This window comes from Mustela nivalis, assembly GCF_964662115.1.
Source record: "Mustela nivalis genome assembly, chromosome: 16".
NCBI lineage: Eukaryota > Metazoa > Chordata > Mammalia > Carnivora > Mustelidae > Mustela > Mustela nivalis.
In genome coordinates, this window is record NC_139035.1 from 63,049,695 (window position 1) to 63,271,188 (window position 221,494).

Consider the following 221,494-nt stretch of genomic DNA (forward strand, 5'->3'; position numbering starts at 1 on the left):
CTGAATGTCCCTCTTAGACGTGAGTAGGGTGGGAAGGTCATCTGTGCCTTCAATTATGGGTCGCTCATCCAGGATGCAGACCACAAGGACTGAGGTCCAGGAGAAGTGGGCATAGCCCCCTGTGGGCTCCGCACGCAGCCAGCACTGAGCACGTGGCTTTAGGGGGACGGAGTTTGCAGAAAACCCACCGGCACTGTTGGATCTTGCATCTTAGCTCTCGGAACATACCTCCAGCCCCTGGTTGCCTGTGATATGTAGCTCGGTTTCTTCCTGTCTACCTCGTCTCCTGTTGCTTCCATTGTGGCGTAGTGGAAGGAATGTGGCTTTAAAATCAAGCTCTGGTATGTGCTAGTTGTAAGATCTTGGGCAAGTTCCTTCATCCTTTTGTGCCAATTTCCTTTATCTGGAACACATGAGTGGTGGTACACACACATGTCATAAGGCTGCCGTGAAGCCTGATGACCTAATGTTGGTAAATGCTTGGGCCAGTCTGGCATGCGTGCTTCAGCATGGGTCAGCTGTTAGGAAATGAACCGAGGGGCGGATTCTCTGCCCATGTTTGTGGGCAGACACACCAGATGGGTGTGATGGAGTGAAATAGGCCATCGATCCAAAGAGTAAACAAAGCACCGGAAGCGGTCTGCCTTTCTACCGAGAAGGACAGTTAGACCCATCGCAGAGCGTGTGAGACGAGCCCTCTGTTGGTGGCACCGTGTCTGGTTCAACCCAGATGTCAGCAGTGGTTCTCCTTTGAGATCCGCAGATTGGCTTGAACTGTCTCCCACACACAGAGCGGGGGCCCGGATCGCGTAGGATTTGGTTGGGAAGGAAGATGGATTTCCTAGATCCCCTCTGTGGCTTCACAGACTCTTGGGTTTTGAATCATCCTGTTTTACTGTCTGCGACCTGTTAGCACTAGTTCCACGGCAAGCATCCTCTCCGCCCCCGCCCCCCGCCCAACCCCGAGCAACACTGACATACAGCTGTGTGTGCAGCAGGCTTTTACAGAAGGTTTGGGACGATAAGAGGGATTTACACATGACAGCTCCAGCTCCCAGAGACCGAGCCTGTGGCTCAGTCCCACTTTCTCTTTTCTGCTGCTCAGCCCTTCCTCCAGTGTCGGCTTTCTTGGCAGAAGAGGGGACTTGAGGTCTTTTTCCAAAGAGGTCTGTTACAGTGTCTTTGGAAACACATGTAATTTTGTGTCTGAGAGAACCCTGATGTTATTCATTTGGTGTATTTCTAGAAGTATCTGGCTCCACAGGCCAACTGTGAGCTCCCTCAGGGCAGGACCTACACGAGATCTGGGACTCTGGAGGTGGAACTGTATGGTGGCCAGAGTCCACGTGCTGGAGTGGAATTGCCTGGGTCCAGATACTGGTTAGTCAGCGGTAGGGACCGGGCTGTTGGGAGGACGGGAACAGGACAGCGGGACTAGTGAGCCTAGAGCAGTGTTTGATGCAAACACTAGGCACTCAGGGAATGCCTGCACTTATCACCTGTGGACGGACTCTGCTGGCAGTCTGCAGGACGGGCGGCCTGCATGGTGACATTGGTCATTCCAAGCTAGGAAGACGCCTGTGACATGACTGAGTAACCCAGGTTCCTGATGGAGAAGGATGAAGTAGCTGTTCTTAGACAAATCTTTCTCCTTGGTAAGATTGTAGTTGAAATATCTGGACACAATAAAGGAAACTTTTGCTTAACCAGGCTGGGGTGGGGGGAGAGTGGAAAAGAGTTCTATTGTTTTCATCTAAACAGTAACAGGCCACAAGCCATTTTAGGTTTCCCTTCTCATTACTCATCTCTTCACATTCCAGATTCATTTGGGGTCTTTTTTTCTCTATATATACAGAACAAAATAAGGCAAGTTTAAAAATTCTTTATTTGAATCTTAGACAAAGAACAAGTATTGCATTGTGAAGACTTGCTTACAACCGCGTTAAGTCTGTTGTCACGGTTTCTTGATGCACGGTAAACTGACGCAGCTGCTGCAGGAGAGGATGGCGCCTTGTTCCTCCTCACCTTTAACCTGATCTTCATTTAGCGCAGATGCAGCCTCAAAAGGAAAACCCTGGTGGAAGGCTTGGTGGACGCTCTCTCCCCGGGTTCTTATGGCTCCGGGGTGAAGCACATGGTCTTAGCCCAGCCACGCTTGCCAACATGATGAGAAACAGGAAACTGGTGTCTTAAGGCCAGTAGTACCTGGGAGCTTTTATCTAAAGTTCTTTCCCCTCTTATCTAGATGACTGACCTGGCAGTTAGGGCTGAGTGTGAGTTGACTGGGCTGAGAGACCCTGACTGTGAAGACGTCACCCCGCCGGTCTTTCTCTGGGGTGGCCCCCCACTTAGATCAAGCCTCTTGGTTTAACTAGTGGTTACGAGCGGTGCTGTCTGCTGACCCTGGCAGATGACAAACTATGATTTATTTACTCCTTGGTTCCCCAAACTAATATAATTAAGTCTCTTAATGTGGCATTATTATAAGTCTCTTATGCTTAAAGTCAGCAAACCGCTATGTCAAGACCAGTGTCCACTATTTGGCAGTGGCTAGCCACGACATGATTCACACCCAGGAACAAATTTCCTGATCACGATGCCTTTGTCAGTCTTTTCATAATCCGACAGATAACACAACTATTAGAACAAGCTGCTCAAAGCTCTAGACTTATCTAAAATAAACGTTGTTTTAAGCTTAGTCACTAAAAATATGAGTTAACAGGCTCCACTCTGATTTCTGTGTCAGGTGGGAGAAAACGGCATCTCTTACGTGCACAGTTCCATCTGGACTCGACGTGTTTGGGTAGCCCAAGTGCTCTCTCTAGAAAATAAAAATCAACCACAACCTCTAGGAGTAGAGGACACAGAAGTTGCCCCCCTCCCCCAATGTGACTAGGGGTAGGAACGAGAATTTCTCCCATTTGCTTTCTTTAGGCTTTATTCTTGTTTCTAAGGTATGTGATATAATTAGTGCTCATATTAGCAGCAAAGATCCTAATTTCTGTAAATCAGAATGACTCCGGAAGGACAAAAGTAGCATTCTGTAAAAATGTGGGGATGCAGAGGTGGTGATAAGCATCTGTCGATTCCAGCATGAAGTGATCTTGAGAGGTGAATGTGCATGAAACAGCCAATGGGATGAAAAGCTTCATTCAAAGTTCAGTTCCTGGGAATCTCCTGCCGGAGGCGGAGTCGGCCCATGTGAGTGCAGTGGACCGAGCTTAACTAGGTGGAAACTGTCCTTGAGGTAAGGCTGCAGGGGACATGGGGTCAGACTCTGGCTCGTTGGTGAAAAGGGGTGACTTCTTCTATGTAGCTGAAAGTAGGAAGTCGTTTGGAGACTTTTCAGTGTTTGAAAGTCAAATACGGGTTTTTCCCTGTGCTCTTTTTTCTGTCAAGTTTTATAACCTGAGCTGAGTGAGAGGGCAAGAGCCAGAAATTAGTGCAAATGTCACAAGGAGCTGAAGAGGGGTCTGGTTTCCATCGCACCAAAGGCCACAGCCATGGCTGTCTCATCGGGGTCACTGCTGTGCCGACGGGGGCTCATGCCTGGGGTGGAAGAGTCAGGCCAGGAAGGTTTGTTGGGACAGTGTCTCTTTAAAAAGGATAGAAAAATCAGTTTGAATCCCAAGTTGCTTGTCTGTTTCTAAGTCCTGTTTATTCCCGCTCAAGAATGACTCATAACATTTCTGCTTTCAAATACCTCCGTGGCTGCTTCTTGCTCACAAGAGAAGGCAGAGACGTGTCTGCTTGGTGCTGGGGCCTGTGGGCATTTAGAGAAAAGTTCGGAGATGCTCTGAGCTTTTACAGTTACAGATTGTTTTTGTTTTTGTACTTGTGAAAAGATAAACCTCACCCAGTAATGTAATGGAAAGCTTCTGGATGACAAGCATGGCAAACTTTTGATTCAAGATGATTCTTTTAGAAATCCCAGCTTTGGAGAGAGGCTATTCACACAACCAGGCTGATGGAGCCGTGTGTCTGTTCTGCTGGGGGCGCTAGCCTGGAGGGCGGGGAGCCCCGACGCCTGACTCCGTAGTTAGCGCGAGGAGCCATCTGCCACCACGAAGCCTCCGCACGCGGGGCTCACAGGCAGGTGGGAGAGCCGCTCCCGGCCGCGCCTGCCAGCACTGCCTGGGGGCGAAGGGGTCGGGGGACAGAGGGGACCGAGTTCTCTACCCCATGGGTGGACTTGACTCCTCTAGTGTATCTAATTATCCCACAAGCTTGCAAAATCCCACTTAATAAAAAAATAAATTAAGATACTGATATATATCCCAGGCTGCAATCCCCAAAAGGCAATTTTATCCTAAAACTCAAAAAGCAGCTTAATATATTCATCAGTCAGAGCCGGCTTCTCCTTCCCAGCAGGCCGACGGGTGTGAGCACAGACACTACGTCAAAACCGCGCAGGAATTAGTGAGCTTTGACGGCAGTTATAAAAGCAGAGGACTGCTTCGCAATGGCCGCGCTCTTCCTTCCGGGGACTTCACCCTGAGAAGGCTGCTCTCTCATCTCAGAATGATCCCCTCGAGAACCGGTAATGGAGAGAAAGCGGGCGCGGCTCCCAGGCTGCCGGCCCCCGCATCCCCACCGCGGGAGAGGCGTCTTTCGGGGGCAGATGGGACATGACTGCCACTGTCGGCCAGACCGGTCAGGGACGGTGTGCGGGTGAGAGTCGGAGCTAGGGAGAGGCGGCACTGTCCGTAAGGCTGTGCCTGTGACCGCTGTGACAGCTCCAGTGGACTAACAGCTTGGGAAGGACCACGGCCCCCTTTTCGCTGGCTGGGGCCATGGCTCTTGGGTCGGCTGGTGCACACATTGGGTAGGAAGAGCCGGGACGGGAGGAGACACTCCCGAGGGAAGGCTGTCCTCCGCCTGCAGGTTTTGTCCGACAGGCCCGGAGCCCATAAGAGGAGGAATGGCCCCGGGAAGGGGGTTCCCATGTGGACGTTGCCTTGACAGCCGCACTGGGGGCCGCGTGGCCTGGACTCTCACCGGCTCGCGTGGGGCGGGGTGGGGGCAGAGTGAGGCTCATTAACGTGGCCGAACCCCAGATTGCTGGGGAGCCGGGCAGCAGGGTGCCCCGCTGGCCACACGAAGTCACACGGATCTCAGAGCACATCTGATGAGCTCAGGCAGAGGTGCCGCTATCCAGAAGTTTCTTCGGGATTATTCAGGAGCCAGGCTGGCCCTCGTGGGCAGAAGGGGGCTGGGGCACCCCGCAGGACTCGCACCGACGGTCTTTCCTCAGGCTCAGAGCAGCGGAAGGCCGGAGCAGGGACTGGAAGGCATGAGAGCCGACCCGGGCAAGCAGATTAGGGTAAGAAGCCGCGTCTGCAGAACCGGTTCTAGCAAGAAAGTGTGAAGCTTCATAGACAGGACTCACTTTAAAACTGAAGGCAGAAGAACATCAGTGAGAAGAAAGTAGTCAGAATACAGGGAGAGATGAGGGAATGCAGTAGGGCTGTTTTTTGTTTTTGGTTTTTTTTTTCCCAACCATGGGAGGACAAAAAAGTTAATTCCTTCACTGTCTTTTCACTGGAGAAACTGGGAATTCTTGCTGTATTGTGGGATGCCCTCCGCGAGCAGGAGTCTAAGCCAGCCTGTCCGCAGTCTTGAGGAATAAATCCTTGTCAATTCTCAGGAGAAAAAACTCATCTGCTTAACAGCACACGGCCTGTCCCTCAGCCGAATTCGGTGTCATCGTGTTATGTGTTATGGGTGGGGATTCACAGCAAAGCTGAAGGGTCTCTCCCGGGGTCCCTGCGGACCTGCACCGGACGAGGAAAGAGCACATACATGCACGTACGCTACCCTGCAGGGCCTTAAAATGAAGGCTGCCGTGGCTTTCACCCTCCGCTCCGGGCACATCAAAACTTGCAGCGTTTCGAGCGTGTAACGGAGCCGGCTCCTTCCCACAGCGCGCGCTCTCTGCCCTTCCCTGACGCTCTCTGCCCTCGGCCTTCCCCCGGCGCCCCGCGCGGTTCTGCACACACCGGGTCAGGTGGGAGCCACCATTCCCTGGCCAAGACCAACGTTACCAATGGGGATTTTTTCCCCTTTTACTAAAGTTCTCAATTGTCTTGACTCTTTTGGGGACATTTTTCACTGTTCTGGTTTTGAAATCTATTTCCAATAGGCACTATATCTACAATGGATTGGCTTTAAATTAATAAAAACTCTTAATTGCTGGGAACATCAGTGTGCTGTACAGCTGTAAATAAAAATCTGTCAGTAAGTGAAATGGCAGAGAAGGGAAGAAGATCTTATTTTAACGATGACTATTTAAACACAAAAGAAGTACAGGAGGAAAAGCAATTGAGGAAGGTACAGGAAAAACTCGACACCGGGCAGCCACGGAGGACGCCGGCAGCATCTGCCGCTGGAGAAAGGCGGTCTGCCTCGTGTCTGAATGTCAGTGCTTTCCGGCAGATGGTGAGAAACAACTTCTTTCACCGTCACTTGAACCCCAGCTCTCTGCCGGCCACCAAGAGGGCAGACGGGAACAGGTCTCTCCCCTGCTCGCCAGCTCGGCAGGGTCCCACCGGGTTTTCATGCGCGGCCTCAGAGGCTACTGTAGTGACTCCGGGACGGTGCTGAGCACGTGGGCTGCCTCCGGGGCTGCTGCGGGTGAGCCGAAGAACGCGTTGGTTTGATTCCTCTGCTGATCTCGGAGGTAAGGGGGAACCGACGAGCTCTTGATGTGGAGGATCCGGGTATCCATCACCTGACAGTCAATCTGCATCATCACTTCATAGTCCTGCCCGTTGATGACGTTCTCTGTGGGGAGGGACACACAAGGCATCAACAGTCACCAGCACGTACGATTCTACCGTAAGCTTCTACCCCAGAGAGAACCTAAATAAGCTTTATGGGTGTGAACTGCCAACGGGCTTTCAAGGGACAGAGGGACTCCCATCAGTCACCGAGCAGAGCGACAGCTGGGTTAGGCGCTGGGACGGCCTGTCCTCCTAGATTCCGGCTCCCAAACTGGGAGGGTCTTGGAGCAGTGGCAGAGTCCGCCCAGAGCATGACGGTTTCAGCGGAGGACGGAGGGGAGACACCTCAGAGCCCCCCTCCCCTTCAGCAATGGGAAGGAACACTTGTCAGAAGAACCAGCCTGCCGTGTGCATGGTCACGACACTCTGGCTGCGCTCACTGCCTCCCACTCATCAGCACTGTTTCTTATATCAGTAAGACACCCCCGGCTACAAATTTAAGGCTTGGCCTTAGCAGCATGAAGTACAGTAAAGACCGACAACAAGGTGCAGACGTGGCAATGATGCTCTTGCCCACGGGATAGTGTGTGATTCCAGAGCTCTTGATTCTCGGTGCAAGCGACAAGGACGTTTCTGATTTGGGACTAGAAGGAGCGCCGCAGGACTCGCAGGTGAACTAGAGGCCAGTTGCGGAGGGAGCAGGAAAACAAACAGCGTCGCTCATGTACCACGTCCAGGGGAGCTCACCACACGTTTCACACACACACGCTCTTCCTCAGAGGATGAACACTCGATTTTAGGGAGAGGGCCAAATTAGTTCCTGATTTGTAATTCCAGGTAGCCATTTTCCAACTTGTAGTCAATGAAACTTGGGCATAAGACTGAGGAGAGATTGTAGACAGTCTCTACAAGCCCAGCCGGACATTCACAGCAGGGCAGTTAGAAGGTAGGCGAGTGTTTAATAACGTTGGCATCTGTTTGCATGTCCCCGTGAGTCCGAAAATGGGAATGGGGACTGGGCGAAGTCCTAGTCTTACTGCGTGTTTATGAAGATGACCTACAGCCAGCCAGTGACTTTTAAAATTAAATATCTGGCTTCTCTAGGACCAAGAACTGAACTTAGAATTAATATTTTTTTGTTTTTACTTCAACACTATACATGCCAAGTGTTAGAAATCTAGAGGAAGAAAATCCAAAGTTTGACATTTGATCTTCAGATTCCATTGTTATGTTTGGGAAAATTAAGCCATGGAGTGTGTCACAGTTTAGGACTTAGGACCTAGGACCTACGACCTTTAGGACCTAATCCAGGGGTCTTAAATTAGGGTCTAATGAACAGACTTCAGGGAGTCTGTAAGTTCCCTGAAACTGCATGTGAAGTTTTATTTGTGTGTTCATTTTTCTGGAGAGGAGCCCCATCAGATTCTTAAAGGGGTCTTAAAGTTTCCCCAAAGTTGAAAACTACTGGATCCAATAACCTACCAATTATAAGTTCCTCAAGCAGATGTTATAGTCTGTGTTAAAGCCAATGGAAGACATCATTCCTCCATTTCTACTTTTATTTTTAAAATAGTCTCGGTTGGTGATTAATTTCTCATTACAAGTCTTATAAATCTCTTCTATTACGTTAAAGCTAATCTCCTTTCCCAGCCTTACTAGAGAGGATGAACAGCCAGCTGCCCCATGCACTAAGCCTCCTGTTCTTTAAGACCGTCACTTTAAGACCACCAGAGTGGACACTTTGGTTTTATAAGTCCTACCGATATGCAATGAAAATAAGTGTTTTAGCTTTTTTAAAAACAGGTATAACTGGTATGAAATACAGTATTTTAGTTTCAGGGTGTACACCTTGGTGATTCCACATTTATATACATTGCAAAATGATTGTCATGCTAAGTCTAGGCACCGTGTGTCACTACACAAAGTCAATACAAAATTACCACCTGTATTCCATGCTGTGTATTAAATCCACAGGACGCAACTTACTTTACAACTCTACGTTTGTGTACTTCTTGATCTCTTTACCATTTTGCTCCCTACTCCAACCCACTCTCCCCTCTGGCAAGGGGCAATCTGTTCTCTAGAGTCTGGGTTTTATTTTTTAGATTTATTAGGTTTTATTCTTTAGATTCCACATATAAGTGAAGTCATGCGGTATATGCCTTCGTCAAAGTCTGCTTATTTAAATTAGCGTAACATCCGTTAGGTCCATCCACATTGCAAAAGGCAAGATTTTGTTCTTCTTTATGGCCAGATACGCTTCCACTGTATATACATATATCACACACACGCGCGCCACATCTCTATCCAGTCATCCGTCAGTGGACGAGAAGGTTGTTTCCTTATCTTGGCTCCTGTAAATAATGCTGCAGTGCACACAGCGGTGCATATATCTTTTCAAACTAGTGTTTTCAGTTTCTTTAGATAGATAACTAGTAGTGGGACTGCTGGATCACAGGGCACTTCTCTTTTCAGACTGTGAGAAACTTCTGTATCGTGTCCACAGTGGCTACACCGATTGACAATGCCATACACGAGGGTTTCATGATTTCAGGTCTTCAAGTCTGTAATGTACTCTGAGTTAATTTTTCTATATGGTATAAGATAATGGTCTAGTTTCATTCTTCTGTGTGTAGTGATTTAGTTTTCCCAACACCATTTACTGTCTCTTCTTCCTTCTTTCTTGCTTCCTTTGTCAAAAATTAATGAACCTGTGGTTTTGATCTGTTTGTGGGAATGCAAGCTGGTACAGCCACTTTGGAAAACAGTATGGAGGTTCCTCAAAAAGTTGAAAATAGATTTACCCTGTGACCCAGCAATTGTATTACTGGGTATTTACCCCAAAGATAAAAACGTAGTGATCCAAGGGGCACGTGCACATGCATGTTTATAGTAGCAATGTCCACAATAGCCAAACTATGGAAAGAACCTAGATGTCCATCAACAGATGAATGGGTAAAGATGATGTGTGTGGTACGTATATACATGATGGAATACTATGCAGCCATCAAAACCAAAATCGTGCCATTTGCAACAATGTGGATGGAACTACAAGGTATTATGCTAAGTGAAATAAGTTGATCAGAGAAAGACAATTATATTATCTATCTGATACGAGGAATTTGAGAGGCAGCGAGGGGTCGTGGGGGGAGGGAGAAATGAAAAAGATGGGACCGGGGAGGGAAACATACCATAAGACTCTTAATTTCATGAAACAAACTGAAGCTTGCTGGAGGGGAGGGAGGTTGGACAGATAGGGTGGTTGGGGAGGGTATGTGCTATGGTGAGTGCTGTGAGTTGTGTAAGACTGATGATTCACAGACCTGTATCCCTGAAGCAAATAATACATTATATGTTTTTTAAAAATTAACTATATACATGAAGGTTTATATATGGGCTCTCAATTCTATTCCACTGATCTTTGTGTTTTTTTGCACTAGTGAAATACTGTTTTGATTACTATAGCTTTGTGTTCTAGTTTGAAATCAGGGAGCATGATACCTCTGGTTTTGGTCTTTTTCAACATTGCTTTGAGTAGTCAGGGCCTTCTGTGGTTCCACATAAATTGTGCAAGTACTTGTTCTAGTTCTGTGAAAAATGCTCTTGGTATTTCGATAGGAATGGCAGTAAATCTGTAGGATGCTTTGGTTAGTATGGATATTTAACAGTATGAATTCTTCCAGTCCATAAGCATGAAACATCTTTCCTCTTACCTATATCTTCTTTAATTTCTTTATTAATGGTTTATAGTTTTCAGTATATAGGTCTTTCACCTCCCTGGTTAAATTTATTCTGAGGTGTTTTATTGTTATTAACATAACTGTAATTGGGATTATTTTCTGAACTTCTCTGACAGTTCATTATTCATATACAGAAACAACAGATTTTTGAATATTGATCTTGTATCCTACAACTTCACTGAATTCATCACTACTAATCCTTTTTTGTGGAGTCTTCAGGGTTTTTATTTTGCAATATTATATCATCTGGAAATAGGGATAATTCTATTTCTTTCTTTCCAATTTGTAGGCCTTTCATTTCTTGCCTAATTGCTGTGGATACAACTTCCAATACTGTGTTGGATAGAAGTGTAAGAGTGGGCATCCTTGTCCTGTTCCTGGTCTTAGAGGAAAAGCTTTCGGCTCTTTGCTGTTGAGTATGACATTAGCTGTGGGTTTGTCTTATATGGCCTTTATTATGTTGAGGTATACTTTTTTTTTTTTTAATTAAAAAAGTATTTATTTTAGAGAGAAAGCTCATGAGTGCAGCAGGAAAGGTAATGGGAGAGGGAGAGAGAGAATCCCAAGCTGACTCCATGCTGAGTGCAGAACCTGACCAGGTGCTCCATCCCATGATCGCCCCTGAGAGCATGACCCAAGGCAAAATCATGAGTGACTCAACCCGCCCTTTCTTTTCAAATTTGTATTTAAACTCTAGTTAACATACAGTGTAATACTGGTTTCAGGAGAATTTAGTGATTAATCACTTATGTGTAACACCCAGGGAGATATGCTCTTTCTATACCTACTTTGTTTAGAGTTTTTTACAAGTGGATGTTTGATTTTGTCCAATACTTTTTACTTCATCTTTTGAGAAGATCATATGATTTTTATCCTTCCTTTGTTAATGTGCTATATCATATTGATTAATTTGTGGTTGTTGAACCATCCCTGCAATGAATCCCACTTGATGGTGGTGTATGATCATTTTAATATATTGCATTTGGTTTGCTCATATTTTGTTGAGGATTTTTACATCTATGTTTATCAGTGATATTGTCTTAAAATTTTCTTGTGGTGTCTTTATCTGGTTTGAGTATCTGGGTAATGCTGATCAGGTAAAATGAGTCTGAAAGCATTCCGTCCTCTTCAATTTTTTGGAAGAATTTGAGAAAGATGGATATTAAATCTTTAAATGTTTGATAGAATTCACTAGTGAAACCATCTGCCCCTAGATCCTTTTGTTGTTTGGAGGTTTTTGATTACTGATTCAATCTTCATAATTGCTCTACTCAGATTTTCTATTTCTTTGTAGTTCAGTCTTAGAAAATTGTTTCTATAAATTTATCCATTTCTTCTAGGTTGTTCAGTTTGTTGGCATATAATTTTTCATAGTATTTTCTTATGATCCTTTGTATCAACTCTCATTTCTGAAATAATTTATTTGAGCCTTCTCTTTTCTTGGTGAGTCTAACTAAAAGTTTGTCTATTTTGTTTATCTTTTCAAAGAACTGGCTCTTAGTTTCACTTATCTTTCCCATTATCTGTTTAGTCTCTATGTCATTATTTCTGCTCTGCTCCTTATTTCCTTCCTTCTACGAACATTGTGCTTTGTTCTTTTTTCTAGTTTCTTTAAGTGTAAATTGTTTGAGATGTTTCTTGAAATAAACCTGTATCATTATGAACTTCCCTCTTTTGCCCATCTCATGGATTTTACATTTGTTTTCATTTGTTACTCGGTATTTTTAAATTTCATCTTTGACGACTTCTATGATTCAGTAATGTGTTGTTTAGTTTTTCTAGTTTTCTTCTTGTAACTGATTTCTAATTTCATACTGTTGCAGTCAGAAAAGATGCCTGAAAGGACTTCAACCTTCTTGAATTTACTGAGACATGTTTTGTGGCCTAATATGTGATCTATCCTGGAGAATGTTCCAGAGGTACTAGAGAAGAATGTTTATTCTGCTGCTTTTGGATGTAATGTTCTCTATTAAGTCCATCCAGTCTAGTGTGTAATTTAAGGCTGATGATTCCTTACTGATTTTCTGTCTAGATGATCTATCCATCAATGTTAAGTACTACTGTCAATTTCTCTCTTTATATATCTTGTACACCTGTGTTGGGTGCATATATGTTTATAAATTTATATCTCCTTGATAGATTGACCCCATTATCATTATGTAGTTCCCTTCTTTGCCTTTTATTTGTCTTTAGCCACTCTACATCTTTTGGCTGGAGAATTTATAGTCTGTTTATATTAAAGTGACTATTGATAGGTATGTACTTATTGCCATTTTGTCACGTGTTTTCTGGCTGTTTTTGTAGTTTCTCTGTTTTTCTTACCTCCCTGTGGTCTGATGACTTTTAGTATTAAGCTTAGGTTCCTTTCTCCTTTTCTTTTGTGTTTTTAAGTTTTTGTTTTGTGGTCACCATGAGGCTCACATACATTATCCTAAGTATGTAACAGTCAGCTTAAACTTGAACATTTTCCAAAATTCTCCATTTTTAACCCCTCCTCCCTATATTCTGTCTCGGATGTCACATTTTACATCTTTTTATGTGTTCCTTAACTACTGTAATTTCAGTTGATTTTATTAGCTTCATATTAGCTTTGTAAGTGAATGAATCCACTATTTTTACTATAGATTTAGCTTTTCTGGCGAGATTCTTACTGTCATAGGTTTTCTTGTTACAACAACTGACATTTCTTTTCAGTGTAAAGAAGTCCCTTTAACATTTCTTGAAAGGCTGGGTTAGTAGAGATGAACTGCTTTAGTTCTCCTTCAATTCTGAACAATAACCTTGCTAGATGAGTATTCTTGGTTGGAAGTTCTTTCCTTTCAGCACTTTGACTATGTCTTGCCACTCACTTCTGGTGTGCAGAGTTCCCACTGAAAAATCTGATAGCCTTACGGGGTTACCCTTGTACATGACAATTTATCTTTCCCTTGCTACTTTGAAGGGTCGATCTTTAACTTCTGACATTTTAATTATATGTGTCTTCGTGTGGATCGCTTTGGGTTCATCTTTTTTAGAACTCTCTGGGATTCCTGGATCTGGATGTCTGTTTCCCTCCACAGAGGGAGTTTTCTGCCCTTCTCTTTCTTCTGGGAACTCTATAAAGTGAATGTAATTCTCCTTGATATCCCTTTGGTCCCTTATATTTTTAAAAATTCCTTTTTGTTTTGGCTGCTGTGTCTGGGTGAATTCCATGGCTCTGTCTTCTAGCTCCTTGATCATTTTAATGTTTTACCAAGTCCACTATTGAACTGTCATGTATTTTTTAGTTATTTTGTTCTTCAGGTCTGTGGGTTTCTCTTTGGTACTTTCTTATATTTCCTTTCTCTTTGTTGAAGTTCTCTGTTCATCCATTCTTCCTCTGAGTTTGGTAGTCATCTTAACTGACCATTATTTTAAATTCTTTATTTAAAGAATAAATGAAAGACTACTTATCTCTATCATTGAAGCCTTTTTCTTTCATTTGGAAGATTTCTTTGTTCCTTTGCTTTACTTGGTTCTGTGTTTCTTTGTATCAGGTGGAGTAGGTACCTCTCTCAGGCGTGAAGGAGCGGCTTGTGTGCATGATGAACTCAGTCTTGCCCTGGCTCTTGATTGTCTCTTGAACTTTGTGATGCTCTAAAGCACCTGCTAATTCTTGAGACGCACCTGTTGTTGAGAGTGTGCCAAGGCCTGTCAGTTGTCCCAGGGGGAGGAATCTCACATAGCACCTAGTTTCAGGCAGTTGAAAGCAAAATCCCTCAGGCCAACAGCTTTTAAAATATGCAAGCAGATACAGTCCTGTAGGCTCTGAGTGTGATTGCTACCGGCCTCCAGACCAGGAGTCTGGACGTACTGCCGGGTAGCAGCTGCAGTAACTGGGGCTCCAGAGGACTGTAAGCTCCTTTCTGGCAGGTCTCACAGAGCTGTAGTGAGGCCAAGGGGCTGTGCAAGGAGGTATCTCCTGGCCTTCATTCCCTGGGAGCGCCTCATTAGCCTCTCGATGTGTGGGAAACCTGAAGCCTGTCCCTCAGGCCGAAGCTCCAGGATAGCAGGTCTTTTCCTCAGAAGACCAAGGTTGTGTTTCAGTCTCTGTCCGTGTGGGGCTGTAGGGGTGGTGGCCTGCCATGACCTGTATTCCCAACTGTACCTTCCCACGGAGCTCAGAGATACCAGCCCCCTTGGCCACTAGAGCCAGGCAATCAAGGGGGCCTCCCTTGCATAGACCATGTACACAGGCTGGCTTTAACTAGGGTGGGGGGGGCAGGGGGCAGGGCATACTCGCAGGCTGTGGACAGGCAGCAGGAAAATGAGCATGTCTGTGGGCTTCAGGACTGGAGCGGGAGAGCGCCGTGCCTGTGTGAGTGCAGCAGCCTGAGGCGGGGAGCGGGAGAAGACGGCTGGCTGGCTGGCGCTCACCTGCCCTGGCCTGGGCGTAGGACAGAGCTGCAGTGCCCGCACTCTCTGGCTTCAGCAAGGCAGGGGGATGGTACTGCATCCAAGTTCACCTGCCTGTGTGCTGGGAGGGGGCAAAACTGGCATCACCAGGGCCTCTCTTCTGAGGAGAGTTTCAGCTGTCCCCTGCCCCTCCAGCTTTTCGACCAGCAAATGATTTCCTTCTAGCTGGTCTAAGCACTTTCAAACAGCTGTTTTTCCCCTGGGTCTTGGGGTGAGTGAGACTGTAAAGTGAGTCCTTTAAATTCTGCAGTACTTTGGGTCTCCTGGACATCAGCCCCATTCATTTTTTTAAGCCAGATGTTTTGGGGGCTTGTTTCTTCAGCGCAGATCCCATGGGTTGGGATGCCTGATGTGGGGCACCAACCTCTTTGTCCTCTGGAGAAACACCAGACTGGTGAGACCCTCCCCTGTTGTTTCTCACTGTGCTGGGGATGGGGTTTTTGGTAAGACTATGTGTCTACCTCTCTTGCCCGTCTGGGGTCTTTCTACCCTGTGGTGGAGAAGCAGTTCATCTAGTTTTCAGAGGGAAATGCCCTTATGCAGCTGTGGGTTTGGAGTGGCTGTCAGAGGGGAGCTCAGGACCTTCCTACATTACCACCTTGTGCAAGTCATTTGCTCATCCTTAGAGAACTGCATCTGAATCCTGTAAGTTGGCCAGTATTTCCTATCAGAGTGTTTTCTCTTCCAACTACACAGGCAGCTGCAGCCCTCTGGAAGAGAGATGACGTGCTAATGGATTTGGAGCCATTTCATTTAGAACGTGTGCCAGGCTCAGCTTTCTAGGTGTCACACCAATCATTTGCTTTTGGAACCAGAATCACTCCCTGTTTTAGAAAAATGAAAAAGTTTGTGTGTGTGAGTGCAGGAATGCTCACATGCACACAAGGGCATACATGACCAGATAATGGAAAACATGTGTGTTGGAGACATGCAATACACAGTATTAACTTTTACTGCTCTTCTGGGTTAACTTGGAATCCAGATGACAATTTAAAATCAAGACTAGGTGCCCTCATATAGCCCAGACCATCTGCAAAACTCATTAAGCTCATATGCCTGCGAGAGAGAGAGTGAGAGAGAGAAAGAGAGAGCGCATGTGCGCACATGAGTGGGGGGGCAGTCATGACCGATCCCAGGACCCCAAGATCATGACCTCAGCTGAAGGGAGGTGCTTAACCGACTGAGCCACCCAGGTACCCTGGAATGGCGCTGTTATCTTACGCCCAACGACGAGACTCAGACGAGGCACCATCTAGGCGGCCATAAAACTGGGTTCTGTTCTTCACTGCCTTCTCAAGGCACCAACCTCTGCGGCAAGGAGGCGAGCAGCACTGTCACAAGACTGCCACAGAAGATGAGAATGCCCTCAGCTGAATTCAGGAAGCCCCTTCTGCACAACAAGTTGGGTACTTTGGGTAGGAAGTGACCTCCTGTGGGGAGCATTTTAACCACTGCCCGTCATCTGTGCCTCCTGTGCATAAGGAACACGAGCGCAGGTTCTACTGGAGAGAGAGAACCTGAAGGCTCTGCTGGCTCTGGGAGGCCGGTGAGGACAGGCCCCTGGAGGAGAACAAGGCGGGCGGATGCTCGCTTGCAGCACGGGCCAGGTCTCCACTGAGGATGCACAGTGCCCTCGTCCAAAGAGCATCAAGGTGCAGGGACAATGTTGGGCGGGGGGCGGCGAACATCCCCCCAGGGGCTTGTGAGAGCCGAGTTACGTGACAGGCCTGCTAAGCTGTTTTGGGGTAGGTACTTAGTGAAGACAGACACTGCGGAAAATCAGCCCAAAAGGAACGGCACGGAGAGACATGTAAAAGCTCACTCTCCCTCTTCTATCAGCCAACCTGTGGGTACTGCACAAGAGACACAAGGAATCTTCTGTTTTGGGCCTCCTGAAGTAAGCAAAACGAGACGAAACACTGATCAGAGTCAGAAAAAAGGTGTAAAAAAGGAATACTTCAAATTCAAAATGAATCAGGCATATAAAAAGGAAAAGAAATGAAGGGCTTTGGATATGAACATGAAACTGATTTCTGAGGAAGCAGAAAAGGCGCCTGGACACTGGAGGTGGAAAATCTCCGGGCAGTGTGGAATTCTGAACAGCCTGTAAACGCACAATAACTCAGAATGGCCTGCCAAGAGACTGTTGGCTGGGAGGTGACTAACACACACATGCCAGAACCTTGACCAGAAACAGAAGATCCAAAAACTTACAAGAGACTTTAATCTTAAAAAGTCACAAGATGTCAACGCTTTGCAAAGAAGCATATAGGATAAAACATTTCTACTGGGAATCAGACGCTAACCCTAACAAGAGGTAGTTCGCTCTGTGTCAGCGAGGCTGCGGACAGGCAGTGACGGGCTACTGGTATCTGTGCCTGGATCCGCTGATGTACGGGGTGTGTGTGTGTGTGTGTGTGTGTGTAGGGGGAGGCATGGAAAAGAGATATAAATCCACCAACTCACAGATCACAAGAGATATCTTCAACCAAAACAAAAGCAAAAAAGGGGGGGGGCAGCCTGAAAGGGGAGACCTAGTAGTGGAAGGGAAAGGAAGGTGGGAAGACAGTGAACAACGAAGTGGTGTAGAATCACAGTGGACAGAGGCTCTCCAGAACATCCATAAGCTCCTCCACTAACCCTAGTCCATCTCTGCTCCGGTTCTCAGCCTGAGTCCAGCTTTTGACCATCTCAATACACCGTGCGCTGGCTCTGTGGGTATGTTTTCCTCTACTGGGAAAAGCAGCCCCTTTGGCTCTTCTTCACCCAGATTCTCTATCCCGTCAAATTCTCTCAATCCTTTTAGGCCCATTTCAAGTCCCACTTGAAATGAGAGCTCCAATATTGATTTTTTTCCTTTATAACCAATATGTAAATGTCCTGATTTACTGAACAATGTCAAAATACTTACAGAACAGAGTTTTGGCTCCTTGAAGCCATGTCCAGCACTTCTGGATTGGGGAGCAGGGGGTGAGAGGTGCAGCCAGAGCCTCTCCCCACTCAGCCGGAAGAGCACGCGCTCTCGCTGCACATGCGGACGCAGCTGTGCCCCTGACGTGAGTCTTTCTGGAGACACAAGGAATGCGGGCAACCACGGGGAGTTCCTTGTAACCACCATGTCTGCCCTTTGCCAGAAAAAATTAAAAGCAGAGTGTCTCTGACGGGGATATTGGGTTGGGAGTGTCCAAAGGCAGGGAGACAAGCAGGGAGGAAGGAATATCATATATTCACTGTGAGACACACCAGACTCTGTTAAATATTATTCAGGTGTTATGGACACTGAGCAACTGGGAGCCAGATGAAAAAGTTTATCTAATTTTTAGATCTTCAATAATTTCACAAAAAATGTGTGGGCCTAGAATAATGTATACAAAAGCCATTAACCCTGACAGGGCACGTGGCATGGTGATGATGAAGGAACCACCAGAATTTACTAGGCAGAGGCCAGGATGCCGGACAATCTGCAATGCCCAGGGATGGTCCCACAGCTCATACTTGCGTAGGTTAAAACAAAATGAAAACCCTGATTGTTACTCTGTTAATCAAGATAGAACATCACTGTTTTACATTTAAATTACTTTTACATAGGTTTTACTAGGCAATATGGCTTCGGAATACATTCTTATAATTATTCCACTATGCTGGGAATATTGTTTCTTTCTGAACTCAATTTTAAGTGTTCATTTCAGAAAATCACATCACCTGTGGCAAAACCCCTCTTGGTTTACCAAGACAGTATTACTCTGCACTTCTCACTGCTGCACTCAGTGATAGCCCGCATCGGTGTGAGCACCTGGCTTCTTCATTCCCTCTTCTTTTAAAAATATTTTTATTTATTTATTTGACCGAGAGCATAAGTAAGCAGAGCGTCAAGGAGAGGGGGAGAGAGAATCAGGCTCTCTGCCAAGCAGGGAACCTGATGCGGGGCTCCATCCCAGGACCCTGGAATCATGACCCGAACCAAAGGCAGCCGCCCAACCAACTGAGCCACCCAGGTGCCCCTCCACTTCTTCTTCTAATACAATACAAGCATTATTACACATAATGCCTCAACATTATAGAGTCATGAATTCAACAAATATTTACTGAATTTCTACCATGTGCCAGGTACTGAGGATCAAATAGTAAATAAAACATGGGAAGAGGGGTACCTGGGTGGCTCAGTGGGTTAAAGTCTCTGCCTTCGACTCAGCTCATGTTCCCAGGATCCTGGGATCAAGCCCCACATCGGGCTCTCTGCTCAGCAGGGAGCCTGCTTCCACCTCTCTCTCTTTCTGCCTGCCTCTGCCTACTTGTGATCTCTGTCTGTCCAATAAATAATAATCTTTAATTTAAAAAAAACAAATTCCTGTCCTCGTAGAGCTTAGTTTTTATAAAAGGAGAGAGAAGGGAGAGACAGAAAATACACAGAGAGTGAAGAAGTGCTATGGAGGAAAACGATGCACAGAGGGTGGTTGGGGGTGGGGCGTGCAGTTTTTGACACAGTACCCAGGGCACCTCTCCTAGAGGGTGATCTCAGAGTAAAAACCTCAGGAGGGGAGGGGTGAGCTGTGCAGCCATCACGGGGAGGGTCTCGTGCACATCTGAGATTTTAGGAAGACATTTAGTGGACAAGAGCAGCAATTGGAAGAAATGGGGTAAGGACTGGCAAGAGAAAACGGCTAGAACTGCAACTTGGGAAGTTGTTTGGAGACAAAAGACAGATGGCATCCTGGGACCAAATGGTATCACTCCTGGGGAAAGAATGATGGGAACATGTATGTTAAGAAGGAGGAGCATGAAGAGAAAAGGGAAGGTTTGTGGCTTTATCCGATCACTGAGCGTACCTCTGAGAACCAAACTCAAGTTTTAACCAACTTTCCTTCCTTCCCAGTATTTGAGCACTGATCACAGGCCAGGCACTGTTACAGACTCTTATAAACATTAGATCCCAGTTTCTGTACCCAGTTAAACCTGGGGAGCATTTTCTAAAGGAAAATGTCAGTCAACATTCACATAGTGCTTTAAACTCTGAGGAATTACAGAAGAAAATGGGGTTTTTTCCCTTACCCAGATTACCGGACTGTTGCAAAAGCAGAACTTAAAGTATTTAAAACATTTAAAATATTGGCTGTCCAAGACTGCAGCATAGGAAGACCCTGAACTCAATCTCTGCCCATGGACACACTGCACCTGCACCCACACACAGAGCAGTTCGTCCCAAGGACACACCGAGGGCCGCCTGGACAGCTTCTCCGCAGTAGACCACAGAGGGAGCACGCAGAGAATGGAGGCAGACGGAGACATGGTAATGACGGGAACCCCACCCCTGTGTGGCGACCTGCAGCAGGAAGGGATATCACTGAAATGATACCACACACTTGGCAACCGTGGGGCACAGTGAGAAAAGAGCAGTTTAAAGGGCAACTGGACTATAAGCGAAAGAAATCCACTTATTAACCCTACAGCATCTGCCCAAAGGGTAGGAAACAGCTGAACTCTCTCTGGGGTAGGAAGGGCCAACCAGTACCACTGTTTATGTCCCCTCCCCCCAAATCAAATTATAATAGCTCACGTGCGAACTTGAGTCAGGCGCTCTAGCCAACCTGCTAGGGTTACCCTAGTACACCCCAGGACCACACCAGCTCCAGCTGTCCTTCCCTCCAGGGTGACTCCAGCATGGCACCCCCAGGGACACCTTGTCTTCCCTGATCTAGCTGCTCTGCCAAGAATAGCCCCAGAATAGAGCACCCTGAGACCCCTCCCCCCGCCCATGCTCACTTCAGCTCCACGCATTTGCCAAGGTGACCCCAACTCAGCAGGCCCAGTGGTCCCCCTCCCGGAGGCCTGAGCTCATGCAAGCTCTGCATGTCCTACCAGGGTGGCCTCAGCACAGAGCACTCTTGGACTCCTTGGCTCATGTGCCCACTAAAGATCTCGTCATCCCACCAAGATGATCCCAGCGTGGAGTGTTCCGGGACAGCCTGGCCCGTATCTGCTCCAGCTTTAGCTGGTCTGCCCAAGCTGCCAGGCATGCTACACATGACACACTCCCACATATGGCCACTCCTTTAAGATCAGGAGAGGCAGCTGATCTGCCTTATGCACAGAAATAAATGCAAAGTCAAGCAAAATGAGGAGATAGAGGAATATGTTCCAAATGAAAGGACAAGATAAGATGCCAGGAAGAAAACACTAATAAAAACAGGGAGTAAGTAACTTACCTGACAAAGACTGCAAAGTAATGGTTGTAAAGATGTTCACCAAACTTGGAAGAAGAACAGAGGAACACAGTGAGAACTTTAACAAAGAGTCAGAAAATGTAAGACAAAAGTGATCACAGCTGAAGAACATAGTAACTGAAATGAAATACAGGAGAGGGAATAAACAGCAGATTAAATGAGACAGAAGAATGTACCAGTGATCTGGAAGACAGAATAGCAGAAACCATCCAGCCAGAATAACAACAAAAAACCTTAAGAAGAGTTTAAGGGACCACTAGGACAACAACTAGCACATGAACCCTCCTCTCACAGGGGTCCCACCGGAGACAGAGCCAGGAGCTGATGAAATAATGGCTGAAAACTCCCCTAACCTGGGGAAGGAAACATATGGCCAGGCCCAGGCAGCAGAGCAAGTCCAGAACAAGAGGAACCACAGATCCACACTAAGATTAGCATGATAAAATGGCAGAAGTTAAAGAGAAAGTCTTACAGGCAGCAAGAGAAAAATAAATACAAGGAAATCCCATAACTACCAGCTGATTTTTCAGCAAAAACTCTATAGGCTCGAAGGTAGTGGTGGGATATATTTAAAGCACTAAAAAGGAAAAACTTATAACCAAGAATACTCGAACCAGTAGGGCATCAGTTAGAATTGAAGGAGAGAGAATTTCCCAGACAAGCCAAAACTAAAGTTCATCACAACTAAACCAGCTTTATAAGAAACGGTCTTCTTTAAGCAGAAAAGAAGGGTCTTCTTTAAGCAAAAAAGGCCAAAACTAGAAATGAGAAAATACATGAAAAGAAAAACATCTCACTTGTCAAAGCAAATATATAGTAAAGGCAGTGGATCAGCCATTTAAAAAGCTAGCCTGAAGGCTAAAGACAAAAACAGTAAAATCAACTATAACTACAGTAAGTGGCTAAGGTATACACAAAATAAAAATATGTAAAATATGACATCAAAAACATAAAATGTGGGGGCAGGGACGTAGTGCTATTGCTTTTTCAGTGAGTTCAAACTTCAGTGACAGTCAGCTTAAAACAGAAGATTGCTATATGTGTACTGGTTCTCAGAGATGAATCATATGGGAAACGCAAACCGGAATTCTACAATACACACACAAAAAGAAAGGAACCCAAATATAACACTAAAGAAAACAAGCCACAAGGGAAAAGAGCAAGAGAAAAAGAAAAGAACAGAGGAAAAACTACAAAAACAACAAAATGGCTATATTACTTATCAATAATTACCCTAAATGAAAATGGACTAAATGCTCCAACCTAAAAACATAAGGTGACTGAATGGGGGCGGGGGGCGGGAAACAAGACCCGTCTATACGCTGCCTGCAAGAGACTCACTTCAGATCTAAGGATACAGATGGTAAAGGGATGGAAAATGATATGTAATAGGGGGAAAAAAAAGCTGGAGTAGCAGTACTTGTATCAGATGAAAGAAACTTTAAAAAAAGAAGATTCTAGGAGAGCCTGGTTGGCTCAGTTGTTAAGTGTCTGCCTTCGGCCCAGATCATGATCCTAGGAGTCCTAGGACTGAACCCCATATTGGAATCCTTGCTCAGTGGGAAGCCTGCTTCTCCCTCTCCCACTCCCCCTGTTTGTGTTCCCTCTCTTGCTGTCTCTGTCAAGTAAGTAAAATCTTTTTAAAAAGTCAAAAACAAAGTTTGTAACAAAAGACAAAGAGGGTATTACAAAATATCCAAGAAGGATATAACATTTGAAGTATTTATGCACCCAACACAAGAGCACCAAAATATATAAAGCAAATATTAACCAACCTAAAAGGAAAAATTGACAGTAATACAACAATAGTAGGGGACTTTATTTTCTAAATTATTTTTTAAAGATTTATTTGTGAGTGAGCATGTGTGAGCGAGGGGGGGAGGGGTTAAGGGAGAGGGAGTCAGAGTCAGAGTCTGCACAAGCAGATTCTGTGCTGAGCATGGAGCCCAACATGGGGCTCAATCTCACCACCTCAAGATCAAAACCTGAGCCAAAAATCCAGAGCTGGATGACCAACTGAGCCCCCAAGTACCCTTTCTAGGGAACTTTAATACCTTACTTACATCAAAAGATCATCCAGCCAGAAAATCAATAAAAAGCCAGCTTAAGTGACATATTAGACCAGATGGACTTACTAGATATTTTTAGAGGGGCACCTGGATGTCTTAGTCAGTTAAGTGTCTGACACTTGATTTTGGCTCAGGTCATGATCTCTGGGTTGTGTCAGGCCCACCTCAGGCTCTCAGCACAACATGGAGTCTGCTTGGTCTGCTTGAGATTCTCTCCCTCTGCCCTTACCCCTGCTCCCTCTCTCACCACTTTTATTCAACACAGTGTTAGAAGTCCTAGCCACAGCAATTAGGCAAGAAAAAAAAAAAGTCCTCCAAATTGGAAAAAAAGCAGAACTATCACTATTTGCAGATGACAATGCTACATATAAAAAATCCTAAAGACTCTACCAAAAACTATTAGAATTAATGAATTCAGTGAAGATATATATACAAAATTAACATACAGAAATTCATTGCATTTCTATATACTAGTAACAAACTAACATAAAGAAATTAAGAAAACAATCCCATTTACAATTACATCAAGAAGAGCAAAATACCTAGGAATAAATTTATCCAAGGAGGTAAAGCCCTGTACTCTGAAAACCACAGAAAACTGACCAAAGAAATGGAAGACAACCCAAATAAATAAATGGAAAGAAATACCATGCTCACAGATTGGAAGAATTAATAGTTTTAACTATTAATTAAACACCTATACTAAGCAAAGCAATCTACAGATTCAATGCAACCTCCATTAAAATGCCAATGACATTTTTCAGAGAATCACAACAAAGAATCTGGAAGATTTGTATAAAACCATGAAAGACTACAAATAGTCAGGGCACCTGGGTGGCTCAGTGGGTTAAGCCGCTGCCTTCGGCTCAGGTCATGATCTCGGGGTCCTGGGATCGAGTCCCACATCGGGCTCTCTGCTCAGCGGGGAGCCTGCTTCCTCCTCTCTCTCTCCTGCCTCTCTGCCTACTTGTGATCTCTCTCTGTCAAATAAATAAATAAAATCTTTAAAAAAAAAAAAAGACTACAAATAGTCAAAGCGATCTTGAGAAACAACAACAAAGCTGGATGTACCATGCTGCCTGATTTCCAACTATAGTACAAAGCCACAGTACTCAATACAGTAAGGTACTGGTACAAAAGAAACATGTAGATCAATGGAGAACAGAGAGCCCAGAAATAAATCCACACACACATGGTCAGTCTTTGACAAAGAAGCCAATAATAATATATATATATTGTATATAACAATGGTGGTAAGGACAGTCTCTTCAATGAACAGTATTGGAAAAACTGGGTAGCTACATGCAAAAGAATAAAACTGGGCTTCTACATTACACCATATACAAAAACAAATTAAACATGGGTTTAAGACGTGAATGTAAGATGTGACACTGTAAAACTCCTAGAAGAAACCATAGCCAGGAAGCTCTCTAACATGGTCTTAGGAATATTTTTTTGGACCAATCTTCTCAGGCAAGGGCAAGAAAAGCTAAACTAAACGGATGGGACTACATCATAAAAAAAAGCTTCTGCAGGGGCGCCTGGGTGGCTCAGTGGGTTAAAGCCTCTGCCTTCAGCTCAGGTCATGATCTCAGGGTCCTGGGATCGAGCCCCGCATCGGGCTCTCTGCTCAGCAGGGAGCCTGCTTTCCTTCCTCTCTCTCTGCCTGCCTCTCTGACTACTTGTGATCTCTCTCTGTCAAATAAATTAAAAAAAAAAAAAAAAAAGCTTCTGCACAGTGAAAGAAACCATTGGCAAAACAAAAAGGCAACCTATTAATGACAGAAAATATTTTTAAGTCATACACCTGATAAGGGGTTAATAACCAAAATATATACAGAACTTGCATAACTTAATATAAAAAGGACAACCCAATTAAAAAATGGGCAGAGAACTTGAATAGAAATTTTTCCAAAGAGGACATGCAGATGGCCCACAGACACATGAAAAGATGCTCAACATCACTCAGCATCAGGATATGCAGACCAAAACCATAATGAAATACCACCTCCCAGTTGTTAGACCGGCTGTTATCAAAAAGATAAAACATAACAACTGTTGGCAAGGATGTGAAGGAAAGGGAACCTTCATACACTGTTGGGGAGAATGCAAACTGGTGTAGCCACTCTGGAAAACAGTATGGACGTTCCTCAAAAAAGGAAAAGTAGAGCTATCCTATGATCCAACAATTCCACTTTTGAGAATTTATTTAAAGAAAACAAAAACAGGGGCGCCTGGGTGGCTCAGTGGGTTAAAGCCTCTGCCTTTAGCTCAGGTCATGATCTCAGGATCCTGGGATCCAGCCCCACATTGGGCTCTCTGCTCAAGCGGGAGCCTGCTTCCTCCTCTCTCTCTCTGCCTGCCTCTCTGCCTACTTGTGATCTCTGTCTGTCAAATAAATAAAAATCTTTAAAAAAGAAAAAAAAAACACTAATCTGAAGAGATGGAAGTACCACTACATTCACTGCAGCAGCATTTACAACAGCCAAGATTGGGAAGCAACTGAAGTGTCCATCCACAGATAAGTGGATAACGAAGATGCGGTGTTTATGTACAAATAAGTTTTATCCAGTCATAGAAAGGAATGAAATTTGCCATCTGCAACGACATGGATGGACCTTGAGGGTATTATGTTTAGTGAAGTAAGACAAAAGACAAATATTGGATTTCAATTGTATGTGGAATCTAAAAAACAAATGAACAAACAGAAAACAAAACAGAAATAGACTGGTAGATAATATGAAACTGTTGGCTAGTTTGTAACTGTTGGTTAACAGAAGGGAGAGGGATGGGGGTGTCAGGCAAAACAGGTGAAGGGATCAAGAGGTACAAACTTGCAGTTATATTAAATCCAGATGTAATGTACAGCATAAGAAATACAGCCAATAATACTGTAGTAACTGCGCAGGTCATTTTGTGATGTATAAAAATATCAAATCATCATGATGTACACCTGAAACCAATAGGATATCATATGTCAGTTATCTTTCAGTTAAAAATATATATATATACACACACACGCATACATATATATGTATGTATGTATATAAAATATCAAACAAGTGAATTTCCCCAGAAAGGCCTTTTCTTACTACCAAAACTCAATCAGCATCCCCAATCACATTAGTCCTTTTCCTTCAAAGCACTTGCCATACATATAATTAAACACTGGCTTGTTTACTTGTTTAATGATGTCTGTCTTCCCTACTAGATCACCAACTCTATAAAGTCGGGAAGGGCATCTGTTTCATTCACTACCACACGCACCCAGAGCTAGTATCGTGCCTGGCACCCATCACACAATGAAAACTATAGAATATGACCTTCACATTAGGAAGGCTGTCCTCTCATACTTGCTAGTTATGTTATCAGATAACACTTTGCTTTCTGAAAGTTCCACCATTCTTGGCTCCAGCCTGAGAAAGTGCCAGCCCAGAATGGTTCCAGAAAGTGTGCTAGCAGCAAAGAATTTCTAACATCCTCAAATATAAAACCAGACCTGTTAAGACCCTGTCTCTGAAGCACAGCCAAAGTCACTTCTCTTCAACCTCTAATTTATATACTGAATTCCTCACCACCAACAATGATTCTTTTTGTTATTATTATCACTGAAATATAGTTGAGATGCAATAAGAACTCCTTTAAAGGTGACCAGATGAAACTTATCCCCTGGGAAATTCTGCAGCCTGTGCTACAAAGGTCTAAGCTTTATATATGGTCAGGTCAAGTTCCGACTTCTCAAGTCCAGCTCCTCTAGGGCTTTTGATAGTCTCCTAGGATAATTTCAGGAAATGTGCCTGATCTCATAATTGTCTGAAGACTAATGATATTAGATTTGCTTTTCTCTGGATGTGTCTGCTCTTTCCCCAAGAATGCTGCCCACAAATGTGAGCAACTGCCTCAAGAAATCATAGAAGAGTTCTGTTTCATTGATCTTAGACAGCTCTCCTGAGATTAAAAAGGGTATAATTAACAGGCTTATTACTCATTTCTTCAAACTGAGTTCCTGAACTACCAAACTGACATCTGATTACATAATTTCAATTATTGCCCCCAAAACTGAAAACAGATGAACTTTAGGTATGGGATCCATTAGAAGACTGGGTTGGAGTTAAAATTTATTTAGGCAGATTAAGGGCGGAACTTCTGCTATTACTGCTACTGGGTCAGAGAGCACTCTCTCCTCTAAAACACTGTGCTCTTAAACTGCACTTAAAATTAATGTATGGAATTCCACACTCTTCTCAGTGCACTAAAACAGCTTTCTCTGCAGTGCTATCCTCTACAGTAGTTCTCTGCTCATTGTGTTGGTCAGACTCAGGTTCTAAAGGGAGTCACTGAATATGAATTTTAGAGCATGAAGGATCCTTAAAGGGATAATGAGGCCCAATATTACCAATTGACTCCCAGCCTATTAAAAAGCCTAGAAAAAAAAAAAAACCCTAGCATACTTTTTATTTATCAAAGGGAATCTTGTCCTACAGATTTGGATTAAGTAGAGGATTCCTTCCCCTGGGGTGGGGGGAGAAATGCAGGAGTAGAGGTAGGAGGTGTGGAGGGCAAGCTCACAGGTCAGTTTTCAGAACATCACTGCCATTCTGGGTGTTATTTTCTCCACTGAAATGTCAGACGTTCTCAGTCTGCATTAAACTTGGCTGCTTTTCAATCACGTAACATTCAGAAAAGCCTAGGCATTCGAGAATGCTCATGTGTTGACTTCGCTCAGTTACTTACAGCTGATAGTACTGAAGCCTTATAGAAGTGAAACTAAGGGAACTGGTCTTCAGAAAGGTGTCTGCATTTATAAACACTTTTACTGCTTTAAGCTTTGCAACATGCAGCCCAGTGTGCAGGCAAGTTTCATTACCAACAGGGAAAGCCAATATATGCTGAGATTCTGAGACTGCTCATTTGGTCTCATTCTTAGCTGAAAGCTGGGTGCTGAGTCATTTAAGATTATACTTCTTTGAAAATTAAAAAAAAAAAAAAAAAAAAAAAACACCTCTTAGAAAGGTCTTTGATAACAAGTAGGATTTGTAAAAATCATAGTAAAGAGACGAATGCAGATACCACTGATAGGAAATACAATCACAGAAAAGAAGGGATTGGTGATTGCCTTATTCAGACCTTCCAGTAAAGGACTGAAGCTCACTTGGGCATTTTCAGTGTTCAATACAGCAGATGAATGATCAGAACAGATTCTGGAAAAAATGGAAGGAAGGATTTTCCTTTTGCTAGTTTTGGAAACCAATCTACAAGAAGTCGAGCAAAGAAAAGAGGAAGGATCTCTACATTATGTAGAGAAGAAGTACTGGAGGACGGGTGACTGAATGGCTAGCAAGGTCACCACCAAGAACAATCAGGTCTGTCCTCTGCTGTGAACTGAGGTCCCAAACCAAACCAACTTGGAATGCACTGGCTGTTACCCTTCTTCAGATACAAAAGAAATGGCTTAGCGACTGTGGAATATTTTTGATCTCCATAACACAAAGAAATTTGGAATATATGACTCTACATGTGGAGGGATTTTTCCATTCAGTGAATGCTGACACACTACCACATATGTCCACACACAGCACCACTTAGGAATCTTAGAACAAATGCACCTTTTCCAAGAATTTATCATGATTTTTGAATTATTATAAAGTGGAACACAGACAAGCCACTGCTTGCTGTCATTATACTATTATTCTCTGAGCCATAAAAAGTTACTTTTCTTTTTAGCAGGGAAGCCATTTTCTCACTCCCTCCTGCTTCTGTTCTTTCGGAAAACCGCAGCACTCATGTTTGCAAAGCCCCCGAATAAATTCCCACTAGTGTGGCTCTGTAGGCAAGAAACCAAATGGCATTTTGGAAAACTTAAAGGTGGATCAACCATAAAATGCTCTGATCAATAAACATCCTCCGACTTGCTGAAGAAGAAGCAAGAAGAGAGTAAAAGGATAAAACCCAGGGCAAAGTCCAGTGCAGAGAAGGGTCCTGCTCTAGTGTGGTTTACCAAACTCACAAAATCGAAAAAGGTGTTCGCTTTTAACAGAAGACCTGCCATGGTGAAAATGATCAATACTGAATGAAAAATGGGCAAAACTGAAGAGGCGTCACATTCCAGGGCTCCACTCAGCTGTGACGGTGACAAAGACTGCTGGAAACTAAAACCTAAGCATGCTCCGTCCCCCAGGCCCTTGCGGAATGTAGGCAACACATGCTCTGAGAATAGCTTTGAGGGCAAATTCCCAGGGATTCCTGGGTTTAACTATGATACTCAAATCATAAAGAGATTTTTTTTAATCAACGATGTCATTTGATTTTTTTTTGAACTCCGAATTTCTCATGCTCTTTCGCGGAACAATTCCTAATAGGTGTCACTGACACGGCAGAAACATCATCTCTGCAGAGGAGCCACCGCCGTCTCAGGGAAGCGGTAACATCAGACACGAAATGAACGAGGTTCCCCCCAGGCTCCTCCTCAGGTGCCCTCCTGTGTGGTGAGGGCTGCGGGTGAGGAGGCAGGTGCCCCGCGACAACTTCTGCAACACGTGGGAGGGAGACACAGGAAATGGGCTCAGTGGACCCAGGGTGACCCCAGGGCAGAAGCTGCCCGCAGCCCAGATGTCCCACCGCGTTCCCAATCCCCTGGGGCCACCCCAAGAACACGCGCGTGTCCTGCACCAATGATCCCACAGTGTCTGCCGAAGCAGTTCACGGTCAAGCTGGCGGGGGGAGAAGGGGTGAGAGATACAAGTCGCAGTTCAGGAACCGGCTATGAAGACGCTGCAAGGCGACACGACTGCACACCTGCGCGTGACAGACATCGACAGGGTGAGCTGTTCGCAGGGTCCCACGTGCAGCTGTGTAGGGACAGTAACTTCCCTCGCGCGGCGTCACCCACAAGCCGGAGATCGACAGTCGCCCGCTCCTCTGACTGAGCCAGCCAGGGGTCACCACGTACTGTCCCCTCCGACAGGGGCGTGGACCAGGCGGCCGCAGCGCCAACCACTACACGTCAGTCTCTGCCAGAGCTTCGTGCGCGCTTCCTGACGTACGCGCTTCAGCCCGGGCGCGCGTCCTGCGTTCGGAACGACGATTCCTCCTCTCCGGCCCCGCGGGTCGCGGCTGCTGATCTGTGCCCCGGCCTCGCCGCGCCCGGCCCAGCCTCCTAGTCGGCGCGCCCTGGGTGCGGCGGCCGCCGCAGGCTCGGCCCCCCGCCTCACGAAGCGTGCCGACGCGCGGCGCCACGCGGCCAGACGGAGAACCCAGGCTCCGACAACCGTGAGGAAACCAAGCACGTGTGGAGAGTCTACGAGAAAAGAGAGGCTGCCGAAAGGCGCGCACACGTTCATCTCCAGAGCAAACTGCGCCCGCCCTGCGGGCACGAGCCGAGCGGATCACCAAGAGCCTGGCACCGCGTCCGTCTGCGGCGGCTTCAAGCGGAGGCAGAGCCGCCGGGACTCGGAAACGCTCCCGCGGCTCCTCTCGGAGGCTCGGAGACCCAAGGCCCCGCGACCCCTGTGCGCCGGTGCGTCTGTGCGTCCGTGCGTCCGCGCGTCCGTGAACGTCGCGAGCGTTCGCGAGCGTCCGCGACTGCACCACCGCCGCCGCTTGGAGACGGCCCACAGGGTGGCCATGAGACTCGGACTTGGGACCCAGCAAGAACCAGAAGGGCCAGAGCACAGAAGAGCCTGGGAATCAGCGGGCCTGGGACCTAGCCTTGACGCTTCCCTGCTTCACCTTCTTGACCTCGCCCTCTCCCCCATGGATGGAGGGGACAGTGACTGCCATCTGCCTGGAGGTGGCGTGAGGGTTAAGGAGTTAATGCCTGTGACACCAGCACACGAAAGGATTGACCACATGCTGTTTCTCCTGTTAACACGAGTGTGACTAAGACTTACATTAAGGAGACAGTGAAAGAATCCAGAGGAAGCTGGAGCACTGGAAACAATGTGGGATTTATCTGTTTACCTTGAGGAAATTATCCAGTCTTTTCAGTTCTATGATTTAGCGCATGGAAAGGCAAGGCAAGGCAAACAGAATCTGGGGCAGCAGCTCTCTGTCTTCCAGCAGAAATGGTTCCAGAGAGGAAGACTTGGCAGATATGAAGACCTTCTTTAAGTCCTTTTTTAGTACTAAGAAAGCACTAGAAAATCTGGCAGGTTTCCTATCTCTCTCCCACCAGCAGGGTAAATTATCCCAATTGGCTTCTTATAACTTAGTGCTCCTTCTTCTTTTTTGTTTTTATTTTATTTGAGAGACAGAGAGCGAGCACAGAGGGAGAGTGAGAAGAGAGAGGCAGACACCCTGCTGAGCAGAGAGCCCAGGGTGGGACTGGAGCCCAAGAAGGCAGACACTTAACCAGCGGAGCCACCCAGGCACCCTAACTTACTGCTTCTTACCAGAACCTGTGGCAGCGCCTCTTTCTGGGATCCTTCAGTGAAAATCTTGGGGCCCTCCCTGAATAAACTGGAACCCCCACGTAGTGTATACAGGTCACCACGAATCCCTACGAGAGCTGGGCTGAAAACTGGGTTCGTTTATGACTTAGAAAATGCAGGCTATAAACTTTCTTAAAAGAATCTACCTTTCTTGGTTTTTTTTTTTTTTTAAAGCAAAACTTTAAAGCAGAGACGGTCTGCCACCCAACCTTTTCCACAGAGCACCAATGACTTGTTAATTGTACGCTTATTAGCTCATCTTGTCAAAATACCACCCAACACAGAAAGCTCCCCTATGCAGCTGGGCATCACCCCCACCCAAACAACCGTATAGTGCAGTCACTACCTACGTTTGCGCACGAATAGCCACTACGTAATCTTAACAGAGCCATGAATATGCTCCATTTAACCTCTATTTTCTAAGCAGGGACTAAAATACCCAACTTAGTATGTATAGCACAGCAGCTCTCAATTAATAAGACTATCATAAACAAGGGCTTTTCTCAGATAAATAAGGCAAGGCAGATGTTCTCCCAGTGGGAGTCTGCTCACAGGATCAATATGATTCAGTTACATAAATATTTACTGAGCAGCTGTTACATGTTGGGCACTGGGCTGGGTGCTGGAGAGGCAAGGATGAGTAAGCCCCGGCCCCTGCTCACGGCATCTGCCAAGCGGTTGGGCAGGCAGCTGTGTAACACACACACAAGTGGGGGCCCAAGCGTGATACGGGTGTGTAGATAGTGGTGAGAACAAGCGAGAGAGGCCTCCCCCTGTCCGGGGAGGGGAAGAGATGGCAAGGAAGGCTTTCTTAAGGAGGTGACACTTGAGCTCAGCTCCTAAGGCTTTTTCACCCTGGTCTGAGCCGGGGTGGGGGGTGGGGGGACTTCTCGAGAGGGACAAGCATTAGTAAATACATGAAGTCATCAGGGAATGTTCTGTGCAAGGTGTCGCTGAAGTAGAAAGTGTGAGACGGAAAGTGGGGCTCGACGCTGGAGCGGAGAGAAGGGATTTTTGACTGTCCACAGCCGGCACAGCTCACGCCCAGCATTTAGCCAGCGGAGGACACGAGAAAGTCTGCCCATCTCTCCTGTGCATCCGCAGCCGTGCCATGAGCGCTCAGGGCCTGCTTCGCTGGCTCCACGCGGCCGGGTCCGTTCCAGCAGCCTCGGCGGCCTCTCTGCCCCACGGTGAGACTGGAGGACGGCGCCGAGGCCCAGCAGACAGTAAGCACTGACTCATCTCAGGTGCCATCTCAGAGGCTAGAGGTCGATCAACGAAACAGTCTGCCCTCATGGCACTTGTGTGCAGTGCAGAGTTTCATGTAGGGACAGTACTGCCGAGAAGCCACAGCAGGACAGTGAATGCACCGCACAGCCCAGGACAAGCTTCCCGATGGAGTGCAGGGCGCGCTCAGATCTCTATCAAGTCAGACTCTATCTGCGACAGAGGGTCAGCTGGAAGGAGCGTGAGGAGAGAGGTCACGTTATTTCCGGGAGGAAACTTCCTGGGAGTGGTGAGCACAATGGGTGATACCCCAGAAACAGAGCAGGGAGTGGGGAAGCTTGTCGTGACTCTTCCCCTGCCCCTCAGAAAGCAGGCGTTCCGGGGAGCACGCGTCTAGTGCTCTCAGTGGCACGATGAGCTTACTGCCTGGGAAACACCACACTTCAGACTTTGCAACATGCCACGTACCATGGAAACATCTTTGTTATCTCCACAAGATGTGAAAAATACAGAAAAAAAAAAAATTAAATCACTGAGCTTAAGAACATGGGGCAAACAATTAGAAGGGAGCTCAGAAGAAGAGAAACCACCAAATCATAACTCCTTTGGACTAAACTTCCAGTTGAGCCCACATTCCTGAGAGTTATGGGGCTTTACACAGAGTGTTGGCTGCACACTGCCTTTAAAAGGTCTCTGGGTAAGTATGTGGTGCCCCGAGCGGAAGCCCTGCCAACTCTACTGGGGGATGTCTATGGACTGAGGGGAGTCTCAGGGGCAGCAGCACCCCGATCCATGCATGTCACTCCAGAGAGCTCACTGCTCCCTCCAGCAGATCCCTACCATCAGCGGGTTTGATTCACAATAAAGAATTTCCTGATACTTCCTTGGCACTTTCTATTTTTATCTGACTTTATCAGGGGTTGGGTAGTGACGTGGCTCTGTTAAAGGACCTACTTAGCCACAATAACATCCCTGCGGTCTCTGAAACGTCCTTGGCACAGGCGGGTGACAGAAGAGTATATGCAAAGAAACCTTATACGTATTCCAGAAAACACAAGAACCTGAATGACTGCAGTAACCATGGTCTGAAGGAGTTCATGGGCCTTTGGCAAGCTATAGATAGAGACAGGGAGTGGAGCCAGTGAAACTCATCCTCAGTCGCCATGAATGCTTGACATGAGTTCTGAAAAATCCATGGGACTCTGTACACCAGCACAGAAGCAAAAAGAACAGTTTGAATCACAGAAAACTCCAAGATAACTGGACTGCCAGTTCAGGAAAGGCTGACCCCATACATTCCTTATAACTGGTAAACAGCAAGATTAATAGATGTTTTCCATGTAAGCTCAGAGAACTTTTAGTTTAGTGAGAACATTTAGTCCCCCCGGTGCTAAATGGAGATGCTCACACAGTAACCATGGGGATCCTGCTGTCCTTCGACATGACATTCATGTTCACGAGGAAATCATTTCTCACAAACGAGTCTCTGATCCCCAGGCAATAAAATGGACAGAACTGTATGCAAAGAGCTGAACAGGAGCCTTTAAAAAATGAGGTCTATTATTAAATGGTCAAGAAAAAGCAATGTGGTTTTGGCAGATTATCTGCCATCTTCAGTAGTGTCTCGTGTTCTCCATAAGAATACACAGTCCTAACCTTTCTTCCATGTCGGACCATTATCCCTTTGCATCTGAAGGAGTGTGCAAGTTCTCCCCAAGCTCTGTCCTCATCCACGTTCAGGGCAACCGACATCAACTTGCAAGTTAGTCTGTACACTGCCGGCAGATTAATCTTTCTCTAACCTCACTTTCATCATGTCCTTGGCCTTCGATGTCCTCACTACACTATAAAGAGTGGCGAATGGATGCCTCTTTACGGTACTGACGCCGGAGAGAGAAGTGAAAGAAGTGAAGCAGCGAGCCGTGTGATGATGCAGGGTTCCAGAGAGACAGAAAGGCCCGAGGCATGTATGAGCAGTCAGGTCGAGGAAGAACAAGCTGAACCGTGGGCTGGGGTGGAGTGTGCAAGGTGTGTGGGGCGGTGCTGATGCAGGAAATAAAGCTGGAGAGATGGAGAGATCAGCTGAGCTGTGGAGGCCAACGTGAGGAGTGCGGGCTTGAACTACCGGGCGGCTCATAATGAGTTACGAGAGTAACTTAATAAGCCTTGTTGAACAAATAACTAGCAAAATCCATTCAGAACGACTTATTTTGTCAAATTAGGTCTGAAGTTTATGGTAGAATTTAAGAGGAAGAAAAATACTCTTTGGCTTGCTAAACATGCTAAACTGAAGTCATCTTTATGTTGGCCAAAGTCTCCCATTACTGAAACTGTGCAATGTCCCTCTTTCTAAGTCAAGGGAAAAAAAACGAAGTTACACATAAAAATTTCTCTCCTAATTGTGCCGCAGGACTTCAAGGCTGTCCTCCATAAAGTGAATTAACAGGAAGTAGTTACAATTAGATGCTTATAAATATCACACACACATATATATACATATACATATATATACATATACACACACACATATTATATACATACCCATACACATGTACATATATTTTAGGATGGAGAGAACTTCTTACAGATTTTCTGAAAATAAAATTATCATTTGTCTGCATGATGGAATCACATAGGACAGTGTTCTGTCTACGCACACACGACTTCTGGATACTTCGTGATTGAACAATAGACTCACGGACTATACCAGGCAGCCTTTAACATCAGTGGACCCTACATCCAGTATTCATACCCTCGTACCATCCTGTTGAGCACTGGCTGTATATAATGATTTGCTTCTAATGACCGAAATACGGTAAAGCTGGTAGGAGATCAAGTCTGAGGTTAGGTTACAAAGAGACTGTGGCTTCCATCTGAGAGGAGCCAGGTGCCATGTTGTGAGCTGCCCTGTGGAGAGGCTCGGATGGCGAGGAACTGAAGGAGGCCTCTGGCCAACAGCTAGTGAGGAAGCACAGCTCCCAGTCCAACAGCTCATGAGGACTTGAATCCTACCGGTGACGGCATGAGTTATCAGAATGAGACGGCGGCCCCAGCTGGCAGCCTTGCTGCAGCTCCACCAGAGACCCAGGGCCAGAGGCACCCAGCCAAGCCCCCGTGGACTCCGGACCCACAGGAGCTGTGACATCATAAAGGTGGTTTTAAGCCACTAAATTCTTGGGGAAGTCGGTTACACGGCTTGTGACTCATACACGAGCTACTAATAATACATTTTAAGGGAGAAGCAGACAGTTAAATTGCTGACAGTGGCTAATTCAAAAGACACTTCAAATGCCTAAAATAATACATTTAATTACTTTGTAACAGCAAGTTGACCTTGATAATATTTTTTAAACATTGATTAATATTAGTTAGTTTGAAATGGCCAATTTGGAAGGGACAGTGAAAAAAATCAAAAGGTTATATTAATGGAAAGATCTGGTCAGAAACTAAGAAATCCGGTTTCAAAAAAGCAGAGCTCTAAGAGCAGAAGTCAACAACTACTTTCTAGGGGCCTGAGAGAAATCTAGGGATTGTGAGTGAATGAAAAATAAAGCTATAAAATAACATTGTTTTAAAAAACATGAAGGGGAACATAAAGGTACAAAATAAAACATGAATACTGGTTAATAAAAATAACATGTATTGGCATTCTAACTTATTAGTGCTTTCTGATTTGGTGTAACTCAATCTCTTTAGGCCTCTGTTTCTTCATACATAGAAAAGGAATTGGGAGCCTGGGTGGCTCAGCGGGTTAAGCCGCTGCCTTCGGCTCAGGTCATGATCCCAGGTCCCGGGATCGAGTCCCGCATAGGGCTCTCTGCTCAGTAGGGAGCCTGCTTCCTCCTCTCTCTCTCTCTGCCTGCCTCTGCCTACTTGTGATCTCTGTCTGTCAAATAAATAAATAAAATCTTTAAAAAAAAAAAAAAAGAAAAGGAATAGTAAGTATCCCTACATTTCAGGGCTGTAAAGTATATTCAGCATAATGCTTGGCTCATGGTAACAAACTAAACACTGTTGGTGCCCGTGACAATTATTATTTTCTGTTACAGTCTTAAATTAGAGTCTGGTTCTACTTTCAAAGAATTTGGGGTTACTTCACTTGAGACACTTAGAAAGTTTAACAGATCAGGAAACCAAAATTTAACCAGAGTTAAGAATAAGATTGCTCAAGAAAGTTAAGAGAGACCCACAGACTGAGTAAAAATATTTGCAAATCATGTATCTGATAGGTGACTAGTATCTAGATTTATAAAGAACTCTTACAACCCAGTAATAGACAAAATAACCAAATTGAAAAACGGGGAAATGATCTAATGGGACAGTTCTCCAAAGAGATCTGCAAGTGGCCAATAAACACATGAAAAGATGCTCAATATTATTAGCCACTGGTAAAATGCAACTCAAAACCATAACTGACATACCATTTCACACCTAATGGGTGCATATACTCAAAGGAAAAGGAAAAAAAAAAGTATTGTCAAGAATGCTGAGAAAATGGAAACTTCGAACCCAACTGCTGGGCATGTGAAGCTCGCAGCTCCTGAGGCCAACGGTTCGGCATTTATTCCCTTGGTTCACTCTGTTCATGACATAGGCACGGTGCGTGGCCACCTCCACCACGAACTCAGCTCAGTCTAAACAGGACATTAGCTGCTCAGCGATACAGAAAGTCTGCAAAGTTTTCTACTTTATAAAAATTATGAAGAACCTTGTGTTTCATAGTGAGAGAAAACTCTTTTTGAAAGAAACATGGTGACATTCCATTTATTAACATAAATACAATTTAGTCCTCAAATGTTAGCTATGCTACGGTTTAAAACCTATTTGAAGAATATATATATATATATATATATATATATATATATATATAAAATATATTAAAATATGTATGTATGTGTATATATATATATATATATATATATTTTTTTTTTTTTTTTTTAAAAAGAGAGGGTGAGAGACAGAGGGCAAGGGGAGGGGCTGAGGCAGAGGGAGAGAGAATCCTAAGCAGACTCCACACCCAGAACAGAGCCTGACTTGGGGCTTGATCTCATGATCCTGAAATCATGACCTGAGCCAAAATCAAGAGCTGGAAGCTCAACTGACTGCACCACTCAGGCGCCCTGAGAATAAATTACTGAAACTAGAAAACGAACAAGGCTCTTGTAAAAATAGAAGCCAAAAATAATAATGACAAATTCAAAGAGCATTTCCCCTGTTGCAACTTGAATGCCTAAACAGTACTGTGTGGGAAAATACCATTGTTTAAAAAACAACCACAAAATAAGTGGAAGGTAGAGATTAAATTCTTTGAGTTCATGGAAATTTATTGTCATCAAAAAACAAACTCAGGGGGCGCCTGGGTGGCTCAGTGGGTTAAAGCCTCTGCCTTCAGCTCAGATCATGATCTCAGGGTCCTGGGATCGAGCCCCGCCGTCGGGCTCTCTGCTCAGCTGGGAGCTGGCTTCCTCCTCTCTCCCTGCCTGTCTCTCTGCCTACTTGCGATCTCTGTCTGTCAAATAAATAAATAAATAAAATCTTTAAAACAAACAAACTCAGGGCGCCTGGGTGACTCAGTCATTAAACATCTGCCTTCGGCTCAGGTCATGATCCCAGGGTCCTGGTATTGAGCCCCATGTCAGGCTCCCTGCTCAGCAGGAAGCCTGCTTCTCCCTCCCCCACTCTTGTGTTCCCTCTCTCGCTGTGTCTCTCTCTGTCAAATAAATAAATAAAATCTTAAAAAAAAAAACCCTCATGATTTATTGGCTTTCTAAAACATACAAACAATTTAAGTAAAAATAATCATTAGCCTATCATGTAGAAGTTACAGAGTTTTGGAGCCCACAAGTCTCGAGACGGAAGAGCACCTGCCGCCACCATCTCAATTTCCAGAAGAGCACGCGCAAACCCAACTGCCTGCTTACAGGCCATGCATCTGGCTAAGGGCCAAGCAGGGCACAAACTCGGGGCTCTGACTCTTAAGTGTGGGCTGTTTCCCTGGGTCAAGCTGAGGCTCACCCTTCTGAGAGAAGACGGCTCCTGAATGTGCAGAGAGCAAAGGAGCCTCAAGGAGAAGAGACGTTCTTTAGCACCTTATGAACTTCTAGTATCAGCTACCACCCAGCCTTCCATTAACGGAGAGTAGCAAACGGTTTAGGAAAGTAGGTTGGTTAAAAACAAAAAACAAAAAACAAAAACACTTCTTTTAGTAACACTGAGGCCAAATTCATGGTATTTCTCCTTTGTTGGTTTTCTTCTTCTCAACTCGTAGGTTTAACATTGTCTGATTATTCAAAATGCTATTGATAGAGAAGGTTTTTGTCCACTAAGCATCTATCTTCCTATGTTCAGAGAATCTCCTTTCTTATGAGGCAGAGCTGACCTCCCGCTATAGAAGTTTAAGTACCTGTGAGATAATAGGACATATATATTGGTCTCTGCCCCTGGCGCAGAGTTCCTGAAACCTTGGAATCTCCTGGGTGACAGGAGTGTCTTTTGTTCTAATGAGATGACTCTGGGTGGGCTCCTGGATGGGGCTGGTCACCAGAAAGACCAAGACCTCATTAGAAGCTTGGAATTTTCGGCCCCACTCCCCATTCTCCGGAGAAGGCAGATGAGCTGAAGTGGGGTTGACGATCGATCATGCCTACGACAACACGATGAAGCCTCCGCAAAAATCCCACCAGTATGGGGAGCTCAGAACTTCCAGGTGGTTAAATACATACCCACGCCTGGAGGATGACATCCCCCAACTCCGGCAGAGACAAAAGTTCCTGCACTTGGGACCCTCCCAGACCTCACTCTATGTATCTCCTCAGCTAGCTGTTCATCTGTTAATATCCTTTAACAGACTGGTCAGTGTATTTAAGTGCCCTGAGTTCTGTAAATCAAATCTGGGGGCGGGGGAGATTGGCTACAAAGCTGGGAAGCTTTGTAGCCAATTCGGACAAAGCTGTGGGTCACTTGGGAACCTGACGGCATCTGAAGTGGGGGGAGCAATCCCGAGGAAGACAGCCCTTTGATGCAGAGATCTGGTGCGGTCTCCAGGTAGACGGTGTCAGAATTGAGTTATACGGCAGGATGCTGAGCTGCTGTCACAGAGAACTGCTTGGTATGGGGGACGACTCCCACCCAATGCATTTGGTGACCAGAAGTATTCTGAGTGATAGTAAAGGAGAAAAATACAGGAGAGGGGAAGCAGCGGTTTTTCTAGTACAGTTTCCAGACTTGCTGGTAACTAAGGTGTGGGCACTGGCAATTCGATGCACCAGGCTCCAGACTGCAAAGCAGCCACGGCTCTGAAAACCCCTCTGGAGAGGGTGGCGGTCCTGGCGGCACAAGCATCTAGCGCAGAGAGCCAGCCTCAGGGGCCGGGCCTGAAGCAGAGTGTGGAATGACTGTCCTCCACCACGGGCTATGGGGGCAACGCAGGGCTTTGTTTTCTGCCTGACAAACCTCCAAGTCTCACTCTCTGGCTCTCCTAGAAATTCTGCTTAACTTAACAAATTCCGCTTAAATACCCTATTATCTGACACTAAAGAAAACCGATTGATAAAAGCAGCTAAAAGTTAAAAAAACCAAAAAACTATTATATTGTGAGCTTACCTAGGGCAGGCGTCCACCTGTAACTTTCATATTAAATAGTATCTCAGCTCATAAAACAATACCTAACATTTAGTAGGTTCTTAATAAAGGTGGAATCGAATCGGTGCTTACAAAGGTCGTCCTTATTAAGGACCTGAATGGGGCTCTGTGGACTAAGGGGGAAGACAGAATTAACGGAGCAGCGCATCTGCTAGAATGTGCACGAACAGCACAATGAACTGAACTGAACTCAGCAGAGCGGGCGGGAGAGCCTGCATGTCCACAGCCTCGCCCTCCTGACCGAACCTGCCGCTGTCTTCGTCCGACCGCAGGCCCGCTTTCCTGGGCAGCACACAGCCACGTCTACACAACTGTGGCCAGCAAGTTCATTAGTGAGAAGGCAGACTGCTCAATGTCCCTGCTAAGTGATAGGCTTTATTTTGAAAGTAGAGCTCATTATTGGTCTGGGACAGGCCAGTTAAGGGAAATGACTAACATTTATTTACTGGGAAATGTGTGTGTGGGGGGGAGTCTGTTTAAGTACCATGGAAAAAGCAACCAAACTTTGAAATCAATGCTTGCTGTATGTGGATGGAATGAATTTTTAAAGTGGTGCTTTAATGAGGTAAATTTATGATGTCAAGGAAGCTAGAGCTTATGGACTCCCAATATGTTTCTTCGTATTTTAAGATAGTTAGTAAAAAAATCTTTTTGGTTTACCATGGGAAGTCCAGGGAACTAGTGGGCGAACATGTCTATCTTATAGGAGTATCACATGTCATCTTTCTGCTGGCCAGCATCCAACTTATGTGCTTAATATTAAAATACTGAGAGATGACCAGAACGGAACGCAGTAGCTGTTCTCTGAAATGACGGCAGCATAAGCTGGTGTTTAATTCTACTGCCTCAGCTTTGTCACAAACGTGCTTCAGGGAAGGGCGGAAGGCACGCGAGGAGCTAGCGCTGGGCCGCAGAAAACAGAGCGTGAAGGAGTTCTCAGAACATTCCGTCACAAGCCCCTCTGTCTCTTCACCGCCTCAGCCATGAAACACAGATGCAATAACGTCACAGAGACTTTGTGAGGACCAAATGCCGTTATCTCTGTTAAAGAACCCCAAAATGTGCTTCATATACATGACGGGCGCTCACAAAAAGAAGAACTAAACTGAATGTGCCACTTGAACTGTTTAGGAATACAGGCAATGCGTGATTAGCGTGTGTTATGCGTGTGTTCTCTAACGGATTATAATTTAGTTCAAAGTCACACCGTAATCAGTGACGGAGCTGGGGGGGGGGTCTTCTCACAAAAGACAGAAATGTCTTCTAAGACATGCCTCACCTTTCCCCACATCAAATACCAGGTCACTCTGCTTCAAATACAAAAACAGTTTATGTTTTCAAAGAATGTCCTTGGTGGTATAAAAAACATTACATTTGGGGGCGCCTGGGTGGCTCAGTCGGTTAAGTGTCTGACTCAATTTTGGCTCAGGGTCATGATCTCAGGATTGTGAGATCAACCCCTTAAGCCTACTTAAGATTCTCTCTCTCTCCCTACCTCTCCCTCTGCCCCTTCCCTGCTCCTCTCTAAAAACCAAACCAAACAAAAAAACATCACCTTTCACATTTAAGACAAGCCCGCTCTGCCTGGGGATGTGGAGATCGGGCCTCAGGTCACGGCCCCATCAGCCTGTGCCTCCCCCAACCTGCCTCCTTATCTACATCATGAGGCCGCCGTGTGAGACTGTCCCCAAGTTTCCTTCCAACTCTGAGACTCCCTCTGATCTATGTACGTCCTGTTTCCCAGTACGCTTAGCTCTCTGAAGGCAAAAATCACACCCCAGAGCCCCTCGGAAACCGGCACATTGCTTAGCAGAGGGCCACGTGACGGTTATTTGTAAACCTGAGGCACAACTGCGTCACCCCATAAAACAAACACGGAACCAGGCTATCCAAGCACAGAAAAGAGCGGTGATTGCAAACTAGCCATTACTTAACATTTATAATGGGGTCTTAGTGATCTTACTTTTCAGTCAAGCGAATGCTCTGGGCAGTAAGAAGCTGGGAGAAATGATTAACAGGACATTTCAGTTTCTCCGTGGAGCATTCTGTCCTCTGTCTCCATAAACCACCACAGCGTTCCCGACTTGCAGAGGTGCTCCTCGTCCGCTGCGACAGGCAGCATGCCAAGCAGCCTCTAAGATGCCCCCGGGACCCCTCCGCGCACTCGCACCCTTGGGAGTCCCTCCTACAACTTCCCAGGTGCAGTCGATGTAGCTCACAGCACACGGGGAGGTGGCGGCAGGTCACTACCGCAATCGGCTTCCACAGCCCGGCTTCTCTCGGGCCGGGGAGTTCTCCCATCCCCGGATGGGATGCTCTGGGGGAAGCACCAGGAACGGCCCGCAGGTGAGGAGCTGAAGCCTGTTGCCAACAGTGCATGAGCCGGGACAGATCCTTCGGCCCCGGGCAAATCCACCAACAGGCTCCACCAACAGGCTGATGACAACCTCCCGAGAGACCTGGAGCCAGACCCACCCCACGAAGCTGCTCCCACCTCCCGGAGCCCCAGAACCTGTGCAGTAATCCGTGTTCAAACTGCTATCTCTAGACTAGGTGATTATAACTTTCCAACTGTCGTCTCTGTAAAAAGTCTCACCCCTCTAATCCATCCTTGCCGTCAGGGAAACGTCTGAAACACGAATCCACCTGTGCCTCTCCTCTGCCCAGAATCTTGTAGTAGCTCCCGATTACCCGCAGGGTAAAATCAAAACACATTATGTCCCGAGGGGTTCCGGATGGCCTCTCTGGCTTCCTCTGCACCTCCTGGCCCTTTTACTCCCCCTGGCAGGCTGGCTGGCTTTCTTGCTTGCATATCCCTATTCCCTCTGCCCAGAATGTTCACCCGCGTGGCCAATCATATGAATCCTTCAGGATTCAGTTCAAAGCTCACTCTGTGTGTGTGGATTTAACGGATTACTTTTTCCTCTTGGATACAAATGGCCGTGCCCAGCTTACACAGAGGCCATACACGTTTAGTTCAATCCCACCCATTTGGTTGAGCACCTACTGTGTTCCTTGAAGGCACTTGTTCTTTTAGAAGGCAATAGGAATAACAAAAGATATTAAACAAACAGGGTCCCTAACCTTAAAGAGCCTACAGTTTAGTGGGCGAGTCAGACAATAAGCTGCTGATTATAAATAATATGAATGTTACAAAAATAAGGGAGTTCAGAGTATTCTGCGCAGTGGAGGTGGGAGAGGGGCACCTCACTTACTCCATGGGCTTAGGAAAGCTTTCCCTGAACGTTTGAGTAAGGGATTTATGAAAAACCTTATTAAGAAGATGTTAAATCAGGATTTTTTTTAAAAGCCCCCAAAATCAAAATCAGGAAGTAAAATGGAAGAGACAGGATTTGGTAATAATATACGTGAAAAGAACCATGGACTAGAACTGACAAGAGGCACAATATAGGTTGTTCCTGGCAAAAACACTCTGGTGTCATCACCCAGAAGGCACTGCCGAGCATCTGGAGCTAGTCCTCCGTGCCCCGTACCACGGCCCCCCGTAAGAGGTGGAAAAACCAGAACCCATCCAGAAGAGAGTGACCAGAATTGAGGCTACAAGAAGAGCTTCTGAAAACTGGAAGGCCTTGATGTATGAAGACTCAGAAGATATATACAGAGCACAAGTAGCCAGAGGGCTGCCATGTGGAAAAAAGATTATATTTATACGTAACACTGTGATTTATAGGTAGAATGAGGGAGAGAGAGAAAAGGAACAGTTTACAAATTGCCAGAGCTATTTAAGGCAGGCAGTCTTCGTCCTCGGAGGGGACGGTAGCTGAAGTGGCTGGCCGGGGCGTCTGCGTGGCTCAGTCAGTTAAACATCTGCTTTGGCTCAGGTCATGATCTCCAGGTCCTGGGATCCAGCACCACGTCCGGCTTCTTGCTCAATACGGAGTCTGCTTCTCCCTCTCTCTCCCTTTGCCCCTCCCCACTACTCATTCTTTCTCTCAAATAAATACATAAAATCTTAAAAATAAGTAAATATAGAGGCTGGCCACGGAGTGAAGCGTGGCAGAAGGAAAGCCTGACCCTGGAAGGGAGTTGGCGTGGGTGACTGTACCAAAGCCTTTTACCCCTGGTACGCTATGGCTTGACAACATGAAGATCAGTGAGTCCTTCTGTGTCCTAATCTATACTGTGGTGATACCAAGTGGATCACATTTCCCACAAGTTCTGTCCTGTGTAGTAAGCAGAATGAAAACAAAGACATGGGCTTCTGATATCCTCACCGAGGCTAACTGTATGCTCTTCCTCACAACCCCGCTCCTGGCGACAAACTATTTTATAGTTTACATTTGTCTCATTATTTAATCTAAAACTTATGTTTAAGGCATGCAGTTGTTTCTGTAAAATCTGTAATAAATATGGAAGAAACTATCTCTATGGATATTTGGTTAAGTTCAAAGGCATCTCTTGACTGATGTACTCAAGATTCCCAAAGCAAAATCTCTAACAATATGTACCATATTTTCAATGGCAACATTCTAGGTTCAGAAAAATATAGATTTCTGAGGACTCTCTCACCTTTCCTACTGCGAGCCCAAGAAGAGGAGCGGTCTCCACTGTGAACCGAGTTACAGCGTCCTTGACACGGACATCCCTGAGATGACACCAACCGATCATCCCTTCTCAACTGTGTCTCAGCGGACAAAGAAATGATCGGAAGAACTGCAGAGCACTCTACGGAAAGTGAGGGTCCCTACTGTTTCCAGCTGGTGTCATGGCAGAAGAGAAAACAGACGCCTTGAGCCTGCGCTTGTTAAACAGTTCCTCAGAAAAACAGAAACTCAGGACTATGTGAAATGGTTCAATCTTCTGACTCACTACAAGGTTCTTGATTTTCCAGTACAAAGATAAATCCATTCTGGTGAGCTTACTATGTGTAGAGAGAGCTTTCAGATTTTGAAGTTAGTAGGAACCTCAAACCAACTTTGTTGGCTTAAATAGATGCTGATCCCTAGTTTTTATTAGTCGAAAGCAAACCATCTGTTTGAGTAGAAACAGATTTTTGCCACAAGGGAGAGGGAGCGAAAGTGACTTCACAGCGAGCTGGCGGGACTCGGAGGTGCGTTAGGTGCGGCGGGTCCGGGAGTCGGCTCCTTGGGGCACGGAAGTACTCGGCGCCTGGAAGGTGCAGGGCAACCTGATCCCCAGGTAAACCTCTGGAGGCTCACGAGAGTTCCCAGATTGAAAGGTTTATTGGTAAATCAAATACTGAATAAGACAAATGTCTCATAAAAAAACGGACCCGTGCAACTGCCAATGAATCTCAAAGCACTGTCACTCCTGACAAAGTGTAAGTCTGCAGGTGCAGAAGGGCAGATCCAGCATTAATCTCGTCTTTTCCATTTCAAAATCCTATTTTCAGACTTTTGTAGAAGAGGGTTCGGAAGAGGCCACGCCACGTGGGGATAACCGAACAATCTGGGAGGAGTTAAGGGCGGTCGCCCTGCGACTTCACCCAGAGGAAACAGGGGGGAAAGGCGGGCCATCAGCTTCCCTCCCTCCTTCAGCTGCCTGGGGCAACAGATTCTCCCTGTGAAATTTCTCTGGACAGTTTCCTTCCTCTCCACTCTAGGCCCTTCACAACCTCACCCCCAAATCGGGGCACTGCACCCCAGCTCATCTCCTCTCCTAACGTCCTCGCACGCGCAGACAGCCAGGGTAAGTCTCTCGACGGAGCTCTCCTTCTCATTCTTACGCCAGAGAGCCTCAAGTCACGTCCTTAACTCGTTACTGACCTACATCACAGAGCTGCGTCCCTGCAGTAAACGATTTCTCCTCTTTGACCCGAGTCCTCTCTGCACTGTCTCCTCCCAGACACTTTGTTCAGTCCCAACACAGCACATGCCGGAATGCCGCCGCAGCAGCTGCTGCCGATCTGTCCACCCAACACCCATTACTTCCACAGTAAGGGAAGGCTGTATTTCTTTCAGATCACAGCGAGCCTAGTTAAAGCACTGTATTTCTGAGCCTCCCTTGAAGCTCGGCCTATGGATGTGACACAAGTTTGTATGTCCCATGAGACAGCAGCAAAAGTCTGCTGGAAATTTCTGGATGATGTTTGCTTTCCTGAGAGATGCCATGCTTTCCTTTTTTCCATCTGAAATACAGATACGAGGGCTTGAGCCGCAGCAGCCACTTTGAGAACATCTGAGAAAGGCCAAGAGAATCGCAGCAACCTTAGTCCTACCTAACATCTCACGTTGTTGAACGAACACCAGCACTTACACTGGTTCATTGCTGTGGACTTGACAATATATAAGAAAAAATGAATCCAATTTATTTAACAATGTTAAGGTTTTCTGTTACTTGTAGCCAAATGCAATCCTTACATTAAGAAATATCCTTCTTCTTATTGTCCTCTAAGTTTCCTTTACAGTCCAGTTCAAGTTTTACCTCGCAAGGTACCAAGATTCTAGAATCTCTCATATTCTTCAAATTTCTGATCTGATGCCAGAGAGGCATTACAATTTATAATTACTAGAACTTAACTGATTTCTCTTAAAAAATTAATCAGCATGTTGTTTCCGGTTTAGAACTGATCTAAAGCATCACTGTTGGTCTCAGCCTGGCTGGTGATTTAGCATCACCAGAGAAGGTAAGCTAAAAAAGGGATCTGAGGAACTGAGACAGAATTTTACAATTTTACACATTGTAAAGATAATCTGAGTCCTATTCTGCCTCCTGTGGTGACTGTCTTCTCAAGAGGAAACTGCCAGTTCAACCCCGATCAACAGGAAGACTCAGGTCTAGAAGAAAGTAGTTTATCATGGCAAGTATGGTCAGTGGTAACACTCCTCGTTATACCTGCCAGCTACACAGAATTCCTAAATCTCTGGATATACACTGAAGGAAAAAAATCCTTTTTGTGAGTAGTGTTATTTTTCTCCTTTTGTCAGCAGAAATTCTCAGTGTGGAAATTGTACTACTGGTTTCAGTAGTGAGTCAAAAGTCAAATATTTGATTATATGTTTTTAAAATATTAAAAACATGGTTGGAAGAGAAGACTCCACTCACTCAGCTGTCTGAACACAATTACAGAACAACTGAAACGGAAAAACTGCAATGAAAACGCAAGGTTGTAAATGTATTTTAAGAAAGCAGATAACCTGCAGGACTTCAAGAAGAAAAGAAGAGGAAAAGCACAACTTTTAGGCACAATTCTCTGACAGACAAGCAGCCTACTTAGACAGAACATGTCTAAAATAGGACTGTTTCCAAATACATTTTCTTTGGGATCACAGTTTACGAAACTGCGGTTCATCAAAAGCAGTTGTATCAACATTCTCTTATTATTAAAACCAACACATTTGTTGAGTCGGTTTGCTTCCTGCCCTTCTATTACATCCTCAACTAAAAAGATGTTTCATTGCTAATAAGTTCTTCTAGATTTTCTTCATAGAAAATTACTTGGAGATTAAATATAAATACAGTTTAGCCTTGTAGGTATTTGTTCACCTACTTGAACCCTTACCAAGGACAGGGTAGAATTAGAATAGTTTTCTATTTACTGCTCAGGTACCTACATGAACTTAGGTACAGGATACACAGAGGGAAGGGGAACAGTAAAACCAATTCAATTAAAGCGTTGGTCAAATTACGCATCTACTAATAGGCTGTGTTCACTCCCTGTGAAAGAGGTCTACAAAGTAGCTACCATTAAAAATAAGATCACTTCTAGGTTCCACTTTGTTGAATTATTTATGAAGAAAGAAAGGAAATGAGCAATTTTACCACAACATAAGTGGAAATAATTTAAAAGCAGGAAATGTTGACTTACAGTACAAGGAAAACTTCCAGAATCCTTTTTAAAAAAATACCAATAGCCTTTAATTTATCATCCACTGCTCTGCCAACCATCTGCAATCATTTTTTGAAAGCTTTTTTTTTAAAGCATACCTAGCATTTTATTTTACTTTAATAATCTTCAGCGTGAAAACTTCCTCAAAGACAGAGAGACTTACAGCTTCCCCAACCTGTTTTCAACTGTCATGTGAGACATTCAACTACCAAAGAGAATGCAAAACGAAATAAATTACAAAGGCCAAAATGGCAGAGGAAACACAGAATTATGTAACTAGTGTTTTCTAAATGGCATTAATTTCACACCCATATCCTACTCTCGTTAGCTATTTCTTGTACAGACTTTTTTCCACAGCTCAAAACCACAAAGTAGAGTCATTATACATTATAGTTTAATTGATCTGGGAATCTAATGTACTTTGCCCAAATTGGAAAATCAAATTCCTCTTCCCCAATATCCCTATCCAGGGTCCTACAGAAACCTGCTCAATAAAATTTGACTGTGTATCTTCCACCACCCTCCCCAACATCCTACAGGCACCACTGAAGTCAGAGCGAGGGATCAGACAGACCCTCAACTCATGTTCCTTTCCGAGTTACATGTAACTTTTGAACTCAGGAATGGCAGAAAATGTATTTTATTCAAGCTCCTCAAATTCTTACGTTGCTCAGGATGAAATACCTGAGGTGTCCTCACAACGTCTCTGCTCTTGCAAGAAACAGGTGCCCAAATGTTTCTGTGTGCACATAACTCTCACGCATCAGGCTCTAAGTGATGCCGTACTGGCGTCAAATGTGTATACCCAATACGCCCAAGAAATCCATCTCTGGATTGTGGAGAGCTCGATACTTAAATTTTGTGCACATGTTCTCCTTTGTAGAACAATTGTTTAAAAGGAGGTTAATCGTTTCAATTCACTCTTGATGATAAATTCCAAATCTTAACCAATACGGCACAAAGGTAACTAGCAAACACTTTAATTTATATTTGGAAAGATTAGACTATACTTGTCAACTGTTTTTAATCCTAAGAGGAAAACTAGATGGGCCACGGGATCGGGGAAGCCTACAAAATGCAGCGCTTCAGCACAAGGGTATGTCAACACACACTTCAGGGGAATGACTGCAGCGCGGAGGAGGAGACTTTCTGAAGTAAAAACATTTCACCAAGACTGAGTGGTAGTTTCACAACTGTTTACATTTGTTAGAAACTCATTAAACAGTATACATAAAATTGTTGATTTACTATATGCTATATTACACCTCAATGACTCTGGTTTCTATAAAGCGTGTATGTCATGAAAGACAACTTTTAGATGGCAAGGGTTCTAGACGGAAGGATACGAAAGAGGTCTGCCAAGTGGGGGCACCATATGGTCTGCACCTCGATTCTGTGTCTCTCCCCACAGAAAGCTGTAACAAGCATTTTGGGGGCAAAGTGGAAACGTGAATATGGACTGTCGGTTAAACTGTACAGCATCAGTGCTAAAGTTCTCGTCTTTTGAAAGTGTGGTCATCGTCTTGTGCTTCTGTAGGAGAATTCCCTTTCGCCGCAGACATGCGTTCAGGTATTTGCGGGGGAAATACAGGAATGCCTGCCATCTGGTCTCCCGTGGTCCGGAAGCAGGCGCACTGAGCACGGGGAGATCCGGCCACCAGCCCAAGGGAGCAGCGAGCGCAGGGACGCCTTGCAAGAGCGCTTCCCCGAGGAGAAGCAGGACGCGGGGGACGTGTCCCCACGCCGAGGGAGTATGCGGCCGTGCAGGATGCAGATGGGACCGAACCAGCAGAGAAGCTGATGGCGCAGCACAGAAAGGCTATCAGCGAGGAGCCGAGTCTCCCAACCTGTGAGAGGGGCATGGACACAGGGTCCAAAAGGAAGGAATTGCCTAGGACGACACGGACGATGACAGCGAAAGGGCGCAAGAGTGCCCACGCCGACAATGGCTGGGCACTGTTTAAAGCACGTTTACTTGGGACACCTGGGTGGCTCAGTTGGTTGGACGACTGCCTTCGGCTCACGTCCTGATCCCGGAGTCCCGGGACGCTAGGGAGGGAGGGCAGGGAAGTGTGTCTCCGCCAGAAGACAAGTGCAGCTCCTCGCGGCGACCGCCAGGACCGACTGCTCCTGCGGAATGAGCAGTCATTAATGGGCAGCGCATCCGCTGGTCCCGACTAGATGGTATTTTCTGGTAATTTTCAGCTCTTGAGAATCCACGAACAGGCATACAGAGGAGAGCTGGGTTTAACTGCGGGGCAGGGGGTGATTTTTACAGACAAGTGAGACCTAAGAGAAGAAGAAGCCAGGACGAAAGGAAGGGGGCTTGCCAGAGAGCGGAGCGCGTACGCGGGGGGACGCGGGCGCGACGAGGAGGAAGGCCGGAGCGCTCGGACGGGATCCGCACGGGAAGAGCGGCGGCCCGCGGCCGGCAGCGGGGCGCTGAGACGGCGGCCGCGAGCGCGGGTTTACAGTAAGAGACGGCGGCTGCGAGCGCGGGTTTACAGTAAGAGGTAAGCAGGGTGGGAGGCCTGCAGCAGTGCCATTCCTGACGACGGCGAGGTCCGAGTATGACCGTGACCATGTGGGTGGGAGGCTCACGGGTACAGGATGAAACACGACAGGACTGGGGCGCTGGGCGGCTCAGCGGGTTGAGGGTCCGCCTCTTGATTCTGGCTCAGGTCGTGATCTCAGGGTCCTGGGATGGAGCCCTGAGTCTGGCTCCCCATTCACCAGGGAGTCTGTTTCTCCCTCTGCCCCTCCCCCCACTTGCGCATATGCTCTCACACTCTCTCTCTCCCAAATAGATAATCTTAAAAAAAAGACAAAAAGACAATGGGATCCAAAAAGGCCAGGGTGCGGGGTGAGCGCTCCACGTGGAAGCTGCACGTGGAAAAGCAGTGGCGGAGAGTCATCAGTCACGGTGGGAGAGAAGACGGTGACAGACCAGGGTGAGGGGTAGAAAGCCTGACGTTATACCCTCAAAGATGAAAGAAGGGGAGGTCATCTGGAAGTGGCAGCGGGGAGCAAGGACATCCCCACCCCACCTGCAGGCTCACAGGCACACAAGGTGGGGAGGAGGCAAAGTCAGATGCTAACCGTCGGAGTGAGGAGGTGGAGGCGCCGTTGGAAAAGAGACCAAGGGCACAGCGCGACACTTGGCAGGTGGCAGATACTCAACCAATACTTTTTAAATTTAAATCTTAACTTTTCAAATAGTTTACTATACCCTAAAAAGGAAACAACGAAATTTATTTATAAAGAAATCAAAACCAGATTATAAAGGAAATGATCTTCTAATGACTGTATTTTTCAAATCCATGAAAGCCTCATTTTCAAAAATTAGCCGCCTGGCCAAGATCAACAGAGTCGAACAGCATCGTATTGTTTTTGGCTTGGTAAGTATGGAAAACTCACTGTCATAAAATAAAAGCAGGCATTCTCTTGCATAAGAATTCAATATCAGAACAAAATTAAGTGAACTCTGTCTTGTTGAAGCTTAGGTAATAGCCCTTCTGAGCATAAGCTGACCGGAACTGAAATCTATTATGGTTCAAGCAGAGAAACCCAGGCACCTCTGAAGTAAAAATAAGTTGTATTTCCTAAACGTATTCTTTAAGTGTAATACATACACTGTGGAATATATTATCCTTCCCGAAGTACTACAGGACTGCTCCCTGAAAGCTTTGGAACCCGCCTTTACTGAAGCAAGAGAGTTCCTCTTAATGTTACAGTTTTAATTTCTAAAATTTGTTCTTGATATCCTTGGAAGACTAATGTCATCATTTATGCTTTAGCAAGACAAATGTTTATGTACCGATGGCATAATGCCACTGTGGCTCAGTCAGCTGAGCGTCTGACTCTGTTTCGGCTCAGGTCATGATCTCAGGGTCGTGAGACTGAGCCCCACACAGGGCTCTGCACTCAGTAGCGGGAGCTGCTTGAGATTCTCTCTCTCCCTCTCTCTCCCTCTGCCCCCGCCCCTGCACACGTGCACGCATGCACACACAGGCTCTAAAATAAATAGATCTTTAAAAAAGAAATCAAGCTGCCTCCTAAGCATTTGTTTTTTTCTTTTTAAGAGAGGTTGGGTGGGGAGGGGCAGAGGGAGGAGAGAGTGGAGCTTAAGCAGGCTCCACACTTGGGGGGGGCTCAATCTCACAGCCTGAGATCATGACCTCCTCAACATTCCTTTGTTTTCTTAAGATTATATTTATTTATTTAATATTAGAGAGACAACCTGAACCAGAGAGGGACAAAGGGAGAGACTCTCAAGCAGACTCTGCGCTGCGCATGGAGCCCGATGTGGGGCTCGACCCCACGATCTCAGGAGATCATACCCTGAGCCAAACCCGAGAGCCAGCCCTCAACCGACTGAGCCACCTGGGTGCCCGTCGGAGCTCCAAGCATTTCTAGTAAGCGGTGTACACACAGCTCCAAGAAACTCTACAGTCCTCTATGGTCTTAAAATGCAAAACGAATATTGGATACTTTTTCTCTAAGACTAAATTTTATTTATCTAGAATCCCTGTTTTTTGTTTTTGTTTTTTAATAATTATATTTGGTTGTTTAACTATGATCATCCGTCAGAATGTGGACTGGTTCAGCTGTGGGTTAGTTCAAAAGGCTTTTCACTTTTTGGCTTATTCATAAACTATGAGGTTCTAACTACTAGATAAAAAATATATACTGGTAGTTCCCTTAAACCAGATAAAAGAATTTGAGAAGGACAGCCAACCCTCCTTGTTTCATCAGAGCCTAACATGATGTGTCCCAGAAAGCACTCATCAACAATACACACTGTGTTCATTTACAGCGCACGGTGGGCTCCACGAGTAAGCTACTTCTCTTCCCCATGAAGAGCCAGCTGGAAGTAATCTCGCCTTTCCTAAATGTCTTTAGTACTTTGTATATTCTTTATGAGACCTACTCTTTGGAGCACCGTGGTTTCTGGGCTGATTTTTCTTTCTAGATTATAAGCAAGATGGGTTAACTAAAATCCTTAGATGATCTCAAGGTATTATAGCATTATTTGTAATTTATGTAATACCCAGCACTAGCAAGAGAACAAAATGGAATGGTAACACGATCGATACCAAATACATCGGGATTGTGGACTAAAGAGGCTTGTGATGTTTGCTCTGGGAATTACGTCACCATTTACAGAATTCAGGAAACTGCTCTGAATTCCCAAAACGCAACTTACAAATTCACTCTGAGAACCCAGCAGGGAATTCCTACACTGTATGTATAACCTGAGAGGCCACAGTAAGTCTGTAGAGCAGTTAAGATGCTAACTTTTCCAATTCTGTAAACAAGAGAATGAATTAAAAATACAGTAATAGAGAGTATAGGGATTTTAAAATAATCTTTTGTGGAAAATGTTTCAAAATTAACGCATGGATATATATCTGACCAATCAAATATTTTAAATGTCTCTTGGCTCATCCAGAGAATACTGCTTAAAGCAAGCAAACTTAGGTTGTTCATAAACCCAAATTTCAACTTACCGTTTATGTTTATTGCTGGTAACACTATTGACATTTTTGGTCTTGTGGTCTTGTTGTGGGTGGTGGCCGGTAACAGCAGGTGATCCTAGGAATAACAAAGAACAACCTGTAAGAACCACTGGCTTAGTCTTATAATAGGCCCAAATCAGAGTTTCTGAGATGCCAACATTTCACTGGGATCACAACCAAAAATGACATTTTTTATTTTAACATGGCTTAGAGGCAATTAACTACAAATCATCTTATGATTTACTGAGTGTTGATCATTCCCAGGTGCCACGTAGTATCCTTAGAGAACTCCTCAGTTCTGGGAACATACACGCTGTGTAAACACTTTAAAGGCTACTGGTAAGGAGTCTGAACAGGAGTGTCACTCTAGATCTAACCACTGACTGCTGTATGATCTGGCTCTGTCTCCAATCCTATAAAATGAGGGGGCTAGGCTAGATAATATCACAAGATACTGAAATTATCTATCCAATACAGCCATTTTCACTTTTTTTTCCTTAAAGAGGAGGAACATTTCTGCCGCCCCCCCACTGCGGATCCCAAATTACTGGTATCTAAAACAGAGATTCCGTCTGGAGCTTGCAGTCAAGGCCAGAGCCTGAAACTTTGCCTGCTGAGCTTCCCTTCTCCCTCTGAAGCCACCACACAGCATTAGATCTCTTTTGGTAAGCAGAAGTACGTACTGAACAAGATATACAGTTCTTACCCTTAAAAACACAATTCAATGGAAGAATTAAAAAAATTATAAATGCATGTCTAGCAGAGCTATAAAGTTATAAAGGACAGTTATAAAGTATGCCAACGTTTGATAATCTATAAATGACCCCTGGCATCTGAGGTTTCTGGTTTCAACCACACAAATCCTAAAAGGAGGATGAGCCAAGAGGAGGCTGGGAGTATGTGTTTTTTGGGAAAAGGTATGTACAACTGTAGGCATTCCGAAACAGATTATAAGTGACTTATGATTTAGATATGAACTATTGCTTAAACATCAATAATTCCTTTTTCCTAGCAAAAGCGGGAATTGTCACAGCAAAAACAAAAACAAAAACAAAAACAAAAAAAGAAAGAAAACAACATACATTAGTGTTTCTACTGAAGGGCACATGGTCAGACAGACAGCCAGACGGACAGAACTGAACCTGACCAGAATCCCTCCTACTTCCTTTTCTCTTCTCCTCTGCCCGCTTCGGTTCAACACTCACTCAGCGAACTTGCTACAGAGAAGGACTTATTACAAGTAGGATTTAACGCAGTTGAAGGTAATAAAAATTCAAGGCAACTTAGCTCAAAGGTCAGTGGGATTATGAAATGCAATTATCAGCAAAGTGAAGGAAAAGTCTAGGATGCAACAAACAAACTGAAATGAACATATATGAACAGAACTGTATAGACAACATTTCCGGCAACTACTTGTCCTTTGTTTAACTCAAGGCAGCATTTCTGTGAGAACAGATTTTTTTTTCTCGAGTGGAGAAAGATGAGTGAAGCTGTCCTGCTAGAATTCCGGCACTGGAGCACGGGAGACTTTTTTTTAAAGTGCATTGTTAGACACAAAGATCACACATTTCTCAGTAAGATAACATAATATAGCCAAGAAGAAACAAAATTTGCTGATCTTCATGCCATAAAATTATAAATAGCTTAATTCCTATAATTAAAATACTGCTTCAGGGTCCCCAAAATTGAATGAGAAAACAAACCAACAAACTTGCAAGCCCCAAATTAAAGCTACTGTAAAAATAAACACACTTGGATTCTATTGGTCATGGGTTAAGGTCAGGCTCAGACTTAAATCTGAGTTTCCTGCTAAGATCTAGATGCCATACTAAACATTGTTTTTAAACATGATTTTCTGAACATAATGTCTCCTTCTTTCTTCATTAAATTTCAAATGAAGTAGTTACTTTTGCAGGAGAAAGCCAAAAAACACATTATTATTTATGAAAAAGAAGAATCACATCTTGACTGCATAAAAATTATTACCGTTAACCAGCCTTACCTCTACTTATTAAAGTTCGCAAACTGCGGAGGGTGGGGGACAGGGAGGACACCTAGAATTTACTCCTGCGTGGCTCAGTCAGTTAAGTGTCTGCCTTCGGTTCAGGTCATGATCCCAGCGTCCTGGCACGGAGGCCCTCACCAGGCTCCCTGGTCAGTGTGGAGTCTGCTGCTCCTTCGACTCCTCCCCCTTGCTTGTGTTCACTCTCTCTCTTTCTCTCTTTCTCTCTCTCCCTTTCTCTCTCTCAAATAAACAAAAATCTTTAAAGGGCTTGTTTACCACAGAACTGCAGGGAATCAAAGCCAGTATACTACAAATTCTAACAGTACTTAACTTATATTTAAAAATAATTAATAGGGCGCCTATGTTGCCCAGTTGGTTAAGCGACTGCCTTTGGCTCAGGTCATGATCCCGGAGTCCGGGGATCAAGGCCCACATTGAGCTCCCGGCTCCGTGGGGAGTCTGCTTCTGCCTCTGACCTTCTCCCCTCTTATGCTCTCCCTCACTCACTCTCCCTCTCTCAAATAAATAAATAAAATCTTAAAAAAAATAATTTATACACAGAAACATCTGGGAGAGTGTAGATAATTCATTTAACATTTACTTTCACTTCCTCAAATTAAATGTTCCTTGCTGTAACAGTAAACTCTGAATCACTTTTTTCTCCCCAACTATGTTCATCTCACTCCTTTTTACATATCATTAATCCTATTAGTGATGTTTTCAGAGGTTTTATTTTGGCAATGTCACTGTAATCTATGTCACTAGTTTTAGGATCTCTCCAAATGCATCCTGAAAAGCCTCCACAAGACTGAGATACCATGGGATATCTTCAGGGAGGAAACTTTGTGGACAGACACTATCATCAACACATTATATTTTTATTCCCAGAAGAAGTCAGAGAAAGTCTGGTGGGAAAACACTTCACTGTGAGAATAAAACATTAGTTTTCCAATGTTACACAATATCATGCATGAGAAAATGTGCTATTTCATACAATTCTCCCAATTCCTTTTTCCAAGCACTTTGTTAGAAGAAAACTGAAATATTAGTGCATAATACAGTGCATAGTGCATAAGAGGGCTGAAGCACTGGAGACTAACCTATCACAAGAACAGGACCACATTTTGCTCAGCTGGAGGCTGAAATGGGAATTCACAATAAAATCAAGGTCCTACTCAGTGTTGTCTAATGTTGACTCTACATAATCGTGTAGAGTGGAAACTGACCTCCAACTTAAACTAACACTGACATTAAATGGCCCTTCCCACTCCCCTCTAAACCTGACTGGCGGGCCCAGCACAAGAGAACCCAGCTCATGAATAGTTGTGTTTTTTCTTCCAGAACTACTTTTGCTAATGTATTTGTTAGGGTAACTGTGTAATTTTAAAAAATTTAGGGAAACTGGGCGTGTGGGTGGCACTGTTAGCTAAGCATCCAACTCTTGGTTTCGGCTCAGGTAGCAATCTCGGGGTCACGAGATTGAGCCCCATGCTGGGCTCCAAGCTCCGTGCGGAGTCCACCTGAGAGCCTCTCTCCCTCCCCGCTACCCCTCCCACTCGTGCTCCCTCCCACTCTCTGATAAATAAATCAATCTTCAAAGATTAAAAATGTGTGTGTGAAAAGGAGAACAATATTTAATAAAAGTGAATAGTTTAAAAAATTCACTCATTCCAAGACAACCATAAAGGACTGAGGAGAGGGGAGGGGCACCTGGGTAGCTCAGTGAGTTAAAGCAGTTTTTTTTTTTTAGTATTTTTTTAAGTTTTTGTTTTTTTTTTTAAGATTTTATTTATTTGACAGACAGAGTAGGCAGAGAGGCAGGCAGAGAGAGAGAGGAGGAAGCAGGCTCCCCGTCAAGCAGAGAGCCTGATGCAGGGCTCGAGCCCAGGACACCCTGGGCTTAGGAGTTGACAGGAGACAGAAAGAAGACAGCGCTATCTGTGACTCACCCTGGAAGTGTCCCCACACTCAGTGACAGTGACTGCATACAAATCACTCTCTACGGGTGCCTGGGTGGCTCAGTGGGTTAAAGCCTCTGCTTTCGGCTCAGGTGATGATCTCAGAGTCCTGGGATCGAGCCCTGCATCGGTTCTCTGCTCAGCAGGGAGCCTGCTTCCTCCTCTCTTTCTGCCTGCCTCTCTGCCTACTTGTGTCTGTCAAATAAATAAATTTTTTTAAAAATCTTTAAAAAAAATTTTTTTAAGGGGCGCCTGGGTGGCTCAGTGGGTTAAAGCCTCTACCTTAGGCTCAGGTCATGATTCCCAGGGTCCTGGGATCAAGCCCCGCATTGGGCTCTCTGCTCCACAAGGAGCCTGCTTCCCCCCTCTCTCTCTGCCTGCCTCTCTACTTGTGATCTCTCTGTCAAATAAATAAATAAAATCTTAAAAAAATTTTTTTTTTAAATGAGGAGAAACCATACTAGTCTGCATTTAGATTGCTTTAAAAAAAATCTTTAAATTCTTAATCTAATTTAGAGGAAGAGGAACTGATACTGGAAATTATGGTTGATGCACTGTGAGTGTAGTTTGCACTGAGAGGCAACTTGGCACTGTCCTGGATCTGGACCCAAAGAAAAGGTGTTGGTCCTACATCAAAGCTTGGCAAACGAGTCCACATTTATATAATTAAATGAAATAAATTTAAAATATACATATTATTTTGATCTCCTGCCTTAACCAATTTTGTTAGTTCATAGATCATCCAATAATCCTGATAATACTAGGTAAGACAGCTTCTCTTGTATTAGGAAACTCTGACCTAAGGTTGGAGCCCTGTATCTTTGATAGGAAGGAATGTAGTTAGTATCTAGTTATGTTTCCTGGGGAGTGAGGGAAACAGCCTGTAACAGGCTGCACTCGGACAATGAGCAGCTTTTATTTGGACCAACACCAGCCTCTGCTCATCGAATCTCGCATGTCAGGGCCCTCTTAACATTTCATATTTGGTCCATATCCACTGGATTCCAGAGATGGGCTTGGTTTTTCAATATAAAACTGTTAAAATCAGATCAAAAATAAAAAGCATCTATCCTCATTTCAAAAACAGCTTTGTATTAATTTTTTTTCTCATCTATGTTCCTCTCTTAGGGAGCTCTTGTTTTTTATTACTTTACCTCATTTATCTCGCCAAGTCTCTGGCAAGCTACCGAACTGAGTCAAGAGCACAGCAGAGCCTGGAAATAGGACCGCCAGAGCAGCCGTGAGAAGCAGCCCTTCCAAAGCTCTTTAACAAAGTCAAACATTCTGAATTTAACTCGTTTTTCTAAAAGCTGTATTAACTGTTGATCAGAAATCAAATGTATTCAACATGAAAGCAACTGAAAAGCGAAGATAATTAAGAAATCTGAAACAAACAAAAAATCCAAAACCATTAAAACACACAGGTATACTCAGTGACATCTTAAATTTAAAAAATTAGAGGTAGTAAAACTAAGCAGAATGTAATCATTTTAAAAGTCTACTAAAATGTTTATGATGTAGAGCTTCCCATTATAGTACAAACATAAGCTAAGTACATTACTCACCCTCCAGCTAGAAGGAGTAATATAAATATCTAATCTGAATGCAGTATTTGTGCCACTAACGTACACAGCGTAACTACGCACCGATAAAAGGAAATGTCAAGCCTGCAGCAGCACCATTAATATGCATGTCAGCCAGAGCAAGAATAAATCAAAACTATTAGCGCACAACAGATGGCCCAAGAGTGAGCCAAGGTTTACATTTCACAAGAGGAAAATTCTGACACTACATTCAAACCTGATAAATGTTGCCAAGGTCACCAGAGGAAAGATTAGCTTGAAATCCTAATACGTACCAACTCATTTTGCTTTAAGATATGGTTCTCACATCAAACTCGGTGGGAGTCTCCACATACGTCACCTGACTCTGACCTCCCCTTTTATGCACACAAAAATGTGTAAGGTCGGACCATACAAAGCTGTCTTTTTTTGTGTGTGTGTGGGTCAAATATCAGTAATTTCATACAGATGCCTCCTTTTTCAAAACAGTTTTTTAAAAATAAATTTATACCCAACATGGGGCTTGAACACAGCCCCTAAATCAAGGGTTGCATGCTCTACTGACTGAGCCCATCAGGTACTCTGATCTGCATCTCTCTCTCTTTTTAAGATTTCATTTGAGAGAGGGAGCGTGTGCGCATGTGGAAGTGGGATGAGGGGCAGTGGGAGAGGCCGACACCCCACTGAGCCAGGAGCCAGCAGGCTAATCCCAGGACCCTGAGATCATGACTTGAGCTGAAGTCAACCCCTTTGCCAACCACACCACCCAGGCACCCCCCGCCTGTCTTTTTTTAAAGTAGAATTAATTTAGAGTTTCTTGGTCAACAAACTTTCTTGTAAATACTTTCCCAAGGATATGACAGTAGCTTCTAAATCATTCTTCTCTCTTAATGAGAGTTTGCAGGGAAAGTGTTTCTAAACCAGGTCAGGTCAGGACTGTTTTCCCCAGAGAAAGCTCTCCCACAAAATGCTAGTTATATGCTCTGACCAGGGATCAGGCCAGCAAGTCTTTGACCCTGCACCTCCTATTACTCCATTCAATAACTCAAGCTAAACAAGTTCAAAACTCTGTCAGCTCTAATACAGAGTTTTCCAAAAGCCAGACAGTGTGTGACTTGGGGAAATAAATTAGGACCCCTGAAACTTGTTCTCAGCCGTGATCTGCTGAGTGCCGACAGGGTGGCAATCCAAAAAAATGTCTTAAGGAAAAAGATCAAACACTACATGCACGAAGAGTTTAACCATAGGCGTTTGTCAGACATAATGTTTACAAGATGTTTCATTTTAGAAAGTTCACTTTCCCCGGGACTACCGGCAGGAAGAGAATTTCCTGAAGACTGAACCGCATCCTACACAGGGTGACCACGGCGGCCACGCGGGGCAGGGAGGGAGGTGAGTCTACAGCAAACGGAGCCAACGAGTTTTCTGAGAAAAGAGATGATTAGGAGTTATTATAAAGGAGTTGTTAAATACAGATATCTAAGAAAATGATTTTACCTTTTGTTGTAAAAAATGGGGAGAATGCTGGCTTGAGGCAAAAATTAATTTTTTTAAGTTTTAGGCAGAAACTACAAAAATGGCATAAACCCACGTTAACAGTAGTCTCAAATGCTGTGTGTGTGTGTGTGTGTGTGTGTGTGTGTGTGTGTGAGAGAGAGATTATCACAGCAGCAGGGCACGGGAACGCAGGGAGATACTACTCTAGCTGACTTCTTCGTATCACTGATGCTAGCTACTTCTATTTCTAAAGTTATCTTTCCTGCATGATTCTGTGTCCGGATATCCCTCCCATGTCCACTAAAGAGCTCGATCTTCTCTCCAAAGTAATTTTGGTCTTGGTTTCACACAAACAGGAAGGACCATAAAATATCCCTAACGACGTACATTTTAGGAAAGACTGGTCTTGACAAGGCAAACAACCAAGTGGGGAAAACAAACAAATGAACAAACAAAAAACTCCCTTCACGTTTCTTTTAAAGCCCTTATACATTTAACTATAATCTGCAATAATCTGATTTTTCTACTTTAGTGGACACATTTTCTCTTAGATGTTGGCTCGGCAGGACAGGCAAACAGGACAGCTGGTCCACACTGGGAGCTGAGACTCGCCGCAGCGACAACCCTCACGAAGGACTAGACTCTGCTACTGCACAGACGTGTTCCAAAGAGTTCAGAAGAGTTCTCTCTTCGCATCACAAAAGGTGTGCTTTCCAGAACCTAGTTAGTACATCCCCACACTCGCACGAGAAGTAGAACAGCAGGCTCAGCTTCCGTTCAGTTTTAAAGCGAATGTTTGACATACAGTGCAGTGCGCTTGTGGGAAAGGAAGGAAAATTCTGTTTTCACTGTTTGGTCAAGTATTGTTTAAGAAAGGATTGCAACTAAATTTCAGGCAGTGATGGCTCAAAAGGCACACCAAAGGATCGCAGTATTAATTTTGAGTTCTGTAATAATTAGGTACCTTCAGAGAGCATCTACTCTTCTAGCCAAAGGAAATCAAGAAGTGAGCACACAGACAGCAGAAGGCCCTTCCAAAACAGAAGTTCTTAACCAAGGATCCACATCCACAGGACTTCATAACGTAAACACCCAGGTTTTCCACGCCCTAAAAACTCTAATAAGGTAAGTCTGAGGTGGGCCCAAATCTGTCAGGGATTCCTGGCAGTTCTGAGGCAGACAGCGTGAGGATGAACAGGCCGGCCACGCACAGAGCCCATGAGGAGCCTGGGCTCCCGAGCTAGAGCCTGGGTTTGAACTCGGCCTCTGACACCCCCATTTCTAGCTGCAGAATCTGGAGGGAGTTCCTTGATCTCTCTGTGACCTGGTTTTCTCATCAGTAAAACAAGGACAGTAACCATTCATAGTGCACAGATTGTTTATAAAGATTAAACAAGGTTGGGGCGCCTGGGTGGCTCAGTGGTTAAAGCCTCTGCCTTCAGCTCAGGTCATGATCCCAGGATCCTGGGATCGAGCCTCACATCGGGTTCTCTGCTTAGCAGGGAGCCTGCCTTCTCCTCTCTCTCTCTCTCTGCCTGCCTTTCTGCCTGCTTGTGATCTCTCTCTGTCAAATAAATAAATAAAATCTTAAAAAAAAAAAAAGATTAAACAAGGTAATATTTTAAAGTACTTGGAACAGTGACTGGCAAGCAAAAAGCACTATTTTAAGTATTTAATAATTTTTTTTTTTTTTTTAAAGAACTGAAAAGTTTGAGGTCAGAGAAGCCCCTGAAAAAAATGTAACAGCACAACCAGGGACACAGACACTGCTGACCAGGTTTCTTCTGTCCCCGCTGCTGGCTTAGAGTCACTGTTTCCCTGCCAATGACAGACACTCACTCCCCATCCAAATCCTGAACCTAGAAATGAAAGCTCTTTATACTCTGGTCCCTCCGGACCTGGCCTCTTCACCATGATCTCTCACTATTCCTTTTCACAAACACTGCTGCCAACTGTCAGAGACAATCTCTACAAATTCAACCAAGAGAACAAGATAACCTCACATTTAATGTTCTTTACTTTAAAAGATGGGAGAAATAATGAATCACAAGTATTCAAAGCTTCTACTCTGTCTCTGCTTTTTCTCAGAATTTTTTTTTTTTAAGAGTCTATTTATTTATTTGACAGAGAGAGAGATCACAAGTAGGCAGAGAGGCAGGCAGAGAGAGAGAGGGAAGCAGGCTCCCCACTGAGCAGAGAGCCTGATGCGGGGCTCGATCCCAGGACCCTGGGATCATGACCCGAGCTGAAGGCAGAGGCTTTAACCCACTGAGCCACCCAGGTGCCCCATTCTCAGGATTTTTTTTTAAGTGCTGCTGGATTGCTTGTGTGGGCCGGGTGAGGTTACAGATGAAGAGGAAAGTTGGAAGAAGCTAAACTGTTGTTGTTTTTTTAAGGTATGAGTTATTAACAGGTCTGGAAGTTGGAAGAGTGGAAAGGAGGTGGACAGAGAGGTCTGGCCTGAGCTGTGGCCTTTGTGTGAAGAGAGAAGAGAGACAAGGCAGGGACTCTATGGATTGGGGCGGCAGGGGGGTAGGTGGTGGGTGTGGGGGGGGGCAAGAGGATGTTGCTGCTGTTTTATTTAATATTCCCTGGGCAGTTTGTTTAACAGAAGTCATTAGAGGCCTTACTTTACTTATCAAGTTTATAAGGTTTGGGATTTGTATTTCTTCTATTTATTTATTTATTTATTTTTTAAGTAGGCTCAATACCCAGTGTAGTACCCAGTATGGGGCCTGAACTCACAATCCTGAGATCAAGACCTGAGCTGCTAATCAAGAGTCAGACACTTAGGGGTGCCTGGGTGGCTCAGTGGGTTAAGCCTCTGCCTTTAGCTCAGGTCATGATTTCAAGGGTCCTGGGATCGAGCCCCGCATCGGGCTCTCTGCTCAGCGGGGAGCCTGCGTTCTCCTCTCTGTCTCTCTGCCTGCCTCTCTGCCTACGTGTGATCTCACCCTCTGTCAAATAAACAAATAAAATCTTTAAAAAAAAAAAAAAAAAAGAGTCAGACACTTAAATGCCTGAGCCACCCAGGCGCCCCGATTTCTATTTCTTACAGATTTGTCACCATGTCAAGTCAGGGCAAGCTGATTCTTAAAAAAAAGGCGAGCTGAGGGTTGCCAGAGGGGAGGTGGGGGGTGCTGGGGTCACTGGGGGATGGGCATCAAGGAGGGCACTTGCTAAAGAGCACTGCGTGTCATATGCAACTGATGAATCCCTGACCTCTACCTCTGAAACTAACAATACACTCTATGTTAATTAATTGAATATAAGTAAAAAAAAGAGTTAACCCTAAAAAAAGGGGTGGGCAAGCAAAAATGTCCAAATTCTATTTAGATTACACAGGGTCTTTCCTCTGTGGAGGCTTCATAATGGTCATCTGGCAGAGAAACACCTTTAAAAATAAAATTAAATCCTAGTACCAAAACAAAACAATAAAACAGAAAACAGATCCCAATGAAACAAAACAAAACAAAACTGTAACAAAGAAAGAGTTCTCAAAGCCTTTTTTTTGGTTTTGGCTTTCCAGCATTTGAGCATCTTGTCTATTTGTGGGGTTTTGTGAGAGGATAATGTCTAACTGCAGAAGCCTAAAGGGCACAGACATAATTTCTCTCCCAACTCTCCAGCAACCAGGAGACATGTGACCTAAGCTTGGCCAATCAGATACTCCCCTAATATTCAAAGTTGGGCAAAAACGAAAAAAGACCCAGCTGTAGATGCACAGCAGCAATGGGGGCAGGTCCCCAGCAGCAGGGCTAGCAGCTGTACGGCACGTCTAGCTGTCCTAACCCAACTTCTTGAGCCGACACAATGACTGTGTTCTTGGCTGTGTGGCCTTCTTCAGTTCCCATCATTGTTCTGGGCTGAGTTCTCCAGGATTCATATGGAGTCTTGTGAACTAAAAATAGCTTCCCATTAAATTCCTTTCCTGTAATGTAAGCAGTTTCTGCTTTAACTTAAGTAATAGTAAGTTTCTGTTGTTTACAACCAAGAACCATTACTGGCACCATACTGGAATTCCATTTCTGACATATGTTGATATTACTGGTCAATGTCTGACCTAACATTTCCCCCAAACATCAATTTTAATTAGATTAACCCCCTGGTATTATTTAAGGTAAATAAAGCAGATTGAGTCATAAGTCCGTGGATTCCCATATCGCCCACTTGATCCCCACAGTAATGAGCATTGGCTCAGTCACCACCATTCGAACTGCAACTGTCCTTATAAAGACTCTGTTCCACTTGTCAAGCCACTGCTTTATCCAGCCCTTGCCCTGCTCTTTCCTGCAGCAGCTGATGCTCTCAGCTCCTCCAATTTTTAGTTCTCATTTTCCCTTGTTTTGTTTAGTTTTGTTTCTCTTTTTGCTATCCTCTCGTCCACCACATCACTCATTAAATACCGGGGTTTCTCAGAGGCAAATATTTTTTCTTCTCTTCACATTTTCATCTAGTTCCGTAATTGGAAAAATATGTTGGGCTCAAATCTCTCAAACCCTAACTGAAGACCCATATTTACAAACGCTTACTAAATATTTCCACTGGAATATTCTACAGGTTCTTAAACTATGATCTGTCCTCTTCCGGGGTCTCCTATTCTAATTAACTTCATCCATTTCTATTTAGTTCTCCAAACAGAAACCTAGAATGATCATGGACTCCTCCATTTTTCTTACCTTCAACACTAAATATGCCCCTTTCTTATTCCCAAGGGTAAATCTGTATTAGCTCCTCTCAGACACCCTTCACTCTTTGGTAATCTCCCTTAGTCTCGGGGTTTTAAATATTATCTGCACGCTGATGACTCCCAAATTTGTATCTCTAGCCCATCTCACTCCCTTGGCCTTGACTCCTATATCCAACTGCATGCTCAAAACACTTGGACCTCCCAAAGTTAAGATATTCAGAACTAAGCTCCCGATAAACCTCTCAAATGTGCTTCTCCCACAGCGCTTCCCATCTCAGTGGCAATGTCACTCTTCTCAGACACGCAGCCAAAGACCCTATAGTATTCTTCTCTACTCCATATCCAAATCTATCAGTGAAAGCTATCAATGCTGCTTTCCAAATACATCGAGACCTAAACCATCAGTCCAAGCCACCACCACCATCTGTGTAACTACAACAACCTCCTCAATGGTCTGCTTCTGCTCTGTCTTCCTTCAAGTCTATTCTCATTAGAGCAACCGCAATGATCCTGTTAAAATGTATACTGCAATGTTCCCACGACTTCCCATCTCAGAGTAAAATTAAAATAACCTCAATGGTCTTTAAGGCTGTATATGTTTTCACCCAGCTACTCCGACATCTCTTCCAACATCATCTTCCGTGGTTCTTTCCCCCTGTTTATTCTGCTGCTGCTGCCACAGCCTCCTTTCCTGTTCGTCACCTATACCAAGCATATTCTTGCTTCACGGCCTTTGTCCTGCTGTTCCCCGTGGGATACGAGCACAGAGTCTGCTTGTCCCTCTTGCTCTGCTCCTCCTCTCTGTCTTTCTCTCAAATAAATAAAATATTTAAAAAAAGAAAAAGTTCAGAGTACCAAACTGGAAAATACGCTCATCAGAAACAATAACGTGGGGGGGGGGGGCAAAAAAAAAAGGAAAAAGAAACAGTAACATGAGAAGCACAACTGGAGGAAATCACAGTAATTGTAAATCACTTACTCTCTTCATCAAAGTTCAGCTGTTAAAGAGATGCCCCTAAGAAACAGAGCTATCATTTTAAGACAACGCCCACCACCTACCTTTGGAAATGTTCAGAACAATGTAACAAGAATCTAAAGCTGCTTCATCAAAAAATCTGTGAGAACTGATGAATGAATTCAGTAAAGTCACAGAATACAAAGTCAATGTACAAAAATCTGTTGCATTTCTATACACTAATACTAAAGCAGCAGAAAGGGAAATTAAGAAAATAATCCATTTCCAACCACACCAAAAATACTAAGATACCTAGGAATAAGCCTAATCAAAGAGCTGAAAGACCTGTACTCTACAGTTTTCTACCTACAGAGCACTGATGAAAGAAACTGAGAGGACACAAAGAAATAGAAAGACATCTCACAGATGGGAAGAAAAAAATACTGTTAAAATGTCTATACGACCCAAAGCAATCTACACATTTAATGCAATCCCTATCAAAATATCAACAGCTTTTTTCACAGAACCAGAACAAGGGCACCTGGATGGTTCAGTCGGTTAAGTATCTGCCTTCGATCCCGGTCATAATCCTGGGGTTCTGGGATGGAGCCTGACGCCAGGATCCTTGCTCAGTGAGGAGCCTGCTTCTCCCTCTCCCTCTCCTGCCTCTTATGCTCTCTAATAAATTAAATCTTTCAGAAAAGATGGTTAAAAAAATAATTTTTTTTTTAAAAAGAACTAGAACAAATAACCCTAATGTGTGTATGGAACCACAAAAGTCCCTGAACAGCCAAAGCAATCTTGAAGAAGAAAAGCAAAGCTGAAGGCATCATGTTCCAGACTTGAAGTGATATTACAAAGCTGCAGTAACCAGAACAATATGGCACTGGCACAAAAATAGACATACAGATCAATGAACAGAAAAGAAAACCTAGAAATGAACCCTCAATTATACGGTCAATTAATCTTCAATATGGCAGGAAAGAATATCCAATGGGGAAAACAAATGGTTTTGGGAGAACTGGACAGCAGTTGCGAAAGAATGAAACCGGATCCCTTTCTTAGATCATACCCAAAAAATAAATTCAAAAAGGATTAAAGACCTAAACATGAGACCTGAAACCATAAATATTCTAGAAGAGAACACAAGCAGTAATTTCTCTGACACCAGCTGAAGCAACTTTCCAGATCTGTCTCTGGAGTCAAGGGAAACAAAAGCAAAAATAAGCTACTAACACTATATCAAAATACAATGCCTCAGTGAAGGAAACAACCAGTAAAACTAAAGGCAACATATGGAAAGGGAGAAGATATTCGCAAATGACATATCTGATAAAGGGTTAGCACCCAAAATATATAAAGAGCTTATAAAACTCAACACCCCAAAACCGAATAATCCAATTAAAAAACAGGCAGAACATATGAACAGATACTTCTCCAAAGAAAACATCCAGATGGCCAGCAAACACATGAAAAGATGCTCCACGTCACTCATCACCAGGGAAATGCAAATCAAAACCACAATGAGATATCACCGCACACCTGTCAGAATGGCTGGAATCAGCAGCACAAGAGACAACAGGTGTTGGCGAGGATGTGGAGAAAAAGAAACACTCATGCACTGTTGGTGGGGATGCAAACTGGTGCGGCCCCTGTGGAAAACAACATGGAGGTTCCTCGAAAAGTTAAAAACAGAACTACCTTATGATCCAGCAATCACACTGGTGGGTCTTAACCCAAAGAACACAAGAATGTCAATTCAAAGGGATACATGCACCCTTACGTTTGTAGCAGAATTACCTATAATAGCCGAGACATGGAAGCTGCCCAAGTGTCCACCGACTGATGGACGGATGAAGAAGATGTGGTGCATGTATTATTCTGCCATGAAAAAGAATGAAATCTTTCTATTTACAACAACATGGACGCAACTAGAGAGAACGATGCTAAGCGAAGTCAGTCAGTCAGAGAAAGACAAATACCATATGATTTCACTCATCTGTGGAATTTGAAGAAACCAAACAAGCAAAGGGAAAAAACGAGTGAGAGAGCAAGAAACAGACCCACAGGGAACAAACTGGTGGTCCCTGAGGGGGAGGGGTGGGGAGGACGGGTGCAACAGGGGATGGGGGTTGGGGAGGACACTGGCTGTGATGAGCAGCGGTGATGCACAGAGGGCTGAATCACTATCGCGCACCCGAAACTGTGCTAACGCTGTCTGTTAATGACACCAGAATCACAATAAAGGTTGAAAAAAGAAAAAGAATTTAAGCTGGAGTTCACTCTCCAATGTGAGGTCTGCAAGCGCAGATATGAGTAATTAATGGTGGAGCTGGAGGAAGTGAGATGCGTTCAGCCCTGCCCTGGAATGGCAGGTCACGCACAAGTGTTCTCATTAGCAACGGGAGGCCAGAGGCAAGAGTAAGAGAACGCTCCTTATTTTAGAGGAGTATGTAGGGGGAGGGGGATTTCTTTTTCTAAGTTTTGGATCTTCGCTCTTACAGGAATTTCCTTCTATTAGGAAATATGGCTTCAGATAGACTCTTTGCACTTATCAAATGGTTCTGCACTCTAACTTCACAGAAGATCATGGAAAATCCAGCTACCCACACAGAGCTCAGAAGACATGGCAGATGACAATCTAGACAAAATGGCTGACTGGAGGATTAGGCTAATTATGAGGAGGAGTGATAAACTGAAAAGGGAAACAAATGCCTATTAATTAGGAAAACAAAAAACCCACCAAGAAAAGTGTCTAGGAAATGAATATTAGATAACAAAAGGAGGTAAAGATATTCACCTGACTAACCCTAACCCTCTCTTTATTTTAACATTCTAACAATTATTAAGCAAAGATACTCAACTAATGCAAAAAGGTTAAATAAATAAAACAACCCAAAGCAGGCTAAAATTTTCCTGAAGTTTTTTTCTATTTTCCAACTCTTTATTTGTGATATATTTGCTATATTTGTGACATTCAAAAAGCATATAAATACAGAATATATATTTGACTAAGAGGCAGTGGCTAATACAGTGAAAATCTGGGCCCAATGTCCTTCTTCAACTGTACAATAACACCCGAATTCTAATAAACTCAAATTTTTCCTTTTCTTTCCCGCCACATTCTTTCACGGATGCTCAGCTTTACAGTGTAGTTCCTGGAGTCTGGATTGCCCTTGCTCTTTATTATTCTGTGTGACAGAATATCTACTCAACTTGCAGAACTCGGCTTATATTTTCATCTTTGAAGGCTTTATGATCATCGCCCTCCCATCCCTAAAATCTCAGGTTTGGTCAAGTTTTCTGTAGGAGATTCTCTTGAAGGTCTGCTGTTCCATTCCAAAAGTCAAGCAAAATATGACAGAAATTATATTGAGCAAAGGCACAGAGTCACGGGGCAGGAAGAAGCCTTAGAGATCAGGGAGTGTATGCTCTCATTTAAAAAAACTGAGCCCAACTAGGATTTAGACCCAGCTCTGTCAACAATTTTATCCCAACATACCAACAATCACCAAATCAAAATAAGTTTTTCTGAAATCACCAAGGAAAGAGACACTGAGATCTTCTAAGTGGAAAATACAATTCACTCATGAAAGGCCGTTTATCAAACTGCTAAGACTACTGGAATCTGTCTGCTACGTGGGTGGGTTTCTGGGATGTCCCTAAATAAAACGAAATCAAGAGCCATCCCAACTTCTCAAACATACTTATCTATCAGGTCATATTTATCTATAATATAAAATCTCTGGTCTGTCCCTGTGTACATCTGGTTTTTCTTTGTGTATGATCAGGAAGCAGGTGCTACCTTTAACATCACTCTGAATCATATAAGATCAGGATGCTAAAGATCCTGAGGAGAAAATGGTCATCACAGATAATCTTTATTGCCATTTATACAAATGACAGGTAATTATATGAAAGTAACAACTACTGATGATTGTAAATGAAGGTAAACTGAAGTAATTTCATATGAACATAGAGAATTATTTCAATATTATTGATAAGACCCCAAAATGCATTTGCATAAATAATTCTAACATGGGCACATACTAAAGTGCTAAAGTCAAAATAAATATAGGCAGCCTTACATACATATTAGTAATTATTCTTACATGTTTTAAGTCATGAGTCAGGGAAACTTTCCCATAAATCCCTGAACCTATTATTTATTTCTACAGCTCCCAGGATAAACCTTTTCCTGAAGAGAATCAAGAATTGTTAGAATGGGATGAAATACATTTATGACTCTACTATGGGCAGAAAATCAAAGAATGATCGAAGTATGACCTGACAAGTCTCAGAATATAAAACATAAAAACCTCACCAACATCAAATAGTAAGGTAAAATTCCTGGACAGTAGTTTTAGACCACCAAACTTCAGGCTGAGTATATAGCTTAGCTGTTTAAAATGATCCAAGAGCAAGTTCAAATCCAGAAACAAAAAACAGCTGCTGTCTGCTACCCACCCACATTAGCACTGTAAGACTATGAATATAAAACCAATTTATGGCTCACCTAAAACAGACTTAAGTATACCGGGGTGGGGGGGAGGTTGAGACTGAAGAATACGTCTTAGTCATTCGAGAGTAAGTGGCTTTAAAAACTACAGAAGTACATAAATATAACTCATATGCATGATAAACAGGAAAACTTGTTTTATAGTAGGTAAAGGTAATGTTTGTTTAATTAACAAAGGACAGAACAGGGGCACCTGGCTGGTTCAGTCAGTAGAGCATGTGACTCTTGATCCTGGGGTTGTGATTTCAAGCCCCACGATTGGTGTAGAGTTTACTTAATTAAAAAATGTATATGACCGAATAATGTATGAGTAGTTGACATAGTACTCTGTCTATTGTAATTTTGTACTAAACATCGTATCATTGTTACTAAGATTGCACAGCAAAAGTATTCCCAAACATAAGTCAGTAAATGCATTAATACTAACTGTGATCCCAAAAACATGTACAGAAATGGTGTCATATATGCTTGAACAAAATAAGAGATCAGTAAATCTTCAGGATATGTTAGTCAATGTTAGTCAATTTTATGCTTTAATAAGGTCATAGTGCCTCTTGAAATTACTGAGAAGAAATTAAGATTATATCTAAGAAATAAATTAGCCATTAATCTCACAGTTTAGCTAAAAATTTCAGAGGAAATTTAGGTTAGAAATTATTGATGTTTCAAGCAAAATAAATAAATTAAAAGATATTCCAGCATTAGTTCGTTAAGAGAAACATCAATCTGTCTCTTACACAAACATGTTTAAATTAATTTAGGAGACCAACACAGGGGCACCTGGGTGACTCAGTCAGTTAAGCGGCTGCCTTTGGCTCAGATCATGATCCCAGGGTCCTGGGATCCAGCCCCGCATCAGGCTCCCCGCTCAATGTGGAGCCTGCTTCTCCCTCTCCCACTCCCCTGCTCGTGTTCCCTCTCTCATTGTCTCTCTCTCTGTCAAATAAATAAATAAAATCTTTAAAAAGGAGAGAGTGAGAGACCAACAGAGTACTACTGTGAATAATACTAAAAATTTCAAAATTATTTTCTAGGCATAATTTTTTTTAAAGATTTTATTTACTTATTAGAGAGCAAGAGACACACCCACACAACAAGCAGGGGAGAGAGGGAGAAGCAGACTCCCCGCTGAGCAGGGAGCCTGATGCAGGGCTCGATCCCAGGACCCCGGGATTAAGACCCAAGGCAAAAGCAGACACTTAACTGAGTCAGTCACCCAGGTGGCCCTAGGCAGAATTTTAAAATCTAAGTTCTAGGCAGAACTTTTAAATTAAATCTTTTTGAGTAAATTTAAATGGTTTCTGAAGTAGGAATGGAAGAGTTAAAAGGAATGAGTAGTATTTCTTTGAGATTAGGGTAATTCCCATAGCCTTTGCTTTTATCAAAGATTACATTTTTCAATTTTGAAATGTCATTCAATTTTCAAATGCTTAAATCTCCTTAGGGAGCTGAAGACTTTTTTACAAAACATTTTTACAGAATAAGCATATCCCATGTAATCCATAGGTTTAAGTCTCAATGTGTGTACTTGCAAAACAAAAAATTAGCACATGCTACAGAACTAAGAAGATATTCTTTTCTTTTATTTTATTTTAAAGATTTTATTTTTTTATGTATTTGTCAGAGAGAGAGAGAGAGCACAAGCAGGCAGAGGCAGAGAGAGAAGCAGACTCCCTGCTGAGCAAGGAGCCCGATGTGGGACTTGATCCTAGGACCCTGGGATCATGACCTGAGCCAAAGGCAGATGCTTAATCAACTGAGCCACCCAGGCATCCCAAGGAGATATTCTTTTAATGAGCTACATTTGCTTGCTTTATTTTTCAAAGATTTATTTAATTTTATATTAGAGAGAGAGAGAAGGAGCATGAACAGAGGGAGAGAGAATCTCAAGCGGGCTCTGCCCTAAGCACAGAGTGGACACAGGGCTCGATCTCACAACCCTGAGATCATGACATGAGCCTAAACCAAAAGTTAGATGTTTAACCGACTATGCCACCCAGGTGTCCCTATGTTTGCCTGCTTTAATCAAGCTATTCTGATTCATTTGTTGTTGCCAATACTCTCTATCTTCTTTCTAAAAGTTTAAACATCATCAAGATAAAAAACTTTCGAAACGGTGGACAAAACCAAAAGACAACTGACAGAATGGGAGAAGATATTTGCAAATGTCTTATCAGATAAAGGGCTAGTATCCAAATCTATAAAAAAACTTATCAAACTCAACACCCGAAGAACAAATAATCCAGTCAAGAAATGGGCAGAAGACACAGACAGACATTTCTGCAAACAAGACCTCCAAACAGCCAAAAGGCAAATGAAAAAGTGCTCAACATTACTTGGCATCAGGGAAATACAAATCAAAACCACAATGAGACCCACCTCACACCAGTCAGAATGGCTCAAATTAACAAGTCAGGAAACGACAGATGTTGGCGAGGATGCAGAGAAAGGGGAACCCTCCTATACTGTTGGTGGGAATGCAAGCTGGTGTGGCCACTCTGGAAAACAGCATGGAGGTTCCTCAAAGAGTTGAAAATAGAGCCACCCTACAACCCAGCAATCACACTACTAGGTATTTACCCTAAAGATACAAATGTAGTGATCCAAAGGGGCACCTGTACCCCAATGTTCATAGCAGCAATGTCCACAATAGCCAACTATGGAAAGAGCCCAGATGTCCATCAACAGATGAATGGATAAAGAAGATATGGTACACACACACACACACACATACACACACACACACGGAATATTACTGAGCCATCAAAAACCGAAATCTTGCCATTTGCAATAACATGGATGGAGCTAGAGGGTATTATGCTGAGCAAAATAAGTCAATCGGAGAAAGACAACTATCAGATGATCTCAATCCTATGGAGAATTTAAGAAACAAAACAGAGGAACATAGGAGAAGAGAGGGAAAATAAAACACAATGAAATCAGAGAGGGAGACAAACCATAAGAGACTCCTAACCATAAGAAACAGACTGAGAGGTGTTGGAGGGAAATGGAGTAACTGGGTGATGGCATGAAGGCGAGCACATGACGTAACGAGCACTGGGTCTTACACACAACTGATGAATCACTGACCTCTACCTCTGAAACAAATAATATACTTTATGTTAATTATATGCAAATAAAATTAAATTTAAAAATAAAAATTTAAAGATATTACTTTCATCAAAGTCAACTTACTCTTCCTACTATACTACTTATGTCATTTTTAGACTTCTTATAATAAAACCCAATAGTGTGGGGTGTCTGGGTGGCTCCAGTTGGTTAAGCGCCTGTCTTCGGCTCAGGTCATGATCCCAGGGTCCTGGGATCAAGCCCCGCATCGGACTCCCTGCTCTGTGGGCAGCCTGCTTTGCCCTCTCCCTCTGCCTCTCCCCTCGTCCTGTTTATGCTTGCTCACTCTCTCCCTCTCTCAAATAAATAAAATCTTTTTAAAAATAAATAAAACAGAACAATGTGGAGCTTAAACTCAGAAGAATTGCATTTGACTTACAGGGTTCTTATTGAAAATATTAACCCTCGGCTCATGAGGTTCATAAAATGACTTTCTGAGAGGTCTTTTTTTCATGCCGTCTGTTAACTATCTATAAGCAGAACTGAGTATTACTCCTCTCCAGAACAGTGACCGGACAGTCCAACTTCTTCAGCTCTGGATGGGAGCCTAACAGTACAGTGAGCTGCGAAATGTGGAGGTTATGTGCTCACAATAATTTTGTGCTTGGCTCACGGCATAAATGTAGGGAGAAAAGCAAAGAAAAATATTCACCAATATTAAAGAAGCAGAGGAATAAGGCAGTGGTGTGCTGAGTTCTCTATACTTACTCTAAACTGTACAAAATTTATGAAATAATTTTTTTAAAGATTTTGTTTATTTGAGAGGGAAAGAGACTGAACGCGTAGGAGGAGGGGCAGAGGCAGACAGACCTGAGAGCCGGATGCGGGACTCGACCCCAGGACCTGGGATCAAGAGCTGAGCCGAAGGCAGACACTTAACCAACTGAGCCAACCCGGGAGGCCTCACGAAATAATTTTTGTGCAAAATGTTTTAAGTCTTCATATTTATTAGCAAATAAAACTCAATAAAATCTGAAAGAATTCCTTCTTAACTATTTAGCAAACTATATTAATGTTCAAGTACTAACGACACTATTGTACTTTTTAGTACAGGAATCTGGAAGACAGAGCTTTATGTGCACGAGCACAGAAAATCAGTGCTGAGAAACAATTTTCAGGATTCCTCCCTCTTTGATATACTAGAGTTATTTCTCCACAACTCGTGGCTAGAAAAGTAATAAGGAATTACTGGTGTTGTTAATGGGGTGAGAGAGTTGTTTTCAGTGGGGATTCAGCGCAGATGTTTGGAATAACTTGCAGCTGTCGCCGGCTGAGCAGGCTTAATGAAATCACTGGGAGTATCGAAGGAGAGCTGCTGGGAGCGCTCGAAAACATTCGCATTATGGGGACATGAAAAGTTTAATTAGAAGCCAGAAACTGGCCTTTGTTTACTTCTGAGTCCGATTTTTAGGGGTCTCACACCTAAAACTGTCACGTATTTCTGGGTCCACATCCACATACTTGTTCAACTGCAGCAAAGTGCCTCACTTGTTGCCTGTCTGTCTTAGGGGAAAAGGGAGAAACAATTTTCTGCAGTTTGACCTAGTTTGGGTTTAGTTCAATTTAATTCAAAAATACTTCAGAAATTTACTGTAGGCAAAACCCCAAAAGAGTAAGTAAAAAATCTCACTATTCTCAAGGAACTTATGTAGAGAGAATATACATAGACATAAAAAAAAAATAAAAAAAGAAACGTAATTATTATGGGGATTCAATGGCACTCTGGGGATCTGAGTGTTCAAATGCTGCTCCATGAAGGATAGCCTGACTTTGCCTACACGTATCTGGAGGCACCAGGGGTACAGTATTCTTTCACCCACACAAAAACAGTTTGTGTCTCAATTTTTATAGTAAGATGCCAAACTTACCATCTATTTGGTTTCTAAGAATCATTTATTTATTTATTTGACAGGGAGAGAAATCACAACTAGGGAGAGAGAGGGGGAAGCAAGCTCCCTGCTGAGCAAAGAGCCCGATTCGGGCCTTGATCCCAGGACCCTGAGACCATGACCCAAGCAGAAGGCAGAGGCGTAACCCACTGAGCCACCCAGGCTCGAATTTATTTGGTTTCTAAGGCATACAAAGCTTCCCTGAAGTAGCCATATAGATGATTATACTCTAGGCGATCCCCAAAGTCTGAGTGACAGACATCCTGTTTAGAAGGCGTGCTTATGGGGCGTTCTAACCATCCACGCCTTCAGGCATTCTAAGTTCCAAGATCAAGTTGGTATCCAGAGAGGCTTGGTTCACAGAGTTTAGGTTCTCCCAGAATGGCTTTTACTGAATTGTACACTATGAACTGGATGGCAAACTAATAAAAATTTTACTAAAAATCAAAAAAATCCACACTTCATGAAATACTAGGTCCCCATAATACACCACTGTCCAAAGTTCTGTTTCAGCTTCAAGGCTCATCCCAATTACCTTAGAAATCTTAGCTCTCACGCAGTTCTGTCCAACTTTATATATATATAAGTAACTTCATACTTTCTAGTATACAAATTAAAAGGTGAAATGTGTGAAATTTTAATAATTTAGCCCAGTACAGCTAAAATACTATCATCTAACATGTAATTGATATAAAAACTGAGATATTTTATTTCTTTATACTAAATCTTCAAACTCTTGAGTGTCTTTTATGCTTTTAGCCCATCTCAGATGACCAGTTACATCTGAAGACTAGTATCTACTGTACTGAATACAGTGCCGCGTTAGAGAATAAACTTCTTTTGGGAAATGGCCCTTTCGGGCTTCCTCCCCAACAAAACTACAGCTCTTCTGCTTTCCCCCTTTATCCTGTAGGTTATTAGGAACAGCAGCCCGAACACTGTAACAACTCCATTCAGCAATTCTTCGGTGGTAAAGATTAGGAGTGGCGGAGTTGGTTAGTAGGAAATTTTAAATTCATACATTAAAAAGTAAAAAAACAAACTCTTGTAATATACTTCTCCTGGTCTGTCCCCAGATGCTCTAAAAGCACCAGCCTCTAACACAAAAGGCCTTCCTGATGGTATAAAGTAACTCCTCCTCAGAAGGATATAGGATTGGAGCTACTGAGACTCTCCTGGGTTTTGTTCAGTAAGAATTATTTTTATAACCAAATTACATTTAACATAAATTTAGAGATTTAAAAAAATTTTTCTTTACACAATCTTAAGTAAAATTTTGCAGGTTTAGAAACATTGCAACTTCTCTTAAATTCTGTGGACTAAGTAACATACCACATCATAAGGACATATTAATTTGTGGAATTCTCTGTTTGCATGTTTCTAGAAGAACTCTCTTTTAACATAATCTCATTTACTGATAATAGGGAGATAGTGTAGAACAGTGAAAAGACCACTGGCCTGAAATGGAAGAGGGTTTGGCTTCTTGACTTTGCTTTGTGATGAGTTATGACACTATGTAACTTTCTAGGTCTTAATTTCTCCATCTGTAAAATTACCAGGCGAAAGTACATCTCTGAATCTCAAAAAATTTAAATTGAAAACTATATTCAACAATTTCCAAATGGTTTACACTTTGAAAGCAATAGTATTTGAAGCAAATGTTATGGTTTCCGACATAAGGTTGTGAAACTTTGTAAAAGTGAGTTTGCGTAACAAAGCTAGAACAAATGGCCAAATTGTGAAAGGAATCAAATTCTGATTATAGTTTCACCTCCTGTTCATCAGCACCTGCCAGCTTTTCATGAATGAGTAAAAATAACACTTGACATTCTCTATGTGACAGAATTCATTAAATTTAGCTTATCAGCAAGACATTTTAAATGTGAATGACGGGGCTCACTAAGCTTCACTGATAAAATTCTGCTAACTGACCTTAAGGAAATTAGTTTTCACACAACAGGGGGCACCCGGTGGCTCAGTCGGTTAAGCAGCTAACTGACCCGCAACTCTTGATTTCCGCTCAGGTCATGATCTCAGGATCGGGAGCTCCAGCCGGTACCGGGCTCCTGCTCAGCGTGAAGTCTGCTTGTCCTTCTCTTTCCCCCTTTGCCCCTCCCCTTGCTGGTATGTGCTTTCTCTCAAATAAATAAATAAAATCTTTTAAAAAAAAGAGAGAGAGACTTATCCCAATAAAGAAAACAACAGACAAATGTATGGTCATCTAATATAAAGCACCTATTATTGTTGATGAAAAGGTAAGTCATGAAACTCCTAAATGTACATTCTGTTTCCCATGAACAATTTCAGCTCAAGGTGGGCAGATACTCATGTGTTAGTGCAGTTTTCCAACTCCGGAGAACAAGGGTGGTCCAGCACCTGTTTCTTAACTGACTGAGTCCTTTGTTTTCTTCAAAAAGATCAGTAATTTCTAAAAAATGCCTTGATGTCAGTGCACAATAGGATCTTTCAGAGATGTTTAAATGTTGACAGAGGAAGTAGGATTCCCTCCTATTCATAACAAATCATGCAAGCAGGAACAACTCATCTAATCAGTATAAAATAATGTAATTGCTTTCTTGTACAAATTTTAAACAGGTAATTAATACGCTTTTCTTGGGGGGGATAAGCTCTAAATAATAATTACAGCTATATGCTAATGCCATAGGGAACCCCAAACCAAAAGCAGAGTACAATATTAATCTGAATACCTAGACATTCTCCCAATCATCTAGGCACATGTCCTCCTGGCTACCAGATCTCTATTTTCCACACTCTAGTTACAATCCCTGACTCAGACAAATATTCTCATACTTAAAAGACAGAGCCATAAGGACCCCTGAAAAACAGAATGAAAGGGGGTTTATCTATTGCTAACTGAATCTGGGGTATCACTCAAATGAAATTATAATTGGTAAGATTAGGTTTAAATACAAATGCTTATCCTCTATAGAAATACGCATCATAAATTTGCAACGATTTAAAAACACTCATGTATTCTTTAAAATAAATGAAACCCACACAGACACTTCAGTAATTTTGACCTAGACAGTTCTAAGTCATTTCTTCATTATTTTTCCAATTGAGGGTTAAGATAGTTCTTTTAAACTTTAAAACAGGTCACACAGTTCTCTATTAATGGTTAAGGCCCTTTGGTTAAGAATTCTGCAGACACATGAAAACTTCGTAAAAACTATAAAATTTTTTGCCTCTAACAACCCAGGAATCTATAAACAATTCAGTATTTTTTTTTAAACCCTCTAAGCTCCAAAGTTTAAATGTTAAAATTAAGCCTTTTCTACATCATTTATATGATTTAAGAAAGGTATTTTTCACTCATTTCTAAAGGCCACATCTATCAATTTCCAAGTTTCCAATCAAATTTGAGTTAGTAGCCTTCACAAAGTACAAAAGTAATTTAAAACTAAAATTATTTAACCCCCAAGTAAGTTTTTAGAACTATTTTTAAAGAATAAAACATCAGAACATTCTCTCAATTCAGTGGTATTTTTAACAGGAACAAAAATGGAGATGTAAGTACTAATAATAGGCAAATAACAGACATTAGAAACCATGTTTTTACACCAACTTTTAAAATAAGTCTATTGTTTTAAGAGATTTGCAACCATTCTCAAAAAAGGGAAAATCACAAAGGGCCTAATTTTTGCAGAAGAGACTTTATAAAAAGCATTCCAACTTCAATTTGGTTTGATACATTATTAGAACAGGGGGAAAATACAAATATCAAAAACCCTTACCTACAAAGGACAAGCATATGTTCTTAGTAAAAGCCATGCCTGGGTTTTAGAGACTATTTGTTTCAGTCTGGCACAGGACTGACAGCTTCAGAATAAAAGAAACAAGCAGAAGATGATAGTTGTATCATGCATAGAAAAGGTATTTTAAACCTTAGAAGATTAACTATGCTTAAAAACTAAGCAAGTGTGGACTTCCCTTAACACTGTACCTTACAAATTTGTGTGCCATTAAAAGCCTGCCAAATTGTATGAAGCGACAGTAGGGTTCCTGCCACTTTTGTGATTCGGATATAACACCTTACAAGGAAAATAGAGAACTCTCTAGGGGAACCGTCAAATGCAATCATTTCTTTTGTTGTTGATGTTGCTGCAGGAGGAAAAAACTCCAAGTCAGATTGGAAAGACAGTCTTTTCAGAAGTTCAGTGAAAGGATAAACTTTTTTGCCTGGATATCATTTTCTAGTTTACTTCTGAAATAAAGTTTCTACTAAGTCAGTTGATAAATCTTTCTAATCTATAAAGGTTGGGATAGAAAAATGTTCATCTCCATTTCGTAAGAACAGGACCAATGTGCATTTTCTAGATAAAACTATAAATAAAATTTTAAAAATCAAAGGTAACTGCAACAGAATTTTATGTCTCCAACTCACTTTCCTCATGGAGAAATGTCTTTTCATCCCTTCAAGTGAAACACATAAGGAAAATGAAAGAAGAAATGCCAGGAATCATCAGACACTTCCTAGACAGATACATACTGACGCCAACCTCAGGAAAACCTAACAGGTATCCTACCACTTCAAAAAAACAAAAAACTACCCACCACAAATAATGTGGTGTAGTTCAAACTTGGAAATATAACTTGTCTAAAAAAACATGCAAAAGAAAACATCGCTGCTTTACATTTTAAACAATTCTTGCTGATAAATATGAAATATTTTACAACAACATGTAAAGTCAAGTCTGTACATAAAGGTTCATGCCAGTTTTCGCCCTTGGCAACCAAAACACACTTGCTTCAGAAGTCATTTCACTCATTAAATGGGGAAAGAAGAGATGAAATTATTCATGTTTTGACCTTACCCATAAGCAAGTTCAGAAGGTAACTGCATTTATAGCAAGAACTATATCCTTACAAAGATATTCTTTAAAAAAAAAAGGGGGGGGGAGGTAGAATTACAAGTAAGTTTTAAAATAGATATGGCCTCTTTTATATGGTCACCTCGTTTCAGAGAATCTTATATAGACAAGAAATTTCAATGGGAAATAAGTTTTCATCTCTCACAAAAAATAAACTTAATCCCTCATCATTTTTCCACCAAAAACTCATTTGAGAAATAATTTATTGCATGAAAGCATTACTATACAATATTTTTAAAAATTAAGGTCATACTTATGTATGCATAAAGTTTCAAAAATATTACAGGGATTCAAGGCACAAGTTGTTAGATAAATGGGAAAAAGAGAAAAAGCTACCCATTGTGCACAGAAATAATCTCACTCCTATTATAAAAAGGTATCAAAAATAACTCACACTCGTGCTTTTTCCAAATGTGTTATTACATAACCTCCACACCTGGTGTTTCTGAGTGATGAAGATCCTTGAAAGACAGTTATACTAAGAAAAGGTGTTCTGAATAGACATACTTAAGCTGACTGAAGTGTATTATCAAAAAACTAAAATTCTGAACAAAAACCATGATGGACAAAGGATTAATCATATCAGAAGAAATTCACTCTAATGCATGAGGTGACATAAAATGCAATAATTCACTGTACCTGAAACTGGAATCTAGAAATGCTGGACTTGAACAATATCAACAGTATAGATCATGGCTGAAAAGATAATGGTTTCCTCTCAACCAGGCAGCAAAAGCAGGAGGAAAAAACTCAAAGTCATATTTTAGAGTCTTTAAATATAAACAGTAATTCATATAACGCGGGACAGAAATTCAAATGAGAAGCCATAAGAGACATCTCAAGAGACAAAAGGGGAAGAGAGATGAAATTCAACTGAGGAGAAAAAAAGTAAACATGATACATAGCTTAAAAGATTCAGCAGGAACGCAGGAGATAAATGAATACACAGAAGGAATTCTACGCTGTGTGAAAGGAAACCGGAAGATGCAGAGATGGTAGAAAGCTGTGCGAGGAAGCAGTTTTCATAGAGTCCTTTTCATTCTAAGGGAGGCACGGCAGTCCATTTCTTTGGAACAATGAAGATCTGTTACTCTTTATACGCTCATTTTTCTTACACATCAGAGCCGAAAAATATCAAGGGTATGAGTCCAAATGAGGACAGAAATCCTATACCTCTGAAGATTAGAGTTCAGATAAGCACACTTAGTACATCATAAAATGTTAAAACCAAGTTTTATTTCAATCTGCCAAACTGGAGACATACAATGACCTAAACACATCCCTTTAAACCCCTTGCCTTGCAAAAAACAAACGATGGCGGTAAAAGGAGCATTTCTGAGGTTTGAACAAAGTAACATACAGCAGAACCTCAGGAAAGACTTCACTTAACTTTCTTTTGAACTTTAGGTTTTTCTTTGAGTAACCCCTGAAACCATCCAATGTCACCAATGCCATAAAAAAGAACCCTGGCCAACATTCATCTACAAAACTGCTTTGAAAAACAGCAGTCCTCCTCCTTGGCCAACCCAACCCTCATCCTCTCGGGGAAAGGAAAAGCAAGTAACAGCTACACCACAAGGACTGAGTGTGAGGATAAGCCGTAGGAAACTGTCATTAAACGTAACGCACATTTCCAGTCGCTTCGTCACCTGTAGAGTCATTAAGAACCCCTTTTGGCTGCCTAAACAGCTGGACCACCTCCTGAAGGAAAGAGGGGTGGAGAAAGGCCCTCAGTAGAGGTTGTCAGTGTTGGTGCTCCGAGGGGTTTTGATCTTCTCGATGTTTTTGAGGATCACGTCGTGCAAGGTGGCGTACTGGTTCCGAACGTGCAGCAGGATCTGGCGCACGCTCAGATACTCGTTCTCGTCCACCTCGGCCACCGTGCGGCGGTAATCTTCCACCTGGGGGTACTTCACGATCTTGGACACCAGCTTGGCCCTGGTGTTGTAGTAGGTGGAGAAGCGACGCAGGTAGGAGGCTGCGGTGCTCTCCACGGTCCACAGCTGGTCCACGGTGTCCTCCTGGATGGACACGCCGAAGTTGTCGCCGTCCTCCACCTTCGGGATGAGCAGCTGCACCCACATCCGCACCGTGTTGCACTTCTCTCTCAGCAGCTCGATCTCGGGCTTTACCCGCTCAATCAGCTCCACCAGATGCTGGTTGCTCCGCAGCAGCTGTCTCTCGCCCCCGGGCAGGGCCGGCACCTTGGGCGAGGACTGGGGCTGCCGCGGCGGCGGCGGGTCCGGGTTGGGCGCGTCCCCCGCCGGGTCGGGCACGGCGGCGGGCTCCAGGGCGGGCACCGAGCGGATCCTGGACAGGTCCTGCAGGCGCAGCTCCTGGACCCGACTGTCCAGCTCCGACAACTTCTGAGGGAAGAAGGTGGACACCAGATCCTCGGCCTCCTGCGCGATGCGGGCTCGAAACGAATCCACTTTCCCCTGCACGTCCTGCTCCAGCTCCAGCGGGGAAGCCATGCTGTCCAGGGCCGCCGGGCGTCGGGGCGGACCCCGCCCGGCTTCCCCCACCTCCACGGGCAGGCCTTTGGCTGCCGCCGCAGCCGCCAACTCCCAACAGACCACGCCCAGCGCCGCCGGAAATGACGTAGCGGAGTCCCGGCGCCCGCGCGGAAGAGACCGGAAGCCGCACGCGGGGCATGGCCTCCCAGCGACGCCCCAGCTAGGCAGCCCCGCTTTCAGGGGGTGGGGAGAGGAGTCTCCACCGATCCAGGCTACCTGAGCGGTCCCTGGCCCCCTCCCCCACCTGCCAGCCCCTGGGCCGGCAGCCTGTGCATGACGGATGGCCCCGAAGAACATCGTTAAACTTAAGCACCGTGAAGACCAAGCAACAAGGTGCTTTACACAGGAGCTCAAGGAAACCCACGGTCCCTGGATTCCGGACACACAGTCTACTTCGAAAGTCACCTCGAGAAATGAGCTCTCCAGAGTAGGCTCACTTCTGGAGAGCCAGAAGTCACACCTTTACTGGTAACTTGGGCGTATCCATGCTTCCCCCTTACAAAGTCAGAAGTGGCTCCCCCTTCACTAGGGCATTTTAATCAAGTTAGTAAAGTTCTGAGCTCTTCTATGGCTTACTTCAAACAATTTTTAGTTTGAGTTACAAATGTGAAGTTCTAGGACTCTTCTTAAAGCTCATCTTCTTTGGGATGATTAACAATTTGAATCTGGACTGTAAGATTAAAGTATCAAATATCTTCAATCTGATAACTATATTGTAGTTACAGAAGTGAATATAGAAACTTTTTTAAAAGTGAATATCCTTTTTTTTTTAATACACACTACAGTACAAAGGGATAAAGTGACAGGTACAAAGGGATAAAGTGACAGGATATATTTAACTTCAGAGAGTTTGCAAAAATAGTGTGCATGTAGATGTGTACAAAGTTAAAGCAAGTGGAAAAAATGTTAAAAATTTATTAATGCATATAAAGGTGTATGGGAGTTCAGTACTATAACTTTTCGGAAGCTTGAACTTACTTCAAAATAAAAAGTGAGGAGTGGCTGGGTGGCTCAGTTAAGTATCTGCCTTTGGCTCAGGTCATGATCCCAGGGTCCTGGGATCCAGCCCCACCTAAGGATCCCTGCTCTGGGGGAAGCCTGCTTCTCCCTTTCCCACTTCCCCTACTTGTGTTCCCTCTCTCACTGTCAAATAAATAAATAAAATCTTTCAAAAAAATAAAAATACAAACTGGGAAAAAAACCCAAAAAAACCCAAAACCACCTTTTCCCTAAAGGCTTCCAGAATCATAGAGAAAAATTCTGTAACCTTCTAAAATTTCACTCCATTTGTTTATTTTCATTTCCCTGAGATAACTTCCTTTTGTTCTTTGCAACACCACACTGCATGCCTTTGATTTTATAAATTATTGAAGTTTAGTTCAAAAGATTATTCTGAAGATGCTATAGTATAATTCTGAATGTAACTGTCCCCTCAACTGGACTGTAAACTTCTTCAGGACATAAGTCTTAATTTGTTGACATCACATGTGGCACAAGGTCCAGCATGGAGCAGGTACTCAATACATGTCTGTTGAAATGACCTTGAATTAGTAAAATTTTAGCAAACCATAATCTCACAAGATCTAGAACAGAAAAGAAAATGTCAACAAGACAAACATGTTATAGGTTGGGCTTCCCAGCAAGCACACAGATTGCTTATAGGAGGTTTTTCAGGGAGTGTTCCTTGAGAAAAGGAAGAGACATAACAGGGGGAGAAGTAAGGCACTGATGCGCTCTCAGAGCCTCAGATGACCCCACAGAAAACCAGGAAAGCCCCTTCACAGTTGTCCTGAGTTGGTGACAAGGCAATTCCTGAAGATGACTGTTTGGCAGGACTTCCAGCAGTTGGAAAAATAAACTCTTTAGTTTTGAGGCAGGAACTGGGGAGTGAACAAAGCTTCAAGTATATATGTATCATGGTAAGATACATACACTAACAAACTAGTAATTTAAGTTGTATTCAAGTCAACTCTATTCAGCCCCAATTAGGGGCTGAAATTTCTGTGTTTAGATCACGGCACTTCTTGGAATGTGACAAAAAAGGATGTGGTGGAGGGAATTATATTTTCAAAGATACATGTTTGGATAAAGGTATATATGTATTGTGGCTCCACAGGGAGGTCTACTGGGGAATTACTGCTAAGTTAGATCTTAGGGTGTCTGGGAAAGTGGCAGCAACTGAGGCAGGAAAAGTAAGCAAGGACCAGCTCGTGGAGGCAGAGCCCTCTTCGCCAAGATAAGGAAGTTGGATTTAATAAAAGTCAATGAAGGGATTGGGGGGGGGGACCCACGTAGATGGATGACTTCAGTGAGGAGGTGGATATGACAAAGAGAATAAAGAGGGCCTGCTGATTTAACACAAATGGTAAAGCATGTCTCATTCAGAGGATGGCAATAGGGCTAGAGAGAAGACTCTAGAAAGTTTTAGGAAGTATAATTACAATACATGGTGACAGTTTTGGATGTGGAGGGATGAGAAAAGGCAGATTTCGATATTAATTTTTTTTCTTTTTTTTTTTTTGGTTAGAAAAAGATTTCCTACTTATACTTAAAGTTCTCCTAAGAGATGACTTGGATATCCATACATTTTTATACATGCAAATTTACATTCAAGTTATGGGGATTCAGATAGGGTGATCAAACAGAAAAGGAAAATCAAATCTTGAAACATGACCAGTTTTACCATATCTTGATTTTCTTCATAACTTTAGCCATAAAAGATTACAAGGGGGCTACTATGGAAATTCTCTTTAATGTGAAAAACATCCCCAATATTATATATGATTTACCAAATACATAACTACTCTATTCTCGAAGGGAAAATATTTCTAGCTGCTTTTTTAAAGAAGTGGGGACTTTCTATTTATGACACTGACTAATGCAGCCATTTATATGAAATTATTTTCTTTCATTGTCTGATAACAGGATATAAAATCCTTTGGGGGGGCTCAGCTGCTCTTTTTTTCTAGTGTGGCATAAGAATTTCATTTATTCATAATATGTTTCTTGTCCTTGTCAATTAGAGCGGCAGTTGGCAGGAAAATGACAGCTCCTGTTTTTTCTTTCCCCACTGACCAACAGCAAGCAGCAGTTGTTTTTTAAAATTATTTAATGCACTTACATGCCTTGATTCAACCCATGAAATTAACACTGAGTGCTAACAGGTGGAGGAAGGCTGGGAACAGCTGTGTAGAGTGTTGTGTCGTTGGGGTCAGTTTCTCCCTTCTCCACAGTCCAGCAGGGTTCAGTATGTACTGATGCCAATAAGGACACACCACTTTAATTTTAGGAATACCTACAAATTTGTGTACTGATTTATCCTTTAACTATCCTCCAACTCTGAAACCATGCCCCTGAAGGAAGGATTCTGTGGTCCTATGTATGAGTTCTATTTGTAGATTTATTCTAAGCAGCTGTTGTTGCGACAACTCTTGGATATAAGTGTAACTGAAGATACAGACTGGAATTTAATCCTTTAAGATACTTATTTCCGGGGCACCTGGGTGGCTCAGTGGGTTGAGGCCTCTGCCTTCGGCTCGGGTCAATCTGATCTCAGGGTCCTGGGATCAAGCCCCACATGGTGCTCTCTGCTCAGCAGGGAGCCTGCTTCCCTTCCTCTCTGCCTGCCTCTCTGCCTACTTGTGATCTCTCTCTCTGTCAAATAAATAAATAAAATCTTTAAAAAAAAAAAAAAGATACTTATTTCCCCACTGATTTCTGCCAATAAGTTAGGAGAAATACAATCAAAACTACATTAAGATTCAGGTGAGTGGTAGGTAATATTTATCCCCTTATGTTTATGAGATTGCAACAGATCTTAAGTTATTCAGGCTTCACTCACAATTTAGGAACACCCCCCAGTAAGCAAAAAAGGCTTAGTTTCACAATGTAGTCCCAGAGAACCCTGCCAGCGGCACTTTCTCAAGCAGACAAGTATCTTACGTACCCTTCCTTCATTCTTCCTCCTAGACTGCTGCAGTGGTTGCTGCCAATTCAGTATCTCGAGAACCAGTGTCCAGATGTGACCTGAGCACGCCTCACCTGAAGACAACTGCCACTACAGCATGTGGCTAAGGCTATGCAGTGGCCCTGCTGGGTTCAAACCCCGGCTTTGCTACTTACTAGCCATGGATACTGCTCCGTTATTTAACCTCCCTGTGCTTCATTTTCTTTACCTATAAAATGAGCAATAGAATAATAGTGCGTTCATAAAAGCTGTTGTGAGGATGAAGTCAGTGACTCCACATGAAGAGGTTAGCACACTGCCAGGACCACGGCAACTGCTCAGTCAATGTTAGCTATTTTTGAAGGAGTCTCCTCATCAGCATTTCAAAATCTCCTTCACCCTCTGAAATGAAACACCATGAATCCTCAATGAACAAACCAAGATCTAATTTTCTTGTTCACTGTCTTACTACACAACAGTGTGGACTCCTGCAGAGTTGAATATAAGAATTAAAAAAAAAAAAAAGGCTTAAATTTAAGAGGTCCTCAGTATTTAGAGGCCACTGTATCACAGGGCAGAGAAACACAAACTTTACTGTCACCATGGCTGAAAAGGACTTTTCTCAGCGGAACCCCTTCATGTCCTCATCAAGTTCATATGACTTTATCTTACAAATGACAATAACTGGTATAGTTTGTTAACAATGATGTCTATTATCAAGGATCTGTAAGGTCACTGATTAACAAAAATCTGTTGACTTCTGGGTCCTAGATTGTTGACTTTTTAAAATGCTTTGGCCAATGACTCTCTACCAGAGCCACCCATGGCTCCCTTGTTTACAAAATCCCTGTTCTGGATAAACAATGAGTCCTCTAGTTCTGCATCTCATACTGGAGGCCATCGGTTCCCTGTAATTATCTCTGTGAATTCACTTTGATGATAAAATAATTGATTTAAGCATATTCTAGAACTGCCATGCAATTTAGGGGCCCATAATTATATTCTTTTAGGATTATGATACCACCAGTACCACTCCTTTAACTGATCAGAGAGAGAGGAGCATATTAGGTATAGTTATCCCTTTTCCCCTCCTCTCCAAAATCTGTTAAGAACAAAGATTTTCTTATTGGGTCAAAGACAGAAATCTGGAGGGAGAATCGGGTTCTCAGAGAGTACTCAACGGCGAGAAAATGTCTAAAGAAACATTGAAAGAACCTGCGCCATGAAGGTCAGCATCACCTTCATGTGTCAGTAGGGTCTCCTTCAAGAAAACATGATCCTTTTACATAAATGCAGGCTGCTAATTTTATTTATTATCTTTGTAGTTTTATTTATATTTCAGGTATACAATTATTTTGGTTTTTTTAAATTTTATTTATTTAAGAGAGCGAGCACGAGCAGGGGGAGGGCAGAGGAACAAGGAGGGGGAGAAGCAGAAAGCAGGAAGCCCAACGTGGGGCTCCATCCCAGGACCCTGAGATCATGACCTGAGCAGAAGGCAGACGCTTAACCGACTGAAACACCCAGGCGCCCACAATTATTCTGGTTTTTATAGATGTAAATCTGCAAATGTAAGATGTTTTAAGAACTTAGTTCAATGCTTGTCTGTGCTTAAACAATGCTAACAATAATGCTGAGGAATTTTTTCCTTTAAAAGAAATCATTTCCTTTAGAAGTACACTCTTCTACCCCTGTACAAACAATTACAGAGTTATCTTCCTGAAATGCACGTCCGGCCATATTCCATGTTCTACAGGGTAAGGACCAAACTCCTTAAGCCTGGCCCACAAGTGCCTTCATGACTGGATCCCGCCATCTTTCCCTCCCAGAACCAGCCTACGTTTCCCAACAGATTCTCCGTCATGTCCTCTGCTTTAACGTCTTCGCCTCTCTCTGGGTGAGATGCCACCCTGCCTCGTCTTCCTCCCACTCTCCACCCTACTCATTCATCCTTCTACAATCAAGTCAAGGAGTGTTTATGAAGAAGCTTTCCCTGGTACCACCTTCTCCTTCCTAGGTGAGGTGAGTGTCCCTGGCACAAGTGATATAGTGTAATAGTATCAACCTCATAAAGCTGCTGAGGGGATTAAATGGAACAACTTACATAAAATAGCTAGCACAGTAAATGCTTTATGAATAGCAGTAGTTTTACTTGTAATCTTAAGAGTATCCTGCATGTATCTCTTTGATGGTTCCTACCACAGTGCTGTAATTTTAGACTGACAAGTCACAGTTCTCCACCATAATGAACTTCAGGAGGGCAAGGATTTGGGCTTACTCGTTTTTATACAGTCTGTGGTAGCACAGGTCTGGGAGTAGCAGGTGTTCAATGAACATTTACTGAATGAATAAATGAGCGAATGAAGCAAAAAAGGAGGAAGTTTATCAGATAGGACTATGAGCAGCAGAAGAGATGGGACTCTCAAGCCACTTCTCTTTTTTTATCCCCCCGGGAGAGTTGCTGGACTGTGCATACAGCATATAAAATCCCTGTGGGGGACCTCAGAGCAGTCTTGTGGGTTGAACTCTGGGGATTTATATAGGAGAGGTGGGAAGATTTCCTTCTCCCACCAACGGCATGCGGGATTTGACATTCTGTGTCTGACCGCGGTAACAGCCAGAATTCCAAGAGAGTTGCTGCACTGCTCGGTTCTACGAAATCGCCCTCACTCACGGTATATACCGGAGCTGCTCTGTACAACAGTGCTTGTGCGGTGCTGTGTGTTTGGGCACAGTGAACACACTGGGGCATTCTCGAGAGGTGCACATAAGGAGTAAGGCCGATGCTGGCTCTGACCCATGCTCCTACTGTTTATTTATAGCTTCTTATTAGTATGGGATTTGTTTTATTTGGCAAAAATACAAGATTTCGATGGACTGGGAGAGGAAGATGTAAGAAAATGCTTAAGCATAAAGCTTCTACAGCTGAATAATAATCTGTAACTCGGCGCTGTATCAACAGGATCCCCAGGGGCTGCCGAAAGCCGAGACCACTTCAGAATCCCGGATTTCATGGGCCACAGACTTACTGCTAGAAGTAAAGGAGTGGTTAACTGAAGCTTTTATTCCTCCATAGACACTTTCATTTATAAATGCTAAATTCACTAGTTGAGGCTAAATTTTCTGGTCAGTATACATATGTCAGTATAAATATGTACAATGAGTTCTTAAGTTCTCTAAGTAATTTTCAGCAACAACAGAAATGGTCAAAAGCCAAAATTAGAAATTTTAAAACACAAGTGAAAGATTTTATATGCTTCAACCTGGGAAAATAGTCCTTTCTCAATGTTCATTTAAAATTACTCTCTGTCCTCTTACTCTGGTTCTTCTTTTCTTTTTTTTTTTTTAAGATTTTATTTGTTTGAGCGAGGGAGAGAGCGAGCAGGAGCACAAGCAGGGCAGAGGGAGGGAGAGAAAGAGGATTTCAAGCAAACATCCCTCTGAGCAAAGGGCCCAGTGCCAGGCTTGATCTCATGACCCTGAGCCGAAAGCAAATGTCAGCCACTTAACGGTCTGTGCTACCCAGGCGTGCCTCTGATTTTCTTTTATGGCATTTATCACAAACTGACATTCTTTTACATATTTACTTGTATATTAGTATTTGTCCCTAGAACATGAAAGTGAGGGCTTTCTTTTGTTTATCACTGGATTCTTTACAATGAGAACAGTCTGGAATATAATGGCTACTCATTAAATATTTTGTTGTGTGAATACAATAAAATTGGATAAACCTCTTGACTGAATAATTCTCTGAGGATAGCTACATTTGTGGAAGAGTCTTTTTTAATTATGAAAGTAAAGCAATTGCTCAAATATAGTTGCATTTAGCATGAATCAAGGTTTTGGGGATAATACGAATTTTTAGAAGGCCTAAAGAACAAACCTGTTTATGCTTTAAGGTATCTCCTCTTTATCTTTTCTCTTAAAAATCAACAAAAGCGGTACTGCTGGTTTTAAAAAATTTGGATTTGATATTTATCACTACCATTCACCTTCTTAAAATAGAAGTGTTTGTGTCAAAATGAAATTAAGATTCTCGTGGAAAGTATGCCTTCCTAGCTCTATATTTTAAACTCAGGTCAACTACACAGAACCATAGTAAAATCTGAAAAATATCAATAAAAACAATAGAGTTTGGAGTCGTTTTAGTTCTACTAAGTGTTTTGCTTAAGAACACTGTATTCTTCCTAATGTACGCTGAACACAAAATTGGTAAAACAATTCTAAGAGGACAAGAGCTTTCAAACAACTAGCAATCATATATGCAGATTTTGGTTGACCATTTCTTTGTGGATGATAGAGTATTATAAATACTTAGATGTTTTACTAAAAAATAAGCAAGATAAATTATATTACTAAAAAGCAGACCCCAAAATCTCAGACATAAGTGAAGCCATTTCATTGAATAGGCTTGAGCTATTTTATAATCTGAATTCAAGTTATTTTGTCATTAATTTTTTTATCCTTTTAATAACCTATGGACTTCTATTATATATAATAATGTAAGGTTAACAGACTTCATCTAAAAATGAGAAAGAAACACAACTTTGTACAACAACATTTATTAATTACGAAACCTACACTGATGTAATTATTTTAAAATTTATATATGATTGTTTATATGTTATTAATACTTATAAGACAACAATAAAGACTGACTTCACGCTGGATGAACTCATGACATATCACTTATAAAGCTCCTATCTGATATCAATATGCAAAGGTCAGGTTAAAGACTACACAGTTTCTTTCCAGTCATTAGCTGATGTCACTACATCCATCAAAATGAATGTGATACACTCAGTTTGAATAAACACTAAAAAGAGGAGAGTAGAGGGCATCTGAGTGGCTCAGGTCATGATCCCAGGGTCCTCTGATCAAGCCCTGCATCGGAGCCCCTTTCTCAGCCCCCCTTCTCAGCGGGTAAACTGCTTCTCCCTCTCCCACTCTCCCTGCTTGTGTTCCCTCTCCCGCTGTGTCTCTCTCTGTCAAATAAATAAATAAAATCTTAAAATGTGAAGTGGAAAAACAACAGAAAGAGGGATCAAAGGAAGCCAATCTCTCACATACTTTCCCGGTGGGACAGAATGGGGAGTCAAACCAGGGAAAGGGGTCGGTGGACAGCCCTGTTCGAGGGTGTGGCTGATCCTCCTTAATAGCTTTCCCCAGGAGGCAGGAAGCCTGAGGAAGAGCGGGACCTGTTGGGTCTCCCCCGCCCTCCAGGAGTGGCCTTGTCCAGGAATGCCCACCACACATACCCTCTCCTTGTTTTCTGGTCAAAACTGTTTCCTCCTAGGCCTGCTTCCCTCCACCCGTTCTAAAATTTTACTTCTGATTTTTATTTCATGGAATTTGGGACTGAAGTTAAACTACAACAGTGCCACCAACACCAAGTCTTTCAGGAAAAAAATACAAGCAAATTTAACAAAAAATATATTAATAATAATTTTTAAAAAAGAACAAGGGAGTCTGGGCGGCACAGCTGGTGGAGTGTCCATCTCTTGGTTACAGCTCAGGTCATGATCTCAGGCTTGTGAGACTGAGCCCCACCTCAGGCCTGCACTCAGCCCAGAGACACCTTGGGTTTCCCCCTCTTCCCTCTGCCCCCTACCCATGCACACACGTGTACACATGCACACAATCTCTCTCTAAAATAATTCCTTTTAAAAAAAAAAGAGAGAGAGTGGGGTGCCTGGGTGGCTCAGTAGGTTAAGCGTCTGCCTTTGGCTTAGGTCATGATCCCAGAGTCCTGGGATCGAGTCCCACACTGGGCTTTCTGCTTAGCAGAGAGCCCACTTCTCCCTCTCTCTCTGCTGCTCCCCCTGCTTATGCTCTGACAAATTAAAAAAAAAAAAAAGTAGAAAAGCTGGTGTCTACTATTATTCAGTTTTCTGTACGTCATCTAAATCTCTAGTTTCTGAAGACATCATGTGGCATGAACACTGAATTAGTTTCTATACAGGAAATATTTAATTAATATGTATACTAATTAGTATCTATACAGGAAATATTAAAAGAACTCTAGGGTCACCTATGTGCCTCAGTCACTTAAGCATCTGACTCTTGATTTTGGCTCAGGTCATGATCTCAGGGCTGTGATATGACAGCCCGGGACTGGGCTCTGCTCCGGAAGTGGAGCCTGCTTAAGATTCTCTCTCTTGGGGCACCTGGGTGGCTCAGTCAGTTAAGTGTCTGCCTCCTGCTAAGGTCACAATCCTGGAGTCCTGGGATCAAGCCCTCAGTCAGACTTCCTGCTCAATGGGGAGTCTGCTTCTCCCTCTGCTCATACATGCTTGCTCGCTCTCTTTCTCTCAAATAAATAAATAAAAACTTTAAAAAAAAAAAAAAGTTTCTCCCTCTCTCTGCCCCTACCCCCAACTTGTGCTCTTTCTCTCTCTCAAATAAAATAACGAAAATCACTTTTTTAAAAGGCTATAACAAGGGTTATACTACAAGGGAGATTCTGTTTGGAAAAGCCCTTCCTTTCAAATTTATGATTCCCTTTCCCCACAAAAGGGACACAGGGTAGATCTAAACTATCTAAATCAAGCCTTCATAAACTTAGTTAGATAATATATAGGAATGTAAAAGCCACTGTTCCGTCACGCAGGTTTCATACTTTCTGAACGTACCAATCTTCCCTCTGTTGGTGGATGTTGTAAAATAATAGCACCAGAATGAATCTCTATGGGGAGCTAAGGTCGGGAGGGGTCATGGAAGACTCTGCTTCATCTAATGAAAAACAATCTCCCCCTGACCTATCCATTTACAGGTTCTTCCAGCCATAAGCCATAAGCGGTAAAGGTGAGACCCCTAACGACAGACATATACTGAACACTTACTGTGTATTAAGTACGGTGTTAGAACATGATTTTTCATTTAAACTTATTAACCTAAAAAAATAATAAAAACAAACTTATTAACCTAAAAGAAGTTAATTATTAATATTACTGTATTAGAAATAAGGGCACTGAGGCCTCTGAAAAGTAGTCTTTGAGTGCGTAAGCAGTAGAACAAGACTGGATGAACTCCACATTCATCCGACTCCCGAGTCCATGCCCCATGACTGCCTAGCAGAAGATGCTCTCAGCTCCCCCAAAAGTGATCTTCTTCACCAAACTAAAAAGTAATGACTCATGATTATGTGGGAAGGCTTGTCTTCTGACATCTGAATAAGGCGCACAATGTTACAGGATGAACTCTCTGTACCCCGTGCTATTTTTCTACTCTTTGAACCCATCCTAAAATACATGTATGTATAGGTATTTGTGTATATACATATTCATACATACACAATACATACATTTTTAGCAGATTAATTCTAGGGTCTAATACTGCACCTCTCTTGTTAAATAAAGGGGGGAAAACGACTAGCAGATTAAACAAACGCAGCAGACACTTCTACGACGCTTTTTTCAGTTCCTGTTTCACTTACTCTTCTGCGTGTTTCCTACCACTGTGCTCTGTCTGGGCACATGTCATGTGTTTATATCATCTGGTCTCCAGAATCTTGGTTTGGCAATATCTTCTGCTTAGCCATTACACTTTTGCTATAATTATCTACAGTATATGTTATGTTTCCAAAGAGTATAAATAACATTTCACTGGTTAAGTATAAAGACTGGAAATTTGAAGTTGAAGAAGTTCAATCACAGGATACTGTTTTAAGAAGTTCTAGCAAAGTGTACAACCTAACAAGTTAAGGGTAACACAAAGGAAACGGACAGCCTGGTATAACCTTTTAAACTTGGTTTTGCTTTAGTTCTTCCATCAAAAGCTACTGGATGAAAACATGGCATGAGTATCACACAATACTGGATTCTATACACAAAAAAATGAACTGTGATTCATCCCTCCATCATTTACAAAAACTAACTCAAAATGGATCACAGACCTACATATAAAACCTAAAACTCTAAAACTTTTAGAAGAAAACATAAGAATATTTTTGTGACTCTGGGTTATGTAAAGATTTCTTACAACAACAAAAACTATCCATAAAAGAGAAAGCTGATAAATTGGACTTCATCAAAATTAAGAATTCCTGCTCTTTGAGAAACATCAATAAGAAACTGAAATGTCAAGCAACAGACTGAGAGAAAACGAATCCAAATCACATATCTGATAAGAAACTTATATCTAGAATATACATAGACCTCTCAAACCAATTATAAGAAAACAACTCAATTTAAAATGGGCAAAAGATTTGAACAAAGATATGTGGATGGCACACAGATACATGAAAAGATGGTTAAAATTATTAGTCATTAGGAAATATAAATTCAAACACGGAGATATGACTACACACCTATCAGAATGGCTACAATTTAAAAGACAGGCCATATCAAGTGCTGGCAAGGATGTGGAGGTAGGTACTTTAACACTCATACTTCTCAGAACATAAAATGGTAACACCAATTTGGAAAATAGTTTGGCAATTTCTTAAAAAGCAAAACATACCGGGGCACCAGTGGCTCAGTCATTAAGTGTCTGCCTTCAGCTCAGGTCATGACCCCAGAGTTCTGGGACTGAGCCTGCATAGGGCTCGCTGCTCAGAGGGAAACCTGCTTCTCCCTCACCCACTTCCCCTGCTTGTGCTCCCTCTTTCGCTGTCTCTCTCTCTCTCTATCAAATAAATAAATAAAATATTAAAAAAAAAAAAAAGAAGAAGAAGCAAAACACACCTACCATATAACCCAGCCATTCTACTCCTAGGTATTTACACAAGAGAAATGAGAGCATATATCACCCCAAAGATCTGTACACAAATATTCTTGGTAGCTCTAGTTGTAGTCGCCTAAAGTGGAAAGTGAATGAATAAACAAATTGTGTTGTATCCCTACAATGGAATACCACGCAAGAGAGGAATGAACTATTGATAAAATTACAAGGTGCCTGACTCTCAAAATAATTAAGCTAGAAGGAAACACATAATATATGATTCCTTCATATCAAATCATTTTTTTTAAACATAAACAAATTTATAGTAATAGAGGATCAGTAGTTGCCTAATGAGAGGGGAAAGGAAAGACAGTGAATGGGGAGAAATTACAAAGTGTCAAGAAGAAACAACTTTCGGGAACGATGGCCATTCTGATCATCTTCACTATGGTGACGTCACAGATATGTACATACATCAAAGTGTGTAAAATGAGCATTTATCTATGTACAGTAGCTTATATGCAATTATGCCTCAATAAAATGGTAAAAAAAAAATCCTAATCCAACATGGAAAACAGTGCAAAGGTACCTCAAAAAATTAAAAACAGAACTATCATATGATTGAGCACTCTAATTTCTGGGTATATATTTGAAGGAAATGAAATCATTCTCTCTAAGCGATTTCTGCACCCCCATATTCACTGTCTCGTTATTCACAATAGCCAAGACATGGTAACAATCTAAATGTCTACTGATGGATGAATGGGTAATGTGGTGTGTACGTACAATGGAATATTATTCTGCCATGAAAAAGAGAGGGGGGGAACAAGGAAGTCCTACCATTTGTAACAACATGGATGGATGGACTTTGAGGGCATTATGCTAAGTGAAATAGGTGGGACAGAGAAAGATACTACATGATCTGACTCACAAAACAGAATGTTACTCACAGAAACAGCATAGAATAGTGGCTGCCAGGGGCAGTGGGGGAAATGGGAAGATGTTAGTCAAAGGGTACAAGCTTCCAGTTACAAGATGAATAAAAACTGGGTATCTAACATACAATATGGTCACTACAGCTCACAATATGGTATCATATACTTGAAAATTGCAAAGAGAATAGATGTTAAATGTTCTCACTATTTAAAAATCAATTGAAGCAATGGATATGTGAGTTAATCTTACTGAAGTAATATTCTGCAATATATTCATACATCCAATCATACTGTACACACTTAAACTTCATTAAATCTCAGTAGCCCGTGTGGGAAGGGGGAACCCTAATCTTCACCTTAAAAAAAAACAGCATTGCATGACACAAAATTTCACTATTAATTTTAATTACAAACTATGTTAAAGAGCAAGTCTTTGCTTCATATAGCAGAGAATTAAATTTAAACCAGCCACAAGGTTTTATTCTTATATTAGAGTCTTCCAAGTAAGTGGTATAGTTCCCCAATTGCTAACAAAGCTAACTCTTCAGAAGGCAGTAAGACAGAAATCCAAGGTAAACACTAAATGTTCAAATAATCCTAAATAGCATAAAATTAATGTTTTGTGTACCCAGGCACACAAGAAAGATCACGACCTGAGCCAAAATCAAGAGTTGGACGCCCAACCCACTGAGCCACCCAGGCACCCTCCCCCCACCTACTCCGCTTTCATCAAACTCCTTATCCTTCCCCACTCTCAGCTGATGACTTCACAGTGCAGGTCAGCAGGAAAACAGAAACCCTCAGAGGTGTCTTTTCTTCTCTTTCTGGAATCAAACCTCCCACCTCTGAACCTGTCTTGCCTCTACAATAAGAGGAAGAAGATCCCACCTTCTAACAAAGGGCAATTTTTCTACTAACGACAGGAATTCCACCTTTTTGCTCCTTGTCAAGGACTTAATCACTTCCCCTGTAACACTGCTCTCTTCCTACCTACTGGTTCAGTCTTTAAAATTTTACATTGTTATCTGGGGATTTTAAAAAATCCTTTTTTCTGTTCCCTTTTAGAGGCAAAAATTCTTAAAATAGTTACGCTGTCCTCATCTCTTACTGCCTAATCCATTGTTGTTAATCTTTTTTCTTTTCTTTTCTTATTTTTTAAGATTTTACTTGGGAGAGAGAGCAAGCGAGCAGGTGGAGGAGCAGAGGGAAAGGACGAGCAAACTCTGCACTGAGTGCAGAGCCCAATGTGGGGCTCGATCCCAGGACACTGAGATCATGAGCAGAGAGCTAAAACCAAGAGTCGGAGGCTTAACTCACTGAGCCACCCAAACACCCCCATCGCTGATCATCACTGAAGGGCTTTTGTCAAGGACAAGTCAATGACTTTTACGTTGACACAGCCAGTGGATATTTACCTTCATCTTAACTGACCTCTCAAGAGAACTTAAGTCAACCACTCCTTCCCTCTTGAAAACATCTCCTCTCCGGGCTTTCCTTCTACTTTGTTGATTGTTCTACTTCATAATCTTCTCTAACAGAATCTTTCATTTGGTCCTGGGTCCCCTTCTTCCTCTACATTCTCTTCCTAGATGATTCCAGCACTGCCATGGACTTAAGTATCTCTAAACTGTCAATTCCTAAATTCACTTTCCTAGCTCAGACTTTTCTCACTGGGTCCTAAATTCACAGAGCCAATGTGACATATTCCCTTAAAATTTCTCAAAGACATTTCAAACTTAAACATGTCCAAAAAGAACTCTCAGAATTTTGTATCCCAAAACCTTCCATCTCAGTAAATGGTACCACTATGTACTCAGTCACTCAAGCCAGAAATCTGAACATACTGGATACATCTCCAATTCCACCGAACCTATCTGCAAAATGTATTTAGAACCTGTTTGTCTCACCACTGCCATCATATTGCCTGGACTACTAAAAAAGCCTTCTAACTGGTCTTTGTGCTTCTATCATGTCTCCTTCTAATCTACTGTTGAGACAACAATTATACTCACCCTCCCTACAAACTGTATCTTCATGTCACTCAGTTACTTACATCTCTTCACTGACCCTCAGAATAAAACCCAAACTCCTTACCACAGCTCCCAAGTACTGGCATGATCTGGGGCCTTTCAATCTCTCCAACCTCACTGTCATTACTCAGCCCAACTCCACTGCATTCATGAAGTCTTCTGCCACATTGGTTTTCTTATATAACGTTCTTTCCTGCCTTACTGTCTTTCTGTACGTGCTCTTTTCTCTGCCTGGAATCCCCCTTCACTTTATGATGTCAGTTAAATATCACCTCCCAGGAGAGCAGCCCTGGTCCAATTTTCAGCAGACTTCCCTGTTATCCTCTGATCCCACTATGTGTTTTCTTCATAAAACTTGTATTTGTCAATTATTTTACATATTCATCTGTTTACTTTTGCTGTTTTCTGGTTGGCACCATCAACTAAAATAGAAGTTGCACGAGCACAGAGACTGTGTGTCTTATCTATCATCGAAGGCCTTGCTCCTGGCGTATTTCATCATAATACTCATTAAATAGTTCCGGAAAACAGTGTTTCCCAAGACATGAAAAAAGGGACTCTTAAGGGCACTGGGGTGGCTCAGTCAGTTGGGCAGCTGCCTTCGGCTTGGGTCATGATCCCAGCTGGGATCCAGTCCCACATCAGGCTCCCTGCTCAGTGGGGAGACTGCTTCTCCCTCTTCCTATACCCTTCTTCCCTGCTCGTGCTCTCTTTCTAATAAATAAAATCGTTTTTTAAAAAAGTGAATCTTAAGATACATAAACCTTATGATCTAGTAAGAGACTAATGGAGAAAGTCCTGAAAACACACTATTATGTAATTTAGTTATACATATGGACTTCACTACTGCAACTTACCATCTAAATACAACAAAGAAGAAAGAACATTTTGTTGTCTTGTTTTGCAATAATATTTAAGTTTTTTGAAAACCTTTAAATTTTAACAATTTTATCTAAAACTGTTAATCTTACATTTAATATTTTATAATATCTGTAACACATTTTTCTCAAATTTAAGGTAGAATAAATGGCTTAAAAATGGGAGACTAGAAGACTTGCTTTGCTAGCCCACAACTGTACTGTCTATACTGAAGATTCTGAAAAAGATAAAACTGACACATTTGAGATTCTGTTGACTCCCTGAAAGGCAGAATCCACTCCAAAGAAACTGGCTGAAACTATTAGTAAGAAATGACCATCTGTTCTCTTGTATTATAGGTGTTAATAATTCATTGTCTCTTATGTTGTTGTTATTTTCTAAGATTTGCACCCTATTTATTATCTCTTATGCAACAGAACATTTCAAATACTATGGTGTCAGTAAAGTTCCAATGTCATTCGAAGACCAATCATGTAGCATTCAAAGAAAAAGAAACTGATTATTTTAAACAAAGATGTGATGAATTCTTTAAAAATAAAATTAAAATTTGTTACAGCCCTTCACACTAGAAATGAAAAGACCACTGAAAGCTCTTACATGTTAGGTTATGCACATACAATAGCTCAGAAACTAATAAAATCCTGGACAGCTGACCTTGCTCAGTGCCCGCTGATCAATCAGTAAAAGAAATCCCAGCACTGCTACCCTCCAATCATACAGTAATTCATCAAATTAAAGATTTAGCTGCCACGGGCACCTGGGTGATTCAGTTGTTAAGCATTGACCTTGGGCTCAGGTCATGATCCCAGGATCCTGGGATCAAGCCCCTCATCGGGCTCCCTGCTCAGCGGGGAGCCTGCTTCTCCCTCTCTCACTCCCCCTGCTTGTATTCCCTCTTTCCCTGTCTCTCTCTGTTAAATAAATAGATACAATCTTTAAAAAAAGAAAAAAAAAAAAAGATTTAGCTGCCAGTATGAAGACAAAGTTAGTATTTCCACCACAGAACTGTGCTTTTGTTTTACCAGTAAAGAATCTACAGACTTGATGTTTTATTTGTATTCATCTGACACAAGCTCCAAGTAATCAGCAAGAAAGATCTTTTACAGGAACGCTTGGCAGCAAACAAAAGCAGTACTAAAATATTTAGGGATGAGTAACTTTTTTGAATCTCATCAGTCATCATGGAGCAACTGCACTGATATTTACACTGTTGATGCAGAAGCAACTCTGGTGCCTTACAACACGGCGGGACGCGACTGTATTAGAGCTCCTTGCGTTATCTGTCACCCCATGTTTGGGTACATTCACACAAGCGCACAAATGAAGTTTAACTGAAGGACGGCCCTGATAAAACCAACAAAAGTTATTCACTTTATTAAATCTTGACCTCTGAGTAGATTTTTTAATATTCTGTGTGACAAAACAGGAAATACACATAAAGCCCTTCTGCTGCGTCACCAAGTGTAATGGCTGCTGGAGGAGAATCGTTCATGTGACTGAGCTGTGAGCTGCACCAGCCACTTGTTAATGGAACAGCAAGTTTACCCGAAAGAACGCCAGACAAACAAACTCTGGGTTTTTAGATTTGGGCATCCGATGGACATTTACTGGAAAATGAATTACGGGAACCTGCCACTTGAAGGAAAACAACGGACAATCCTTTGACGATGGTAAAATTTGAAGCTTCACGCGAAAACTAGACTTCTGGAAAATCTGCACCGGCTACCATAACCTGAACAGCTTCCAGATACTTGAAGACTTTTCTGGTAAGATTTGTAGTGGTCTTAAAATAATGAATAATAAAATGTGTAAACATTTGGAAGATCTGCGTGACTCAGTAAGCCAATATTCTCCAAATGAGGAATGCGGGATGTCACAAAATCACACACGGGTAGAAGATCCAAAGTGCAAGAGAAATCAATGGATTTTAATGGACCAGAGAACTAAAAGTTCATAGATTTGGCTTCTGCGCTGCAACTAACCTTTAAGAAACCGTCTCTTGTTGAATGGTATTGAATCAAAGAAGAATATGGACAATTACTAGAAAGGCTTTAAAAAGAGTCCCTCCTTATCCAACCACATTATCTGTGTGAGGCCAGGTTTTCTCTATAGATTTCAACCAAAAAGAAATGATTAATGTGGAAGCAGATACTAGAATCCAGCTGGATTCTATTTAGCCATATACTAAAGAGACCCATAATAATATTAAGACCACGCCCCTCTTCTCACTAAGTTTCTTTGGGTTTGAAAACTACAAAGGAGTTATGAAACCCAAAAAAATCTGAGGAACACTGACCTACATCAATCTAAGGAGCTCCACTTTCTTATTACTCAGTTGGGTCTCAAGGCCTGATGGCAACAGAGAAGACTGGGAAGGTCAGGGTCAAACATACGGAAAATGAGGGGATAAATACCTAACCACATAAGTGTCCGCCTGCACGGCTCTGAGTTGGAATTTCTTCATTTCAAAATCAAGGAAGAACTGTTTTTTGACTATATATCATTCTCTTTAGTTCACACTGCTTGTACCTCCACCAGAATAGATACTGAAAAGCCGCTAATTCAAAGCACATTTTATAGGGAGAAGGCAACCAGTCTCTCTAAGAGACTTCAAAGTAAACATCTGACACCCCGTCCAAGGCAGACTCATTCTTAAGAGAACAAGTTATTGGATTCTTATTCAATAACAAACAGAATCAGAAGAGAAACAGCTATAAAACTTCAACTGCGTAACAGAGGCCTGTTTATTCTGTGGGATATATTTTAGTTTTATTTTCAAGATTTATTTCTAGGCGTACTGTGATAAAATGTAAATAACTCTAAAATTATTCAAAGTACAGGCTATGGAAGATTTAACAGTGTAAGTCGACAAGCTTTTCTTGAATATCTTCATATTCAAAATAAACACTCTGCAGGGAATAAAATGCTAACATCTTCCTATCCCTCCTAGGGACACCATGGTGTACATTATAAACGGGCCCGCGTAAGTACGGGGCTTATGCAGTCTGCAGCATATTAATTTTGGAGATTAAAATGACACCACTGTCTGGTTAGCAACCAAACTGAAAAATAATCTTCTCCACCCATACTACTGACATAGTGTTTCAACTCTGAAATACAGAGAAGATCTGCCTGAATATATTGTTTCTCTCATGCAAAATGGTAACTAGCCTTTGCATCTGAATTCATTAATTTTCAAAGACTGGTATTCAGATTTACCAGGAGACAGAGACAACCCTGATAGAGTCAAAACGGGAGATGATCTATCACACATTCTCTATCACATTATGGGATGATATAGACCAGTTTAGAATATGGTGTCAAACTGGTGGAACTGATATCCAGTCTGGTTGTTTGTTCATTCACTCAACGTTGAGAATCTGGAATAAGCCTGGGACCGCAGTGGATGCTAGGGATGGAGTGATGACCCAGACAGAGACAATTCGTGCCCTCGGGGTGCTTAAGGCACCGGGCGAGGAAATGGACGGTAAGCAGAGAATTACGTCATTCCTTAGTCAGACACACTCCACATGCTAGTCTCAGCCACTCATCCAACCTGTTCGCTTCCACAGTGTCTCCCGTACTAGGAATTAGAAAACTCCTCCAAAGCCTACTAGTAACAGGCTCTTCATAGATTAGCATCAATGCCTTAAAATAAACATCACACTACTACTGGCCTTAGGACTTTCAGGAAAAACCAACTAAGTGCCAGTGTTCAGATTTGCTGATGGTGTCAAATTTAAACAAATCTGAGTCCAAAATGAACAAATCACCACATTTGGGGGAGGGGAGGAAATGACACGAGTGTTTCAGACCTTAATCCTGAGTCAGATCATAAATCATCAACTTTTCCTAAGCATAATAATTGCTTCCTTCATAATTAAGATATGTGACATCATCAAAAGCCTTCACCGAATTTTGTTTAGACATAAAATGATTTACACCCCACTTTGCTAGTTTTCTGACTTTATATGCGGCAAAATATCCAAGACCATCTATGTATAAATTAAATTAGAAATAGTTCTATCAACTTCTATTTTTTAAAATCTTTCACCATTTTTTTAAGATTTTATTTATGAGAGAGAGGGAGAGAGCACAAGCAGGGAGAGGAACAGAAGGGCAGAGAGAATGAGACTCCCCACCAGTCAGGGAGCCTGATGTGGGGCTCGATCCCAGGACCCGGGGATCCTGACCTAAGCCAAAGGCAGACGCTTAACCAACCAAGCTACCAGGCACCCCAACTCTTCACCATTATTAAAAAGCACCCTTTATTTAAGATTTATAAAACTTGATGTCTCAAGGAATACTTTAAATATGACCTTATTTTTTTAAAAATCTGGTTTTAATTGCATACTCTTTTATTTTTTTGTAGTCCCACTGCAAATAAACAAACAAGAATTGTTCTTCAACTTTCTCCATGCTCTGCTTTAAACAGAAAAACATTAATACAGATGAGGAACAGCGACTAGCTTTTCTTTCGAAACAGCTGTCAAGAATAAAATACATGCTCCTTCTTACTTTCGATATACATAAATTAACCACAGTTGCCGTACATTTTGCTTCTATAGCTCTCCCATCCTGAAAGCACAGACGCCCACACACGTGTACACGTGCACCCTGACCTCTCTTTAACTACATCCAGGCCATCCTCCCTTCCCTTCAGGGCCAAGTTTACCAAACCCACCACTTAATTTCCTTCACACTGTCTCCTAACTGGCTCTAGTCTGGATTCTGCTTTGAATCTGTTCTACCACAACTGTAATCTCAAATCGCCAATGGCTTCCATGTTTATACAGAACCAATGAGTTTTCTTCATTTCTCCTGCTCAGTGAGCTCGGTAATGCCCAGGACTGCTGCCCACCTCTTTTTGAACTCTCTTCCTCAACCTCCATGTTTTAAAAGAAAATAAGTCCACTCTTTTCATTTCATCCGCAGTGAACTATTCCAATTCTCCTTCTCTATTTCTAATCACTTCTCCTATGTCTCCCTGCTAGCTGCTGTTCCTCCTACATGATCTCTTCAGGTAGCATGTGGCTTGGTTTTCCAGAGGGCTCTGTCTTTGATCTTATTCGCTTTGGAAAACTAACCTGAAGCAACTCAGTACATGTTTTGAACACAGAGATCCATAGAATTACATTCCAAACTGAATACTTTGAAAAAGAAGACCTCTAGACACAAAAGTTCTAAAAAGGCAGTGTTTGAGAAATGATCACAAACATAGAGCCACACTTTTTTGGTTAAATTCTGACTCTGTCACTTACAAACTGTCATACTGGACAATTACATAACCTTACTGCACCTTTCAAGTTCCCCACCTGCAAAATGAGGATAATATCTGTATTTACCTCATAGGGATATTATGAGGATTAAAGACTGGCATATTATAAGCATCATGAAAGTGATTATTAAAAAATTATAAGAACACCAACTATTAAAAAATCAAACTCACTAATTTATAGGCCCACCTTGTAAGTTGACTTTTTGTGAAAGATGTTTTCCAAAACCCGTAAACTGTACTAACTTCACTAGACTAAATTATTTTAGTAACTTCAAAAACAAATACCACAGATTTCTAAGAGGACAGTGCTCGCGCTTGCCCGCTCTCGCTCTCTCTCTCTCTCTCTCTCTCTCTCACACACACACACACACACACACACACACACACACACGGAGAGAAGCATATCCTAGGTTTGTAGAGCTAGAAGGGAAGTAAAAAGCTACTTCGTCACTCTACAGATAAGGAAAGAAAAAGCAGAAGAGACAAGTGATTTCTCCAAAGTCATGCAGCAAATAATGAGTGGCAGAATCAGGGCTGGAATGTGGGTCTCTAAAATCTCCATGAATAAATTGTTTGTTTTTTAAAACTTTACTTATCTGACAGAAAGAGAGAGAGAACACAAGTAGGCAGAGCAGCAGGCAGAGGGGGAGGGAGAAGCAGGCTCTCCGCTGAGCAGGGAGCCCGATGCGGGGCTCAATCTCAAGACCCCGGGATCATGACCTGAGCTGAAGGCAGCCGCTTAACCAACTGAGCAATCCAGACGTCCTAAACAAATTGCTTAAAAAACACTTTTTCCCCTCATAGAACCATGATGTAAAAAAATATATATATTCTTCCTTAAGATGAGGTTTTGCCTTCAGGAAATATCTTTTTCCTCACTACAAAATCTGAAATTTGATGAGAATAAAACTCTCCAAACTGTAAGCTATCAATTACTGAATCCCACCTTTCTTCAGGGTAACTTCAGCCTTTCAGAAATGACTTTATTCTACAAATAAGGCTCCAACTACATCAAAGCAGACCGTGTGTTTTTATATGTTTCATCGTTATCTGAATTACATGAGTAATTTTAAGTATTCATGGAGAATAATGTCTTCCTTTGTTTCTATAAACTCCACCTCTAGCAATTTTTTGAACAGTAGGATCTAAAAAATAAGGTTAAAGGGCACACGTAAAGAGCGGCATGGGCGGCCAACAGTTACTTATTAGGACCTGCTTGGCACGGTGGCGTGTGTCGCAACAGACCTTCAAGAAGGACAAAGCAGAATGAAGAGAACGTCATCCCTGCCCAGAAAAAGCATGGGACCTGAAAAGGGAGACTAGGAAGCGCACATGAGGGCGCCTGGATGACTCGGTGTAACCAGGTAAGCCTCTGTCTTTGGCTTGGGTCATGATCTCAGGGTCCTGGGATGGAGCCCCACACGCGGCTCTCTGCTCAGCAGGGAGCATTCCCCCCCCAACCTGCCTCTCTGCCTACTTGTGATCTATCTGTCATAAATAAAATCTTAAAAAAAAAAAGTGCACATGAAAAGCACATTATAAAATAAAGATAGCTACACAGAGCACACAAATAATGAACAGACGGAAAATCATCCTGACTCAGACAGATCTGCCCACCACCCTGAGAATTTCGAAGAGTTTAAACTATTTGTGAAATATAAGTTCTCTGTGTCCAGGGCTAGTCTATCTGCAAGTCTAGTTCCAGAGACTACCGAATAACCATTTTTCAGACATAAAACAAGTTACTTTAGAGTTTGCATGGAGAAGTCTAAGTAATAGAAATGTTGTGTGTTCGCTGGCGATCTGTTACAGAGCCAAGGAACAAATGACTGAATCCACTAAACCACACGGCAGTAACTCATATTTAACAAGGAGCTTGAGAACAAACGTTTCTGATCCCAAGGACCTGGCAAGCCAGATACAGAATCCGTAACAAAATGCACTTACACATGCACAAAAGCTACTCTCCTCTGTGAGACATGCTAGGGTACCAGTCATTACAAGGGTATCTATTTTGGCTAAACGGCTTCCTTTTTAGGACACACACAGATTCCCCATCCACCACCAATTGTTTTAAAAAGAAACCAGAAACCATCAAAGCCTATTTATCCTATTCCTTGTTTGAATCTTGCAGACAGACCACTGGGTCATTCTCTACTATTACGAAAGTGTAACCTAATAAAGCACTTCCTCTATAATCAGGTAATCAACAAACAAAAAATGTGAATGGTTTTTCAGTAACTCCAGCAAAACTGACAAGCAGATTTGCAAAGAAACATGACTGACTTTAGAGGAACAGAGTAATTATGCTATCTACATACTCGGCACTGTATCTAGAATATAGCACGGAGCATAAAAGAATCAATGCATTAAATTAGAACACCTTAATATTTGCCCTAGCTTTACTGCTTACAATTCTGTCCTTAGATAAATGACTTAACCTTTCTTTGCCTTAAATTTTTTTGCCTGTAAAACAGAACTAGGAGGGACACTTGGGCGGCTCGGTTGGTTGACCATCTTCCCTCAGCTCAGGTCATGATCCCGGCGTCCTGGATGGAGCCCTGTATTGGGCTCCCTGCTCCACTGACGAGTCTGCTTCTCCTCCCTCCACCTCTCCTCCAGCTCTCTCTCTAGTAAATAAATAAAATCTTAAAAAAAAAAAAAAAAAAAAAGGACTAGGAATACTTAACTATATGTAAGGAGCCAACAAGACTATGCATAGGAAAGGTCTGTAAACTGTAACAGTCTATACACTGAAGGTGTCAGCATTTGTGTGTAAATGAAATGAAAGAGGAAATGGAGAAAGAGAATGTTGCTGATTTAATCATTAAATGAACCTAGGTTAAGTGGATACTCAGACAACTCTGCTCTATTTTTTATAATGTGCTTTAAGCCTGAATGAGATACATTTCAAGGTAAGTTAAAAATCATTAGAAAAAGTCCTATTAAAAGGGTTTTTTTTAAGTCTCTCTTCTAGATAAGACTTTTTTGTAATTGAAAGTATCTTTCCAAACTCATTTATTTACTTTTTTTTCCATCTAGAGAAAGAATTTAGCTAAAAGACAATGAAAGTGGAGATAAGAAAATGGCCAAACTCCAGGACTGATGTGTGCACTTGGGTTGGGAAGTCCCAAAACAAAAGGAGCTGTATCCTTTTGAAGTAGACTTTATAAAGTGACTAATATCCTTTGATTACTAAGGAAATTCCTCTTGCCTCTGAGGATTTTGTATATATATATACTAAGCAGTAATTCTAAGAAGTAAATAAAATGCATCAAAAAACCCCCCCACAAAAACCAAAAAACAAACCCATGCCATTCTTCTAAGCATATACTAGGTACTAATCCAGGCATTACACTTAGAAAATATCATAGTTATTCTGTGAAATTCTTTTTTCTGGCCTTCCATTGGAATCAATCTTTGGCAAACATTTTGAACCAATAACATCGCAAGTCAGCCTTCGAGCCTTCCAATAATTAGAGCTTTTCCTATACTCTGTCCAGGGTTTCAAGTTTCTGGCTCTTGCTGCTGGAATCTACAGATAGTAGACATCATCTTTTCTCCAAAAAAAAGAAAGCAATGAGGTCTAACGACAATCTCCTCCAAAATGTTTCTGCCAAACATTAAAAAAATGAGGACATAAGCACCTCAAAGTTCTACTTCGTGACTGTTAAAGATTTCATAGTCAATCATTTCAGGCAGGTCACTTCTTCAGCTCCAAAACTTAGATTCAGAGACAAGAACAAAACTGATGCAGCTCTGGCTAGTGTAACCATAAGTGGAGAAAGGTCATCTCTAAATTTTCTGTTAGAATTCAGCATAGCTTATGTTATTCCTTGGATTGGTAAAGCAGATTCACAGTTCTTTAGGCAAAGCAGATGCAAAAGTACCCTTTAAATGATTATGAAAAGCAACAAACCTCCATCACTGATTTATCTTAGTGAACCGTTATCTAAAATTGTGCCGTTGGATAAACACTGAGTGGCTGGCATTGTGCTGCGTGTCAGGGGTGGTAATAAAACAGCTATGACACTTCCTGCCTTTAAGAGGGTTAGGACACAGACAAGAAGATGAGTCTTTAAATCAAACAATTAGCCATTAATATAAGAATTTCTTTTTTTATAGAAGTCAGGTTGTAGAGTGTAATAAACAATTTATGAAGCTCTAAGGGCCCATCACAATCATTTTTTCAGAAGAGTGGCCCTAGGCTGTTCCTTCTGCATGAAGTTGCTGGCTCACAAAGCAAGGAACTACATTTGAAATCAACCCTATTTCCCTGGTAGCAAATGAATGGACCATGAACCATGAGCCAGGCTATCTATATAAGACTGTACGTAAGAGATGATGTAAGTATACATACATACACACATACATTCATATATACGTGTGTGCACCCATGGCGTGTACACACACACACACACACACAATCAGATCCTCTCTTTGGGAAGCCTCAGTGAGCGACACGTAAATGAGACCAACACAGAATCACTGGCGCCGCCGTGGGATCAGGAATGGCAACGAGCCACCACTGCAATCTCTGTGAGGCCCAGTATATGTTCCAGTCTAGGAAGCACAAGCACAGGGGGACTATTTGGCTGCTGAGCCAGTTTCCTGCGCTTCTTCAACTCCTATGTATTTTACAATATGACCCTCTTATTTAAGGTTATAAGAATCCATGCCATGTGTACGATACTGTTAGTAAGTTTTTATAAGAGACCACGAAGGTGTAAAATACCCAAATATGGTACTGTATCAAAGAACACAAAAAATATTCAAAAAGAGCATGGTACTATATCTTGAATGCATAAAGTACTCAGGAGGCAGAGGAGAGAAACATGTCCGGAGCAGGCGTACGGCCAGAGCTCAGGTTCCCCCTATGTGTGTTACATTATGTATGTATCTGAAACAGATGAGAAGACAATGTTAAGTGTCTCACTTTTACTTGAGGGACAGGTACTGCAAACAGAAAATATAAAAGAAATACACAGAGTTCCAGAACGCAGACTTCCATCTCACTGGAAAGGACATCTCCGACAAGAACGAAGACAATATGGTGAGCGGACATTCGCAGCCCCGTGAATCAGAGAGAGCCTGTTCCTAATGGGGAGTTGCTCCCGGGAAGATAGAAATTCCTTTCTCTAGTTATCAGAAGACAAGAGAGTGGCATCTAGAGCAGTATTTCAATGTTTAGTGGAATTATAGACAAAGTAAATATCATTTTCGTGCTTTTTTCTCAGTGTTACCTTTCCTCCCCTCTTTGGAAGCACTTTCTTTCTTTTTTTTTTTTTTTAAAGATTTTATTTATTTATTTGACAGAGAGAGATCACAAGTAGGCAGAGAGGCAGGCAGAGAGAGAGGAGAAAGCAGGCTCCCTGCTGAGCAGAGAGCCGGATGCGGGGCTTGATCCCAGGACCCTGGGATCATGACCCGAGCCGAAGGCAGAGGCTTTAACCCACTGAGCCACCCAGGCGCCCCGGGAAGCACTTTCTTATGCTACCTTACATAAGCCTTCTTGAGTATTTGCTTCTGCCCCATAATTTTGAATTCATTTTATCATATTCTTTAATTTACTCCCTCCCTAGACAGACTATCATATGGAATCACTAAGAAAAAATAAACATTAAACTTAATTGGATTTTTTTCTTATTAATTTATCAGTTATACCACACTCAAAGTGACTTGGAAGTTTGAGAAAACATTATTTTCCACCACCCAGGCTCCAAATCATAGTAAGACAAGTCAAAGAAAGGACTAAAAGACAAAATACTTCGAAGAAAATAAGTTATGAACACCTGGAACTAAATAAAAGGGAGTCGAGGGAGTTACTGTGTTGGGAGACAAAAACTTAAAGCAAAATCAAAAGAACAGGAAAAGGTTTGAACCTCTGACAGGATTACTGGGATCACAAGCATTCTTTCCTGCTGGCCTAAACTAGGAAGTCAGTAGTTATCCAAGAGTGAGTCTTGGAGAAAATTATTTCAGCAGCTCAACTGTAATGTGATTAGAGCACGGGAAAGTGGGGTGTGAGGAGGCAGAAGTCTGGGACAGAGGAGGTTTATTAAATAATGGTATACTAAATAGTCAATGGCTACGTCTACTTTTTTAGATAGTAAAATATTTCATTAGACACATATTCACTTCTAAAATTAAACAATATAGCTTGCTTACGGGCTCTGTTATGTCTGGTTTATACGAAGCCAAACCTTGGAGCTTTAGAACATCTGTCTCTCTTAAATTCCAATGCAATCATACGGTATCAATTATAATAATTTCTGTCAATGAAATTAAGAGCCAAACTAGGAGAAAAAGCCTATATCCTTCTGTACAGGAAATGATGCCCTTCATCTTTTTAACGAAAATGTTAGAAGAGTATTTTATATTGAAAAATGGAAGCAAAAACGAAGCATGAGGTCATTACTTCTTTCATTTTCATTTTAGCAAGAACGAAAAGAACAATCCAGCGTTTCAGAACAAATTCCTGTCGCATGACACGTTTACAGTCATCATGACACGTTTACAGTCATCATGATAAAATTAACTTCCTTAGTCCTGCTGTTAAAATAAAACAAGAAAAAATGAAGCAGGATGTTGTCTCTAACTCCTCTTACCTAATGAAGTTCAGGTTCATTCTCACTTTTCCTTGATATAAAACACCAAGATGTGATAAAGCAGTAATTAGGAAATAAGAATCCAAACAGAATGTGACAGATAGTCCTAACAGTTTTCCACAACGTGAGAAAGACTGTTTCTTCTAGAACATCAAAAAGTTGGGGGCACGGGGAGTTAAACAACAATTTTCCAACAGTACTTTTTACAGCAAACTAAAGAGAAAGAGCTCTTATAAACACAAGAAATATAATGTGTATATCTAAAATAAAAATACCATTCATCTTCCTTTGTATATATAATCCCTTTAAAGCTAGGATTATTGTTCTCTTCCCTAAAAAAACATTACCACGTAGGACTTCAACAACCCACGGCATGACCACTGATACATCCAATATGTTTTGGATAAATAATAGAGAAATTACCTGGAACCTGAGAAAAAGTATTCAGCTATTCGAGTGTTAAAAACACTTTCCTCTGGTAGCTTCCATAAACATATACTTCAAGACATTCATTTTTTGACACCCATCGGGGTCTCTTCGTAGTGCTGTGAGATCTCATTTCTAAAGTTTAGTTTTTTCTGTCCACTTTTAACATGACTATGTCAACACTAAGGCAAATACTTAGTTCTCAGAAGCCAGTACAACCGGAGCCTTGCTGAAGCCCTGTTCTCAGCTGCCCCCTTGCTGCTGGAAACGCACTTCCAGGTTGGCACAGCCCAGAAATATACCAACTGGTCTGAGAGAATAAGCTGGGCAGAAGGAAAAGGCGGAAATCACGAGGCGGCACTGCAAAAGTATCCCAAATCTCTAAGTGTGTTTGATCAACAGCTAAAAATATGGGACATGTCTGATTTCTCTCATCCTCAACTGTCAAAGTTCTCTGATCCTAATATCCTGAGCTACTAGATATATCTATATGTTAGGAAAAGAACTGCGTTAGCTGAGAATTTCAGATAGTGAGGGGGGACAACGGTCCGAGAATGAATTGTTTACTCAACAATTAGCATGTGCTTATTTCTAACAGTGCCCCCTCTACATTCTTAAAAAAAGAAACGAAAAGCCTAGGATACAAACCTCCAAGGAATTGTAACTCATTCGTGTGTTCCCGGTTGAACGCACAGCACTCTCACGGAGACACTTTCATGGCAACTCTGGGAAACATATATTTTCATTTTACAGGAGAAGTAGACGGAAAGCACACAGCTCTGCGCCTTGCTTCTATTTAACATCTGTAACGTTCAAGTACTCAAACAAACACTTCCTTTTGCACAAAATGACTAACACATCTTCACCAACAGAAGTAAATGATGAAGAAGCAAGAAAGAACAGGACGTCTCAGAGATGTGAATCCAAGCACTCCACGAACATTATCAGTCCATGATTCACCTTAATCCCACTCCTGGGAAACCTGTTTCTCAGTAACCAAACGGGACTAACACCCCAAAGCCTAAAAAGAAATTTTCATGTTTTTACTTCTTCTGTTAAAAATAACCAGGACGGATATAGGAATAACAAAGAATCAAAATCAGTAGTTTCTATTTTCCAAATACGAACTCGTTGCCTGACCGCAATTCCACATTGGTCTTCACAATGCCCACAGCGCAAACAAGCACGTACTCCAGGTTCCACTCTCGGGACGCGGCTAGACCTCGTCCTGTCTCAGCTCTCCCTCCCTCCCACAGGAGTCCACCCAGTGCCCTGCACCTAGCAGGCACTCACAAATTATTTTTTCTTCCAAAGTGAACTTACCCTTCGAAATGACACCACATAGAACGTGTCTCCCCTCCTGCGGATGGCCTCAAAGAAGTCTTGGTAACTTCTGGGTGATGCGTAATACACTTGGAGCTCACTCCCCGCGTTCCTGCTAAAGGAAGAAAAGGGCAAAGTTTTCTTCAACTAGCAAATTTCATAACCTCTTGAAAATACTCCCCATTCTACGGCTATGTCTGAATTGTAAGAATTCCTCTCACACAAAATATTAGCAGCAGTTGGCAATAATTTTTATACTAACATTCTGAAGAGCCCAAGGTCAGGTTATTTGTAAGGTCCAATTCACTAAATAGCTAAAACTCATTTCTGAATGGAAAGCTCTAGAATTTATCTACTCAAGTGGATAAATGCAAAGCATGTAAAATAATGAAAAGCATTATTTTCAAATGCAAAGCATGTAAAAATAATGAAAGTATCAGAAAACAGATTGCTGCATTGGCTTCCGTGATTTTCAATTTTTTGGCAACAGAAATTAAATCTAAGGGAAACTTCTTCTTTACCACTCCACCAAATCTGGGAGGCATGCTTGCTACAAGGCTGTGTAAAAGGTGGGAAGAATTTAGGATTTGAAAACAAACAGACCCGGCTTTGAGTTTCTTACTCCTCAAGTAGGTATTCTTGGGGGATTTATCCTCGGATCAACATCCATTTCCTCAACCATAAAATGAGAATAACCGTATAAACCCGGATTGTTACTGGGGGCAGAGATGTTATCTATGTAATCTACGAAGTACCTAGCATGGGTCTGCTGTTTCCTATGAGTCACTCAACAAATGCTAGCCACAGATATTAAAAATACCATGTCGGGGTGCCTGGGTGGCTCAGTCGGTTAAGCATCTGCCTTTGGCTCAGGTCATGATCCAGGATCCTGGGATTGAGCCCCACGTCGGGCTCCCTGCTCAGCAGGGATCTGCTTCTCCCTCTCCTTTTACCCCTCCCTCTTGCTCATGCTCTCTCTCTCTCTCTCGTTCCTTCAAATAAATAAGTCTTAAATTTAAAAAAATACATTAAAAAGTACCATGTCAGTGCCTTCATAAAATCTTAACTAAAATTACTGTACCTCAACCACATCATATTCCCAAAAGATATACTCAAATGATATTAATATAGTTTTTAATATTTTCAGTCTTACTACTCAGCATAATAAGCTAACACTTTCAGAAGTTAAAGGAAAATTAAAGAAATAATGTTTCATTTTTCTCCAAAAAGACAACCTATGTTTTCTTTCTTGTATGTTCTTCTATGTTTTCAATCAAACTTTAAGAGGAAGAAAAGACTGATCTAAAAGGAAAATTATAAATGAGTCATAAGAATTTTTTTTTTTTAAATAATTCCACTTGCTCACTGTGAGGCCGTTTCTAACCACATTATTTTGAGTATACAATCGGTTCTTCTTTATTTTTTTATTTTTAATTTTTAAGTAGGCTCCATGCCCAGGGTGGAGGCCAATGTGGGGCTTAAACTCATGACCCTGAGATAAGGCCTGAGATCAAGGGTTGGATGTTTAACTGACTGAGCCAACCAAGCACCCCTGAATGCACAACGGAGTCTTATTATTCATGGTAGTTACTATGTTCTATAAAATCAGCATGAACACTGAGCTTAGTAAAGACTGAAACATTCTAAAGGAAATACAGGGTTAGCTTCCTACAAGCCCCTAGTTACAGCATTTCTGTCATCTGATCACATATAACTTTGTTTTCCGTTTCTGATTAAAGACACTTCCTTTGACATACACATTTTATTCATTACCGTAGAACGCAGTCAACAGCACGGGGTCAGTAACTTAATGCCTGAATGGAGCCGATCTAACATGTATATTTTCCCCATCTACACAACCAGCCTTCTGGAACAACAGGTAGTCCTTCAACACTACTCTTCAGGGCCATTTTAAATAGTGAAATCGCCAAGAAAAAGCAGAAAAATATGGTACTTAATAGACCTCAAAAAGAAACTTGTTTCCAGCATGAGAGCTAAAGCAGGAAGGCAGAGTGTTGCCTTGTTAATTAAGCCTCCCCCAGGGCCATCCGTGCAGAGTCCTAAATGACTATGAGAAGATGCTGAGCACTGATTTGGGGGCAGACACACATTTAGTGAGCACGTGGATTCACAGATACCCAGTACATGAGTAATTCATTTAAAACATCTTTTTAAAGACTTTTTTTTAAAAGATTTTTATTTATTTGTCAGAGAGGGAGAGAGAGAGCACCACAAAGGGAGTGGCAGACAGAGGGAGAAGCAGGCTCCCCACTGAGCAAGGAGCCTGATGTGGGACTCAATCCCAGACCTGAGCCGAAGGCAGACACTCAACCGACTGAGCCACCCAGGTGTCCCTTTAAAGACTTTATAAAAGCAATTTTAGGTTCACGGCAAACCTGAGAGGAAGATGCAGAGATTAAAAATATTTTTAACTAGTAAAGAAACAATGTGCCAACTCAATGATGCATCAAAAACCGAGTATTTGGGTGCCTGGGTGGCTTAGTCGGGTAAGCATCTGGCTCTTGATCTCAGCCCAAGTCTTGATCTGAGGGTTGTGACTTCAAGCCCCACACTGGGCGTGAAGCCTACTTTAAGAAGGGGGGCAGGACACCTGGGTGGCTCAGTCAGTTAAGCATACCACTCTTGACTTCGGCTCAGGTGACAGTCTCAGGGTTGTGAGATCACGCCCCATGTTGGACTCCAGGCTGAGCGTGGAGCCTGCTTGAAATTCTCTCTCTCCCTCTCCCACACCCAACTCTCAGAAGATCTCTCTCTCAAAAGAAAAAAATCCATTAAAAAATGAAAATATTGGGCGCCTGGGTGGCTTGGTGGGTAAAGGCCTCTGCCTTCAGCTCGGGTCGTGGTCCCAGGGTCCTGGGATCGGGCCCTGTGTCGGGCTCTCTGCTCAGCAGGGAGCCTGCTTCCCCCTCTCTCTGCCTACTTGTGATCTCTGTCTGTCAAATAAATAAATGAAATCTTTAAAAAAAAAGTATTTATAAGTATGTATATAGTAAACAAATGAAATATTCTGATAACTAGGGAATTATTGGTTACTATATATATTTGAATTATCTACTTCTACAGGATAATATAGTATCTCAGGATTTTAAACATTAATGGTTACTGATATGCTGCTTACTGCCATTTAATAGTAACTCTCAGTTAATAGGAAACGAACAGCTTTCAACTTAGTGGGTATGTATTCTCGGTGCCTGGTACACAGTCTGGCACGCAGTTAGTGCTCAGTAAATGTGAAATTAACACTAAAGAATTGTGAACTCTAAGTCTATGGCAGAGCCACAGACAGAAGCTGAGATCCTTTACTTCTACTTTCTTTTTTTTTAAAGATTTTATTTATTTATTTGAAAGAAAGAAAGCGAGAGACAGAGCATGAGTAGAGGGTTAGGGGCAGAGGGAGAGGGAGAAGCAGGCTCCCCACTGAGCAGGGAGCCCAATGCGGGGCTTGATCCCAGGACCCTGAGATCATCACCCAAGCCGAAGGCAGACAGTTAACGGACGGAGTCACCCAGGTGCTCCTCTTTATTCCCACTTCAGTGATACTGTCCTGTCCTCAGTATATCACATCACCATCATTACCAGCTTCTGAACATGCCAAGTGCTGTGTAAAGTGCTTTAAATAAAGTATGTAATTTAATCATCAACTCTGTGTGGCCCAAGTATTGTAGACGAGGAAATTTTAAGTAAGCTGCTGGTGTTTATGTAATCACGCGGCAAGTAAGCGGAAGAAAGGATTTGCATTCTGCCAACCCAAAAGCTAGCGTCTTAAACCAGGACACTACACTGCCTCCCATGATGCTGTTCCTTTTAGTTAGTTATGTCTGGTCCATACATTTCAACCGTAGGCACAGCACTCCTTCAAGAATCCTTCAAAATCTTAAGTGGCATCAGTGTGGTCAAAAATGCATTTTTTTAAAGATTTTATTTATTTGACAGGTAGAGATCAAGTAGGCAGAGAGGCAGGCAGAGAGAGAGAGGAGGAAGCAGGCTCCCTGTCGAGCAGAGAGCCCCATGCGGAGCTCGACCCTGGGATTATGACCTGAGACGAAGGCAGAGGCTTTAACCCACCGAATCACCTAGGTAACCTGAAAAATGCATTTTAAGTCAAACAGATCTGAATGGTGATTCTGCCACTTATTAGTTCTATGACTCTGGCCTAGAAAAAATAAGTGACGTGCCCAGTTTCTCTCTATATAAAAATAGGGACTGTGATACCTACACTTTATAAGTGATTATACAGATTCAAAGATTAAAATGCATGGAAAGCACTCAGCAGGACATCTGGCACAGAGCAGACATTCAAATAACATTCTCTTCCCCTTGGCTCACAAAACAGATACAAATCGAGGACAAGAGTTATGTCTATTTAAATTTTACAGCAAAATTATGACTGAACAGCATTCTAACGAAATCTGTATTTAGAAATTTGAGAGTTAGCCTTTTGAAATTATCTGGATTTACTCTGACTGCTCAGAAGCAGTATGCTAAGTGAGCTAAGAGTAAAGTCACAGATGAGAACAAGTTTAAGGTAAAAGGGAAATGTGCTTTTCACCTTTATTAAAATACTAGGCATTTTAAAATTTCATGGCCAGGTTCAGTCATTAAGCATCTGCCTTCAGCTCAGGTCATGATCCTAGGGTCCTGGGATCGAGCCACACACCAGGCTCCCTGCTCGGTGGGAAGCCTGCTTCTCCCTCTCCCACTCCCCCTGCTCGTGTTCCGGCTCTCCCTGTCTCTCTCTCTCTCTGTCAAATAAATAAAAAGATAAAATCTTTTAATAAATAAATAAATAAAATAAAATTCTGTGGCCAAGAACCTTCACACTTTCTTACCTGATACTAGTGGTTTCTGTGTATTGGACTGCCATGAGCTGAGAATTCGAGCCCTGCTCCAGAGCACCCTGAAAGAAAAAAAAAAAAAAAATTTAATGCCATACAATGAAATTGTACAAAGATCTTCCTATAGTGACTCACTCTACATTAACATTTACGAAACTCTCACTAAAGTGTTCACATACTTTTTTTTTTCATGAATATTCTGACATATTAGGTTCACATAACTAAACACCAACATAGAGATTAGAACTCTTCTCGTTATACTCTGGGCTGAGAGATGTGTCTCAAGGAGATTAAAACATTAAGGCATTTCTCATAAAGTTTGAAAATACAGACCAAATGTTTAGTCCAATTACCGCAAGTTTTATTACCTAGTCATAAAAATATTACTGAACACGTAACAACTTGTATTTGTCTAAAATAATTATTTTCCCAATGAAAAGTTCCTTAAGTGTGAAAAGTCCATAATGAAACTAGATCCTAGTGGCGGCTGGGTGGCTCAGTGAGTTAAAGCCTCAGCCTTCTGCTCAGGTCATGATCCCAAGGTCCTGGGATAGAGCCCTGCATCAGGCTCTCTGCTCAGTGGGGAGCCTGCTTCCTCCTCTCTCTCTGTCTGCTGCTCTGTCTACTTGTGATCTCTGTCTGTCAAACAAATAAATAAAATCTTAAAAAAAAAAAAAGGAACTAGATCCTATTGTTTACTGAATTAAACACAAAGATCTTCATGCCATAATATACCTATGGACTAAGCCGTCATTAAAAAGATCTCACCAATGGGGGTACCTGGGTGGCCTAGTCGTAGGACTGTCTGACTCTTGATTTTGGCTCAGGTCATGATCTCAGGGTAGGGAGATGTAGGCTATCGGAGATGGGGCTCCACACTTGACTGGGAGTCTGCCTGAGAGTCTCTCCCTCTGGCCCACCCCTGCTTGTGTGCGCCCTCTCTCTCTCTCTCTCTCTCTCTCAAATCAATCAATCAATCAAATGTTACTTCCTATAAACAGCATATAGCTGGGTCTTCCCTTTTAAAAACTCTAATTTGAGGGGCACCTGGGTGGCTTGGTCCTTAAGGGTCTGTCTTCGGCTCGGGTCATGATCTCAGGGTCCTGGGATCGAGTCCCGCATCGGGCTCTCTGCTCAGCGGGGAGCCTGCTTCCCTCTCTCTCTCTGCCTGCCTCTCTGTCTACTTGTGATTTCTGTCTGTTAAATAAATAAATAAAAATCTTAAAAAATAATAATAATCTTTTAAAGACATTTAAAAATACATACACATATAAAATAAAGATACTTTTTATAAAAAGAGCATTTATTTTTACCAGTTATTTGCCCATTCTGGTGCTCTTCCTTCTGCTAATCTGGAGTTGTACCTGCTATCATTTCCCTTACCCTAAAAAATGTTTAGTATTTCTTAGAAAGCAGATCTTCCAAAGAAAAATTATCTGTTTCTTTATCAATCTGAAAATGTCTGGATTTTGCCTTCATTTTGAAAGGTATTTTCATGAATGTGCCCCTTTACCTTTTTCAGACTCGCAATCTAGAAAGAGGGTAGAATTATGAACTGGGATGAACAAAATCAAGGATATGGTGCTCGGAGGTCACAGAACTTTCAAAGAAAGGGCAATTCATCAAATTTACTGAGTATCTTAACGAGACTATCGGATCCTCTTAAGCATCTGAAAGCAGTGGCTGGGAGGAAAAAGAGGTTAGAGAGGAGTAAAAACGACTAAGCAGAGCAGTTACACTCTCTATGCTAAGACAGAGAATCTGCCAATTCTTTGCATGTGTTGGTATGGACAGCAGCGTAAGCAGAATGACCCTTCCCCTCTGACCGAGAGCTCCTTTTACCCTTGACAAATACAGATTCATCCTTCGCAGTCCTTTCTCTGTAACAGCCAAGAGTCCCACATTTCTGACCAGTACCTAAGCTCATTACAGAAACATATGCACCCAAGACGGCAGAGAAAAATACGTCCATTTAAACTACAGATCACTTCATGTCCAAAGGCTGTGAAATTAAAACAAGACTATCTTCTCTGCATTAAAATTCCTTCAAGATTAAAGAACACCAAGCACCCCTGACATGGTAAATAAACTCTCTATTCATTGACATAACGGAAAGGAAAAAATAGTATGAAAATGTTTATCAAAAGGTAAGGCAAAAAACTCATTTAAGCCAAGAATTTTCATGTAATACCTCCTCTGTGGAATTACCTACTGGCAATTATCAGCCCCTTTCTTGCTCCTCCCCCTGCATGGCACAGGATGGAAGCCTGAAAACTGTATTACACTGTTTTTTGCCATCAGGTTGATATAATTTAGATACTGCCAGAAAGATATGTTGGCACCAGGTTCAGAAAGGCAAGGAGAGAAGAGTCCGCTTTCCCTCCACCCATGGCAGCTGACTGTAGTCTTTGGCAGACAGGTGTGTCTGGAGTACTAGACATCGCATTCTGATGCTACTGAACAGCTTGGTTTGGGCTACTGAGGTAGCTGTGACATTGGGAATAACTGTCTGTAGCCTCCAGGGGTACTAACGACCATAAAACCACCGTAATGCATGAACAAAAGGTACCAGAGAGGCCCAGACTGGATAATCACAGAATCTCAAAGCTTGAGCTCCTCCAGACCAACGTTCATTATTTTACTGATGATAACAGCCCCATAACGGTTATTAGTCAATCTTTCTCAATATCCTTTTAGTGTACTTGTGAACATATCACATACACTGCTCCCAATTAGTTTCCAAATAATCAAAAATCTAACGTGTTTCCATTAGCATATAAACATGTAAACCTGGTGAAATATATACCATCCAAAAATAAAACCTCTTATTTAATTCTTATAGCTACTCCATCTCCCTGCTCCTATTAATGGGGATCATCTTAAAATAATTTTCTCTACTTCTCCGTTTGTTATTACTTACTGAATCCACATCAATTGGGCTTTGTCACTGCCATTCCAATGAAAGGATTCATCAAGGTCACTAACAAATTCTAATAATCAAATCCACTGGTAAATTTCTCAGTCTTCATCCTAATCATTATCTCTTCTTTAGTAATAGTTAATCACATCCCCTTCTTATAAAACTTTTTTTGGGTTTTGGGACATTATTATCCCACATTTTTTCTTTTTCTTTTTTTTTTTTTCCTTAAGATTTTATTTATTTTTTTGTCAGGGAGAGAGTATAAGCAGGCGGAGGAGTGCCAGGCAGAGACAGATAGAGAAGCAGGCTCCCCGCTGAGCAGAAGCCCGATGTGGGACTCAATCCTAGGACTCTAGGATCATGACCCTAGCTGAAGGCAGCCACTTAACTGACTGAGCCACCCAGGCGTTCCTATCGTACATTTTTTCTTATCCATGAGCCAACCACTCGTCTTCCTTCTCTTTTGTCCTCTAATGTGAGAGCTGGCCCAGGGCTCAGTTCCATACCTCTTTCCTTTTTACTTTCTCCCGAGCTGCTCTCATCCCAGATTAAACTTCCAGTCTTGACCTTGCCCCTGAACTCCAAACCTGGATGACAGTCCACTTGACTATCTACCTGACTGTAGTCATATTGAACTTAAGAGATATTTAAATCTTTTTTTTTCCTATTAAAATCTCTTGATTTGGGGCACCTGGGTGGTTAAAGCCTTTGCCTTTAACTCAGGTCATGATCCCAGGGTCCTGGGATCGAGCCCCACATCGGGCTTTCTGCTTGGCAGGGAGTCTGCTTCCCTTCCTCTCTCTCTGCCTGCCTCTCTGCCTACTTGTGATCTCTGTCTGCCAAATAAATAAATAAAATCTTTAAAAATAATAATAATAATAAATAAAATAAAATCTCTTGATTCCTGCCTCCAACTCCTCCTTTCCTAGTCTCGGTCTCAGTAAACAGCATCACTAGTCCTCCAGTAGGCAAGGCACAGAAATTATCTGTGATACCTTCTAATCTTATATCAGCAATTTCCAATAGCACTACTTTCAAGATATATTTGGCATTCGAATACTTCCCCCCACTTTCACATCTACCACACTAGTAAGGGCTGAAATGATCTCTCACCCACCCTACCAAAAGCGCTTCTCAACAGTTTCCTTACTTCCACTCAAGCTCCCTCCACTGTCTACTCTGTGTAGCAGCAGCTAAATAAATCTTTTAAAAATCCAATGTTTATAGCAGCAATATTCACAACAGCCAAACAATGGAAAGAGCCCATATGTCCATCGACAGATGATTAGATAAAGAAAATGCCCGGGTGGGGTCGGGGGGTGTACCCAATGGACTTCTACTCAGCCATCAAAACAAAACAAAACAAAAACAGAATCTTGCCATTTGCAACACTGTGGATGGAACTAGAGGGTATTATGCTGAGCAAAATACGTCAATGAGAGAAAAAAAATTATATAATCTCACTCATATGTAGAATTTAAGAAACAGGAGAGAGGATAGGGGAAGAGAGGGAAAAATAAAACACGATGAAATCAGAGAGATGGAGACAAACCATAAGAGACTCTCAACCACAGGAAACAAAATGAAAGTTGCTGGCGAGGAGGAGCATAAGGAGATGGGGTACCTGACTGAGGGACATTAAGGAGGGCACGAGATGGAATGAGCACTGGGTAGGACACACAACTGATGAATCACTGACCTCTACCTCTGAAACTAGTAATACACTATATGTTAAGTAATTGAATTTAAATTTAAAAAAGAAAAAGAAAAAGAAAACAACGCCTAGTCACATTACAGTCAATTTGCTGAAAAGAAAGAAAATCTTGGCTTGGAGTGGTCAGCAATCAGATCAAGTCACTCCCCTGAGCAAAGCTCTCAATGCTTCTCACCACAGCCCACGAGGTTTGATATGAATTAGCCTCTGCTGCCTCTCTGATGTCATCGTCTACTACTCTACCCTCAGACACCACAGTCCGGCCTTAGACAACTGTTTGATGCTCCTCAAATATCCAGATGGTTTCCTCCAGACAGTCTTCATATGTGCTGTTCCCCTTTTCCAGAAGCTCTTTCTCTAGATTTCCCCTTGGATCTTTACACCGCTTATGCCTTCGTTTTTTGTTACCACAAAAGCAATATTCTCACCAAATCGTTTTCTTCTTCCTAAGCACACAGAAGATGACATTTGCCTAACCTACTGCAAGACAAACCGTAAAAAGTGACAAGAGCCTTAGTCAATTGGACATTGGCTACTGTCCAGGCTGGATCCCTAAAACATTCTTCACAATCTTCCAAAACCCTCTCTTCCCCAACATCCGAAGCTAGAAGTGAAGAATTTCAAGTTGTTGGGGTCACAAAGGGGAAAGAAGCTGGATTCCTTAGTCACTGCTTGAAGGAAAGCCACCCCAGAGAGCTACAGCAAACTTTGTGTAGGTGAGAAACCAATTCTTATTCCACGTAGCTACTGAGATTTTGAGGCTAGTTGTTAAAACATCCAGCATTAATCACTTTGACAATCCTTCTCAAGCACTCTTCAGAGAAGCCTTCTCTAGAACAGCTATTCGATCTAACAAAGTCACTCATCTTTCAATTTAACCTCTAATCTCCAACCCCACTGTTCGGGTTTTCTATTTCTTCCTGGTTCAGTTTTGGTACTATATATGTCTCTAGAAATGCATCCATTTCTTCCAGATTGTCAAATGTGCTCACATAGAGTTGCTCATAATATGTTCTTATAATTGTTTATATTTCTTTGGTGTTGGTTGTGATCTCTCCTCTTTCATTCATGATTTTATTTATTTGGGTCCTTTCTCTTTTCTTTTTGATTAGTCTGGCCAGGGAGTTATCAATCTTACTAATTCTTTCAAAGAATCAGCTCCTAATTTTGCTGATCTGTTCTACTGTTCTTTTGGTTTCTATTTCATTGATTTCTGCTCTGATTTTTATGATTTCTCTTCTCCTGCTGGGCTTAGGCTTCCTTTGCTGTTCTTTCTCCAGCTCCTTTAGGTGTAGGGTTAGGTTGTGTACTTAAGACCTTTCTTGCTTCTTGAGAAAGGCTTGTATCACTATATACTTTCCTTGCAGGACTGCCTTAGCTGTGTCCTACAGATCTTGGATAGTTGTGTTTTCATTTTCATGTGTTTCCATGAATTTTTTCAATTCTTCTTTAACTTCCTAGTCGACCCATTTACTTTTTAGTAGGATACTCTTTAGCCTCCATGTATTTTAATTCTTTCCAAATTTCCTCTTGTGTTTGAGTTCTAGCTTGAGAGCATTGTGGTCTGAAAATATGTAGGGAATGATCCCAATCTTTTGGTACTGGTTGAGACCTGATTTGTGACCCAGGATGTGATCTATTCTGGAGAATGTTCCATGTGCACTAGAGAAGAATGTATATGCCGTTGCTGTGGGATGGAATGTTGTGAATATATTTGTGAGGTCCATCTGGTCCAGTGTGTCACTTAAGGCCTTTATTTACTTGTTGACCTTCCACTTGGATGATCTGTCCCTTTCAGTGAGGGGGGTGTTAAAGTCCCCTACTATTATTGTGTTATTGTCGATGTGTTTCTTTGATTCTGACATTTGGTTGTTCCCATATTTGGGGCATAGATGATATTTAAAATTGTTAGATTTTCTTGTTGGACAGACCCTTTGAGTATGATATAGTGTCCTTCCTCATCTCTTATTATAGTCTTTGGCTTAAAAAATCTAATTTATCTGTTACAAGGATTGCCACCCCCGCTTTCTTTTGATGTCCATTAGCATGGTAAATTGTTTTCTACCCCCTCACTTCTGGAGGTGTCTTTGGGTCAAAAATGAGTTTCTTATAGGTAGCCCATTGATGGGTTTTGGATTTTTATCCATTCTGATACCCTGTGCCTTTTGATTGGGGCATGTAGCCCATTACATTCAGGGTAACTATTGAAAGATATGAATTTGATGCCATTGTATTGCTGGTAAAGTGATTGTTACTGTATATTGTCTCTGTTCCTTTTTGGTCTACTACTTTTAGGGTCTCTCTTTGCTTAGAGGACTCCTTTCAATATATCCTATAGGACTGGTTTGGAGTTTGCAAATTCTTTTAATTTTTGTCTCGGAAGCTTTTTATTTCTCCTTCTATTTTCAATGATAGTCTAGCTGGATATATTATTCTTGGCTGCATATTTTTCTCATTTAGTATTCTGAATGTATCGAGCCAGTTCTTTCTGGCCTGCCAGGTCTCTGTGGATAAGTCTGCTGCCAATCTAATATTTCTACCATTGAATTTTACAGACTTCTTGTCCGGAGCTTTCAGGATTTTCTCTTTGTCACTAAGACTTGTAAGTTTTACTACTAGATGACAGGGTGTGGACCTATTTTTATTGATTTTGAGGGGGGTTCTCTGTGCCTCCTGGATTTTGAAGCTTGTTCCCTTTGCCATATCAGGAAAATTCTCTACTATAATTTGCTCCAATATACCTTCTGCCCCCCCCCTTTCTTCTTCTTCTGGAATCCCAATTATTCTAATATTGTTTCGACTTACGGCACCACTTCTCTCTTGAATTCTCCCCTCATGGTCCAATAGTTGTTTGTCTCCCTTTTGCTCAGCTTCTTTATTCTCCATCATTTGGTCTTCTATATCCCTAATTCTCTCTTCTGCTTCATTTATCCCAGCAGTAAGAGCCTCCATTTTTTAATGCACCTCATTAACAGCTTTTTAAATTTCAACTTGGTTAGATTTTAGTCCTTTTATCTCTCCAGAAAGGGATTTTATTTCCCCAGAAAGGAATTCTCTATTATCTTCCATGTCTTTTTTGAGGCCAGCTAGCACCTTGAGAATCGTCGTTCTGAACTCTAGTTCTGACATACTACCAACATCCACATTGATTAGGTCCCTAGCCATCGGTACTGCCTCTTGCTATGAACATTTTTGGGGGGGTTTTCTACCTTGTCATTTTATCCAGATAAAAATATATGAACAAGAGAATAAAATACGAAAAGGGTGGCAAAGACCCCAGACATTTGTACACTAACCAAACGAGAAGAGATCCAAAACTGGGGGGAGTGGAAAGAGGGAAAAAAGAAATAAAAATTTAAAAATAAAAAATAATATTTATATATTAGACTGGTGAATAGAACAGAGCCACCCAGTAGCTTTTGGGTGTATTTTGGTGTATTAGAAGACACTACCTCCCAAAATTTTAAAGAAAGAAAAACATATATATACAAAAATAAGGGTAAACACAATGAAGGGATGGAATATGAAAATTTTTTTAAAAAATTCTAAAAATGGAATTGATAAGATTGATTGGAAAAAGAGGGGAAAAAAATAGGAGGGAATGTGCTCAGGGTGGAGACTAGAACAAAGCCATGTGCTAGATTAGGGTATATTTTGATCTATTAGAAGAAATTGTATCCCAAAATTTTTAGGAAAAAAAAAACCTGGGGCACCAGGGTGGCTCAGTGGTTTAAAGCCTCTGCCTTTGGCTCAGGTTATGATCCTAGGGTCCTGGGATTGAGCCCTGCATCAGGCTCTCTGCTCACTGGGAAGCCTGCTTCCCTTCCTCTCTCTCTGCTGGCCTCTCTGCTTACTTGTGATCTCTGTCTGTCAAATAAATAAATAAAATCTAAAAAAAAAAAAAAAACAAAACAAAACACCCATATGTATACAAAATATAAGGTTAAATACAATGAAGGGATAAAATATGACTATAACAATGAAGGTTTAAAATGATTTTTTTTTTAAAGAAATGTTCTATTAAGATAAAATAGTAAAAAGAGGAAAGAGGAAAAGTTAAAAAGACAGAGTAAGAAAAAAAATTTTTTTTTAATTTAACTTGGGCGCCTGGGTGGCTCAGTGGGTTAAGCCTTTGCCTTTAGCTCAGGTCATGATCTCAGGGTCTTGGGAGCGAGCCCCGCATTGGGCTCTCTGCTCAGCGGAGAGCCTGCTTTCCCCTCTCTGTCTACCTCTCTGCCTACTTGCAATCTCTCTCTCTGTGTCAAATAAATAAATCTTTTAAAAAAAAAAATTTAACTTTGCAAGACTAAAGGATCATGGAGAAAAAGCCATGAATTCTATGAGTTGCTTTCCCCTAGCTCTAGGGTTCCGCTGTTCTCCTTGATTGGTGAGCTTGGTCTTGGCCAGATGTTCTTGCTGATCTTCTGTGGAGGGGCCTGTTGCAGTGATTCGCAAAAGTCTTTGCCCAAGGTGGAACTGCACCGCCCTTGCCAGGGACCAGGGTAAGTAATCTGCTCGGGTTCACTCTCGGAGCTTTTATTCCCCGAACGCATTCCATACCACTTTGGAGGATAGGAATGGAGATGGCAGCCTCCCAATCTCCGGCCCAGAGGAGCCGAGAGCTTGGGGTTGCACTCCTCAGTGTGCCCTCAGAGAAAAGCAGTCAATCTCTCCTGTCTTCCTGGTCTCCGGCCACACTCCAAGCTCACCCAGCCTGTGACCGAGCATTTTTGTCTCTAGCGCACAGCCCCATTTGGAGACTCCAAACCCAGCAGATTCCTGCCGCGCTGCTCCTTCTGGAGGAAAAAGGTGAGCCTCCCCAGATTTGCCACTTGTGGGATCCCTGCTCCAAGAGCAGTGGCCCAACTGTGTCTCAGATCCTGGTTTAAGGTAACCCCAGCTGAGAGCTCACTCCTCAGCTGCGTCTCTCTAGCCAGCTACCCCGCTCTGATACCTGGCAGGTCTGCCACGCTCAGACACCCCCAATCTTTTTGTGACTGTGAGACCTGAGACCACACTTTCCCCGCGAGGGCTGCACCCCTGCTTAGCCTCTGGAGCAATGTCCCTCAGAGGACCAGACTTCTAAAAGTTCTGATTTTGTGCTCCACAGCTCCACCGCTCGCCGGGAGCAGGACCCTCCCGCCGTGGTCTATCTTCCCGTTGCTCCAGATTCACTTCTCTACAGGTCCTACCTTTCAGAAAGTGGTTGATTTTCTGTTCCTAAAATTGCTACTCTTCTTCTCTTTTATCTCCTGATGAGTTTGAGATGTTTGGAATGGTTTGATAACTATCTAGCTGAACTCCTAGGATCTGATCTCATTTCAATCTGCTACTCCTCCGCCATCTTGCCTCTCTCAATCATAGGTAATGTTTGTTGGGAGCTTAGGATGTGCCAGTTGCTAGTCTAAGTGCTTCAGAAGTAATAATGAGTAGCTTACAAATGATGGAATGACCACAAATGGTGCTTTGTGGTAAACATGAAAATGGAAGCTCATCTGCAGCACCTGGCTGTCTCAGTAGGTAGAGCATGTGACTCCTGATCTCAGAGTTCGAAGCTCAAGCCCCATGTTGGGTGCAAAGATTACTTAAAAATAAAATCCTAGGGGCAGCTGGGTGGCTCAGTGGGTTAAAGCTTCAGCCTTCAGCTCAGGTCATGGTCCCAGGGGCCTGGGATCGAGCCCCACATCAGGCTCTCTGCTCAGCAGGGAGCCTGCTTCCTCCTCTCTGCCTGCTTCTCTGCCTACTTGTGATCTCTGTCTGTCAAATAAATAAATAAAATCTTTTAAAAATAATAAATAAATTAATTAAATAAATAAAATAAAATCCTAATACTGCCCCCACAAAAGGAGGCCCAGCTAAATAAGTTTTAAATAAGAGCTGCCATTAACCCGCAGCCAGACCCACACATCTAAGTTCAAAAATGCTCTCCAGGAAGATGTGCCTCCATTTCCAAGCTGTCCTATGTTTTAAAACCTTCTTTCTGAAAAGCTCTAAGAACAGAGGAGACAAACAGTACCATTTATCATACCATTTGTGCCAAAAGCATTTGACACAGATGTCCATGCACTGGAATCCCTGGCTTGAAAGTAAATTTGAGGGAGAGAGCAGGAAGGAGCACGAGACCCGGGCAAGAGCTATTAGTGCTCTAACCCTGGGACCAGGGCTTCAGGGGCAGTGATGGCTGCATCCGAAGCAGCAGGAGCCAGTGGGAAGTGACTGAAATTCAAGTTTTCCAGTTTTTCAGGGAAGAAAACAACCCATCTGAAGGAAGAAGGCCAACCCGTATGCCAACCACTGTTCAAAGACAAGCAGAAACAAACCTGAAGAATACGGGTTTTCTGTTGATTATTCGTCATTCTTCTTGACTTGGTCCTTTCCACTTCATGTCTGTGAACCCATCCTCGAAGTTCATGATTTAACCTATAAAACAGCTTAGTTAATTAAGCATACTTCATAGAAATAAATTTCTCACCTTTGGTTAAAAATTAATTTAATCAGGGGCACCTGGGTGGCTCAGTGGGTTAAAGCCTCTGCCTTCTGCTCAGGTCATGATCCCAGGGTCCTGGGATTGAGTCCCGCATCAGGCTCTCTGCTCACTGGGGAGCCTGCTTCCTCCTCTCTCTGCCTGCCTCTCTGCCTACTTGTGATCTCTATCAAATAAATAAAAATCTTTATTAAAAAAAATTCATTTAATCACATTCTCTAAGGTCCAAATAGCATCTCTAGTGTCTAATGACTCGATATTCCTTTCTGATTTGAAAAAGCTAAGATAATAATGTTAAGTTATTTTAATACGACATGCATTTTTATATTGTAGACTCCTCTATCATGAGTGCAGGTCTTTTAAAAATCCCATAACTAAATACATTCCAAATATAAAAACTGAATGCAAAGGTTTTTCACAGAAGAGTACTTCCTGTAGCTCTTGGGCTACATACGCACAACCCTGGAGACACTAAAGAGCATTCAGTAAACTGTAGGATCCTACCAGGAAATGGATGCATTAAAGCCTTTGAAAATCGTACTATTTTGGGGAGAAGGAAAAGAATGAACTCAATTGCTCATGGAAAAAAAAAAAGAAAGAAAGAAATTTCAATGCACTATAAAGCAAAACTGCCACCAAAACTCCCAACACGGCAAATAAAAAAGGACTAGTTCAAATGTAGGTTCCATTTATTGTGCTTACTTTTTACAGCAGCTGTGAAGATGTTAGACAATGTTTACTTAACTAGAGCTGATCATGACTTAAAAAAATGGAAGCAATTTTTGAAGTTCAAGAAAAGAATCCAAAATCAAAGGAAAATATTCAAGGGTGAAGGAGATAAGGAATGGTAAGGTGAGCCCTAATGGGAAAATATCTCCAGAATCATCCTCTTCAAATTGTTGTCTTCCTAAGTTGATGAAAAAGGCCCCTTCTCCTATGAATGTTACCGCTTCTCAAGTCTAACATCCTATAAGTATATCATTCTGTAGTTTTCAAATAAGGCATATTTAAGTAGCAACCAAACACTACCACGCGGCATAGTCTATCGCCATCTTTATCAGGTTGCTGGGGAAACTGGACAACAACTGAGAAGCCTATGATCGTCCAACACACAATCAGAGCTTCTCCCAGTCACTTAACTAATCTGAACAGTTTTCTATGTTCCAAAGCTAAGCCCGGGAACCCACTCAGATATTTGTGTGACGATCTACAACACTCACCTGAGAGATTCTGTGGTGTTAATCAGGGGCTGACAAGGAGGCGGAGGGATATAGAGCAGTGGTTCTTCACTTAGGACCATGAGGGCCTTGTCATTTGAAACAGAATGATCGTATCTGAAAAACATATGCACAAAACCTTGTGTCTTAAATTCCTAAGTAGTTTTCTATAAGAAAGTCATTACTAGTATTAACTTTTCATGGAAATAAAAATATAGTAAATAGGATATAGTACAAGATGGAAGCAAATGCAACAGAAAAGGAGGGAAGTGTAGACCATGTGGCACAAATGTCACTTTCCAATGTTCTGCAGATTGCCATGGTAACTCACATTTATCCAGACACCATTTATTGAGCAACGACTATGAGCCAACAACTAAGGAAACGACGATAACACAAGGTCCAAGGCTTCCATGAACTTGAGGCATACATAGTGCTGCTGGAACAGAGGTGACACAGGAAGGGACGTGGGGGAAGGACCCGCTGACTGACAGGAAAGCTAGTATTGGGTGAACAGACTAAAGTTTTGTGGTCATTCACCATTCTGTGATAACAAAACTCAAGTCTCCTTAAAAATGTGTGTCGTGGGGGAAAGGAAGAGCATAAAACACTTGGTGGGAAAGAAGTGAGTGCTGAAAAGTTGAATATAAATTTTAGAATCAGGGAAGAATCCAAGTCACTAATAAAACACCAAAGTAACATTAACCAGTCAGGGACTCCATTAGCTTTGAAAAATATACTTTCCTAACCGTCACACTGAATTCATTATCCGTGATGTGATGGAGGGAGCAAAATCCAGGCTGAAAGTCAGAAGCTGACTGGGGGGCATCAGCACTGTTTCTTCTCTTCTGCTGCTATTGTAACCTTTCTCACTAACACATCTTAGATCTGTCTTGAATTTCTTTATATTCAATGCTCTAGATTTAGAAGATTAGATATTTAACTAACACCCAAAAAGAAAAAATGTAAACACAAAATCAGACATGGCTAGATTCACACTTTTCATTAATTCACTGAACTAGTATTTACTGAATACCAACTATGTGCCAGGCCCTGCACTAGGAGTCCAACGGGGAGCAAGCAAAATGAGTCCCTATCCTCAGAGACCTTAACGGCGGAGATGCACCAAATAGAAGAGAACAAATACATAAAATAAATCCAAATTAAGAAAGAATCTAACTAGAAATAGAAAACCAATGCCAGCCTCTCCTTTGGAGGAAATGGTCTGAGATGGCCTAAAGGATGGGAAGCAGCCGGTACCACAGCAGCTGGGGAGAGAGTGATCTAGACAGACACATCAGGAGAAGGGGGCCTTCAGGAACTTAAAGAAGACCTCTCACCCGCTGAAGAGTTGTGAGCAAGTGAGGGAAACACAAGACAACAAGGTTAGAAAGACAGAGACCAGGGGGTGCCTGGGTGGCTCGGTCAGTTAAGCATCTGACTTCGGCTCAGGTCATGACCTCAGGGTCCGGGGAAGGAGCTCCGTGTCAGCTCCCTGCTCAGCGGGGAGGTCTGCTTGCCCTCTCCCACTCCCTCTGGCCCTCTGCCTACTCAACCTCTTGGCCTCTCTCTCTCTCAAATGAAGAAATAAAATATTTTAAAAAAGGGGTGGGGGAGACCAGATTATAAGGTATTACTTAAGGAGGGAAGTGATGTATTTCAGTGCATCCTTGCCCCTGCCATTGTACCAAAAATGGATTCAATGGAGGCCACAGGGGAAGCTCGGAGACCAGTGAGGAGAGAGCTGGAAGCCAGGCAAGAGCTGAAGCTAGCAGGACTAAGGTGCTGGCAGTGCAGACGGAGAGCGGTGAACCAGCGCAAGATACTTTTGGGGAAGCGTATCAGTGGCGCTTGTTGAAAGGGAGGAATCAGGGTCTCTGGCCAAGCGACAGAACGAGGAAGACTGCTGTGGAGAAGCGGCTGGAAGATGAATGCAGAGAGGCACTGAGAGTTCGGCCACGCGTGTGTTAAGTTTGAAATGGTCAAAAAAAGAGAAAGACTAAATAAATAAAGAAAGAAATTGAAAAAAAAAGAAAGACATCAAGGAAACTACTGGGACAAGCAGTCTGGAGATGGAGAAATATAAATTCAGGAGTTGTCAGGACACAGAGACTGGGACTGTGCACTAGATTACGGATGAGTCACAGAAGCAGGAAGAAAACTAAAATCCACAATTCCGGACGATGAGATTTGGATGAAGGAGGAGCCCAGAAAGATGACTGAGACAGAGGCCGGTGAAAAAGATGGAAACTGAAAAATGTAGCAACGAAAGGGAGAATGTTTCAAGAAAGGAGGGATCCACACGGCCAGATGCGGAGGAAAGATTAAGACGAAGACAGAAGTTTCCCCTGAATTTGGCAACACTGAAATAACTGGCCTCCGTGACAAAAATAATTTTGGCCGACTAGAAAACTAACTTCAAGAGAAAAGTTACAGACTTCTCTGTATGCCACACACCATGGAAAAAAAGCAACAGCTGAGGATACACACATCATTCTTCCCTTCAAGTTGCACCAGAACATTCTCCAGTCCTCTCCTCTGCCTCTGAGAGTTAAACTGTTTGGAATAACACAGAAATGATGGTGCACACATAGTAACTGCACACACACACTGCCCTAAAATTAAGCATTGAGGGAGAAGGAAAAACCTCTCCCTTGTACTGGATGAATGTGCCTAGTAGGGGAGGCTGTTTGCTACACTTAAAAAAAGAACAAAGACCTGTCACATGTGCCTTAGTTTAAAAAATCAGGTCTTCATACTTTCAAAAAATACAAATGCTCCTATCATTCAGACAAGTCTAAAATTACTTTTGAAGATATATTTTTGATCTATAATTTTATTTCCATGTGATAAACCCTAGTGTAATGACTTCTGCACATCTGTGCTAACATGCTTTGTTTGATCAGCCAAGATATTCTTTGGGAAAAAAATAAAAATCTGATAGAAGAAATACCAGGAAAAGAACTGGGTGGAGCTGAAGGGAAAAGAAAAGGGAGACTCTAAGCCAACATGCAATCTGGAGACAATCATGTCCACACTACTCCTGATGCGGTCGGGTTCTAGGCTGCTTGCAAGCTATTCCACATCGATAGACACCATTTCAGCAAATAAATCCTTAAGTAAAGGACAGAACTAGGAAGAGTTAATCCCTATTCCAGGGATTCCATTCTGGCTGATGCCTTCTATGTAGGGTGACCATCCCTTCCCATTTATCCAAGACAGTCTCGAATTTACACCTGAGGTCCTGATGTAATTATTACTTAGCACTCCCTTTCATTCTTAAAAGTGTCCCAGTTTGGTTGGACAAATTAAGTGCTCATCTTATTATAAACCACACATTTCTAAAACTGAAAACATAGATGCAATTAATTACTATACTATATGCTAAGAGAATGCAATGTTATAAACTATGGGGTTACAATCTACTCCTTTTTAATTTGAACCAGTTCTCATAATTCTCCTAAAAAATGAAACACAATATAAGTAAGCTGCATTGAAAAATACAGTGTCATCTACTGGGTATTTAGCCCAAAGATACAGATGTAGTGAAAAGAAGGGCCATCTGTACCCCAGTGTTCACAGCAGCAATGGCCACAATCACCAAACTGTGGAAAAAGCCAAGATGCCCTTTAGCAGACCAATGGATAATGAAGATGTGGTCCATATACACTATGGAGTATGATGCCTCCATCAGAAAGGATGAATACCCAACTTTTGTAGCAACATGGATGGGACTGGAGGAGATTATGCTGAGTGAAATAAGTCAAGCAGAGAGAGTCAATTATCATATGGTTTCACTTACTTGTGGAGCATAAGGAATAACATGGAGAACATTAGGAGAAGGAAAGGAAAAGTGAATTGAGGGAAACTGGAGGGGAAGACGAAGCATGAGAGACTGTGGACTCTGAGAAACAAACAGGGTTTTGGAGGGTGGAGTGCGGGAATGGGGGAGCCTAGTGGTGGGTATTAAGGAGGGCACGTATTGCATGGAGCATTGGGTATGGTGCGTAAACAACTAATCTTGGAACACTGAAAAATAAAATAAAATAAAATAAAATATATTAAAAAATATATAGTGTCATGGCTGCATATAAATAAACCAATTAAAATGCAGTTCAAAACACATTTGTATCTGCTGCTTTCAAATGTTGCACAAACATTCTTGGGTATCTTTTATTTAGTATTTATAATGATAAAATCAAGAATATCGAGTTGATGGACTGATACCTACTTGCATCCCCAAGCTCCTCAATAATAATCTTAGATATTTCAAGATATTTGTATGCAGTCAAGAATTCATAATCTTTTCCTTTTTTTTTTTTTTTTTTTTTTTTTTTTTACTAATACCAGTAACCCAGACTCTGGGGTGGGGAACAGCGAATGGCTTATCTTTCATATACTACTTTGAAAGCTGAGAAATTACAGCCTGAAGGTCATTCAAACATCTAGGCTGAACTAGGATGACCAGAGCACTATGCTTCCCATGTTACTTTACTCCACCACACGCAAACAGGTGAAGGCCGCTATTTACTGAGGTTAGCTCAAAGTAAGTAGTATTCCTGTAAAGGTTACCTGAACTGTAATTTCAAGTACATAATCAATAACTAGTTCTACTTGTTTAACAACCAACCAGCAATAGGTACCTAAAAGGCACGTGGCATGTCTCAATGCTCGTAAATCCAAAGGCTATCAAGTTTAAAACGTATGTTCTGATGGTTCACATGTGGAAAACACAACTCAAAACTACATGCAGAACATGTAGGGTAAACTTGGACAAATTACGCAATAAAATGAGATACTATTAAACTCTAGCAATATTCAAAGACACCGTTAAGTGAGCACTAAGATCAGTATTTCAGAAGTATGGCTAATTTGGGCATGTTAAAAAAGAAGCAAGAAATGTTATCTAATATTTCCCATCGTTACGGCATCCATCACCCCGCACACCGCGTCAGTTACACTCACTGCCATTTAATTCTCTGGAGCCTCCGCCACGCTTAACACTTGACACACTGCAGATTCCTAAGATAATGAATACTAGCATTTTATTCCAGGAAGCCTAAAAGGAGACAAGCCCATAGGACTACAGTAGTAATTTCATTCAGTGATATGGCTGTCACAGTAAAAGTTTTAAAAAAAGATTCCACTATGGCCCTTGGCCTGTAGAACTTTACTGAGTCACAAGTAAACAAATCTTTAATGATTCTCAAGCATTATACTGTGCAATCGTTACCACACTGTGACCTTCCTTTGCTTTGTTAGTCAAGGACTTCACTCCACTTGGTTCTAATAAAAATTCCAAATAACACAAGGAAATGTTTATCAAAAAGTATACAGCTCTGAAAATGTCCATTGTAGCCTGCTTCTAGTTGACATAATACAGACCTTGTCTTTTAAAAAAATTTTAAGTCTGTTACTATTGACAAGCTATAGAGAAATTTACCAGAATGATAAACTGTATCAAGAGGAAGATCCGACAAAAATCACAGTAAGTATAAACGATCTGATCAGATGACTGACCGCACACAGGCTCACCCGTATCACTCCACCAGATCACTGTCCTCACAAGAAGATACTATCACATGTACCATAAGTGTAACCATATGGCAGATTTTTAAAAACTGTATTAAAAACATTATGTATAATACAATGTATATATATTGTATTTACTTCCATAGGTATCTTAGAACACAAACGGAGATTTTTAAGGTCACACCTCCGTAAGAATTCCAAAATTGGGAAAGGTTTCAAAAAGCAAATTTATTCTTAAAACTGACCTTAACAGTAAAATTTACTAAGGGCCTCAATAACTTGTTTGTTCTACAAATTAAACTATGCATAAATGATTTAGATGTAAAGTTACACTATATGATTCCCCATGGCAGTTTCATTAAATCATTTTAACAGAGACATGCTGTCCTCTAACCTGTAGTTACTTTTCTGGATGATACCATCTGATGTGTCTTCCACCTCTTTAGCAGAAAATTCTAGAAGATGCCTCCTTTGATTTGCAGGGTTCACACTAGGATTTTTTCTCCTGGAATCCTGTTCCAACATGCTGAAAATTTTTAAAAGTGAAACAATAATTGAAATAACAGTTTGACAGATGTATACATACTACATTAGCTCTAAAGCAAACCCAAATTCCTTCATAGGTTCATGCACACATACGAACACCAGGCACAGAAAACAAAATAGCACATGGCTATGGTCACATCCCCCACCTGGCATCCTATACACATGATAAACAATTTTGAGAATAATTTTCGTTACGCCTAAAAGTACCTCATTTTTAAACTGCTTCAACACGAGTGCGTGGGGGGCTCAGACAGTTTAGCATCTGCCTTTGGCTTAGCTCATGATCTCAGGGTCCTTGAACAGAGACCCGCATCAGGTTCCATGCTCAGCGAGGAGTCTGCTTCTCCTTCTCTCCTTCTCTCTTGGACCTCATCCCTGCTCTTATGTGTGCACGCTCTCACTCTCTCTCTCTCTCTCTAATAACTAAATAAAATCTTAAAAAAATAAACCGCTTAAGCAACATCAATATTCTATATGCTTTAAAAACTCTTTTAGGGGCGCCTGGGTGACTCAGTGGGTTAAAGCCTCCGCCTTCAGCTTGGGTCATGATCCCAGGTACTGGGATTGAGCCCCACATCAGGCTCTCTGCTCAGCAGGGAGCCTGCTTCCCTTCTTCTCTCTCTGCCTGCCTCTCTGCCTACTTGTGATCCCTATCAAATAAATAAATAATCTAAAAAAATAAAAAATTTTCAAAATAAAATAAAAACTATTTTCATTATGTTATATACATATATAAAATAGAAAGAAGTACAACATACATTTAACAATTTTAAATTCAGATAATAATTGAAATAAGAAGTCCTCCTGAATGCTGCAAGCTGTTTCAATGAGGGAACACTTCAAATGAAATTGGAGCTCTTCTCCTTATGGACAGCCAAAGGCATTAGCCCTTCACAATATCCAAAGGCAGGAGATCAAATACAGGTAACAAAAAATAATATTTTTCACAGATTTATTTATTTATTTATTTATTTATTTATTTATTTGGGGGAGAGAGCAAGAGCGCACACATGAGTAGAAGCTGGGGAAGAGGGATAGAGAAAATCTTAAGCAGACTCCCCACTGAGTACAGAGCCCAATGTGGGGTTCCATCTTGACCTTGAAATCATGACTTGAGCCGAAATTAAGTCGATGCTTAACTGACTGGGCCACCCAAAAAATTATTATAAAAAAATACTTCTATTTTTATTTACATGTAAAGTTCCCTATTTCCTTCTTTCTCCCCATTTTCCCCCATACTTTCAATTGTCAATGCATGTCCTCACGGTGGGCCCAAGTATTTGCGGCAAACAAAAACACATACACACACACGTAAAGCCAATACTGTACAGTCATTTAACACTTTTAACCTGCTAATCATGGGCTTAGAGATTTGGCTCACCAATGACATTCTGTGTGTGTATGCTTTATTTTGCAATGCCTCACACACAATTTACATTAGTTCTAATCCTGAAATTAAACGCAAAGGGAAACATATTAGGGATGCCAGGTTCCGCTGAGAAGGACAAAGAGGTAGAAGAAAGAAGCGCTAATGAAAGTGGTTATAAGGGAAGGAGTTCTCGGGGTAGGGCAGTTTGTCTCCACATCTGAGGAAAGCAGTGTTGAGGGAAACAGGAAGCAGGTACATCTTTCTAGAATCATCTTCTGATCTCTTAGTTTATTTCCCATTTTCCTCGGTTCTTTCCCCGCAGAATCACTGCTGTCCGGAGGTCCACACACAGTATGCTATAGCACTTCAGACATCCTGTAAACCCTTCAAAGGTGTGCCACCAAATTACCAGCCCTGTGGAACATCTAACTTTACTACAACTGAGGATACACTGTCACAATTCTGTCTTTCAGGCACAATGTTTGCCTGAATGTGCCCAAACAACAGGAACCCCGCTGCAATAAGGGAAAAGGCGTAGTGGAGTCTAACCAAACTCTGGAAAACTTAACTTGGTGAGTATTTACGAAAATAGGAGAGAAGCAATAACTTTGTAGGGAAGACAAACGGAGTGTGTGATTGATAACTGCAGAATTTTTTCTTTATGCAACTTACTTCTCTGAAGATTTTACTCTTAAATCTTTCAAGTGTGGTATCAAACATTCGATTTAGGAATGTACACTGTAAACAAAATAAAGTGAAGAACTTTCTTTACAGAATCTCCATTAATTCAACAGCTACACTGTATTAGCAACAGAATCTCTGTTAATTCAACAGCTACACTGTATTAGCGACACATTCCTGTTCATCCAAGTACTCCCTCAACCCCTCCAATGATGAAGAGGGGCTCCATCATCCTGATTGTGAAAAGTGTTTCCCCTGGTTGTAACTAGAAATGTGCTTCTTTGTAACTTCCACACTTTGGTTCTAGTTCTGGGCTTTGTGGCTGCTCAGAAGCCTAAACAAGCCTCCTTCAGTGTCCGAAGACATCTACGCCTCCCACCCCCACCCCGCCGCGCCGGCTTGCTTTCTCCAGGCTATGTTTTTTTCCACACATGTTCTTCTTTGAAGCACTCTGTCTTCAGTCTTATCTGGCCTCTCTCCTATCACTATGCCTCTCAGAAGTGGTGTCCAGAATGGGCTATAGTACTTCTCAGGGGGCATGACCAGCCAGGATGGAACAGATTCATTCCTTCTCGTGTTCGAGATACGCTTCTCCCTCTGAGGCAGTCGAGTATCACAAAGGCTTTGTTGGCAGTCACACCACATGTTGCTTCTCCTGAGTCTGGTTTAACCCAAATCCCTACTCTCCTCACATACTGATTCGGAACCATTACCTTCTTTCTCCTTCCTCTCCCACTTCCAATTCTGAATTCATATCATTGAGCTTTTTGATCCCAGCTGAATAATTTACATCAATTCCTTTAAAATTATCACCTTGTCTACCAATCAGTCAAGAAACTCCAGGATCCTAATTAGCCAAAGAAATTCTCCTTGTAAGCAAGGGTCAGCATGCCACCAACATCCACAACTGAGCTGTTACTAAAATACTGAAACGCTCAGAACAAAGAAATCGAGCCATGGAGCATGTCCCTAGTGAAAACCTTATAAAAAATGTTTTAGTTTCACCACTTCTGAATTAATTATAGCACATAGTCCAAAATTCCCCATCATAACCGTAAGGATACCGCACAACTGTTAAACTGTCTTCCAAGATGCAAATACAGTAAAACAGCAGCGGCCATTTGAGCACCTACTATATTAGGGAATGAAGACTTAGTACAAGTTGAGGCTCAAAGAGTTTAAACAAACTTGCTCTAAGTAGCTAAAGAAGCAGAGACTTGAACCTAAGATTGAAACTCCATTGGAACCGCATTATGTTGACATTTCTCAGAATGATTGATTATCCCTTTATTCAACATGTACTATGGCCTATTGTGTTCCAGGAACCCTATACAATGCTAAGGACTCAAAGATAATAGGAGGTAGGGACACTTGGGTGGCTCAGTCCACTGAGCATCTGACTCTTGATTTTGGCTCAGGTCATGATCTCAGGGCTGTGGGATCAAGCCCCAAAGTGTAGAGCCTCCTTGAGATTCCTCCATTCCCTCTCCCTCTTTAAAAATAATAATAATAATAATAATAATAATAATAATAATAATAATTAATTAAAAGCATTTTGAAAAAAGATTCTGAAAAAGGTAAAAATCAAATTACAGTGTATGGGGGAGTGTATTGATACAAATAAAAGATAACAGAGCAGTGGAGCCTGGGTAGCTCAGTCGTTAAGCATCTGCCTTCGGTCAGGTCATGATCCCAGGGTCCTGGGATCAAGCCGGGCATTGGGCTCCCTGCTCCGCTGGAAGCCTGCTTCTTCCTACCCTACTCCCTCTGCTTGTGTTCCCTCTCTCACTGTGTCTTTCTGTCAAATAAATAAATAAAACCTTTTTTAAAAAAAAGAAAGAAAGAAAATAGAGTGATTAACATCACAATAAAGGTTAATGCCGAATGCTATGGAAGCCCACCGCTAAAGCACCTGATCTCTAGTAAAAGGATCACAAAGTTATCTTAAATGAAAGCCATAAATAAATAGGTGGAAAAGGAAGAGGGAGTGAGGGCAGGCATGCCGTACAGATGGAATAGTATGTGGGGAAAGCATACAAGTATGAGAGCACGATTTGCTCAGGGAACTACAAGTAGAGCGTGGACACTGAGAGAAAGGGATCCTCTCAGGGAGAGGAGAAAGGACAGGGAGCAGGACCATAATGGAAGCTAGATTAGGGATGGCCTTGCCTGCCACAGTTTCACTAAGTCCAGAAATTTAATCAAGTAACAAAAACAAAACTAGCCTGTTTGTTCCTGTTTTAATTTTGGCTCTCAGATATGTCCTTTTCTTATTTATTTATGTTTAAATATTTCATGTTTTAAATAATCTCTATTCCCAACATGGGACTCAAACTTACATTCCCAAGATCAAGAGTCACATGCTCCACTGATTGAGCCCGCCAGGCCCCCCTATCCTCTCCCTTTCTGTATCAGAATCTTCCCTATGATTGTTAAAATTCCCTGTTCTAATGGGGGAATCTACCTTCTTTCTTTGAAAAACTGGAATTACAATGATCTCCTAGTTACCTTAACTACTTGAAAAACGAACGGCAGATTACTAGAACAGTTTCCCTGTTTTCCTATGCCCTGGCTAGGGAGTACAGACCTTTAAAAAAGGGAGGCTCCCTCGATCACCCACAGTTAACTGCCAAGCCAAAGTGCTGCTATGGCTTCTAGAATAACTTCACTTGTGTTTCCTTGAATCCTACTATCAACTAGCAATTAACACACTACATTAGTTTCTCTTGATCAGAAAGTACCTTCCTCTGATTGTAGTACCTAGACCGGCAGCATTAGCATCACCTGACAGCTGGTTAGAAATGCAAATTCTCAGGCCCCACCCCATTCAGACTCATCCAGAAACACTAGGAATAGTGCCCAATGACTCTGTGTTTTAACAAGCCATCTAAGTGACTGAGACACACTCAAAATGTTCGAGAGCCACCATTTTAAATAATCCTGTCTTGCACATCTTTCCTATCTCATTCCTTAAAAATGACACATTTGCCACAATGAATGCAACAGAAGTGGACATTCTGGGGAGAAGGATGGGGCCGGGAGGCTCCAGACGGGCGGCAGGTGGAAGGGTATAATTAAAGTGGACATCTGTATGGTTTATGCACGTTTTATAAAGGAAACGTGTTCAGCATTATTAATACTTGGAAGTTTGAAAGTGCCTTTCTACTGATCATTATTCTTTTGATGATGTTAATATTGCTATGAAGACAGGCACTTCAATTCACAATTTACGGCTGTTCCAAGCAAATGCCCTGAGGTTAACCATTGGCTTAGTTGATTCCATCTGGAGCTGAGCTGCACAACCGTCACTCAGCAGTTGCACTGGCCGAAAATCAGCTTTGATGTTGACTGGTTTGGCTCCTACGTGATCACTGTTTTTTCACTGCTGCCCATACAGGTAATGAATATCACAGTGTAATGGCAATTTACCTTTAACCTTAGCTACTCTAGTAACCCCTACCCATTGTTTGCCTCACCTTTATTATCTACTCATTGGCCCAGAATCTATTTTGAAAAGATAACATACTAAGAAATTCTGAAAAGAATCTGTTAAAGCTTTTCATTTATTTGTTTTTGGTGGTTGTTGTCCTTTGGCTTCCATTCCTTGTAGATTTTTTTAAGGTCTTAAAATGAAATTTCTCTTAAGCTAAATTACAGACAAACCACCTATCCAATTCAGCTCAAAAGAAAAAAAAACTATAAATGCTTGAACCCTATGAAATGACCCAGAGAAACTAATTTTAACCATCTGAGTAACTGCAGAATTATGTTTCCCTTGTTTTTATGACTATCTGAAATACATGAAAGAGCTTTATTTCACTGCCAGAATTCAAGACTGTCTTAGGTACAATGTGCCACCATAATATTATCAAGGAATCTGACAGTAGCCAAATGTACAAAAGAGGAAAAGAGAACTGTGGATGTGAACTTCCAGATTCTTGGCATGACTATTTTAGCATCATTCAATGACTGCTTTTGTTAATTTTGGAAAAATTAAATTTTTTTCTTTTTTTAAGATTTTATTTATTTATTTGACAGAGATCATAAAGAGGCAGAGAGGCAGGCAGAGAGAGGGAGGAAGCAGGCTCCCTTCTAAGCAGAGAGCCGAATGTGGGGCTTGATTCCAGGACCCTGGGATCATGACCTGAACAGAACACAGAGGCTTAATGCACTGAGCCACCCAGGCACCCCTGGAAAAATTAAATTTCTAATAATACAAAGAGATGGCTCAGAGTCATGGGAAGGGTTAGTGTAGTAATAGCAATGACTGTTTATAGTTCATAACATTAATAAAACAGTCTAATCAAACTCTTTTCATGATTAGGTTAAATTACGTTCTATTCTGTATTTTTATTTATTTGACAGATGGAGATCACAAGTAGGCAGAGAAACAGGCAGAGAGAGAGGAGGAAGCAGGCTCCCTGCTGAGCAGAAAGCCCGATGCGGGGCTCGATCCCAGGACCCTGGGATCATGACCCGAGCCGAAGGCAGAGGCTTTAATATTCTGTATTTTTAAATAAACTAATAAATACTAAGAAAATAAAAGTCCCCATGTCTCCATGATCAGAAACATGCTATTCCACAAGAGTCACAAGAGTTTTAGGCCACAAAGTAACCGTTACACCAATAAACCTTGCTCATGTCAGGGGCCAACAGGCCTGAAAGCATAGATTGGTAAAAACACAAATAATTTCAATTTCCCCAAAAGTCTGGAAAAAGTATTCTTAAAATTGTTACTTCACTTTTTCACTTATAAAAATTCTAAAAGCCAACAAATGTTTTAGATTATCTGTGAAGCCACTTAATTGTTAAGAAGTGTTTTCAGATAACCAATTTTCATACCAAGTAGCTAAACAAAAACCAGCACATTTCCAAATCCATTCTACCCTTTGCAGACCTGCTTTCTTATGATACAAGCAGATCAATTTTAAGTTCAAGCCGTCTCAGCAGGTAAGAATCCTACTGGTTTTCATCTCCTCGAGAAATCCACATGCTGTTGCTGCTCTGCTGGTGGAGAACTACCCATGAAAACTTGAAATCACATGAAGCTGAAAAGAACATGGAGTTTTTCCAGTTTTAATGCAGGATGGTGGAAAGAGCACAAAATTTGACATTAAGAGATCTGGGTTCAAGGCGTGGCTCTGAGACCCCCACTGGTGGAGACCTTCTCTGTATGCAATTCCTGACATGTAAAATAGAAATTCCTCACATGTAAAATAGGAAAAATAACACATATTTCATTTTTCCAAAGAGTTAAGCAAAATGACAGATGTGAACATGCATTTGTAAATCAAAAAGTGCTCTGTGTCCCAAGGATGACACAGAGCATTTAGGGAAACAGCTTGCCTTCTTGCCTGCCAGGTTCTGCCCTTTCTCAACACAGCAACAGGAGGAATTGTTTTAAAATCTGGGTCAAATTATTAAGTCACTTCTCTGTTCAAACCTTCAGATAGCTCCCCATTTGCAAAAGCCCCAAACCTTAAAGTGACCAAGGCCCCACTCAATGCATCCATCTTACCCCTCCGGCCTCATCACTGACTACTCTCCCCCTTGCTCTCTTCAGTCCAGCCACCCTGACCTCCTTGCTTTTCCCGGAACACGTAAGGCATACCTCTACCCTAGGGCCCTTGCATGGCTGTTTCCTCTGCTGGGAATGCTCTTCCCCTACCTATCTATACGGTTGGCCCTCTTGTTAAGCCTTGGTGCGGTATCTACTTTACAATGATCGCTATTTCAAACTACAGTTCTAACAACCACCCTCACACTTGTAAAACCATTCACTCTACTATAGTTTACCCCCTTTGCTCAAAGGAACTACAACTCTATCATTGTATTTGCTTATTATGTTTACTGTCAGTCTGTCCTCGCTAGAATGTAAGTTAAGGAGTACAGGAACCTCTTTTTTTTTTTTTTTTTTTTAATAATAAACAGATGAAATGTATGTAGCATTCTGCCTCAAGTCAAGAGAAAAATCCAGATCTTACATTTTAGGGACACTAACTCACAACTCAAGAATGGCAGGTGGTGAATTCATTATTACACCATCTTCAGATCCAGGAACAGGAAATTATGTTAATTTTCATTGCAATTGAGGCTAAAAATGAAAAGTTCCCAAAGGAGTTCTCCAAATCTTAAAACAATTTTTTTCTGTTTACTGACTGGTTCACAGATGATTTTTGCAGGCCAGTAGTAACTGGGGGTAATTTACTAAAAACAGAAATGTGACTGGATAAAGAAATAAATCTTTAAATCAAGATTTTAAAAACCTAAATAGTAGTTCTCAGAACCAGGGATTATCGGCCCCTGAGAATAAACATGTACTTTATAGCAGCAGTTTGCCAAGTGAGCCAATGTGAGCAAGAAATCAGCATGAGATCCTTCCACTCATTCAAATGAACAATTATAAAGCAAGCACTCTTCTAACAGGTGATGCTCATTCTTGGAACTCCACCTCGAAACTAAGAGGAAAGCCAACCTGCTGGTGGAGAAGCGTAAATGGAGAAGAACAGAGAAACCCAACCCATAGCCTGAGCGGTCTCAGCCGAAGCCAGCACCAACTCGCTGGCCATGATGCGCGAGCCGTCTTGAATGGTCCATAAACCCAAGCCATCCCCACTGACACTCCATGGAACAAAGAACAGTCTCTACTGAGCCCTGCCCAAATTGTAGAGCTTTAGCAAAGTAAATGTCATCTTCAGGCATTAAGTTTTCGGGTGATCTGTCACACAGCAATAGACAATACACTATACTTACTCAATTGAAGTTAACGAGTCAATGTTTGATATAAGAAGTTTGTGTGTAAACAACTTCCTGGAATTTTCTCCCTTGAGAAAGGCCTGCTCTGATCATTCTAAATGTCAAAACGATGCCTGGAAATTGGAGTACAATCCCTTCTCTGTTATATTTACATCAACCTAGTCACCTTAGAGTAGTTTCTCCTCCTTTCACAGCCAATCCTAGCTTTCAAGGAATGGGTCAAGTTACTGGATCAAATCCTAACTCTTCTCCTCTGTCTGCAACTTCTTTTCCCCTGCCTCAGTGGCTCTGGAAGTGATTAAGACAAGGGCTCCACAGGCGTACTCTAGATCCTAGCTCTGCAACATCAGCACCTGGAATTTCAGTCTCCTCATCTGTAAGAGAATAATCACACCTTCCCTCACAGTTCTGGGAGAATGAATTCACAAAATTGCTTAGGCCCATTTTCTTGGCACAAAGTATTTAAAAATAGCTTAACAAGACAAACACAAAAACCACTACCTTTACCAACCAAGCACAGACGGTATCAACATACAGCCAACCTAGATTATTCTAGAACTAATTCTCTTCTCTTTTTTATTCACCTTTTCTTCCAGCGGTCTTATTTCCATCTATCTCACATTTTCAAATTCACAACAGTAACAAAACCCACATACAATGGAAGAATGAAACAAGTAATGCTGCTTTACTGAGAAGGGCTGACAGAGAAAGCCACATAAGGCATATGGACTTTCTGTGATTCCCTAATTCTAGCTCCTCAGCAGTCAAAGACTATGAAAAACTGACTGTGGACAGAACATGTTAATGCCAATTTTTGTTCAGAACGCACAAACAACATGAAGTCTAAATGTACATACACCACACACTCACAATTCATGCATGCTACATCGGCCGTAACTCAGTTAAAAACAATCTGTAAAATATTTGTTTCAAATGTTTCCTGAAATGACAAAACAGCTCAAATCTGGAGAAAATAAGGCAGTGATACCAAATCGCATAGAAGCCTAAATGATATGTGATTAATTACACATATATTTCCTTACAGTCAAAAGTTTCGGTTACCCTACACTACCTTAATATCAGGCTACAGCTTCCCTTTCCACAAGCAAAGCTGTGAACTCCTTTACCATTTATGTTTTGATCAACTTCTACCGCAGGATTCCACCTGAATGTACTAAGTACTGGAAATGGTGGTTGAGAAAGTTGCTTCAGACACACCATACATGCTAAGATCTGGGGTCTAAAGAAAACATCAAAACCAACTTGAACTTTGACAGTTTTCTCATGTGCTCTGGGTTTCGCAGTGACTTACTTCCCCTTATCTTGAAAGTGACATAGTGACTTACTCAAGGTTAAGAAGGCAATTAGCAAAGGATGTACATTTCTGTTTTCAAATGTCCTTTCCCTCACTGTAACAACTCAAGTCTGGGCCAAAAGGTAGCCAAGCAATGAAGGCTAAGCCGCTGGTACTCCTTACAGACCTCCCAATATACAACTCCCACGGAGTCCAAAACTAAAGAAAATCATCAACAGATTTTTCCATGCCCTCAAAACTCAGCTCTGCACTTGACAAACTCTACGTCATTTTCTTTTTAAAAAACAAAGGATGAAATCTACAAAGGCTGGAAGAAATGAGAACCAGTTACTCTGCATGGATACTTTTTTGAAGAACGAGAGTAAACGACACAATTTGGGGGACGGACCGCCCTTTGCCCCATCACGTCTCTGCAATTCAGTGACACCTGCTGTTTAGATGTACTGCATTTCTTCAGCTTATGTGTCACTTTGTTAAATGTGGAAAGTACTTTCAGCCAAGAATTTGAATTAGATTTCATTTTAAAATCTGGCTGAACAAAATCATGTAGACTTGGTGGTTTGAATTCTGACATTTAAGTTATACAGTAACTTTTAACCTACAGCCAATAATGATTTCATACAGCAAAATGTGCTCAGCAATTGAACAGGAAAAAAAATTAGAGCCAGATTTGGGGACAGGCTCATCTCAGGATAAGAAGCTAGAGTTTTTCCTGTAAAAATTATGAAAAGCTGACAAACTTAGAGAATGCTAGAATAGAGACATTTTATTTCTAACCAGTTCCAGACAACTCAAGTTCAGTGCCATATTTTCTGTGGTCCGCTTTTCCTTAACAGTTTCAGAAGCAAACCACAGAGTAGCTGGCCCTTAAACAGTATGATTTACTGTTCATCCAAGTCTGATGCCTCAAACGGTAAAGATTCCGTTCTAGTGAGGGGAGAGCACCTAACCAGGAACAAACACAGAAAAGACCCTGTCAATTTCAAACATTTGTTATTTTTTTAAGACCTCGCATATTCAAAACCTCCTAAGAAATTGCTTTTTATTTTCAGAAGAGGAGGAGGATGACAGTGACTTTTAAAATAGAAAGGGGAAAGCATAACAAAGGAATCTGTAACTACAGTCCTCTGTGCCAGGAAGAAATTCCCCACAGGTTATGCTGTGGCTCTTAGTACAAAACAGAGGTCCATACATTTCCTCAATTATATAAGACAAACCTCTGAGTACAGATATGTCTGTCTAGACATTTAACAAAACTTCCCAGGACACAAGGGTAGCTCAGTTGGTTAAGCGTCTGCCTTCGGCTCAGGTCATGATCCGGGGACCCTGGACTCACGCCCCCTATCGGGCTCCCTGCTCATCAGGGAGCCTGTTTCCCCCTTACCTTGGCCCCTCTGCCCCCACTCACTCTCTCACTTTCTCTCTCAAATAAATAAGATCTTTAAAAAAACCAAACTTCTCTTATATACGTTATCCTCTAAATTCAATGGGTAAGTGCTCTTACAATTTCTACAGAAGCCAAGGTATATAAAAAAGAAAAACAACACAGCTTTCAACTCTGGACATATTTCAGAATCACCCGAGGGAAAAACATTTTGTTCAAGAACAACTGAATTAGACCCATCCTACCAGATTCCACAAGTTTTGGGCAGGGCTCCTCCCTTTGGAAGATTTCCTAGTGATTATTAATGTACAGCCATGGTTGAGAACCACTATGAGAAAATGCAAGAAAAAAATCAGCCAAACTTTTTTTTCATCCCAACTTTTAAGTAGGCAAGGATAATCTGCAAAACTTCAAACTTCTGCGATTAAAAACTTGAGCCCCTGTCATTACTCAACCAACCACAAAACTCAGAATAAACGACAGACTACAAGTAGGGTTCAGACCGATGATTCTCCAACTAGCTCTTAACCATCCTGCTTTATAAAGATGGAAGTATTTTTAACACAATTTATTGCTCATTAAACTTTATGCTGCCAAGAGAACCTTTTGGAAATTCTTTTCTTCCATCAAGATTAATCGATTTTCCCTTTCTCTTCCCTTATTTCCCCCATTTTTCTTAAATTAATTCAACTTCCCTCAACTAAGAAATATTTCTACAAATGTCTAAAAGGAACACTGCTCATTCCCTCCAACATACCCTCTTTCCTGGATATCTGTACAAGTCTGAAATTTACATCAGTCCTTGAGGTATGGGGGAGGGTTAAACTTCCCTAATGTCAGAATGGTCTTAAGGTATAAACTTAACGTAACAACAAAACAGAAACACATCAGCACAGAGCCGCAATGAAAACCATGTCTCTGGTGTGACCAACATCAGCTGTGCGAACACTGCTTTAAGAAAGGAGGAACCCAAAAAGACAAAATTCTAAAAATTAAGCCCCGACCCCACAATGAAAAAATCTCTTCTTCCACCTCAAAAATTTAAACTTGATAACCACTTATGCCTTATCCAATCCAATTCCAACATCCCTACAAGACTAAGTGTATGAAAAATGAGAAGAAACTCCACTGCAATGCAGAAAGTAGCAGTAATGAGATAGAACAGGTTATGAAAATTAAGGTGTCTTAGAAAACATACAACCAAAAAACAAATAAGAAAATCTAATCACTCATAAAAGGCCTAGGCAGTGAAGACCTTTTTTTGCCTCGTGTTTGTTTTTTTTAAGGCAACAAAAAGGGCAGACAGGGGAAATAACTTCTTCCCCCCGTACCGTATGCTGCTTAGTGTCGTGCATCCCTCACCTCCCACGGAACCTCTGTCTCTCTCCTTATAAATCTTTAATTCCATTCTTCTGGGTGAAGCCTTTCCTATAATCACCATCTCCACTAACCTCCTGTTCACTGTATGACACTCACAAAACACACCACATCACTTAGTACTCACTAGAACGTTACCGTACAATGGTCACTGTTTGGGGTCTTCTCCTCCGCAGGGAACATGATGCCCTAAAGGGACTGGCCACAGCCTACCCTCTCAGCCCTACTGCTTTCCACTCGCCACAGGACAGTCTATGCTCATTCACGTTCCAGCAGGCCCTCATTCATCTGTTTCTTCACTCAACCACATCCAACAAAGATTTTATTAAGGAGCTCCACTATGTCAAGCATGATCTAAAATTTCGGCGGAGGAGCTCTAGCCATCTCGGATTGCTTCTTACCGCCGGCAAAAAGCCATCCTCCCTAACTCTGCCTGGAATGCCCATCTCTCCTTGTCAGCCTGACAAACCCTGCCTCGTAATTCAGTATAGCATTTATTTTTATTTTTATTTTTTTTAGTATATGCCATGTACTGTACATATTATGCTAGATGCTGAGGATATAATAAAAAAATGGACTGCAGAAGAGCTTCCCCCTGCCCCAAAAAAGAAAACAACACAAGAGCTATAGCACTGAAGACAGAGCAACAAAGAACTAGCCAGTGTGACAAGTTCTATGACATGTAAATAGGACAATGTGGAAGCAACAGGCAGAAATATTTAGCCTGGCCTATGTGTGAGTTAAACTTACTCAATGTGACTTTTGAATTTTGTAGTAACAGTTCCCTTGCTTTCTTTTATAGCTTTCACACATATGTACACACATTCACACTGTGCAGTTCTTTCGGTCTGAACCTGACATAAATGTAATCCTACTATAAACACTCTTCCGCAATTTGCTTATTCCATGTAACATGATACTTCCTACAAGGTCTGATAAATAGTATTTTTAATATCATTCAGTAATCATTTCATTATGATTTCTTCTTTGATTTATGAGTTATTTAGAATTGTATTTTTAAGTTTTAGTAGCAGAAATTCTTATTTTTTTGTTATTGATTTGTAGTTTAATTACCCTCACACTGAATGCAGTCTGCATGTTAGTCTCTGAAATCTGTTGAGACTTCCTTTATGATCTAGCACAGATCAATACTTTTTTTAACATTTCCAGCTCTGGTTCAAAAACTCTGTGTGTTGATAAATGCAGCATTTCTCTAAACGGCCATCCGGTTTCATAGTAACATTCAAACCCTCTCTATCCTGGCAGATTCCGTCAGTGTGCTCTATCAAGAGAGGCACACTCCAAGTCAAGCAGAGAGAGTCAAATATCATATTTGTTTCACTTATTTGTGGAGCATAACAAATAGCATGAAGGACATGGGGAGATGGAGAGGAGAAGGGAGTTGGGGCAATTGGAAGGGGGAGGTGAACCATGAGAGACTATGGACTCTGAAAAACAATCTGAGGGTTTCGAAGGGGCGGGGGGTGGGAGGGTGGGGGAACCAGGTGGTGGGTATTAGAGAGGGCACGGATTGCATGGAGCCCTGAGTGTGGTGCAAAAACAATGAATACTGTTACGCTGAAAAGAAGTAAAAAATTAAAAAAAAAAAAAAAAGAGAGAGAGAGAGAGAGAGAGAAAGCAAGGCACACTCCTATTCCCCACTATGGCAGTGGAATGTCAGTTTCCCCTGTAGTTCTATTAATGATTGTTTCCGAGCTCTCTTAATAGGTATATACTAATTTAGAATCATGTATCTTCCTGGTAAACTAACAGTTCAGTAATTGTGTCTAGTAACACTTTTTCCTTAATGTCTATGTGTCCAACATTAATAGGGCAACTCCAGCTTTCTTTTTGCCATTGGCTTTTTCAATCCCTTGACTTTTCAACTTTGACTTTCTGTAGCCTGACACTTTTAGGTGTTTCTCCTGTAAAAGGCATAAAGCTGAATTCTGCCTATCATTCAGCACCCCCACTCTGACGATCTTTGCCTTCTAAATGCAGAGTTCAGTGCATTTCCACATATTGTGATTACAGATAATATTCTAGATTAATTTCTACCATCACATTTTGTGCTTTCCTACTCTAGTGGTCGCCTTCCCTCTTTTCATGCCTTCTTTTGGGCTGAGTCTGTCCATCTCTTTCAATGATATTTCTTCCACTAGATTTTGAAAGGATACACTCCAATTACATTTTGCTAGGGGTTAAACCAAAACTTTAAAATGCTAATTTTACATGCTAAACAAGTCTAAACAATTAATATTTTTACCTACTTCTCAAACAAGAACTTTGAATGGTTTCACTTCCATCACACCCTTTTCAATTGATCAGGGATTACTGTACAGAAAATACTTCCGCCTTGAGTTCTAACCTTACAAACTAGACATTGTTAATGTTTTATATCATCAACTTTTTAAGAAAGCTTCATCTACAACTATCATTTTTGTCATTCTGGCCATTCATTTCTGTGTCTCAAACCATCCTTTGGGGTTATTTTCCTTCTTCTTGAATACCCTGAATGCTTTAAGATCACAGGCTATTTTATACATTGTCCTCTCTAAATGGATTTATCCGTTATTTTTTTCATTAGAAAATTAAGATTATTCCTTCTTTGGCTAGAATATCACAGAAGTGATACTGTATCCTTTCCAGGGCATCTCTTCAGGAGGTACAAGATGTCAGAATGTCTCCTGAGAAATGCTACTTGGATTACTTGGCGATGGCAGTGTGACCTCCCCTCTTAAATCTCTTCCATGTTTTCCATCTCATCTCTCTGCTACACTCTACATTTCCTTCAGCCCTATCTTCCCATTCACGGTTTCTTTCTTCAAATGTGACTATTTTGTTGTTTTAACCTGGGCATTTTCTAATTTTAACTTACTATCACATTTCTAGATTTTTCTCAAAATGTGTGCATCATTTCTGATCGTCTTTTGTTCCTTTCCCATTCTTTGAAGCCCTCTTCTAGTTCACATATTTACTTTACACCTTGTAGCTGTTGATTCAAATATCTGCAGTCTTCCGAGTCTGATTCTGTAGTCTGTTATTTCCTCCAACTCGTGCCCATGGTGGCTTGTTTCCTAGTGTGATGAATGATCAGGGGAAAGGGAGGTGATGTTGGCACATGGTCAGTTGGAACTGGATCTGCAGTTTTTTAGAAGGATGTCCACGGCGCTTTCCTCTGAGAAGATGGTGCATTTGTTTCCACCAGGAGCCTAGCAGTACCAACACAGGGCCACTTAAACTAAATTTTTGGCTTGGTTTTTTTGAGGAATGTCACAATAGTAGTATAAATTCAGGCTCAAACCCGTGTGAGTTAAGACATGTAATGATGAGTTCTCCGGGAGATTTTTTCTTTATTTCCATCCTACTCAAAGCCAATACCGAGACAGGTACTTATCAATACTCTTCCTATGTGATAGGACAACCTACTTTTCCCCCTCTTTTTAGCAAATGAAAAATGTCATTCTTTGGATGTTCCAGCTTTATTTGGGTATGGGAATGGGGGATGAGGCTCAGTTGTGATCTCCTACCTTGTTCAGGACCCCACAACTTTCCTGTCACCAAACTCTAGGCCAGAAGATCAGAAAATAGCACCACTTCCAATGCTAGCTTATAATGGATTCAAGTTATCTTTACATCTCTGGCCACTATGAAGTCCTTCCTCTGTCTTGGGTTCACCCATTACATAACAGAGTTTTGATTTGTTTGTTAATCCAGCATTTGTTGGTGTATAGAATTGCAAAAAGTTTCTCCATATTGATAGCCCACCATATTGCCAAAAACAGAAGTCCTTGGACAATGGTAGGAAAAAAACACTTTATGGTATAGTAGAGAAGGCAGAGTTTTCCATGATAAATTTTTAAAAAGACCTTTGTTAAATTTCCAGTTCTTTAACTATAAAATAAGACCGATAATCACAGAATCGACCCTAATGGGTATTAAGAAGAGGGTTTCCTCTCAATTCACATTTGTCCAGTGTAGCCACTCCCTGCTGCCCAGAGTTACTATTTTTATGGACCACCCAGAGGGGGCCAGCACTTTGAATCTTGTGCCAGAAAAAGCTAGATGCCTTCCTTACCATCCGCACAACATCAATAAGGTCAGAAAAATTAACCCTTTTAAGTCTGTTTGGTTTATTTTCTTTTTCTGTGTTATGACTATTTAGTAACCTAAAACTCTTCAAACTAGTCAGTATTGCTGCACAAAACTCTCTTACTTTAGATGTAAGATGTATTTACATTTCATCACCACAAGGGCCTTCAGGAAATGTTTCTTAAGGCATACCTATAGGCAACAAACTTGTGTGTTATATATTTTTTCACTTGGACCCATACCTATACGGCACAGAAGTTTAACTCTACATGGAACATCTGACACAACACTGACAACTTTACTATGGTAATGGGATCTGTTCTGAAAGAGTTTCATTTCCTAAATTTAAAATGCTTTGGAAATCTCTCCTTTAAATGTCTGTTTGTCTGGCCAGACTCAGTTTTCTGGTACTTAAGAAAGGTTTAGTTAGAACACACACAATCTTGCTTTTTTCAATACCAATTAAAACCCAATAATGCTTAAGGTTTATAGATTGACAGACACAGCCATGGGTGTGGGAGTTATTCAATAAATACATTCCAGGTGGTATTAATAAGGTTCAGCGGGGAAGTTTCTGCTCCTCTGGCAGATTCCCAGCCCTGAGATCTTCACTCTTGCAGTGAAGAGGCTGCAGAGGACAGGGTCAATCAAGAATGTTCCGGAAGAGCATACGTGATGGCACATGTCCACTGCCAAAGCTGGTTTGGGGGCAGGTTTAGCCTTTCAGACCACTGCTGCCCTCTCAGCTTTGATATTTCACCATCTGAGCCAAACTGTGTCTAAAGAATTAGTTCCTGGTTTTTATGAGCCAGTTTCTTTCTATTTCCTTCTTGGTGTCTGGAGGTATTCCAACCTGTTGAGATACTTCGATATTTCTCCACCCCTTCCAGCTCTTTGTTACTTTGCTTCAATCTAAGCCTTTTAACATGTTTGAATTTAAAAATCTGCACACTTCCTAAATGTTCTCTCTGCTTGCTTTCTGTTCCTCAAGCCTTCACAGAGAGACACAGATCTCCTCTGCCCGTTCCTCAGGACTTTCAAATATTTAGGCTTTCTTCTTCATTCTTCTGTTTGTACTGTCCATCTAATTTTTTGGACACAAAACTTCCATGATAAAATAGGACCACAGTCGGGTGCCTGGGTGGCTCAGTTGGTTAAGTGACTGCCTTCAGCTCAGGTCATGATCCCGGAGCCCCAGGACTGAGTCCCGCATCAGCTCCCAGCTCCATGGGGAGTCTGCCTCTCCCTCTAATCTTCTTCCTTTCATGCTCCCTCTCATTCTCTAATAAATAAATAAAATCTTAAAAAAAAAAAAAAAGAGGACCATAGTCTCCTCCTTCTAAAATGAATCAAATTATCTGCCCACAGAAATGAGATCCACCCCCACACAGCCCCTCTACCCCAGTAGCTATAAACATCATTAATCCGCTTGAAAATTTTTGTCTTTTTTCCCCACGAATTTCTATTTACTCATGAGGGCTCCCACAACAAGGTGTATCCCCAGCCCCACCTCACTTCCTACATCCCAACCCCATCTGCTTTACTGTCCACCAAATGCTACTGCATAAAGCCTCTGAGACTGCCATCATCAGAGTTAAATGAAAAAATAATTTTAATATGAAGGATATGGGTAAAATATCAACAGGCAGCAAAAAAAATTTCTTTTAATAATTTAAATGCTTGTTCCAGGTATCTCTTCTACATATTCTGTGTAACGTGTCTAATACAGTATAAACTCAAAAATAGGTCAACTCAGAAGTTGACCTCTTTCCACTGAATCATTTTAGTAAAAAGTAGATGGGTATCTGGGATTCCATGATGGGGTATCAACTACTCTAGCAAGTTGTGTTAATACCAAATGATAATGAAAGTTGAATACAAGATCTACATCTTATTTTTTAGAAACTGTGTAAAAATAAAATGGGAATGACCTAGCTTGACCATCAAACATGTGAAAAAGATACGGGGATTTTACTTAATAAAACATGTCTTCGAAACAGTTACCACAATCTTAGGCTGTGTGAAAAAAATGAGCTCTTAGGAAGGAAGAGTTTCACTACAGTCTATGCAGGTCAGAAGACAGTGCCTAAGGAAATGTGCTGCCTCTGCACATCACCTTCCGAAATGAACACTGAATTAAACAGTGTCAAGCACAAAGCCTGGACCACAGAGAAGCTCCAAGATAACCATCAAGATGCTAGTTGCCAAAGTCAGTGTTCTCACCTCAGGTTTCTGCCCCGACAAGCCTGTTTTTGAAATTCTTTCATTCTTGGCTTCAGAAAACCATTCTTCAGGTTCTGTCCCTAACACCACTCACTCTGAGTTTCTTTTCCTGAGTCTGTCATGCTGGTTTCCCCAGATTCGTATTACTCTTCTTCCCCTACTTGTTCTCCTTGGATAATCTCACCTACTCCACTACCATCTGTCCGTCTGTCCCAATATCTAGTGAGGAAGGCAAACTTCCCATACTAATAAAAACCATTATCCTCCATCATAAAATGATTCATCTTCCTATCTGCTGCCTTAAATAAGAGTAACGCCATTCAGTCCCTCAAGATAGAAATTTGGAATTATCTTTAGCTTTTCTCTTTTCTTCCTCACATCCCACTCTGTTAACAGTTACCAAAGCCCAGAGTCTACATGAAAGGTGCACCCTGAGACAGCCTGTCCTTTCCGTCACCACAGTCCAACGCCAGACTCGTATATATCACCTTAAACACACCAACAGCCTCCCGGCGCTGTCACTGCCAAGACCATCTGCTCAGTCCAGTCCATTCTCGCTACCACCCTTTGTCACCTTCCTAACATCAAAACAGATCATGCTGCCCTCTGCCTAAAACCCACGGGTGCCTCACTGTGCACAGCAGCACACTAGGCCCGTCAGTATCTGGCCCCCGCTGTATACCTGCATACAGGTATACCTGTAGACCCATCTCCGTCATACACATTCCCACTTGTACAAGATATATGTGAATTTTTCACTTTTTCCTGAAGATGTCAAGCCATTTCCTAATTGTGCCTTTTAGCTACTGTGGTCCCTCTGCTTGGCATCTCTTTCCATACTCTGCAGCTGGCAAACTGCTATCCCACTTCCAAGATTCAGCGTCTCCTGCAGGGACTTCCCTTTCCACTCTCATTCAACAAAATCTGTTCTGAACATCTATCAGTACGATGCAAACCTTCTCAAGGAATTCTTACTCTCATTTACACTCTTTTAGTAATTTGTTCACACTGCTGTTCCCACAACCACCACATTATACTGGAGTCATCCTTTGACTTGTCCGTCGTCTCAGCTGGACTAAGAGATCCTTGAAGGTGTGGCCCGGGTCTAATTACTCGTGGACTCCCCAGCACCTAGGATATACTGATTTCATTCACCGATCAAATGTGCCACAGTGAGTGGGAGTCTGGAAAAGAGAGTCTCCAGGGTTCCTTGAATCCTAGTGTTCTATGACTCTGACCTAAAAGCAGTGTTTCTCAAGCTATGATTAGCTAGAAACCTGTACCACAATCAACTAGTACACTATAAAATATTTGCATTCTTGATTCCCATTCCAAACCTACTCAATCAGAGACTGCTAATTACGGCTCTAGCTGTTCACTTTCCAGCTAGGGAGGAAGCCACACAAGTATCTTATAATCCCTGAGGCCACTCAAGCATCACAGTAAGGGGGGAGGCAGGTAACAGTATTATAATAAAGGCTTCATCATTTTAAAGGTAAGGAACTGAAGCACAGAGGTTAAGTAACTTGCCTAAAAGACGACAAAGTTACCAAGTGCAGGGGCAAGCACCTGAACTCGGGCGATCTGATTTCCAGGCCCACCACTGATCTGTTTGCTAACAGAAGCCTTTCTTCATCAAACGTCATGGATTTTCTGCCAGACCCAGGGGAAGAACAAGGAGGAGAAAGCAATCTTTCTTCTTCCCCCTCTTCTTCCCTAAATATTGTCCCTGAGGAGAACAAAACGAAACTGTTTTTCTCTAGCTTACGACGAGAGCTGAAAGAATGAGAACTGCAATTTTTGGCGTTGGTACCCGCGCAAACGGCTACCCGCTTACCTCATGGGTCCGTAGCTGAACACTATAAATGCCAACACTACCATCACACAGATCGCTCTCCGCTTCGGATTAGGAACTTTAAGCCTCTGGTTCTGAAAGAAATAACCATGTTAAATACAGCTAAACTACATATCGATCTCACAAAAATCAACATCTAAGATAAGCACACTTCTCTTCACCAATTTTATTATAGTTTAAAAAAAAAACCACTCAAAGGTGAGGAACAGTACTTTTCACAGGACTAGAGCAGAGGCTTCTGGGTTCCCTGGGACAGCAGCAAGGGAAAAGGAGAGAGGGGCACTCCCTTGCAGTCTCCTCTGCACCCAAAAGGAAAGAATTCAACAATTTAACATTTTTATGAGTCTTCGAAGAGTTTTAAAAGACATCTGCAGTTTAATTCCTGTCTGTTAAATCCTTTAACATGTGCTCAGTAAGGAAAAGACAGAACAGTGGGAAAAGCCCCACACAGTAGGCACAGACATCCCTCTGGAGTGGGAAATCCTGAGACGGGAGATTTCATGAACAGAATTAAGGAGAAGATTGACTTTATCGGAACTAACATGGCAACAAAATGCAAAAACCGTAATAGTGGTCAGGGAGAGAAAAGACCTTAACATTTTTTATTTTATGTTTTCTTTCTTTCTTTCAGTTTGTTGGTTTTTGAGAGAGTAAGAAAGAGAGAGCATGAGGGGAGGGACAGAGGGAGAAATTCTCAAGCAGGCTTCGGGCGGAGCGTGGAGCCTGACTTGGGCTCCGTCCCGCGACCAAAAACATAACCTGAGCCCAAATCAAGAGAGTCAGATGCTCAACCTACTGAGCCACCCAGGCGCTTCTGTATTTTCTTCTTTAAAAGGAAAGACCTAGGGGCGCCTGGGTGGCTCAGTGGGTTAAGCCTCTGCCTTCGGCTCAGGTCATGATCTCAGGGTCCTGGGATGGAGCCCCGCACCAGGAATCTCTGCTCGGCAGGGAGCCTGCTTCCCTTCCCCCTCTGCCTGCCTTTCTGTCTACTTGTGCTCTCTCTCTCTCTCTGTTAAATAAATAAAATAGAATCTTTATAAAAGGAAAGACCTGTCGAGACTATTTAGGGTCCTCAAGGGGACTCATTTAGTCAGAAAAGAGAGCGAACAAGCTACCCAGGAAACAGAAAGCTTCTGAACACACCGGCAGGTACAGCCCACAGCTCCTCTTTCCAATGCCGTACTCTGAGTGCAAATGCTTTGGGGTTTATCGCGCCCTAGTATTCTTTTTTTACACAATTTCCAATTGGCTTCCCCAGAAAAGAGAGACTACTCGAACCCACGTCATCGGGCGGCCTCAATAGCACTCACCTCTGACACGACTTCATCCAGCTGTCGCTTCAGGGATCCGTTCTCTTTCTTTAGCTTCTCGTTCTCTGAAAGCGCAGCCTTTAACCTGGCCTCCAAGCCCAGCATGTATTCCTTCTTCTTCTTGCGGGACTGACAAGCAGACTCTCGATTTTTTATCATACGTTGCTGTCTCCTTAGCACGGCAATCTAGCAAAAGTTATAACAAATCAGAAATATTCTGCTTTTAGAATCAGGCTGGAATATACTGATTTTTTCCCATCATTTTTAAACAAAACTGTTCAAACACAAGTTACTGGCTGTTTTTAAAAAGGTTTTAAAAGATATTAACTCAAATTAAGCAAACTGAAATCAAATGATTAAAAGTAGGTCTCTAAAGCCTAAAAGTTGAATGATATCTTCTGGTGTTTTCTAAGGCTTATTTATTGATCTTCCAATTTTCCCTTTAGAAACTCCCTCAGGAAAAAAAGAAAAAACTCTCTCAGAAAGTGCCCTTACATATCCACATATGTACATATTCATACACTTTCACTCTATGTCTCGGGCCCTGAACTCGATTCCAGAGCCACACAGCCAGGACTTCTAAGGCCACTTGTACTTGCAAAGTCACCACCACTTCGAATTCAGGATGTATAAACTGCATCATCATCTGCCTAGATTTGTTTACCAATCCATCTTCTATCAGTGGTAAATAACTCTCAAGATATCTAGGAAGAAATGACCATTAACTTATTTTTTCCTTCATTCACCATATTTATTCCCTCTCTCAACCTCTGATTCATTAAACACGCACTGAGGATATGCTAATGACATATGCTAATGGTAATGACCAACTTTCCTCCGGTGACAGAGTGTCTCAGTTATCTCATCTAATCCTGCTGTCACCCTCCCAAGGAAGGCACTTACTAACTCATCCCCAGATTACGGCAATCATCTCCTAAATATGTTCAGTGATCTCCAATCTCCTCCTATCTACCATTTGTAAGATAACTCACCAGGGAGAAACTGTTTATCTTGCCACTCTATTGCAAAAACGAGCTAGTCATGCATCCTCACTGACCACCTTTGCTTTCAAAGCCTTCCCACAATGTGACCACCCCTCTCAACAACCTTATCGCCAACCCTGACAACTAGTCAATCCACAGCCAGGTTCTGATCACGTAAGGCTATTCCAAGATCTGCACAAGGGCCTAAGTCATTCCTTTAGTCATAGTGTTTACTCCACTTTAGGATGCTGTCTCCTCCACTAACTTAGTTCTAAGGACCTTCTGCACTCTGATTATGCTAAACCATCTTCCCTGAATGTCTTGTGCGCTTTTAATTTGGAAAAATACACCTGAACCCCTAACGGTCTCAACTGTTTCGTGACTGTTAACTCTCTCTCTCAACCACCTTGGAAGCCAAAACTATGTACTACTACATTTTTGTTTCCTACCCTCAGTATCTACCATAATCAAAACTTAACTGAGTAAAATTATGTTTGTCATGTTTTCTAAACAAGCTATGGAACCTATTTGTTACAGCATTAATCTAATTTATTTGAGGCAGAGGGTGAGGTAGCAAAGTTAAGTCCATAAAAAGGACCAAATAACATTAAGCTAATTATTTTGAGTACACAGATGACTGAATTACTGACTTTATATGTTTTTTAAAAATTCCAGGGGCACCTGGGTGGCTCAGTGGGTTAAGCCTCTGCCTTCAACTCAGGTCATGATCTCAGGGTCCTGGGATCAAGCCCCGCATCAGGCTCTCTGCTCAGCAGGGAGTCTGCTTCCCTCCCTCTCTCTCCCTACCCGCCTCTCTGCCTACTTGTGATCGCTCTCTCTGTCAAATAAATAAATAAAATCTTTAAAAAAAATAAAATAAAATAAACATTCCACTCTGTGGTATTCAATAATTCTTACTGAGACTAGTAAACAGAATTAAATCATTTAATATAGATTTCTTTTAAAACAACACAATTCTAAACCCATGCTACATTCTCTCAAAAGAACCAAAGCCAATCTCTCTGCAGTAAACACCGTCAACAAACTTTCAATCACAACCTGCAAGGGAAAAAAGCCACATGGGATATCAAAAGAGGGTGTTTTTCTCTTTTCTTCCTTTAACTGAAACTTCCTAAGAATGCTAATTTACAGAACCGTCACCTGTAAAATTTCCCTATGGAATAACTACCCCCCCACACACACACCCCCACCCCCGATAATGCCGCGCACATGTGTGCATGCACACAGCAGCGGCCAAGCCATGATGAGTGGATTATTCACCACGTCAAACTACTCTCTGGACAATGCCACTTTGTTCAATCTACTGTTGTTCTTAGTGTTCCTCATGGTGACTGGGAATGTCAATGTCCGTAATTAATACTTAATACCAGAGTGCTGAGGTACACGGAACACTGAGCAAGCACAGGAAAGAGAAGGTTCCCAGATGGAAGAGTTTATACTGCAGTTAGATAAAAGGCAACCTTGCTTAAAAGGCTAATTAATCTATGGACTTTAGGGAGGCTTACAGACGGAACACCATTTAATAAATTTCAAACAAGGATTAGGAACTTCTATAAACAATGAAAGCACCTGCATATTATAAAGCATGAAGGTCTCAAAGGCTGTCGATGCAGATGCCTCATGCAGAAAAAATGAAAACCACCTGTGGCCATCCATTTCTTCCCATGGAAAAAGATACAATAGCTCTGAAAATAAATACTCAATACTACCAATAGACACAAAGGATGGAGAATAAAAATAAATGAAACCCACAGGCATCACTGAACACAAGAATTTCAACTTTACATCTCAGCAAGCTCTCTTCAGCTATCTGGATAAGTTATTCTGTATTTCCTAGACAAAAAAAATTATTATTTTCAGACTAACACACACACACACACACAGACACATACACACACCCCTGTGGTGTTTGTTTTTTTGGTGGGGGGTACATTTTACAAGAAAAAAGAATTAGACCATAATTACTGTTTTGTAAACTGACTTTGCACTCGCTGTATTATAATCATCCTTGACAAGCAATGAGAACGGCAGCCTAGTATTTCAATTATTTCGATGTTCTATAGTGAATCTCCTCTTCCCGAAATTATTACAGTCTTCAAGATTCTTTGAGATAAGCCTCATCATTTGATGAGTGCCACAGCCAGAACTCAGGTCGGCTGACTGTAAGCCCAGCACACAATAGCATCACACTGTTTTTATTTTTATTTATTTTTTTAAGCTTTTTATTTATTTGACAGACAGAGAACACAAGGAGGCTGAGAGAAAGGAGGAAGCAGGCTCCCTGCCGAGCAGAGAGCCCAATGCAGGGCTCGATTCCAGGACCCTGGGACCATGACCTGAGCCAAAGGTAGAGGCTTCAACCCACTGAGCCACCCAGGAGCCCCAACACCACACTGTTTTTAGTACCAAATGGAAGTCCTGGATCCCAGCATGGAACTCCAACCTCAGTGAACTCTGTGCTTACTTTCATTATGCACCTGTTCGAAAAGAAAGGCTTATGGAAACTCTTATATCTGGAAGCTTAATCTCCTTTAGCAGTCTGAAAACATAAAATCAATACTATGGCTCATTAATCAATTGACATTTCTCTTCTTACGGGCATATCAGATGATTTAACTTGACTAAAATGAGTAAACAGCTGGTCAGTCCCTGCTTCTGATCATCCTGCCTTCAGACAACTCCCCCTTCAAGCACTGTGCCTTGGAAAAAGAAAAAAGAAAAACTTCACAGCTGTAAAATATTCTCTCCCTTTAGTGCCCCTATACTGTAATACGGTGTTCCATTATTCAGCGAACATTTGTTTGACTATAAAAAAGACTTGGGTAAAAAGAGAACTTTCACAAATGAATGAGTACTTTTTGAAGCTTCAACCAACTTGAGTCAAAATTCCAAGTCGTTTAAAAGTTATCAATCAGGGGCACCTGGGTGGCTCAGTGGGTTAAAGCCTCTGCCTTCGGCTCAGGTCATGATCCCGGGGTCCTGGGATCGAGCCCCGCATCGGGCTCTCTACTCAGCAGGGAGCCTGCTTCCTCCTCTCTGTCTGCCTTTCTGCCTACTTGTGATCTCTGTCTTTCAAATAAATAAATAAAATATTAAAAAAAAAAGTTATCAATCAATAAACACTGTATTATGTTCTTCTTATAAGTAAAACAGACTGTTTAGACCTTTGATTCTGTGATGTTGCTAAGAAATGAGCTTCAAAGTCCTATATGACTATAAATCAAAGATATTAAAATGGGATATTTTAATGCTAACAAATACATTCCAACATCTCATATGAACTCAGCGATATCAGGTACTGGAAACTATGAAGAATCACTGGTTCACGACATATCATTGTCTCAATTGTAATTCTTATTTCGCTGAATCTCTAAACTAATATACAAACTGTTACTGATTAATGACAATATCTTCATATCGGACAAACTAATTTTTCCATTACATACAAAAGAAGCTTTGTCTACTTGAAACTGATTTAAAAGCCAAAGAAGTAAATTATCTTATACATTTCTAATTTATATAACATATTATTGCCTATCATAGTAAATATATTTATAAATACTTTCTAAAAATATGTGTACAGCTAAACTCATTAGCAAATTTAATGTGTGGGACTCTCATTTTAAATATTCAAATAAATTAAGTTATTTTAGTTTGATTTCTCTAATGATTCTTAAGAATACCCCCTTTTTAGGGGCACTGGGCTGGCTAAGTCAGTGAAGCAAGCAACTTTTGATCTCAGAGTTTTGAGTTTGAGCCCCATGTTGGATAAAGAGATTACTTAAACAAACAAACGAATCATTAAAAAAACTCCTTTTTTCTCAAAAAATTGTTTAAAACAGAAAAGGGGAAAATCTCCTCTTGTACTACCTGTACTCTTCTCAAACCTCACGATACAAAGCCAACACTTTAAGAAACTGTGTTGGGTACGTGTCTGTTAGACCCAGTTCCTAGTCAGCAAAAATTAAATAAAGCAGCTTCATTACTGGCAACCTGAGCCATTTAACTGGCAGAGTCGAAGAAATAATCTTCACCCTGCAAATTATCTTATCTTTTTTTTTTTAATGAAGAATGCCTTTGGGCATGTAGTGTGATTTCCCGAGTGAGAAAGGGTGATAGACAAAATCCCTGCTGGAGGATAGGTCCAGGCTGCCTTATCTAATCTCATGTTCTGAGGGAAGAGAAAAAAACCGGTGGAGAACGAAGGCAGGAGTATCCACAAGATGCTCTTAGGAAAGCCACACTGTGTGGCACAGCTTCCTTAAGAATGGAGAAAGTCCCCTGCACAGGGATCATCAAAGGACCCTCAGAGCAGTTTCCTGTGCCTTCAGTTAATGATTCCTCTGTTTTCGACGTCCCTAGAAATACCTGGTGTAGCTACCTAAGAGTCATAGGAATTTAGGGGCTCCTGGGTGGCTTGGTCAGTTAAGTACCTGACTCTGGATCCTGGCTTGGGTATCGATCACATGAATGTGGAGCCTACTTTAAAAAAAAAAAAAGAGTAATAGCAACTTAAGTCATTAGAGGACAGTACAACACTGGACGTTGGGTGTCCTTAACTCTTATTTCAGCACTGCAATGAATTAACTGAAAGATTTTGAAGAATCACTTCTTCTCCTGGGGCCTATTTGTATAGTAATACAGGGATTTAGACCAGAATAGTGTTTTTGAAATTATAACCCAATATCAAGTAGTGTGATAAATTCAGTAGATCACAAGAGCCTTAAAAAAAACTGACAGAAAGTCACAGGATGGAATAAAAGAAAACAGAATACTTTCTATGTAGCAAGAGCTTACTGTCTCACTAGACTTGTGTGTTAAGAAAAATGTAAAACACATTTCTTACTGCGGACTGTGGGCAAAAACTTGAGATCCATCCCATTAATCTTCTGAAGGTCTCATTCCAACCAAAACCAAAATGGTCCTAGTCCTGATGCTAAACAAGTATAATGAACTACCACATGTCCTAGTAAGGACCACTCCGTCCCAAAACAGAGATTAACTTTGCTGTAAATTTTATCTCAGATCACTGAACTGTTCCATTACTGTCAGCCCTTATACTTTGTCTCTCAAGACTTAAAACCGCCTGCTGAAATTTTTTAAAAATTAAGAGAGTACATCTGTAGAGGGAGAAGCAAGTTTCAAGATGTAGGTCATTTGCAGTCTGTACTGCCTCCGCGCTCTCTTGAAAGTAAAGCCCCGGTAAGGCAGCACTGAGTGGTGACGGCTGCACTGGACCAACACAAGCCCTAGACCTGAATCCCAACTCCGCTGAAGCAGGTCGAGCAACTGAGGCGAGGATTACATGACTCAGATGTGAGGGTCTCTGTCGACTATAACGCACCACACGTAAGTGTCAATAAAAAGAGATGCCCTGCGGCTATGAAAAAATGGGAGTGAGGAGGCAAAAATTCTGAACTCCGTCACCAATGCCTCAGAGCTGCTCAGATAAACTGTGAAACTAAAGCAATACTGAAATTATCTGCCTTCATTTCAGCTCCTATTTTCACAGATTCTAAATGTTAAAAATGACTTAAGAAACAAAAATAAAAACAGACAAAATCTGGAAATCCCATTTAATCGCTGCAGAAGCAGAAAAAGAGCCTAAGGCCGACTGAGATCCTCGGAGAGCCCTCCGTCTGCTCCTTACCCCGTTCGTATCGGGGCTCTCGCTCACCTCAAAGGGCTGTCAGGAGGTTTAGAGCGCGTTGCTGTAAGTGGGTATCTGAGAGTCACACGCTTAGGCAAGGGTGACCCACGCCACCTAATTGGTATTCGCCATTCTCGGCAATATGGCCTTGCCTGAAACACCTCACCAACTGGCTCCTTTCATGGGGAAAGGGGAATAAATATCACCCACTTCACAAGGGTTTTGTGAGAGTCAAATAGAACTACGTAAAAATAAATGATTTATAATGCAGTATGAATGTGGAGTACTTATTAAAACTTGTATCAGAGGGGCATTGGGGTCGCTCAGTGGGTTAAGTGGCTGCCTCTGGATTTCAGCTCAGGCCATGACCGCACAGTCCTGGGACTGAGCCCTCCATGGGCTCCATGCTCAGCAGAGGATCTGCCTGAGATTCTCTCTCCCTCTCTGCCTCTGCGCCACCACCCCCCCACCGCTCACATGCGCCCTCCCTCTCTCTAGTATCTTTAAAAAAAAAAAAACAAAAAACCAACCATATTAGAAAAGAGCCAAATTCTTCTAAAGCATCAAAAAGACAAAAACTGTGCAAATATTTCAGATTAAAAGAACCTAAAGAGACAACTAAATGTATCTGGCCCTAGACTGGGTCCTGTATTGAAAGGGGAAAAAATTCAATAAAGGGTATTACATCAGCCAACAAAACTGTAATACTGACAGCAGGTTAAAGTATTTAACAAATGTAATTTACGAAGTTGATTACTGTGGGTATGCAGGAGAATATCCTTATTCTGAAAAAACACACACTGAAAAATTAGTGGTAAAAATTGTAACATACTCTACAATGGTTTGGGGGGGAACGGGAGTCTGTATGTGGAAAGACAGAAAGAAAGAATGAATAAAGCAAATGGGGTAAAATGGTAACAGGTTAACGGGTGAAGGTACATGGGCATTCTCTGGGCGACTTTTGTTTCTGCAACTTTTAAGTATCTGACATTATCACATGCCAAGTCTAATGCACACGTACACACACATACACACATTCAGGACTGCAGGGCAGGTACCACACTGGGGAATTACAAGAAAGACATACAGAGGGGCGCCTGGGTGGCTCAGTGGGTTAAGCCTCTGCCTTCGGCTCAGGTCATGATCTCAGGGTCCTGGTATCAAGCCCCACATCGGGCTCACTGGTCAGCAGGGAACCTGCTTCCCTCTCCCACTCTCTACCTGCCTCTCTGCCTACTTGTGCTCTCTGTCAAATAAATAAAATCTTTAAAAAAAAAAAAAATACAGATACTTTTCTTTAGAACCCATAATAGCAAGGGGAGATAAGAGCCACAGAAAATATTAACCATGACACTTAATCCCTGAATAGCTCTCTTTAACCAGTCAAAAGTTCTCTTCTATTAATAATTAATATTCTTTCACATATTTTAAAATAGTAATCTTTCAGAGGGCATACCCGGTCAAGAATACAGAGCCACTGATACCTTCCTGAAAAACCTGCCATTCTCTTTTGTGAATTATCTATTCATATATTTTGTCCTATTTGTTGGGTTAACTTGCATTTTTCTCACTGATGTATAAATACTCTCTACATTAAAAAGGGTTTCAAAAAGACTATGAAAACTTACACAAGAATGTTCAAAGCAGTATAGCCGAAAAGTGGACATCATCCAATCCCCATTAACTGGTAAACGGATAATCCAAAATGTCATCCAGCCAAACAATGGAAAATCATTCGGCAATAAAAAGGAGTAAGTACTGGGCGCCTGGGTGGCTCAGAGGATTAAGCCTCTGCCTTCGGCTCAGGTCATGATCTCAGGGTCCTGGGATCGAGTCCCACATCAGGCTCTCTGCTCAGCAGGGAGCCTGTTTCCTCCTCTCTCTCTGCCTGCCTCTCTACCTGCTTGTGATCTCTGCCTGTCAAATAAATAAATAAAATCTTTAAAAAAAAAAAAAAAAAGGAGTAAGTACTGATACACGTTATGGTTTGAATGGACCTTGAAAAACACTGTGCTAAGTAACAGAAGTCATACACAAACGGCCACTCTGGATAATTCTACTGACATGAAATGTCCAGAATAGGCAATCCCATACAAACAGAATGCAGACTACTGGTTGCCAGGGGCTGGGGAAAAGATCAGAATAGGAATGACTACTAATGGGTACGGAGCTTCTTTTTAGGGTGATGAGAACATTCTGGAATTAGATAGCAGTGATGGCAGCACGACTCTGTGAATATACTGAAAACCACTAAATTTCAGAACTCAATGGTGTGTGAATTTTATCTCAACAAGCTACTAAAAAAATTACCCGGGAAGCTACAGACTCTCTCTCCACAAAAATGCACATACCCAGTATTATAAATGATTATGCAAGGAAAGGGGTGACGTAAGGAAAAGGGGCACTCTCTGTGGAGACACCGCCCATAGACAGCTCTGAGCAGCCCGATGACAGACACTCTCACACACTCAAAGTGGAAGGATGAATCAAAACTACTACCCCAATGGTGGCCCATTTAACTATATTTATCAATATTGAAAAACTACCTACCCTCTGACTCTCTTAGTACAGTCCTGAAATGTCTCCTACAGATATCCTTGCACATAAACAACATTAAGTTAAGTACCAAGTTACTCGATGGAGGAATGCTTACAAAGAAAAAAACTTCAAAAGTCTTAAGTAATTATGATGCCTGCATGAAACAGACTACCCCGTAACTATTAAAGAAAAAAGAAAAATGTTCATGTACTGATCCAGAGAGTTACCTAAGATATACCTAATGAGAAAAGCGAGGTGCAGGACAGAACGAACATGCTCGTTACCACTTCTGCAGAATAGGTAAATGGCTAAAACTCAAATCACATTAAGGAACTGTCTCAGGACAGAGGCACAAAAAATGAGTGACAATGACTGCTTCTGGGCAGGGGGACCAAGTGGCTATAGTCATCTGTGACATGGAAGGACTGTCCTCAGGGACAGGATGCAGGAAGGGAAATCAGAGAAAAGAGAATTAAGTGTTAATTATTTATGAAGATAGAAATCAGGATCCCGGGGCGCCTGAGTGGCTCAGGCATTGAGCGTCTGCCTTCGGCTCAGTTCATGATCCCTGGGTCCCGGGACTGAGCCCTGCATCCGGCTCCCTGGGCTCCCTGCTCTGCGGGAAGCCTGCTTCTCCCTCTCCTACTCTCCTTGCTTGTGTTCCCTCTCTCGCTGTGTCTGTCTCTGTCAGATAAATAAAATCTTTAAAAAAAAAAAAATCAGGATCCCTTTAAGAATAATTATTTATTAACTTTATCAAGCTGCTAAACTGAAAAATACAGAACAAAGAATGCTCCAGGTGCCGGGACAGAAATCTAACCTAATACAACAGAACCTAGAGGGGGAGTAAAACCACCTTCTGCTCACTTCCCTTTCCAAAGCTACTGTAACCACAAATGAAATTACTTGCCAAAGTCCTTATTCAAGATAAATTTTTTAAAGCCCCAAAGAGAAACTACAAGTATTTAACAAAGCACGTTTTTCTTTGATTTGCACAGTCCCTGGTAGCAGCAAAGCCAGAAAAGTAATCAGCACAGAAGTAATATTTTACTAAAATCTGGATAGCTTTTGAGTCCTCCAAATCCTTTCTGCTGAACTGATTCTGATGGATTCCTCTACTTTAAAAGCCTAAAGAAACAGCACGATCTCAATGTCTTTGTTATTAAAGAATTCAGTCACTGAAAAGTATCTATTCATTCTTCATCTTCTTAGATCTAGGCTGGCCACATCATTTGAGGATGGATATTCAGCTCCTACTTGGACCTAACAGAGGACTTACTCTTGGGTGTTACAGATAAAATAAGCAGCTTAAGTGTCATTAGAGACAATGCTTTTTTTTTTTTTTTCTCCCGAAAGAGAACGCAGGCACTCTCCATCTTTCTAAGGGTTTCTGTGCATTGCTTTGCACTGTAAACGGATTATTTTAGATGCATATTTTTCTTTAAAGATACTTCTCCAGGGGTCTCTTGGGAGTCCTGCTGCTATACATCTTCCTGGGCATGCCAAGAATACAAGGCCCTAACCGCTCTTTACCCAGGCCCTTTCTCAGGGCTGTGTTTCCAGCAAAAAACCTTGTGAGATGAGGTAATGTCTTCCTCTGGACAATGAGGAAACTTGCTCACTGGAGAAGTGCTAGACTCCCAAAACTCAGCCCTCCTGCACAGCCACAAAGGAACACTGTGTGTACTGGCCCCGTCTGGTCCCAGATCAAATCACCTCCACGTTCAAAGTACTAACAATACCTGAAATCTTGAGCTGAACTAACACTGTCTCCAGAGAAAAGAAATAAACACGGTTCCGTTCGGTCTGCCAAAGGAATCCCCTTCACACTATTTCCAACACCTGCAGGCAGGTGGAAAGGGACCCCCCGGCCCCCAGCTTCTCATGGTGGCTTTAGTGACCAGGACAGGGACTCCCAAGGGCTAGGGACTGGGTTGGGAGGGATCGAGGTCATTAAATAAAGAATCAGAACAGTGCAAGAATAAAGGGTTTGTAAGATGCTTAATGGGGTGCATGGACTGAGAGGAAGGCCGGAGGCCTCCTGTGCAAACCTTGTAGCCCTGACCAGCCTCCCATCTGGTATTTCTAATTCTGACCCAGCTCCTGACCATGTTCTTTCCGTTGTCACCACCTACCGACTTCCATTAAGGGTTTGGGCTCCACCTTGGTCCGCCGCAGAGGACGTAGAATATCATTTCCCCACTTGTTTTCCCCTGGTCTTTTATCCCCCCAAAATAACAATAACAATGTACCTCCACAGCCCTAAAACCGGGGCCATAATGTTTCATGAACTTTATGGAATTATGATGGGTACAGAGTAGTAGTTATAGCAATGCAGATCCAAATACTCTGCCTAGGGGTGCCTGGGCGGCTCACTGGGTTAAAGCCTCTGCCTTTGGCTCAGGTCATGATCTCAGGGTCCTAGGATAGAGCCCCACATTGGGCTTTCTGCTCAGCGGGAAGCCTGCTTCCCCCTCCACCTCCATCTGCCTTCCTGCCTACTTGTGGTCTCTCTCTCTCTCTCTCTCTCTCTCTGTTAAATAAATAAACAAAATCTTTAAAAAAATAAATAAACAAATAGTCTGCCTACGTTCAAGTCCGTGGTTTGATGTCTGACAACATTCAATAGCTCTTTAAAGAAAGATACGCACCCTCTCCTATGAAGGCAACTTTGCAGTTCTAAGATTGCCTTTTACTGAGAAATAAGAGAATTTCTACACTGAAATGAGACACCATGTTCATTTTTTCCATCACAATCAGAGCCAAAAACCAACCATATTTCTTGAAAACTTAGGTAAATTTTCCAAGAGTTAAACAGAACAGATTTACCAGCAAAAGACAGGAAGAGTGAGATTATAATTTGAACCAGGCAAACTGTTTCATAACAGAAAATGTGGCACCGAATGCAGTCTGCAGAATCTGGTATGCAAAAAACGCTACTCAGGGCAGTAGCAGGCCTCTAGAGAGTGAAACTAGCCAAATGAAAGAACAAAAAAGGTAGGAAAAAGAAGCCATGTCAGCATTATAAAGCCCCGAAAGACTGATATGCTTTCTTCTGCTGAATTACAGCTTTTTCACCAGGCTTTTGATTCAAAAGCACAAAAAGCACATAATGAAAAATTTTTCTTTTTGGCCATTTTGAATCCAGAATTTATACTACTTCAAATTTATCATAATTTAATAGGACTTGAGTCTAACAAACATGTGCACTATTAAGGTCAACCTAGTTTTAACACAGGAGACTATACCAGCAGATCAAAGTTTCCTGCAGCCCTTCTGGAACAAATTTTCTTTGGGTTCCTGAGCGGCTTGGCCAGCTGATAGGACAGACTGATGTTTCTTTACTTGAAATAAACATTAAGTCAAAACCTCGACCAGAGAACTCATACTGAAAAGACCTGGCTCACTTCCTGATGTGCTGGCCAGGGAAAATAAGCACAAAACCTTAATGCAGCTTGACTAGAAATTTACTCTAATCACCTTTAAGTCTCTTGCACTAGACACACAGTACGTGAAATACTGTCAGCTCTAAACTCTGGAAAGTAATAACAATGGTAACCAATAAATATTGGTTAAAAAAAAAAAAAAGATGATGTCTGTCAGGCCTATACTTTTGCATCTCACACATCCCCCAGTTCAATGTTGACTGAGACTTTCTCAGAATAATTTACTGATGCAAGAGCAGAACAAACATGTTCTTTCAGGGCCCCTGGGTGACTCAGTGGGTTAAAGCCTCTGCCTTCAGCTTGGGTCATGATCCCAGGTACTGGGATTGAGCCCCACATCAGGCTCTCTGCTCAGCAGGGAGCCTGCTTCCCTTCCTCTCTCTCTGCCTGCCTCTCTGCCTACTTTGATCTCTCTGTCAAATAAATAAATAAATAAAATCTTTAAAAAAAAATGTTCTTTCACACCAAGGAACTTATGGCAAATGTCTGTTCAACAAATAATTAATTGAAATGTTCAGAGATTACAAAATGGGTCTGTAGAATACAATGATGAGTGCCAATATTACAGACGCTCATTATTCAGATATTAGCCTAGAAGAAAAAAAAAGGCTTCCTTATGCCTTTTTTTTTTTTTTTTAAGATTTTACTTATTTGTCAGAGAGAAAGAGACAACACAAGCAGGATGAGTGGGAAGCAGAGGGAGAAGCAGGCTCCCTGCTGAGCAGGGAGCCCCATACAGGATTCAATCCCAGGGCCCTGTGATCATAACCTGAGCTGAAGGCAGATGCTTAACCAACTGAACCACCCAGGGGTCCCCCTCCTCCTGTTTTTAAATGCAATGACAAGATCAAAGAATTTTAGGATGAGACAAAACCTTTCTATAATGTATCTGCACCTATTCTAGCTGAGTCCTCTGGAACAACCCAGAACAATCATCTTGTTTTCTACACATCAACCTTCACGTCCTGGAATCAGCTCCAGACCTATGCTCAGTGTTCTCTTCTGGTTCATGGAGTCATTCCAACCCTTAAACGATCCCTCTACTAGAACATCGTTTCAAGACATCTTCCCTATCCTAGCCACATGTCTCTGGACTGTCCCACAATCAGATGTTAGAAAGCCAAGAATACAAACTAACACTATGTGAATAATTTAACAACTGTGACATACTGTCGATCTATATTTTTTTAAGTTCTAATTTAGTCTTTACCTTTTTTCATGTCTAAGATATTTCATAATAAATATTTTAAATGTCCTACATGATATAAAGACAACTTTGAGGGGTTCCTGGGTCGAACTCCCGACTCTCGATTTCGTCTTAAGTCATAATCTCAGGGTGGTGGAATCGAGCCCTACGTCAGGCTCCGTGCTTGGTGGGGAGTCCATTTGATAGTCTCCCTCTCCCTCTCCCTCTGCCCCTCTCCACTGTATCAGCATGCACATTCTCGCTCTCTCAGATAAACAGAGGAATCTTTAAAAATAAAAAGACAACTTTGAATATTTTCTATAGCCAGTTGCGTTTGGGAGTATCACAGAACAAATATTCAAATTCATAACTTAAAGAACATTAAAAGGAAATTTAAAAGGATCATTTAAAAAAATACTCTCTTTCATCATTCTTAGCTATATCAGTCTCCTGTGAAAAACATACTCTTTCTTTTATTGGCTGTATAACTTTTTAGTCGAAAATAGCACAGGATATTTTTGGACTTTTGTTGTTATTTACTTATTGTGGAAATTTTCCCACACACCAAAAGGAGAGAAAGATTACACCCGACTTTAATGATCATCAACATTTTGCCAATCTTGTTTCCTCCATCCTGTGCTCCTTGCCCCCTGCCCCAGAGTATTTTAAGCAAATCCCAGCATCGTATGATTTCATCCTCAACTGAAGCCCATACTGTGTTTTAGTGCCTATTATGCCATAACCACTATGCTTAACCTTCTCCAGTCCTCAAAATAAACGAACTTTAACAGTCAAGGCTAATCCTGTACCATCCATGTGTATTCTCGTTCGATACTAAATTTTCTTCCATGTCTGGACACACACAGTTTTCAAAACCTACAGAAACTATAGGAATGATTGGAGATCTTTAATGTTCTGCTTTCATCAGATAATATTCCTTTGTTATGGGTCTTTAAAAATACTGCTGAATGGGCGCCTGGGTGGCTCAGTGGTTAAGCCGCTGCCTTCGGCTCAGGTCATGATCTCAGGGTCCTGGGATCGAGTCCCGCATCGGGCTCTCTGCTCAGCAGGGAGCCTGCTTCCCTCTCTCTCTCTCTGCCTGCCTCTCTGACTACTTGTGATTTCTCTCTGTCAAATAAATAAATAAAATCTTTAAAAAAAAAAAAAAAAATCCTGCTGAATGGACATTACTTAGTTGTGTTTATGTAACAACGGAGCAATTTCACTACTGGGCTACTAACATGCTAGTTAATAAATCATGGTATAACAGATTGTAATAAGGCACAAAATTTTAAAAGTATTTTGCAATACCTAAAGAAAAGGTAGAGTAGTAATATTAACAACCAAGAATATCTACTTTTATTCTACTTTTATTTTAAAGAAAACACATATGGGTTTGCCTTCCCACTAATAGTTTAGGAGAATCCACTGTCAAAGTGATTATTTGACTTTAACTTCGTTAAACTTTAAGCCTATAATGTTCAATTACTACTTAATACATGAGATATTTTTGTATCATTTTTAAAGAAAGCAAAAGTTAGCTGGCAAATGCTATAACTGGCTTTGAGGAAGACAGGTCTTAGGAAACTTTCTGTGATTTGTAAATTATTAAAAAAATAAATCAATAAACCTAAAATGGGCTAGAAAATCTGAGGATTTGCAAAGATGGGAAAATACCAACTAATCATTAAGAGAACTCCTAAGAGTAGCAAGTCATCATTTTGCAGTGGTGAAAACCCTTCAATAAATCAAGAGAGAAGGTAAATGTAAATCTTGACCAAAAAAATAGTCTACAGGCTCTTATCTGGGAACTGCCAAAAACATTTCAATCAGGAGACATGAAAGAGTCTTGGAAAATACTAGTGTGTGACTGGGTTGGGGAGGACCTTGCAGAATGTGAGGAGAGCTTCAAAGAAGGAGTTACAGAGGAAAGTATGCAAACATCACTTTTCATCAAACAACTTCAGACTTTCTAAAACCTTATCACTTAGATTCTGACATGCTAATTTGCCAAGGCACGATGATAAAAACTCCACAAAGCAAAAACAAGGCAACAAAAACAAAACAGTGTGGTTTTGTCCTTGTTGTGTTTTCAGCCAGGCATGATAAAGCACAGAGTTGCCCCACTCACATCCGAGCCCACGCTCCTCATGGTACTTGGTAGGACAGGTTTAGTCACTGCAAGTTTTCCATTCACTGGGCTGTTTGCCGCAGGGGCCGGCACCACATTCACCATGTGATTAGGTAGTTGTGTGGCTCCCCCGGCGACAGCAAGGACTGGGGCAGAAGAGGGCAGGACTCCCGGAGCCTGAAGCTGTACAACCGCAGGCTGAGAAAGCACGACGGTCGGACCTGCGGTGGAGGAAACAGGACAGGAGTCAGAGTGTGCGTGACCACTGCGACAAAGGACAGTGTTTAACATTTAGGTCTCTTCTGTGGATACAAGAGGAGGAGGACACGGAGGGCATTTAAAACCACCAATTAAAACATAACCAACAGCAGCACACACGCACAGTGACTTCTGATGTTTTGTTTTTAATGAAACCAACTACATTTGTTTCCTATGAAGTTATCATGAACAATGTATGTCCATATTTTTTCTCAACTATTTTCATGCCAAACTTGCTGAGTTACACATAGATATCTCTATTAACCACTGAAATTTATGAGTGCCAAGAAGTATTTTTCATATTATAACTAATGAATCTTTTATCCTGAACACTGAGAGCCACATATTTTAAATTAACAGGATTTAGAAATACAGCACCAAAAATATACAAATGGAGATTCAGTGACTCAATATGTGGCAGCCCAGGGACTACAAATATCAAAAATGTTAAAACTTGCAGTAATATCTCCCAAAGCCAAGTGGGATGCATCCCACTGATGCATCCCAAGTATCCACGAAGTGATGAATAGATAAAGAACAGGTGGCCTATATAAGCAATGGAATACTATTTCGTTGTAAAAAAGATGAGATCTTGTCATCTGCAAAAACATGGAAGGATCTAGACACTATTCTGCTAAGTGAAAGAAGTCCAAGAAAGACAAACATATGTGGAATTTAAGAAACAAATGAACAGAGAAAAGGGACAAACAACAATAAAAACAGACTCCAGAGACACCTAGGCGGCTGAGTCATCTAAGCGTCAGACTCTTGCTCTCAGCTGGAGCTGTAATCTCAGGGTCCTGAGAACGAGCTCTGTGTCAGGCTCCAAGTTGGGTGTGGAGCCTGCCTGGGATTCTCTCTCTCCCTCTCCTTCTGCTGCCCTTGCCCCACTGCCCAGTCATACTCTGTCTCTAAAAAAAGAGAAACAAAAAATTTAAAAAACCAAAACCCAGACTTTTAAAGAGAACTGGTGGTTGCCAGCAGGGAGGTGGGCAGCTGAAACGAAGCGGATGAAGAGTGACACTTACCGCGATGAGCACTAAGTCACGAGCAGAAATGTTCAGTCATTACACTGTACACCCGAAACTAGCAACGCTATGTTAATCCTACTTCAATTAAAAATATACATTTTTTTATGAAGTTGTTCACAATGTCCTTATTAAAAAAACACTGAGGGCACCTGGGTGGCTCAGTGGATTAAGCCTCTGTCTTTGGTTCTGGTCATAATCTCAGGGTCCTGGGATCGAGCCCCACATAAGGCTCTCTGCTCAGCGGGAAGCCTGCTTCCCCCTCTCGCTGCCTGCTCCTCTACCTACTTGTGATCTCTCTTTCTGTGTCAAATAAAGAAAGAAAATCTTCAAACAAACAAACAAACAAACATTAAAACCATTTGAAGTGAGTTCACAGTGAACAAGCACAGGAGACAAATCTGTAACTTAAAATTATTTGTAGATAATAGCAACTCCCCCTACACACACAAAATGGTCTCTAAATCTTTTTCTTAAATCTTCACATTTAACATTATTTTTTAAATTACACTAATCTGAGGAGACTTAGTATCATTAACCTACAGAAGACTCCCATGACTCAGAACTCCGGTCTTTTAGAAATCTCACTTGCCTACTGAATGCTTCCTTTCAGATCTGGCCAATTTTACAAGGTGCTGAAAGCCTCCCCCAACATCCACAGCTGCTTGGGCCTATCCAGCAAAAAAAGGTACTACAGTAACCAGCAACTACAATTACATAAATATTTATAATTCTTCTTCAAGGCAGGAAAAAAAAAGCATTCTACTTTCAGCCAGTGTAACACGACCCACATAAAATTCAGCTTGGTATTTCAAAGGATCAAGAAAAACTAAAAACCTAAATAATACTTTGAAACACCTGTTTGTTAAGAACACCTGTCTTAGCTTTTAAAAAAAAAAAGGTCACTTCTATAAAATCAAAGTCTTTATGTTTCACATGGCCCCAAAAAGCACACTAAAACTAGAGTTTAGTTAACAGCATTTTATCCCACATAAAAAAATAACTTCATAGATTTTTAATATGTGTAATTTATTTGGACAAAAGTGATCTCTAAACATTTTTATCTTTTTTCCCACGGAAAAACTTCTTTTATGAAATAAAAACATTTAAATGAGGGGATGACTCATAAGAAGATATAAATATGCTTAAGTCAAATATTCAAATAAAAATATAAAATAAAAAGCTCATGACCAGGTGTAAGGTTTCTTAATAACACTTATTATTAAGAAATTATAGTCTAATACAAATGGCTAACAGATGTGTGAAAAAATGTTCATCATCATTAGCCATCAGGGAGATTCAAATCAAAACCACATTGAGATACCACCTGACACCAGTTAGAATGGCCAAAATCAACAAGACAGGAAACAACGTGTGTTGGAGAGGATGTGGAGAAAGGGGAACCCTCTTACACTGCTGGTGGGAATGCAAGTTGGTGCAGCCACTTTGGAGAACAGTGTGGAGATTCCTTAAGAAATTAAAAATAGAGCTTCCCTATGACCCTGCAATTGCCTACTGGGTATTTATCCCAAAGATACAAATGTAGTGAAAAGAAGGGCCATCTGTAACCCAGCGTTCATAGCAACAATGGCCACAGTCAACAAACTGTGGAGAGAACCAAGATGCCCTTCAGTGGACAAATGGATAAAGAAGATATGGTCCATATATACAATGGAGTATTATGCCTCCATCAGAAAGGATGAACACCCAACTTTTGTATCAACATGTACGGGACTGGAAGAGATGATGCTGAGTGAAGTAAGTCAAGCAGAGAGAGTCAATTATCATATGGTTTCACTTACTTGTGGAGCATAAGGAATAACATGGAGGACACTGGGAGATGGAGAGGAGAAGGGAGTTTGGGGGAAATCGGAGTGGGGAGACGAAGCATGAGAGACTGTGGACTCTGAGAAACAAACTGAGAGTTTTGGAGGGGAGGGGATGGGGGGGGGGTCGGGTGAGCCTGGTGGTGGGTATTATGGAGGGCACGGATTGCATGGAGCACTGGGTGTGGTGCATAAACAATAAATTCTGGAAGACTGAAAAGAAATAAAAAAGAAAAAAAAAGAAATTACAGTCCAGGGGATGCTGGGTGGCTCAGCTGGTTAAGCGCTCGACTCTTGATTTCGGCTCAGGTCATGATCTCAGGGTACAGTACCAAGCTCAGGAGGGAGTCTGCTTAAGATTTTCTCCTGCACTGCTCCTCCCCCACTCGCTTGCACACTGCCATACTCTCTCAAATAAATAAATTTTTTTTTTAAGATTTTATTTATTTGACAGAGAGAGAGTAGGCAGAGAGGCAGGGAGGGAGAGAGAGAGAAGGAAGCAGGCCTTCTGCTGAGCAGAGAGCCCAATGCGGGGCTTGATCCCAGGACCCTGGGATCATGACCTGAGCCAAAAGCAGAAGCTTTAACCCACTGAGCCACCCAGGCGCCCCCTCAAATAAAATCTTAAAAAAAAAAAAAAAAAGAAAGTACAATCTGGTACTAGAAGAAGACACATTCATCATTATGTAAACCTTAAACCAAGTGACCACTCTTCTTTAATATCAAAAAGTATCATGGTCACCCAAGATGATCATGGCTGTTCTTTCAGTTTCAGGACTGAAAAAATACATGATGAGAAAAGGCTATTAAGAACTTAGTAACAGGGGCACCTGGGTGGCTGGGTGGGTTAAAGCCTCTGCCTTCAGCTCAAGTCATGATCTCAGGGTCCTGGGATCGAGTCCTGCATCGGGCTCTCTGTTCAGTGGGGAGCCTGCTTCCCTCTCTCTCTCTGCCTGCCTCTCTGCCTACTTGTGATCTCTCTCTGTCAAATAAATAAATAAAATCTTTTAAAAAAAGAACTTAGTAACAGGGGCACCTGGGTGGCTCTGTCAGGCTGAGACTCTTGATCTCGGCTCATGTCTTGATCTCAGAGTCATGAGTTCGAGCCCCACATTACTTTAAAAAACAACCACAACTAAAACCTATTAACAATTTAAAATAAATCTGTAGTTTACTAATCTGAACTACAGCCACAAAAATTTTTTAAATAGGAGTACAAAAAGATATAAATCAAATTATTCAGGCTACAGAAAATACCTGTCAGTATGGGGGTTTGCAGAGGCCTTGCAAAATGCCAAAGGCTACTATTCCCACCACCCATACCCTGGGGTCCACAGTCTGGAGTGTGGGAACCACTGAATTAAACCAATATTCTGAGAAGAGCATTATTCCACATCTTCTCGGTAAAGATCCCAAAACGGGGGCGCCTGGGTGGCTCAGTGGGTTAAGCCTCTGCCTTCGGCTCAGGTCATGATCTCAGGGTCCTGGGATCAAGTCCCGCATAGGGCTCTCTGCTTGGCAGGGAGCCTGCCTCCTCCTCCTCTCTCTCTGCCTGCCTCTCTGCCTATTTGTGATCTCTCTCTGTCAAATAAATAAATAAAATCTTTAAAAAAAAAAAAAAAGATCCCAAAATGAAACGCTGCTCAGTGAACTTTGGGATTATTCCAAAGAGCAGAGGAGGTGGTAAAAGTAAAGAATTAAACATTTCAAAGAAAGGATCATACTTCTAGCTGCCGTTAACACACGCAAATGGCTTTGCACTATTTCTTAAAACTAATTTAGAAAAGTAACCCAAGTCTGTACTGTCCATTGTGTAGTTATCACCGCCTCCTTGCTGAGAGAACTGCCTCATGGAGGGAGGGAGATGGGGCAACACAGAGGCCGGGTCTGTGTACCCAAGTGGCTCCCAGTCCTACCAGGCCACTGCTGCCTCCTGCTTTCTATGATGAACATCCCATGGTGCCCAACTATCCTCAAATTACCCAGTAGCATCTAACTCTAGGATCCTCTAAATATTCTAGGCATGCCAGGGTTCAAGACAGAATAGGGAGAAACTTCTATTATAACATGTTCAAGAAAACAAAAAACTCTTGTGGTGACTTGCTAAACACTGGCCCGCTAGATGCTCAGGAATCACAGAACGCATTGCAAAGCACTGTTCTGGGCCTTAAACAGTTAGCAGCTGAACACAGGAACTACTGCCCCTAGTATGAAAAGGACAAAAGGGCAGTCAAAAAGGAAAACCATAAGACTATTTATCCATTGCAGCATGCTCAGAATCCTCTCAGATACGACACACCTTAACGGTGTGTCCACCCTTAATGGTATGTCCTTACCTTACAGGTAATCCCCCTTAATGGAACACGGCTAGATTCAATGCTGAATACTTCTGACTCTGTATGACTCACCGAGTGTGACAGGCATTCTTCCTTTTCAACTTTCTTCAAAGACTTCAAACTACGTATCAAACATTTATTCAATGCCTACTTTGTCTAATAACATAGCTGTGTGCCTTGGGGTAAATGAGTCCTCTGTGTCTTAATGTTCTCATCTATAAAATGAAGACAACAATAGTACCTATTCTCAGAGCCAGTGTAATGATTAAATAAGATAATGCACTTAAACACAACAGTGCCACACAGCAAGAACTTCAATGTTAGCTATTATTTACTATTATTAATTTCCATTTCTATATAGTAACAGCTTCTGTAAGGGCACTATACGTACTCATTAACTCACTATACGTATTATTAACTATACGTATTATTAACTCATTATTAACGTATTAACAGTTCTCACGGTCACTGTTATTTATTTTTGTAAATATGTTAACTCCCCAATTAGACAGAATCCTGGAGATCAAGGAGCACATCTGCACATTCTTTTAGAGGAAATCTAGTAGCCTGACCAATTGCACAGACCCTGAGCCAGACCACTTGGGCTCCAGTTCTGCCTCTACCTCTCAGGAGCAGAATGACCTGGGGCAAGTGAGTTTACCTCCATCCTCCATTTCAGTGATCTGCACTATCATCTACCCGACGAGCCCAAGACCTAGGACACACTCCTCTCTATCCCTCATCCCCTTTCCAGACCATCCAACTGCCGAGCTTGCGGTTCTGCACTTTTCAACCTCTGCACCCCCTGTCCTAGCTCTCCACTTTCACAGACAGACCAGGCTTTCCTCATCTCTCACCTGCACTCCTCCTAACAGCCTTAATAAATGTACAAGACTTAAGTTACAGAAGTTGCTTCAGGCAGACAGGTCTAAGACATGGTCTAAGCCAAGAAACTAGAAAAAATGAGAGAATTCAAGGGACAGTGGCCAGATTGGTTGGGCTAGAAGAGGAAGTTGGGTTTATAAAAAGGAGTGATTATAATGTAAAGTTAGAAAATGAAATCGGAGCCAAACCACGGTGGGCTTTACTTCCAAGTTAGAGAATGTGAACTTAATCCTATAAAAATAACTTCTTTTTTAATAGTAAAGTATTTACTACTGGGCGCCTGGGTGGCTCAGTGGGTTAAGCCGCTGCCTTCGGCTCAGGTCATGATCTCAGGGTCCTGGGATCGAGTCCCGCATCGGGCTCTCTGCTCAGCAGGGAGCCTGCTTCCCTCTCTCTCTGCCTGCCTCTCTGTCTACTGTGATCTCTCCCTGTCAAATAAATAAATAAAATCTTTAAAAAAAAAAAAAAAAAAGTATTTACTACTGACACTTACATTGATTAACTATAAAATGCCTCTCCTGTATTTCCCCTCTACCACTTTATTTCAAATAAATGGAAGACGTACACTTAAATTTGTATGTTATAATAACACCAACTCTCTGGACTGTACTAGAAAAACTCACAAGTATCTTATACTAGCAAACATAAATACTATCTTCAGAAAAATGGGCAGACACTGACGTTCTGAATAATGTATGACTCGGGTTTCTGAACAACATATGATTCGGGTTTCTGAACCTGATAAACTGCTCAGAAAAGAATGGTTTGTCTTCTATCACTTGAACATGGTCTACTAAGAGCAAATTCTCAGGAATACCCCTTGCTTCAAACACTAGTCATATTAATGTCCGGCTTTCGCTTTCTACACTAGCGTTTTAAGAAACCATAATGAGGTTCTTCACAAGTTTCAGTTCTTAGCCTTACACTGAAAAAATAAAATAAAATAATTAAAAAATAAATTCATTCATTCATTCATTCATTCATTCTTAGCCTTTGGGAAGACACAGACCCTTCTGAGATCCTGATGAAAGTTTTGGAGACTATCCTGAGAAAAGTCCACACATACAATAAATCTTACATTTTATTTCAAGTTATGAACACTTAACATCCATTCACAGACCACAAGAACACCTCTTCTATCGGACTGCTATTTTTCACATGAAAAAAGCAGCAGTTCTGACCCTGTACAGAAAGGGCTGGTATTCCAGGTCTGTCTACGGTTCTGACAGACTTTGACGGATTTTTCACAGACTCGTCCAATCTCCCAACTAGTTCTTCTCTTTATCAATGTTATATTGTCCATGACCTTAGAATAAAACAAAACTAACAGAGTAACTAGAAATCAAATTTATGACCTTGCTCTCATTATAACTTGATCTTCTTGCTCCAAAGAAAGGAACTGACAATCTAGAGCTGGAAACACCACGATAGAAGAAACATTTGTTTACAATCCATACACCATTGAGACCTAGAAAGTCCATCGGGTTCTCCTTTACTCGTGTAGAGTTGAGGATGGGAGGCCATCTGGTGGACATGATACAGAAACACACACATTCTTAACTGAAGACAAGAGTTGAGCTCTCTTCCTCATGCCCTCACTCAAGATCACGTTTACTAAAGGATGCTGCCTCTGCAGGGATGAAGAGCCTCATGCTATCACCGAAACTCACCTATAGGCCCGTAACGCTATTTACATACTGACCTCTCCTTAAAAACAAAAGTTCAGGGACACAAAACTCTCAGGACAGAATGGTACCAATAAAGTTTCCTGGATTTTCTTCTTCGTTACAAGTGGTTATATAAAACCACCATCCTGACAGACAGGTGTTTTCATAATTAAAACTGTAAGAAAAGGGGCGCCTAGGTGGCACAGTGGGTTAAGGCCTCCACCTTTGGCTCAGGTCATGATCCAGGGGTCCTGGGATCAAGCACCCATATTGGGCTCTCTGCTTAGCAAGAGGCCTGCTTCCTCCTCTCTCTCTGCCTACTTGTGATCTTTGTCAAATAAATAAATAAAATCTTTAAAAATATATATATATATAAGAAAAAGAAGTATCTGATATAATTCATCTGGATAGCTATCTCCCTTGTTAGGACAAGATCACATGTTAGTCATCTGTCACATCCTCAAAAACCAAGGACAATTCCTGGCACCCAGCCTGAGCTCAAAAATTATAACCTGAGTTAAAACAAATGACATGACACAAGTCTTAGTGGCCACCAATTAAACTACGCAGCCTCCAGTTCCACTCAGGTACCTTTAGAGGGCGCAGGATGTATGCTGATAATTGGCTGCTGCTTTGCCAAGGGCACAAGTGTGGGTAATGTCTGAATGATGATGGTTTTTGCTGGTACGCCAGAGTTCGTCTGAGTCTTGGGTGCTGCTGGAAGTAATAATGGCTTGGGCTGAATTGAAGGTTTTGAATTCATCTGAATTTTTTTCTTTGGAGTCAGTCCATTTTCTGGAGAAAATCCAAACAAACAACAGATCATTGTGAAAGCAATTCCTAGAAAACAGATTCTATGAAACACCTTTTTCTACACATTATCTAGACCTCTGAGTAACTGTCCCTACCCGGAGTTTAAGCCTAGCTACTCTATATCTTAATAGACTCAAGAAAAGTCCTTCATCTGAGGTCTACCCCTTTTTTGTTAATATAACATTATATTAATTTCAGGGGTACAACATGATTTGATATTTGTATCACAAAAGGATTACCACAAGAAGTCTAGTTAACATCTGCTACCACAGTTAAAAAATTTTTTTTCTTGGGACGCCTGGGTGGCTCAGTTGGTTAAGCAGCTGCCTTCGGCTCAGGTCATGATCCCAGCGTCCTGGGATCGAGTCCCACATCGGGCTCCTTGCTCGGCAGGGAGCCTGCTTCTCCCTCTGCCTCTGCCTGCCATTCTGTCTGCCTGTGCTTACTTGCTTTCCCTCACCCTCTCTCTGACAAATAAATAAAATATTTAAAAAAAAAAAAATTTTTTTCTTGTGATGAAAACTTGTAATATCTAATCTCTTAGCAATCAAATAGACAACAGTATCACTAACCATGGGCACCATGTACAGTACATCGTCATGACTTATTTACTGTGGAAGTCAAATGAGCCTTCCAAAAATTTTTGACCACATTGATGGTCAAAATGATGACTTTCATTGGAACGACCACACTGCAGCTCTGGGATATTAGAACTGGTAGAGAATAGCTAAAATCACTGAATAAGGCCTGAAGATTAAGAGGTAATAAATGTCACACACAAATGGCCCTCACATTCAATATCTTTAATTGAATCCTTGAATTCTCTCCTGAAGATGATGAGGCCTATATCTACTTTAAAGCATTTTTCACCCATAAAGACAATACAACTAAAGAAGACAGGTCCACTTGTTTAAAAACAAAAAGCCAGCTTAATAAACATGCACATAATCCAATATTTTCTTTTTTAAAATGGAACCTAAGTTCAGTCCAATTAGAAAGAACAGAAGACAGGAGATGGGAGTCATACCAGTTTTGCTCCTAGGACCAACAATGGGCTTATCTTCTTTCAGGGGCTCCGCTGAGGAGGGACTATGAGAGCTTTCACCATAAAGGGAAAGGGGAGACATCTGGGAAGGAGAAGACAAATCCAACTCCTCCTACAGCAAAATAAAATACAAACAAGTTCATGGAGAAGAATGTAATTCTTGAACAGAAAATGGCTTAGAGAGGCAAGATCCATACATTAACAGATAAACATTCAAGAAAAACTTCAAGGCAAAGGTATGATGTATTAGAAACTTTACCTACTGAGTACTAAGAGACTGTGGATAAAGTAACATTATCCATCAATACAAAAGGAAAAATAATTCAAATTGCAGAGGATGCCTAAATCATCCTCTCATATTAAAGATGAGAAGCACTGATCTGCTCCTATATTTCCTCCCACACACTTGCTGTTTACTTGGCTCCTAGCCATACAAATGTTTGGTATAAGACTAAGGTTAAAATGCCAATATCCTTTCCTCTAATCTCTAATTTAGTAGTCTTATAAGAAACTCAAAACGAATAATTCTTACTATTTTTCTTTTTCATTTATTAACACCACCTTTGTCCCAAATGTTTTGAAAGAAAGACAAACACTGAAAGGAACAGGACTATTTTCTTTTATTTAATGGGTGAATTGTTAATACAGAGATGTATAAAGACAACATTTTCCAAGACTTTTAACATTCAGCAGATCTGAATACAAATCTCTTTGTGGCCTCAGATACTTAAAAGGTATTTCTTAACATTTACAAAAGAAAAAAAAAAAAAAAAACTAGGGCACCTGGGTGGCTCAGTGTTTAAAGCCTCTGCCTTCGGCTCAGGTCATGATCCCAGGGTCCTCGTCTCAGCGGGGAGCCTGCTTCCCCGTCTCTTTCTGCCTGCCTGTCTGCCTACTTGTGATCTTTGTCTGTCAAATAAATAAATAAAATCTTTAAAAAAAAAAAAAGTTAGGCATAATTGCATAGCCAATGTCATACTTAATGGTGAAAAACTAAATACAATACCATTAAAGTCCAGAATAAGAAACGTAACTGCTTTTTTCTATAATTCTAGCAAACATCATTATACTAGAAATGAAATAAAAGGAGTAAGTATTAAAATAGAAGAGACAGAAGTGCCTTTGTAAGGTGACATGCTGTCTACTTGGAACACATATAAAAACCAATTAAAAAAACACTTCACAATGAAAATATTGTATGAATAATCACTTAAAAATATAATAAAAATGATTTCAACCACAAAAGCTATAACAATTATAAAATACCTAGGATTTAATTTTCTAAGGAATGGACAGGGCCTATATAAAGAAAATTTCAAAACTTAACTGAGATACATAAAAGATAACTTGACTAAGGCGCCACCAAGCATAAGATATTAACAGAATGACTGCAAAGGTGATACAACTGGAGAAACTGGTTCACTTAGAGAAAATCAAGACTAGATCCCTAACTAAAACCACACAGTAAGGTAGACTCTAAAGGCATTAAGAAGGGATGCTTGGGTGGCTTAGTTGGTTAAGCATCTGCCTTTGGCTCAGGTCATGATCCCAGGGTCCTGGGATCAAGCCCCATATTGGGCTCTCTGCTCAACAGGGAACCTGCTTCTCCCTTTCCCTCTGCTGCTCTGCCTACTTGTGCTGTGTATCTGTCAAATAAATAAAATCTTTTAAAAAGAGAGAGAGAGAGAGAGATCTTATTTATTTGACAGAGAGAGAAAGCAAGAGCAGAAACACAAGGAGGGGGAGTGGGAAAAGGAAAGCTGGCTTCCTGTGGAGCGTGGAGCCCGACGTGGGGCTTAAACCCAGAACCCTGGGATTGTAACCTGAGCGAAAGACAGACACTTAACGACTGAGCCACCTAGGAGCCCCTAAATAAATAAAATCTTTTAAAAAATAAAAAAATGGGGGCACCTGGGCAGTTCAGTGGGTTAAGCCTCTCTGCCTTTGGCTCGGGTCATGATATCAGGGTCCTGGGATCGAGCCCCACATCGCGATTTCTGATCAGCAGGGAGCCTGCTTCCCTCCCTCTCTGCCTATTTGTGATCTTTGTCAAATAAATAAATAAAATCTTTTTAAAAATAAATAAATAAAATTCTAAAAATTAAAAATTAAATTTAATTTTTAAGAAAAGGTTTAAGAAATTTGGGGGAACATGGGTGGCTCAGTCAGTTAAGCCTCTATCTTCAGCTCATGTCATGATCCAGGCGTCCTGGGATCGAGTCCTCCATTGGGCTCCCTACTCAGCAGGGAGTATGCTTCTCCCTTTACCCCTCACCTCACTCCCTCTCACAAATACATAAATAAAATCTTCTAAAAATAATAAATAAAGGTATTAAGAAATCTAAATGTGAAAGGTAAACCAAGCAGTTAATAGAAAAAAAATGCAGGAGAACATCTTTATGGCCTACAAACAGAGAAAGACTTCTTTAAAAAAAACTTCAAAAATAAATCAAAAAGACAAAGGGAAAAAAAGATGAATCTGAGTATTCAGAATTAGAAATTCTACTCAATAAAGACTGCAAAGCTAACATGTAATAAAAAGTAAAAAATACATGCAGGGGGTGCCTGGGTGGCACAGTTGGTTAAGCGTCTGCCTTTGGCTCAGGTCATGATCCCAGTGTCTTGGGACCAAGTCCTGCATTGGATTCTCTGCTCAGAGGGGAGCCTGCTTCTCCCTCTCCCTCTACCCCAACCCCTGCTTGCCCACTCTCGCTCACTCTTTTTCTCCCTCTCAAATAAATAAAACCTTAAAAAAAAAAGATACACATAATATCTACACCCAATAAAGTTACTATCTCAAATACAGAAGGAATTCTTACAAGTGGGTAAGAATGAAAAATTCAGAGAAGAAAAAATATCCAAATCCAAAAGGCCATGTAATGTTGAAAACAATCAGTAATCAAAGATAAGTGAATTAAAACAAAACAAACAATAAAAAATCTGCACCATCTGGCAAAAATTAGAAGGCCAGGCAGCGCTGAGCATTAGCGACGAAGAGAAGCTACAAGGATCCGGAAGCACTGTGGCCGGGACTTCAGACTACCACAGGTGACCAGAGAGCAAGTGGCAGCACTGGTCCCATGAACCACCCAGCAGTTCCACCCCTGGGCTGCATCCCAAAGGAGTCCTCACACAGGCCCATAAAAGGTCATTTCTGACAACGCTCACTGGGATGCAGGTAAAACCTGGTAAACACATCCGTGAGGTGCTGTGAAGTTCGATGCAACAGACCATGCACACAGAACAATATAAACTGATCTTAAAAACATTGTGTTGATTTTTAAAAGAAATACAAAGAGATCTAATATAATAACGCTATTTACCTAAACCATTTTAAGGATACAGATTGAAACCAGTGAGAACAAGATGAACTTTCTGTATTGAAACCATTCTTTTGATAGTCATTTGGGAAAAGATGAAATTAGATTTGTATCTCACATCATACACCAGGATAATTTCAAATGGATCAGAGATCTAAATTAAAAATACAACCTGGGTGCCTGGGTGGCTCAGTGGGTTAAGCTCTGCCTTTGGCTCAGGTCATGATCTCAGGGTCCTGGGACTGAGTCCCATGTCGGGCTCTCTGTTCAGCGGGGGAGCCTGCCTCCCCCCTGACTCTCTGCCTAGTTGTGATCTATCAAATAAATAAATAAAATCTTTAAAAAAAAAATGGTGCTGTTCAGGCCTCAATCTTGAGCCACATCTTTTAAAAACAATTAAAAATTTAATTTAATTTAATTTTTAAAACCTTATGGGACACCTGGGTAGCTCAGCCGAGCATCCAACTCTTGACTTTGACTCAGGTCGTGATCTCAGGATCATGGGATGGAGCCCTGCATCGGGCTCCAAGCTCAGCAGGGAGTCTGCTTGAGAGTCTCTCCCTCTCCCTTTCCCTCTGCACCACTGCTCCATCCCCTTGAGCACACTAATAAATATATCTTTAAAAATAAATAAATAAAAATAAAACCTTACAAAATATGTACTAACAGCCACTGAGAAAATATTTCTTGCTCATGAATGGACGTGGAAGGCATTAAGCTAAGTGAACTAAGTTGGACTGAGAAAGACAAAGACCATAGGATTTCACTCATTTGTGGAATATAAATAACAAATGAATAAACAAACAGGCAAACGAAAATATTCCTTGCTGAGTAATTTTACCCTAAAGCCACTAGATGCGACAGAGCAAGACGAACATCCATGCGGAGAGCCGGGCTAGTCGAGTGTCAGAGTCCAACCTGAGTCGGGTAGAGAGAGTGCTGAGATGTGGCTGGGGAGAACACTCCAGCGCTTGGAGTCAGAACAGGGTGATGACATCAAAACCAGGGCAGCCTGACTATCAAAAAGCCCAATGAAGACATATTAAAAGAACACAGAGGTCTGTGGGAAGGGAGCTCCACTGGCCAAATCCAGGACAGCATGAGAATCAGAATAATAAGTTATGGATTACAACCTGTTGAATAAAATAGGAAACCCTGACGTCCACACTGATATAAAGAAGTAAACAGATAAAGTTAAACTTTGAGGAGAAACTGGACTTTTTTTTTAAAACATCATTTTAAAGTACTTCCTCACAAAATACTTATTTATGGCAAAGCGAGAAAGGACAACCTCACAGTGGAGAAGCCTGGCAGGCATTATCTTAATTAAGTGAACAAAGAGAATGTCATCAATAATGACAAACTGAAATCGTGTGACACGTCATCGAAAGTAAATGAGACAGATGCGGCATCACCCCGGTGATATTCCTGCTGTGGCTACAAAACCTGAACCAAACCCCTAGGAAAACATCAGACAAACCCAACTGAGGAACATTCTACAAAATAACTAGTATTAAATCTCCATAAGTGACAAGGTCATGACAGTTGAGGAAAAAAGATCGTTTCACCTGAAGGAAATGAAAGAGACAAGCCAACCAAACACGAAGCTGGATCCTACACGAGGCTCTGTTGCTGGTCTAAGGGAGATCTCTGCGACAACCGGCACAAGCTAAGTGGGAGTTGAGGACTAGATGAACGTAATGCGTCCATGTTCATTTCCTGATGTTAGTGATGGTACCGTGGCCACAGAAGGCACATCTAAGTAGACAGTGAAGTATTTGGGCATGATAAGCAGGTTGGCAACTTACTCTCAAATGGTTCAGGGAAAAGAAGTTATTTGTGGGGTGCCTGGGAGGCTCAGTGGGTTAAGCCTCTGCCTTCAGCTCAGGTCATGATCCCAGGGTCCTGGGATCGAGTCCTGCACAGGGCTCTCTGCTAGGCAGGGAGCCTGCTTCTCTCTCTCTCTGCCTACCTCTCTGCCGGCTTATGATTTCTGCCTGTCAAATAAATAAATAAAATCTTTTTAAAAAAAAAAAGTTATTTGTAATGTCCTTGTAACATTTCTCTAACTTTGAGATCATGCCAAACAAAAGTTGACGTAAACACAAATAAAAATACTATAACCTTTCAGTGGTGAAAACCCTCTTCTGAATGACCACCCCCCAAAAAAGGCAATAAAAGATTGGTAATTTGGCTATGGGAAAAAGTATGCCTGGAGAAAACAAACACCAGACAGAAAGCATCAAGACAAATGACAAACTGGAGAAAAAATACTTGTTAACTTACTTCACAAACTAAGGACTAATAATCCTAATATGTAATAAAACAACTTAAAAAATTTGAGGAGAAAAAGACCAACACAATCCAATAGAAAAGTGAACCAAAATTTGAACGGACAGTTCATTAAAAAATAAATAAAATAGGCCTTATACATATGAAATATTTGAGACGCTGTTCAAGCACACTTCGAGTAAAACAAAGAGACAACAAAGCACGCTGCGCAGGAACAGTGGGAACACCGGCCCGCGCGCGCTGCAGGTCAGAACCCACAGCCGCATGACCCCGCGGGGGGAAATCGGGCTACAATCCACACCATCACAAATGTATTCACCGTCAACTCAACAATCTCATTTCTACGATTATAGCCCAAAGACACCGTGGCGAAAATATGGAGTGACTTAAGTAACACCTTATTCACTACAGTATTATTTGAGCCTGAAAAGGACTGAGAACACAAAGATTCATCAAATAAGGAAATCCCTAAAGAAAGCATGATATGTCCTCACAGTGGAACACCATGCAGCCATGAAGAAGAATGAGAAAGATCCTGAAACTGGTCTTACCTCCAAGATATACCACTAAGTTACACCAGCAAGGTGCAGACCAAGGTACAGAGTATGCTCCCTTTCACGTAAGGATGGATGGGAAGGAAAGGACAGAAATCAGGCTTCTGTAACTATTCTTTGAATAGGGGCACCTGGGTAGCTCAGTAGGTTAAGCCTCTGCCTTCAGCTCAGGTGATGATGTCAGGGTCCTGGGATGGAGCCCCACATCGGGCTCTCTGCTCAGCAGGGAGCCTGCTTCCCCCTCCCCCCGCCTGCCTCTCTGCCTACTTGCCATCTCTCTCTCTCTGTCAAATAAATAAATAAAATCTTTAAAAAAAAATTCCTTGTTATATACTTATGACTTCAAGATAAATTAAATTTTAAAAAATTAAATCATTTGGAGAAATTGTGAGACAGAGAACTTCCAATGGTAGCAATCAGAGAAGAGCTTCACAGAGGAAGTTGTTCTGAACCGGGACTAAAAGAGATGAACAGGAGTTTCACAAGGGAAGGAAAAAAACGAGGGCCATTCCAGGCAGAGGAGCATGTACAGAAACCTACAAGTGTCAAATCTACAAACACTGCTCTCACTCACTGCCAGGCCTTCAACAGTGCCTGGCACAGTTGCTAGTGAGTGAAGAGCGCGGAAGCTCTGAGGTGGGAACTCGCACCGGGTCAGAAGGGGGGGTGAAGGCAGGAACGGACAGGGAGCCCGGAAGGGAAGCAGGAGCCAGGCTGTGAAGGGTCTAGTACTCTGGGAATTTGAATCTCATCCTTGTAAGGGCTGCAAAGTCATTACAAGGTTTAAGCAAAAGACTGACATGATCAAATTTGTAATTCTGGAAGACTTCTCTTTGATGATTCCTCTGCTAAGAAAAGATGGGGACGGCGGGGGACGGCGGGGGGCGGGGGCAAGGCGGGTGGTGGTCAGGAGGCAGAGAGGCCACGTAAAATCCTACTAACTTAATCCCAGTGAGATGATGATGGTCTGGCAGGAGCAGAGAAGGTGAATCATAGAGACATTAACTGGACTGGCTACATGTTGAATCTGAAAAGAAGGTACCTCTGTTTATAGCAGATATAATGTACTAAAATACTAATTTGAATTTTTCTTCTTAAATTTTCCCTTCCCCCATTCAAAAAAGCACCTGAAAAGTACCTTTTCCCACCCTCTGAGCTTTTCTGTGGATGGAGAAGAGAAGGCCTTTTAAGAAGTTACCAGATTTTTATAAAAGCCTTTTCAAAGGTAGTACTAAGCATTCCTGAATTAAGAAATCCATTCTAGGCTCTATGGCCAAGGAGTTACAAATCAGATCACCTTAGAGTCTGTCCTCAAAGAACATATATTCTGACAGGCAGAAGAGAGGGCAGCAGGGAGAGAAGATGGTAAGGCAATAAATGAAAAAATACAGGATACTGGCGAAGTGCAAAAAAACCACTGCGAAGTGCAAAAAAACGGTGAAGGCAAGAAGAAAGCGAGAACACCAGGGAAGGAGAGCAAAGCCAGACCAAGAACTTACGGGCTCTCCCAAGGCCCTTCCTCGAAACTCGGATTCCTCGGGATGAAATGAGATCATAAGGCTCACAGTAGCATTTCACAAACGGGAAGGGCCTCCACCATATGCGTATTTCCCGGACACGATGATGACCAACATCACCGGAGAAGACTGGCTACTTACAGGAACATGCTGACTTGAAGAGTGAGAGTCCACTGACTGGGGAGAGGAGACCGAACAACTTGACGAGGCCGGAGAAGGTGGCTGAGGTTCTGCCTTAATATCTTTAACTGAAAAACATGAAGTAAAAATGTCCCAGTGAACACTATAAACTCAAAATAAAATAAGGAAGAGGGTACAAACTACTCTTACAATTCAATCATACTGGGGCGCCTGGGTGGCTCAGTGGGTTAAGCCTCTGCCTTCGGCTCAGGTCATAATCTCAGGGTCCTGGGACGGAGCCCCACATCTGGCTCTCTGCTCAGCGGGGAGCCTGCTTCCCCCTCCATGCCTACCTCTCTGCCTACTTGTGATCTCTCTCTGCCTACTTGTGATCTCTCTCTCTGTGTCAAATAAATAAATGAAATCTTTAAAAAAATTTTTTTATTGAGCAACCACAGCCCAGGCAATGTTTTCCAAAGTTAGCTGCCAAATAGCTTGCCTCCCTCATGATCTATAAGGTTCTCTTACCCTTTCCCATCAAGAAGTAGCATCTATTTCTCCTCGGTTTGAATCAAGGTAGGCTTAAGACTTGTTCAACCAACAGAGTATGGAAGTAATGCTACGTGAATTCCAAGGCTGGGTTACTTAGGCAATGCAGCTTCTACTCTGTGCGCTGAACGCTCCCATCTGAGCCTCTGAAGTCTGAGTACCGCGGGACCACCAAGCTGAAAGGAAGCCAAGCCACACAGGAAGGCCATGTGCAGGTGCTCTGGCCCACAGCGCTAGCCACAAGTCACTCGGGCCTGGCAAGTGATATGTGAGTGAAGAAACCTTATGGTAATGAGAGCCCCAACTTTCAAGCTACTCAAGCTTTCCCAGTTGAGGTCTGGCCATCACAGAGCAGGGCCAAGCCATTCTCAGGGTACCCTGTCCAAATTCCTAACTCACAGATTCTGGAAACATAATAAAATGGTAGTTGTTTTAAGCCACTGAGTTTTACAGTAGTTTGTAACATGACAATAGTAACCAGAACACTGGCCCTCAGTAGCCCATATTCTACGAGGGAAGACATGCATTGAGCAAGACACGCAAATGCATAAAATGGAGGACTGGGACATTGGGGGGTGGGGAGGACTGCAATCCAGGTGGGAGGATGTGCTGGTGACTTACCCACTGTCTCTCAGCTCTTAAGTCTACCGCCTATCTATAGTCTGTGATGCACATTAAGACACGTCTCAGCTGGCTCCCTTTTACGTCCTATGAATGGAGGATACTGGAAGGATACTAAAGCAAAGAGAGGGAAGAAAGGGGTTTCTTCCTCCTCCCATCAGCTTCATCCCACAAGTGACCGTTTGCTCCAGATCCCAGCTTCTCTCAGCACATCCAAAACCTACTTCATCAGGGCCCCTTAAAGATACTAGCATCAGAGAGAGAGTGTCCCCTCCACAGAAGTATGTATATCAAATGCAAGGGACCCCTACGCCATCTTCCTAAATTGTGATAATCCCAAGTTTTCTTTGATTCCCTAAATTCAGTCTGGTTCTCAAATAGGTTAACCTCTTATAAAGATATTACACAGAATTCAAAATCAGGATTTCAGATATGACTTCTTTATCACTATGTGACTAACATATAGCTAAGAAATTCTTTCCATCCATTTGGGTAGGAAACTTAGGTGTGCACTGCCCCATCAGAAAAAGAGTATCTATCCCTGGCTTTTATTAACCCATCAAAGTAGCCCAATTACCCCACGTAATTTCGACTAATACCAAACTACAAAATACAATGGATCTGTTTAAGATTTTTACCAATGAAATACATCATTACCTGTGCAGAACTGGTTGTTGATGTCCCAAATGCCTGCTTCCCAAGGCATCAAATCCAAGTCAAAATCAAGATTATCAAAATTGTTTTCCTGTACGTTTCAAATCAGGAAATGGGTATTAGAAGAATAAAATACATAGATCTAGAAATCAAACTATCAGACACAATTTGCCATAAATAATATAATTTCTATATTAGAAATTCAACTCAGTTAAAATAATTTTTCTATGTCAATCAGTTCATCTTGATAATACACCTTGCACGGCCTAAAGATAAGCCAATCCACTTATATAAAACACAGAGGAACAACCAGGGAGGTAACAGACTCAACATCTAAAAGATTCAGTTGGTGTCATTTTCTTCCACGGGAACCGACCTTTACAAGAGTCACAAAATATGTCTTTGTCATAAGGGAGATGCAGCAGAGTACATTTTCCCATTGCCACTGATGAAAACAAGGCAGAGCAAATGCCTACTTACAACATCATCTCTATACAGCAACAAGAAAAATACAGATTTTAGCCAAAAGACATGCAAGAACTGTGACAAGACTTTAGCTGAACCTTCAGTTATCCCAAATGTTAACACGGTTATCAAAGAAAGAAGAGATCCACAGGATGGGTAATTTTCCTCCTTTTTCTACTGTACAGTACCTTTCGAATTCCTAAAATAAAATTTCTAATTTTTTTTATAATCCTAGAAGAAAGTAAAACTAAGTTTCTCAAACAGAAGTCAACACACTTCTTAGAGGGACTCTTAGTTTCTTCATTTAGATGATGATTTTTTTTTTACTTAAATATAAGCATATTCCGGGTCATCTGAAGTCATCTTATACTAAATACATAAACAAAGTACTGCCACCCGCAAGTCTGAGGTCAAGCAGTGCTATTATCTTAAGTCTCCAGGGGTATGGAGACAAGAAGAGAAGTAAACAATATACACACAGGACCACAGTCACAGGTGGTCAGTATTAACCTAATATAACAGATAATAAAACAGCAACAGTAGAAAAAGTAAGTTTCAGGCCAAAAGTAGAGATTAGTCTTTTAATTATTAACAACCATTTGGTGATAATTTCTAAAATAACATTATTTCAAAATGTCTCTTTTGTGGTTTATTTTTATTGAGAACAAAAGGAAAGAAGGGAACAGTTTGATCCCACTGCCCTTAACTAAGTAAATACTGGTACAAGTTGTAGAAAGAGAGTGTGTGGACATTCACGTGAGAAAAACTACTACTGAACCCATGAAAGAACCTTTTTAAATCAACCCCCTTTGCTTTTTTCTCTTACTTGAACCTTACACAATCAGAAATGAAGCGGCCTTTTATCTTCAGCAACCCAACATATCCTTAAACTTTCTTAACCGAAGAAATGAAGCCTCCTCAGTGCTAGTAATACTTTCTAACAGGCACAACAGTAGACATGACCTACTCCAGGAAGCTTCTTCCTCAGTATTCAGCCAAAACAGTCAAATACCTTTTAGAGCGTAAGGCTTTTATCTGTCAGAAAAACCTAACAGGTCTATTTTATGTAAAGTGAGACATATTTATGCTTCTAAAAAAAAAAAAAAAAGCCAATTTAATCAATAGATCGCACTCTCAAACATTCATAAGGTAAACAAAAGCTATTAAAACTATAGCTATTAAGCTATTCTTAGTCTCTTCTTTAGATGCATATTAAAACAACTGCTAAATTGTTCTTTGAGAAATATTTGACAAACTCACTAAGCAGGCATTACCTATTTTTGTACTCAGCATAATAAGGGCTTAAAAAATAAGAAACAAAGATCCAACCTGACTGATGTATATATAAAATCACTCTGTTCAATTAAATTACTTCCCAAGCGAAACAGCACCTCATCCATTCAAGAATATGACAGAATGAAAGAGTTCTATAGGCCAATGTACTATGCACTAACACAAAAAAGGAAAGATATTATGAGGACTCAAAGCGCTATAATAATAGCTTTTACACAGACTTCTAACCATTCACAGGCAAAAAGTAAGGACACGTCTAAACTTCAGAGCTTTCTATACTAAGGATACGTAACTTTTAAAAAGGAAGTTGGTAAGTTCTGCTTGACTGGATTCATGACTCACATACACCCTTTAACATCATCGTTTCCCTTATGCAGCAAACTACCTACAAAGCCAAAAGTAGGCAGTTAAGTGATTTGTCCAAAGTCATCCAACCCTGAGGCCAAAAGTAAACTCCGAATACATGTCTTCTCCCACCAAGACCAATGCAATTTCTGCAATCCTAAATTTACTGAGTAAAAAGTGGCTGCTAAATTTCACACTTAAATACTAAGTTATTTAAACTTAAACCACTACCCTAAACCTGTTATCCTGAAACCATCTTGCAATAATTAGACTAAAGATTAAATATCACATTATTCAATAATTCTCCCCTACTAAATACTTACGTAAGTTTCCTTTGCTACATCCAGATGCAGGTCATCAGTGTCTGTGAAATAGCCAAGTTCAGCAAACAGTGCAGAATCTTTGTACAAAAGGGCAGAGATTAAAAAAAAAAAAAAAAAAGAACAGATATTGTCAATTCAGTGTTTCAACAAAAGAATAAGCACTGTATCCCTATGCCACCTCTAATACGGGTTCTCATCAGCCATTACTATTACTGATAAACTCTAGCAGTGTGAACAAACAACCAATTCAAAGCTATTTCTAATTCATGTATTGTTTTCCACATCATTTTTATCTTGTGATCTAAACCTTTTCACCAACGATTAATGAACAAGTTTTATGTCAGGTCACACTGCACTAAATGATAGTGACTTTCTAGAACATTACAAACAGGAATTCTGAGGCTACATCTGAGCTCAACATGAAAATGTGCCATGGTTAGAAAAGGGAACCCTCTCACACTGTTGGTGGGAATGCAAACTGGTGCAAACATTCTAGAGCTACCCTACAACCCAACAACTGCACGACTAGGTACGTACCCAAAGGATACAAACATAGTGATCAGAAGGTACGACTAGGTACGTACCCAAAGGATACAAACATAGTGATCAGAAGGGGCACATGGACCCCAATGTTTATAGCAGCAATGTCCACAATAGCCAAACTATGGAAAGAGACCAGATGTCTGTCAACAGATGAATGGATAAAGAAGATGGGGGTGGGTGTTAAAATAAAATATTACACAGCCATCAAAAAGAATGAGATTTTGCGGGGCACCTGGGTGGCTCAGTGGGTTAAAACCTCTGCCTTCAGTTCAGGTCATAATCCTGGGGTCCTGGGATCAAGCCCCACATCGGGCTCTCTGCTCAGCAGGAAGCCTGCTTCCCCCTCTCTCTCTGCCTGCCTCTATGCCTACTTGTGACCTGTCTGTCAAATAAATAAATAAAAATCTTTTAAAAAAAAATGAGATTTTGCCAGTTGCAACAACATGAATGGAACTAGAGGGTATTATGCTAAGCAAAATAAGTCAGTCAGAAAAAAACAAATACCATACAATTTTACTCCTACGTGGGATTTAAGAAACAGATGAACACAGGGGAAGGGAAGAAAAAATAAAATAAAATGAAAATTGAGGAGACGGCAAATCATAAGAGACGCTGAACTCTAGGAAGCAAACTGTGGGTTGCTGGAGGGGAGGTAGGTGAGGGGAAGGGATAAACTGGTGATGGGCATTAAGGAGGGCACCTGAGGTAATGAGCACTGGGTGTTATATGCAACTGATCTCACCTCTGAAACTAATGGAAGGAAGGAAGGGAGGGCGGGAGGGAAAACGTACCACGGTTGATCAGCAGTGATTACAGAAGAGGAATATGGCAGCCCATGGACAGTATTTGCCATCCAAGTCTTAGTCAGGGGTACAACCAACTTTCTAGCTGAACAATAAAAGACTCACTTATCTAAACCATTAAATTTATTTCAGCAAATTTAATTAATTCCAATTTCTGGATAAGATCTCATTATAAACCAAGAAATTTAAGGACCCAGAAAATATCCCTTAACAAACTAGGTTGAAACTTCCTGCAGAGACGGTCAGGATGCAGAAAAGGCCAAAGGCAGCTGGTTACCATACAACCTGTGATGTGTCCACTTCCTCCAACATTTTTAGAATCTCAAGAACTTCAGAGAGTTTTCCAAACCTAAGACTGCCTTTGTACTCCCTAGCGTCACACCACTGACACTGCTCTGGTGACTTCCTCATGTCACACATACAGGAGCTACACCACCAGTCAGTCCACCATTCACTCAGCCAGTGACAGATTCATTTCACCAACCTACAGCAAAATACTACCTAGCGAAAAATTCTGTGTAGTAGTAACGAGAGGTTATTCATACAACTCTCACAAAAGGATGACCTAAACCTTGGTCGCAGAGCCAAGAACACCTAAGCAGTTAACTGGGACTGTGTAGCTCACAGGGAGGCTGAAACCCTTGCAGAGTTCTCTCTGCTGCCTCTCATTTCTCCTCTCCCTTTCTTTCTGGAGCCTGTTTTCACCACGCTCCTCTCCCACACACACAAACGGTTATTAATGTCACCAATGACCTCTGCATTGCTTAATTCAATGGTAGATTCAAGGTCTTATTTGACCTATCAAGAAGCACTGGACAGAGCTGACCCTTTCATATTAACTGCAACACATGCCTCACTTGGCTTCCAAATTACCACACTCACCAGCCATCTTGCTGGCTCCTCCTCATCGCGTGGCATGAAACTGATCAGCATAAACTTTTCTATCTACTCTACTCCTTTGGGGATCTCGGCTGAGTTCGTGGCTTTAACAGCATCTATATGCCAAGGATTCCCAAATACACATCTCCAGCCTGTACCTCAAGATGCACATATATACGGAGTACATCTCTGGACACCTCCTCTTGGAGGTCTCGGAGTTAGCTTATCCCAAACTCAGCTCCTGGTCACCCCCACCAAACCCTCTACTGCTCTGTCCTCACCTCAGTTAATCATGCTTCAGTTCTCCCAGTAGCTCAAGCCAAAACCCTGGTTGGAGTCGCTGTTTACTTCTCCTCACTCTCCATATTCAAACTACCAGCAAATCCCATCAGTTCTGTCTTCAAGCTATATACCCATAATCGGATTTTTACCTTTCCTTCCTATTCTTCCTTCCCCTCCCATCTTTCCTTTTCTTCTGTATTTTTCCCATCACTGAGATGTCAGCTTCTGAGGAAGCAGGGCGACGAGGATGTGGGGCTCTATGTGTCAGCACCTCTATGTGTCAGCAATGTGCCTGGTAGCCAAGAACATGGGATGGTATGAGAGAGGGTCTGTCCAGTGTCAGTGGCAGCAAGCCCAGGCTCCCAAGGAAATGGGGCAGTAGGAAGGAGAACAAAGCAGTAGATGGAAGAGGCAGCCTGAGTGTTTAAAAGCATAATGACACTGGACAAACACCTCGACAATTGAGCAAATCAAATATATCTAAAATACCTGAAGCCAGGTTTCTCACTGTCTAAGAAAGGGTGGATGCCCAACATGGAAAGGAAAGCACCTAAAAGAACCCTAAGATGTTGGACTGACATTGGAAGTATTGATATGAGCCCACTTCTAACAAATATATGTACACAGAAGAGTCATAGATGTCTGTATAGTTGTGTATATAGATACAAACACATATGTGTCCTAGTTCTGTGGGTTCAAAGGTCCTAGAACAGTGATATCCCAGTAGCAGTGAAAATACTGTGTGCTCTAATCTTGGGTACTAACTGCCATCCTCTACTAAATGAAAGTCCATTAAAGAGCTCCTTGGAGAACTGGCTGATTCCAGAGCTGAAGCAGGGAATGTGCAAGATAAGAATGGAAAATCTTGGGCGCCTGGGTGGCTCAGTGGGTTAAGCCGCTGCCTTCGGCTCAGGTCATGATCTCGGGGTCCTGGGATCGAGTCCCGCATCGGGCTCTCTGCTCAGCAGGGAGCCTGCTTCCCTCTCTCTCTCTCTGCCTGCCTCTCCATCTACTTGTGATTTCTCTCTGTCAAATAAATAAATAAAATCTTAAAAAAAAAAAAAAAAGAATGGAAAATCTTCTCGTGCCAGAAAATAAGGAAATTCTGAGAGAATCATTGGAATATGCCAGAAGAATAAAAGAGCTGATATGAGGTGGGGGGGCACACCTGGGTGGCTCAGTGGGTTAAGCCTCTGCCTTCAGCTCAGGTCATGATCTCAGGGTCCTAGGATGGAGTCCCACATCAGGCTCCCCCCGCCCTGCCTGCCTCTCGGCCTACTTGTGATTTCTCTCTCTCTCTCTCTCTGTCAAATAAATAAATAAAATCTTAAAAAAAAAAAAAAAAAAGAGCTGATATGAATGAACTCCCACTGGTCAAACTGGGAAAAACCTAAGCATTGAAATAAAATGGGAGTACCAGATTTTAACCCACTGAATCAAACAGGAGTCAGTGGGTCTATAATGAAATAAATACACATATACACACATACACAGAGAAAGCTCTTTCTTACAGTACAATGTCAACTAATAAATGCAGACAGAATGACAGAGATAATTATCATTCGGCATTAGAGCGGCAGTTGATACACACGGGAACTATCAATGGAGGCTGGGGGTGGTGGGTGGAGGTCTAACAAGGAATAGGACATTGGTGTGATGTCAGAGTATCTCCCCCAATACAGGAATCAAATACAAAAGGGGAAACAGTGACTTTACAGTGGTGAAACCTGGCAGATATGATTAAGATGAACCTCATCTTGGGACAGGGCAACATAGTGTGCCTCCGAATGATTCACTGAGAACAGCACAGTAGGATTTCTCTGGCATTCCTGCCAGGGATGCATGGCCTGATTCTGGTCATGAGGAAACCACAGATAGAGCCGGGGTTAGGGTCATCTTAGAGAATAAAAGACTTGTGTTCTTTAAGGCTGTCAAGGACACAAGAGACAGAAAAACACTAAGAAACCATTCCAGACTGAAGGACATTAAGACCTGACAAGTAAAAGTGATGTGTGTTTGCAGGTAGGACTCTCGTCAAGAAAGGAAAAAGAGCCATTAAGACAGAGGACAAAATCTGGGGCACCTGGGTGGCTCAGTGGTTTAAGCCACTGCCTTCGGCTCAGGTCATGATCTCAGGGTCCTGGGATCGGGTCCCGCATCGGGCTCTCTGCTCGGCAGAGAGCCTGCTTCCCTCTCTCTCTCTCTGCCTGTCTCTCCATCTACTTGTGATTTCTCTCTGTCAAATAAATAAATAAAATCTAAAAATTAAAAAAAAATTAAAAAAAAAAAAAAAAAGAGGACAAAATCTGAATGGTGTCTGTGAGGTGGATGGTAACATGTCAGTGTTTATTTCCTGAATGGAAGGAGGACATGGTAGTAACACAGGAGTATCCTTGCTTTACAAGAGGGGATACATACTGTAGTATTTAAATATAATGGGTCAACACATCTCTCTTTCTCACGCTAATGAAAGAGAAATGAGGTAAATGCAATAAAATTTAACAGGGAACCTCTGTGAAGAGTATGCAACTGTTTTCTTTAGTTTTGGAAGTAGTTCAAAATTTAAACATCTAAATAAAAAATATGTGTGGGGCACCTAGATGGCTCAGTCGGTTAAGTGTCTGCCTTCAGCACAGGTCATGATCCCAGGGTCCTGGAACCAAGCCCTGCACTGGGCTCCCTGCTCACTAGGGAGCCTGCTTTTCCCTCTCCCTGCCGCTCTGGCTCCTTGTGCACTCTCTCTCTCTCTGGCAAATAAATAAATAAAACCCTTAAAAATAAATAAATGTCCAGCTCTTGATTTCAGCTGAGGTTGTGATCTCCAGGTTGCGAGGTCAAGACCCACATCAGGCTCTGTGCTCAGTGCGGAGTCTGCTTGTCTCTCTCCCTACCCCCACTTGCACTCCTATGTGCACTCTTGCTCCCTCTTAAATAAGTAAAATATTTAAAAAGAAAAAAATAATAAGTCTGCAAAATCTTTTTGGTAACTTGAAATTTTGATGTTTACTAAGATAAGTTAAATGATGGGTATTTGTTGACTAGCTAGATCACTTCCAAATAAAATAAAATACTGAAATATTAATTACTGAACATAGGTTTATTGGCTTTTGCTCAGCGGGAAGTCTGCTGGAAATTCTCTCAACATCTCCCTCTGCCCATCCCCATTCACGTGTGATCTGACTCTTCTCTAAAAAAATAAAATTAAAAAAAAAAAGTACGTGTATATGTAGATGTATTTGTATATCTCCATAATCCAACCACTGCCATTACCTCCACTGCCACCACTGCAATTCTCTTGGATTGCTACAGTAGCCTCCAAATCTTCTCCCTGCTTCCACCCTTGCCCGTCCTTGAGTCTATTTTCAACAGAGCAGCTGAAGTGAGACTGTAAAAACACAGGATATTATTGGGAATCAGGATTTTCACAGAAAAGAAATGTAACTCAGCAGTGAATGCTTTGTCCAGTCGGGCACTCCTGGATTCCCTGGACATAAGTTCTCCCAATAAACCTCTATCTCAGGAAAAAAAGAGAGAGAAAAAGAAAAAAAAAAATGTAAGCATATAATGTGAGAAGGTGAGAAAGAACCCTGTGGTACTGCCTTTGACCTGTAGGTATCAGTACGAATTCATGCTGCTTAAAAATACCTATTTCCTCATTCTCGGGAAGTAAATGATGAAATGTTTAGGAGTTTCGTATTATCTGTAGCCTCCTTTCAGATGATGAAAGAGGGAAGTATGGGTAATACTGAATGGGGCAGAATGCTAACACCTGGTCAATCTAGATGAGGGAAATACAGGGTATCCTGTAGTGATCTTTTCATTCGCTGTGGTTTTTTAACAAAAACCTCGGTGGTTTAAAAACAACTGAAAGTAGGTTAGTAACGTATATCTAACGAACATTCGGGGCTGGTCCCCTCTAAAGCAACTCTAAAGTCCACTGTCTAGTCCGACGTCCTCTTTGCCAGTCTCACGTAACCAATATTTAGATGTCCCTTTGCAGTAGTAAACCATGGGAGCTATTACTTTTAACTTTCTCAGCAAGCTTTCCCACCTGACCTTGACCATGTATTCATTTACTTCCTCTCAGTTTATTAATATGAGAAATGGCCACCAGGTTTAACAAAATGGAAGTCAGTGGTGACCTTCGAGCGGCTTTGGTGGAGGGGTGGATCCCAGCTGCTCACTGACAATGAGACAGGAGAAACTGGAGTCAGTGAACATGGTTTTATTTTTGCTCTTAAGAATTGTGCTGTAGGAGCAGCTGGGTTGCTCAGTGGGTTAAGCCTCTGCCTTTGGCTCAGATCATGATCTCAGGGTCCTGGGATCAAGCCCCGCGTCGGGTTCTCTGCTCAGCGGGGAACCTGCTTCCCTCTCTCTCTCTCTGCCTGCTTGTGATCTCTCTGTCAAATAAATAAATAAAATCTTTAAAAAAAAAAAAAGAATTGTGCTGTAAAATAAAGAGAAATGTAGTAGTAGCTAAAGAAAAAGTAACACCCAAAGAAGGTTTGGAGGGCTTTTTCTTGATTCTGAACAGGACCAACAACCACATGTTTACTGACCAGTGGAGACGACCTAGCAGAGAGGGAAGTGATGCCATCCAGGGAACAGAAGGAAGAAGTGTTGCGCAACACTCTTAGACTGAGGAGGAGGGATCTACAGCACTAGGGGCTCCAGCGAGAAGCCACTGGTTCCCAACAAGAGAACGTAAATATACTGGTAAGTGGTGGATGAGGTAGTGGGAGACTGTGGTAGCTCTCTTCCGATTCAAAGGAAGGGGGAGGAGGTGAAAGAGGTTTGAAGAGAGAAGGAAGTTGATACAAACAACCATCGAAGTGGGAGAATGAGATCCAGGCAAATATGATCCGCCAGGCCACACCGGGAGGCCTGTTTCGGGTTACTATCATCAATCTGTTAGATTTAACCAAGCTCGTGGCTCAGCCAAGAGAGGACTACAGAACGAGAGACAAGGTACTGTGAGTGTGAGCGAGGGAAGCTGCAGTGAGTGCCGATGGACCTGAACTGCGTAAGGGGGAAGTGATGACATGGAGAAAACAGGGCACAGGGAAAAGATGGCAGCGTCCCAGCAGGACCGCAGGGATTGACGGAAGCAAAAGGGAGTGAGCTGGTAAGACAGGAGGTGGTGGTCGGAGTGGGGGCTGTTGAAACTGAAACTGTTAGCAGCACTGACAGGGTTTCAGCCTGCGACCAGGGGAGTAAATGGCTGAACAGGGTGGAAGGCCAGACCACTGGTGGGGAGGAGGCCGGAGACACGAGAGGTCACGGTATCTGAAGTATCCTCTGAGGATCTGAAATCAGCCAAGGAAGGAATGTTGGAGAAAAGTGACAGTAAGCTAAGAGCTAGAATTTCTCAACAGTGAGGGAGAATGAACCAGGAAAGAGCAGATGACTGACTGTAACAGGTGACAAACAAGCAACAGGGATGTAACAGGGATGGGTGGCACAGCACGTCGTGAAAATGTGAGACTCAAACTGGATGTTTCTTAGGGAGAATGAAAGGAGAATGAGCTGAAAGCAGCAGCGAAAAACAAGAAAGTTGGGGCGCCTGGGTGGCTCAGTGGGTTAAGCCTCTACCTTTGGCTCAAGTCATGATCTCAGGGTCCGGGGACTGAGCCCCGCATCAGGCTCTCTGCTCAGCAGGGAGCCTACGTCCCCCTCTTTCTCTGCCTGCCTCTCTGCCTACTTGTGATATCTATCAAATAAATAAATAAAATCTTTTTTAAAAAAATGAAAGAAAAACAAGAAAGTTAACTATATCCCACCTTTAGAGGCCCAAATGGCAAAAAGGATATGAGAATCAAAATGGCCACCATTCACCAAGACTTCGGAGAAAGCAGCACCCACCAGGGAGTCAGGCTGCGGTCAGTGCCAGAAGGCCAACTTTCACAGAAGAGACGGAAGATATAAAAGAAACCACAGAAGCAGATAGAAGCTTCTGATCTTGGTACATATACCTTACATGTGGCAAAAGATCATTTCTATACAAAGTTGAGACAGGGAGGAAGGGAAGGAGAGGAAAGACTTGCAGGTGACAAATAAGCATTTGAACACATGCTCCACATCACAGGTTATGACGGCACTGCAAATTAAAACAAAAATCAGGGGGGCACCTGGGTGGCTCAGTCTGTTAGGTGTCTGCCTTCAGTTCAGATCCTGATCCCAGAGTCCTGGGACCGAGCCCCAGGACCCAGCCCCCTGCTCACTAGGGAGCCTGCTTCTCCCTCTCCCTCTCCCTCTGCCTGCAGGTCCTACTTTTGTGCTGTCCCTCTGGCTCGCTCTCTCTCTCTGCCAAATAAATTAATAACATCTTAAAACAAACAAACAAAACCCAACAAGGTGGCGTGCCTGGGTAGCTCAGTCAGTTGGGTGACGAACTCTTGATTTCAGTCATGATCTCAGGGTCATGAGATTGAGTCCCATGTGGGGCTTCGGGCTCAATGGGGAGTCTACTGAAGATTCTCTCTCTCTCCTCCCCGCCCGCACTCACACACGCGCTCTCTAAAATAAACAAATCTTAAAAAAAAAAAAAAACCAGACCAACAACACTTATTGGAATGGCTCAAATCCGAACACTGGCAAAATCAAATGCTGGTGAGGATATGGAGCAACAAGAACATTCATTCACTGCTAATGGGAAAGCAAAACAGTACAACCATTTAGGAAAACAGTTTGGAACTTTCTTTCAAAACTAAATATGCTCTTACCATACGATACAGCAATTATGCTTCTTGGTATTTACCCAAATGATTTGAAAACATGTCCACACAAAAAGCTGCACATGAACATGGCAGCTTTATGTGTAGCTGCCAGTATTTTAAAGCAACCAAGAGATCCTTTGATATATACATGCATAAACATACTGCGTTGTGTTCCCCCCTCTCCATTTACATGCCATGCCCCCCAGGGTGACTGCACCCAGAGACAGGGTGATCTTTAGGAGGTAAATAAGATTAAATGACAATGTAAGATTGGGGCCCTATATTACACTAAGCGAAGTAAGTCAGAAAAAGACAACTATAAGAATCTCTCTGATATGAGGAATCTGATGGGGGGAGGGGAAGGGGACCGTGGAGAGTAGGGAGGGAAAAAAATGAAACAAAATGGGATCCGGAGGGAGAGAATCCATAAGAGACTCTTAATCTCAGGAAACAAACTGAAGCTTGCTGGGGGTGGGGGGGCAGGGATAGGGTGGCTGGGCGATGGACATTGGGGAGGGTATGCGCTATGGTGAGTGCTAGGAAATGTGTAAGCCTCATGATTCAAGACCTGTACCCCTGGGGCAAATAAGACATTATATGTTAATTTAAAAAAAAAAAAAAAAAAAAAGAGTGGGGCTCTAATCAGATAGAACTGTGGCCTTACAGGAGGAGGGAGAGAGATACCCTTCCCCATCCCCCCTCCTCTGCTCCTCTCTCTCCCTTCACCCCTCTCCCCTCTCTTTCAACTCTCATGCCTCTACCCTGTGAAGACACAGTGAAAAGGCAGCCATCCACAAGTCAGGAAGAGAGCCTTCACCAGAACTTAGACCATACTGGCACCTGATCTCAGACTTCTAGCCTTCAGAACTGTCAGAAAATAAATTTCTGTTGTTTTAACCACCCAGTCCTCGGTAATTTGTTATGGCAGGCTGAGAGACTGATACACTGTAGTATATCCATACAATGGAACAATATGCAGTGCTTTAAAAAAAAAAAAAAAAAAGCCATCAAGCCATGAAAAATCATAGATGGATCTTAAATGCATGTTGCTAAGTGGAAAAAGCTACCTACTGTATGATTCCAACTATATGACATTCTGGAAAAGGCAAAACTAGGCAGACTAGGTAGAGGGCCCAGGAGGAGAGAGGGAGGGATGAACAAGTACAGCACAGGGGATTTTTTAGATACAAGAAACTATTCTGTGAGATACTGTATATACATGATATTAGGTATCTGTCAAACCCACAAAAGGTACAACACAGAAGGAATCTTAACATAAACTATGGACTTCAGTTAATCATCTTGGATCAATAATGGTTCAATTTACTACATTAATGCAAGATGTTAGCAATAAGGAAAATGGCAAGGAGAGTATAAATAGAACTCTATGTACTGTCTGCTCCATTATTCTGTAAATCTAAAACTGTACTAAAAAGAAACTTACTATTAAAAATAATTATATGAAATTCAGGGGGCACCTGCCTGCCTCAGCCAGCAGACCTTGCAACTCTTGATCTCAGAGTTCAAGCCTCACGTTGAAAGTAGAAATTACTTAAAAATAAGTGTAAAAATCTTAAAACAGAATAAAATAAAGTAATTACATGAAATTCAGAGTTCAGTGTCATAAATAAGGTTGTATGGGAACACAGTCTTCCTCATCTCCATGTTCAGCTGACGCTGCCTATGGCTGCTTCTGCATTGTAACAGCAGAGGTGAGTAGCTGCAACAGAGACCACAGAACCACAAAACCTAAAAAACTTACTATCCGGACCTCTACAGAAAATATTTGCAGACACTGCTCTAAATGTCACTACCCAAGTTAGAGGGGAAAAGCCCCTCCCACCACACTGTTCTGACCTAATCACTTTATTTAATTATTCAAAGTTATGAGAGTGACAAGTACTAATTATATACTCTAAATTTTTAAATATCACTGGCCACCTTCTAACATTAAAAAAAAAAAGTTGGGGGCGTCTGGGGGGCTCAGTAGGTTAAGGATCTGCACTGGGCTCAGCCATGATCCCCAGGGTGCTGTGATGGAGCTCCACATCAGGCTCCCTGCTCTACAGGAGCCTGCTTCTCTCTCTCCCTGCCACTCCCCTGCTTGTACTCTCTCTCTCTATTAAATAAATAAATAAAATCTTAAAAAAAAAAAATCAGATAAATCAGTGACGTCTTTGGATCCTCAAGATGGCAATTCCCAGAAAATGAATCCATATTCTACTGAAAAACAGCAGCAGACGGTAGTGTTTCACTTTTGTGCCTGTGAAATCGATCCTACTTACTGACTACCTAACAAATCAGAATTAAAGTGTGCAACCAGGAGAAGACTGTCAACAGTCTGAAAAGAGAAGCCTGGAAAACAATGGGAAATGAACACATTCAGGGAGGAGCAGGGCAGGATACCTGAGTTAACTCAGTGAAATGACTACAAAGAACTGAATGCTCTGTCAATGAACATTAGGACTATTCGTCAATTTACGCATCAATTTATCAGGTTAATCAGGAAAATGCAGCTTGAGTATCAAAAGACAAAATAATGCTTCAAGAAAGTGCCCCACAGTAGCAGTTTAAGAAATATCATGAGGGGTGCCTGGGTGGCTCAGTGGGTTAAAGCCTCTGCCTTCAGCTCAGGTCATGGTCCCAGGGTTCTGGGATCGAGCCCCGAGCGAGCAGGGAGGCTGCTTCCTCCTTTCTCTCTCTGCCTGTTTCTCTGCCTGCTTGTGATCTCTGTCTGTCGAATAAATAAATAAAATCTTAAAAAAAAAAAAAAAGATCATGAAAATGTAACAGCTGACTAGCTGAAAAAAAAACGTAACCACCTGACACTTTAATGTAGATTTATTAATAACTGTGGGGGGGATGGTCTTGGGAAGAATCACATCTGCAGAAATAATTAAGGAAAGCATTACGGAATAATGACTAAGAGCACAGGCTTTGGAGGTAGACAAACTGGTTCTGATCCTGCCTGTGCCCCTCACAGGCTAGAAGACTGACCACTCTCCCTCAGCCTCAGTTTTCTCATCTGTAAATTAGTATTAACTTCTTGCGCTGTTGAGAGGATTGAAGAAGATAATGCGTGTAGAAGCTCTGCGGCACACCTGACACAAATGAAGTCCTAGATAAAGGGTAACCACCACGACCACTCTATCTGGCACAGGAAAACACACTTGAAATTGACAGTCTACAGTCCTTCCAACAACTGCTAGGAAATCCACCAACGACTGAAATAAATTTCTCATGTCACATAATTGTAGAAAAGTTCTGTCCTTAGAAAGTCAAACGAGGACTTCAGGTCAATAAATAGAATTGAGATTGCACTTTGCTTCTCAGAATGATGGTCCAAGGGGGAAAGCTGAGCATCAGCCCGGGTCATCCCCAAAAGTTCCAAAATAGGTGAATGGCATAGGCTCAACTACAGGGCCCACCCGACCTATGCAATCCTAAATTCTCACTGAAGCTCGAGACCAGCATTAGTATTACATCCCACAACAAAGAGAAGAATAAAAGGTTCCTCTAAACACCTAGATGAGGAAGTTTCCCCACTCTGAGTCGCACTGCATTGCCTTCCACTCTTCCTGACCATAAAGCCGAACAAAAATACAGGAGGCAAATTTTTAAGACAACAAACAACAACAACAACAACAACAAAACTAGAGCTGTTTCTGGAAGGCAGTAAGGATTACATCAGTCTTCAAGTACTAGGTCTAGGTCGTCGGGGGCCCAAGGTCTGGTGCTTTGGTTCTCTGCCAAAATGGACATCAGCCTAGACCAACAGTGGCAGCTGCGACACGAAGATCACCGTATACACTCCCATTCTCTCCCACAGACACACTCCCGACAGACACACTTCACGGCAATCACCGCCCACACCCCACACCGAGAAAACAGCTTAGAGCCTTGGGGTGGTCACAGTCCTCCTGCCCTCTGCTTCTTACCTACGCCCTTTCCAGCCCCCCACAACGATCATCTCGTACTTTCCCAGCGGAAACGCTGAAGAACGATAATAATTTCAATCAGACAACATTTCACGCTCGCTGCTACCCGGGCCGAAACCGACGGGTTCGGCGAGACCCTCCCAGGGAGGACCGCGGACGGAAGCGACGGGCGAGCCCCGGCTCCCGGGGCAGAGTTCGCCCACACCTGCCTCCACAAGTGCGCGTCAGGAGGAAGAACCCCACGGCCGGCAGCGGCCCGTTCGCAGCTGCCACTCACCCCAATCCTCCTCGGCTCGGTGAGAGAGGCCCGGGCTGAGAGGCGACTCCATGGTGCCGGCAACGCCAGCCGGCTCCCGCAAGCCCCACGCTCCGGCGGCCTGGAACTCGGTGACTGATATCCCGTACGGCGGCGCGCGGCGGACAAAATACCGCCCGCCGCGCTGCGGACGGTGGCCGAGGGAGGACAAAGTGCCTCGACCGCCCGGGCCCTTGGGCGGATCAGAAAGGAGGAGCGTGAGATACTGACGAGCTCGTTTAAACAAACGTCCGAGTAAATATTTCCCTGTAGGGCTTTTCGGCACTTTCTGTCCCGCTAGTTTAAGGAAAAAGAGAGAGAGAGAGAGAAAGACGGACAGACACATAAACACTACATTGGTTAAATAGAATGTACGGATAGTATTAAGAAAAGTAAGAGCCCTTTCTGAACATGCTGGATGTCTTTAATACCACAGCGTAGCTCTCGCAGAGCCAGAGCAGAGCCCGAGAAAGCGAATCCGATTTAATTTTCAGAATCGCTCGCTAGCGACGTAGAAACTCCCGGTACACACGAGCGTGAGGGAGAACAGCTCTGGTGCGGCGCTCGGCAGACGCCGCCCTCGCAGGCCCCGCACGCGGCGTGACCCCCAGGGCCGCGCGCGGTGCCGCTCTAGAAAGCCTACTTGTGTTGAAACAGATGTAAGCGAGGCGAGTATAAACGGTGAACCGCCCGGCTCAGGCCGATCTCCTAGATTCGCGGGTCTACATCGGGACGGGTGGAAAGGCGGGCGCGCGTACCCCCCATATATGCAACCTACAATCGGGAAAGTCCCGATCTCTTTTTTGTTACTAAAACTTAAGGTTCCGTTTTGTGTCGAAGACATTCACATCACGAGCTGCGACTGCAAACCTGAGCCGAGTTTGACACCACAGCGTCCGGACCGCTGTGTCACAGCCTTTCTCTTCGGGGCACATCAGCGGCGACGGGGTCACACGCCCTGAGAACACGTATCGCTCTAGGACCAAGCGGAGTCTTTCCCACAGTTACGGAACCCAACACGCGCTTCCCAGAATCCGCCCCAGTCCTCGGGGCTGGAGGGTTTCTCCTGATTGCATAATCCGCCGCGGGCAGTGCGGCCCCGGGACCCAGAGCCGGAAAAAAACAAAAACAAGACGAAACCCCGCCTGCTCTCTTTCACCGTCAGAGGGCTAACCAGGGTTCGGGTCCGGTGAGATATGCATCAGGTGTTCTTAACTGCGAATCCCAAACTGACAAACTAAGGTAGAACCAGCGAGAGTCTTCTTTCCGTACCCACCAGGCACCTCAGTGCTTTTTTTTTTTTTTTAAATCACCATGACTGAACTCCTGCCAGCGTTGCTTTTTTTTAATTTTTGAAAATTTTATTTTTATCCCCAAAGTGCAGATAATGAAACAAACGTTTGCATACCTGTCACCAAAAATTAACAAATATTAACGTTTTCCAGTTTTGTTTCAGGTTTTTCATAATATAAGAAATTAAACATTGCAGATAAGATCCAAGTCTGCTTTTCCCCCGCTTCATTTCCCTCCCTCCACATAGATGGCTTCTATGACACACACAGACACACTTCTATGACACAGTATTGGGTTGGGTTTTTTAATTTACATAAATGTGTCATCCTCATGTTCTCCAAATCACTTTTCTTATCCAACATTACTTTTTGATGATCTATTCATGTTTTAACTGTTACACGGTATTTCCTTGAAAATACATATACATATATATATACACACATACATATAACTCTCAATTTCTTCTTTCATTTCCCTACTAATGGACATTTCGATTGTTTCAAATTTTTACCATTACATTCGCCTTTGTATGAGTCCCTGTGCATATAAGCAAGAATGTCTTTAAGATATATGCTGGCTCATAGAATAGGAATGTTAATATTTGCCAGATTATACCATTTTACATCCTTGCTAGCAGCAATGAGTTCTGCACATTCTGACCAACACTAGATTTGGTCACTTTAACATTTTTTGCCCCTGAGAAGGGTGTGACCATAATTTACATTTCCCTGACAATTAAGGAGATGGTGCATCTTTTCGCGTTTATTAAACCTTACTTACTCTTCTGTGAATCATCTTTTCTTAGAAAATTTGCTATTGCATTTTCTTTCTCTGATGATACTCACATCTTTAGCTAGCCTACTGTCTTCATTTAACAGATACATATATGGCAAATACATTCTCTCAAGTTGCACTTGTCTTTTTTAAGGGGTTTGTCTTTTAGGTTTTAATTTCAGTGTAGTCAAATTTACTGGTCTTCTGTTTAAGATCTGGGGCATTTGTAACTTGCTTAAAACTCCTTCCCTCTCCTGAGGTCATAGAGATTTTCTTATTTTCCCTGAATATTTTTATAGTTTTGTTTTTCACATTCTTCCTCCTACCCCCCTCATCTGTTATTCCTTGGGTATAGTAACACTGTTGATTTTTATACTGCAATCTTGTATCCAAAAACTTGCTGAATTGTGTGACTGTAGTATTTTGTCTGTAAATTCTATAGGATTTTCTATGTAGAAAAATTCGCATGCGAACACTGACATTTTAAAATTTATTTTAACACTGTAACCATTTTAAAATTAATCTCTAATGTGGAAAATTTCAAACACACACAAGAGACAAACCAACCAATCCTCTTGTTCCTAGCACCCAGCTTCAACAATTTGCCATTCTTGTTTTATCTACTTTCTCTCCCCACAACAATTTTATTTTTTGTTTTGGTTTTTTCCCCTGGGGTGTTTTTTAAACATATTTAAAAATATTTTCTTTATGTGCTTATTTATTTAGAAAAAGAGAGCATAAGCAGGGGGAGGAGCAGAGGGAGAGGGAGAGAGAGAATTTCCAGCGCTTTCCACTAAGGATGGAGCCGGAGGCAGGGCTGGATCCCACCACCCTGAGATCATGACCTGAGTTGAAATCAAGAGTTGGACACTGAACCAACTGAGCCACCCAGGCGCCCCATCCACTGGAGTATTTTAAAGCAAACCCCAGGTATCATGTTATTTCACCTAAAAATACTTCAATAAGTATCCTGACAAAGATTTTTCCAATTTTTTAAAAACATAGCTACAATACCATTATGATACCCACCAAAAATAATTCCTTAATATCATCTCTACCCATTCCACACTCAATTTTCTCCCCCAAATCCCTTTATACAACTGGTTTGCTCAAATCAGAATCACCGGGGTGCATATGGTTCATGGGACAGTCCCCTCTTCCCCTTGTCACCCCATGCCCTTTGTTAAAGGATCTGTCATTTGTGCTGTAGAATTTCCTACTGCTCAGGGTCTTCATGGTGATTTGTTCCTGTAAACTGCCAGTTAAATGTAAACTTGACTAGATGGTTTTTGTTTCATTTGTTTTCACAGGAATGTTTCTTACGTACTTCCTTGCATCATACAAGGAGGCACCTAATTTCTAAATATCCCACTTTTAGAGATGTCAACACCTATCAGTGATTTCTGTTTTTTTCCTAAGGCTTAAACCTTTTCCCCTTATTTTATTGCAATAGCAAGGACCTCTGGTACCACACTGAAGGTAGATACACAAATACACATCTTTTACCTTGTTCCCAACTTTAATGTGAAACTTTTTAAAAGTTTTACTATTGATAAGATTTTTCCTGTAGTATTTCAGTGCAAGGAAAATTTCATTTTCATCCAGAAATTCGCTGTGGTTGTAGTTTTTATACACACTGTGGTCATATACTCCTTCCATTCTGGTTACTGTGTGTGTGTGTTTGTGTGTGTGTGTGTGTGTTTAATGATAAGTGTCAAATGTTATTGAATCTTCTTTCTTTATTACCTTGCTTTAAACTTAAACCCTTGGAAGCAAAGTGAAATTTGAAAGAGAGTTTTGCCTAGAGACATAAAGGAGGTCCTTGCCTAGATCCACACTTCAGAGGACTCAACTCTGGCATCTGGCAGTGTCTCTTCCCACAGGGTGAGAATCCATGGTGCCAAGGGGATACGCCCAACCAGAACACATGCCTCCTTCTAGATATGCTTCTCATGCCCGAATAGCTCCATGCCTGTTTCTAAAGTTTGCTCAGGCCTCTGACTTCCCAAGGTTGAACTGTGCCAATGCCATATGCCAGGAGTACAAGACTAAGTTTAGAAATGTGAGGTAGGAAGTTCACCTATGCATATGCACCAGGCATGTGAATGAACTCCAGGGTGGGGAAAGGGGCCGACTCTGCAGGTTGCTCTGTAGGTTGGGAGCCTACTCTCTCTACATTGTCATATTGTCAGGAACTCCATAAAGTCAGAGAATTTTAAACTCAAACCTTGTCTCCCAGATTTTCATGAAGTTATGTTTGTCAAGATAAGAGAATGACACAGTTTATTTAATAGTTTGGTAACTGGATTTATAACTTTCAAGTACTAAGACAAGTAGCATCTAGGCCCCAATTTGCACTCATCAGAACTCTGCAAGTGCTAGGGGGGCACCTGACCAGTATATTTACAACTTGGTTAAAAATTGCATTTCACCAGTCCTTTATATTTCACAATCTCACATTTTGAGTATGAGTATGACATCTTTTCTATCACCCTATACTCAAACCTAGAATACAGAGTTGAAAGGTCAGATTTTGGAATAAGCCAAATCTTCATTCTAATCTAGGTACAACCATTTGCCAGCAATGTTACTTTGATGAAGCGGCTTAATCTTTCTAAGCCTCAGTTTGCCCTGTAAAATGGGAATAATGGGATCTATCCCACACAGGATTGTGGGATTAGATAAAACACCTTAAATGGGGACACCTGGGTGGCTCAATGGGTTAAAGCCTCTGCCTTCGGCTCAGGTCATGATCCCAGAGTCCTGGGATCGATCCCCGCATCGGGCTCTCTGCTCAGAGGGGAAACTGCTTCCCTTCCTCTCTCTCTGCCTGCCTCTCTGCTTACTTATGATCTCTGTCAAATAAATAAATAAAATCTTTTAAAAACACACACATTAATTGCACAGTGACTAGCACATGGTAAATTCTCAATAAATTGCAGCTATTTTAAGGAACCGTGTTGAAATCTACTAGCTAGGTACTGTTTTACATTCTGTGCCTGCATTGTATCATTAAAATCTCCACAACTGCCCGGACTGGATATAATTATTATCTCCCTTTTATACAAGTGTTTTATTTAAGGCTTATATAAATGACCTTTAAAACAACCCTACTAAGAGGGCGGAGCAGTAGAACATACATTACTTCCATTTCATGAAGGAGATGCCTGACCCTCAGCTTGCAGAAGACCTTCCCAGCAGCTAGAGACAGGTGGGGCCAGAAAGATCAGAGCCCAGGCAGACTTCTACTTCAGTACTATCTTAACTGCACCTGAAACACCACCTATGAAAGTTCATATCACTCTTTTGGACAAATATGTAAACCCATTTGTTGTAAATTGATGTTCTTAAATATTAAAAAGGGTTCCACTTGTTTGTTTTTTAAAGATTTTGTTTCTTCTTCATAATAGATTTTCTATTTACCATTTCTATTTACTATTTACCAAGTAAAATATTCATGGAGTTTAAATTGGGAATTGTTACTTAGTAGATGTTTCACAGAATTTCAAAATTTACGTAAAGAAAAGTCAATTTCCCCAAACTCATTTTCCACTGTCAAATACCAATTATCTTTCAAAAAAGGAATCTTGTCAGAGGACCTGGGTGGCTCAGTCAGTTAAGCATCCACCTTTGGCTCGGGTCATGATCCCAGGGTCCTGGGATTGAGCCCACATGGGGCTCCCTGCTCAGCAGAGTCTGCTTCTCCCTCTGTCCTTCACCACCCCTGCCCCCCACATGCCTGTGCACACGTGCATGCTGGGTGCACTCTCTCTCAAATAAACAAAATCTTTAAAAAAAAAAAAAAAAAAAAAGTACCCTCTCTCCCAGCCAGAATATAAATTGTTAAGACAGGTTTGGGGGTGCCTGGATGGCTTAGCCAGTTAAGTGTCTGCCTTTGGCTTAGGTTGTGATCCCAGGGTTGTGGGATCAAGTCCCCCTTTGAGCTCCCTGATCCTTCATCTGCCTTTGCCTCTCCTTCTCTCATGAATAAATGAATAAAATCTTAAAAAAGAGAGGTTTTTTTTCTAGTTTGTTCACTGCATCACCTAGAATCTGCACATAATAGGTGCTCAGTAAATACTTAATGAATTGAGAATTGCAAATTCAGATAAAATCTATGTAATTTTCTCTGTGTTAGATGCTAGTGTGGATAGCCATACAAAACTCTCGCTACTCAGTTTTGCACCTACAAAAGGCACAATTCATAACTGTTTTCAAAAAGCTTGTAGAGTACATTATGAAGCAAAGTGAACACATATTACAAAAGCTAAGAAAGAAATGGAGAAATTTTTTCTCATAAAAAAAACCATTTTATGAAGTTACCAAAGGCTTCAGGCCCTATGCCAAGATGTTCTCAAGAACCACCTAAAACACTCCCAACATTTCAAAAACAAACTAGGTAGGGGTGGCTTTTTTTTTTTTTTCCCCAAGCCAAACTGTATCCAGCTTTATTAAAGATACTTTTCATAAACAATCGTGGTATTTCAGGCAGGACATGGGCAGACAATCGTTAACAGTATACAACAACTTTCAAACTCCCTTCTTCAATGAACTACCAAAAACAGAAAGCCACTATAAAACCCAATGCAGTCTTCATGTGATGCTCGGAGCAGGGACGTTTAGAGTGAGTTTAGAGTTTAGCGTGACGTTTAGAGTTGGTTAATCTCAGGTCATGATCTCAGGGTCATGAGATCCTTCTGGGGAACTGGGCTCTGGGACCCGTGCCAGGTGTGGAGCTTGCTTTGATTCTCTCTTCCTCTCCCTCTGCCCCTTCCCACCTCCCCAGTGGCCCCAGCACTCTCCCTCTGTAAAAATAAATAAATAAATAAAATTTAGGTATTTTTTAAGAGGTTCATTTTCACTTTTTGCATTTAAAACTACTCCCATTTTGGTGTTTATATAGACATATTCACATGTAAATATGCAAAGCGGCTTAAGAACATGGACTATATTTCTCTTTACTAGCTAATTCTGATTTCATGTAATTGTTCAAATATCTAATTAGGTCCAATTCTAATTATTAGTAATGAGTAAAATAAACTCCAGTTTCCAGAGAGATGTTAAAAAGCTAATATGGACACAGTACCTTTTCCAATTCTCCAACCTATCAGGCTAAAAAAGTAACTGACATATAGTTATTCCACATGTATTTTCCTTATCATTAGAAACATACCTAACATTAATACATTTTTAAGTAGATTACTTCAAAATGTATCTTAAACATGCTTTTCTAAAAATTTACATAATTGAGATTCCTAAAGAGTAACAGGAAAAGCTTATTTTAGTCAAGGTTTTACTAATAGCCTTTCCTTCTACACTTCCAAGAAAAACCCAGACATATGTAGATTTACTAATGTCCCTTTAAAGAAAGAGAAATAGTTTTGAATTATGGCCAAACAAATCTGCTTTACATTTCTAGAAATAAAAATCTATTTAAACATGATAATTTCCAATTTTTATAAATAATTTTGTCTATCTCGACCTTAATATCACATACCTACACACTCCAAAAATCAGAACTCTTGAAAATAAATGAAACAAAGAACATGCGTTATAGAAAATTTTAATATCAAATAAAGTACAATTTACATGATTAAAAGTTTTGATTTGCAAATAAAGTATTCTGCTTAAATAGTGTAGGAGTCTAACAAATAACAGAGTACAGTTTCCATGTCACATCAAATGAAATGCTCATGGCCTATAAACTAAACAATTTGCCACAAATGACAGTAAGCACGTATCAGCAAATTTCTTTCCAAGCTAACAAAAATGTCACAAGTTCATGTTTTTCTTGTCTGTGATCCCAAAACTGGCAGCATCTTCATTTCATCCACTCTATTCTTATGTATTTGAAAAGCAGGTGTTATCCATCGACCACATGAGCACTGTTCACCGTACCAATTGAAAGAACCCAACTTGGCATTGCATTTGGGGCAAAGAAGCTGAAATAAAGGAACTGTGTTATTTCATTCACTCACTTCTAAGACAAATAATTATTACTGGCAATAGAAGATATAAAAACAGGTTAGACACAGTCAGTTAAGCACCGTACTCTTGATTCAGGCTCAGGTCAGGATCTCAGGGTCCTGAAATCAAGCCGCACCTTGGGCTCCGTACTCAGCAGGGAGTCTGCATCTCTCCTCCCTTTCCTCTGCCCCTCCCCCTCTCTCCCTAGTAACACAAACAAATGAAACAAAATAAAAACCAGGTTAAGACATGGCTCCTAGCTTCCAGGCGTTTATGATCGAATCAGCAAGGTAAAAGGCAATGGCAATTTACCATAACAGATAGTGGACTATGATAATCGTGTAAGAAACATGTATCCTGGGAGTCTGGAGAAAGACCAGATTAATCTGGTCTTCATGCCCCAGTATGAGGGCAGAAAGGTTGAGATAGGACCCAAGATTTCAGGAAGTGGCATGTGTGCCTTTTATATCAATCTGCAGTTTAATATTTCAAGCTAAGATCATCATGACTAAAGAACAGGAAAGTATGTGAAGAGTCTCATGTCAACATCAGTATTGAGACTGACAGCATGTAGGTTAGGCCTCAGATTCACGGCTTTTTAACGACTAAGCCACCTAGACATCCCTGATTCACAGCTTTTTAAAAACAAACTGATACTCAAGTAAAATAGATTAATTAAAAAAAAAAAAAACCCTGAGCACGTCAATTATATTTTATGTATATAGAGCATTATTTTTTAAAATTTAGCTTGTTATTTTGTGCATGAAATGAGTCAGGGAGTCTTATTTTTAATCTTAAATGATACAAAGCTCTGGACATAAAACTCAGAAACCAAATTTGATTACATAAGTAACTTAATTTTTTCTTTAAAGATTTTATTTACTTATTTCACAGACGGAGATCACAAGTAGGCAGAGAGGCTGGCAGAGAGAGGGGGAAGCCCAGCAGAGCTGGAGCAGACAGCCGGATGCAGGACTCGATCCCAGGGATCTCGATCCTTTGGGATCATGACCTTAGCCCAAGGCAGAGGCTTTAACCCACTGAGTCACCCAGGTGCCCCAGTATCTTAAATTTCAATATGACAAAATACACCACAAAGCTGAGATATGCGACAGGAGGAAATATTTGCAATATATTAGAGGAATCATTAACATCGACTATATAAAGAGCTCCTATAAATCAATAAGAAAAAGGCAAAATCCAGAGAAAAATGGACCAAGGATGTAAAGGAAATGTACAGAAAAGCTGTAAATAGCTGATAAGTATATAACAATATTGGTCCTCAGTAGTAGTCACGGAAATTCAAATGATGACATTTTAAGATGAATATTTTTCATCTCTCAGATTGACAAAACGTTACCAGTTTTATAATATCCACTATGCCAAGAGTATCGGAAAATGGGTACATGCATTCAATGCTAGTGAAAAGCCAAGTTGTATAAGCATTTTTATTGTCAGGGTAAAATATTAGCAATATTTAAGACGTACACACACCACAAACCAGGGATTCCACTTTCAGGTCTACAGGAAAATTCAAGTAAGTGTACAAAGAAGTATGCACAAATGTGATATAGTCTTCCACAAAAATGCCTCCATCTTATATGTTTTCTAGGCTAATTAAGAGCAGTGAGCCAAAAATGCCTCCATCTTATATGTTTTCTAGGCTAATTAAGCCACAAAAGAAAGAAAGAAAGAAAAAAACAAACAGATAAAGTGGATTTCAAAATTAAAACCCCACTGCTGCAAATGATATCATCAAGAACAGGAAGTGATGGCTAACGGGTGTAGCGCTTATTTTGGGAATGGTGAAAACAATGATGTTGCAAGAATTCTGTGACTATTCTAAAAACCACTGAACTGTACACTGTAAATGGGTAAGATTATATAGTAAGTGACTTATATCTCAATAAGCAGAATTGTCTGAAAACGTGGGTTTGAATATAGGGTATCTCTTTCTAGGCAAGATACTAAGTTTCTTCACATATAAAACATGACTATGTATGTTTTACCTATTTGTACAGTTACTGTAGTCTTCAAGTGAAATATAGTGAGTTTCATAAAATTTTCATTATACAAACTTTTATACAAACCATAAACCTTTATCATTATTAATCATATCTTAGATTATATTAATAGATATATATTATCTATAATAATATGTATTAATATAATTAGATTATATTAATTATATCTTAGATTAAGAATATCTTTAAATTAAGTAACCCTAAAGGACAGATGTGGCATGCCAGGATACTCTCATGAGCTGCAGTCTTAAGAATAAATAGGAAATGAAAATGAATCTCTTAGCAAACATACTGAATTGAAATATCAGGGAAAAAAGAGAGAGGAGACGTAAGAGAAGAAGAAAGAGAAGAAGGAAAGAAACTTTAAATGTAATCTTAAAATCTTCGACTTGCCCTACTTGTTACCAAATTTGAATTTGTTAAATACATTCTAATCAGCTTACATTAGTCTTCTATTTGAAAAAATATAAATAGCCTTAAAAGGAATTCACATAGACCAACAGTTCTCAACCAAACATGGTTCACTACTTTAGATAGGCTGGATTTTTACTTAGTTTATTTGATAGATTCTTATCTGCACTAGAAAGATATAATCTTCATAAGAAAATATTTATGATGGAATGAAACACCAGTTAAAATATGGTTGAGAGGGCAAGAAACAAAATATAGATGATACAATGAAATTGCAGAAAATAAAATGCGTTCTCACCTGGCCATCCATCACACCCAACAAAGAAGATTCCATCCACTGTACAGGCTCAATGAAATATGATGTACACTGAGCCTGACTCCCAGCGGTGAGCGTGAAAGATGGCGTCACTCTCTTGTGGGCAAAGGCTATGGGACCACTTCCTTCATTATGATCCAAAATGCTAGAACTTCGAAATAAAGATCGCCTGCAACCCCCAAACAAACACAAACATTAATGACCTCCAAAAGGATGAAGAAACAGATGAATTGTGCAGCGTTTCTT

At 41.8% G+C, this 221,494-nt stretch overlaps 3 protein-coding genes and 1 pseudogene across 7 annotated transcripts in view; all 4 read right to left on the reverse strand.

Moving 5' to 3' along the window:
* Window positions 1-1,866: 1,866 nt before the first annotated feature.
* ATF6 (activating transcription factor 6) lies at window positions 1,867-211,435 on the reverse strand. 4 transcript variants are annotated; one of them, XM_082704208.1, is made up of 17 exons: window positions 211,242-211,435; window positions 210,446-210,760; window positions 197,008-197,084; window positions 194,585-194,672; window positions 192,779-192,885; window positions 184,937-185,066; window positions 183,688-183,891; window positions 175,097-175,317; window positions 159,142-159,327; window positions 157,814-157,905; window positions 136,628-136,759; window positions 130,705-130,818; window positions 129,321-129,420; window positions 118,361-118,428; window positions 113,511-113,625; window positions 53,804-53,888; window positions 1,867-6,783 (listed from the first exon to the last, which is right to left on the reverse strand). In XM_082704208.1, the coding sequence occupies exons 2-17, from the start codon at window positions 210,495-210,497 to the stop codon at window positions 6,575-6,577; spliced, it is 1,980 nt and encodes a 659-aa protein (XP_082560334.1). In that variant the 5' UTR covers window positions 210,498-210,760; window positions 211,242-211,435; the 3' UTR covers window positions 1,867-6,574. The 4 variants fall into 4 exon arrangements, with proteins under 4 accessions (XP_082560334.1, XP_082560331.1, XP_082560333.1 ...); XM_082704205.1 differs by having other exon boundaries at window positions 211,222-211,431; XM_082704207.1 differs by having other exon boundaries at window positions 210,446-211,426.
* LOC309850369 (proteasome activator complex subunit 3 pseudogene) lies at window positions 82,123-86,957 on the reverse strand (annotated as a pseudogene). Its single transcript has one exon. The product of its transcript is annotated as a proteasome activator complex subunit 3 pseudogene (transcript).
* A 6,642-nt stretch (window positions 211,436-218,077) lies between the features above and the next one.
* On the reverse strand, window positions 218,078-221,428 carry DUSP12 (dual specificity phosphatase 12; the record flags this gene model as incomplete). Its single annotated transcript, XM_082703059.1, has 2 exons — window positions 218,078-218,472; window positions 221,231-221,428. Coding segments are annotated over 2 exons (360 nt in total), but the record flags the coding sequence as incomplete, so codon positions are not given.
* LOC309850374 (dual specificity protein phosphatase 12-like) overlaps window positions 221,231-221,494 on the reverse strand; it is a 2,366-nt gene continuing 2,102 nt past the window's right edge. The window contains exon 3 of the mRNA XM_082704223.1: window positions 221,231-221,491. The gene's annotated coding sequence lies outside the window, so the exon portion shown is untranslated. The remainder of the gene's footprint in view (window positions 221,492-221,494) is intronic.

Bases quoted from the DNA above. Each gene is read 5' to 3' on its own strand.
- ATF6 (XM_082704207.1), bottom strand. From the start codon at position 210,809: ATGTGTCTGTCCGTCTTTCTCTCTCTCTCTCTCTTTTTCCTTAAACTA. The intron at 175,318-183,687 runs GTACCTGAGTGG...CCTCCACCGCAG, and splicing joins ACATCCTGCGCCCTCTAAAG to GTCCGACCGTCGTGCTTTCT. The intron at 113,626-118,360 runs GTAAGAAAGTGT...TTCTTCCTTTAG, and splicing joins ACAGAAACCACTAGTATCAG to CAGGAACGCGGGGAGTGAGC.